We start from the raw sequence: 288358 nt of genomic DNA on the forward strand, positions 1-288358 counted from the left end.
TCCAGATCATTTATGAAGATATTGAACAAAACCGGCCCCAGGACCGACCCTTGGGGCACTCCACTTGATACCGGCTGCCAACTAGACATGGAGCCATTGATCACTACCCGTTGAGCCCGACAATCTAGCCAGCTTTCTATCCACCTTATAGTCCATTCATCCAGCCCATACTTCTTTAACTTGCTGGCAAGAATACTGTAGGAGACAGTGTCAAAAGCTTTGCTAAAGTCAAGGAACAACACGTCCACTGCATTCCCTTCATCCACAGAACCAGTTATCTCGTCATAGAAGGCAATTAGATTAGTCGGGCATGACTTGCCCCTGGTGAATCCATGCTGACTGTTCCTGATCACTTTCTTCTCCTCTAAGTGCTTCAGAATTGATTCCTTGAGGACCTGCTCCATGATTTTTCCAGGGACTGAGGTGAGGCTGACTGGCCTGTAGTTCCCAGGATCCTCCTTCTTCCCTTTTTTAAAGACGGGCACTACATTAGCCTTTTTCCAGTCGTCCGGGACTTCCCCTGATCGCCATGAGTTTTCAAAGATAATAGCCAATGGCCCTGCAATCACATCCGCCAACTCCTTTAGCACTCTCGGATGCAACGCATCCGGCCCCATGGACTTGTGCACGTCCAGCTTTTCTAAATAGTCCTGAACCACTTCTTTCTCCACAGAGGGCTGGTCACCTCCCCCCCATGCTATGCTGCCCAGTGCAGTAGTCTGGGAACTGACCTTGTTCGTGAAGACAGAGGCAAAAAAAGCATTGAGTACATTAGCTTTTTCCACATCCTCTGTCACTAGGTTGCCTCCTTCATTCAGTAAGGGGCCCACACTTTCCTTGACTTTCTTCTTGTTGCTAACATACCTGAAGAAACCCTTCTTGTTACTCTTAACATCTCTTGCTAGCTGCAACTCCAGGTGTGATTTGGCCTTCCTGATTTCACTCCTGCATGCCCGAGCAATATTTTTATACTCATCCCTGGTCATTTGTCCAATCTTCCACTTCTTGTAAGCTTAATTTTTTGTATTTAAGATCAGCAAGGATTTCACTGTTAAGCCAAGCTGGTCACCTGCCATATTTACTATTCTTTCTACACATCGGGATGGTTTGTCCCTGTAACCTCAATAAGGATTCTTTAAAATACAGCCAGCTCTCCTGGACTCCTTTCCCCCTCCCAGGGGATCTTGCCCATCAGTTCCCTGAGGGAGTCAAAGTCTGCTTTTCTGAAGTCCAGGGTCCATATTCTGCTGCTTCCCTTTCTTCCTTGTGTCAGGATCCTGAACTTGACCATCTCATGGTCACTGCTTCCCAGGTTCCCATCCACTTTTGCTTCCCCCACTAATTCTTCCCAGTTTGTGAGCAGCAGGTCAAGAAGAGCTCTGCCCCAGTTGATTCCTCCAGCACTTGCACCAGGAAATTGTCCCCTACATTTTCCAAAGACTTCCTGGATTGTCTGTGCACCGCTGTATTGCTCTCCCAGCAGGTATCAGGGTGATTGAAGTCTCCCATGAGAACCAGGGTGTGCGATCTAGTAACTTCTGCGAGTTGCCGGAAGAAAGCCTCGTCCCCCTCATCCCCCTGGTCCGGTGGTCTATAGTAGACTCCCACCATGACATCACCCTTGTTGCTCACACTTCTAAACTTAATCCAGAGACTCTCAGGTTTTTCTGCAGTTTCATACTTGAGCTCTGAGCAGTCATACTGCTCTCTTACATACAGTGCAACTCCCCCACCTTTTCTACCCTGTCTGTCCTTCCTGAACAGCTTATATCCATCCATGACAGTACTCCAGTCATGTGAGTTATCCCACCCAGGAGCTGGGACTTAAAGCCAGAGCTCTGCCTGGTTCTGTTGAGCACTAACCACAGGGCCCCTGGCTGGCTTGGGGAGTGAGAGTCTGAATCCCCCTGTGAGATCCAGAAGATGGTCCTCAGAGAAGAGCCACAGGCTCCTTCCTAGAGGAACAGGTGGACCCCAGAGAATCAGCCCTTCTCTCCAACGGGCCCTGAGATTCCTAGGGGGATTGTGCTCACACTCAGTCCCTTCACCCAACCAAGGACTTGAGAGCCAAGGAGGGGTGAGGGGTCTATCTCCTTTCTGGTGAGCTGTTCAGGAATCAGGAGTTCAGGGAGGATGGGACCAGCCCTGACATCAAACATTGTCCCAATCTAGAGAGAAATGACAAGTTGTGACCTGCAGGATACAAGCATCATCCTGGGGGCAACAATCCCCTTCTAAAGCTCTGTGATCAATAAATCATATATTCCACCCCGCACACAATGTCTCAGCCCCCTGGGGATGGGAAAGGTCTCATTAGCACAACACATGCACCTGCCCATTGATCCTAAGCTGCCTCCTTTCCCCATAGCACATTAACTACTGGATCATGTCCAGGGTGTCGCAAGAGAGAGCCAGGACCACTGGGAGCAGCACGGCCCTGCTCAGATCCACCATCACCCTCCCTGAGTTTGAAGTAAGTGACCTCTGACCCCAGCTTCCTGACTTCAAGCGAAGGTGGGCTGGCTCAAACGGGCTGTAGGATGTGCTGTTGCAGGGGCTGTGGGTTAGGAGTGTTCCTCTTGGGGAGGCAGAGTCAGAGCAGAAAATAAGCTTGGCTTGAGTCAAGTTCTTCTTGTCCTGGTTAAGTGGTGACTCTGGGCTTTTAAGGGGACCATGCTCCAGGTTCATGCCTTCCTGTCATCCTGGAGCAGCTGGGGAAGCAAATCCTCATGGAGGGCCCTGCCCACATCCCTGTGCTCCAGGCTCACTTGAGGGCAGAGGAAATTAAGGATCTAGCTCTAGCTCCTATCCTCTAGCATCTCCTGTAGAAGGGCTGAGGGGAAGGAGCGTCCTGGGCCCGGGGAGACTGGGAGCTGACAGGAAAATGCTGATAGAGTCCCCTCTCCCTCTTCCTTCCATTAGAACTCAGCAGAATTCCCCAGGATGGGTCACCGTGTGGCACAGCTGGCTCTGTCCATCAGTGACCCAGCCAAGGACATCAGCTGGGAGGCCAGAGAGGGAGTGTACCGGCTCTACCAGCTGCTGCTGCACCAGAGGGGTAAGGAACCCAGCTGGGAAATGGCACCCGGTAGAAGAGTGAGACTGGGACCCCAGGCAATTTGTCTCAGACTGACCCTGGCTGGAGGCTGAGTCTCTCTTGATCTTTTTCTCTGTTCTACACCACCCCCTGCAATTCTGTTGGGCCAGGCACGCAGCGAGGACTCTGCCCACTGTGCGGCCACCAATGGGATTGGAAGGACACAAACACTGCAACCAGAATGACAAATGTGTGTGTGTCTCTCTCTTTCCCAGGGCTGACCATCCATGAGGCCAAAGACCTGTGGTGTTGGGACTGGCACCAGGACGGCAGGCTCCTGGGCTACAGGAACACAGCCAGGGTGGGGGAGGTAAGGATACTCTGCCAGGGCATGACACAGCTCAGGGAGTGGGAGTGGCTGGGCTCCCTGCAGTGGCTGCCTCCTGGGGTCACTAGACGGAGATACCGTTCTAGCCCCAGAATTTGGAGCCTCGCCCTGGGCAATCTGCTAATGCCTCCCCCGTCTTGTTGATTTTAGGTCTTCGGAAAGTTCTTCTAGGAGAGGCAGAGAAGATCCTTCCTCCAGATGGCAGTGCTGGCCATCCACAACCCCCTGCTGCGTGTCAGCCAGGCTGGGCTGCTCCTCACCTACTCCCTCCTGGGGGAAGCCCAGCAGCTGATGGAGGACAAGGTAAGCAGCTACATTAGACTCAGGAGATTGGGGCAGGGCCCAGGCCTCATTCCCATCCTATGGTCATTCGCTGGCCCGGCAACAAGGAGCCTGGTGGGGAATGAGAGTGAGAGCAGGTGCTACTGGGAAGAGAGATGAATCCACCTACATGAGCAGGAGGGAGCCAGCTTGTCCCCGGAGCAGCTCCAACCCAGCTCTTTAGCAATGCTAATTAATGACAAGCATTACCTCATCACGGACTTATGTTCTTAGGACACCGTGTTATCGCTCTTGGGAAGAGCCCTCTGTGAGCCTCTCCTGTCCCACAGGGCAACACCAGTTCCCAGTGGCCTAATGTCCATGTCACCTGAGCCACCACCCAGAGTTGCTCCCATCACTGGCAGCCTGGGAGGCCAAGGACTGACGGGTGATGGCGACGCACCAGGCAGGGCTGAGGCACATGGGAATGGGAAGCTTGTCCTGCTGCTGGCAGGGCTGGATCCGCTCTAGAGAGAACGGGAGGATTCAGTCAGCAAGGGCTGCTGGTCTGCCCCATTCACCAGGGCTGCCATCCTGCAGCTTCAGCATTAGTGGCTGGGAAGACTTGGGGAAATGTCTCAACCTCCCCACATCCCACTTCACTTCTGCCAGAATCCCTCCTGCCCCACCTCCTAGAGTCCCCTCTCTGCCCAACCTGGGTGGGGGTGGAGGAGAGGGTTCTGAGAACTTGAGTTGTGGATTGGAGGTGGAACAGCTGTCAGGGGCACTGAGGGGGAGGCAGCAGGAGCTCACCCTACAAGGAGGGGAGTTGGCACTGGAGGTCACTAGAAAGGACAAGAAGACTCCATTCTGGGGGTCAGGAGGGTGAATCTACTCTCAGAGGTAGGCAGGTGCTGGGTGGAAATGCTGCTGGTTCCAGGTGCCCTTAATCCCACCAATTCCTCGGGGGCATCTGAGTCTCTGACAGGTTCTCGTTCCCTTGCAGCAGGAGGATTTCACGGCCAATGTGATGTGCCAGGTCCGCATCATCCGGCACTTGCGCCAGGTGCCTGAGGCACTGCAGGGCTGTGCCTCTGAGGCCACCAGCAACTCCCGCTCCCTGCTGCAGGTACTGCTCTGGCTCACTGTAAATAGGGAGCTAGTGGAAGGGGAAATGGAGCCCCCTGTCACTCACAAAAATTCTCTCCCCTCTCTTTGGAGCAGGGTCCTTCCCCTTGCCCCCCAAATTCCTTCATCTGGGGCAGGAGTTCTTTCCCTCACACCCATTCCCCCCCGCCGTTTCCTTGGTCTATCCCCATCCCATTCCCCTTGCTCCCAGGCAGAGCTCTCCCTGCCCCATATGGTGCAGCAGGGCCATTGTGTCAGGGCCGCAGCCCCTAGCCCCACTGAAGCTCGCAAAGCTCCACTTTGAGGAGGTGGGGGTGGGACAGAGGCTCAGGGCTAGCTTCACCTCCTGCCCTGTATTCTCCCCTTGGCCCTTCTATGGGGTTCTCTGGGTGTGAAATGAATAGGAGCCTCCTTCCCAGCTGTCTTCCAGGCCCTGGGATCTGTCACAGCCTCCCAGGCAGGTGCAGCCTGCAGCTGAGCCACCTCTGGGAACAGTGGGGACAGGTCATCTCGTCCCATCAAAGCAAGCAATGCTGGCTCTCAAAGAAGCTTAGATGGAAGACCCCACTCCCTCATAGGAGTAAGAACCATTTACTCCTTGGGACGTGTGGGTCTCTTGGGGGAGAAATGGGATCCCTGATGCACAGCCTGGCTGGGAGCCTCCCCCATCCTTGGCTCCCAGCTCTGGGACAGAGACGTCTCCATCATTGTACCACCCTGGTTTTGTTCCTAGGAAGGGGCTCTCCGGAGATGTCTTCGAACCTGGACTCCTAAGAGCGTTTCCAGCAGGAGGCTCCAGCCCCTCGGGCATGAAGAGAACTTCAGGTAGTCTCGTTCATATGGCATCTCCGGTCTCCAGCTCCACTTCCCGCAGCAGGGCAAATGAACCCATCAGCTCCCAGAATCCCAACTCTTTGACCTCCTTCCAGTCAGCAGTGGGGTTTCTCCAGCCCCCTCACCACACCTGTCAGCCACTGAATGATGAAGGGCCTGAATGTCAGAGTCACCAAAACAAGCAAACTCCAGTTCCAGGCAGTGGGGCCTGTGTGTACTCAGCCCCTCTGGAAACCAGGTCTGAAATGGGGAGCAAGGACCTCAGCTCAGTAACAGCAGGAGTAGGCAGAGCAGGCCTGTAACAGGGGGTTTTCCCCTGGGCTGTACAGCCTGGGGCTTAGCCAAGCTGTCATAAATATAAAGGGAAGGGTAAACCCCTTTAAAATCCCTCCTGGCCAGAGGAAAAATCCTCTCACCTGTAAAGGGTTAAGAAGCTAAAGGTAACCTCGCTGGCACCTGACCAAAATGACCAATGAGGAGACAAGATACTTTCAAAAGTTGGGAAGAGGGAGAGAAACAAAGGGTCTGTGTCTGTCTGTATGCTGCTTTTGCCAGGGATAGAACAGGAATGGAGTCTTAGAACTTTTAGTAAGTAATCTAGCTAGGTATGTGTTAGATTATGATCTCTTTAAATGGCTGAGAAAGGAACTGTGCTGAATAGAATGACTATTCCTGTCTATGTGTCTTTTTTGTAACTTAAGGTTTTGCCTAGAGGGATTCTCTATGTTTTGAATCTAATTACTATGTAAGGTATCTACCATCCTGATTTTACAGAGGGGATTTCTTTACTTCTATTAAAAGTCTTCTTGTAAGAAAACTGAATGCTTTTTCATTGTTCCCAGGTCCAAGGGTTTGGGTCTGTGGTCACCTATGCAAATTGGTGAGGATTTTTACCAAACTTTTCCCAGGAAGTGGGGTGCAAGGGTTGGGAGGATTTTGGGGGGAAAGACGTGTCCAAACTACGTTTCCCAGTAAACCCAGTTAGAGTTTGGTGGTGGCAGTGGAGATCCAGGGACAAAGGATAAAATTAATTTGTACCTTGGGGAAGTTTTAACCTAAGCTGGTGAAAGTAAGCTTAGGAGATTTTCGTGCAAGTCCCCACATCTGTACCCTAGAGTTCAGAGTGGGGGAGGAACCTTGACACAAGCTGATTACAGAATAAGCCCTAACTGAGAGGCACCATGTACCTCCCACTAAAGAGCCAGAGTGCAGTGGTGATACAGCCCAGCTGAGGAATCAACAGGAATGAGAACGAGATAGGAAGTTCAGAGGAGCAAGGAAAGTCTAGAGGGGAACTTGAGAAGAGAAATAGGAAGTACCCAGGGCAAACTGCAGCAAAGAGAAAGAAGCAGACCTAGCTGTTGGGTACAGGGCCCTGGGCTGCTCCCAATGTCAGGGTGGGACTGGGTTCCCCTACTGGCTGCAAATAAGGGGGCTTACACGCACCGGGAGAGGGTTACCAAGCCCAGCATGTGGGCTGCAGGCTGAGCAAGGGCCCCAGCGATGGCAGAAGGACTTCTTTCTGTGGAAAGATCTCTTTGGACTTTTAGTGTGAGACAAGCTGGGCCACAGAAGGGTGGACTAAAGGTGGTGACCTGGCCGGAGGGCTGAGTTAGCAGACAGAGAAACTGTCATGGTGCTGGAGTGACCATCGATGGGGGACGCTAGCCCAGCGAGAGGGCTGTGATGCCATGTTTGGCCACCGGGGGGCATGTAACGATGTGTAGATTTGTTTCTGATTGGCATAGCCAGGAGCATTGAATTCCCCCTGTGATCCATGAGGGCTGATGGAAGTCTTGGTTGCTGAAGGACGGTCTGTCCTGCCAAGTGGGTGTCTCGAGGGACCGAGCTGGTCACTGGATTTCTCAGTTCAGTTCCAGGGACTGGTTAAGCAGCCAAAGCAGGTCTAGGGGTTTCTCACGCAGCTCCTAGAACACCAACAGAGGCAGAAGGAAGTGCAGGCGGAGCTACAGATGCAACAGGAGAAATACCTGTGAGAGATCCTGCAAAGGGAAATCAACCCAGGGTCTGCTATGCCCATGGACAAAAAGAGCAGACATGGAGAGCATGCCTGGGCTGTGCTGTGAAGATTAGCCCAGGAGAGCAGGGCATGAGAAAGTGTACAAGAGTGGCCTAATGCCAAGATGGGAACAAGAGTTCTTTGTTTTGGGTGCAGAGAAGCAGGCCATATCAAAAGACACAGCCTGCTTAGGAAATTGCTGAGTGGCAAAATGAGGGGCCAGAGTCTCAAGAAGGTAGAAAGAAAGGAGAAGGTGTCCTCTGACACAAACCCACATAAGGCAGGCAATGTGGAGGTGGCAGGGATGGCCGTGGACTTTGCAGACTCTCCACCAACATACCCTGTCGGGTGCTGCAGGGAGGTGAAGGATGAAACGGTTGGCACAGAGATGAAGCAGACTGAAGTCGGGACAAACACCAGAGTGGAGCAGTCCATGGTGGGTTCTCAGACCCTGACGGAAAGGGTTTTGGCGTATGCAGTGGCAGTAGCAAAAAGGCTACAGAAGAAGCTAAAGGCTTCAGAAGAAGCTCTGCAAGCAGCGGTTAATGAGAAGGAGTGGCTGCAGGAAGAGCGCTGGGATACTGCGTAAGAGAAGGATTGCCTCTTAATTCTGGTGAGCGAGCTGGCAGTGGAGCTGGAGACACTGTGCCCAGGCTGTACAAGTGCGCAGCCGGTGACAGTGATGAGATGATGAGGGATGAAGCTTGGACAAGAATAGAACTTGCCCCCCGGTTGGGCCAGGTTCTAAGGAGGAGGGTATGTAATAGGGGGGCTTGGCCTGTGGGCTGTAAAGCCTGGAGTTAGGGCAAACGGATTACAGAGTGAGCTCCACCTGAGGGGAAAACCAGGGAAAACTGCAGCAAAGGTACAGGAGCAGGCCTAGCTGTTCAGTACAGGGCCTTGGGACAGAACCTAGAATCCAGGGTAGGACTGGTTCTTCCATGGTCTCTAAGGAAGGGGGTGTACAAGGCCATAGAAAGGGCTACCAAGGCTAGCAGGGGCAGGCCGAGCCAAAGTCAGGCTGAGGAAGAGCCCCCAAAGGGACGGAAGACCTTGTTTCTGTTAAAGACTGTCATAAAGGGAAGGGTAAACACCTTTCTGTAAGCAGTGCTATAAAATCCCTTCTGGCCAGAGGCAAAATCCTTTCACCTGTAAAGGGTTAAGAAGTTAAGGTAAACTCGCTGGCACCTGACCCAAAATGATCAATGAGGGGACAAGATACTTTCAAATCTGGAGGGGTGGAGGTTGTCTGTCTGTGTGATACCTTTGCCGGGAACAGATCAAGGATGCAAGTCCTTCAACTCCTGTAAAGTTAGTAAGTAATCTAGCTAGAAAATGCGTTAGGTTTTTCTTTGTTTTGGCTTGTAAATTCGCTGTGCTGGAGGGAATGTGTATTCCTGTTTTTGTGTCTTTTTGTAACTTAAGGTTTTCCCTAGAGGGATTCTCTATGTTTTGAATCTGATTACCCTGTAAAGTATGTACCATCCTGATTTTACAGAGGTGATTCTTTTACCTTTTCTTTAAATAAAATTCTTCTTTTAAGAACCTGATTGATTTTTCATTGTTCTTAAGATCCAAGGGTTTGGGTCAGTGTTCATCTGTACCGATTGGTGAGGATATTATTATCAAGCCTTCCCCATGAAAGGCGGTGAAGGGTTTGGGGGAATAGGACTCCAAGTGGTCCTTTCCCTGTTCTTTGTCTAAAACACTTGGTGGTGGCAGCATTTTACCTAATCCAAGGACAAAGACTTTGTGCCTTGGGGAAGTTTTTAACCTAAGCTGGTAGAAATAAGCTTCGGGGGCCTTTCATGCGGGTCCCCACATCTGTACCCTAGAGTTCAGAGTGGGGAAGGAACCTTGACAAAGACATTTTTGGACTTTTAGTTTGGGATGAACGCGACCCAGAAAGGAATGGACTAAAAGACTGTCACCTGGCTGAAGGGCTGAGTTCCCAGACAAAAAACTGCCAGAGTGCCCTAGCGACTATCAGTGGGGGTGCTAACCCAGCAAGAAAACTGTGACACCAGGCCTTTTCAGGAAGGGGCACCTATCGGTGAGTGAAATCTGTTACAAGCCTGCTTCCATTATGGAAACAGCCTGGTATTGGAGAGTGGTGGAGATGACCTATGGGAGAGGATGGCTGGAGGGGTCACACAGAAGGGGCAGCAGGGTCCAGTGATGAGAGCAGGGAACAGGTTGTACTGCAGCCCTGCCACTGAATGGTAACGTGATCCTGGCTAGGTCACTGTCCCACCTGGTGCATCACTTTCTCTATCTTTGAATATCCTGACCCACATTAATAAAGTGTTTGATCCTCTGCTCTTGCTTCCCAAATCCCTGCCCTCCTCGCCCCACACAGGCATCTGCGCTGTTCCTCAAACTTTCATGCCCATGTCCATGCCCACCTACAAGGTCTCATGTACAGTCTCCTGCCAGCAAACTGAAGCTGCCCCTAGATCCAGAATAGGAATCACAGTTCCTGTGTGCTGCCCTGAATGGAGTGTAGACCATGGGCATGGGGAAGGCCAACACTGACATCCAGGTAGATCATCAACCTACTCCTCTGTTTCAGGAGCAGGAAGGTCTCTGGTTCTTGCTCTCTTCGGTAGCTGGAGCTGCTGAGTTGGTGGTGCGTTGGGCAGAGATGGGAACAGGCCACAGGAGTAATCTAGTGTCAGGGGGAGACTCCCCCTCTGTGGGAGATGATGTTGCCCCTCTCTGGGGAATCCCTTCCTTGCAGATGCTGTGCTTTTGGTTCCTGGACTCTGCCAGGAAGCCCAGCTCCCATCCCTAGCAGCTTGGCTGTTCCCTACCCTGCTCAGCACCAGACCCGCTGCAGAGAGCTCCTCTGGGCAAGGACTGCAGAGCCAGCCGTCATCCTGGCAGGTGTTGCCCCAGGTTCCATAACCCTGACCCATGGTCTCCCTCCTCTCACAGGCTCCGAAGAAGTCCTGCCCAGAGACGTTGATGCCATGCTGAAGAGCCTGCTGACAGCAATCCCCAGCACAGACAGACTTCAGCACATCTTGGAGGTGAGCATAATGGGCAGGGGCAGCAGGAATTTTACCTTAGCCCTGGGGAGACCTGGAAATGAGAGCCTGGATGATCCACATTTCCATTGTGTCCTGCTACCCGAGAGCCATTGGGACACCCGTCATCAGGGCAGTCAGTGCAGAGCAGTGTTGGGGCCCTTCCTCCTTCAGGGACAGAGGGAAGGCACTGGTGCTCGAAAACAGGGCTCCACCTGGTTTTGTTGAGCACTAACTCCAAGGCTCCAGGCAGGCTTGCGGAGTGAGAGCATCAGACCCCTGTGAGATCCAGGAGAAGGTCCTCCGAGAAAAGCACCGGTTCCTTCCTAGGAAGCTGCTGAGATTCTTAAGGAGGGATTCATCCCTTCTCGCCAATGCACACAGAGGATTGTAAGGAGCAGGTCGTTGTCCTTTGTCCAACAGAGACCTGTCCTAGGTCTCACGCACAAACCTGGAAAAGAGCTGGGAACTTGACTGGGTCCTACCCCAGCACTTGCCCTGGTACACTCTCTTCTCCCCTTCCCCCTAGCTATGGCTCTATAACTGCAAAACAAGCAGAAACTTCTTCTCCATCTCTAAGCCAAACTGGTTTATCAAGTCTGACCTCTCAAAATATTTTAGGTTCTATAGGCCCCAAGTTCCATAACTCTGACCCATGGTCTCCCTCCTCTGACAGGCTCCGAAGAAGGCCTGCCCAGAGACGTGGATGCCATGCTGAAGAGCCTGCTGACAGCAATCCCCAGCACAGATAGACTTCAGCACATCTTATTGTGTCCAGGATCCTGGATAATGTTTTCTGCAGGAGGTTTGAGCGGGGAGAGATCACTCATTGTCAGGACCCAGGGGTCTTCAACCAGGGTCTGCAGGATTCATGGGAGAAGCCATGCTCCAACCTTTCACCTAGAAGCCTGCTGAAAATTGCTTACCTAGGACCCATGAAGTTCAGCTCCAGTTTGAGGCTCCACTCCTGAGGTCCGATTGGAGGAGTCCCAGAGAAGCTAATTGGCCCTCTGGCCCTGCTTAAGGCAGCAGCAGGAACAGGAAGCTGACTGAACACCAGGGCTGCTCCCTGTTATGGATCATGTGCTGCCTGTTTCTGCTGCCGCTCCCCTGGCTTGATTTCCTGGCATCTGATTTGTGGTTGCCATTGCAAGTTTGTCCTTTGCTTCTGATCTGCCAGTATCCTGACCCAGCTGCCTCTCGACTCCTGTCATGTGAGTGTGGACTCTGGCTCTGAGCAGTAGGTCTGGCTGCCCTTGACCCAGCCGTGACATTGACTTTTGTACAATTTCTCCAGTGCTCTTTTCTGCTCTCCAGCAAGATAAACCAGTACCTTGGCTCCCAAAGTCCTAGTTGCCTGCTATTCAAAGGCTATGGGGTAGTGCTTGTATTACCCCCACCCCCACCCCAGCTGCTTTTCCTATGGGGATCTCCCTAGAGCAGGGGAGAAATCTGCTCTTCTCTTAGGATCAGTCCCAGCAGTAATTCCACCCACCCTGGCCTCCGCTCAGCTCCTTTGTTTACCTGGGATTAGGGACCACATTTGAAGCCCTTAGCATGTGGGTGGAGATGGGCGCAGAGGCTGAAGCTCCAGCAGTTTCCACCAAAGAACACCACCCTGTCTTTCTATGGTCTGACTAGGGCTCACTGGCCATCTTGGAGATGAACACCAGATGGGAGCTGATAGATTGTCCTTGGTGGGCCATGTTCTTGTGTGTGATGGAGCTGTGTGCCAGAGAGGGCCAGGAGCAGATGCACCACACATGGCCGGGACTGGGCAAAACAGCCTGTAACGCTAGGTGAGTCAAACCATGGCCACAGATAGACACCTTGGGCATCCATGGGGACTGAATCTGGGCACTTCACTGCCAAAAGCGCAACTCACTCCAACTTGAGTCATTACGGTAGTGACCCTGGCCAGCCCCTCTGAGGGGGGTCAGTATTATCTCTGTTAGCTGGTGCACAGGGATGGAAACCAACTGGCTTCAAGGTCACCCACAACGTCACTGCCAGAGGCAGGAAGGAAGCATGGTATTGATGCCAGTCGAGCTCCACCCACTAGACTCCACCCATTTCCAAAGCCAGAGAACCCAGGAGCTCTGATTCTGAAAGCTAGGCCTTAAATGACAAGAGCAACCTCCCTCCCACTCAGGAAGCCATAGAAGGGACCATCTGCTGAGCTCCCCTTTGCAATGCCACTGTCAGAGACCAATGGTAGTGGGTGCCAAGTGACCGAGCAGGGAAGACTCCTAGAGACTCGCAGGTGTTTCATTGTGACCCTCTGGAAGCTGTAGAAAGAGTGCTGCACTGAAGAGACTCTCCTGCTCTATCAAAGGTTTTCTGTTCTCCTAGATAGTCAGCCAGTGAGGCCATTTTGCAGAATGTGGAAGAGCCATTTGGCAAAGGGTTGGAGGATTCACCATGTAGGTGGCAGCAGCTGCAGTGCCTAGGGTCCCCATGGGCCAAGCCTCCACTCCTGACACTCCAGGCTAATGTCTCACTGCTCTCAGTGGGGCTTTGGCTTTAGCTGCTGGGCCTGCATGTCTAGACGGAAGACTCAGGTATTTACATCAGGCTGCTGAATGGCAAATGCAGCCATCCAAAGAAGTGAAGAAGAATGGAAGTGAAAGAGCAAAGCTGGAGCACCTGCTGAGCTGCTGCAATCAAGTGAGCAGAGCTGGGGAGAGAAGATGGAGAACTCGAAGGTGACTGGCGGCAGTAGGGAGGAAAGACAGTTTGGGAGCCAGGAGAGTAGAAATAAATAGTTAAAGATGAATACTGCAGGCTTTGTCTTGTGTGGTGAAGGGTTGAAAATGGGTCTGTTTACAATCACACTAAACTTTAAAATAGCTGTGTATGATGAAAGGGCAGGTCTATAAAGGTAAGAGGTCACCCTAGAGGCTTGAAGTCCCTGATTCTGTCACTATTGCATGCTTCTACCAGCTGATCTCAACCCAACAAATCCCTGAGGTGGTAGCAGTAGTGAGCTCTTGTCCTCTTTTTCTGGACTAGCCACCAGAAAAAGGACACGATACATGTGGCCAAGGAAATAGAAAGGCATGGGGGTCACTTGCAATGTTGCCTGTTAATATATGACAATAACAAACAGATCACTTCATGTGGTGTTGTCAAGAAGCTGCACACCCCTTGGGAGCTCTTTTTAGAGCAACATTAACTCCCACAGGGATTTCTGTTCTAAATGCTCCGGGTCTGAGGGAAGGATTCTGTGGAAAACAGGCCTTTCCCTTGCTCCAATCCAGGCTCTGCTGTTCTGATGCTGCAGAGCTGAAAGGGAAGGCTTGAGGGTTCCTGGAGAGCATGCTGCAATGCCAGCAATCCCATGCTGCCTCAGCCCTGGGGACACGTTCTTTCTCCCCCGGCACCTTCCAATGGAGGGAAGAAAGGGACACGTGAAATGGAGTCTCCCATCCTGCAGTAACACAAGTGTGGACTCAGGGGAATGCTGTGCTGTGGTGTGTGTGTCCTGCAAGGTATCACTCATGAAGGGAAGCAACACTACTCTTGGTAGTGGAATCTGGGTAACTGGGAAGAGGAGTTGGAAATTCTCCCTGGGGAGGGGAAATGGGGAAACGCAGTGGGACGATGTGTATGACTGGAATGTTAGTGTCACTGGTTACAACTCATTGAGGTAGGGGAGAGAGGGTAAAAGTGGAGGGCAGGGTGGCACTTTACATTAGACCAGCGGTTCTCAAACTGTGGGTCAGGACCCCAAAGTGGGTTTCAGCCCCATTTTAATGGAGTCACCAGGGCTGGCTTAGACTTGCTGTGGCTGGGTCAAAGCTGAAGCCCGAGCCCCAATGCCTGAGGCCAAAGCCAAAGCCTGAGGGCTTCAGCCCTGGGCAGCCACGCTCAGGTTGCAGGCCCCCTGTCTGGGGCTGAAGCCCTTGGGCTTTGATTTTGGCCTCCCCACACAGGGTGGTGGGGCTCGGACTTTGGCTTCCCACACACACACCTGGAGCGGTGGGGCTCGGGAGGGCTCAGGCTTTGGTCCCCCATCCTGGGGTCCTGTAGTAATTTTTGTTGTCATAAGGGGGTCGGAATGCAATGAAGTTTGAGAACCCCTGCATTAGACACATTATTACCTGCTTTACATTCTTGGTTGTTGAGAACCCCAGGACCTAGAATGGATAGGGATCAATCTGCTACCTAACACAGCCCAGCAGATGAACTGGTGGGGGGCTGGAACAGTTCACTGAATACAAACCAGAAAACAGGAAATGTTTCTCCTTTTGCACCTGTCTGTGACTTGTGGGAAGAAATTAGGTTAGCATGGGGGACTTCCTATTGGGAGATAGACGGTGGAGGTCTCACGTAGCCAGAAGTAAATCATCCTTGGAGATTTTGAAAAATTATAGATAGTTTTCTAATACAAAGTTTTGTACCCAGCAAGGGGTGACTATTGTGGGCTTCCTTGTGGTGGATAATGATGAACTGATCACTAGACTGGATGTTCATGGTTGCTCTGGGGCCATTGATCATGACTTGACTGTATTCAGTAAGGACCAGTAAGGAGGTTTTGGAACAAATTGATAAATTAAACAGCAATATGTCACCAGAACCACACAGTATTCACCCAAGAGTTCTGAAGCAACTCAAAAGTGAAACTGGAGTACTATTAACTAACTGTGGTATGTAACCTATCCTTTTAAATCAGCTTCCGTACCAGATGGCGGGAGGATAGCTAATATGACACCAATGTTTAAAAAAAGCTCCAGAGATGCTCCCAGCAATTACAGGCCACTAAGGCTAACTTCAGTACTAGGCAAATTGGGTGAAATTATAGTAAAGAGCAGAATCATTAGACACATAGATAAACACCATCTGCTGAGGAAGAGTGAACATGGTTTTTGTAAAGGGAAATCATGCCTCACGAATCTCCTAGAATTCTTTGAGGGAGTCAACAAGCACATGGATAAAGATGATCCAGTGGATATAGTGTACTTAGCTTTTCACAAAGCCTTTGACAAGGTCCCTCACCAAAGGCTGTGAAGCAAAATGGGATAAGATGGAAGGTTCTCTCTGGGATAGGGTAACTGGTTAAAAGGCAAGAAAGAAAGAAAGGGTCTGACTAAATGGTCAGTTTTGAGAATGGAGAGAGGTAAATAGTGGTGTCCCCCAGGGGTCTGTACTGGGACCAGTACTGTTCAACATACCCCTAAGTGATCTGGAAAAAGGGGGTAAACAGTGAGGTGGCAACATTTGCCAATGATACAAACCAACTCAAGTTAGTTAAGTCCAAAAGAGACTGCAAAGTGTGACAATGATGATGATGATTTAACTGGGAATGATGATTTAACTGGGAATTGGTCCTGCTTCAAGCAGGGGGTTGGACTAGATGACCTTCAGGGGTCCCTTCCAACCCTGATATTCTATGATTCTATGATTCTATGACAAAGGGATCTCACCAAACTGGATGACTGGGCAACAAAATGGCAGATGAAATTCAATGTTGATAAATGCAAAGTAATGCACATTGAAAAACATGATCCCAACTCTACATCTAAAATGATGGGGTCTAAATTAGCTCTTACAATGTAAGAAAGAGATCTTGGAGTCATTGTGGATAGTTTTCTGAAAATATCCACTCAATGTGCATTGGCAATCAAAAAGTAACAAAATGTTGGGAAATCATTAGGAAAGGGATAGATAATAAGACAGAAATGTAATATTGCCTCTCTATAAATCCCTGGCATACCCACATCTTGAATACTGGAGCTGGTATCCCCATCTCAAAAACATATATTGGCTTGGAAAAGGGCAACCAAAATGATTAGGGGTATGAAACAGCTTCCATATGAGGTGAGATTAATAAGACGAGGGGAAGTTTTCAGCTTGGAAAAGAGATGACTAAGGGGGATGTGATAGAAGTCTATAAAATTATGACAGGTATGGAGAAAGTAAATAAGGAAGTGTTATTTACTCCTTCTCATAACACAAGAAATGGGGTTCATCAAATTAAATGAATAGGCAGCAGGTTTAAAACAAATAAAATGAAGTATTTCTTCACACAACATACAGTCAACCTCAATCTTTGCCAGAGGATGTTATGAAGGCCAAGACTATAACAGGGTTCAACAAACAACTAAATAAGTTAATGGCTATTAGCCAGGATGGGCAGGGATACAAAACCATGCTCTTGAAGTGTCCCTAGCCTCTCTTTGCCGGAAGCTGGGAATGGGCGACAGGGGATGGATCACTTGATGATTACCTGTTCTGTCGATTCCCGCTGGAGCACCCGGCATTGACCACTGTGGGAGGATAGGATTCTGGGCTGGATGGACCATTGGTCTGATCCGATATGGCTGTTCTTATGACCAGCAGAGGGTAGTCCCAACGAGCAATATTTATATTTGGTGCACTGAAAGGGCTAACTTTCCAAAGCTGACCAAAATGATTAGTGGAAGTGTTTTGGAGAAAAACACTAAACAGAACAATGTGAATGAAAATTGGGAGCTACTGTTTAAGGAGCTTGTTAGATGGGGCATAAGCCACATTGCATAATTACAGGTTTCAGAGTAACAGCCGTGTTAGTCTGTCTTCGCAAAAAGAAAAGGAGTACTTGTGGCACCTTAGAGACTAACCAACTTATTTGAGCATGAGCTTTCGTGAGCTACAGCTCACTTCATCGGATGCATACCGTGGAAACTGCAGAAGACATTATATACACACAGAGACCATGAAACGATACCTCCTCCCACCCCACTGTCCTGCTGGTAATAGCTTATCTAAAGTGATCATCAAGTTGGGCCATTTCCAGCACAAATCCAGGTTTTCTCACCCTCCGCCCCCGCCACATACAAACTCACTCTCCTGCTGGTAATACCCCATCCAAAGTGACCACTCTCTTCACAATGTGTATGATAATCAAGGTGGGCCATTTCCTGCACAAATCCAGGTTCTCTCACCCCCTCACCCCCCTCCAAAAACCACACACACAAACTCACTCTCCTGCTGGTAATAGCTTATCCAAAGTGACCACTCTCCCTACAATGTGCATGATAATCAAGGTGGGCCATTTCCAGCACAAATCCAGACTTTCTCAACCCCCCCCCCCCCCGGAAACACACACACACACACACAAACTCCAGCAGGAGAGTGAGTTTGTGTGTGTGTGTGTGTTTCCGGGGGCGGGGGGAGGTGAGAAAGCCTGGATTTGTGCTGGAAATGGCCCACCTTGATTATCATGCACATTGTAGGGAGAGTGGTCACTTTGGATAAGCTATTACCAGCAGGAGAGTGAGTTTGTGTGTGTGGTTTTTGGAGGGGGGTGAGGGGGTGAGAGAACCTGGATTTGTGCAGGAAATGGCCCACCTTGATTATCATACACATTGTGAAGAGAGTGGTCACTTTGGATGGCTATTACCAGCAGGAGAGTGAGTTTGTATGTGGGGGGGGCGGAGGGTGAGGAAACCTGGATTTGTGCTGGAAATGGCCCAACTTGATGTTCACTTTAGATAAGCTATTACCAGCAGGAGAGTGAGTTTGTGTGTGTATGGGGGTGGGGGTTGAGAAAACCTGGATTTGTGCTGGACATGGCCCACCTTGATTATCATGTACATTGTAGGGAGAGTGGTCACTTTGGATAAGCTATTACCAGCAGGAGAGTGAGTTTGTGTGTGTATGGGGGTGGGGGTTGAGAGAACCTGGATTTGTGCAGGAAATGGCCCACGTTGATTATCACACACATTGTGAAGAGAGTGGTCACTTTGGATGGGCTATTACCAGCAGGAGAGTGAGTTTGTGTGGGGGGGGGCGGAGGGTGAGAAAACCTGGATTTGTGCTGGAAATGGCCCACCTTGATGATCACTTTAGATAAGCTATTACCAGCAGGACAGTGGGGTGGGAGGAGGTATTGTTTCATGGTCTCTATGTGTATATAATGTCTTCTGCAGTTTCCACGGTATGCATCCGATGAAGTGAGCTGTAGCTCACGAAAGCTCATGCTCAAATAAATTGGTTAGTCTCTAAGGTGCCACAAGTACTCCTTTTCTTATTGCATAATTAGCTGAGCTTGCAATGGCCTTCCACTCAACTTGCTGATATTTCTCCATCTGTAAATGTGGTAACTGTTTTAAAATCCAGATCCAATCAATTACAACATGTCAGGGAATGTTCTAGGCATCAAGGGTCTGATCATTGGGTTGATGGCGGTAAACAAGAGATTCCCATAGAATGAACATCTAGAATGCATTTACTGGTCTACTCGTATTTACTTGATGGCCCATGGACATCAAGATAACATACTCAATGACTTGATGCCTATTTGCATTGGTACATTCATCAGCCATGTATGCACATATTTTGAATATGGTGAGAGATTTCCTCACTTTTTCAACTGCTGAATCTTTCACTGTTGCACCGCATGCTTCGAGAGTATCAGCTGAGTTTTTTCAGAAAGATAGCAAGTATTTGCCAGTCTTGTTCGAAACCAGTGTCCAATCTCAGGATTAACAAGTGACAATGCACTTAACATTGGCCTCCAGTTTGTAGCTTGTGGTATCTCTTGCTTAAATAGAAAGTATGATGCAACCGCCATGTTGGTTCACATAAACTTAGTTAAAAAGAAAAGGAGTACTTGTGGCATCTTAGAGACTAACAAATTTATTTGAGTATAAGCTTTCGTGAGCTACAGCTCACTTTATTGGATGTATGCCTCCGATGAAGTGAGCTGTAGCTCACAAAAGCTTAAGCTCAGATAAATTTGTTAGTCTCTAAGGTGCCACAAGTACTTCTTTTCTTTTTGCAGATACAGACTAACACAGCTGCTACTCTGAAACCTGTCATTATGGAAGGCACTGAATTTACCCGTATGGAATGGAAATCTATCAACTTCATGAAAAAACTCGTGCAGAAAGGCATGCATCCGATGAAGTGAGCTGTAGCTCACGAAAGCTTATGCTCAAATAAATTTGTTAGTCTCTAAGGTGCCACAAGTACTCCTTTTCTTTTTGTGGATACAGACTAACACGGCTGCTACTCTGAAACCTGTCATGAACTTAGTTGTGTCTCCAGCATTCTTAACAGCCTCATTAAGTTCTTCTAAAATTTGCTTTGACAGTGACTGGCTTATAAGGCTTTCTGCATGTTGGTGCAGTCCAGAGGCGTGGTGTTTTGCAGCCTTTTCATATAGGTTGTCAGTATTGGTTTAGCTGATCAGTCTGGCAAACCAAGTTCCTCCACTTTTACTGTATAAAGCCATGCTATGCCCCCATCTTGAATACTGCATGCAGTTCTGGTCACCCCATCTCAAAAAAAATATTTTGGAATTGGAAAAGGCCCAGAGAAGGGCAACAAAAATGATTAGGGGTATGGAACAGATTCCATATGAGGAGAGATTAAAAAGACTGGGACTTTTCAGCTTGGAAAAGAGATGACTAAGAGGGGATATGATAGAGGCTTATAAAATCTTGACTGGTGTGGAGAAGATGACTAAGGAAAGTGTTATTTACCCCTTCACTTAACACAAGAACCAGGGGTTACCCAATGAAATTAATAGGCAGCAAGCATAAAACAAACAAAAGGAAGTATTTCTTCACACAACGCAGCCACCCTGTAGAACTTTTTGCCAGGGATGTTGTGAAGGCCAAAATTATACCAGGGTTCAAAAAGAAACTGGATAAGTTCATAGAGGTTAGGTCCATTAATGGCTGTTAGCCAGGATAGGCAGGGATGCAACACCATGCTCTGAGTGTCCCTAGCCTCTGTTTGCCAGAAGCTGGGAGTGGACGACAGGGGATGGATAACTCGATGAGTCCCTGTTCTGTTCATTCCCTCTGAAGCACCTGGAATAGTCACTGTCGGAAGACAGGATACTGGGATAGATGTGGACAATTGGTCTGACCCAATATAGCCATTCTTACATAAAAAATAATTATAATAATAAAAAAGTTTAGTATAGAAACTCCACAATATAAGGACCTCTTGAGATAGCAATGATGTGAGATAATGACCTTGGCAAATAATGCATTTTAAAAGTCTTGGCCTACTAGGAAACATATATTAATTTTCATTTCCCAGTCACAAATTTAGCATTCTGGAGCAAAGTCACTAAAACATAGTCCAGTGCTCTGGCCGCTGTTGTTTGTCATGCCACCGTTCACTCTACTGCTCCATCCCCAATGTCCCTGCACTGTCACCTTCTGCTGCCACTTGCCACTGTGACCTCTGCAAGTCGATCTCTTGAGGTACCACCCAGCTCTCAGTGATTTCAGTTGTCAGTGGGGGAACCTCACTGCTAGTGCAGACTGGGCTGTCTTTTCCACAGAAATGCTGTCCTGCAGCGGGTCTAAGCACTTAGACCTGATTGTCAGTGATTTAAGCTCTAGCGGTCACTTAACAAACCAAAAGACTCTCTATGAAGCCTAATCAGCTCTCTCTCTAAACAGGAGAGAGGGGCAGGTCAAATAGTGCCTGTGAGTCTTAGGCAGAGCCCACACCACCAACCAAAACACCTGTGCCCCACCCTCTCTCTCTTCACTAGGATCTGGCATCCAAACCTCCTGCTTGGGGTGTGCAGCTCAGTTGAGGATGACCAGTGCTTAATTTGTAATGAAAGAGGTGCCGGGGCACAAGCAAGGTTGTTACTTTCCTAATGGATGTGACAAGCCCAGAGGTCCCAGGGCTATGTACTGCCAAGCCTAGAGGTGCTGGGGCTCAGCCCTGGCAAGCCCTAGCACAAATTAAGCACTGAGGGAGACCCCCTCATTCAGTCAGGCTAAGCACAGTTCTGGTGCCCTTTACTCCTACAATACGGATAACAACATTTCATGACCCCCACATTTAATACTTAAGTGATTTGTAACCCAACACCAGCCAAAATTGATCACTGGGGCAGCACAGCTCTGTCTGCTGGATACCTAGGCAGAGTAGGTGTGTTCATGTAAATACAGTCTGGTCCTGAAGCCTTTCCACCCACCACTGGCTCATCACTAGCTGTCAGAGGAGAGCTCATTCAGACCTTGCTTACAACTCCTAATTTGAAATTATTAGGTAGGCCAATATAGCCAAAACGAATGTGCCGACATTGTCATAAATAACGGCTGTATGAGGAAGCTAGTCTTTGTTCATACTTTTCAAACCCATTATGCTTTCTCAGGTACAAGTATTTTCTCATATACTGTGTATTCTTTTAAAGTGTGTATTACTGTTTCAATTTAAATTCAAATTTCCAACCAATGACTAAATTGGCAACTCTGCATGTAACTGTGGTGGGTATTGGGAATATTCAGGGGGGGTGTCTAGGGAAATCCCTGCAGCCATCAGTCACCTATAGAATCAAAGAAGATTAGAGCTGGAAGAGACCTCAGGAGATCATCTAGTCCAACCCCTTGCTCAAAGCAGGACCAGCCCCAACTAAATCTTCCCAGCGAGAAAGTTATCATATTCCTCAATATAGTTGTTATGATACTGGGAAGAATACTAAAAAGCCACAACGTAACCACAACATTAGCCTAAAACAGAGCCTCTCTCTGTATATCTGAAAACACAACAAGCCCAAGTCTCTGCCTCAAATCTCCATCTCCCATTGCTCTTTGTGTAACATAGAAATGTCACCATTTTGTTTCACTCAGAAGACAGCTGCTCAGTCTTTCTTTACAAAGGATACAACATGTAGCCTCATCATATTCTTTGGTAGCAAAAGGACACTCTCTAGATCCCAAAATCAGCATTCTGTATTGTACCATGGACTATTTCATTTCATTTTAATCTTGAGTCTATTTTTCTAGCTCCCGCATTTCTCTCCTTGTCGTTACTGAGGACTTAAAATTAAAAGGAAGACATATTTATAAGTGACATAAATTTTCTTTCCATTGATAAGTAAAATCATGCTTTCCTCGGAGCAGGAGGAAAATTATTCTGCCACTTGTATGATACTGGCCTGTCTTCTTTGAAACATTGTGCCTTTCAAAGTTCAGGTAGTATGCCACAATAGCATGCAGTGGTACTGTAGTACTTTTTACAGCTAGCAAACCATGTCAGAAATAAATGCATACCTAAGCATGGAGAGAAATATAATTTGGGACTGAGAACACTGGACTTGATTATCCCCTGTAGTAGCCATTTACACCTGTGCAAAGTGAGTGCAAAATGCTACCTGATCTGAATGGTAGCTTTATTCCCTCCCTTTGCACTGATGTAAGCAACCACACAAGGTGCAAGGAATTTGAAAAATTGGGCACATTGTGCTTTAAGTATTCCCAACCCCTGGTTGAATATAGCAGGCTTAAAAGATGCAAAGCTGAGATGCCAAAGGAGCAAGCTGGTGGTATTGATTTCTTAGTGAAGAAAACCGTTTCTTGCTGTGGTCCATCTGCCTGTCGAGAGCTTTTCACCACTTAGAGATGGAGACAACTTGGTTAGCTCATAAAATATGAGCTGTGTGGTGTAGCCATGTCAGCTGTCCTTTCTACAACTGCTTGGGTCAGGGCAGGCCCAGGGAAACCGGCTGAAGTGATGCTAGACAGCACAGAATGCATTTAGTCAGGGAATTAGAGAGAAATACGAGGTCCTGTATGTGTATAATAGCCTCAGACCTCTCTCTATTCATTACAACCAACTCCTGTCTATTGCTTACCTTGATACATGGCACACACATGCAGCTTTAACAGCTGAGCCCAGCTCTGAGGCTGACCCTGCTGAAGAGTCACTGCAAAGTGAACAAAAGAAGCTGAGGAACAGCATAGGGTGTCCCTTACACAGAAAGATTTAGGTCTTGGAATATACTAATTAGGCTGGTGCCACATCTTGAAAGCACCAGGAAAGAATAAATTATATTTTACGTAAAACAGTCTGCCCGTCACTTTTCTCAGCCTCTGTTTAGTCAGATAGCTTGTCTTTCAGGCTATAATGAAGATCAGCCACAAGCAATGAGAGAATGTTATGTCACTGCAGGATATCCATCTGTACTGTAATTGAACTGATTTTCCTCATGTGGTGATTCACACAGCTCTGCATAGTGAGGTAAGCTATAGGAACTGAAAATCTTCTGTCTCCCCTGTCTTCAGGCTGAGTGGGAAGCCGAGCTCATGTTCACAGGTGTAGTGAACCAAATTCCCAGAACAGAATTCATTCATTCTCAACCAATCAGTTTTAGAGCCTTCTTTTGATTATGGCCAAACAGAGCAGAAGAGGATTAACCACAAATGGAGTTATTATTTTGAATTATTTGTACGCTGTTTTTCAGTAAGACTGCTTCCTTTTATGTGTTTTCCAAGTGCCACTAGTTAACTTCTAAAGACATTGCTAATGGGATAATAAAATCCACAGTAAAATGAGAAACAGTAATAGTAAGCACTTTACATCCTCCCTGCGCAAATGCTAGCTAATTCATCCTACATCTCCACTAGAATGTGGGTATTTTCATCCCCTTTTTAAGGATGAAAAAACAAAGGCAGAGAGGTTAATTGACGTGCACAAGGCCACACTCAGTGGCAGAACCATGATGAGAACCCAGGATTTCCTTGGTTTTAGTCTTGTAGCCTAAGCAGTGTCAAGTGGTTCTTTAAATAATAATGAAACTCACCATTTTTCACCAAAGGAGGTAGTGAAAGGACATTTAGAATTTTGAAAATGGGATTCAGGTGCCTTAATAAATATTAGGAAAATTGAAGTCCTGTCCCTCTAAAATTTGGAGCATATGCTTTGCATGTGGTGTATTACAAACCACTGCAATTAACAACGGATTTATCTTTAGATGAGGAGACAGATTGATTTGTCAAATACCAAACAGCTCATTGATTTAGACAAGATCCAATATGTTGAATTCTGAAAGTAATCTCTGCTGAAGCAAGAACTGTTATGAATTACAGCCACTGAAAATAGATGTACAAGTAGAACAAAACATAAAGGGCCATAATTCACCCCTGGAGATCTCCACTGATGCCATTGTATTTTGGAATCTAACCTTAACATTTCAAAGAAGAAGGTGCTTTTAGTCTCTGAATCACAGTGGGAATTTCATGGGTAAAACTCAGTGCAACCTTCTGAAAAAAATTTAATTTTATGTATTAAGAGGACATTTATATTATCATAATACTGCTACAAAGGTGCCTTTAGAAGTTCTACCAATATGAAAAATTCTACTGGTTCTAATGAATTTCTCCATTGTAAGTATAGAGGACCTCTCTGGAACTGAAAGTATTTTTCAAAACGGTGGAATATTTTTAAGTGCATCAACTGTATTTGGAAGTGTGTATGTGTGTCTTTTGAGCTTAACTGACACATCCTGGGAATGTGATTTGCTGTTCTCTTGCGCCTTGTGTGGTTGTTTAGGCCCAGCTCTTTAAAGGTAATTAGGCATTGCTCTGCTCCCTATTACAAGGCCTAATGACTTTCAGTCAGACTTAGGAGCCTAAGTCACTTTTGAAAATGAGTCACTTAAGCCTTGAAAGTCTCATTTTCAAAAGTGACTTAGGCACCTAAGCTTGAATGAAAGTCAATGCTGACTAAAGCAATGCCTAAATACCTTTACAAATTTGGGCATTAGGACTAAGCAAAATCAGTGCAAAGTAATTGTGAAATGCCACCATATGTAAATTCTGGAATTTATACATACTTTTATGGATGTAAATGACTACACAGGCACAGATCAATGGAGCATTGAAAAGGGATTCTCTCTGAAGACCAAAACTTCTCTGGAGAGAAGAATTTTCAGAAAACAGAGGGATCTTCATTTCTCAAATGTTAGGCTCTGATAGAGGCCTCCCTATGGGATAGGGGAGCAGGCAGATACCGAACACAGTTTTGGTATATAATACTCTAAATACTTTTATTGATTACAATATAAACCCCACTCACTCCACATTCACACCCCAAATATACTGCACCAGAGTCCGAAGATTAGAACGAAGTCCTGATGGCCAGTTGAGGTTCGCTCCCCTCATAAGGTGTGGGGAACCGGCATTACACACCTCTTCAAAATCAGGGCTTTGGATCGATGTCTGACTCCAGATTTCAGATATGTCAGGCAACTATTTATAGATCAGTCTGTCGCATCAGCAGCTCCTTGTATCCATTTGCTAGGCCTTTCACCCATAACTTCAGGAAAACAGTTCCGGACAGGCCGCCATAATCTAAGGTGTTCCATTTCTCCCAATTTTTGTCCACAGCTGTAACGGATACAGTATCATGGCAACACAGCCAATGTTATTCCTTTATTTGCTGATTCTTCATATTTCCCATGGGCACAACAAAGGTGTTTTGCAAGAACAATTCTTGATCGCTCCTTAAACCTTAAATCCTCACTTCAGTTGCCAACATGCAACTCACACACTCACGTCAAGCATATTGCATTCATACTAGGCCTCAATGGCCTATAGCATATGACAGCATATATTTCTGTATATATCCCCCAACACATTAATAATTACATCACGTTCTCTAGGAGTCTCTGAAAAATGGAGACAAAGAGCTGATGACACGATGGACTGTCCAAGTCACAGCCATGTAAGAACTTCAACAAAATGCTATGGGAATGAGTGTCATTGTTACTAGCCAAGTGGATGCAGAACATACCTAACTGAATCTGCTCCCTGATACTACACATAAAGTCAAGCAGACTCAAGAGAAATTGCAGGGAAAAGTTTGGGGAGATATGGCAAAGTTCATATTTTATCATAGCATAGTGGGAAATAGCTCCCAAAGGTGATTCTAATGACCCTCCTACTCTGAGTGGGATCTGGATTTTTGTATTATGATCAGAAATAATGATGTGAAATAGTACCTAGATGTAGACAACCTGTCTCAAAAGCAAATGTTTCATCCATCCATTCTACAATAGATTTCAGCAGTGGAGAGAAAAGCACAGTCCTGCACTAAACATATTTCATTTATTCTCTGAGTGGAAAAACAATTGACCTGATCCTGGACTCCACTATAGCCTTTCTGTACTGATTCAGTACCACCAAGGGGCCACAAAGATGTGAGTAGAGAATCCTCAGGTGGTGTACCAGGCCATAGCTTGCGCAACATCTCCTCAGTCCCCAGCACAGATGGCATGATCAGGGAAAAGGAGAAGTTTTGTTGTGCTCCAACCCATTGCTTCTTGTCCTATCCTCAGAGGTTAAGAAGAACAATTTTTCTCCCTCCTCCTTGTAACTACCTTTTATGTACTTGAAGACAGTTATCATGTCCCCTCTCAGTCTTATCTTCTCTAGACTAAACAAACCCAATTTTTTCAGTCTTCCCTCATAGGTCATGTTTTCTAGACCTTTCATCATTTTTGTTGTTCTTCTCTGGACTTTTTCCAATTTGTCCACAACTTTCCTGAAATGTGACGCCCATAACTGGACACAATATTCCTGTTAAGGTCTAATCAGCGCGGAGTAGAGCAGAAGAATTACTTCTAGTGTCTTGCTTACAATACTCCTGCTAATACATCCCAGAATGATGTTTGCTTTTTTTGCAACAGCGTTACAATGTTGACTCATATCTAGCTTGTGATCCACTATGACCCACAGATCCGTTTCTGCAGTACTCCTCCCTAGGCAGTCATTTCCCATTTTGTATGTGTAAAACTGATTGTTCCTTCCTAAGTGGAGTACTTTGCATTTGTCCTTATTGAATTTCATCCTATTTACTTCAGACCATTTCTCCAATTTTCCAGATCATTTTGAATTTTTATCCTATCCTTCAAAGCACTTGCAACCCCTCCCAGCTTGGTATCGTCCACAAACTTTATAAGTGTACTCTCTATGCCATTATCTAAATCACTGATGAAGATAGAACCAATTTATCTGGTTATTTTCAGTTTATTATATATTAAAATGAATGTCTGGAATGTAGGCTGGGGTAGGAGTGAACAGAAATTCTCTCTTATTGCTTGATAGTCAGATCAAGGCCTTTGGTGGCACACAAAAGTTCCTCACTAATTACAAGCAAATGGCTAGACAAAGTACAATTCCTTAACCTTGAATTTCAGTCTCCCAAAATATATGGAAGTAAGAATAATTGGTTGCAGTTGCACTTGGTAGGAAAGCTTGGGCTGCCACTGCCAGCATTGGATCAGTTCTGTGCATAGATGAAAGCCATCTACACAGTTGTTAATCAAGTGCCTACACATACAAGAAGAATAGAGAGAATGAATGAAAAATAATACAGAAAGTAAGAGTTTAAGATTTAAAGCACATTATAATGATTTCCTAACTAGATGATCCAATTGTCCCTTCTAACCTTAAAAATCTATTAATCTAGAACTGAAAGTGGAGTTTGAGCTCCATTTGCATCAGAAATAAAGTCCATTATTTCCAGCTGAAGGGGTATTAATTATTCCTACTCAATATCTGTTACCTTCCAATGTAAAGGGATTAAAAAGTATCTTAATATGCAACTGCAACCAATTCTTCATACTTTCCAATATTTTGGGATCAAGGCTAAGGAATTGCACTCCTTGTCTAGCTGTTTGCTTGTAATTAATAGGGAAATGTTGTGTGCTTCCAGAAGCTAAATCCTCCCATGCCTAGCAGGAATAGATTACTGCAACATGAAAAAAGGCAGTGGGCAAAACCTATCCTAATGTGTAGGGCATGAATTGCTATGGAATCATTAAGGCTTTTCTGTTGTGATTAAAATTTGAAACAGCTTGAGTCTAGGGCCAACCTGAGTTCTGATTTATAGACAATTCAATCCTATTGAAATCAGCAGAAACAGTAGAAATATACTGAAGAAACATTCCCATTAAAATTGCTTCATGTCTTATCTGAGAGTTCCTTAGGGAGACTTTATACTGATTGCAAGACTTCACTGGAGGTACCTGGTGACACTTCCAGCACCTATAAATCATTGACAAGATAAAATAGACTGAATATAGTGATGTTTATAATAAATATAATTGTCCCTTTGGGTTCCATTAAGGTCTATTGTATTATGGCATAGTTAATCAGCACTTAATCTGTAAATGACTGACCTGACAAACTATAATTGCTCAATGCATTTATTTTAGGGAGTATTTAATGTGTGGGTAATCGATAGAATATAATGCATCATGTTAACATGTATTATAGAGTCCTGACATAATTGTCACGATACACCATTAAATAGTTATTCAGGTTTTTCATTCAGGTTTTCATCCAGGTTTAATGCATAGTCAAGGAGCCTTTGATACATAGACTAATGACACTATTCTATAATGACTCCAAAGGAGAGGGAAAATCTGTCATGCCAATGGCTTCTTCCAGGTTTTTTATTCATTCATTCATATGGCCCTTGTCTTCTTGACTTTTCCATTACATACAACTTCTGTGGAAATAAATATTCCTCACTTCTGCCCATTGAAATCTTACAGCATTTTAGAAATAGTTATTGTCTGTTCTAATGAGTTTCCTTAAAACATCTGCTGTACTGATAATGGGATAAGTTCAATAAAAGGAGCAATAGTTCAACAGAAGACCTGCATAATTCACACTGTAATATCTTTTGGCTAGTGTTTACAGTGGGAGAAATTGGGAATCAGGACTCCTAGGTTCAGTTCCAGACTATCACTGAGTCACCATATGCCACTTTGGCCACACTTCGCTATACAGGAATTGCTACACTGCATGAAGCCAGTGGTCCATCTACTGCAGTATCCTGTCTTTCTTTGTGACCAGCATCAGCTGCTTCAGAGAAAAGTGTGATTCTGGAATAACCTGCCTGGAGGGAGGTTTTCCTCTTAACGCCTCATCAGTTAGTGACTGGTTCATTCCATGAAGCATGTGGAATTATATTTCTTTATAACTTTTTAGCCAACTTAATTTTTCAGTGGATATTTTCATTATCCATATACATGACTAAAGCTTTTTTGAATCTTGGTAAGTTTTTGTCCTCAATAATATCTTGTATCGATGAGTTCCACAGGTTTAAGTGAGTTATTCGAGTACATTCTTCGTAACTTTTCAAAGGTGCTGAACATACCCAACTTCCACTGAAGTCAATAAGAGTTGAAAGTGCTTGGCGTCTTTAGAATCATGCCACTTTTATTTAGGCATCTAAATACAAATTCAGGTCCTTAACTATAAGTGTCCAATATTGGTGTCAGCCCCACTGTGCCTCACCGTCTAGCTGCAGAATGGTTGGTGTTCACATATAGTACTTCATTAAGTGTTCTGAAGGATTTATTGGTGTTCACAGATGGTATAAATTGGCATAACTCCACTGGCTTCTATGGATTTACACCAACTAAGGGTCTGGTCCATAAAGTGCTTTGACATCCATGTAAGTCTGTACACATGAAGGACCTGAGTCTCCACTGCCTGGCCCTTGGGTGGTAATTTACACCTAACCAAATTGAATGCAAAGGGTTAGATCCTCATAGGGACTTAGGTGCCTAAGGCTCTGTCTATACTACAGACCTTACAGCAGCCTAGCTGTATTGATGCAGCTGTGCCGCTGTAAGATCTCTCATGGAGCCGCTCTATGTCAACAGGAGAGAGCTCTCCTGTCAACATAATTAAACTACCACCAATGAGTGGGGGTAACTATGTCAGTCAGTGGGAGAAGCTCCCACTGTACACACTGCCACTTATGCTGGCAAAACTATGTTGCTTCAGGGGGTGTTTTTTCACATCCCTGAGTGACATAAGTTTTGCCAGCATAAGTAGTAGTGTTGACATGGTCCAACATTTAGGTGCCACTAAGCTCCTCAACACTCCCTTCAGCTGTTGTCTTACCCTGATGGTGCCTAAATTCCCTAGGAACCTAAGTTTTAGCTGGTGGATGTGTGCAAAACCACCTAAGAACTGATGCCACCAAGCTGCTCAGCATACGAGTTCATGCCTCAGCCCTGGCAGGATTCTCAAACTTGGTATTCCCCTGCCACCTATCTCACGCACAGGATCAAAAGACAGCAGGGTCAATCCGATTGGGAAACTTTTTTGGTGAGGGGGAAGGTGCAGATTACCCAATTCTTTATATTGTACAGTCAATCCCAATATCACCAGATGCTCAGATATAGTTTGTTGACATGATTATTTCTTGTGCTCTTGCTGGTGTCTAATGTCTTGCTTGCCTCACACCAAAGATTAACCAGAATCCAGACAGCTAGCAGCATGCTTGATGCACTACTTTTTGTTAGTGCTAGCCATAGATAACACACGTGAGGACTAACTGTGTTTCTAGTTGAGCAGTTTGTGTATAAATGTAGGGTTAAATGCCAAACAGCTGAATTTGAATGAGGAGGCTGCTTCCAGTTCCTTAGAGTGGGAAGTCTGGGGATGGAAGGGCTGGGAGAAACAGGCCTGTGGAATAGTGTTGGCAGACTCTCCAGATATGAGTGTGGCGACCTGGGCTTGAACCTATGTCATAGCACAGGGATGGCCAACCTGTGGCTCCGGAGCCACATGTGGCTCTTCAGAGGTTAATATGCGGCTCCTTGCATAGGCGCTGACTCCAAGGCCGGAGCTACAGATGCCAACTTCCCAATGTGCTGTGGGGTGCTCACTGCTCAACTCCCTGCTCTGCCCCAGGTCCTGCCACCACTCCATCCCTTCCCCCAAGGCCCCTGTCCCTTCCCCTGAGCCTGCCATGCCCTTGCTCCTCCCCCCTCCTCATCAGAGCCTCCTGCACACTGCAAAACAGCTGATTGCGGCAGGCGGGAAGCATGGGGAGGGAGGGGGAGGCACTGATTGGTGAGGCTGCCGGTGGGTGGGAGGCGCTGGAGGCAGGTAGCAGATTGGGGGCTGCTGACGTATTACTGTCGCTCTTTGGCAATGTTCATTGGTAAATTCTGGCTCCTTCTCAGGCTCAGGTTGGCTACCCCTGTCCTAGCGAGACTTGGGCTTGGACCTATATCCCTGGGTGGGTCCATAGTTCCAAGTCGTGAGGGATTTATGACCCAAATCAAGCAGATTTGTGTGTGGGAGGGAGGGTGGGTGGTCTTAAATCTGACCACTGGTTTACTAATGCAGTGCAAACATACCCTAACTCTCCCATACAATGCATGGGGAGCCTGGGAGACTAACTCAGAGCTGTGAATTCCAATGGGCGGCAGGGTGCGAAGGGGTCCGGTGCTGTAACACATAAGTCCCCTTTGTGGGTCTGATGTAAAATGTAAAATGCTAACAATCAGAAGGGTAAGACTTTACAACAGCTTTGCACATTCCTAGACAAGGTGCAAGGCAGTGAATCAGTCCCATAACATATTATTTAGAAAGAATAAAAATGATTTTAAAATAGCTGTGATATTATTTTAGCAAAAAACCATTGAAAATGCCCCAATTTTTAGCTGGAACTTACCCCTCCTTGCCACCCACCATCAGCTTGCTACCCTTCCACACAGCTCTGCAGCGAGCTCAAGGGAACAAATACACTTCTTAAAGTATGAGAGATTTCTGTTCTTGATCTGGCTACATTTGGTTTTCACACTGAGCTTGCCTGCATTGATCAGGCTCACTATTAACAGCATTGAAAAAGGAAACACTGAGATCTGAGCCAGCATATTCCGTATATTTTGCAAGTGAGACAACCTTTGCGAGCAGTTAAATTGAAATTCTGTACTTAGACATGGCTCATTGCATGAAGCTCTCGTTGCAAATGTGTTTGTAGCAGAGGAAGGAGGCAGAATGAAACGTGGGAAATGAGGTAAACACAAGGCCAGACTAGAGAGATGCAAAGAGAGGAGGGGCTATTGTGAACTGCAAAAAAAGGTGCACTGTGATGTTCCTTCTGCCTTCTAAAAATGCTGGAGAGGCAGAGAGTGGCAAAGAGGCGAGACAGGCAGCCTGGATGGGGCCCCACTACAACACTGGGAATGGCTGGACAAGGAGAGTGGAAGTTGGTGGAGGAGGAGAGACTCAGACTATGATGGGGAGTCTGGAGGGGTGAGACAAGGATGCTCTGGGCAAGGAGACTGGGCCTGGGATGAGAAGCCTGAGGAGTGGAGCCTGGGACTGGTTAGATGAGGAGAATAGGACTAGAAGATACAGGATTAGGACAGACACAGGTTGGAGGAGATGAGGCAGAAAAAGTCAAACTGGGACTAAGCGACCCCCTTACTCCCCTATGCCAGCTAACCATACCTCAGGGAGCAGCCTCTGTGGGGCCATTATGTCTCTATCTATGTGGGAGAGAAGTGGTGGGGAATGGGCAGAGCTGTGACTCCAGCCTGCAACACACCAGCCAGTACCAGGTATCGGGCTGTACCAGGGTACATCCCCCTCAGCCCTTGGGACAGGAGAAACCAGGAGGCAGGTTGATGCTCTGTGTCTGCTCCTGGGGTGCGTATTATTTGTGGCAAAACCTCACTTGGCCTCTGTACATGCATTGTGCTTTCTCACACAGAATCTCACCGGGGTAAAGGTCTCATGCCCCAAAATAAACAAACTCCACAAGGTGTTAATCCGAGCTATTACCCTACAATACAAAAGTTGAAACACTGTAGTACAAATTAAATTTCTTTTTACACATAGTTATGCCCCTAGAAGTTCTTTTAGTGCTAAATCCCTCTCCCACGGACTCTTAAAACACAGATTCTATTCCAGAGTAGTCCCCCTGAATTCAGTGGAACTTCACACAGATTAAGGCGCCACTCAAGGGTGAGTAACAGTAACAAAATCTGGCCAAAACAAGTAGCAAAGACTTTGAAATAGCAGTCTCATGCTCTCCTTGAAAGAAGTTTGGTCAATGGATTAAAGGGGATTTTAACTTTTAAATGATCTGCCACTGGGGGATTAAACAAGAGACGGGCCACATCTAGAACCTCCAATCCAAACCCCTTTGAATTTTGACAGGTGGAGTTCAGATTCAAATCTCTGGTGGGAATCCACTACTTGTTTTGGTTCTGGGCTGGATACAGAATCAGAAGGGATCTATTTTCCAGTTCTGGTTCAGAAGGAGCAAAAATCTTTCAAGAATAGCTTGCAAGACTTTGGCAGCACTGACCCCAAATCCTAGCCCTGATTTGGAATTGAACCCCAAACGCTTGCCTAAATCAAATCCGGATTTGACTGCTGCCTCCTTAGCCCGTATCTAGATATATGGCGAGCTAGAGAAGATCTCTGGGGCTTGTCTGGAGCCAGACTGATTTGGTGTTGGAGCAGAGTATTGCCAAAAGTAAACTGAAGAGCGACCTGGTCCCTGCCGGATTTACTGCAACATGTATACTTTTTTTCTCTTAACTTTTTCACATTTGCTTTCACTTTATAGCCACATGCACAGCTATTACTGATATCAATGGGAGTTTTCGGAGTTACATATTATGCAGTACAGATCAGTGTTTCACAGAAGAGATCCACATTGCGACTCACAGAGGAGAATCATGCCCATAATGTGTGTTATATTCAGAAGTGCTGAGCACTTACAACTGAATACTCTGAAAAAGCACCTCTGAAAAACAGGCCCTACATCGCTGAATACAACTTCATTTTTCATAACAATATTACACGCACATTTTCTAATCAACAGTCTATTTGTAGTATTAACCTTGTATTGTAAATATTACTGTGCTTGCTGGATACGAGAAGGGGAAGTGTGCTGCATCTGGCAGTGGGCTGACACGGCATATTCTCTTCACCCCAGAGCGTAACAGGATCCCCGGAGGAATTGTATCAGGAGGCTCTCTCTGAGTCACAAACCTTCCCACAGATACTGCTATTGGAGTGTAGCTATGTGCCACCCAATCCATTGGAATCACAGTAAATTCTCAGTGTAGCTCTGAGTTGTGTGTGTGAAGTAATTTTATACCTATAATTTTAAATTTGAAATATGTTGTTTACTGAGAACTTGAGTTTCTTTTAACGTTCTGTAAAACCTCTGAGGGTGGTCAAACTTTTCTCTCCTGATTCTTGAATCAAAAATTCTGTGGGCCAGGTTTATAGATAGTGAAATGTTTAAATTTGCCTTAAACTGCAGTGTCAATTGTCAATGCTTTTTAACACATATATATCATTTCATCTTAAAGTGGGTTGCTCGCTCTCTACATTAGTAACATTTCAGATCCTTTATTGTGTGGTGTGTTTTGACTACACTTGATAAAAACAAGCATGAAAACTGGCCAGGTCAAATCCTGGAGCCCATATGTAGGCAAAACTATTGACAGAAATGGAACGGATTCCCCCCTCTTTGGCACTGATTTTACACTGAGTCAATTATATTGACGTCCATGGTGCTTCTCCTGATTCACACCACTGTGTAAGGAGATTCAGATCCAATGGGAATTTTGCCTCTGAATAAAAACCACAGAAGGACTTTGACCTACAATTTTGAAAAATGCTGACAAAAGTAGGCAGATTTTAACTCATTCATTATCATTTTTACAGGATTCTAGGCTAATGAGATTAATTATTTATGATCCAGATTCTGCTCTCATTTATACCACTATAAGTCTGGAATAACTCCAAACTCTTCAGATAACTTCTTCCTTGCTCTCATTTAGTCTGATCTGACCCCCAGTAACACCACAAATGTATTGTGCAAACTCTTCCCCACAGGAAAGCACATCAGCATTCTAAGTGCTATAATGATGATTGTTCAACCAATGCTAGGTCAGCTGGGTCATAGTCACTGAACTCATGGCTGTTGCTTTTCTTGGTAGAGGTATGTGGCAAACACTCATGTCAAATTCTTTCACTAACAGGCCAGCTCAAACCCAGGCTGGCAAGAAAGGGAGGTTCAGCTGAAATTAACCAACCCCTGCCATGCTGGGCTGCAGTTTACAGAGCTGAGCTCAGTGCTTCAGGGAGCTAAGAAAGTAGATTTAAAAACAAAAATCCACTAACCGAACCCCTTCCCATGTCCCCCCCGCCCCCACACCTCTTCTAGCATTTGATTTCTGAAAACAGCTGGGCAGCTAACCTCAGCCCAAGCCAGGGGAAGGAGTAAATTATTATTATTATTTTACTCGGGGGAGGTTTAGATTGGATATTAGGAAAAACTTTTTCACTAAGAGGGTGGTGAAACACTGGAATGCGTTACCTAGGGAGGTGGTAGAATCTCCTTCCTTAGAGGTTTTTAAGGTCAGGCTTGACAAAGCCCTGGCTGGGATGATTTAACTGGGAATTGGTCCTGCTTTGAGCAGGGGGTTGGACTAGATGACCTTCTGGGGTCCCTTCCAACCCTGATATTCTATGATTCTAAAGGGGAGCTGAAATCAAGCTAGCTCCACCTTTGATCCTGTAGTAAGGGCTTCATCCCTGGAGACACAATGCCACCAGCCCCCTGGGGAACATGGCCCTGTCTCATCCCACCCCACCTTCCATCCATGCCGTTCTCCTCCCTGCTCGCTTCATTAGCCACCTTTCCCTGCATCACCGGCTGTGCTACCGACTACAGAGCAGTGAGAAAGAACGCATTTGGCTAGAAACAAGCCCTGACTAATGTGCTGCGCTCACCAAAGTGCACCTGGCTTTAGCACAATATTTAATTAGCCTCCACAGACTTCTTTTCCTCACCTGCAGATTATAATGATCTCAGCCCAAGAAGCCCTGGAATGCGATTCCTTCCAAGGATATGCTCAGCTGAGAAGTAAAGATATTGGCTTGGTGTGCAAAAGAATAGTAAAAACAAGATAATCAGGGCCCAGGTCTGTGTGATTAATCCAGCCCAATGGCAGACAAAACCTAGTGATAGATCTTCAGCCAGAACACCATCTTCATTTGTGGTGATCTTTTCTCAGAGATACAGTGGAAACAGAAGAGGTCCAGAGGCAGACAAAAATTTGAAACTGATGAAAAGAAATGCTATCTGATTTCTGTAATTCACCTGGGGAACTTGTTGCCACAATATACCCTTGAGGCCAAGGGTTTAGTAGGATTACAAGAGAGATTGGATGTTTATGTGAATAGTAAACATCCATAGTTGCATCACATAGCATTTAAAACAAAATTATAGGGATAGAAACCCTCATGCTTCAGGGCATAAGCCAACTACTAACTGTCAAGCGTAGGAAGAGATGTCTTCCATGGGTAGGCTATTTCATAACTGTCTACTGCAGGGTTTCTTGCACCTTTCTCTGTAGCATCTGGAAGCGGTTACTATTGGAGACAAACTAGTGGATTAGGTGGACCACTGGTCTGATCCAGTCTGGCATTTCCTGTATTGAATTGAAGAGACTGAGAATGGCTAATCTAATATAATAAAAGAATTGCCAGGTATGGATTGATATAATCTCTGCCTTTCCCTGCCTTCTGTCTGGAGTAAACATTGAGCAGGATGTAAATGGCTTGCCCAAGGGGGGCAGTTTGGAGATGCTAGCTGCCTAGTTCCTTCAAGGTAGGAAGGTTCCATTTCTCTGCGTGAAATAGGAGTTATATTAGCTCCTCATTGCCTGTGGTTTGAACCATGTAACTGTATCTAGAGAAAGTCAGAGATGTGTTGGTGTCCTACAAAAATCAGCAGTCTGAGGTAAGTGCAATCTGATGAACTCTTCGAGTGCTGCATCTTTCCCTGCTGTGGGATAGCTTCTGTGCTTCAATCACAAGTCTTGTTCAGAGACTGAAAACTGACATGCCTTCCAGTTTCTGACTTGGAATAGCTGGGTGCAAGTGTAATCCCCCTTTCCTCCCTGGCTCACTTGGGAGCAGGCAACTCTCACCTGTGTGCCTGAGCACCTGATGTTCTTGACTTTAAAAAAAGATCTTGAGTATCCCAGTGGTGCTGTTGGATAGGTGGGAATCCTCTATTCATCCCTCTGCTGCAGTCCCTTTACTCCTAAAGGAATTTTAAATTGGTGGTGCCTCCACCTGGCTGGCCCCTGTACACACTCAATGGCGTGCCTTGGGAACCTCCAGAATAAACCCCTTCAAATAGAAATAATAATAATAAATAAATCTGTGGCATGGGTCTAACTCAGAAATACCAATTAATAAATAGCATACATCCAATATACTTAAATTAGAGTTAACACACCTTTACTTAACAATTAAAAAACATCAGGGTATAACAGTCTAAGATATGTCACTATTAATTTAAATCCACAGGGGGCAGTTGAATAAAATCAATTAACAAATATAGCATACAGTAATAAATGAAACTTATGTAAGTGGCATTTACACTGAAATCCAGAGGAGTGTACACTGCGGGGTGGCAGAGTCCTTGTGCTTGCATGGGAGCACTTGGAGACCTGCAGCTGGAGACAGCACGCTGTTGGTTCTGTGTATCCGTCCAGCCAAGGCAACAAGCTGCACAACCCCTCTGAAGACTGGAATTGGCTCCACCAAATGTCAGCAGCTCTGGGTCCTGGTTCGATGGGACGATCATTCTGCCTCTCCTCAGACTCAGACTCTCTGCTGTGCCCCTTACCGTGCAAGTACCTTCCCAAACAAGAGTGAGGGTTACTCACGCTGCCTTTACTGCAGGCCCACCTCAGTCAGCTCCAGGCACAGCAACAGTCTCTGCCCTGGCTCCAGTGAAGCCACCAACAGCCTCAGAGGATCCCTGCTCAGCCAAAGCCCCAGCAGGCTCTCAGCAGCAGCTCCTGGTATGGACAGAGCCCCACAGCAGCAATCTCACTCCTTTTCTGAAAATGGAGTCCACCACCTGCTCTCCCTGCATGAGGAAGTCTCTATCTCTTTCCTCAAGGCATCATAGGAATTGTTAATGCCACAAAGAGTCCTGTGGCACCTTACAGACGTTATTGTCTCTGAGGCTCGATTGCAGCACACCGGCTTTTCCCCTGGAACACTCCCAATAAAGTTCAGAGGCCCCTCTAGTAAAGGCGACCTGCACAAGGTTGCCTAGTTTATTACATCAGAAGTTTCAGTTCACATGGAATTCTAGGAATCCCTCCCCCAGCACTTTTGAAATCATCATGGGGGCAAAACCTGCCTAGGAGTGTCACACCAGTACTTCTGATGCTTCTGCCCACTCCGGCTCCTAGGAGTAGAGTGAAACTTGTGTGATAGTTGCCAGTTGCAGAAGTGCCAACTCTTACCTAAAGTGTGAAGAAACAGTGGTGTAACAGCTCATCCAGTGACCTGTAGATAGGGCCCTGAGCATTGCTGATGAAGAGATAGCGCTCTGTTATGGAGCCCTGCTGTGTCCCTTTGTCTTTTCTCCCCTGGTACCAAGTGTCTCGTGTGATTCATCAAAGCAAAGGAGTGATTGGGTCAGTGCAGAGCACACAAAATGTGGGCTTCTTGTGGCTTCTGACAAGATGACACGTTCCAGCCTGGCTGTTTGTGTCTCTGTATAATAGCCCCAACCCATCTCTGCAAATCCTGTGCCTTCCTATTCCTTCAGGGTACTTAACAATGTCCTTTTAATTAATGGACCCAAAGCCTTTGGGAGCTGATTGATATCAGTAATTTCAAAACAGTCTAAGGTCTTCAGTCCAGCTTTTCCATCAGCCAGCCTGCTGTATTTGTGTCAGGGCTCACTTGTGATAGTGCTGGAAACCTGGATTCCACTCCTACAGAAATTCTCTGATTTGTTTTGTGACTTGGGGCAAATAATTCAATCTCTTCACTTCCTTTCCTTTAATAAAACAATAATGATATTTAACCTCCTTAGCAAGGCATGCTGAGATCCCCTGGTGACAGGCACCTTGCTTAAAAGACCTTCAGATAGGGACTGAAGCCATGGAAGTCTTTCCATTTACTTTATTTGGGCTTTGGACCAAGCCTGTTGAGAACTCTTCATCTCCACCTCCCTAAAGTAATATTTCCTAGTAACTCCTTCTCGTGCACTCCTCACACCCAGAGACCAATCACTGAATCATACAATATTGATGATACACATATTTTAGCAGGGCAATCATGTTCAGCAGAGTATATGTTTTCAAATGATCGCTCACAAGACATTATTTGTTCAAAATAGATCACCTTATAAAAGTGGTGAACATGGGGGATAGGGTGTCACATGTCCCCCCTTTCAGAACTGCAGGTATGTCAGCCAGTGGCGGATGCAAAGGCCAGTGTGTTTGAGGCCCTTTAGAGTTTTGACAACATAACTCCCAAGTGTTGCTAAACATTGTAATGTTAGCCACATATGCTTTTGCAAAGTTCTGTGGACCAGGTAACACTTTGAGACCACTAGACTGGTTCACAAGAGTTAGCAAGTGGATTGTCAGAAAACACCTCTATGTGCCTTGGCAACCCTGATAACACTTTTGCCCTTTCAACTGGTTTTAGCTCACTGCAGATATCAATGCTTTCTAGTGTGGAGTTATCTTGTCATTCAGTGATCAAATCAATGAGGTGGAGTACCTCAGTTTCCCCTTTTACACAGAAGATCATTTTTACTATAGCTTCTCTGCCATGATACTTTCAAGTCTGTCTACATGTATTAGCTGTGAAACAGCATTTCCATGAGGCTTCTCTACATATGTGCCCTTATTTACCACTACTATCATTTCAAAGGGACCTTTCCAAGAATTTGGCATTTTGTACCTTTCCACAGGGGTTAACATTAACATTAATTCACTCATTGCAAAAGAACATTCACGAGTATTTATGTCATTCTACGCCTTTTGTTTAGATCCTCTGTCTCTGAGGTTGGTTTGGACAATCCCCATTGTGACTTAACTCCTTCCTGAACCTTTGTCTGTATTCAGTTATTGGCTCTTCCTTTCCCTCAGGGTTCCCTTCAGCACAGATCCTTCATCCAGTCATAATCTTGGGGCTGTGGTGTCCCAGAGTCTGGTGAGGTGAGGATGCAGGGTGCTCCTACACATTGGCAGGCCCTGTCTGGAGCTGTCTCCCAACCCCAGGGCTGCACATATGCAAAAAGCCCATCTCCCCTGTTGGGATCAATCTGAGGTCCTCACCCCCAGGACTGAGTCATTCCCCCAGCCCCTCTGTGGGTTAAGAGAATCTTCCCTCTGTTCAGGCATCCCTGATACCAGCAACATTCTTTCCGCTGCTTCCTTTGTGCTACCGGCCCAGGGGAAGACACCCCCCACTCCCAGCCAGCTGAGTCATTTCCATGTTCACAGCCACCTGCATGTTCAGCTTGAAGGCTCCTTGGATTCAAATCCTTGGCAGTTACAGAGGTAGGGGCTGAATTCTGTCTTAAAGAGATACTTGTGGAAAATGATGGTATGTCAAAATGGATGTCTTGGTGAATCTCAACTACCGCTCCCACTGGGGATCAGATGTGCCTGAGCCCAGCAGGGTACAACAGGATATATGCACTGAGGCCTGGAGTGGGAGCCCGTCTGCCACCACTCCACGTCCCTGAGGGGTTGGCTGTGTGATTGCTTTCCTCCGAAAGGTCAACTACATAGTTCACTCTCTGAGTCCTAGGCTGCTTGCCTGGGGGAGTGGGGGAGCAGTGGCTGAGTCAGCCCCACTGTGCAGGGCAGTCACTTCCAAGTGACCAGCATGAGGACATTCCTGTGTAACAACATTACTTCCCCGCAGTGCTGTCTGGACACATCCAACTGCTAAGTGGGTTGGTCAGGGCTTTGGTTCTCTCCCACAGGAGCTCCCCTAGACAATTTTTCAGCTTTGTCAAAAGGCCTTTCCCCATTTTCCTTTCCTGTGACCCTCTCTAAGACACCATCCCTGGGGCTCTTTAGAACAAGGTCTATCCTTTGCTCAACTACAAAAGTCTGGCAGTGAACAATTGGAACAGCTTGTCCAGTGACAGGCACCACCTCAACCCCCTTTGTCTCTGAGGAAACTGGGCAGGCTGCCTTTTGCTGCGTGGCAGGAGTTCAGCTCAGCTCCTCCCTTTGCTACTGGAGACACGCTGCTTCTCTCTGCTGCAGGGGTGTCAAACAGACTTTCTCTGTCTCTCTTAGTAGTTCTGGGATCTCAGCACAAAAATGCCTTTTGCTGCAGGTTACCACATACGTAGTCTAAGCCACATAAAAAAATAATTCCCATTAAACATGTCAGCGGGGTGTCATCCAGCGCCCCCACTTGTAAATCACCGTCTTCTCTATGCACCATGGCTCAAGTTACAAAACCCCTAGATCATCCTCTTAACACAAGCTCTGCCATTTGGCCAGGCAACAGGTCAGATTTGGGAATCACACTCGATTTAAGCAGAGAATTGTGTGTCCCTGTATCTTTCCATCCCGTGCATACTCTGTCATTGATTTACCAACCATAATAGGCTTCATCTCTAGCACTGCAGAGCCAGTCCTCACAAACCTCTCAGGTAAACTTCAGGTGCTTCAGAGGTTTCTGTGCTGAAGACAGCTGAGGTAAGGTGAACTGGCTGAGGCTTGTTTTCTCTCAGATAAGGGCCCTGATTTCTCTGGTGTTCAGGGTAGTTCCACTGATAACATTTCCTCAGGCTCTTCCTTCACAGGAGGTTTGTAATGGGAATTACTAGGAGAGGAATGATTTGGGGGAGGTCAGTGCCTAGCCTCCCAATCCTCCTCCTTTGTCCCAGGGGTAAAATAGGGTCCCCCCTTCCCACCAGGTTAAAATCCCTTTTTCTCTGGCTTATCCTCACTAGATGATTGGGCTTGATGAAACATCTGCCAGAGCATCCATTTCTGTCACAGACTTTCAGATCTATCCCATAGACATTGCTTTACATCATCCTTAAATAAGCTCAAGAAATGTTCCTGACCAATGAGATCAAGCAGCTGTTCAAAATTTTCAACACCTTTTCCCTTAACCCATTTCCTTACCTGGAAACATATCCACGATTACTCATAGCAACACTCGTAATACTTCTGAATTTTGCCCTGTCCACCTCAGGAGTAATTTGGAACATTTTGAAAACAGTTTATTTAAACTTAAAATATACCAGGGCTTCCTCAATTGGCATTTCATGAAATGCATTTCAAGCCTGCCCAGACAATTTTGCAGTCAGTGTGGGGACTCTCTGGTCCTCAGGGATTCCATGGACTTCACACACAGTTTTTGAAAAGCAGTGAAGTGCTCATCAGAGCAGTCTGTCTTTGTCTGGAGGGCATACCTGGTCCTTGTTGGAAACTTTTGGAGTGAAGGGAGATGTTGGTGGCACTGAGATCTGTTTCGGTTCTCTATCCATTCCAGTTGATGCTTCCACTTGTTCTCCTTCTCCTCAGCCTCTTCAGCTTTCGGCTCCATGATTTTCTCATGTAGGTTCACAGCCCGCTTATCAGCTTCTTCTTCCAATACAGCTGCTGCTTCATTCTCTCCCAGCTCCAACTCCTCTTTCATTCTCCTCTCAGTTCCCCACTTCTGATGTTGACATTCCTCCCTTTTTCCCCCCCCAGCCTTCAATTTGGCCAGCTCTAGCTGTGCCTTATGATTGCTCATTTTTATGCTTTTCTGTTTCTATGTCTCCCGCCCAAAAGAAGCAAACAGAAAAGAATAAAACTGTAAGCTCTCTGACTGTTCTCAGCCACCACACTTGAGCTTCACTGCAAATCACTACACCAGTGCTTAAAGTACAAACTTCACTCAGAAGAGCAAGCTGTTCGTATACCCTACTAATGGCTGTGCCACCAGGACGTTCCCCAGGGTACAGTCTGGTCTGGACTGTTGAACTGCTATGTCCCCTTAGTTCTCTTGCCTGGCATGCCTTTGATACAGCTTTGCTGTCAGAACACCAACTCCTGGCCTGTTCACACAGCCTTTAGCATGTGCAATCACTCCCTGCTAAGTATATGAGCACTCTGACTAGTCACTCATGAATTACATAGAGTACGACACCCACAAGCGCCAAGTCCCAGCCCTGGATCCTTGAATGCTCTCAGTTAAATCAGCTGATTAAGAGACACTAAACAGTGGTTATAAATTACTGGTAAGAGGAGGAATAAGTTACATGTAAACATTCTACAGACTATTTCTATCAGACTCCACCATTTTTTCCATATTTCTACACTATGTAAACATTCTTTGCTAATCTTAGGGAAAAAATGCCCTCAGAGCAGTGCGTTAGAGAAAGGGTATGCTGGGTTTATAATAGGATTCTACTCTCACTCCTTCCTAATAAATACAAGGCCCTGAGGAAGTCTGAATTTACTATCAGGTTAAAGGCAGTGAAAGAGTTAAAATGACTGGACAATGCCTACAAAATACATTATCTCCATGGACCATCCAAAACCTCATGCAGTAACCTCTGCACAGTATTACAAATAAGGTATGCTGAGAGACCTCTACCAAATCCGTTTGCAAGAGTTTGTATAGTTGGGGAGAAAGAAACCATTTTTCTACATTCATATATATAATTCCATGCAAGATGGAAAATGTGAGTGCACAAAACCTCATTTTCAACCTAAATCATAGTTTTATAATAAAGCCGTCAAGAACAAAGCAGGGTCTACAGCAGTGATATTGTTAGTTTTATTGATAAAGACGTGCAAATGATTAATTTACAGTGACAATTTTTACATACAATTTTATTGCAAGAATAGTCTGCTTGTTAAACAAAGACAAAGATAAAAGCATTCTATTCAGTAAATTAAGCGTACATACAATCTCTTTGCACATTGTAATAGAGTAGATTTGAAAAGTTGTTCTTCTTTGTCTGTAAACTATATAAGTGCTCATTTTAAACCAAAAGATGCATAATTACCCCAAGCTACTTCCCTATGAGACACAGGGTCATAAACATCATGATGAATAGGACAGGTTATTAATCACAGTGGGTTTCGGCCCCATAGGACCACCCCGAGAGCAGATTTTACCAACTGGGGGAAGTTCCATGGCAGGGTGACCCATCTGGAAGTGGCTTGTATATCCCCTCTGAGAACTCCTCCCATTGTCCTCTACCAATTGAAGTGGGCGTCAGACCTGTAGGACCACCCTGAGAGGGGCTTTAACCAAGTCCCCACACCACCCTCTACCAACTGGCAAGGGTTTCACTCCTCCCCTTTAGGCCATCTCAGAAGGGAAATGTGTACCAATCAGAACAGGTATAGCCCGAAGGTCTAGGCCATGATTTCTGCAAAACACATCCTTGGAACGAAACGGCCTCTTCCACGTAGTGTTGTGTTGGGACTTCCAGGGCAATGCTGCCCTGGAAGTTTTCATTGAGCTCCAGAGATAGGCAGCTTCTGGCCTAGACTTTCAGGCACATAGCCTCAGGGAGGTTTGGCCTAATGGACAGAGTGAAAATGGCTGCCCTCCACTTCAGGACTGTGTGGCCAAATGGCTACAGGCAACGTGGCTTCCCTCTCCCTCAGAACTGTGTGGCCGGACGGTGAAAGTCAATATGGCTGCCCATTCCCTCATGGCTGTGTGGCCCGAGAGCTAGAGTTAATATGTGCCCCAGGGGTTGGCCCTGGGGCCGGTTTTGTTCAACATCTTTATTAATGATCTGGGTGATGGAATAGATTGCACCCTCAGCAAGTTTGTGGATCACACTGAACTGGGGGAAGAGGTAGATATGCTGGAGGGTAGGGATAGAGTCCAGAGTAACCTAGACAAATTGGAGGATTGGGGCAAAAGAAATCTGATGAGGTTCAACAAGAAGTGCAGAGTCCTGCACTTAGGATGGAAGAATCCCATGCACCGCTACAGGCTGGGGATCAACTGGCTAAGCAGCAGTTCTGTAGAAAAGAACTTGGAGATTACGGTGGATGAGAAGCTGGATATTAGTCAGCAGTGTGCCCTTGTTGCCAAGAAGGCTAACGGCATATTGGGCTGCATTAGTAGGACCATTGCCAGCAGATTGAGGGAAGTGATTATTCCCCTCTATTCAGCACTGGTGAAGCCACATCTGGAGTATTGTATCCAGTTTTGGGCCCCCCTCCCACTACAGAAAGGATGTGGACAAATTGGAGAGAATCCAGCGGAGGGCAATGAAAATGATCAGGGGACTGGAGCACGTGACTTACAAGGAGAGGATGAGGAAACTGGGCTTGTTTAGTCTGCAGAAGAGAAGAGTGAGGAGGGATTTGATAGCAGCCTTCAACTATGTGAAGGGGGGGTTCCAAAGAGGATGGAGTGAGGCTGTTCTCAGTGGTGGCAGATGATAGAACAAGGAGCAGTGGTCTCAAGTTGCAGTGGAGGAGGTCTAGGTTGGATAGTAGGAAACACTATTTCACTAGGAGGGTGGTGAAGCACTGGAATGGGTTACCTAGGGGGATGGTGGAATCTCCATCCTTAGAGGCTTTTAAGGCCCATCTTGAGAAAGCCCTAGCTGGGATGATTTAGTTGGGATCCTGCTTTGAGCAGGAGTTTGGACTAGATGACCTCCTGAGGTCTCTTCCAACCCTAAGATTCTATGATTAGCCTGCAGCTTGAAACTTCAGATATTATTACTCACAGGCTAGACACCTTTCCAGCCTGGGCTCAACTCTTCTCCCCTCAGTTCAGTTCTTCTTTTCAGGTGTTTCCCAGTGTCTCTTTGGGCGGGGAGGCAGAGGAGAACCTCGAAGATGTCACTCCCCTGCCTTATATAACTTTTGTGTATGGTGGGAACCTTTTCTTCCAGTGGAAACACACTGGCTTTCCAAGGGGGGTGGGCAGTACCAGGTGACTCAGACCCATGTCTCTGCATGGATGTAGCAGCAATTACTCGCAGGCTGTCTGGAGCGTCCACAGGAGGCCTAAGATCTTTCACAGTCCATTGCTTTGCTAATGGGCCATCAGCCCTGTCAGGCTTTTCATTGTTCTACCTAAAGGGCTGGTCATGGGTGACACCCAAGGTAGCACATTTGAAATACAGCTACATGGTCAATATTCCTAACTTCAGATACAGAAATGACACAGGCATATAAATTAGATAATCACATTCAGTAAATCATAACCTTTCCAATGATATCTTGCATAAAGTACATCTCAATTATGTCATATCTATATCATAAGCATATTTCCACAAAGAATATGGAGTAATATCACAAGTACATGTTGCTCTATGTCTACACTACAGAGGCACAGCTGCGGGATAATGAATAATGAAATTCACTGAAGCTACATGGCTGGTTTTAGAGTAGAGACTCAACAGAAGCTCAATGGGAGCTTCAATGGGAACTCAGTGGGAGCTGTGGGAAGCGGCACGGGCTGGGCCACCGCTTCCCGCAGCTCCCATTGGCTGGGAACGGCGAACTGCGGCCACTGGGCATTGCGAGTGGCCATAGCTTCGGACATTCAGGTAAACAAAGCATCTCACGGCTCGCCAGGAGCTTACCCTGAACAAGCCACAAACCAAGTTTGGGAACCTCTGGTCTAGGCTAACAAGTAGCAGTGAGGTGAATGTGTTCACTTCTGTTGATTAGTCGTGCCTCAGGCATGACTATAGTAAGAGCAACTGTTTGGAGCTTCTGAATGCTTTGGAAGATCCCGAAGGAATGTCCATGTCTTTAACTACGCCTTTGCTCCACTCCTTGTTCCCCTGCTCCTATCTGGAAGAACAGGGCTGGATAGTGCCACTTTTGAGGATATATTTGGGGCTAGTGTATGGTATTTTGGTGTACAAGGAAAAGGTTTGGTTATGCATTATCATTATCTGAGAAGACAATTTTTTAATTGAAATGTCAGTAGTTAAGTCACTGTTTTCTAACTTTAGAATTACTTTTAGTTTCACTGTCACTGGCAGTCTCATGACTTTTGAATGACAGAAAGCTTGACTGGCAAATTTGTAAGGACCTAAATAAAGGACCCATTGTTCCATTTTGGTTTTAAAAAAAATCAGCTTCCCAGAATAATTGTGATAAGACTGATTTATTGTGACTATTTCTTGATAAGATTTATTGTCCTATGCTAAACACGTTCATTTAAACTTTGTCAACAGTATCATATAACCTTTGTTTTTCTTTTTGTAATTGCTAATTTATCTTTAAATTCTATTTTGATCAACCTAAGTTTTAGGTGGAGACAAGGCTTCATTTATGAGAATTCTTAAGTCTATATTTTATCCAATATTCAACAAATTCATGAAAAGCATGGTACCTTTAGCTGGTTAACTAAAATGACTAAGTGTGTCTTTTATGTTGCATATTAATGATCCCAAATCTATTTTTATTTTGCTTTATAGTGCCCTCTTTTTTTTGTTTATTGTACACCTTTATCTTTTGAATCTCCTTCAGTGGTGGCAAATATCTGAAACTTGTTAGAAAGCATGGCCCTGATCTTGCAAAGACTTGTGCAGATGCTTAAGTTTGTGCAGCCTGAGTAATACCACTGATGTTATTGGGACTACACCCAGTGCATAAAGTTAAGAATGTGTGTGAGCTTTAGCTAGGTCAGTGCCTATGTTGTTTGTCTTCCTTTTACTTCACCTTGTCTTTTCCTTCCTTTCATTCTGTATAAATAGACAGTGGGTGCCATTTACATCACACTCACTTATTCTCCCCTGCTGTTACCCCAAGGTACTTATCCTGCAACTCATATAATTAGTTTTCCTTCTCTACCAGGACTTCTGTTGAGTCTCTACTCTAAAACCAGCCATGTAGCTTCAGTGAATTTCTATATTCATTGATCTTCCTGAGAACATCAACCTATCTCTATATATCTGTTCAATCTCTTGGTTAGAACCAGCTGATAACACACACAAACATACTCTCTACCTCCTCAGTCAGGAGGATCAGAACATTTTTACATTTAGTATCATTCTCTGTACCTTCACCTACCAAACTTCTTAAAAGTGGTTGAAGATAATTTATCTAAAAATAATTATTGTCTGATCTTACAGTTTGTGTTTTTTTAGTGAAGGCTGGAGAGAAAAAGCTTCCCAAGATTTGGTCTGAAGTCAAACCTAGCTTCAGGTCTGTGGCTCCTTGACTTGCACCTTTCTGTGAGAGTCAATGGCCAAGGTGCTTCTTTTAGTTCCACTCTCCTGTAAAGCCTTTTGAGTAGCTAAACCAATCTCATGAAGGTTATGAAGTTTTCATTTAAAGCTAAAATATTCATTCTAGGAAAACTAGACTAAAATATAACGCTGACTCTGTCACAACTATGTGACACACTGTCAGTGGTGAGGACTCTGGAAAAGTTTGTCATCTAGAAAAGCTAGCCTCAGAAAAGTGAAACATCTTAAAAGCTCATAAAGTTTAAGGGCTCAATCCTGCAGTGGACAATATCCTGAGAGGTTAAGGTGCTGAGCACTCAGGACTGGTTCAGCAGCTGCCCAGGCAGCGCTCACCAGATAGAGACATCTAATTAGCACAAACTTCCACATAAAAGTCTACAGCAGCATAGGGTGGCCAAAATAGGTGAGTCAGTGGATAGACCATAGAGGATTAGAAGCCTGTTTGTTTTTAAGTACACAGCAGATCTATTGCTCCATAAAAGTTGCTATGGGTTTCAGGCTGTAGTAACTGTTTGTAGGACTGAACTCTCCAACCAGACAACAAAAAAAAGTGTGTAAAATCTTGCAGAGAGTCTGGAATACACTGACTACAAATAAGCATAACCATAGTCTAAACTATGTTGGTAAAGCAAGATACTAATTTCTTTCAAAATATGTATATATTTGTGTAACAGGTCAAGCACTCACTGCAACAGCGCCTCCTGCTGGTCATCCAGGAATTAGCTCCTCAGCCCTGGAGCACCCCCTGCTGGCTGGTGTCTCGCTGATGTCCCTCCCAGACCCCGATACCCCTTTCCTCTGGGTCTCCCCTCCCAGTGGGGCCCCCTCCCTCTATGCCCACCTTGCCTCAGTGGCTACTGCCAGTCATCATCTAGCCTCCTTTCTCTGGGGAAAACTGCAGTCTGTTATGGCCACTCATCACTGGCGAGGGGGTTGAACCAGCCCCCTCTACAACCCCAGTACCTCCTTAGGCCTTTAACAAGGCCTCAGCCTGGGGAGTTGCCAGGCTGGAGCTCCCCAGCTCCTCTTCCCCAGCATTGCTCTGCTTCAGGTACCCTGTACTCCCAGGCAGTTGGGTCCTTCCCACTCCAAGGCTGGAATGAGACTGACCCAGATCCTCCCTTAGCCCTTACATCAGGGCCAGCTGTGGCCTGATTGGGTGTGGCCACAGCTGTGACTGCCTCCTCCAAGCCTACCTCAGCTGCCTTTAACCCTTTTCCCTAGGAGCAGGGTAGCTGCCCTGCTACAACTTGCTATCACATTCTTGTCAAGAAACATACTTCACCAGCCTTTACTCTGAGTTAGTGACATTTTTGGTGTGGTAATTTCCTTTTAAAAAAAACACGTGAAAACTGTCTTCAGTCTTCAAATTTTAAACAGCAGATTTGACTGTTTCAGCATCTGTCCGATTTACCTGAGCACTTCTGTGATTTTCAGCTAGTCTCCATCTCCTTTGTTAAAACACTTTCTGCTCCATCATCAATTGTACTTTGGCCAGTGCTGAACCCAGGTTTCTTCTTGCATACTATAAACACTTGTTTTATAACTATAAAAGTTTATATATATACAATTTTGATATAAAATCTAGACTGAGATAGTAAAACATTTGTGAAAACAATGAGGAGTCCGGTGGCACCTTAAAGACTAACAGATTTATTTGGACATAAGCTTTTGTGGGTAAAAACTCCACTTCTTCAGATGCATGGGCTCTGAAAATACATATGTGATAATTAGTCAATATATTTGTGATATTTAATACATATAATGAAAAAACATACAATTATCACTGAAATACCAGTAACAATGATTATGACTAAAAGTCTTCTTTCAAAGTCCCTCACAAAAATCTATTAAGAAAACTAAATAGTTGTGCTGTGAGAGTTCTGTCATGGACTAGAAATTGGTTAACGGACAGAAAACAAAGAGCAAGAGTAAATGGTTCATTTTATACCTGGCAAAAGGTTAATAGTACGGTGCCCAAAGGTTTCACACTAACACATTTGTTGTTTTTAATGTATTCATTAGTGCAGTGGTTCCCAAACTTGTTCCGCTGCTTGTGCAGGGAAAGCCCCTGCCGGGCCGGGCCGGTTTGTTTACCTGCCGCGTCCGCAGGTTCGGCCAATCGCGTCTCCCAGTGGCTGCGGTTCGCTGCTCCAGGCCAACAGGAGCTGCTGGAAGCGGCGCCGGCTGAGGGACTTGGAAAAGGTGCCAAAAAATGCATGTGACATAAAAACAATACAGTATAGCCAAGACTAGAGCAGAATGAAGAGCTCCAGTGAGACCTACCAAACCTAGAATAATAGGCAGTGGAATGGCAGATGAAATTGAATGTTAACAAATGCAATGTAGTGTACCTAGGAAAGAATAATTTGAGCTATTCATATACACTGCTGGGTTTTTTTAATTAACTGTAAACGGTCAGGAAAAAGACCCGGGCTTCATGCTAACAACTTATTGAAAACATGGGTTCACACTCCAGCTGCAATGAAGGGGACATTCAATGACAATAAATGGCAACAAGTATCAAAATAGTATTTTAAAAAATACATATAATTAATCAGTGGAACTCATTGTCACAAGATTGTCACCAGTGATAAAAGAATAGTAGAATTAAAAGAAAAAAATAGACATTTGTTGTATGGATAATGAGAACTAGAACAATTGATAGGATAATTTTTTTAATGAACTCTCATACTTTAGAGCATGAAACAATCACTAACTGACTGAGGACGAGAAAAAACTTGCCCTATGGCCAGGTTATTCCATAATTGTCTGCTACGAAGTGGGAGTAAATGGTGGGAACTCATTCTCATATACTCAGCCTTCTTCTCATGGAAGATATGCAAGTCTATGATAAGTGGGAATTTACCCCTGCCTTATTACTAATGTGTTCTCCCTTAGAAACTTCTATAGTCAGAGTTTTAAAATATTATAATAGTAAAAATTTTTCCATGTATCTGCAAAGTCAATATGTGCTATGTATACTGTAGCTTTGTAAAGAATTAACTGTGTTTAGGGAAAGGATTATTACTCTGCAATTTGTATTTACTTCTTTACAAGGAATTTCAGCAGCACCCTCTAAAACAGCATTTCTCAAATGCAGCCACCATGGCCACATGCGGCCACCAGGGACTTTTATTGTGGCCACAGCCTCCTGGGCTGTGATTCTGGGGGGGAGCAGTGGCCCCTCTTCCAGGACCACCAGCGGGGGTTGGGCCCTGTCTCCCCCTGGAGATACAAATGCTGGAGGTGCAGGCAGCTGCTGAATTCTACATTTTCCTGGGGGCGGGGGAGAGGGAGGAGGCGTCGACCTCAGGGCTTCGGGCTACATGCATGCGGTAGCAGGCTCTGGTCCCAGGCTCACCACTCATGCTATCATCCCTGGGCCCTGTGGCCTCCCTGCCCACTTCCCACTCCAGGGCTTAATTTGTCCCAGTGCTTGCTGAGGCTGTGTAAGTCTGCAGTGAAAAGTGATATTAACAAACATACAACTATCACTTTTCAGAGCAGCAGACTTACTATCTAGCAAGTTTTTTTAAAAGCAACCAAAAAAGCAAAAGAAACAACAACAAAAAGACAAGAACAGGCAAAGCACCTAATTTGTGTTTCTGTTCTGTTCAGGTCCAATAAAGAACAGACACCACTGTACATTATGTTTATTACTGAGTCTGAAAAAAACCCTATATAAATAAATTACAATGATTTGAACATGTATTAAGTGTTTTAGGAAAAATTGTCAGCGTGGCCAAGAGCAAGAATTGGTGGCTGCACTCTGAGGCCACCAAAAATCTTGTTGGGAGAATCCTTGCTCTAAAATAATTCAGACACTTAGAGACTGATTAGAGAAATAAGTTTGCTCTTTGATTATTGCATAATAATGAGTTTAGCATGCATCGAGCATTAATAATACATACATTGACCATTGGATTGCAAAAAACAGTAGAAATTCTTTGTAAGTAGAACACGATCAGAAGCAGTTGTCATGGCTATTTAGTAGTCAAATCATAATTTTGAGAGAAAGTGAGCGCTTGCAATTTTAAGCAGTTAGTTGTTGCAATTTATTTTTATTTATTATTTTTTATCATTTTAGCACTTATGAGCCCTAGTCATGGACCAGGACCCCAAATGACACAAAAAAAAACCCCTCAACTGGTTCTACTAGTAGAATCCCCTCTACTTTTCTGTGATCAGTGCACATGGGGGTTTTCTGTAGCTTATTTTGAGGAGTAAATATTAATCTTGCCACTACTGAGGGTTTTTTTAGAAAGGTATTCAGTTTCCTTCTCGACTAGACATGTTGCAGAATATATCTACATAAACACTGCACCCTACAGTTGATTATCAGTACAACATGGAGTATGCTCTCATGTTTTTACTTCAGCATTAGTATTATAACCAAACTTTACACTTGAAATAGAGGCCTGACAGCATGATACTTTATTTTATAATGTCAACTATTATTTTTAACCCCATTAATCCATTCAGATCCTCTGCCCTTAAAGTATTTCTTCTGGGTTTTTCTCTGCCCTCCCATACATGAGGTGTAACTCAGATTTACACTTAATATAGATGATTGACATGTTTATATAGTTCTGTTGTAGAAAGAATCTGGACCTCAGTAAAAGAAAAGCAATAGTGTCCGAAAGCAACAATCTGAATGCATTCAATGCTTTCAAAATTACACAACTGGAAGAAAAATGTGGTTAATATTTTTATTATTTTATTTAGATATCTGTATGTATTTTAGGAAAAATAAAGAATATTTTGCACTTCTAAAGGACGTTTCCTTCAAGGATGGCGGAGCAATTTGCAAATGTCATGTTAGCCCCACAACAGCCTATGTAGAGTAAAGTCTGTAGCTATTAGGCATCACTGCAATCTTCACTAAAATGCAGCCACCTCTGCCATGGAACTCCATGACATTAAAAACAGACTAATACAGTGTTCAGTATCCTAGGTAGAGGTGGAGAGAGGCAAAAAGATCCAGCTTCTCCTCCACTATAAAGTCTGCAAAATCCTTGTGACCGAGGTCCCAGATAGGGGCCACACTGAGGTTGCTCAATTAGGGCAAACTGCAAAGGATGGGACAGACAATCCCCAAAGCTGGTAGATATTCCAATACTTAGATTTAGCAAGCCAGCACAAAACCTTACTGGTTACACAGAAGCCAAAACACAATTCCGTTAAAAGCAACCCCAGCCTTTGGTCTGCCTCCCAGACAACCAAGTCAGATATGAAAGTTCTACCCATCCCAAAGGCTTGGACACTTTACCTCCCAGGTTAATGAACATTTCTTACTCAACTACATGCTTATGGCCAATTCTTATTAACTAAAATAAAATTTAGTAAGAAAGAAAAGAAAAAGTGTATTGGTTAAAATATCATTATACATACAGACATGAGATCTGTTTCACAGTAGAGATTGTGAGCTTTGGAGTTGCAAAGAGTTCTTAGAATTAGTCCATAGTTTCAGTCCAATGTTCCATACCAAGGTGATCCAAATTGAATTGGAGACCTCAATCTTGCAGCTCAGTACTTTCCCTGATAAAGCATAAGCAAATTTGAGATGAAAAGATTAGGTCCCAAGAATCTTTTATACTGTTTCTGGGCAGCACAGAGTTCTTAGTTGAACAACAGGTAAAGGCTGTTTCACAGTAGAGATTGTGAGCTTTGGAGTTGCAAAGAGTTCTTCGAATTAGTCCATAGTTTCAGTCCAATGTTCCATACCAAGGTGATCCAGGACAGGTCACGGTCAGTAAACAAAAATTCATGGCCCGTGACCTGTCCGTGACTTCTACTATATACCCCTGACTAAATCTTGGGAAGGAGGGTGGCCCAGGGGTACCGCAGTTGCTGGGCTAGCAGGTTCCCTACCTGGCTCCACTGCCTCCTCCCCAAATGCTGGATCCTCAGCTCCCATGGCCAGCTTCAGCCTCAGGCATGGGGCCTGTAACCTGAGCTCCACCACCCAGGCGGTTGGGCTCAGGCTTTGGTTTTGGCCCCAGGCCCCAGCAAGTCTAAGCCAGCCCTGGCAACCTCATTAAAATGGGGTCCCAACCCACAGTTTGAGAACCACTGCTACAGAATCATAGAAATGTAGGTCTGGAAGATACCTCAAAAGGTCATCATGTCCAGTCCAGCTCCCTTTGCTGAGGCAAGACCAAGTAAACCTAGCCTAGACCATTTTTCAAGATTCCTTCCCCATTCTGAACTCTACGGAACAGTTGTGGGGACCAGCATGAAAGACCCCCTAAGCTTATTCTTACCAGGTTAGGTTAAAACTTCCCCAAGGCACAGATTTCTTTCTTGCCTTGGGAACTAACTTAGGTTAAAAAACCTGATATGCTGCCACCAACATGCGATTTAAACAAAGAACAGGGAAAGAGACCACTTGGCGACATCTTCCCCCCCCAAAATATCCCCCCAATCCCTACACCCCCTTTTCTGGGGGAGGCTTGATAATAATATCCTCATCAATTGGTATAAGTGAACACAGACCCAAACCCTTGGATCTTAAGAACAATGAAAAAGCAATCAGGTTCTTAAAAGAAGAATTTTATTTAAAGAAAAGGTAAAAGAATCACCTCTGTAAATTCAGGATGGTAAATACTTTACAGAGTAATCAGATTCAAAACATAGAGAATCCCTCTAGGCAAAACCTTAAGTTACAAAAAGACACAAAAGCAGGAATACACATTCCCTCCAGCACAGCGAATTTCACAAGCCAAAAAACAAAAGAAAATCTCACGCCTTTTCTAGCTAGATTACTTACTAACTTTACAGGAGTTAGAAAGCTTGCATCCTTGATCTGTTCCCAGCAAAGGTATCACACAGAAAGAAAAAACCCTTTGTCCACCCCTCCAGATTTGACAGTATCTTGTCCTCTCCTTGGTCATTTTGGGTCAGGTGCCAGCAAGGTCACCTTAGCTTCTTAACCCTTTACAGTTGAAAGGATTTTGCCTCTGGCCAGGAGGGATTTTATAGCACTGTATACAGAAAGGTGGTTATCCTTTCCTTTATATTTATGATACCATCTCTGGGCCTACTTGCTTTGCTAGATGTATAAATACAATCCAAGTCTGACACTTGAGAGACTAGTAGGTCTGACCAGAGGTGGTGAGCCATTGGCTATTTCCTAGTCTGACCATCATCTCCTCTAGTCAGAAGCCAAAGACTGAAAGTCACCATGATAGTTCCCCAAGAACCACTCAGCTGATTCACACATTCCAAGGCCAGAAGGGACCATTTTGATCATCTAGTCTAACCTCCTGTGTAACACAGGCCATACAATTTACCCAAAATAATTCCTAGAGCATGTCTTTTAGAAAAACAACCAATCTTGATTTAAAAATGTTCAGTGATGGGGAATTCACTTTGACCTTTGACAAATTGTTTGAACAGTTAATTACTCTTATCATTAAAATTTGTACCTTATTTCCAGTGTGAATTTGTTTATCTTCAAATTCCAGCCACTGCAATGTGTTATACCTTTCTCTGATAGATTGATGAGCCTATTATTACATTTTTGTTCTATATGTAGATACGTATCAACTAATCAAGTAACCCCTTAATCTTCTCTTTGTTAAGATAAATAGATTGAGCTCCTTGAGTCTATCACTATGAGACATGTTTTCTCATCCTTTGATCATTGTTATGGCTCTTCTCTGAACCCATTCCCATTTATCTACATCCTTCTTGAAATTGTGGGCACCAGAACTGGACACAGAATTCCACGCAACAGTTACAACAATACCACACATAAAGGTAAAATAACCCCTTTATTCCTACTCAAGATTCCCATTTATGTATCTCAGTTTCACATTAGCTCGTTTGGCCCCAGTGTCACACAACATCATGTTCAACTGATTACTCACCACAACCCCAAAATCTTTTTCAGAATCACTGCTTCCCAGGATAGAGTCCCTCATCATGTAAGTATGGCCTACATTCTTTGTTCCTAGATGTATTAAAATGCATTTTGTTTGCTTGTGCCCAGCTTACCAAGTGATACAAATACCTCTATATCAGTGACCTCTCCTCTTCATTATTTATCACTCCTCCAATTTTTGTGTCATCTGCAAACTTTATCAGGTCGTTGATAAATATGTTAAATAGCATAGGGCCAAGAAACACATCTGCTCAGCGAGGATTCTCCATTTATAATTATATTTTGAGACCTATCAGCTAGTATTTAACCCATTTCATGTGTGGCTATGTTAATTTTATAGTCTTCTATTTTTTTAATCAAAAGGTCAGGTGGTACCAAGTCAAATGCTTTACAGAAGTCTAACACTATTACCTTTATTGACCAAAAATGTGTAAAAAAAATATATCAAGTTAGTTTGACATTTTCCATAAACCCATGTTGATTTACATTACCCTCCTTTAATTCTTTATGAATTGAGTCCCACCTCAGAGGCTTCCTTATCTTGCCTGAGATTGATGTCAGGTTGACACACCTATAATTATTGACATAAAATGCTCTCCTGCTGTGGATTGTGCTCTGGTAAGACAATATAACTCATTGCTTACCCTACTTTCAAATTCTCCAACTTTGAGTGCAAGGTGCACATGTGTAACCCGCAGTAGAATAAAATAGGGACCATCACTAGAAGAACAGCTTTTTCTCCCCAACAATTGTTTGATTTGTAGATGACCTATGTGTCTGCAAGGGCTGGGGGGGGAGATACCAGTGAAGGAGGACACTCAGGCCTAAGAATAGTAAACTATGTTTTATCGAAGGACGGAACAACTTACACTCCAATCTGCGCGGGGAGCCCCTAGGATGCACGGAGGGTCTGCAGGGGACTCTGACTGTTTGGGACAGCTGACCAGGCAGGACTCTGCCATGTGGGAGTCCTCTGCGGTGCTATATTCTCTGTGCTATATTATCTCAGGGTTAGATGGGGTCAACAGCTGGCTACATTCTTATATGTACGATTTATGCTTAGTACATAAACTGACTCGTTTACAGACAAAAATATGCTGAGCTATACTACAATATCTTTTGGCAGGGTCTGTCAGACAAAGTTAATTGAAACTGCCTGCATCCTCCGCTTACATCCAGTCACATACTCAGTCCACCACTTAGCTCCTCGCCAATCTTCCACAACCTTGCCCCTACACTCCACCCCTTGGCGGACTGAGGAGTATTAGTTACTGCCACCAGCGCACTTCGAGCGTACACACTGGTTTGGGGGTTGCCAGTCAGGCCAGGAGGGCAGAGGAGCAATTCATGCAGCATTGAAGAATGACAAACACACATACAAAGCCCAGTAGTCCAATCAATAGCAAGAGCCCGATGCGTCTCGCCCAGGCGCCGAGATCCAGAAGCCAGGTGGTTAGCCACCGCCAAGGGTCATCCCATACAGAAGCCTCAGAGCCTACGTCATGTAACACCTTCAAGTGGTCCATCATATTATGAACATCAGTCTCGATGCGCTTATCCTGATTTGAGTAAACACAACTTTCATTAATCAAGGCCAAAATCCCAACTTGAGCGGCTAATAAGTAGTCTAACTCCATGAGATTCTGTAATACAACTTGCGACAAAGAAGCTACTTCTAATTACAGGGCTTGGATTGCATCTGTGGTATTATTCTCTATAATCTCTAATGTTGCTGAAATATTTACAATAGCCCGCTCCAGTTCGGCCACTCCTAGCCAGGGGAGGAAAGCGCGGACAAACTGATGGAAGCCCGTGGGTCTCTGCACAATGGGATTTGGGCTCCGTTGTGGACGTGCCACCAATATGTAATTATGCACTGCATGAGCATGCATGGTTTGCATTCCACACATATAGGGGAGGAGCTGTCCCAATGTGCACTGTCCACACCATTGGTTGTGTAGGGTTTTATATGCCCAACAGCCACTCACCACCATCATTCTGCCCCCCTGTATGAGGCTGATCCATCAGTAAATCATGCAAACTCTCGTTGTTGTTCGGTTAAGGAGGCATAGGAAGGGGCCTCTGTACAGGTGGGTTGAGGCACCTCAACTTGGGGGCATAAGTGTGCTGGCCCCCGGAGGGCAGTTCCTTGAAGGTGACAGTGCCCAAAAGCCACGCGTGTGCATCGGTAATGCTTGCCTGGGTCATTTGCATACGCAGCGGCTGGTAGTGTTTCCACTTCCATAAGGTCTGAGTTTGGGCTACCCCAGTCTGTGTGAGCGGGATTTTGTCCCGGACCCAACCCAAAATCGGAAGCGGGGTACGCACCTTTACAGGCTCCGCGCCCATTATGGGCTCAGTTTGCTGCAGGGCCCACACTACTGCCAGCAGCTGCTGTTCAAGGGGTGTATAATGCTCAGCTGAGCCTCGCAGGGATAGCGACCAATACCCTATGGGCTCCTTTTGAGATGAAGTTTGCTGCCATAGCCCCCACGAGGCCATGTGGTCAACCACCGTTACCTCGAGTTTGAAGGGGGTGTCTCGTCTGCCTGGGCTCAGCACTGTGTGCTGGCTGAGCGCCTCTTTAGCCTGATGGAATGCAGCATGCTGCTTGGCCCCCCCAACTAAATGTGGCTTTCTTCCGGACTACTGCTTGTATGGGCTGCAAGATGTACCCTAGAAGGGGAATAAATGTGCACCAATACTCAAGGAGGCCCAGGAAAGTTTGGACTTGGCTTACGTTAGTGGGCTCTGGGAAGTGGGTAATTGTTTTGTGGGATCTCACGTTGAGGCCCCGACCAGAGTATTTCCAAGAAGATCACCTCCTGGCTGGGCCCTTGGATTTTACTAGGGTTGACAGCCCATCCCCTGGCTGCCAGAATCTGCAACACATTGTTCGTGGCCTCGGAGAGTGCTGCCTCATGGGGCCCGCTCAGCAGGACATCATCAATATAGTGCTCTAGTACCACTCCCTCTGGAAGAGTCACCTGCTCCAGGTCTCGACTAACCAACTGGTGGCAGATGGTAGGGCTATGCTTGTAGCCCTGAGGCAGCACAGTGAACGTGTCCTGCCGATCTTCCCATGTAAAGGCAAATTGATCCTGGCTCTGTGGGACAATGGCAATGGAGAAGAAGGCATTTGCCAAGTCCACCACGACATGCCACTGCCCCACCTGCATCATGAGACGCTCCATGACGGAGACCATGTCGGGAACTGCCGCTGTCAGGATTGGGGTGACCCTATTCAGGTTACGGTAGTCTACTGTCATGCGCCAGGTTCTGTCCTTTTTACAGACTGGCCAAATTGGGCTGTTAAATGCGCTCATGGCGGGGCAAATGATGTCCGCCTGGAGCAGATCTTTAACGGTAACGGTTATTTCCTCATGCTCACCAGGTATCCAATACTATTTGGTGTTGGCCACTGTGGTGTTGAAAGCACCTTGGGTTCCCACCCAGGATGCTCCGGCAGCATGGTTACAACCGCTCGGACATACAGCAGACGCCCAAAGGAAAAGGATCCCCATTGGGTACCTATGGTCTGCCCTCGGAGAAGGTCTATACCCAATATATATTCATGAATGGGAGTGATTAAAATGGTGACTTGTATGGGGGGGCCTTCCCGATGGCCAGCCATAACTGCATCGGCGCGGCCTGAACATCCACCCCCCCCGAGGCCGCTCACCGTTACCGACCGGCCCGACGGGGCGGGGTACCATGCAATACAGTCACCTCTGCTCCTGTGTCCACAGGGGCCATTACTCGTTGTCACACTGCGCTAGGCCAGTAGATCTCTACTGGGACAGAAGGGTGGTGGTCCCCCACTACATAGCACCTTACCTCCAGGGCGGGGGGGACCCACCACCCCGTCAATACTGGGCGGGCAGCTTCCATTCAACATAGTCTGCTGGCGGGGCAGATGGTTGGGTTCACTGGGGAGGTGCCATCTACTTTGTTTTGGGGCCCCCACCCTCTCCTTGGTATGCTGTTCCGGCTTAAGCTGTAATCAGCGTTTTAACAGCTCAGCATTGGTTTTCCCATCCACTTCCCCCGGGGGAATCCCTGCTTTCGGAAGGTCTTTAAACATAGTATTGTGGCTAACCCGCTTCTTTTGCTTCACATTCACCTGCTGCGGCTTTGTGGTTTTCGTCATACTGTCAATTTCCATTAATTGCATCATGAACTGCACCTCATCCCCCAATGACCCTACGGCCCCCCCAACCATTGGCAGGATCATTGCCTTGAGGTGGGGGGGCGGGGTGTTCCACAGAAGCCAGGTGCGGATGGTACGGGTCAGCTCCATGACGTCAGGCCCTTCAAAATGCTCAGCAAAGATGCCAGTGAGCACGCCCAGCTGCCGGAGCTGGCTAATCCCCTCTGGGATGGAGGCCCACTGTTTCAACCCATCATCCATGTCTGCAGGTGAGCTCCAGATGGTTTTGACAGCCATGGTCAACCATGCCATGAGGGAGGGATTCGGATAATTCGCCTCCAATTTGGCCCCTATCTTGAGACTCCTACGAAGGAGGGTGTCTGTGGTGAGCGAGCCACGAAATCCTGTATCTTGGAGGATTTATATTCCCGGATAAAATCCCTTTCTACTATTTGGTCGTTTTCCCAGTGTGGTCCCTTATATCGTGTCTCGACAACGGGCTGCAGTTTTAGGTACAGTCCCGCCTTCTCGCCATCCCCCTCCCCAGGGGACTTATCCTCGCTCATCTCCCAAATGTCCCAATCCCAGGTCTCTGGATCCCAGTCACTTTTGCGTACCAGCATGCGTACGGCAAGGGGACGCACATCTTGCCGTCCTCCCTTTCGCTGCCAGTAGTGTGCAATGCAAGCCCCCATAACCGCGCAGCGGTGCTCTAACTGATCGGCCCATTCACCCATACTAGTAATGGCTTCTTGGGTTAGTGAACAGGCCTTGTTTGCTTGCTGCAAATCAGCCTCTAATCTTCCCATCCTCTGGCGCTGAACCAGCAGCGCCTCGTCCACTGCATGGAGCGCAGTCAGGAAGACCCATCCCAGGTCCCCCACTGCTTTTCGCTCTGCGGGTCCTACTTTGTCCAGCCGGAGGTTGGATATCAGTTCCTCCAGCCTAACTGGGGTAACCCCCAGTTCCTGCTCTAGCTCCAGCCATGTGGCGGGGGCAACTAACCGCACCAGCTTGCAAGCCATCAGTGCCCACTGTCCCGTGGAGGGCCACCCAGGGATGCGGCTCTCTCCCTCCCCCTTATCCTTCCTTCCCCAAAGAGGCATCCCTCCGCTAGTATCTTGTTCGTGACGCCAATTGTGCCTGCAAAGGCTGGGGGGGGGGGGGGAGATACCAGTGAAAGGAGGACACTCAGGCCTAAGAACAGTAAACTATGTTTCATTGAAGGAAGGAAGAACTTATGCTCCAATCTACGCGGGGAGCCCCTAGGACACGTGGAGGGGCTGCAGGGGACTCTGGCTGTTCAGGACAGCTGACCAGGCAGGACTCCACAGGGGCGGGGGTCCTCTGCGGCACTATGTTCTCCGTGCTTATCTCGGGGTTACATGGGGTCAACAGCTGGCTACATTCTTATATGTACGATTTATGCTTATTACATAAACTGACTCGTTTACAGGCAAAAATATGCTGAGCTCTGCTACAATATCTTTTGGCACGGTCTGTCGGAAAAAGTTAATTGAAACTGCCTACATCCTCCGCTTACATCCAGTCACATACTCAGTCCACCACTTAGCTCCTCGCCAATCTTCTGTAACCTTGCCCCTACAACCTATTACGGTTAAACTCTGTAACTGACTCCTTTATCCAATCCCACATATGAACCTATCTTTCTGTCATCATTTCATGTATGTCCAGCCAGTGGTCCCTAGCTATTCTAGGGCCCTATGCAGCCCCCCCATGGGGGGGCAGACCTCCGTGGAGGGGGGCATGAGGTTGGCTTGGGGAACCACCACCCAGCACTCACCAGCAGCGCGGCTAGGGCCAGGTCACTGCACTTCCCGCTGCCGGTGAGCAGCCCTGCTACACTCCTCAGGGGAGTGGGGGCAGAGCAGGGGTGGGAAGAGGTGGGTGGAGCAGACCAGGGGCGGAGACCATGGGGAAGAGGCAGAGCAGGGGCTGGAGCAGCACGCAGCTGCGCAGGTGTCAAGGTTCTTTCCCCACTCTAAACGCTAGGGTACAGATGTGGGGACCTGCATGAAAAACCCCCTAAGCTTACTTTTACCAGCTTGGGTTAAAACTTCCCCAAGGTACAAACTATTTTACCTTTTGCCCTTGGACTTTATTGCTTCCACCACCAAGCATCTAATAAATATATAACAGGGAAAGAGCCTGCTTGGAAACATCTTTCCCCCCAAAATCCTCCCCAAACCCTACACCCCCTTTCTTGGGGAAGGCTTGATAAAACTCCTCACCAATTTGCATAGGTGAACACAGACCCAAACCCTTGGATCTTAAGAACAATGAAAAAGCAATCAGGTTCTTAAAAGAAGAATTTTAATTGAAGAAAAAGTAAAAAGAATCACCTCTGTAAAATCAGGATGGTAAATACCTTACAGGGTAATCAGATCAAAAACATAGAGAATCCCTCTAGGCAAAACCTTAAGTTACAAAAAGACACAAAAACAGGAATATCCATTCAATTCAGCACAGCTTATTTTATAAGCCATTTAAACAAAACAGAATCTAATGCATATCTAGCTTAATTACTTACTAAGTTCTAAGACTCCATTCCTTTTCTGTTCCCAGCAAAAGCATCACACAGACAGAGCGACCCTTTGTTTCTTCCCCTCTCCTGCTTTGAAAGTATCTTGTCTCCTCATTGGTCATTTTGGTCAGGTGCCAGCGATGTTATCCTAGCTTCTTAACCCTTTACAGGTGAAAGGGTTTTTCCTCTGGTCAGGAGGGATTTTAAAGGAGTTTACCCTTCCCTTTATATTTATGACAGCAGGGCACCAGGAAATTTGGAGGCCCAAATTTCCTGGTCCCTACGCAGCTGAGTACTTTGCATATGGGTAAGACAGCCCTGCGTCCAGCCATCAATTTAAATTCCACCTGGCCAAAACAGAGTTCCTAATCTGTCCCACAAAGCCTTTTCCTCCCTCTCCATTTTCAGTCTCTGTGGACAACTTCACCATCCTCCCAGTCACTCAGGCCTGTAACATGGGCACCATCTTTGACTCAGCCTTCCCGATATACCCACATTCAGGCTGTGTTTAAATATTGCCACATCATCCTACATAATATTGCTAAAATCTAGCATAGCCAATCCAAAGCACCAGAATTCTCATCCAGTGTCTCACTAGTTTGTGTCTTGTTAACTACAGCCTTGACCCCTCTAGACTATTCCAAACATTGCTGCTGAGATCATCTTCTTGGCTCTTTTTTTTTTCTTTCCTTTTTTTTTTTTTTCTTTTTTTTTTTTTTTACCATGAAGGGATGGAGCGAGTGGCTGGGACTTTGAAGAGAAGAACCCTCCCATGGCACAGCCACAAAGAAGAGAATACAGGCTGGACCAGTATTATATTTCCTTGGTAATCTCTGTGGGACTAGAGAGAGGATAATATGCATTACCCTTGGTTTGTCTATCCAGTCCTCATTCAACCCTGCATAGATCCCCAGATCAGTGGAGGGCCCATGGTCTTGGGCCATAGGAGGTGTTGTTGTAGAGGTGGCTGATTTCCATGTCGAAGGGAGAAAACTCACATGTGAAGGAGGTGGGGCACAATTCCCCACCTTTTCAATAAATGAGCGAGAGCAGCAGCTTTGTGTTTCCAGTTTTCTTGTCCTCTGACTCTCCTCATGGAAGCCTCACCATGACTGATGGGACATCGAATTGGAATTTGCATGTAGTATATGTTACTTAAAAGGTTCTGTGGCTTCTACCTGTCTCACCAATGTCATGCTCCAACTGACAACAGAGGAAGCCTGCTTTTGTCGTCAGTGCTTCAAGTTACAAAAAAGCCAAATTCTACCTTACATAGCTCTTACATCCTAGGTCAGATGATGTTTAGTGCCTGGCTTTTATTGCACTGCTCTCAGTTGCAACAGGAATAAATACAAATATTTTCTGCAGCAACAAGAACTTAATTTGCTTCCTTGAATTAATTTAAAGCATTGATCATACCAGAATGGCCCTCTCACTGTGCTAGATCAGTTGTCTGCATTACAAATGTAACTTTGGCACCGTGAAGCCAAGTAGCTTGCATTTCACACAAAGGGCCTGATCCAAAGTACACTGAAAGTAATGGGAGTCTTTTCATTTACTTCCCTGGCTTTGAATCTGCTCCAAGTTGTGGACTGATCATTCACACTGGAATTCATACTTCCTCCCACAATGGCTGGTTTTTGTTGTTAAAGGACAATAAGAAAACAGAAGCTACATTTATTATTTTTCTCAAGTTCCTTTACCTGCCCTGCTTTTGATTCCAGTGTAATGTGTTGATTTAATTCTGGAGGAGCATCAAAGACAAGGTGAAATGTAAAGTAAGAATTTATTTTGAACCATTTTTTGACATTTCATCTGCTTTTACTTTTTTGAAATGTAATTTCCTTCTATTTACTCAACTATGTTAAATAGTTGCTTTAAAACAAAATAAATTATTGACATGAATAATCATATTACATATTTCATCCATCCATCAATTTATGTATCCATAACTTGCAAGAGAACAAAATGTTATAAGACCTTGTTAGACATTAAAAGTCTCTTTACATTCCAGACAAATAGGCAAGCCCACAAAAATGTCTGCATTTTCTTTTTCAGGTGATATTACTAAGTGTAGTGAATATGGTATAGTTGAGGACAGCACCGATAAGGGTGACCTCTGTTGGGTAATGCTTGTTCTCTGTGAACTTTCTAAACCAAGCAACCAAATTATAATTGTAGTATTCATAAGACTGTACTTATGCAACTCAAATAAGATACTGAAAAATTCTTCATCTGTAATATAAAAAGCATGAGATGATCTCAATGAATTATTTTATTCTGTAAAATGTATGATTTTAATAGACATACAATTATACTTGTATAAGCTTAAAGAACAACCAGAGCTGTTACAATTGTATCTTAGACTTGTTGCTCACTATAACCAGGCTAATTTACATGCATAGATAGAAACCAAGGAGACTTACTATGAATTATAAATTGTACATAACATCTTGCATTTCCACCTTGCAGAATAAAACAGATATTTTACCACAAACACATTACTACTAATCTTCTAAGAGCTAAATTGAAGAATATACTTAAGATTCTCTGCCATTTAGGAGTGTGTAATATCCATTCGTCCTGTCTTAATACTCTTCTTCTTGGATGCACACTGTATGCCTGCATTATGACACACTGCAGATGTGACCACATGATCCTACTGAAGCTACACACTTGGATTATTAGGACACTTAATGACTCAGATGTCAGGTGATCATACATGTAACTAATCAAAATTTGCTTCAATAGCACTAATTATAAAACATCTCAAAGCGCCTCCAAGCATGCAGCAGGAGCACAGCTGTTGTGACACCTTTTAACAGAGCGTGTAGTGTGTGCTCTCAGCCCCCTCCCCCCAGAAAGCTGCTCTGCTGTTCTGGAGGGGGATAAGCCTTTTCCCCGCCCATTTTGAAGAGTCAGTCCTGCATTTCGCAATCTTTGGTCTTCCTGAACAAAAGGACTCTGGCTGGTTGGCTTGCACCTGCGTAGGGAGCAAAGTTTTCTTACTCCTTTGCCTCTCCTTTGCACAACTGGGCAGGGGTGGGCACGATCTGGCCAACTAACTAAATGCCAGACATTTATTAAAGATAAACAGTAATATACATCAAATGTGCCTATTCCCAGAGATTTCAAGGAGTTTTAACAATAGTGACACTTTGAAGGGCTAGAAACAAGCCATTTATTAACTAGAGGGACCCAAAAAATGAGACAAAAGACAAAAACAATTTAAAATGTAATTTTAACTTATAAGCTAATTATTGATTTACTTGAAAATCCTCCAAAAATCAGGGTCAGATTCACAGATGTTTTATTTGGCATAGCTCCACTGAAATTATTAGAACTACAATTTGTTTATATACTGGAAACCTACTGACCACTATTCCTACCTAAGGACAGGTTTCAGAGTAGCAGCCGTGTTAGTCTGTATTCGCAAAAAGAAAAGGAGTACTTGTGACACCTTAGAGACTAACCAATTTATTTGAGCATAAGCTTTCGTGAACTACAGCTCACTTCATCGGATGCATACTGTGGAAAGTATATAAGATCTTTTTATACACACAAACCATGAAAAAATGGGTGTTTACCACTACAAAAGGTTTTCTCTCCCCCCACCCCACTCTCCTGTTGGTAATAGCTTATCTAAAGTGATCACTCTCCTTACAATATGTATGATAACCTGGATTTGTGCTGGAAATGGCCCAACTTGATTTCCCTCCCCCCCCCCCCCCCCCCGCCCCAATCCACTGTCCTGTTGGTAATAGCTTATCTAAAGTGTACCATACACATTGTAAGGAGAGTGATCACTTTAGATAAGCTATTACCAACAGGACAGTGGGTTTGGGGGGAGGGGGGGGAGAAAACCTGGATTTGTGCTGGAAATGGTCCAACTTGATTATCATACACATTGTAAGGAGAGTGATCACTTTAGATAAGCTATTACCAGCAGGAGAGTGGGGTGGGGGGAGAGAAAACCTTTTGTAGTGGTAAACACCCATTTTTTCATGGTTTGTGTGTATAAAAAGATCTTATGTACTTTCCACAGTATGCATCCGATGAAGTGAGCTGTAGCTCACGAAAGCTTATGCTCAAATAAATTGGTTAGTCTCTAAGGTGCCACAAGCACTTTTTTTCTTATTCCTACGTACATGCCTCCAACTTTCACCCAGACCACACCACATGATCCATCGTCTACAGCCAAGCTCTACAATACAACCGCATTTGCTCCAACCCCTCAGACAAACACCTACAAGATCTCTTTCAAGCGTTCTTACAACTACAATACCCACCTGCTGAAGTGAAGGGTCTAATACAGGTTAAAAAAGTGGACATTCTCTAACAGAATGTTTTCTGGACCATGGTGGTTACCTATTTAAATGAAATAGAACATAATTTTTAAAAGGACAGCATCAGCTTGAAATCTAGTCCATTAATTTAAACAATTCAATATTTATTGCTCCCTCTTGTCTGCTTTGTGTTAATTGTGATGATATCATGTAAAATTAGCAACCTCCTGTGGTTGCTGTATTGGCTAGGTATTGCAGGTAGCTCACAGAGCTGCATGCAGCATTAATCTCACCCCTAACAACAAACTCACAGATTAATTATATCATTCCCTTACATATGCTTAATGCATAGATGGCTTACTGCATAGCTGGCTAATAATGTAGACTCCTTTTAATTCTAGTAGTTTTAGTGTATTGAAATAAATGTGCAAATACACCAGAGAGCAAATGACCTTCAATGCTGGCCGAATGTGCTGAGACGCTCCCTGTGGATGTGTGTCTTCTCTAATTTCAGTTAGGCTGTATGTGGGGGTAGGCATCCACTAGCATGGAGCTGTGCGCAGGAGTGGGGCCTGTAGGTCCAGGCATGCGACCATTGAAGTAAATGGGGGGTGGGGCAGTGGTCAATGACACTGCAGTTCTGTCAATGGGAGCATCATCAGGCCCTACAAATGAAATTCTTGAAGATTTTCAAAGACATTGAAATGTCCTGAGGCAGCTTTGTAAAAGTGTCAGTTTCTTAGGTCTACCAGAATAAATAACTGCCAGGTTATACTATAAATATTTATGTAAGAAAGGTTTGTTAGCACTGCCTGTCCCATAGTTTAAGTTACATGGAGGCAGAAAAACTACCAGGATTTGACACCTGATGTTTACAGGTAGGAACACAGGTGTGGTACCTATAGACTTGTGCGGCTATTTAAACAGGGGAACAGTTCATTTTACTTACCAGAATAACTGTGTCCCAGCATTAATGGACCAATCCCATACCCACAGCCATTGACTTCCATTAAAAATAATTGGGACTAGGCATGTAAGGACATAAAATGTCTTTCCTTAACTTGGAACTCAACTTTTCTGTTTGTCTGCCTAAAAATGTTGTACCTGCTCTTGTTTCAAGTAACGCCTAAGATTATTGTCACTGACAATCTAAAACAGGTATCTTCTGTTATTTTTCCAATTTACTTACTGCATTAGTTTCTCTTCTGTATAAGTCAATTAGGGCTTCAACTGCAAATACTTAAACACATGCATAATTTTATTCATGTGAGCTGTCTCAATGAAGCGAATGAGACTATGCTCATGAATACAGCTACACATTTGATTGCTTGCAGGATCAGGAACTTCAAGACTGGAGCATTTCGGTGGCACTACTCATGCAAGTAAAGTTGTGAGTAAGTGCCCGAAGGATCAAAGCCTTAGTTTCTCCCTTGCTGAATAGATCCTTATGAACATCAACAGGGGAGCAGAAAAACCTTTATATATATATTTACACTTCAGGACATAATATGTAAAAGTCACCAGAAATTGGAATTTTTAAATATTAGAAATTTAAAAAAATTGAAGTTGGCAGCGTCCCTGTAAAACATTAAACTTAAATGAGCAACAGTGTCAACATTTCATTCAATCTAAATCTCAATATTACAGTAAATATACAACACTTTGCAGATTTAAACATGGACAAATTTCAAAACCAGTTTTAAGCCACCATATGGTTCAGATTTGCAACAGAAGTGATTATTTACATTAAAGAGCAAGGAATATATATATATTACTTGGCAAATAAACACGAAAACCTAGTGTTTAGATAAATGTTAGAGTGTTTTCTGAAGAGCTTTTAATGATTTCAGCTCACTTCTCAAATTGTTTTGAGAACTCTGCTCCTATTTTACCCATTGTCTCTGAAGAGCACTGGCAGGGAATTCCAGTGGAGGGGATGGATAGCTGCAGCACACCTGGGGAGATGTGACTCACATTTGTTATTGCAAGTAACACTAACAATTATGTGGTTTACCTTAGTTGTTTTATTAAAATGGTAGTTTCCACCAGCCTTTTTTCTCTCCTTGGTGAAGGTTAAAATTGCTTTATTAGAGGCAATGAATAAAAAGGGGACAGCACCAAAGATGAAAAAAAGACTTGTGCATATTAACGACTAAACGAACGTAAAACAATATAATTTGAGTGTTGTGTTCTTTCACTTTCCTTTTGGGAAATCTCTGATAGAGACAATGGGCCAGTTTCTGTACTGTGCCTCACACCTTTATACTTCTCAAATTCTTGGGGATAATACGACCCCATGGCAGCTTTAATTTATTTAGCTTTTCCACAACTGCCAATGGACTACCCTGCAGCCCACAATTCTGTGCTCTGGTAACTATCCCTTCTGCCAGAAGCTGGGAATGGGCGTCAGAGGATGGATCCCTTGATTACATGTTCTGTTAATTCTCTCTGGGGCACCTGGCCTTGGCTGCTGTCAGAAGACAGGATACTGGGCTAGATGGGTCTTTGGTCTGACCCAGTATGGCCTTTCTTATGCCCTTAGCATGTCCCTTTCCACTCCCCCAGCATATCTCTACAATGGGGATGGCATGGGGATGGTGTAGAGATGTTGCCCCTGCTCTCTTGGGTTTCTCTTTATAGCCCAATGGTCACCAATATCTAATGTTAACAGTCACAGTTACTTATTTTGTAACAACACAACTTCCAAATAAAATAACTGGGGTGGGGGTGGGAGAGTGAGAAGCATCCAAAAAGCTGATAGAAAGCACTATCAGAAATAGGCTTCAAGTAACTGCCGGTGAGCAGTGGTTAAGAGGGACCACATTATCAGGACTCAACCAGATCCACTCATGTTACTAACATTAATGAAACAAATCACAGCCACATTCAAAATCAGCAAGAACTAGCAAGGTTAATAGAGTCTGAAAACCTCAGGTAAGTATGAAAAAAAATCACTCTAAATAGGAATACAGATTTCAATATGGGCAATGAATAGCAACTTAGTGTGAAAACTACAGTGACCCTGATTCAACTGTCAGATGTTAGGCATCGTCAGCCATCTTCTGCCTGGCTCCCATAAGTGCAAGTCCTTGACAAAGCCCTGGCTGGGGTGATTTAGTTGGTGTTGATCCTGCTTTGAGCAGGGGGTTGGACTAGATGACCTCCTAAGGTCCCTTCCAACCCTGATAGTCTATGATTCAAGTCAAATAAACTTCACTTTAATCCTTAAATAAATTATTACACTGCAAAAGGCTGCACTTCCATTATTCATGTACATAAGGTGTCTCTCATGGATATCACATCCTTTCTGCACCTAAGTTTTTACTGCTGACTTTACCCTTGTATCCCAAAATGCATTTGGTTTGCCTATAGACCAATGTGGAGCATGATGGAACATGCTGGGACTGTGTGTGGAGACAGAGGTCTGCCCACATGGAGTTCATTGAAGGATCAGGGCATTAGAGTGACTGAGCCAAATTCTGATTTCAGCTGCACCTGAGCAGCCACACTGAAACCAAAGAAGTTTTATGAGTCTAGCTGGGATCAAAACTTGGCCCCAGATGTTAATGTTGTGTTGGATTAAGGATAATTTCTTACCTGACAGTCAGGCTTTTCTTGGTTCTATATATCACCCAGGACAGACTGTACTATATCTTCTTATTTATAAATGAAGACAGAATACCAAACTAAACCAAACCTGGTGATGCTACCCATCTCTGCTGAGTTCTCCAGTTCATTCCAGTCTCCAGTAAGGAGACTGTTCAATTCAGTAGACAGGCCACCAGAGTGGGAGTCAGGAGATCTGAGTTCATATTCTGCTTTCTCAATGATTCACTGTTTCACGTTCAGCAAGTCTCTTACAGTGATTTTCAGAGGTGCTGAACACCCATAGCTCCCTTTGGAATTAATGCCAATAAAAATTTGTTCCAATCCCATGTAATTTAAGTTTCTATTTATACTCAACCACCACCTTGTTAGCCAAGCTTGAAAACTAAAAGTTTCATAAACAAAAGACAGCATGAAATCATGCCTGCAAACAGTTTATTACAAAAAGCATATTAAAGGGCCTTCCACACTTTAAGACCATTATCAGCAAAGTCATCAAATGTAAATAAATGCTTGAAAGGGAACACAAGGAAGAAGAAAACTTACTAGAACATTGTGATGCAAGAACATTAATCATAAGCATCATATTTCTGTGAATGTATCATAAATTCTGCTTTCCCACATTGAGCAGAGATGCATTGGATTGAAAGATTTTTTGTATCAGTCTGAAAGGAAGTTAGTCCCACCCATGAGATCATTAATCCCAATGGTTAAAGCACATTTTCTCATTGTTCTTAATCCAAACTTCATCAGAAAGTAGCAGATCCACTTGAGGCCCCATTTCTTTTATATTCTTGAACTGGGTTTGGGGCTCCCATCTGGAGGAAAGATGGATCCAAACTATTCTTTAAATAGCAGAAAGAATCTCACTCTTCTTCCTAACAGCTACAATATTTTAGCTAAAAAGTTTTTGGCTTTTAAATCATTGTCTTTCCAAAGTTAAAGGAGGGAAGTGTTACTTTTACAAGTGTCTTAGGAGACATAAATAGCATAAAGACAGGATACTCTACATGTCTACTAACACAAGAATACAGAATAAAATAAATACAGTGTTAAGAAACCACAAATAATACCCTAAATTCTCCAATATAGGTAGCCAGAAGTGATACACTAACAAGGCACCAAATCCTGAGGGTTTGGGCTGATTACATCAGTATAATTCCAACGTTACCCCCACTGAAGTCAAATCACACACCCCATTACAAACCCACAAACCACACCACTATCACATACAACATACATTCCCACAACAGTGTTGAGTTTCTGGCAGTCATAACTTGAATAAAGAAGTGACAAATATGATAGTCATCAACATTCTGGTATGTTTTAATCAACCAAGAATAATATTTCATATTTTATTCTGACACAGTAAACCTTTGCTTTTTTTGTATTCAGTTTTACATATACATGACTGCTGGTGTTAGCTCCTATCCACGTGTCACTAATTTCAAACTAAAACAGTGCAATATTATACCAGTAAAACCTCGTGAGCATAAGTCTCAAAATTTAATGTAATGCAGAAATGAAAAAACAAAAGAAAAATAGATAAACATGGTACACTAGTTTTCAATGAAAGCGATTAAGACACTGACATTATATTACCTTCATGTTAAGGAGATTTAGGTTTGAAAACACCTTGCTGGGTGTTTTACAATAAATCTGTTCACTGTCTAAAATTACATTCAGAATGCATTTTATTAATCCTGAAGATTTAAAAATTGATTCCTTGTTTTTCACAGAGCTCTTAAAAATTCTCCCCTAGTATCTGCTGGAATTAGCTGGCTGCTCTGAATGGCCTCCAACTTCATGAATATCCTTAATAACTCAGGAGGATTCTCCCCTAGTATCAGTCTCTCTCACCAGAAAAGAAGACTGAGAAAGCTAATGCCACATTGTACATATACAGATGATAAATCCATAGAAATACCTAGCTTTGGATCCAGAATCAATTGCATTAGAAGTATAATATCGATATTTAACACATTTTAGACAATTTTTTTGTTTTGTTTGATGTACTGTGTTAAACACAGAGCCTTAAAAGGACTTTTAAATTTAATTATGACCTTATCTCAAGAGAATCTATATTTAGAAAAAGATCTGACATTAAGGAACATGAAATTAAATTGAATGGATGTAATAATGAATTATAGCAGTTAAATTACAGCCTGTTTTACTAAGCATAGTCACATTGATTCTGATGGGTCTACTTTAATAAATGAAACAAATTGTGCAGGATTTTATAAGAGGGCTATTCCTTATGCTTCCCTTCCTCCGCACCTTTCCCTTTGATCTCTTTGTTGTTGTTGTTTGTTGCACTTCCATGAGAATTATTCTATATGGAATTTCACACACACAACAGAAATCAAATATTTATTTTAAAAAGCCCATTAACTTCACTACAAAAGAAAAATTGCATTTTGAATTACTTTTACTTTTGCTCATATCTCAGAATTACTATCTGACAGGATCGGAAATGAAATAAAAAACTACCAAGATGTTTAGTTTTAAAAGCATTTAATGACATAGCATGTATTTAACAGACAGGGTAAAAGTCTTAGAGGTACAGATCCATACAACTGAAAGCCAGTTCCAGGACTACAGGCCCAGTCATTGAAAGTTCATTCCTATTAAATGTAATTTTTGATTGTGCAGTAAGATGAAATTTTTTTCATTACAATAGTTACAGTGACAGAGAAATGCACACTATGTATCAAATAGCAAGGTAATGTAGCAAAATTATAACACACAGTGCTGTAGCTGACAAGCAAGTAACCATTTGAGTAACATTACTTTTTTTTTCCAGTAAATGCTTCAGTTCCACTTTTACACTTATCAATGATTTTAAAGGGTTTATTATACATCTAGTCTTATTATACTTTGTACTAGAATTATCTGAAACATACAATATAATGTATTTCAGCAAAAAAAATTGAAATTTCAGGTTATTTAAAACTGTATCAGTATGCTAAATCCTTCTTGTATTCCAACATTCTTAACTGTTGTACTTGATCCAGAAAAGCGTCACATTGTGTTAATAACTGATGCCAGGATACAAATGGTTTGTCCGTAAGTTAATGCATATCTGCACTCTGTTACAGCAAAGATAATACACTATTATTTTAATAAAGGTTAGACTTGTAATGGGAGGTTCTGTTAGTCAAGACTCAGCATAACCATCTTAAATGGAAGTGAACACGTTTGAAAATTTGTACATTTGTCTTTGATGCGCACAGTAAATTTGTAAGCACCGCTGCCTTGCATATCAATAGCACAGGATATGGGTTCTTTTCCAAGACAGCCTCACAAAATTGAGGAACAGTTTAAATATTAAGATCTAATCTACATTAATTCCATTAAAAAAACAAAACAAAACCTGGTCCTCCCTCTCATACAGAAGCTGCCCAATGCACCTCATACATTTGTAATGGGTTTTTTAATGCTCTATAAATAATAAAAATTAAATCATATTGAGGAACATTAGGCACAGAGAGTAATGTATTGGTTCTGAGCTTGCATGCTGGAATTCCACTGGAAAGGTCAGAAGTGCAGCGTGTGGAGATGGAATTCACTTCTTTTTGCCAAAAAGGCTGAATCTCTTTTCTTTGTCTTTCTCTTTGTCTTTCTCCCGCTTGCCAGGACTGGATTCGCTGGTTATTGTAACACTGGCTGGCAGGGTTTGGGCACGACTAGAAGCTGGAGTGCTTTGTGTGCTTGGAGACACTTCAATTTTGTCAGAGGAGATAGCTGATGTGATGGCCTGAATCCATGTGTTCATTTCCTCCTTCAACAAACAGCAAAGTTAAAATGTAGGAATCAACACGTCAGCTCATACTGTTTTCTATCATTCAAACAACGTTTCAAAAAGGTAATTGATACAGAAGTAGAAAATTAAAGAGAACATGATCCCAAGTCATAATTTAGCATCAACTTTTCAACCAGGCCTTTACTCAGCTGCCACTCATGTGCCATGCACTTGCTCTTTGCAGATGCAAAAATGTGCATGTGTGCTTTAAAAAACAAAAACAAAAAACAAGAACAAAAAAACCTAACCCCTGCATGGATACCAGTATTAGAATTTGCACCTTGAAAGTCCCTCTGTCTTGATGGGTTTTGAAGGAGCAAATTCCAACACCACTTGTGGATCTGCAAGTACATGGACATGTATGCACAACTGATCTTACGATCTAAACCATTTCTCTTTTCTTAGCATATGTCAGTATATGAGAATGTGACAGCAATACCATTAAAATAAGCAAACAAACAAACAAACTGATGTAAACTTACATCATCTTTGGCTTGGAAGAGGTACTCATTGCCATCAGTTAATCTGCAATTAAAAACAACCACCACATATATTAGCCTAATAATACACGGGTCCAAATCCTGCTTCATTTTCTCAAGCAAGCAATTCCATTGTGGTAAATGGGACTACATGGCAGAGTGATAAATAACACAACCTTGTAATAAGCTGTATTTCCCATGCATCTGTAATCACCCGGCCTGCACTCTACCCACTAATCCATGTTCCTTGTGGTCATTACCAACATTTTTAATTTTGAGAAGCTGTCATTTAACAACAAAAACAACCTGCCCTGAAGTGCAGGATGGGCAATATTCAATCCTGGGCTAGTGACAGGTTTAAGGTTCAGTGTCTCATGATCTACTGGGGTTATAAACGGGCACTCTGTACCAAGAGATATTGAACTTTGTTTTATTTTACATATAAAAAAACCTATCCTAGGTATAGTTTAGACTGAGGTTTAAACATGTAATATTTTATTTATCTATACTGAAATGTTTCTACAGTTGGGACTAATGGGAATTAAAGGGATACCAAAAACAGTCCCAACAGAATTTTATAAAACTCAAAAACCTTTCTAAGGTATTTTTCTGTACAGAATATGTGGAACTGTCCTGTTATATAAAGGTTCTACTGGCACACATTTGTGATGACCTGCATGACTGTTTGCAGTTTTATAATGTGCAAGAATAAATAAAAATAAATAAATAATGCGGCCATCTCAAACAGTTAAGCCTTGTGATGTATTCTCTGCCTCTCAGCTGGTGTAAATGGGCTGCAGCTGTTTTCAAAGGGCTGAGACATTTTGCAGGCGACGAAGACTTAAATGCATAAACTGTTTGTTTATTATAGTTTTCTGCAGCTTAGCATCTCCCACAATTCTGATATGTATAGGTTATTCCCTTCCTGTCTGCAGTTTCTGGAGGCATTTCAAAGGTAAAGCACAGCCTATGCTAGCCATGTCCCCTTCTGGTTTCATGGATAGGAACCACCCATGGACAAAGTCCCATATCAAGTGCCTCTAGGCCTCTCTCCTGAATAAATGGAGCCATTCACCACAATGCATCCAAGATCTGGTCCTGGTTCCAAATCAGGTGGTCAACAATCCCGCAGAACGTCTGCAAGGGTCTTCCTAGTTGTCTAACAGATCCTCAGGTACTCACAACTGATGTCAGCCTGGTGTGATGGGGAGTGCATAACAGGCACATAGCAGTGCAGGCGTCAGGAACCTCAGGGAAAGGATCCAAAACATCAACCTGTTGGAGCTCAGAGCTGTCAAGCTAGTCCCACTGAGATTCCAGAACTACCTAGAGGATGAACGTGTTCTGGTCCAGCCAGACAACATGACCACTGTGGTGTACATTAACAATCAAGAGTATAACCCTACAATCAGAAGCAATGGAAACAATGGAATGGGCATAGAGAATTCTCCATTCCATAAAAGCAATACATGTAAAAAGAGAGCTGAACCAAAAGACAGACTGACCCAGCAGGTGCACAGTCAACAGCTCAGAATGGTGTCAAATAGAACGCCTTCACTCTGAGTTTGCACAAGTTTGGCCTTCTGGCAGTTGACCTGTTCGCCAGTCACAAAAACAAAATGAGACTGAAGTATTTCACCAGGGAAGCAGACCCAAATGGGGATAGAAGCTCCTTCTCAAGGCCTGATCATAGAATATCAGGGTTGGAAGGGACCTCAGGAGGTCATCTAGTCCAACCCCCTGCTCAAAGCAGGACCAATCCCCAACTAAATCATCCCAGCCAGGGCTTTGTCAAACCTGACCTTAAAAACTTCTAAGGAAGGAGATTCCACCACCTCCCTAGGTAATGCATTCCAGTGTTTCACCAAACTCCTAGTGAAAAAGCTTTCCCTAATATCCAACCTAAACCTCCTCCACTGCAACTTGAGACCATTACTCCTCGTTCTGTCATCTGCTACCACTGAGAACAGTCTAGATCCATCCTCTTTGGAACCCTCTTTCAGGTAGTTGAAAGCAGCTATCAAATCCCCCCTCATTCTTCTCCTCCGCAGACTAAAAAATCCCAGTTCCCTCAGCCTCTCCTCATAAGTCATGTGTTCCAGTCCCCTAATCATTTTTGTAGCCCTCCGCCGGACGTTTTCCAGTTTTTCCACATTCTTCTTGTAGTGTGGGGCCCAAAACTGGACACAGTACTCCAGATGAAGCCTCACTAATGTCGAATAGAGGGGAACGATCACATCCCTCCAGCTGCTGGCAATGTTCCTACTTATACATCCCAAAATGCCATTGGCCTTCTTGGCAACAAGGGCACACTGCTGGCTCATATCCAGCTTCTCGTCCACTGTCACCCCTAGGTCCTTTTCTGCAGAACTGCTGCCGAGCCATTCGGTCCCTAGTCTGTAGCGGTGCATGGGATTCTTCCGACCTAAGTGCAGGACTCTGCATTTGTCCTTGTTGAACCTCATCAGATTTCTTTTGGCCCAGTCCTCTAATTTGTCTAGGGCCCTCTGTATCCTATCCCTGCCCTCCAGCGTATCTACCACTCCTCCCAGTTTAGTGCTGCATGCATTCATGCCCTTTCCACTTCTAGGAAAGGTCATCCAGAAGATAAGGCGAGAAGAAGCAAAGGTGATAGTCCTCATTCTGTACTGGTTAAGCAGACCATGGTTCTCCAATCTGACAGAACTGAAACTGGCACCACCTAGTTATCAGTGGGCCTAGACATCCTTTACTAAGGCCCATTCCTCCATCCAGACCCAGAATGTCTATAGTTGACTGCCTAGTTAATGAGAGGGAAACATTAACTGACTATGACTATCCTCCAAAGTGACTAGAACTCTACAATCCTCCAGCTTAGCTTCAACACAAAAGGCCCACTCCTCCATCTGGATGAGGGTTAGCTTGTGGTGGCAAGAGCACAACAAAAATCCCAATGATCCTGCTATCCCAGTTATCCTGGATTTTCTTCAGGAAGGCACAGACAAGAGATTCAGCCCAGCACCATAGCACACCAGGTGTCAGCTATAAGTAGTATCCTGGTCACAAGATTCTCTGGTTCCTTGACAAAAACAACATATCCAGATTTGTCAGAGCAGTCAGACTGGTTAAACTTGTGATCAGACCAATCGTTCCTAAGTAGAACCTACCACTGGTATTAAAAGCCCTAACCACACACCCTTTTGAGTTACTGACATCAATATCTTCATTCTATCTATCCATCAAAACCTGTTTTCTGGTCACTATAATGTCTGCTAGATGAATTTCTGAACTAGCAGCTTTATCCAGGCAGGAACCCCACTGTGTGTTCCTCGATGACAAGACAGTGCTAAGAATCCAAGCATCATTCTTGCTTAAAGTGATTTCATCTTTCCATGCCTCACAGAAAATCATCCTTCCTTCATTCTGTCCAAACCCACAACACCCAACAGAAAAGTTGTCACACACTTTCGATGTTCAAAGAGCACTGAAGATCTATATCAAGCACACCGAATCAACAGAAGATCGGGCTCCTTGTTTGTCTACCTTCATCTGAAGTGCCAAGGGCTTAGGGTACTCAAGCTATCACTAGTTAGATGGATCAAGCTATGCATCATAGAGGCATACATGGTATCAGGTTCTCCTGCTCCAGACGTCATCATGGAACCACGATGAGATCTGTGGTGGCATCATGGGCGGAAAGAGCTTGTGCTTCCACTGCAGAGATCTTCAGGGCAGCAATGTGGACATTAGTTAACACCTTTATTAAATGCTATAAAGTGGACACCTGCTTAAAGTTGTGCACATGCTAAAATATCTTGATGAGACTGGGACCATGTAAGAAAGTAGCTTGCACGGTCACATAGTTCAGTTTAACTTAAATAAAGAGGTGCCCAGCTATTCTACATTGGGTAGCACTGACTCACCTGAGTAGAACTTTAGTAAATGCTCATATGAGTAAGGGTGGCAGAATCTCATGCAAAATAATGAACTAAACTATCAGTGAATCTGAACTTAGCTTCTCTGCCTATTAAGGAACTAAAAAAAAAAAAAAAAATCTTGTTCTACATGTTAAAGGGCCATTTTCGAGACTGCGGATTGGTGGCTGATGCCCTCAAATCCCTTTGTCTTTAATGGAAGATGAGGGCAGTCAGCACCTTGTAGGATTGTGAACTGTTTGTCAGGGAGAGAACAGGACTGGGAACTGTTTGTCAGGAAGAGAACATAGCATCATAGAATATCAGGATTGGAAGGGACCTCAGGGGGTCTTCTAGTCCAACCCCCCACTCAAAGCAGGACCAATCCCTAATTTTTTCCCCCCAGATCCCTAAACGGCCCCCTCAAGGATTGAACTCACAACCCTGGGGTTAGCAGGCCAATGCTCAAACCACTGAGCTATCCCTCCCCCCCGACATGCTCTGCAATAAAACCTTTCCTTTCCCAGAATGGTGCTCCAACAATCTTACCTTAGCTTGAACACGTGTTTCTTCTTTTTGTAATCAACCGCTATTTCACAGACTGCTTCTTTCAAGCTGATGGGGATCTCACTGTGGTAGGGAATGCCAGAAGCAGCAGCCTTGGAATCTTTGTAGAAGCCCATCTCTTGGTTGTTTATAACACAGTACACATTGTGCCAAGATCTTCAAGAAAGGGAAAGTAGTCAAAGCATGTGTAAGTCTAATTCTCTTCAATGAACCATGAATCTGACTGAAACAAATACAATTATCTTTATACAATTATAAAATGAACACCAACTCAGTCTGGGGAGGTAGCAAAACATGTATCGCCCTCTTAACTGCAGGCTGAGAATTCTCTCATGCAAGTGCTGTTTCAAGACAAAAGTACTGATCTTGTGCCAAAAGTAAGAGAGATTTCTAGAGCTCTATCTTATACCACATTAGGATACCCTAAGAGTGGGAGTATTGTTTGGAAGATAGGCAGTTTACGTACTTGAGAGAGAAAGTGCTTGACCTTTTAATGAGCACTTGTTCTTGTAGAGGGATTTTTCACGGTGTTATAAGATTATGGATGAATTGAACATAAAATTCTTGACTCTTGTACACACTCTGTAGCAGTAATTATTACCTCCTTCTGTAACACGGTTGTAAAAAGAAAGGAGTACTAGAAGCAGGTCTCCTTGAATATTAATACCTAGGACCTGTAACTATCTACATAAAGTTTTATAGTTTGACATATTCCTGTAGAATCTCAACTCTGTGGAAAAACTTTTTCCTCAATAGCAGTCACAGCACAAATATAGTTTTCGCATGTGATGTGGGACTCTAGATAAAGAGGACAAAGACAGACATTTTACTGTAATTCAAATCTTTGCCCCTTGGCTGCTACCCAACAGTTCACTCCATTCATAGAAGTAGGGAGCGATGAGCTAATCCAGGATTCAGACAATACTTTATTTTCCAAGAAAATTATAGTTATGGCTTTCCCAGTGCTCCCCCTCAAATGGTCATATAGGACCAGATTCTGCTTCCTCACAAAGACAAAACTTTTAGTGGGAGTGTTCCTTGTATGGGGACTGCAGAATAAGGCTCTTAGAAATTAAATCAACCAGTACATACAAATCTAACTTCAACCCACACTTTGACAGATTGCAGTGTAGATGGAGGGTGTTAATGTACAAACAACTAAAAGCATGGATGCTTCTAGTACCACACTTGCACATTTTTCTTTTCCTGTGCTTGTGATTGAAGCACTACACTGGGACTCAGGAGATCTGGACTCAATTCCCAGCTCTGCCACAGACTTCTTGTGTGGCCTTGGGCAAGTCACTTAATTTCCCTGTACCTCAATTCCCCATCTATAAGAGAACACAGTAAAATTCCTTTCTCTATCCTTTGTTTTCCCTGTCTATTTAGCTGTAAGCTCTTACAAGTAGGAACTATCTTTTACCATGTGTTTGTGCATCACCTAGCACAACAGGGCCTTAATGTTGACTGGGGCTTCTAGGGGCTATGTAGTACAAATCATGATGTTTAGTAGTTTTTAGAGTATATTTGGATGTAAAACTTATTTGCATTAAATGCTGGCTACTTTACCTGTTTGAGGCTTTCTTGTTATGCGTCTCCCATTCATGTTTACGATGCAAAAAGCCCTCCATCTGAGCTGAAGGAGTCTCTTGTGTTTTGGCTGGTAGGGTAGCCGCAGTCTGAGCCTGAATGGCAGTCTTGGCTTTGCGGTCTGCAGTTGGGGAAGGAACAGGACTAGACTCTTTGGAACTTGTCCTCTGTTCTGCAGCTCCATTGACCATTTCATTTGCTTCCACAGTTTCCGCCATCTAAGAACAGTGGAAAAAACATTCAGCTAGAGGCCACACAAAGCTACAACATCTTAGAGTTAATTTTCTATCTTGCACAATGTGGCTGAGTGTACACTTTGTCTATAGAGTAAGACAGTCCAGTAAAATCACTTTCACACCCCCATGGAGACACAGAAGGCCAAGGAAATTAGACATATGAATGGATTAGTACCCATTTTACAGATGAAAAAAATCCAGGAAAAATAAGAGCTAAACATCAGTGTGAGTTTTACTGCACTTTGTTCTGTTAATCAATCCATATCATTTTATATATTGTCAATCCTAAAATGAGAGCATTTCATCCCATTGCTAAGTACTCAAATACTTGCAACAGTAACAATCACACTTCTGTAAACATTAGAGGAATAATTAAAGTTATAGACATCAGCCACCTTACATATATTATAATTTTACTGCTTTAAGTTTAATATAAATTATAAACATATATTAAATTACAAGTAAACAGAAAATACAATCAGAACTGTCCACGAGCATTCACAAAAACACAACTTTAATGTAAGTTGCAAAATTGCTTGGTTTCTGTAAATGCTCTTTCTCCCCATGCCCCAGATAGCACAATATAATCAAAACATGCAGAAATTAGGAAGATTACACCATGCATTTCATGTCCATCATCCCAGTTAGGATTTGGATCTTAAAGACAGGGAAATTGTGAGAGGTCAAATGTCAATTTATCAAAGTCTGTTACAGACTTCATTATTAGGTGGAGAGGATTTATGTTAAAGGAACTGGAAACCACCACAGTCACTCAACATCACACAGCTATTTACCCCCAAACAAAGACAGAACCAAGGCCTTGCCCATCACTTGCTTTGTTGATCGCGTTGCCTGCTGCACTGTGTTCGAGATAGCCTAGAGAGCAGCTCTGACTGGTCAAGCTGTCGACGTCTTCAGGAGCCATTCATCCAAAAATCATTTAAATTGGAATCCTAATGGCTAGTGTGCTTTTGCAATGCAGCTTGGTTCCAGTTTTATTTTTTCCTGTACCATTACTTTGACGTGTAGAGCCTTTGGTAGCAGCCCACAGGTTACACGATGAGTGTCTGGTATTGTTATTAGCAAGTTACTAAAGCTCATTGCTGCTAATGCTCTAGTAGATTACAAACATTCTGTGCCATTTTTATGCAAGCAAGTATTTTCAAATGGCACAATAATTAAAGACATTCCCACTGTTGCACAGGGTCTGAACAAGTCAAAAGCAGCAAAATTATTAGGCAATGAACTACAAATTACACCTCCCTTTGCTAGAACTTTTCATGCCTGTCAACTGTGAATTACTGTATCTTTCATCATTGAATGTCATATGCTAAACCCTAGAAAAATTCAAGTATGGGATATGAATTGGGAAGGACTAGTTAACTGCCTTTAAACAAACTAAATTTTCAGAGTATATACATTACATCACTGAAACGGGGAAAGAATCACAACTCGGATTAAATTTCAGGCATATTCAATTAATAGGACTATGCCTCCAAAGATGTACAATCTAGTTCAGACTTTCTCAAACTTTATTGCACTGAGTCCCCCCTTCTGACAACAAAAATCATTACACGACCTCAGTAGAGGGGACCAAAGCCTGAGCCCCACCATCCCAGGTGGGGGGCCAAAGCTGAAGCCTCAGGGCTTCAGCCCCAGGTAGGGGGCCTGTAACCTGAGCCCCGCTACCCAGGGCTTCAGCCCTTGGGCTTTGGCTTCAGCCCTGGGCGGCGTGACTCAGGCTTCAGCTTTGGTCCCAGGTCGTGGAGCTCGGGCTTTGGCCCCGGGCCCCACCAAGTCTGAGATAGCCCTGGCAGCCCCATTAAAATGAGGTCGCGACCCATTTTGGGGTCCCGACCCACAGTTTGAGAGCCGCTGATCTAGGTTATTGGAAAACAAGTGCCCCTTGAAAATGTCCATCCTGGATTATGGTTCTATTTCCTGTCAGTATTTTACATCTTTAGGCTACGTCTACACTATGAGCCAAGGGTAAGGTTGCCGCTCGCATACACATGCTAGCTCAATGAAAACTAGCATGAGTATACGTAGTAGCGTAGCCACAGCGCATGGGCAGGGGTAGCAGGGCTAAACCGTACTGAATATGTACCCACCCATTTCAGATCAGTGTGTACTCAGCAGAGCTAAGCCATGTGGCTGCTGACTGTGCTACCGTGGCTACGCTACTATTTCTACACTGAACTAGCATAAGTATGTGTACGCAAGCTAGGAATCACACCCCTAGTCTGTAGAGTAGACGTGGCCTTCGTAAAGCGGTGGCAGAGTTTATTCTGCAAACTGTGTGAAATTTGGACCATTAACATCTGCCACTTTTAACCAGATATCAAAATAAAACAAAACATGCTACAGGAAGAAAGACTGGTGGACGATTATCCTAATGTTGCCAGCATGGTTACCAGGAAATGGATGTTATAATAAAGCAAGCTAATATCCTGGTTCAGCATTTAAAAAAAAAAAAAGGGGGGGGGGGAGAGCCCTAAGCAAATTGGCTAGTGACAGCTTAATTACTGTTCTTGAAACAAATTCTTATTTCTAAATTGACAGACCTATACAGTGAGATTGTATGAAGTTTAAATGAACAGCAAGAATTAATTACTGGGCATGTGTGTAAACTGTACATTACAGTGGATGATGGTAACTTAAATACTTGCCAATAGCCTTATATAACTATGTAAAACTACCTATTAGCTAACCTCAGTATTTGCAGGATTCAACATATTTCCCATAGTAAGTATAGGAAGGATATGAGAATATCACAAATATGGAGGTACCTATATCTACTCATTGTAGGTAAAGCAGGGAAGTTTTTCAGTACAGCCACTGCCTATCTAGTTAAAATGTTTTTATGGAAGAGAGAAAAAAATCACTCCCTGCTGCGATTTGCAAACCTGTCGTTTTAAATGATAGCTGCCAACTGTAATTACATAATCAGTCCCTGAACTTCTACTTCCACTTACAATTTAGCTATTGATTTTAATTACTGGATTGAAATAAAAACAAAAATGCATATGCAAACTAAAACACTACAGTTATGCTAGGACTATGAAAAGCTCACTGGATGCTCTTTAATGGAAATTTTTGTAGCATAATTTTCTTTTTTATATGTTATTCACAATGAACAGAAGACAAGCAAAATAAATCTGCACGTGGACCACAAATATTTATACCAAGTATGTGCCATGAAAATAAGAAAAAAAAAAGAAAAAGAAAAAAGAGGAGCTAAATAAACTTTAATGGAAACATGCTTTGAGCATGCAAAAAACAACACAACAGAGGACAAACATTAATAGCAAACTGTACTGTTACAATAACAAAACAGTTAACACACATGAATACATTTTTCTTCATTGTGACTGTTTATGGGAAGTTAGTTGAAAGTACTTTAGTGGCTAGCTACTATTCATGAGGTATTTAAATCACAACTGTGACATGCAACATGACAGCTAGTGACAGGATTAGAAACATCCCTTTGATTTTCAAAGTGCATGAAGCAATATTACATTCAGTTCATCAACTTGAGTCTCTGCACCACAACTCAAAGAATAAAGAGACATACTTGTCTTCTTCAAATACAAATAAATTACAGCCAATAAACTGTTCTGTCAAAGATATAATTTTGAAATCTTAGTCATAATTAACAGGTAAAAATATTATACTCCCTTAGTGTCTGGCATTATGATTTTACTCATTTTTCTTGACAGTAAAACAAAATTTGTATACTTAATCCTAATAATATAAACTAAAAATTATTATCTACCTAAATGGCTTATTGTTAGCCAGAATACATGTAAAGGCTTCCTGGTCTGGCAAGTCTGAAGACGCAGCTATGCTTTATGAGTACTGTAATACTTTTAAAGGCACAGAGACCCAATACTGGTGCATGGAATCCACCAGAACATTTGTGTATATTTGTATACAGAAATTTAAAAAGGATTAAGAAGCTATATGTTGTTATCCTGACAAAAGAGAAAAAAAAAAAGACATGCATCATGAAGTGGAAAGATAAGTTATTATAAAAGTACAATTGTTGGAGAACAGTCCATCAGTCACGTTGACTAAGATACTCTTTTGAAATCTAAACTTTGATCATCAACAGCAGCTTATATCAACTCTGTTACAAACAGCAAAACTGGTGTATGTCTGATGTATTGCAACATGTGGTTCATTAAACTATAGGAGATGAAACCTCTCATTAAGAGATCAACATGCAGATGGTGAAGATTAATATGAAGATGTGCTATAAAAAGATTCCATAAAACAAAAACAAAAGAAAAGTTGAACAAGGTTATGGTAACAACCAAGAAGGTTTGCTGTATGCAAAAATTTTGTGATGCTACTGCAGGCCCACTCTCAAATTCCTCGTCACATTTACTTATGGCATCACTTTTGCAAAGCTCTGGCATTTAAAACAATCTATTTTTCATCATTCTAATATTAAAGGTTAACTGAAATGCTTTATTGGAGAAAGGAACATGGAAAAACTGTCTGACACCCCAGAATGTTTACAGAATATATGTGCAGACCCGAAAAGCAATAGGGATAGGTATTTGAGAGGTGAACTGCTGAAATGCATTTCCTGCCAAAATCTGAGTTCAGGATGTTTCACTGCACCTCATATTCATCATAGTGATATGATTATGATATGATTATGGCATAATTATTATGCATTGTGTACAAGATGGGTCATGTAAGGTCTCATTGGAAAAGTTATGATTTGCCAAATATGATTATCCTATTTGTGTGTATGTATCCTTTTTGTATGTGAAGTTATGAATATTGACTATGTATCTGCATTTCAAATGTGCTTACTCTGGGTAAAGCCCACAACTAGCCTTTCAGATACAACAATGAAGAAGCTAGACAGTGCTAATGGCTCATCAACAAAGACAATGGACCATGGAAGAGCTTAGCCTTGTTTCAGCCAGCCTATAAGTAATAGCTGCTATGACTCAGCAAGGCATGTCATGGCACGTGGCCAGACCACATGACATTGAACTCCATTTTGATACCTGTACTTTACCACAAACTGGGCTGGGAACTTAGCTTGGAACAAAGAGTTCCCACTTCCCGCCATATGGAAAAAACTATATAAGGTGGGGAGTGACATCATCTGAGGGTGTCACTCCCCACACAAGAACACCTAGAAATACCTGAGGAACAAAGATTGAACTGGGGGAAGTGCTAGCCCCAGGCTAAAGAGATTTCTAGCCTGTGTATGGAAACTTGGTGGACTGCTTGTATCAGTCAGGGTGAGAAACAGGTAATTGAAATCCTATCTAGTATGTTAGGCTTACTTTGTGGTTTTTTGTTTATTTGCTAGATAATCTGCTTTGATCTGTTTCCTATCACTTATAATCACTTCAAATGTACCTTTCTGTAGTTAATAAACTTGTTTTATCTTAACCAGCGTGTTTTGAGTGAAGTGTCTGGGAAAATCTCAGCTCTGTAAACAAAGGCTGTTGCATATCTTTCCCACATCGAGGGGGAAGCAAATATATTAAAGAGCTTGCATTGTACAGAACCCTGTGGAGCAAGATGGCATAATTCTGGGTTTAAACGCTAGGGAGCAAGGCTGGGGAGCTGGGAAATTGGCTGTTTGTTCTTGAGTGGCTTAGGTAAAGCACTCAGGTAGCTCAGTTGGGTGTGTGGTGCCACCTGCTGCTGTGTTGGGTGATAACAGGGCCTGAAGAGGCTGGCTGAATCACCAGCAGAGCAGTGTGAGGAGGACCAGTCAAGCTGTATGGTTTGGGGGAAAAGAGGTTTCCACGGCTCCCAGATGGCACCCTGGGGGTGACAACCCATCACACAGGGCTTTGCATTTCCACTGCGAAAATGATAACTCTAATAGCCCAGGGCCCCTCATTTAGGTTATTTAAGGTGACTGTAAGTACCATACACGATCAGGTCCAAAGACATAACAAGGAGCAGCAGCATGCTTTACAGAACTCTGAGTGTTAGAGAAATTCAAGTAGCAGGGGAAACAGCCCCTGATTTCAGGCCTTGGCAGGAATGGTATCAGAGACAAAACAATTTTCTGCTATTCTGTTGTTATAAATAAATGTATTTATTGGTAATTTTTAAGTTTGCACATATGAGGCTAACTCCTGCTTGCCTTATTCTTATGCACACTCCCACTGACTTCACTTGGACATCTCTTATTGGTAAGGATTACTCACATGAATAAGGCAAGAATTAGCCTATATTCAGTTAAAAATTTGGGGTGTATTTTTTTTTTAAAGAAAGCATTGCAGCTCCTTTTTCAGAGTTGGTATCTGCTCTCAGTTATACCACCATATCCAGGGTGTCTCTATTTTACTCAATGGAGTTTCTATGGTGTAAACTAAGAAGAAATCAGGGGAGAATCTGGACCTAAATGGTTATGCGATAAGACTAAAACACTTTATAAGGACTGAATATCAAAAAATCCAGTTGCTAATTTTTAGCATGCTAGGTTCTCTGTTTGTTTTTCTCTTCAGTTAAAAAGTTCATTCTGCATGGAATGTTATACAACTAACCTTTAGGCCTTTATTTTTGGTAGTTATAACTCTTTTCTCCCCCACAACCTGTATTGTCAAGCTCATTTGCATATATTATCTTCAGCCTCATAAATAACTCATTTGCTAATGCAGCTAACTTAATAATGTTGCCGCGCTGAAATCTCTAGTATAACTGAATGCGTCATACCTGTCAGATTTTAGTTTTCTTCTTCATTATGATGGAATCTCATTAAATCTTAATTACTCATCTAAAGGATGATTTAGCTGTAAAAACTTAATGCTATTAATGACATAAAAAACTCACAATAAGTAACAGGAAATAAAAGTGTCACTTTAACTTAACTGAGTGTCAGTGAAGAGATTCAAATAAACAAGGATTAAAGTGAATCAAATATATATCCAAGAGGGCTACTAATTAAATAAAAGTCGACTGGATGGGAAAAAAGAAAAGCAGCAGGGGATTTGAAGCCAAAAGATTAAAACCAATAAAATACTGAATAAAGACGGTTTTCGCTGCAATTGGTTTTGTATGTCACAGTCCAGACCATGGTCGGTCATTGGCTGTCCATCTGCTATTAAAGTTTTTGTAGTTTTGGTAGGTTTGGGAGCGGTAACTAACCCGTGGAGACTCCTGGTCTGAAGGTAAACCATTTTGGGAAACCTGTTCTCCTTTTGTACCATCCCTGTTGGGAGACAGAAAAAAAAATTGCATGAAATTCTAGAAAGTCACAAAACCTTCCTCTCAAAAAACAAACTTTCCTACTGTATTTTGTGCACTGTAGAAATAGAAGCAATTGTTATACAAATGCCTGAATCTCCTGCGATTTACATCAGTTTTAAAAGTGTAAGTACATTGAGTTCTGTGGGTTACTCCTGATATGGAATAATGTGAGGGCAGAATCAGGCCCTGAGTCTTTTATATCATAATAACCTAACTAGGATTCTGTCCTCATCACATAGAAAATAACTGGAATTTGTGTGCGACTTAAATTGTAACTGTAGCTGGTGCACACTGAGCAACTTCTTCAAATGTTGTGCAGACCTAGAAAGTTTTATCCATATGTCCTTATGCTGAGAATGAAATCAATCTGTCCATTGACTTCAATGCATGGGCGGCAGTTATCACAGGACAGGGGAGGCTGAGGTTCCCCAAACAGCCCTGTATGGCCCAGCCCACACTCAGCCCCCAGGACCACTCCTGCTTCTCACTGGTGCTCTTTCCCCGTGGCCGGGGCCCCGGGCTGGGATTAGTGGGGGCCAGCCTGTGGCCAGGGACTCCCAGTGCTCTGGGACTGGAGGCATTTGGGTGGCCCTGGGCTGGGGCAGGCTGCCAGCAACCTTGGGGATATAGGGGGGAGCGCTCTGGTGGGGGAAGGGGGCAGGCCAGGCCGGGGGCAAGCCCATGCTTCAATGGGTTTGGCCCTCAGTGTATTAGCCTAAGGAGGTGAGCCAAGCTCCCTGCAGGCTCATGGAGATTTCCAGTGACTAAATGAAACTGGGCTGTTGTCAGCATCAAATGTCTTATTTGGGGGCCTTCTCCTCTACACTCAGAATTCCCCCTCATTCTTTAGTTCTGAATCGAAGATTGTTTGAGCAGGGGATTGAGGACAACTGTTTTCATTTAATCAGACAGATGGAGTTCCAATCTTGCTCCATGCAAAATATAGACACACTGTACTAGTGCACACTTATCCCATTCCTTGCATTTGGCTTTACTGGCAACTCAAACTACAACAGAACATAAGCTCTCCCTAAACTTGGTTGTTCCTGGGGTTCTCTGTTCCTAACCCATAGTTCCCTCTGCCTCAGAATGACAATCCTGCCCCTCTTGTATCCTGGTAACAGTTAACAAAATGCACTTTTCACTTTGACTCATTCGTAAATATCCTGTATCGTTATGCAGAGTTATGGCTCAACAGAGAAGCAGGGCTCCTTTGTGCAGGGTGCTAGCATCTACCATCCTGTCACGATCCTCAATAATCTGGAACACAGCATTCAGTAGACTTCAATTTAGGGCATGCACACGCATGTACCACCCAGAAACATTAACCCTGGGTCCCTCACTTCACACCTGAGCACACCTGAGAGTTTTGTCTGAAGGTAAGTTTATTATTACTTGTGGGGCCCAAGGGGGGAGTAATTCATGTGCAGTTTGCCTTCTTTGGTCTGAGCTTACCATTGTTGTGAATCTGCATCTTCTGGAACCTTTGGGCTTGGCTCTGGGGAAGGAGGCTGCCTCTTTCTTTCCTCTTCCTCTTGCTGTCGACGTACTTCCAGTAATTCCAGCTAGGGAGGGAAAATATTGGAGAATGGTAATGACTCACACCTCAGTCGTTTTCAAGAAGCATTTCTAGGAGATGCCTATAACTCAGGGCTTTTGCTGAGCAGGGGGCATGGCCTCACCCAGAAGAGGCAGGGCCTTTAAATCAAGATCTAAAGGGACTGGGGTTCCGTTGCAGTAGCAGCGGCCGGAGCCCCTGGCCCTTTAAATGACCACCAGAGACTTGCTGCTGCTACCCCAGGGATCCGGCAGCAGGGCTCAGGTGGTGATTTAAGGGCCCAGGGCTCCAGCTGCTACAGGGAGCCCCGGACCCTTTAAATCGCTGGCCTGGGGAAGCCGGTCTGGTCCTGCACAGCGTACCAGCTCTTGCCGGTCTGGACCGGCTTACTTTCACCTCTGGAGCTGGGGAAGGTATTAGCATTAGTGGGAGAGACATGTTAGTGTCTGAGCGACAGGGTCAATTTGATTTAATAAACTGAAGGGAAAGTGTAAATATTACAGTGAACAAAACATAAGAAAGTAGCCAAGAAAGCAGCCCTTTGGGGACTTAAAGAGTACTCACTGTAGTCAGTCTTTCCAGTGCTGAAAATCTTTCATCCCAAGTAGCTGCAGATTTTTCAAACGCTTCATGCCGCTTAATTAACTTTTCCACTTCATCCACACTTTGACCTATCTCACGACTGGATAGGTATGGCTCCTGTCCCAGCAGCCAGGCCTCAGCCACACTAGCATCCCTTGAGAACTGATGTACTTCCAGAACTGAGCAAAAATAAAAGGCAGTCAGTGCTTAGTGACATCAAAAGTGGCACAATGTAGTCAGGTACCTTTAGTTCTTGTTTTTAGAAGGGTGGGAGGCAGGGAGGGATTTAAGTGTCTTTGGCTGAATTTGTCTCTGAACTAAGTCAACTGAATTGAATGGACTTATACTAGACAGTAACTTTGACGTTCTAGTTTTGCTGAGGTAGTTTGAGCAATGCTCATATCAAGATGCAAAAGGCACATTAATCAACACTTAAACTCCCAACTATGGGCTTGCCCAGTTCCTGCAGAAGTGAAGGAAGAGACATCTGCTGAGTTCAGTGGAAGTTGAATTGGGCTCTACTCCAGTAGCACTGTCAGGAGTACAGCTGGTGTCTCAGGAACCAACACAGTGGTAGAACTATGCAAAGCATGTGTCTTTGGTGCAAGTAATGCATTCACCATACATTAATAATAAGATAATGGATTGTTGGCCGGGCCTTACAATGGATGTATTTAAGATTTTATGACGTGACCTGCCATCTGTCACTGAGTATTGTGATGTTACGGTATTTTAGGGCTGTCAAGCGATTAAAAAGATTAATTGCACAATTAAAAAAATGTATTGCGATTAATCACACTGTTAAACAATAATAGAATACCATTTATTTAAATATTTTTGGATGTTTTCCCCTACATTTTCAAATATATTGATTTCAATTACAACACAGAATACGAAGTGTACAGTGCTCACTTTATATTTATTTTTGATTGCAAATATTTGCACTCTAAAAAACAAAAGAAATAGTATATTTTAATTCACCTAAAACAAGTAATGTAGTGCAATCTCTTAATAATGAAAGTTGAACTTACAAATGTAGAATTATGTACAAAATATAACTGCATTCAAAAATAAAACAATGTAAAACTTTAGAACCTACAAGTCCACTCACTCCTACTTTAGCCAATCGCTCAGACAAACAAGTTTGGTTACAGTTTGCAGGAGATAATTCTGCCCACGTCTTGTTTATAATGTCACCTGAAAGTGAGAACAGGCCTTTGCATGGCACTGTTGTAGCCGGCATCGCAAGATATTTATGTGCCCGATGTGCTAAAGAGTCATATGTCCCTTCTTGCTTTAACCACCATTCCAGAGGACATGTGTCCATGCTGATGACAGGTTCTGCTCGATAACGATTCAAAGCAGAGTGGACCGATGCATGTTCATTTTCATCATCTAAGTCAGATGCCGCCAGCAGAAGGCTGATTTTCTTTTTCGGTGGTTTGGGTTCTGTAGTTTCCACATTGGAGTGTTGTTCTTTTAATCAGGGTGGATAAAAATGATTTTTAAAGAAAAATAAATAAAAAAAATCGGATTTTTTTTTTAATTTAAATTGGATTTTTTTGATAAAATGCTTTTTGAGGAAAAAACCTATCTAAAGAGGAGTTTTAATTAAGATATCTTTGAACTATAATGTATCTCATCCTGGAATAGGGATTATAAATTCTAATTCTATAGTATGAGACAATATATTCATGTAACGTTTAAGAAAAGTTTTGTTAATGAGTTCCAATAGTTCATGGATTAGGGACCCAATCTTATGGGGTTCCACAGGCTTCTGATTATTTAGGCTAATCTTTCTATCTACCCAATGGGACTCAGTGCTCAGTCTAGAAGACACCATCAGAGATGCTTAGTTTTACTGTTCTCAGACTATAGATTTGTGTCTCCAAAGGTAACATGCTTGTTAACAGCAAAAATATTTTAAAATAAATAAATAAATAAATATACAGAGGTGAGAAATAACAGACCTCAACTCTATCGTCCCTCTGCAAATTTGTGTACACAGAGTCAATCCCTTACCTCTCTCTAAAAGTGTAAAGTTTCAAAAAGTTCAATGAATAGAAGATTGTTGGGGGCGGAATAGATCTGGACAAGGAGAAGAAGTCTGGAGATAAATGTGAGAAGCGAGGGACATATGTTTGCTCTTGAAGAAAAAAATCCAGAATATTTAACATTGTTGTTTTAGTTAAATAAAACCATTTAAATGTCTGTCTGGTGATGTTCTCCTCCTAATACAGCATGGCAAGAAAATCCTCCAAATATTAATGATTAACCTGTTGAACTGGAGATAGTTCACTTCCGAATGACTTCATAAATATCTGCTTCAATTACCTTTGGTAAATGAAATAACCAAACAATCATTTTCTGATATAGCTGTAAAACTAATCTGAAAAGTTTTCAAAACAAGTCACTGTTTAAAAATGTATAGCATGTACCTTCTAAAAATGAAACGTACATCTATCTCTGAGTTGTGAACAATATGTATTAAGGTTATAACAACCAACAAGAATGCACTTTTATGTAGAAAACCATGATTAAATTGAGTCTTTCTGACTAGTGATTTAAATAATTATTTATTTCAATTTGATTTAAATCAAATCCACCCTGCTTTTAAGACATCTGAAAGCATTCTCCACACCTTGTCCCTCTCAGTTTTTGGAAGGCACTTCAGATTCTTAAACCTTGGGTTGAGTGCTGTATCTATCCTGAGAAATCTCACATTGGTACCTTCTTTGCATTTTGTCAAATCTGTAGTGAAAGTGTTCTTAAAACGAACATGTGCTGGGTAATCATCTGAGACTGAGATAACATGAAATATATGGCAGAATGCAGGTAAAACAGAACAGGAGATGCACAATTCTCCCCCAAGGAGTTCAATCACAAATTTAATTAACACATTATTTTTTTAACGAGCCTCATCAGCATGGAAGCATGTCCTTTGGAATGGTGGCCGAAGCATGAATGGGCATATGAATGTTTAGCATATCTGGCACGTAAATACCTTGCAACGCTGGCTACAAAAGAGAATGCCTGTTTTCACTTTCAGGTGACATTTTAAATAAGAAGCAGTCAGCCGTATCGCCTGTAAATGTAAACAAACTTGTTTGTCTTAGCGATTGGCTGAACAAGAAGTAGGACTGAAAGGACTTGTAGGCTCTAAAGTTTTACATTGCTTTGTTTTGAGAGCAGTCATGTAACAAAAAAAAAATCTACATTTGTAAGTTACACTTTCACGATAAAGAGACTGCACTACAGTACTTGTATGAGGTGAACTGAAAAATACTATTTCTTTTGTTTATCATTTTTACAGTGCAAATATTTGTAAGCAAAAATAATATAAAGTGAGCACTGTACACTTTGTATTCTGTGTTGTAATAGAAATCAATATATTTGAAAATGTAGAACAGCATTCAAAAATATTTAATAAAATTTAAAAAAATAAAATAAAATTCAATTGGTATTCTATGGTTTAACAGTTTGATTAATTTTTTTAATCGCACTTAATTTTTTTTAATTAATCACTTGAGTTAACTGCAATTAATCAGCAGCCCTAGTTCTTTGTTGTACACCCAGATGGAGCCTGACTGGGAGATCTACTTTCTGTTAAACCAAGGGGCCTCCTTTAAACCCATTCTCACAACACTCAAAAGTTAGGGCTTTTCTTCACTACCGGGGTAAGCTGACCTAAGTTACACTACTCCAGCTATGTGAATAACCTAGCTGGAGTTGACATAGCTTGGGTTGACTTACCCCAGTCTCTTCACTGTGCTGCATCAATGGGAGACGCTCTCCAGTCGACTTACCTTACTCTTCTTGGGGAACTGGAGTCGACTGGAGAGCACTCTGTCATTGATTTAGCAGATCTTTACTAGACCTGCTAAATCGACACCTGCTACATCGATTGTAGCAGCAGCAATCTCCCCTGTAGTGAAGACAAGCCCTTACGCTTTGTTTTTGAGGCTTTACACTCCTAGAAGCTTCTTAACCGCAATTGCACGTATATCCTTAATAGTATAACACTGGGTGCTTTTTGCAGTGTTCCACATAAATAGCTTTGGAAATGAGGAAACGTGTTGATGTAAAATGGAATAAAAAACAGTGCCTAGGATTTTCCTTGCATTCAAAGCAGGAACACGTACAGCCCATGTCATGCAATTAAGGTCTGCCAGGCAGCCATCTAGGGTACCATAAAACGATAGAGGTAACAAGGTTTCCACTGCAGCAAAGAGTCACTTGATAACAAGACCCCTGAGTTTTGGGAGTACCTCTTTGAAATGGAAAGTTGTCTAGTCAAGCCTAGAATATCCCCATACTTCAGCTACCTATTACCACAGCATGGGCTTCAGGGAGAAGCTGACCAGAAGATACTGTGTTCCTGGATCCACCCTTAATGACAGAGGCTGTAGAAAAAGGCTGGCTGACCAGAAGACAAGTTCCCTGCCTTAGCAAGTGCGAGGAAAAAGCTACGTTGAAGGAGAGAGAAAATCAAAGAAGACGGGGAGGGAAAGTTTGGAGTTACCTGTTTGTTTACTTCGGATGAGTGGGAGGAAAGAACTTTTATCCCCATGCTAATATATTTAGTGCTGGCCTTTCAAGCAGTATAATAAAAATGGTGTAAAGATCATGTTATATTTCTGCCTAAGAAACAAAATCTTACATTGCAAAATCTTACATTTGTGAGTTACACTTTCACGATAAAGAGACTGCACTACAGCACTTGTGTGAGGTGAACTGAACAATACTATTTCTTTTGCTTATCATTTTTACAGTGCAAATATTTGTAATAAAAGGTAATAATATAAAGTGAACACTGTACACTTTGTATTCTGTGTTGTAATAGAAATCAATATTTGAAAATGCAGAAAAACGTCCAAAAATATTTAATAAATTTCAATTGGTATTCTATTGTTTAACAGTGTGATTAGTCGTGATTAATTTTTTTAATAGCAGTTAACAGTTTTGCGTTAATCATATGAGTTAACTGCAATTAATCAACAGCCCTAGATATTCTGCTTATCGACTGTTTGTCTTTGGTATAAGAAACCTCATGGGTTTACAGGTTTAAAAATACACAGTTTATGAACCAATGCACTTCCAAACATGTAGACTCTGTCATATCAGATAACACAGGTATATACTGCACATATGTGTAGCATGCTTGAAATGCCCTTTCAAATGCCTTATTGTTACTGCGGAAACCCAATAAAAATAAACTGTAAAAAAGAAAATGAAAATAATTACATCCATAAGGCATTGTGTATCTAGCTAGTTAGAGTTCCAATTCTGCCCTCACTGAAGTCAATGGCAAAATGCCCATTTAATCTTTGATGCTGCGGGATTGGGCCCTCGATGCAGCCATTACCCAGTTGCTGTACCACTGGCAGTAGCAAATGCTACTGTTATGATTCCAATGTGAACTCAACTCCAATCAGCAATAGTGAACAGATAAGTACTTGTGTGTTCTTGCAGTAGCCAAAGATATCAATGCAGAAACAGTTACAACTCACTCTGCTAATAAGCAATTTAAATGCATCCTTACTCAGTCTCAGCCATTCCCATCTGTCTTCCCATTTGTCAATCATTTCTTTTCTCTTCTCTGTCAACTGCAATAACTTTTCCTTGATCTGAATTTAAGACAATGGACCAACGTTACATAAACATCAAATAACTCACCACCACCAACCACACTGTATAAGCCAGGGGTGGGCAAACTTTTTGGCCCGAGGGGCACATATGGGTGTGGAAATTGTATGGCGGGCCATGAATGCTCACGAAACTGTGGGTTGGGTTGCGGCAGGGCTTCGGCTGGGGGTGCAGGCTTTGGAGTGGGGCTGGGGATGAGGGATTGGGGGTTCAGGAGGGTGCTCCAGGCTCGGACTGAGGGGTTCGGAGGGCAGGAGGGGGATCAGGGCTAGGGCAGGGGGTTGGGGTGTGGGAAGGGGTCATGGGGGCAGGCTCCAGGCGGCGCTTACCTCAAGCAGCTCCCAGAAAGAGCGGCATGTCCCCTCTCCGGCTCCTACCCAGAGTTGTGTCCAGGCGGCTCTGCGCATCCTGTCCACAGGAGCCGCCCCTGCAGCTCCCATTGGCTGTGGTTCCCGGCCAATGGGAGCTGCAGGGGCAGCACGCAGAGCCCTCTGGCTGCCCCTATGCATAGGAGCTGTAGTGGGGACATGCCACTGCTTCTGGGAGCCGTGCGGACTGGAGCAAGACCTTGACCCCACTCCCTGGCTAGAGTGCCAGAGCAGGGCAAGCCCCAGACCTCAGTTCCCAGCAGGAGCTTGAGGGCTGGATTAAAACGCCTGGAGGGCTGGATGTGGCCCCTGGGCTGCAGTTTGCCCACCCCTGGTATAAGCTGTTACCACAAACAAAAGGCGCTGACTTTCAGAAACAGGATACACTGTGCAAAACTGTCAGTGGGGAATTTAAAATTAAACTTAATGGAAGTGGGTGCAGTTGCTTTCTGTCAGCAGTAATCCTTGGTGAGGACACACTGATGTTCTGAATCCTGATTGTAAGTACAATATTGCAGTTAAAATTCAGCATTTGCATGACTTGATATAACAACTTTAACTTTAAAAATACAACATACAGATTAATTAGTAAGAAATATAAATTGGACATGGCTTATTTTTTCCAATCCAATCTGACTGATGCAACCATAGAAAAAAGTGGAGGATGTACACTATCAGATAATCCACATTACTTAATCCACGGGTGCTACTACATGTCAGTAGCAGTCTATGTTGACAACAGTCAAATCCACTGACACACCTACATGAACCTACATTGTTCTCAACAAGAAAACTGGTTGGAAAAGCCTCTCCAGTTGCCCACTAAACGCCTCTTTGAGGAGACTGCACTGTGTTTATCTGTAATGCTGACAAAGAAATCATCAGTTCCCGGGATAGACAGTAACTTTGCTATAAAATAAGGCCTTTCCCCCAAAGGTGGCAGTGAAGAAATGAGGGTTGTGGGTCTTTCCTTAGGCTTACGGCATCCCTAACGGGGTCCCAAAGTGACCAGGATAAATTAGGAATAAAATCCAGGGTTTAAGTACCAGGGAGTCAGAGATTTCTCCCTTATGACTTCAGAACAGGACACTTTCCCCCTTAATATTTCACCACCCACAAGCTAGAGACTGTTCTTGCGTAGTGAGGCACAAAACCACTCCTATTCCTTCTTCAAGTAGGCTCTGTAATACACCACTCCCCTTGGTTTTGACAAGACTGAAGGTTGCCCTTTTTGCTCATAGGTTTCATCGTCCCAACAGGTTTCAGAGTAGAAGCCATGTTAGTCTGTATTCGCAAAAAGAAAAGGAGGACTTGTGGCACCTTAGAGACTAACCAATTTATTTGAGCATGAGCTTTCGTGAGCTACAGCTCACTCCGATGAAGTGAGCTGTAGCTCACGAAAGCTTATGCTCAAATAAATTGGTTAGTCTCTAAGGTGCCACAAGTACTCCTTTTCTTTTATCATCCCAACAGTACACATCCCTCCTCCACATCAGAACTGAGAGTGTCACTTCTGCATGTTACCTGGACCAAAAGGAAAGTTTAGGTGCGAAACTGGGGACTCTAATACTGATCCCCCACATGGATACACAAAGTTGTACCGCTGAACTGACCCTAGATTAGAAATAATACAGTAATCTCATCAATGCAAGTGCAATGGACCCTTAAGTAATGCAGTCATTATAAATGAACACCTCATTAATCAGCAGATTACACAATGCAAGCCTTCTCTGACCGAAACAAAATCCACAGTTCAGCTGCACTGCAGCTCTTGTATAGTCAGCAAGCAGAGTACCTCTTCTGATGCATAGTGTTTCCTTGCCAGAAGAGATTTGCCAAGCTCAATGCATGTAGTAAAGCTGTCGTTACGGGCGTCAATTTCTGCTTTGATACCCTGGTGATTGTTCATTAGTAATTCAACAGATGAAACATCCCTACAATGACAAATTGTGGTTTAGAAATGTATACTCCAAAATTAATGGTACCACGTAGTTGTTCTTTTAAGCAAATAAGTTACAACAGAAATGCACAATCTAGAATTTATTAATTCCTGGTTTGTAATTCTACACAAGAGGCAAGATTGTACCCAGCCTCTGCGTGATGTGCATGACTGGAGACAGGCTACAAGGAGCATCCCCCTTACACATCTATGTCGTGGTCAGTACTAACAGTAAGTACTATGTGAAATTGGTGTTGCTACTAGTGCTTGCCTCTGCAAAATGGGAGAGGAGAGGCAGGCCCACTCCCCCTCTGCACTGGAACTAGACACGGTTTCCTCTCCAAATGTGGCACAATGGTCATGCTACTGTGAAGCACCAGGTCAACAGTGGCTCCTGGAGCTCGCACTGTGGCTGTGCCTTATAGGTACAAGGAATCTAAATGCATCTAACAGCCCTTAAATCTAACAAGAAAGATCCAAGAATTATCATTCAGTAGATATTCAATGAAGCAACCATACACAAGAGTATGATTTGTCTTCTTTAAATCAACAGGCTGAAAGGCTCATTATAAAAGAGAAGTGGTAAAAGGGATTGATGATGAATTGATATGGCTAGAGGGATTTTTTAAGCTATTCACCTATTTATTTTCTTTAAACAAAAAAGCAATAACTTCATTAAGATGGAACAATTTTGATCTGAACAGACATGAAGTGAGCAAAGGGCTGTGACATTAACTCCTTAATCCTATGCTATACTCTAGAGCAGGGGTGACTAACGTGTGGCTCTGGAGCCACATACGGCTCTTCAGAAGTTAATATGCGGCTCCTTGTACAGGCACCGACTCCAGGAACTCAAACCCTGGCTCTGCCACAGGCCCTGCCCCCACTCCACCCCTTCCCGCACCCTCCCCTGAGCCTGCCATGACCTCGCTCCTCCCCCTCCCCCCCAGAGCCTCCTGCAGGCCACGATGGGGAGGTGCGGGGAGGAAGGGAGGGGGAGGTGCTGATCAGGGGAGCTGCCAGTGGGCGGAAGGAGCTGGGGGGGGGGGCAGGGGGGACGACTGATGGGGGGCTGCTGACCTATTACTGTGGCTCTTTGGCAATGTACGTTGGTAAATTCTGGCTCTTTCTTAGGCTCAGGTTGGCCATCCCTGCTCTAGAGGCTGTATGAGAAAGAGTTGTAATTGTCCAGCTATGCCGAAAGAACAGGAGCTGTGTTCCCTGTAAGCTGTGCGCTTGGGCGGCCACTGGCTGCCAGGAGAGGTTCAAATGGTGCCCAGCTGATTAACAGAGAACACACAGCTAGTAGTATGTGTTCAGGTGCACCTCCCCCACCTTGCTACATCCTGCAAGGGGAAGAGGAGGCTGCTGATGTCAGGGTGTCCCCCTCCCTTCCGCCCCTGTACCCCATCCCCGCAGAGCAGGGGGGACGCAGCCTGGCTAGGACTCTGCATGAATGGTGAGTGACTGAGTGCCTTTCTTAAAGAGACAGTGCACACTGTTTCTGAGATTTCCCCAGCAGTCAGCTCACACAGTCTCTCTCTCTCTGCCCCCACCCTCCATGTACCCATCTCCACAGAGCAGGGGAGGGAAGATAACAGGGCTCAGGACAGAGCAGGAGAGCTTTCACTGAGGGTCTTAAAGAGACAGCGCACGCACAGAAATGTCCCCAGCAGCCAGCACACACACTGTCTGTGTCACACACAGTGTCGCGCACACATACACAGTGTCTCTTTCACACTCACCTCCCAACACATACTTGTATCGTAGTTGTTATTTCTTGGTACTTCCTGCAATGCACATATATTCTCTGTAATTTTATTCTTTCAAAGTGTGTTATTTTTGTGTTTTGACCAGTCTATGCATTTCATAATTTTTATTTCTCTTACACTTAAATTTAATTCTTTGAGTAGTGAGTTCTAAAATGCCTAACCTGACCTGGCTGGAGTAATTATCCCTATGGTCACTTTTTAAAAATATATATTATATCAAAAAATTTTGTTTCTACTGGTGGAGCACATCTGTAAATACATAACAAAATTTATTCTGCAGATGGATGGAAAAAGATTAGATGGAACATTGCACAGGAGACACTGAATGTGGTTTAAACAGGCCGAAACTGTATTCCTAAATGTCAGGGAATACCTGGCAGATAAAAGTGTACAGTGCAGGTAATTCCATAAGCATTACTATATTGACGGTGGGAGGCGGGGGGGAGTTGCAGTTGTCAACCTCCCCTCCTTTATCCACCCTGCTCTACAGCCAACTTGCTGCTGTGACCCCACCTGCCCCCTCAAATGAGAATTAAGGGGGGGGGCTAGGCTCCCTTCTGTACCAGTCACAGGGGTCCTGAATCCCCCCCCCATTTCCACTCCTTTAAATAATATTGCCTTTAAGTCTTTGCCAATCCATTTTATCTGATCGCCATATTCCTTCCCCTATGGAGTACCTGCGCTGGACAGCCAGCCCATGATTACATAATGAGTTGTGACATCATAGCCTCCCCGCCATTTCATGTCTGCCCCAACTAAGTCCCCAACCTACTGTGGGGAAGGCAAACCCTACCCCACCTCACTTTGGCCAATCTGGCAGTGAGGGAAAAAATTCCTTTCCAGCCCCCCAAGAAAGGATTGACCAGTGTAATGCCCACAGTGGATCATGAGGAGATCTGGTTTTGAACAAATCCCACGGAGGGTGGGGGTGGCTTTGCCTGGTTCGGGGAAAAGAGGGCTTTTCCTGCACCAGTGTGGACATGAGTAGTCCCCCCCACCTTCCAGTCACCTGGGGGGGAGGAGGGGGAGGGAGGGTCTGAATCCTCAAGCTGATCTGCTCTGAAGCTGCCATAGCAAGTCATTCTCTGCCTATCTAGCCCTTAACAGGGCACTCTCCTTTTCCTATGAGCCGGACAATAGTTCATACCTCTTAATGTGCGGTGCGGCCACCCTCCCAGAGTACTGAAATCTTTCTTTTTTACTAGTTCTCTCCAGCCAGCTCTGCAGCTCCTTCCATCTGCCAGTCAGCATAGCTGCCATTCCTAATTGTGGTCTGGGTGGCCAGAATGCTTGCTTTTCCTCTGTCTATATGGAAAGGTTGATTAGACAGCCATTTTATTTCACCTGGTTGGAGGGATCTAAATTATCTAGATAAACCTTGGTCCCACTGTCTTGGCTCAGTCCTTTAAACAGGCAGCTATATTTCTCAGCAAAAGTACCAGCCTTACCATAATAATATTACAATATTTCATTGCAGATGTTCACATTACCTTGGCTTCTCTTGGGCTTCGATCTGCCGGATAACATCTTCCATCCAGAGCATGAGATCACGAACCATGCTGAAGAAACGAAATTTATCTCCTGTATCCACCAGTCTAACCCTGCGTCCCTCGCAGGCATCCAGCAATGCTTTCCATGCTTCCAGGACCTCGTTCTCCCGCTTCTGGATGTCATCAGCCTTGTCCCCAGCATAGGCAGCCTGAAGGCGTGCAGCATCCTCTTGCAGCTGTCTCACCTAATGTATTGAAAAAACAAACAACAAAACTGCACCTCAGCTCGTGTATGCTTTTTAGTCAAAACAATCCACAGCTTAAGGAAATTTCAGATACTAATTTATGTTTTGAGTTTCTCCTTAAAGTCTTTTGTAAGTTGCAAGTTTTCAAAGTTGGAACTTTGCACTGTGAAAACCTCACTCATGGTGTCCTGTCAGCCTTTCATTTTAGAACTTCTCATACCTAGAGAAGTAGAGACTTCTGGTTAACAGAAGAAACACACATCAATTCACTGTTGCCTGCATCTTGCGTGATCATTTACACCCATGCAAAATGATTCACAGATTTTAAGACCAGAAGGGATCATTATGATCATCAAGTCTGACCTCCTGCATAACAGGTCATAGAATTTCATCAGCAATTCCTGCATCAAGCCCAGAGCTTCTGGTTGAAATAGACCATATCTTTTAGAAAGACAGCCAGTCTTGATTAAAAGACTTCAAGTGATGGGAAACTCATCACATCCCTAGGTAAATTGTTCCAACAGTTAGTTACCCTCACTTTAAAAGTCTGAACCTGTCTATTTTCATCTTTCAGTCACTGGATCTTGTCATCCCTTTGTATGCTGGACTAAAGAGCCTACTATTATCAAAAATCTCTTAGAACCATAGAATATCAGGGTTGGAAGAGACCTCAGGAGGTCATCTAGTCCAACCCCCTGCTCAAAGCAGGACCAATCCCCAATTTTCGCCCCGATCCCTAAATGGCCCCCCTCACGGATTGAACTCACAATCCAGGGTTTAGCAGGCCAATGCTCAAACCACTGAGCTATCCCTCCCTCTTCCCCATATAGGACTTTGTAGACTGTTAAAAAGTGACTTGATCACATTCTCTTGGATAAACTAAACTGACTGACCTTCCCAAGTCTCTACTACAAAACATATTTTCCAGATATCAAATCATTCTTGTGGCTCGGTTCTAAATCCTTTCCAATTTTTTCAACATCCTTTTGGAAGAACTATGCACTGTATTCCAGTAATGGTCTCCCTAATGCAGTATATAAAGGTAACATATCTCCCTACTCCTAGTTGATATTCCCTTGTGTATGCTTCCAAGAACTATGTTAAACCTCTTAGCCACAGCATTACACTGGGATCTCATGTTCAGTTAGTCATCCACCATGACTTTCAAATCATTTCAGAGACAGTCTTTTCCAGGATATAATCTGCTGTCCTGTATAAGTGACCTAGATTCTAGGTACCAAATACTATCAGCACATGATGATAGTGTGTTGTATCCACTTTGCACTTCCTTTGCACTAGTGTAAATGACTACACAAGTTGCAGGGTCATTGTGAATTGGCCCAGACACTCCAAACAATGCAGAAAAATACTAGTTCATAGCAACCGAGTTCACTGGCATTTCTCCCATTTGAAATATTCATTTTTAAAATAGCTGTATGCCTTAGTGGGGATTATAATTCCTAGTATGATATATTAATAGCTATTCTCTTTTTTGTCTATACAATATACCTGTCTTAAGAAAATACATTTTTTTAATTGTAGTTTTGACATTTCAGATTGTTTAAATGTTTAATAAATTAAACACTCTGACACTTACTGCATTCTGAACTCTACTAATCTTTATATTGTGCATGCATAAGTACAGAACGTGGAATAAAATCAAATCAGAATGAGCTCACTGTGTCCATCATCTGAACAGTTTCTGAATTTTAGGGGTGAAATGTTCAAAAGCACTTGGGCTTGGACTAACTCTGCTCCCATAGAAATCAATAGGAGTTCTACCATTTTAAATGTCCTAATTTACTATTTCCAGAAACTAACGCAAGAAGCACTATTGAAGTTAAAGTATCCAAATGCATAACAAAAATAGCTATTTGACAGACTAACTGCACTTAAAGATCTATGGTCTTTATCAGCCACTACAAACAAGAAACCAAACATGAGAAAATCTGGAGAGGATTAAGGAATTTCCTTTAATTTTTGCTTCCCCCACCCCATACCATTTGGAACGTCTGTCCTTCCACTGGACAGCTTATTTTGTGCAATGTTCACAAAAGGAACAAATATGGGCACTAAGGCATAGAAAATTTCAGTGGTGACTTTTTGGCATAATTACTACCTACCTTCCCAAGATTGTGTTAAGAGCACAGAAAAAGCTAAATCTGTGTTTTTATATTAGTACTGATATACAAAAAAAAACCACTTGATAGATTTAATACCAGCTCAATGCCTCACTGAAACTGCTTTAATAGGTGTTCTATTTTATGCAAGTTAACCTTTTTTGTTCCTAATTTATCTTCCAACTGCATAAACCAAACAGCATAATGCTGGCACTACTATATATGCCTATCTGAAACAGATCCTCTGGGAAGTCACAGAATCATAGAATGTCAGGGTTGGAAGGGACCTCAGGAGGTCATCTAGTCCAACCCCCTGCTCAAAGCAGGACCAATCGGGGATAGCTCAGTGGGGGGAGTGTGACCTCAGTGGTTTGAGCATTGGCCTACTAAATCCAGGGTTGTGAGTTCAATCCTTGAGGGGGCCATTTAGGGATCTGGGGCAAAAATTGGGGATTGGTCCTGCTTTGAGCAAGGGGTTGAACTAGATGACCTCCTGAAGTCTCTTCCAACTCTTATATTCTATGATTCAATCCCCAACTAAATCATCCCAGCCAGGGCTTTGTCAAGCCTGACCTTAAAAACCTCAAAGGAAGGAGATTCCACCACCTCCCTAGGTAACGCATTCCAGTGCTTCACCACCCTCATAGCGAAAAAGTTTTTCCTAATATCCAACCTAAACCTCCTCCACTGCAACTTGAGACCATTACTCCTCGTTCTGTCATCTGCTACCACTGAGAACAGTCTAGATCAATCCTCTTTGGAACCCTCTTTCAGGTAGTTGAAAGCAGCTATCAAATCCCCCCTCATTCTTCTTTTCCGCAAACTAAACAATCCCAGTTCCCTCAGTCTCTCCTCATAAATCATGTGCCCCAGCCCCCTAATCATTTTTGTTGCTCTCCGCTGGACGCTTTCTAATTTTTCCACATCCTTCTTGTAGTGTGGGGCCCAAAACTGGACACAGTACTCCAGATGAGGCCTCACCAATGTCGAATAGAGGGGAACGATCATGTCCCTCGATCTGCTGGCAATGCCCCTACTTATACACCCCAAAATGCCATTGGCTTTCTTGGCAACAAGGGCACACTGTTGACTTATATCCAGCTTCTTGTCCACTGTAACCCCTAGGTCCTTTTCTGCAGAACTGCTGCCTAGCCATTTGGTCCTTAGTCTGTAACGGTGCAGATTGAGCTACCTACCTATCCAACCATCCTCCCATCCATCCATGTTTTTATATTGGTATGCAGCGCCCCAGTACTAATGGGGAATGTATGACAAAAGCCTTTAGCTGGGGTTGCAAATCTTACCTTCATTGCCTGTCATCATAAGCAATATACAAGCCCTTTGACTTTATGATTTCTTTTCTAATCAAGCACAGCAGATGACAAATTTTCAGTAAACAATTATCCATATATATAGAAGGCTGTGGACTTCTAGAGTGACTTCTAACACTTTAGACAACAACAGAGCTACAGTATATAATTAGAGAAGCAAATTACAAATACAAGTAGTAAAATAAGCCACGTGATGTTATTCACATAGGAAGGTTTTTGAATAGCAATCCACAATCTTATCTCTCAGCCACTTGGTGGCAGATGTCTGATGTCATCCCAGATGCCTAAATCCAGACACACAAAAAAGTTGCTCGCGTAATACACACCTGGGTGCCTAAAGCCTGAATATCATGTTCAAATGTTGTGTGCATCCTCTGTAGTGCTTCCACTGTGTTTTGGTCTCTACCAAGTTCCTCGGGCAGTTTCTTGTGTTTATCTTGAATACGTCCAAAGATCTCCTTGGCATCATGGTAAAATTTATGTAGTTCATAAGAGGCTGCTAGAATCTGTGTTCTTGTGTCAATGAGCTCCAAGAGGTCAGCCCATGCCTCATTGAGACCATCCTTCCACTCTGCAATGGTGGCTGCATCGGAGTGTCCAGAATTGATGAGCTCATCTGCCATGTGGTTAACAGTATCAACACGCTCCTGTCCAATGTTTCCAGTGTCCCGGGCAAATTCACGGAATCGCTCTTGTAACATCTGAAATGTGAACAAACAGCTGTAAGTCAGCAATGCCCAAGCTGTACTTTTTTACCTACGTTTAACATGTGGGACTGCAAATGTGACGGGTAGCACCTGACTTTTTGAAACGAATTGTGTAAGATCACCAGGAATGTTCTATTGGAGTGTCTTACATGCAACATAATTCACATGCAGGAACCTGAAGTAGTTTATGACCACAGTAGGAATCCCACAATGTATCGCTATTGTTGTAGCCAAGAGCCAAAGAACATGCAAATGACCCAACAGCCTCAAAACTATAGTGCATATCAAATAAGCAAAACTTGCCACTGCTTTATATTACCCAGCCAGTGTGTGCAATTCCCAGGAAAATCAGATTTCTCTGCAGCTATAGCCAAGTAACTTACTGTAACATGTTCATAATCCTGTCCCAGCTCGTGGGATCCTGCCACCACCTCCCTTTCAGCAATCCACTGCTCCAAGTCATCCACCTCACGATTGAGCTGAAATAGCCTGTGTCTCTCATCTAGTTTGCCCCTCCTCTCTTCAGCTAGATCCTTCAGGCCTGCATACAGCTTATCCACCTTGGACTGGCGCATACTGATGCGCTCGCTGAAAAAAATCCCCAAGAAGAACACTGAGCCACCACGGATTTTTTAAAAAACAAACAAACAAACAAACAAACAAACGTCAAAATATCTAAGAAAAATCACTCTTAGAATATATAGCCCATAGAACACGTATCTCTGAAGTGACTAAAACTTTGCCTGTAAACATTCGGATCAGATCCTTAGCTGGCATAGCTCCATTAAAGTCAATGGAGCGATGCCAATTATGCCAGCCAAGGACCTGGCCCACCATGCGAATATAGACCACATCCATTGACTGTGGAAAATGTAAATGTGAACAAAGATCCCAATTTGCTGAGGTTAAGATCGCACAATGGACTTGTCCTAGGACTGAGAGAAAGGACCTGGGTTATTTCTCCCTTGGTTCTGGCAGTCAGAATTTATGCTAAATTAATGCTAAATTGATAGTCAACAGCACTAACAGCTTTCTTCAGTCTAAGGCTCAATAATCCAAAGGAAACAAATATCATTTAGATTTACCAGATCTCTTGGATTTATTTCCTGTGAGCTGCATAACCCCTTTAAAGTTGCCTTTTCTCTGCCATATACACAGGTTACTATGTTATTGCAGTATTCAAATCAGTTGAGCCATAAGAGCTCTAAACTGACCACAAGTGAGTGCTTTTGAATTATGCAGCACACACCCTTCCAACAGAGATGGAGACAGTCATCTCCAAGACTCTCCCAGCTCCAGCCAGACTAGGGGTAGGTTAAATAAATTTTCCATATAGCCAACATATTGCCAAATGGAGAATTTAGTCCCCGTGGCTATAACTACCATGGCAAAGTTACTTTTTTAAGCTCTCTTAGGGATACATAGCCTGAAATCAATCTCTGGGAAAGGTCATAACTAAATTGGCTTCTCCTATAGTATGTAACTCTAGATTTAACTAATTTTTTTCTGGTAGTGTCCCTTCCATTCTCATTCCATTGAACCATGTGCATTTAGCCACTTGGAGCCATCTTTGGAATAGCCTAAGAATCTCCTATTTTCTTCATTCCAAGGGCCATATTTCTTCATTTATTAACCTTCTGTCTTCATGAACAAGGCTTCCCTCCTTCTGAGACAGACCAAAGGTGGAGGAGTTGGAAGTCTCCTGTGCCACAGGGCCTATTACAAACACCAAGACACCAGAGTATCCCAACACTAGCTTTATGAGCATGGTGCTTTCCCATGTGTCTTAAGAGTGAAAAGCTGTATGTGTAAGCATAGATACATTGTATAGCGAGTCAACATGGGAGATGTAGGGATGTAGTTGTAGAAGCAAGCCATGCCCATAAAGTGGGAGGCTCTAGCTATGGAGAGGGGATGGCTAGTACACACAGGAGATGCACTGATTCTGTGCAACCCTCAGCAGTCTCCAGGGACAAGTCTCTATCATCCTTAGAAAGTAAAGCTGCCCTTCCTCACTAGAAACCCCAAGGCCGGGCGGTAGCATCTCCTTCAGGGGGCACTGCCCCTGACATTCAAAAGTGAATGGGCTTGGGTGATTCTGATTCACTGGCCTAGTGCTCCCCGCTGATGTGCAATGGGAGGGAAGAAAGAGTATCTGGATACTCCTCCCCTATACAAGCAGCATGATTGGATTCCTTTTTTCCACAGGAATGTACGTGGAGGTGTTATGGTTAATGCACCAGCCCATGCAATGTCCCCAAGGGGTTTAGCAACATGCCCAGTACTAATCAGTAGTTGTGTACACTGATCCTGATCAGAGCATCAGCAAACTGCACCTTGCAGCTTGGTACACTGGTTGTCCCTGTGAAATTCTATCCTGACAAGGATGCACCAAGACATACCTCTACTGTCTTACTTGGCCCCACTTTGGACATATTTTCCTGAGTTACTTACAATTTGTCGTACTCTTTATCTTTCATGGTGCATCAATGAAGTACTCTAATTGCCAAAGGCAGCTAAAAATCCAACTGTAAGGGAATACTAACCTTTCCGGATGATTGTCTGCAACCAAAGTTCTGCTAGTCTTGGAAAGCTGGTGCACTGTCTCGGCATAGTCTTCTACTGCCTGTTCCAAAATCTGGTGTTTCTTCAGCATGGACACTGCACTCTGTTCATCCTTTAACAGGGACAGAACAATACAGTCAGGTCCTCCCCTTTGGAGAAATACTCAGCAATAGCAACCTCACCAGGTTGGGTGAAATAAGAGCAATCAACTTGACAGCAGTGTAAAAGATTTACGAAGGATTGCTCTCAAGTGCAACTTGAAGAAAACTTGTTCGGACTATGGTATATAAATATCAGTTAAATCTATGGTAAATGGTGTCCATACACAGTGACAAAACAAGTGAAAGGGTGAATACAATGACCCCTCTGGGATCCAGAGCAAGATTAAATCAGCTGTGCATCAAGCATGCTGAATTTCCTTGACTGTGAAGAGCTTTGTGCGTTTATAGAAAACTGGTGATGTGTAGAGCCCATGACAACAGAAAAGATTTTCAACGTATCACTGGTCAGGCTTTGCAATTACACCCTTGTTCAAAGATAAGGGATTCTAAGGAGCCTGGGAAAGGCTCCCCAAAAATGCCTGCAATGGCTTAGATCAACACTTGCAATATGCAGCTAAAATTAAGTAAAATAAAGCACGGCTGAGTATGTAACTTGAAATCACCTATATGTGTTTCTCCCTTAAACATTCTGGTGGTTTCATTTTTAAGATTTCTTTTATTTGTTATGCTTGGGAAACAAAGTAAAGCAAAACACTTGTTAGCTGAGCACTGAATGCCCCTGGAATCTGTTACATGGGTGTGAAATGGTTATTTATTGTCCTGGATCATTTAAAAAAAATAATAAAAAACCTATATAATATACTCCTGGTACTGCAAGACCAGTGTTCCATAGGAAAACAGTAACTTGTGGGTAGCACTACCCAAACAGAGATCTCTTGTGAACTGACTTGGGATCTCAAGAGTGAATCCAGTTCATTTTTGTCCCCATTGTATTTGTGACATATTCAATTACCGAATCAGAGAAACATCGGACTGAAAGGGACCTTGAGAGGTCACCTAGTCCAGCCACCTGCGCTGTGGCAGGACCAAATATACCTTGACCATCCCTGACAGGTGTTTGTCTAACCTGTTCTTAAAAACCTCCAACGATGGGACTCCACAACCTCCCTTGGAAGCCTATTCCAGGGCTTAACTATCCTAGGAGTTAAAAAGTTTCTCCTATTATCTAAACTAAATCTCTTTTGCTTCAGATTAAGCCCATTATTTCTTGATTTACCTTCAGTGGACATGAAGAACAATTGATCACCACCCTCTTTATAACAGCCCTTAACATATTTGAAAACTTATCAGTCTTCTTTTCTCAGGACTAAACATGCCCAGTTTTTTAAATCTTTCCTCACTGGTCAGGTTTTCCAAACCTTATATCATTTTTATTGCTTTTCTCTGGACTCTCTCCAATTTGTCTACATCTTTCTTAAAGAGCAGCACCCAGAACTGGACACAGTACCCAGCTGAGGCCTCACCAGCGGGAACAATTATCTAGAGGGGACAATTATCTCCCACATCTGACATCCAACACTCCTGTTAATATATCTCCTCAAAATATTGGGCTTTTTTCACAATTGCATAACACTATTGACTCACTCAGTCTGTGATCCACTACAATCCCCAGATCCTTTTCAGCAGTACTACACAAGCCAGTCATTCCCCATTTTGTAGTTGTGCATTTAATTTTTTCTTCCTAAGTGAAGTATTTTGCACTTGTCTTTATTGAATTTCATCTTGTTGATTTCAGACCAATTCTCCAATTTGTCAAGGCCATTTTGAATTCTAATCCGGTCCTCCAAACTGCTTGCAAACCTATTTCACTATAAAGCTACTCACCTTGGCTTTTTCTTCCGACATCATATAGAGTTCCTGCTCGCTCATCCACGCCTCAGCCTCTGCAGCATCAAAGTAATACTGCTGTGCTTTGTGAGACTCCTCCAGGCGCTTGTGGCGTTTCTCTGTCTCCTCAATTAGCAGATTCCACAGCTGTTGCAAGTCTGCAAGTCTCTGCTGAAGCGCTTCAGCATTAAGGCTGCTGTCTGTAATAACGTTTTGGCTCCTCTCAAAAATGTCATCGATACGAGGCTGATGTCCTTGGATTTCCTTCTGAAGTGTCTACATGGGAAAGCAACATATTAATTAGAAACAGCAGCTGAACAAACTCTTACAAAATGAGGATGCCAGGCAGGGCTGTCACCTAAGGCAGAAGGGTAGTGGGCACAGCAATACACACCATAACAGTTTGTGTGGACAAGTTACGGCTGCCTCCTGCATGAGTACACTACAGGAAAGGGCTCCCTGAGTTCTCGCATATGCACTGAAGCATCCATAATTCAGCCCTAGGCTTTTACAGCAAACAGACTCATTCCAAATAGAGCCTCCTGAAACATTTTCCCCTGCAGATACTGGGTACATGAATTAACAGGGACATAAACAACTCTAACAGCAGCTACTTACCTGATTTTTCTTTATCAGTAGCTGCACGGTCTGGAGGTTATGTCCATGATCGGTAGATGTTGCTATAGGCATCCTCTCTCCGACCCACAGCTGAAAGAGAAATTACAGAAAAGCCCCATGAAACATCCATGATATTGATGGGAGAGGAGCCGGAGGCTGTGAGAGATGCCTTGGGAAATGCAATAGTCTAATGTGCTAGTGAGAGATTCATTCAGACAAGTCCCCTTGTTGGGGCTGAGCATTTTCTAGCATTTGGGGAATGTGATTTGTACTCACAATTTCATCCTCAACATCCCGGTTGAACTGGTGGACCTCTTTGGAGGCCAGCAGGTTCGTTTTCCTTTCAGTCAAGGGTTCCAGTAGCTCCAAAAATTTCTTCTGTACAATAAGGCGTTTGCCATCTACCTCATCAGTACTCTTGCCCTCCTGACTCAAAGCCTGGGCCTGGCTTTGCAGCTCCTCTACCTCCTTCTTACGAACATCCATTTGGTTTTCAAGCATCTACGTAGGGGGAAAGTGCCAAGAGAGCTTGAAAAACTGGGCATTCATATATATGCAATTTGTAAGATTAAAAAAATATCATTAGCTTCATAATCCTGGGCAAGAACAAAGGCTGAATCACAATAGCTAGGAATTCACCATATTAATAATGACTGCGACATGTTTTACAGCGACAGCATACGAAGTAGACTGGATCCATTTCCTGTTAGGGAGTGCCAGTGCATTTCTCCTCTTTTGACCTAGGGAAGGTGGTGCATGGAAGCAGGATTAAGACCAGATTCACTGCTGAATTGCTGGACTCAGCATCACTGAAGTCAAAGGAGTTGTGCCTGCTTCCAAAAGTTGTGCATTTGGTCCCCAGTTCTTAGTCTTTTACTAGTGCTCACAGCTTAACTCTACTTCAAAACTGTTCAGTGTAACAGCAGATTCAGTCACTTTACCCACTGTTGTAATTACTGGGAATCAGAGAGCCACTCACAGGTGGGGCGGGGAGGGCAGCCAATTACTGGAGGATCCCCCCAGGGAAAGAAATTATCAACAGGAGGTGAAGAACTGGGGAGGAAGAGGACAGATTGCACTGAGAGATGTGGGGATGGGGTATCTAATGGCTGCTGCTTTCCCTTAAAAGAAGAAGAAACAAACAAACAGAAAGAAAGAAGAGCAAATTAAATCTTAATCTAAACTGAAAGGGTCCTTTATCTGTTCCTTGGTATGCTTACAACTAGGGTTGCCAACTGTCTAATCGCACAAATCCAAACACCCTTGCCCCGCTCCTTTCCCAAGGCCCTGCCCCCCCTCCCTCCGTCGCTCACTCTCCTCCTCCCTCATTCACTTTCAGCAGGCTGGGGCAGAGGGTTGAGGTGCGGGCCCTGGGCTGGGGCCACAGGGTTTAATGTGTGGGAGGGGGCTCCAGGCTGAGCCTGGGGCAAGGGCTTGGGGTGAAGGAGGGGGTTCGTGGTGCGGCCTCTGGGAGGGAGTCCGGGTGTGGGCTCAGGACCGCAGTGAAGGAGAGGGTTCGTGGTGCAGGCTCTGGGAGGGAGTTTGGGTGTGGGAGAGGGTTCAGGGTTAGGGTGCGGGAGGGCGTTCCGTCCTGGGGCAGGAGGTTTGGTGTGTGGGCTCTGGGAGGAAGTTTGGGTGCAGGAGGGGGCTGGGGCAGAGGTGTGGGAGGGGGTTTAGGGTGCAGGCTCCAGCTGGGCAGCATTTACCTCAGGCAGCTCCTGGAAGCGGCGGCATGTCTGGCAGTGGCTCCTAGGCTCACGGATGGCTCTGCCCCTTCCTGCAAGCACTGCCCCCACACCTCCCATTGGTTGCGGTTTCCCGTTCCTGGCCAATGGGAGCTGCAGAGTTGGTGCTCGGGCAGCACACAGAGACTCCACTGGCACATGCCAGCTGCTTCTGGGAGCGGCGTGGAGCCAGGGCAGGTAGGGAGCCTGCTTTAGCCCTGCTACGCCGCTGGATTTTTAGATTCCTAAAATCTCTCGGATTGGCTTCAGTAGCCTCCAGGAGATCGATCCCAATTCCTTGAGACTCCCGCCCAAACCAGGAGGGTTGGCAACCCACTTACAATTGCCCTTCCATCTATTCTATTCTAGACTCGCTGCTCCGTCTGTTTACCTGTTGTTTTTTCAACAGGATGTTGACACTGGTGAGATCTTTTCCATAGTCATCGGACTGTATCTGACTCTCCAAGCTGTTCAGCCATTTATCCAAATCAGCACAACTCTGGGTGAAAAGCTCAGCTTTATTCGCATCAAAGAGTCGCTGAGCCTTGGTTTGGGTAGTAGATTCGAGCTCCTCCCACATTTGATGCAGGCCTGTCAGTTTTTCCTTCACTACGGTTTCAGTCTCTGGTTTCTCCGCAATGAGCTGCATCCCTTCCTGCAAAGCACATAGCAAACAATGACATTAGGCAAGAGCACTAAAGGTCTGTGAAAATTACATCTCAATTATTCTTTCCAAAACAAAGGCTCCACGGTCCCACCACTTCCACAAGGTTCCTGTTCCCAAGGTCTGGGAGGACCTGGAAGGGTGGAGAGCGTGGGCTGCATACCTTGCTCCCCTCCTTCATTTAGATCCTGTGAAAGTCCCCTTTCATTTTGGGTTCTGCAGGGATCCAGATCTGTTTTTGTGGGGGTGGGATGTGCTCACCCACAAACATGTGGGACAAAGTGGAGCAAGTTACTGAAAAACAAACCTGCTGTAACTTGTGCAGGATCTTCACAATACTGTGGAACATTTGGGGAATAGGGAGACCAAGGGTAATGATGGCAGAGGGAGTACAGTGCAGTATGACTTTGCTATCAGGATGCTGCGGTAGAGGATGAGACTCTGTAACTATACATTACCCCCACTGGCTCCCTCCCAAAGTCACCAGCTTTATGGTGCTGAACCCCTAGCTTCTTTTGTATGTTAGTTCTCCTTCCAATGGGAACAACAACATATAGGGAAGCAGGAGCCCTATATTTAAGGAAAACACCAACAGAGTGCTTGGACTTTAAAATATTTCTTCATTTTGAAAGATTTTCTCCAGTTTGAGAGACATATCCTCTATTTAAAAGTATGCTTATACCCCTAGAACTGGTAATCTCTCTCAATACGGAACAAGCTTTGTAATGGTGACCTCTGTACACAACACCGCACATTTAATACAAAACCAATCCCGATAAGAATACAATGTTTTGCAATTGTGGTTCAACATACAACTTTGGTGCAGGTATTTTATCCTTTGTTGCAATCTGACTTTTCCGGGACAGAAGATGGGAACGCACTAGCACTGAAAAGGTACTGCAGTTGGTGAGAGCAGCGTTTCAGTTACACCGATGAAAACTATTAGTGTTTGCAAAACACAGAAAAACCACTAATGGGATACAAAGAGTGCCAAACTGGGAAGGAAATGAGCAATTATGCTAACTTACAGTGAACAGAAACCCACTGTCAGAGCTAAAGATGAGAATTTCTTAATGTTCCAGTGTTCTTTCTTTCAAACAAGGAAGCAGAAAAAATAGTACAGCACATTAAAGCCATTAAAATCACTTGATCTAGCTCAATGGCCATGTTATTTGTTCACAAAACAGGCTGAGCTTTAACTTCTCACATGACATTTGTTTTCTGATTAGTATTGTGATTACACTGCAAAAACAGTGACAGTCAGAATGGCACCATGGGGTTATATAGTTATTTTCTTTCCATGATCCGCATAGTTACTGTGTACAGTTTATAAATCAAAATGATGGTTTTTGTACTTTCCAACCCTGACACCTGAAAATAACTTGTGTTTTCCTCCTTACATCATTACAAGTAAGGACGACTTGGCAATTCGACGGAATTGGCAAACTGGCTAGTGCATGCACTACAAAAACCTGGATATCTTAAACTGACAGAAAATATCACAAAGATTAGATTGATGAGAAATAGAACAGAATGGATTGGATTACACAGAGGATGAAACAAACTGGGAGACGGCCACAAAGAAACTGAACAGACTTGCTTTTCATAACTGTATTTGGTCAGCAATGATAAAATCTTTTTTGGTCTAAATTGAATAGATGACTCAAAGACAATAGGGGTTTCATCTGTTGAGTAAAGAGAAGACATTTTTACAGTCATTTCTCTGAAGACAACCATGACTTAAAAAGAGAGGAAGTTTATAAAATGTTCTTTATTTACCTTTTCAATTTTCTCCAGCCATTCTTTGTTGGATGCAAGTTCTGCCATAAATGCCTGGTGTTTTAGCCATTTACTGTGCAGATTCCTTGCTTCATCATAAGACATATCCTGGGCTGTGAGCATCTTCTCATTGATCCAGAGTGACAGCTGAAAAAATGTGGAAAAGAATATGACTGTTTAAGATTTTTTTAAACTGTCTGTAGTATGGAATCAGAGGTGGGTAGAAAGTTTGAGGGTATTGAGAAGTAGGGTTTAGGCTGGCACATTCCAAAGATAGAGGCAAGAAGTTTGGATCAGACCTGGGAGCTGTTTGAAGCCAGGATTCTTGTCTGGGGCTCTCTCTATTAAATGTAAACAACATCTACAATATACAAATAACCAACATTTGTATTTTACAGTATGGGCCTAATCCAAAGCCTAATGAAGAAACTGGAGAGACTCCCATTGATTCCAGTGAGCTTTGGCTGGGGCCCTACATGTTTAATACTTGCAGTAGATCAAAACACCTCTGTCTGCTTTACAGTGTACTTGATTGACACTTGGAAAAACTGTGGCAGATACACAATTATATACAACATTGATCAAGGCCTCCGTTGGCTACGCTGATTACCAAATATTGTATAATGCTTACATGGCCTGGCTTTAATTTGGCCCTTAGCTATTTGCTGGCTTGCCTTTTGGCAGTGTCAGTAACAAGGCCACACATTCAATGGTTATGAATACTGAGCTCCCCGAGCCCCTCAAGAAGAGATACTTCTGGGCCAGGGTGGAAGTTCAACTTTGTGCTTATCTTAATAATGTGTTTGACACCTCTATTATGTTTATTAGCACCATATAGGCACCATACAGAGAGAGACAGAAATACATTTTCAGGGCAGTGTAGGAAAACTTGCATGGCTGCTATCCTTCCTTGCACGTACATAGACAGCTCCATCCACCGAAAGACAAATAACTGAGAGGGTGGAACAGAAGATTAATTTTTGGCCCCTTCAAAATGTCCTCCATGGGAGAGCCTCACCATCTTCCCTGCCAGTTTACATTCTCTCACCATGCCCTGTTGTGAAGACTCACCATCTCTAACATTTTAACACAGGCTATTAAAAGAGACTATTCCATCAAATGTGTTATTGACATTACTACAGAGGCCATCCCTCGGTGCAGTGATAAAGGGCCCAACCCTATCTCCATTGAAGTCAACTACAAAGCTCCCACTAAGTCCAATGGGAGCTGGGTCAGGTGCAAGTGTTCTAGTTATTGGTATCATCAACAGTATGTTTCCTCTATTTCTCTGTAGGCAGAAGTCTGACCCACATGTTACCAACACAGTCTTAAAGTTTCTCTCAGAAATGTCCTACTTAGAACCCTAACCCCATATTAAGATACTGTAGTGTGGACCCCTCACCTGCGTGGACTTCCACTGATGTCAGTGTGACTTTACACAAGTGCAGAGATCTACGTTAGTAAATCTGCATTGAATCAGAAGTTCTATCCCTACACCTATATCAAAACAGCGTCTTACAAAGAAGTTTTTGTAGGAACTTCACATTATGTCTATGTCACTCTCATTATATGAACATACACACACAATTCATGTACATGTACTAAATGAGATCAATTTCTTTGTCTAATTTTCACTAGGTTCCTCAATACTCAAGGACTATTTCTTTCTTTTTTTAAATGCTGTTTCCAAATATTCATTAAACATACTCCTGTAATTCAAACAAAACCTGAATTCCATTCCCCTTTATATGAATACAGTTCATTCCTTTTTGCTTTGATTGTCCTAAAATATATCAACAATGAGAATTTTCATACCAAAACTGAAGAAACAAGTAAAATTTTAAAAATATCTTTTTGGCCAATAGCAGAGGTAGTGAGAAAAAGCAAAAACAATGCTCGCTACTAACACTAAAAAAACCCTCAACTTTCCTCTGTTGAAGCTCACATCTGAGTGGTCTCAATCATTCCTAGCTGTTTTTTTTTTAATTATGAAGAAATGCAGCACAGAACACTTACAAAAACCCATGAGAAGATGCACATTCTGCATCTTTAGAGTCACCATCCAAGAGGAAAATATGTAAACAAAACCTAAGCTTTGTTACTAACCAGGCCAATTCTGCAATATGCACCATCCTATAAATAAAACACTATGTGGGCTAGAGTAATGGAACAGATCAGTAAAATTTGCCAGATCACCACTACTCAGTCAGAGTTCTTGGACAACAAACTCCATTTACAATTCATGAAAATTTTTAAGAGATCATTAAAGAGCATGGTTAATCTCCGTAAAAATAGAAAACATATAAACAGAGTCAGAAAAATAGTCATCTGATCTTTTTACTGAATCTAACTAAAAAACAATGCCCATCTTAACACAGTTATTATAGGTCTCAGGGGGTTACAGTTGTAATAGGCATATTGGCAGGGAACATATGGACTCTGAAGGTTTAACAGTCAGAGTCCATATTAAGAAATACATTATTATATAGCTCTAAATCAGTAATTGTACACTTAACTTTCCAGAAAAGAGACAGGTGTTACACTCTAGTAATTACGTGCTTGCCTCCCATTTGTCTGTTTTCTCTCATTGGCAACATTACCCTAACTGGGGATCCTGATGTGCTTCACAAAGGAATGTATCACTTTCCCTGCTTTACAGATGAGATAAACTGAGGCACATCAAAGAGAAATGTCATACAGCCAGTGGCAATAAGGCATAAAACCCAGATTTCTGACTCCCAGTTCCCTGTTTACCTCTTCTGGCTCACAAAGGAGTTCCAAGCAACGATTTTTAGGCGTCAACATTAAAAGCTTGTCTTTGAAACCAGCAGAGACAGGTATTGGTAGCTGAAAGCCAGCATTTTCTGTACTGATATAGACAGAATGATGTTTCAGTAGCAGTTCATTCTCAGAAATACTGCCTTGGAAAAAACAGATGCATGTATTCTAGTAAGGCTAAATCTTTGTCCTACTGAGATCAATGGGAGTTTTGCCATTGGCTTCAATGAAACCAGGATTTGGTCCTTAATGCCAAAGGGAGCCGGATACTAGATATTCTCCCACTTATTGGGCCTGTGTCTCATAGCACAGTTTCCACCATTGACTCTTGGGAAATGAAATCATTTTCCTTACTCTTCCTAGACACTGTAAATAAGCAGATTGCCAAAGCTTATCTGGAAGTGCAAGGTTCATAAACGTCTAAAACTTATGACCAAACCTGCTGGCACTAAATGAACAGATGGAGCAGGTCTGACATGTGGAATTCAGCCAAAACCTTCTTTTACTGACTTCTCAAGAGAAATCAGACCAGAAAGTGCTGGACTTCTAAGCATTAATAGTGGAAATTCAGCTTTACAAATCTCTTCAGTGGTAGGCTACCTAGAGACGAGGATATAAAGGAAATGAAATGGCAAAATTAAGCTTTCAAGGCGCAAAATTCAGGAATTCTACCATTATCTGCTAGGATTTCACTGGTGTCATACTTTAATTTTGTTCATTCAGTAGATTTATTTGATACATCCATGTTTATGAATGGGAGAGAGAGACATAAAGAATGATGCCCAGTTATTAACAACGCAACAGTATACCTGATGGCTAAAAAAGTAAACCTGTTGCCTTGTCCACTCCCTATGGGCTGGAGAAAAGATATGTCTTTAGTTCTTATAACTGAGCTGTCCGTATGAGCATTATCCTGTTTTCTTCCTGTGCTCCACCTAGCCACAGAAAGGAAGAACTGTGTGCCATGGGATGTTCTCAGCACGGAGCCACAGCTAGATTGGGTGGCTAATCGTGAGACTGATAGTACTGTGAAAGGAACTGACACCTTAAAAAAACTTTCTTAGGTTACTGTTGACAGTGATGAAATGGGATACATCTGTAACCAGGAATATGCAGGGAAGGTAAGGGATCAATTGGGGATATTGGAATACAGAAGCAGAGGCCTGAGGATCAGATCAGGTCTTCTAACCCATTCTTAGCCCCATGTTGGGAACAACATGGAGCAGCATCACTTCAGGGGCAGCTCTGTGAGGCAGTGTATTTCAGGAAGACACACAGCCTCTAGAAGCACTGGAGAGCATGGGATGAGGGGTGTACATGCTGAACTATCCCTTCACTGTGTTCACCTCTCTGTCCCTGATAAACTCCATTAGTTGATGAAGGGAGTGCAGGGTGAGGGTGAGGAATAGCTCTGTCTCCTCTCCAACCCTTCAGGATGGCTTGTGCTCTAAGGGAGCTAAGACAGAGTGATCATTGAGTCCCAGAGAGCACAGAGCTTGCAGCTGTGAATGGCTCCTTGCATACCTTCACTACTCACATTCTAACAGGCTGAACTAGACCTAAAGAGAGATTTTGTATTAACACTAATGTAAAATCCAAATTCCTGTTGGCTTAGAATCTGGAGAGCACATCAACATTCACACCAAGGCCAAAGTCCAGAGAACCAGATGGTTCTTTGTTATTATTAGTACTCCATAGGAGGGAAGAACAAACTGCCAATACCAGCAAATTTTTTATTAATTTGTAATGTTTTTATTAATGCGGTAATACAATTTGGGCCAGATTCATGGCTATACAAGCAAATGCCACTCAGCTGTGGACTTGCACGAATGCAACTGCACTGCCTTCAGTAAACATCATTTGTTCAGGTTATGAATGATATTTTGTATGTTTCTCCTATGGAATTAGCAATTATTTCCAACTATTGTACAAAATCATCTTTGTGGCTTGTGTTCTGCATTATGTGGTTGAGAGGTATGGCTGATAAACCGAAATTTAAAATTTAAAACAGCTATTTCCCAACCACCTCATTGAGGGTCTCAGGTTTGCAAAGCTAATTTTAATGTGTGTTGTCAGTGATGCATGAAATAACCCGATAATCACTAGACTAATTCCACATGTTAAGAGAAAGATTATTTCCAATTTTAAATATTGCCTGCAGTGCAAAAGGCACATGTCCAACGATAGGAGATCTGGACAGAAAATGTTTTAAGAAATAAAACAAACCATCAGATAAACACCACATTAGAAACTATCCAATTTATTCCTACTCAGCCCATGTTTATTGCCTTGTGTTCCTTTTACTAATGTCTTGTAGAAGCCATGTGGATAAGCCATATTTTAGAACACACAACACACAGGTGAAACAATTCTTAATACAGAAACCCAGTGCTAATGCCTTCCAGATTCCATAACCATAGCTTCAAGCTTGTGCTTCTTTTAGCAACTTTTTTTCCTCTCCTTAACTTAATATGATGGAGAGGAAACCGAGACCATGATGGAGCCCCCAATAACAACAGAGCAGAAAGCATTCGCTTCACTCTTAGATGTCGGGATCATTTGATACATATCAGATGTGCATTTAAGGCCTGATCCTGTGAGATTCTGAGAGCCCTCAGCTCCCACTGAATGCAAGTTGAGATGCTCATAATGCTGCAGGTTGAGGTTTTTAAAGATTATAGCCAAGTGACATAACCTACCTCCTGGCAGTCCTGAAGAAACTTTTGAAGATCTCTGTTGTCTTTCAACCTCATCAGAAGCTCACTGGCTGCCTCACGATTCTTCCTATGTCTATTTAAGACACAAAAACAACACGCACTTAGATAGGCCCTTTTAAGTAAAGCTATGATTTTATCATTTTTTGCAGCCTTTATGGAATATCTGTTATGAATGTGCGTGTGGTGGCAGCCTCACTTTAGTGCCTTTCAAATGGAAGACATTATTAAGGCTTGTTACCGAATGTGCTTATTGGTGACCTATGCATTTTGTGACCTACTCTGGATTAGCTTTGAGACACAAGGCCAAATTCTGTACTCAGTCAGATTTTATGGTTGTCACTGAGTACAGAATTTGGCCTACTAATTTTGAGACCACATAAAATTTGAGACTTTGACAAAAACCTTAAAAAGCCTTGATTCAATCACATATTACTTAACTAATTCAAAGCATACACATGCTCTAACAAGCTTTAATGTATTTTCCACTACGACTCAGCACCATTAGACCTGCTCCTACTGAATCATGCTGCAGTGGTTTCGATAATCCTCAAAATGCTGTGTTTAAGAACAAATTTATGTGTGACCACACTTATACAGTCTTGCAAACAGAAGCTTTATATCTCCAGAAACATTATTTATTTGAGAAAATATTTAAGATCAAACTTGGTTTAGAAGAAAAGAAGGTTTTTCAGGAAACTCCATTTTCTGCCTCATAATTGCATTTGCCCACAGAAGGATTGGGTTGACTTCCTCTGGGTTGGGGTGGAGGCCTGAAAGACTTCGGTAGATGATCTGGCCATGAATAAGGTTCTCAGAGAAAGACCCTATTCTCAGCGACTCACAACTGCTTGTCTGCAAATGGTCACATAAGCTTTTGAATTAATTCCCAAGGCATTTCAGATAGAATTTCAGAAGATTTTCGGTCTCACAGCACTTCAGTTGGGTTTGTTTTCTGAGACCTCTCTTTCCCCCCACTCTCTTTTGAGAAGGAGATGGGTAAAATGGGAATGATATCTATTAAATCTGACAGGCAGAAGTTGAGAGAATATGTTAGTTATGTATTGTGTAGCTGTTCATGTTTTACTGTGTAAGCTCCTAGGGTGACAGGATAGGCACACATTTTTAAGAAGTCAAAACAAAAAGGAAGAAATCAGGAAATGGATTTGCAGGGTGATCCTACTAGATAAAAGTGACCTGTTGCCAATAGTGAAATAAATTTTAAATTAAAAAGAGAATTTACAAGATATTAACTTGAACCGAGCTAAATGTGCAGAGATCTTAGGGCAGGGGAATCTGCGGTTAAACAAAACAAGAGTGACAGAGCCACTAACGTCAGGGCCTTTGAGGGGAAAGCATATACGGATATTCAAGCAGATGATGGTGTAATTATTTTTCTCATCATCATAATAAACATAACCTTTGGAGCTCAGGCTATTAGCTTAATTCCCAAAGGTCACTTGATAGTCTGAGATTATCTGGAGTGAGAAGAAAGGATTAGGGTCTTTGAATTTTCATTAAAGAAAAAAAGTAGATCAGGAAGATCCAGTTTTATTCTCAGATTAAACAGTGAATGAAAGACTAATTCAAAGAAAGAAACATGAATTCTATAAATAATGGCTGTCCAATGGATAGGAGACATGGAATGCTTTGCAAGACCTTGGTATAGTTAACAAAACCTGAAGGACGGATTCTCATTGCATAGGGGGCTCATTTCTGCAATGACATCCAAGAGCCAGAAAGTGCAAAGGTGCTGAATATGAGTGACTGCGGTGGACCTGGGTGGTCATGGCTAGTGGTTGGAGCAGGAATCATGTCTAGTTAGTAATTAGGAGTCTAAACCAGTGTCAGAGGCCAGATGCCAGAGCCAAGGGTCAAAGCCAAAGTCAGGAATCAAAGCTGAGGGTACGGACTGGATTACCAGGAGCAAGGCAAGGCAGAGCAGGGCTGGGGCCAAGGATAGAACAAAGCAGGAGACGGTCCTAGAACAAGGAGGAGCTATTACAGCCATACACAGATGTTTCAAGCAACTGCTGAACTGCGGTTGAGCTTAAGATTCGGTTTTCTGATTCTTCCAACCAATCAGGCAGTGTAGCCAAGCAGGGAGCCTACTACAAGCCAGGTGCACTCGTTAGGTTGCCTGAAAACTGGCTCAACTGCAGTGATTCCTGACACCGAGTACCTTCAATTCCTACAGAGTTACAGGTGCTCTGAACCTTTCAAGATGCACTCTGCACTTTGCTGTTTGGGGCCCTTAAAAGGGGAAGGTGAGATAACTTACTTTATCTGGTAAGAAAGGCTGATACTCTATTAACTCTTTGTGCTTCAGTTTACAATCTGTGGAGGGAAAAATCTAGATAAAGGGTCAATTTCTCTCATTTATACCAGTGTGATTCCACTGAAGGTAACAGTGTTGCGAAGGTGAAACTGGGAAGAGAGTTGGGCCCAAATAATCCAGGAGTGAAGACTGGATCACTTTTTGAGGTATTTAGGGTGGGAGCTGGAGTCATACCTTTCTCAATAGCTGACCCCGGCTCTGAACCCCCTTCCAAAAGTGCTGAGCATGACTGCAATCCTGACTCACTTCATGACAAAATGCGAGACTCTTCTCTGCCATGGCAAAATGGAGTTGGAGCTGTTCCATAACAATTTATGGGTACTGTATATTGGCCTGATTACTGAGATATATATTGCATGAATATAGTGGGTTAACTCATTAGACGTCTGCCTGAAAAAATAGGCGGGAGGGAGAAAGAGTGGCTCAAAACAAACCTCCCCTAGCAAACACTTGAGAATTGTTACAGGACAACGCCAGAACCACTCGCTCTGAAAACTCTGTCTCAGTCTTCTGCTGAGTCTTCAGGACTGGTTTGGCCAGAAGTACCAAGTTAAAGAAGTATGGGCTGGATGAATGCACTACAAGGTGGGTAGAAAGTTGGCTAGATTCTTGGGCTCAACGGGTAGTGATCAATGGCTCCATGTCTAGTTGGCAGCTGGTATCTAGCGGAGTGCCCCAAGGGTCGGTCCTGGGGCCGGTTTTGTTCAATATCTTCATTAATGATCTGGAGGATGGTGTGGCTTGCACCCTCAGCAAGTTTGCAGATGACACTAAACTGGGAGGAGTGGTAGACACACTGGAGGGTAGGGATAGGATCCAGAGGGACCTAGACAAATTGGAGGATTGGGCCAAAAGAAATCTGATGAGGTTCAACAAGGACAAGTGCAGAGTCCTGCACTTAGGACGGAAGAATCCAATGCACCGCTACAGACTAGGGACCGAATGGCTAGGCAGCAGTTCTGCAGAGAAGGACCTAGGGGTTACAGTGGACGAGAAGCTGGATATGAGGCAACAGTGTGCCCTTGTTGCCAAGAAGGTCAATGGCATTTTGGTTTGTATAAGTAGGGGCATTGCCAGCAGATCGAGGGACGTGATCGTTCCCCTCTATTCGACATTGGTGAGGCCTCATCTGGAGTACTGTGTCCAGTTTGGGGCCCCACACTACAAGAATGATGTGGAGAAATTGGAGAGAGTCCAGCGAAGGGCAACAAAAATGATATGGGGTCTGGAACACATGACTTATGAGGAGAGGCTGAGGGAAATGGGATTGTTTAGTCTACGGAAGAGAAGAACAAGGGGGGATTTGATAGCTGCTTTTAAATACCTGAAATGTGGATCCAAAGAGGATGAATCTAGACTATTCTCAGTGATAGCAGATGACAGAACGAGGAGTAATGGTCTCAAGTTGCAGTGGGGGAGGTTTAGGTTGGATATTAGGAAAAACTTTTTCACTAGGAGGGTGGTGAAACACTGGAATGCGTTACCTAGGGAGGTGGTGGAATCCCCTTCCTTAGAGGTTTTTAAGGTCAGGCTTGACAAAGCCCTGGCTGGGATGATTTAGTTGGGATTGGTCCTGCTCTGGGTAGGGGGTTGGACTAGATGACCTCCAGAGGTCCCTTCCAACTCTGATATTCTATGATTCTATGACCAAAGCCTGGGAACAGAGAAGATAAAAAAAAAAAATACAAAGCAGGGTTTAAAGGGACATTCTCTCAAGGGAGGAAGGTAGCTGTTCAGGGAAACCTGAATGAGACAGGACTGCTGGGAGTGTCTGGAGAAGGTCCCCATGCTTAGATCACCATCACAGGATGTTAGGGATTTAGGTAAGATAGATGTGTGTAAATGGTGGTTTTCAAATTCTTTTTTCTCTAAAAGCTTTGTTCCTGCTGCTAAAACAAACAATACTTTGTTTTAAGAAGTTTCAGGGGTGGACAAACTATGGCCCACGGGCCACATCCGGCCCGCCAGCTGTTTTAATCCAGCTCTTGAGCTCCCACTGGGAGCGGGATCGGGGGCTGCTTCATGCGGCTCTCGGAAGCAGCTGCATGGCCCCACTCCGGCGCTCCAGCATAGGGGCAGCCAGGGGCTTCCGCTCTGTATGCTGTCCCCGCCCCAAGCACTGCACCTGCAGTTCCCATTGGCCAGGAACTGCAGCCAATGGGAGCTGCAGGGGCAGTGCCTGTGCACAGGGCAGCGTGCAGAGCCGCCTGGCCGCGCCCCCGTGTAGGACCCGGAGAAGGGACATGCCGCTTCGTTCAGGAGCCACTTGAGGTAAGCGCCACCTGGAGCATGCACCCCTGAGCCTCTCCCCGTGCCCCAACCCTCTGCTCCATCCCTGATCCCCCACCTGCCTTCCGAACGCCTCAATCCCAGCCCAAAGCACCCTCCTGCACCCCAAACCCCTCATCCCCAGCCCCACCCCAGAGACCACATCCCCAGCCGGAGCCTACACCCCTTCCCACACCCCAACTCCCTGCCTCAGTCCTGATCCCCCTCCCTCCCTCCAAACCCCTTGGTTCCAGCCCGGCGCACCCTCCTACACCCCAAACTCCTCATCACCAGCCCCACCCCCGAGCCCGCAGACCCAGCCAGAGCCCTCACACACCCCTACCCCGCACTCCACTCCTCCGCCCCAGCCCGGAGCCCCCTCCCGCACCATGAACTCCTCATTTCTGGCCCCACCCGGAGCTCGCACCCCCACCCCGAGCCCTGACCCCCACCCCAATTTTGTGAGCATTCATGGCCTGCCATTCCATTTCTATTGCCAGATGTGGCCCTCGGGCCAAAAAGTTTGCCCACCCTGCTCTAGTCACTATACACCAGTGGTCACAGATACACAAAGGGAAGAACCACAGGCTCCTGAACTCAGTCACCTGGAGTAAGAATGGTTGATACATGGTACCGTAACCCCGGGCCCTAAGAGTGGGAGAACTCTGACATTTTGTGATAAGATAGGTAAATGAATGAAGCCTGAGGGGGTGCACTCAGAGACACCAGAAAGTGGACAGAGGTTCATCTAGCCCCGTAACCATAACACATGGTTTTCTAGTAACATTAATGATGCTTGTAACAACAAGAACAACCAAAACCTTCTACCTCCACTAGGCTCAAGTCAATACATGTTTGCTACTCAGAGTGGTAAAATTAACATGCTAAAATCATTGTCTGAAGGGGATCCAACATTTACACATTTGAAAGAGTTTCCCCTTCAGCCTTCAATTCTTTAAAACACTTGTGTATATGCCCAATAGATTTGTTCATAAATGTATTCATATTTATGACTTGTATTGCAATAGTGTGTAGAGGTCCCATCAAAAATGGGCCCCACTGTATTCTGTAGTGTACACTCATATAATGACCCCAAGAGCTTAGTCTCTTCTTTGTAGGAGAATTATGAAGGATGTGAAATAGGAATGGTAGAGATGTTAATCACTACTACATATCTGAAGGAAATTACCCAGAAGGAGAGTGCTAAAAGGTTTCTACAGTGTTACTGATACTTGCTCTATATGAAGGCACCTAAGAACTCTAATGAGTCAGAAAAATGGATAAACAAAGCCATGGTAGCACAACTGTTAATCTGTGGGTTTCACTGAGCCTAAACAGGAATAGAAACAGACATCTGTAAAGCAAGACTGTTAAACACATGTGGAAGTAACTGCCTGCTGAGAGATATCTACTAGTTTGGCTCTAAAATTCCTGTTTGTTTCAGCAAAGCTTATGCCTTTCAATTTTTTTCTCATGGAGGTGCAACTCTTCCACTGAAAGAGTCAAGAAACTCTCTTCCCTGAATTAACAACAACAATCGTAGAACAAGTTACTTACAGCCACTTTGCCTATAGGATTTTTGTGAGTGTAAAAAAACTTGGCAAAAACAGTTCCATTGTGACCTGGGTCAGTCATGCTGGTGTTTTAAAATCAGAACTTATTTTCAGAAATAAGGGGCTCATCAGCCACACAACCAGATTACAGAGTAGCAGCCGTGTTAGTCTGTATCTGCAAAAAGAAAAGGAGTACCTGTGGCACCTTAGAGACTAACCAATTTATTTGAGCATAAGCTTTCGTGAGCTACAGCTCACTTCATCGGATGCATACAGTGGAAAATACTGTAGGGTGATTTTATATGAGGTCCTCTACCTCCCCTCAATAGAATATAGCCAATGTCAAAAGTTTTTACTATAAAGAATTCAGCTTCTTATGTTTGCCTAGCACTGAGCAACGTCATTGATTTGGACTTGTTTGTTTGGGCTCTTCATAGGGCTGTCAAGTGATTAAAAAAATTAATTGTGATTAATTGTGCAATTAATCGTACTGTTAAACAATAATAGAATACCATTTATTTAAATATTTTTGGATGTTTTCTACATTTTCAAATATATTGATTTCAATTACAACACAGAATACAAAGTGTACAGTGCTCACTTTATATTTATTTTTTATTACAAATATTTACACTGTAAAAAACAAAAGAAATAGTATATTTCAATTCACCTAAAACAAATACTGTAGTGCAATCTCTTTATCATGAAAGTTGAACTTACAAATGTAGAATTATGTACAAAAAATAACTGCATTCAAAAATAAAACAATGTAAAACTTTAGAACCGACAAGTCCACTCAGTCCTACTTCAGCCAATCGCTCAGACAAACAAGTTTGGTTACAATTTGCAGGAGAAAATGCTGCCCGCTTCTTGTTTACAATGTCACCTGAAAGTGAGAACAGGCCTTCACATACAACTGTTGTAGCCAGCATCGCAAGATATTTACGTGCCAGGTGTGCTAAAGATTCATATGTCCCAGGCAAACAGAGGGAGTTTGCCTGGGAGTTCACCCGAGGGGAGTTCGCACTGAGTGTTTCTGCCTTTCAGGCTCCTGTGAGCAGTACACACAACATCTGAGGAGCCTCTTAGAAGGAAGACGTGGATAGTGAGTGATCAGCTGTTGTGACCTGCTCAAAATGTGCCATGTTTGTCTTTCTCCCAGAGGACAAGAAGCAACTTTGCCTGTACGAAGTGCAAGCTGGTCTGCATATTGGAAGAGAAGGTTAGAAGATTAGAGAACCAGGTATCAACCCTGCGTTGCATCAGAGAAAATGAAGATTTTCTGGATAGAAGTCAGTGTTTGGTTCTGGAAGCAAAGCATGCTGAGGAATCAGTGAGTGCAGTGCAGAACAGGGAAGAATATTGGCAACAGGTGACCTCCAGAAGAAGAAAGAGGAGAACCTATGTACCCCCAATGCAGATAGAGGTGTGAAACCATTTTGAGGCTCTTTCCACAGGTACTATTGCAGAGAAGGATTTGGAAGAGCCCTCTGAGGGAAGGTACCAGAAGGAGACCCCATCGGCCAGAAGGCATGGGATGCATTATCCTAGGGATGGGGGTTCCACGACCATCACTCCCAAGAGGAGGAGACGGGTGGTGGTGGTCGGGGACTCCCTCCTAAGGGGGACGGAGTCACCCATATGCCGACCAGACCAGGAGACTCGAGAAGTGTGCTGCTTGCCTGGAGCTAGAATCCAGGATGTGACTGAGCGTTCGCAGAGAGTGATCAAGACCTCAGACCACGAGCCCTTCCTACTTCTCCATGTGGGCACCACTGATACTGCCAAGAATGACCTTGAGCGGATCAATGCAGACTGAGTGGCTCTGGGAAGAAGGATAAAGGAGTTTGAGGCGCAAGTCTTGTTCTCATCCATCCTCCCTCTTGAAGGAAAAGGCCCAGGTAGGGACTGTTGAATTGTGGAAGTGAATGTGTGGTTATACAGGTGGTGTCGGAGAGAGGGCTTTGGATTTTTTGACCATGGGATGTTGTTCTGGAAAGAGGGATTGCTAGGAAGAGATGGGATCCACCTAGTGAAGAGAACGAAGAGCATCTTCGCAGGCAGGCTTGCTAATGTAGTGAGGAGAGCTTTAAACTAGGTTCGCCGGGGGATGGTGACCTAAGCCCAGAGGTAAATGGGGGAGTGGGATACCAGGAGGAAACACAAGGAGGAGGGTACAACACGGGAAGCCTCCTGATTCATACTGAGAAAGTAGGGCAATTGGCTACTTTTCTTAGGTGCATGTACACAAACGCAAGAAGCCTGGGAAACAAGCAGGAAGAATTGGAAGTCCTGGCACAATCAAGGAACTATGATATGATTGTAATAACAGAAACTTGGTGTGGCAGTTCACACGACTGGAGCACTGTCATGTATGGGTATAAACTGTTCAGGAAGGACAGGTACGGGTGGAAGAGTTACATAGTATGTAAGTTAGAGGTATGACTGCTCAGAGTTCCAGTTTGAAACTGGAGAAAAGCTTGTTGAGAGTCTTTGGGTTAAGTTTAGAGGCGAGAGCAACAAGGGTGATGTCGTGGTGGGTGTGCGCTATAGACCACCAGATCAGAAGGATGAGGTAGACGGGGCTTTCTTCGGACAACTAACTGAAGTCTCCAGATCACAGGCCCTGGTTCTAATGGGGGACTTCAATTGCCCTGACAAGAGCAATACAGCAGTGCACAGACAATCCAGGAAGTTTTTGGAAAGGGTTGGGGACAACTTCCTGGTACAAGTGCTGGAGGAACCGACTAGGGGCCACATTCCTCTTGACCTGCTGCTTACAAACAGGGAAGAATTGGTAGGGGAAGTAGAATTGGGTGGCAACCTAGGCAGCAGTGACCATGAAATGGTCGAGTTCAGGATCCTCGCAAAAGCAAGAAAGGAGAGTAGCAAAATACGGACCCTGGACTTCAGAAAAGCAGACTTAGACTCCCTTCGGGAACTGATGGGCAGGATACCCTGGAAGGCTAATATGAGGAGGCCAGGAGGCCAGGATTGCTGGCTGTATTTTAAGGAAGACTTATTGAGGGAACAGGAACAATCCATCCCAAAGTGCAGAAAGAACAGCAAATACGGGAGGCGACCAGCTTAGCTTAACAGTGAAATCTTTGGTGAGCTTGAAATCAAAAAGGAAGCTTACAAGAAGGAAATTTGAACAGATAACTAGGGAGGAGTATAAAAATATTGCTCAAGCATAGAATCATAGAATCATAGAATATCAGGGTTGGAAGGGACCCCTGAAGGTCATCTAGTCCAACCCCCTGCTCGAAGCAGGACCAATTCCCAGTTAAATCATCCCAGCCAGGGCTTTGTCAAGCCTGACCTTAAAAACTTCCAAGGAAGGAGATTCCACCACCTCCCTAGGCAACGCATTCCAGTGTTTCACCACCCTCTTAGTGAAAAAGTTTTTCCTAATATCCAATCTAAACCTCCCCCACTGCAACTTGAGGCCATTACTCCTCGTTCTGTCATCTGCTACCATTGAGAACAGTCTAGAGCCATCCTCTTTGGAACCCCCTTTCAGGTAGTTGAAAGCAGCTATCAAATCCCCCCTCATTCTTCTCTTCTGCAGGCTAAACAATCCCAGCTCCCTCAGCCTCTCCTCATAAGTCATGTGTTCTAGACCCCTAATCATTTTTGTTGCCCTTCGCTGGACTCTCTCCAATTTATCCACATCCTTCTTGTAGTGTGGGGCCCAAAACTGGACACAGTACTCCAGATGAGGCCTCACCAATGTCGAATAGAGGGGGACGATCACGTCCCTCGATCTGCTCGCTATGCCCCTACGTATACATCCCAAAATGCCATTGGCCTTCTTGGCAACAAGGGCACACTGCTGACTCATATCCAGCTTCTCGTCCACTGTCACCCCTAGGTCCTTTTCCGCAGAACTGCTGCCTAGCCATTCGGTCCCTAGTCTGTAGCGGTGCATTGGATTCTTCCGTCCTAAGTGCAGGACCCTGCACTTATCCTTATTGAACCTCATCAGATTTCTTTTGGCCCAATCCTCCAATTTGTCTAGGTCCTTCTGTATCCTATCCCTCCCCTCCAGCGTATCTACCACTCCTCCCAGTTTAGTATCATCCGCAAATTTGCTGAGAGTGCAATCCACACCATCCTCCAGATCATTTATGAAGATATTGAACAAAACCGGCCCCAGGACCGACCCCTGGGGCACTCCACTTGACACCGGCTGCCAACTAGACATGGAGCCATTGATCACTACCCGTTGAGCCCGACAATCTAGCCAGCTTTCTACCCACCCACCCACCCACGCATGCAGGGGTGTAATCAGGAAGCCCAAGGCACAATTAGAATTGCAGCTAGCAAGGGATGAGAAGGGTAACAAGAAGGGTTTCTACAGGTATGTTAGCAACAAGAAGGTGGTCAGGGAAAGTGTGGGACCCTTACTGAATGGAGGAGGCAACATAGTGACAGATGATGTGAAAAAAGCTGAAGTACTCAATGCTTTTTTTGCCTCGGTCTTCACAGACAAGGGTAGCTCCCAGACTGCTGCACTGGGGAGTAGGTGAGAAGCCCTGAGTGGTGGAAGAAAAGGTTAAGGACTATTTAGAAAAGCTGGACATGCACAGTCCAAGGGTGTTGAGGGAGTTGGCTGATGTGATTGCAGAGCCATTGGCCATTATCTTGGAAAATTTGTGGCGATTGGGGGCGGTCCTGGACGATTGGAAAAAGGCAAATATAGAGCCCATATTTAAAAAAGGGAAAAAGGAGAACACGGGGAACTCACTTTACTCCCTGACAAAATCATGGAGCAGGTCCTCAAGAAATCCATTTTGAAGCACTTGGAGGAGAAGAAGGTGATCAGGAACACTCAATATGGATTCACCAAGGGAAAGTCATGCCTGACCAACCTGATTGCCTTCTATGATGAGATAACTGGTTCTGTGGATATGGGGAAAGCACGGGATGTGAAATATCTTTACTTTAGCCAAGCTTTTGATACTGTCTCCCACAGTATTCTTGCCAGCAAGTTTTAGTAGTATGGATTGGATGAATGGACTATAAGGTGGATAGAAAGCTGGCTAGATTGTCTGGCTCAACAGGTAGTGATCAACAGCTCGATGTCCAGTTGGCAGCTGGTATCAAGCGGAGTGACCCAGGGGTCGATTCTGGGGCCAGTTTTGTTCAATATCTTTATTAATGATCTGGATGATGGGATTAATTGCACCCTCAGCAAGTTCGCAGATGACACTAAACTGGGCGGAGAGGTAGATACGCTGGAGGGTAGGGATACGGTCCAGAGTGACCTAGACAAACTGGAAGATTGGGCCAAAAGAAATCTGATGAGGTTCAACAAGAACAATGCACAGTTCTGCACTTAGGAAGAATCTCATGCACCACTACAGGCTGCTAAGCAGCAGTTCTGCAGAAAAGGACCTGGGGATTACATTGGATGAGAAGCTGGATATGAGTCAGCAGTGTACCATTGTTGCCAAGAAGGCCAATGGCATACTGGGCTGTATTAGTAGGAGCACTGCCAGCAGATCAAGGAAAGTGATTATTCCCCTCTTTTTGGCACTGGTGAGGCCACACTTGGAGTACTGCATGCAGTTTTGGTCCCCCCCCTACAGAAGGGATGTTGAGAAATTGGAGAGAGTCCAGTGGAAGGCAACAAAAATGATTAGGGGGCTGGGGCACATGACTTACGAGGAGAGGCTGAAGGAACTGGGGTTATTTAGTCTGCAGAAGAGAAGAGTCGGGGGGATCTGATAGCAGCCTTCAATTACCTGAGGGGGGGTTCCAAAGAGGATGGAGGTAGGCTGTTCTCAGTGGTGGCAGATGTCAGAACAAGGAGCAATGGTCTCAAGTTGCAGTGGGGGAGGTCTAGGTTGGATATTAGGAAACGCTATTTCACTAGGAGGGTGGTGAAGCACTGGAATGGGTTACCTAGGGAGGTGGTGGAATCTTAGAGGTTTTTAAGGCCCAGCTTGACAAAGCCTTGGTTGGGATGATTTAGTTGATGTTGGTCCTGCTTTGAGCAGGGGATTAGACTAGATGATCTCCTGAGGTCTGTTCCAACCCTAATATTCTTTGATTCTATAATTCATACTTCAACCACCATTCAAGAAGACATGCATCCATGCTGATGACGGGTTCTGCTCCATAACAATCGAAAGCAGAGTGGACTGATGCATGTCCATTTTCATCATCTAAGTCAGATGCCATCAGCAGACGTTTGATTTTCTTTTCTGGTGGTTCGAGTTCTATAGTTTCCGCATCTGAGTATTGCTCTTTTAAGACATCTGAAAGCATGCTCCACACCTCATCCCTCTCAGATTTTGGAAGGCACTTCAGATTCTTAAACCTTGGTTCAAGTTCTGTATCTATCCTTAGAAATCTCACATTTGTACCTTCTTTGCGTTTTGTCGAATCTGCTGCGAAAGTGTTCTTAAAATAAACATGTGCTGGGTCATCATCCAAGACTGCTATAAACGTGAAATATATGGCAGAATGCAGGTAAAACAGAACAGGAGACATACAATTCTCCCCCAAGGAGTTCAATCACAAATTTAATTAACGCATTATTTTTTAATGAGCATCATTAGAATGTCCTCTGGAATGGTGGATGAAGCATGAAGAGGCATATGAATGTTTAGCATACCTGACATGTAAATACCTTGAAACGCTGGCTACAAAAGTGCCATGCCAATGCCTGTTCTCACAGATAAGAAGAAAATAAGAAGCAATCAGCAGTATCTCCTGTAAATGTAAACAAACTTATTTGTCTTAGCAACTGGCTGAACAAGAAGTAGGACTGAGTGGACTTGTAGGCTCTAAACTTTTACATTGTTTTGGTTTTGAGTGGTGTTATGTAACAAAAAAAATTACATTTGTAAGTTACACTTTCATGATAAAGAGATTGCACTACAGTACTTGTATGATATGAACTGAAAAATACTATTTCTTTTATCATTTTTACAGTGCAAATATTTGTAACCAGAAATAATAATATAAAGTGAGCTGTCAAGGTTCCTTCCCCACTCTGAACTCTAGGGTACAGATGTGGGGACCTGCATGAAAACCTCCTAAGCTTACTTTTACCAGCTTAGGTTAAAACTTCCCCAAGGTACAAACTATTTTACCCTTTGCCCTTGGACTTCCACTGCCACCACCAAACGTTTATCTGGGTTTATTTTTATTAGGAAAGCGTTGTTTGGAAACATCTTTCCCCCCCAAAATCCTCCCATCCCTTGCACCCCACTTTCTGGGGAAGGTTTGATAAAAATCCTCACCAATTTGCATAGGTGACCACAGACCCAACCCCTTGGATCTTAAGAACAATGAAAAAAAGCATTCAGTTCTCAAAAAGAAGAATTTTAATAGAAGTAACAATAAAAAGAAGCACCTCTGTAAAATGAGGATGGTAAATACCTTACAGGGTAATCAGATTCAAAACATAGAGAATCCCTCTAGGCAAAACCTTAAGTTACAAAAAGACACTCAGATAGGAATATCCATTCTATTCAGCACAACTTAATTTCTCAGCCATTTAAAGAAATCAAAATCTAACACATATCTAGCTAGATTACTTACTAAGTTCTAAGACTCCATTCCTGTTCTGTCCCCGGCAAAAGCACCACACAGACAGACACAGACCCTTTGTTTTTCTCCCTCCTCCCAGCTTTTGAAAGTATCTTGTCTCCTCATTGGTCATTTTGGTCAGGTGCCAGCGAGGTTATCCTAGCTTCTTAACCCTTTACAGGTGAGAGGATTTTTTTCCTCTGGCCAGGAGGGATTTTAAAGGGGTTTACCCTTCCCTTTATATTTATGACATGAGCACTGTACACTTTGTATTCTGTGTTGAAATAGAAATCAATATATTTGAAAATGTAGAAAAACGTCCAAAATATTTAATAAATTTCAATAAGTTTAACAGTGAGATTAATTGCGATTAATTTTTTTAATCGCAGTTAATTTTTTGGCGTTAATCACTTGAGTTAACTGCGACTAATCAACAGCCCTATTTCTTCGTTGTACACCCAGATGGAGCCTGAGTGGGAGACATACTTTCTGTTAAACCAAGAGGCCTCCTTTAAACCCATTCTCACAACACTCAAAAGTTAGGGCTTATCTTCACTACCGGGGTAAACTGAATAACATAAATATGCGAATAACATAGCTGGAGTCAACGTACCTTAGGTTGACTTACCCCGGTGTCTTCACTGCGCTGTGTTGATGGGATACACTTTCTAGTCGATTTACCTTACTCTTCTCGGGGAGCTAGAGTACTGGAGTCGACCGGAGAGCACTCTGTCATCGATTTAGCGGGTCTTCACTAGACCCGCTAAATCGACACCCAGTGCATCATATGTAGCAGCGGCAATCTCCCCGGTAGTGAAGACAAACCCTTACACTTTGTTTTTGAGGCATTATGCTCCTAGAAACTCAACCGCAATTGCACGTATTTCCTCAATAGTATAACACTGGGTGGTTTTTGCGGTGTTCCACATAAACAGCTTTGGAAATGAGGAAATGTGTTGATGTAAAATGGAATCAAAACCAGTGTCTAGGATTTGCCTTGCATTCAAAGCAGGAACACGTAAAGCCCATGTCATGAAATTAAGGTCTGCAAGGCAGCCATCTAGGGGTAGCAAGGAGGTTTTCACCGCAGCAAAGAGTCACTTGACAACAAGACCCCTGAGTTTTGAGAGCACCTCTTTGAAGCATAGGAAATGGAAGGTGGTCTAGTCAGGCCTAGAATATCCCCACACTTCAGCTGCCTATTACTGGGCTTCAGGGAGAAGCTGACCAGAAGATACTGTGTTCCTGGATCCACCCTTAATGACAGAGGCTGTAGGAAAAGTCTGGCTGACCAGAAGACAAGTTCCCTGCCTTAGCAAGTGGGAGGAAAAAGCTACGGTGAAGGAGAGAGAAAATCAGAGAAGATGGGGAAGGAAAGTTTGGGGTTACCTGCTTTGTTTACTTCGGATGAGTGGGAGGAAAGAACTTTTATCCCCATGCTAATATATTTAGTGCTGGCCTTTCAAGCAGTATAATAAAAATGGTGTAAAGATGTTATTTTTCTGTCTAAGAAACAAAATCTTACATTGCAAAATCTAAGTCAGAATCAAGTCAGAAAATGCTATCACAGGCAGGTTGGGAAGCTTGAGAGATTGCCTTATTTATGAAGAGAAAAGTCCCTTGTTCTGTGTTGCCAAATACTGGTTTTTATTTTCCACTTTTCTTACTGGAGGAGCCATGAATGAGAAGCAGGTATTCATGAAAACTAGTCATCACCCGAGGAGAGTGACATTTGAGGGTTGCTGAAAGCCTGGAACGTGTAAAATTCTGTGGTAATGCTGGTACCCAACGTGCCATGCCACCAATACATCCTCTGCTTCTCCTCTAATACGTATGGTGCCAGAAATAAACAGACTATGGAAGCAAGATCCCTACACTGCTAGAGACTGTATAGTTGTAACTGCTCAGGCTTAGAGGGACAGAGTGAAATCAGTGCCGGTGCTGACTGGGTTTACACTGTGTCCTGGTGTTGATTAAAAGGTAATTTGGCAGCAGTGTGATATTAAGTACCGTTATTGCCTTCCCTAATTATTAACAAAGTCTTCTAGGAGAAGTTGAATAGTCCTTCATAGAGTAGAGACTTCTATTTGTACAATGAGGACACAGGGGCAGTCCCATTGTAGTGGCCACTGTGCTGTTTATCTCAGCTCAGGTTCTTTGCTGGAGGAGTGGGAAGCTCTGCAGAGTCAGCACACTTGGGCGCTAGAATGAATTGAGCCTTGGGTCACTTTCAAGAGATCCCATCTTTCTGGCACTTGGGGCATCATTGCTGAGCTCTAAAGGGAGCCATATCCACTCCATCCTGGTCAGATAGAGGATCACTGAAATGTGTAGGGCATAAGGAAATCCTTCTCAAGAGATCCCCAGGAATCACTGGTAACAGAAATATTCTGCCTTTCTCTGTGAGGGCGTCTTGGTGGGCCATAATGGAGGCAGAATGCATACAGGTTAGAGGTCTTTGCTTTACCCGGACAGAGAAGAAAGGCAAATAACTAAATGGAATATCCTACAGTATTTCACTTAGGTTCATCCTTGGAGAGAAGAGCAATTGGCTATCGCTGAGCTTCTCTGAAGGAGAAACTTACGTAATTAGGGTAAGATGAGTATCTGGTATAAGGATCAAAAGTATTATTTGGCATAAAGGTTCTACGTAAGTTTATTATTATTATTATTATAGTTGTGCTTTGTGATCTAAGGGTAAAAGTGCATCCAAGGCATTAGGTTCATTCCCATCAAAATTAAACATCCTGAATTTAGAAAAGAAGAAGTGCTTAAAATCTATAGCTGCCATGTCCCAGCAATAAGGACAAAGAAATAGCCTGTTTTAGGATGAGAGACATTTTTACCAATAGTCTCAGAGTAGAAGCCATGTTAGTCTGTGTTCGCAAAAAGAAAAGGAGTACTTGTGGCACCTTAGAGACTAACACATTTATTTGAGCGTAAGCTTTCGTGAGCTACAGCTCACTTCATCGTATGCATCCGATGAAGTGAGCTGTAGCTCAAGAAAGCTTATGCTCAAATAAATGTGTTAGTCTCTAAGGTGCCACAAGTACTCCTTTTCTTTTTACCAATGTTTTCTAATCTAATTTCACAAAGAGAGGCAGGGAACCTCTGTTACACCTTGGGAATCGTGATCAAAGCCAAGTGGGTAGGACAGGTACAATTTCACTTGTACTCCAGAGGAGCCACCTTCCTTCTTTGGAGAAGGACAGGAATACATTAATATAATTAAATTAGCCAGGTGATAGCAGAGAAACTTTAGACTTGTGGAACCAGGGAAGACCAGCTCCCTCAATTCATAGCATAAACAGTCTATGAATGCTCTGATACAATGATATAGCAACCGTCTCACAGCCAAATCCTACTATTAGCTCACTATTTCAAATGTCTCCAGAAGGAGGCAGAGCTCATATTTGATTACGATTAGCCCATCTCATTTTGAAGCATGCTGGTTCCTAATGTTTTTATAACACAACGAAAACATACCATATTAGGATTTTCTAATACGTCCCTTCGCCTTAATCCATCTACGAGAAAACTGGATTAAAACATACAGGGATTGAGTCTCAGGTCACTTAGGGTCAGCTTTGCACTGCTGTAACTCTACTGATTTCAGTAGAGTTTTTCCCTGTTTACACTGATGTAAGAGAGAGAAGCAAACCCACTTTTCAGTATACTTCAGCTTAATGCCTTGCTCCCAGGAGCTGGGGTTTTCTACATCTCAGTACCAATCCAACTGGTATCAGTGCTTCATGCTAGGAAATCTCCACAATCCAAAGGATAAAGGCAAATTCAGAAAAGAAATTAAGTTCTGGGTGAGCTGGAAAGTTTGATGTACAACAGTCACTAAAACTCTAAGCAAACCTTACCTGTCATCAATAGAGTCCACTTTCTCTTGGATCTTGTCAGAGTTAATGTTCCCATCGCTAAAGAGCCTCCTGCCAGTTTCTACAACTGCATTGAGCTTTTCCTCATTGGCATCCATTGTGGTCATGAAATCCTCCTGTTTTCTAATAGCAGCTTCTGCTCCTTCCAAGGTAGTGGGCATTTCAGTATGGGCCAAAACATATTCCTTTTATTAAGAAAAATATATCAGACAAAAAAGCATAAGACGTGTTAATTGCTATCTGCTTGACAGAGAGAGGCTCCCCATACCGTGAACTAGAGTGTTTCTCATCTCTGTGAGAAAAAAAACTTGCTATCTTTAGCTAGGTGACTGCAATAAGTGGTGTCAATTTGTCAGAGATTAATGCAAGGAACTAAATTACTGTCCACTTACCTGGTTATTAAGAAATGCTTCAGCTTGCTTAGTGTCTCTGAGAAACAGCTGGTAGGCGTGAGACTGTGAAAGGAGGTTTTGCCTATTCTCCCACATTTTGTGAAGCTCATTCCACCCAGTGTCCAAAGCCTGCAGGCGCTGGCGTAAGAACATATACTGTGCATCGGTTTGTCCTTGGGTTACCATCTCGCCCATGTCTCTCATTTTCTGGTAGTCTTCCTCATAATTGTTGATTTCATTCTTAATATTCTCATGCTGAGTGAGCAGCTTCTCAGCCTCAGTCAGTGTGTTTGGCATGTCTTCTGAGGCAATCGCAGTCTGGGTTCTGGATAGCCAGGACTGGAAGTCGTCCAGGTCACGCAAAAACTGCTGTAGTTTGCTTGCCTCTCCAAGGGACTCTTCCCGGTTCTTGAGGGTAGTTTTCATTTCTTCCCACACATCGCTGATTTCTGCAAGCCTCGACAGGATGGCCTGAGCCTGGTCAGGATGTTCAGATTCCAACTTTTCAGCCTCTTTTTGCAGGTCACTTAGCTTAGCCTCAATGGCTACCAAATCACGTTCCATACCCGTCAACTTTCTCTGAAGGGCCATTACTCCAGTCAGATCATTGCCCAGATCTTGTGTGGATTCAATTACTTTGGTCTTTTCCCTGATCCAGGATTTGGTTTCATTACACTCAAGATGGTAATTCTGGATACTCAGAGCAGAGATAAGAGCATCTTTCTTTCTGTCTACCAGTTCCCTGAACTGGCTCCATCTAAAAATGGGGAGGAGAGAAAAGCAGAGAAACTGAGGGTAATATACAATAATGGTAAAGTCTAATGTCAACATTTCTGAATGAGGAAAATGGCTGAAGTAAGCCTGTTGAACTTTTAAATAACCTCTTTTTGTTTTTTTTTTGTTCTCCCCCCCACAGTGAGCTACAGTGTATACTAGAAAACACCAGATAGCAATGGACTGGATTTCAACATTTTCACTTTTTGCAGGGTCAAATATTTTCTGCAGGTTACACTCTAACTCTCTGGATTTTCCGCATAGCGTGAATGCACATGAAGACTAAAACTAAGACTCTAAGAGCAGGTTTGTAAAATATGCTGTACCAGTTGATTTTTACAACAAAATATTTAGCACATTAAGTCTTCATATTATCACAGATTTATAGCTACAGTACTAAGGGCCTAATTCAGAGTCCATTGATGTCAATGGAACAACTCTGGCTTTGAATCAGGCCCTAAGAGAGAGGCAGAATTTTTTTAAAAAAAACAGAACTATGTCAGTTTTCACTAGGTGAAAATCAGACCCTGCCAATTTCAAAAACATATATATAAAATACACAGAAACACAAAAGAAACAACGCTAACCATGTCCTCTAATCTCAAGTTTCCACATGTCATCTGTCATTAACCCACCTTGTATTGAGTTTGTCTTGCTGAGCCTTGATCTCCTTTTCACTTGGATGACCACTGTGCATCAGCTGTCTAGCAATTTGATTTACCACTGCAACACGGGATGCCTGATTGTTCATTTCTGGTTCTAAGCTTTCAAATCTGAAAAAAAGATCATAAAGGTATTGGGAACCCTCAGTCACAGACAAGATAAGACTAGAGTGAGGCACACAGGTAGCTGATATACAACAGGACCTCCTCACAATTCTATTCTCACCTGTGTTGGATCACTTCCAGGTCTTCAAGCTTCTCTGGAATCTCCATATTGTTGAGCCACTGCTCCTTTTCATCAATCCAAAGTTCACAAGCATCTGCTTCACTGAACATCTTATACAGAGCAAGGGTATCTTGTAGAGCTTGTTTACGGAGCCGTGTCAGTTCAGCGACCTCTTTGTATCTTTCCTCTATTCCAGACAACCTGCCTTGAACATCTGGAGATTCGGCGTGTTCCTGAGGCAGAGCTTTTGCTTGCTCATGCAGTGAGTCAATGGTTGGCCTATAGTTTGCAATCTCTTCAGCAACATCTTTGTGTTTCTTGACCAAGGACTGAGTAGAATACTCATCATGGCCAACATCATTGCTGGAGACAATTTTGAGGATGTCCAACATCCATGCATCAATATCATCAGCATCAGCTTGGAACTGATGAAGAAGAGAGGCTTCCTCCAGGCGTTTCTTCCTAATGGCAGACAGCTGCTCCAGGTTAGCCCATTGCTCTCGCATATCCTTAATTCTCTCTCTAATTTTTTCAGACCCAAAGTGCTCCTCAGCAATCATATCTTCACCTTCTTTTATTGCCTGCTGGAAGTTGCCACTACGGCCACTCATTTCATCTTCAAACGCCTTATGCTTGCTCAAGAGACGGACAATGCTAGTTAGGTCCTTCCCATAGTCATCAGATGACAAGATCTGCTCCTTTTCTCTGATCCAGCCCTCTTCTTCTGCCATTTCCCAGAAGAATTTCCACAGACGCCTGGATTCTTCCAAGCGAGCTTGGCGTTCGGCTGCTAACTGGCATAGCTCTTGATAACAAAACTCCATATGAGCTACACGATCTCTGATAACTTGTGGATCACACGGTTTGTAACCTGATCAGACAGAAATGTATTAGAGTTCAATCTTACTTATTTTTACCTGTAAAACTAGAGCACCTAGGACTCTTAATGCTTGCAGAGTAGCCATCACAGAGTAGCTGAGTGCACTAAAAGACTAGAGTACCAGTCAAACCTCACTCTAAGTTATTTGTGTGTAAATCCTGAGTATTCTCAGTGAATTCAGATAAATTACTTTGGATTTACCCTACTGAACTCAAGAGCAAAATGGCAGTACAAAAACGGGGAAGTTTTACTCTAGTGTAACTTAGTGAAATTCCTCTTGATTTACATTACTGTGTACGAGATCAGAGTCAGATCCAATAACTTGAACTGTAACCATTAGAAAGAGGTGAAATGGGAAATTGTAAGGCAAAAGGAATGACTGGTAAAAAGTTACAAAATCTGCTAGCTACTAGTGTGAAATGCCATGCAAAATACAGTGCCATGATGAATTCTGAGAAGGTAACTGGCCAAATTTACCTCTGGCATAAGTAAATCCAACTTGAATCAATGGAGATGGGCCCACTTACGCTGGTGAATTTAGCCCAATGTGTATTATACGGCTAATGAAGCTCAATAAATATGTAACCAAAATTATTGTCTCTTCAAACCTAACACATAAGTAAAACTACAACTTACCTTCTCCATCTGTGGCAAATTTCTGAGCAGACGCATTGACTCCCCGCACTCTTTCAGCCTGAATGGCAATGTCTGCCTCCACCAGCGCATGCTTCTGTAACAGGTCCTCTACCCCTAACAAATGCTTGCCATAGTCTTGAGATAGCAGAAGCACCTGCTCAAAGAAAGCAAGTTAAAAGCGCTGAGTTAGTCACTATTAAAACAATCTACTTCATGCACCTCCCAAAGCACAGAACTAGAGATTCTCACCGCAGTGCAACTGGCCATACGGTAAAAGTCTCCTTTATAGATATAAGACCCCAGGCATCAAGTAGCATTTTCATGACTGCGTTTTTATTTTTTTTTAATTCTTTTTTTTAGCCAATAGAGCACTTTTATGCCACCTATATAAATGAGCAATATTTACATATGATGGGCCAAGTTCTGCTCTCAGTACACTGGTTTAAATCTGGAGTGATACCAGTAATTTACATAGAGCCATTACAGATTTACACTGGTGACAATATATTTCGGCCAATATTTTCTCTATATTTTCAAAACTCTATTACACAAAAAGGGCTTCGTTGTGCCACTTAAACAGTCTTGTGTTGGGGAGGGTGCAGAACTGTATTGCCTAGGGGAGCACTGGGAGACGTTCTGCCTCCCTTAGCTCCTGGGCACTGCACGCAGCTACTGCAGCCCTTATGGGGGTGCAGTGTCATTCCTCTGCCCAGCCAGTCACCTCTGCTGGCTGACAGGTAAGGAAGAATGGATGGAGCTATGGCCCTGCCCCTCTCCCCAGCTCAAAGACAGGTGGGAAACAGTTTGCATGTTCTCTTGAGCACAGCAGCTGCAAGTCTTCTTGGCCCTCATGAGAGCTGAGGAAGAGCTGCACAGCTGAGGAAGAGAGGTCCTTATCTCCTTCCACCCACATGTGCATTGCATAAAGGGTCTGGCCCAGAACGAGTACTGCATTGAATGTAAATCTGCCTTCCCCAAACAGAGACAAGCAAAAATAAAATATTACTTTGTTTAGAAGGTGAGAGAAGTACTTGGGGTTTTTTTGTAGCTGTTTTCATTTTATATTTTAAAAAAAGTCCAGCATTGTGTATCAAGAAGTGAACTGATGTACGTGAATGGGGAGCTCCTGCTTTTGAACATTTGGTTCCTGACATTATGGTTAAAACAAACATAATTCAAACAGATAAAGGACACACATAATCTGTAACAGCAGCAGTTTCCTGCCATCATCTTATCTTGGTAACATTTACCTTCATTTCATCCATCCAGTCCATAATGTAAAGCATTTCCTGGAATATCTTTTGCAGACCAAGGTTCATCTCCAGTCTTTGTCTACGTGCCCTGAGTAGCTCCAGCAGGTACTCCCACAGGCGTATAACATTGTCTTTTCTTGCAGTGATGCGTTTGATATCATGGTAATTCTCAGTCTCAAGTTCCTTTGCAACAGCAACCACCGCCTGGACTCGTTCTTCATATGCAGCAATGTCTGTTTCAATGGCCTCGTGTTTTTTAGTGGCAGCCTCCACGGCTGGAAGGTCAAAACCAAAGTTATCCTGTAAATGCACAGAATTCATTTTAGTAATGCCTGTGCATCAAAAATGCTATTGCTCAAACAAAGCTGCGTAATGTTACTTTTGATTATTCAAAACAAATTTGCTAACAACGGTGGCTTCAAAATACTCTGAAAATACATCCATTGATAAAAACAGCAGATATACTACTGGGAAAATCATGAATTGGCCTTATGGCAAGGGGACCTCACAGGCATTTTCTGTCTCTAATGTCAATGAATCAAGTTCATCCCTGGTGTAATTCCACTGAATTCACTAGCCATTTACTTGGTCCTTCCATTTCATGGAAATAGTGAATATTGGGGAGACATTCCTGCATAGTTTTCTACTGAGTCTAGACTTGCCGAATTAGTTCAGAGGGAGTCTAACACACACAGCACAAACTGTAGGGCACCTAGCATGAAGTAGGGAACACGCATTGCGCGCAGAAACTGTATCCCATAATTACTCACGGTGATAAGTTTAGTCATACAAATAGTTCTGAAAGCACCACCTGAGAAACCAGACGTTGATTTTCACTCAGCCAAGTTTCTCTCATAGCTGCCTTGCGATCAAATCTCCGTGCAAGTTGTTCCAGTTTCTCTTGTCTTATGAGCTCATTTCGCAGTGCCAGTTCTCTTTCATGTTCAGCTTTTTCCAGTCTTTCCCAGGCCTGAAGAGATGAAAAAAATGAATCATCATATTCTTTAGATTCACTTTTTTAAAGAACTTTGAGAAATCACATCAACTTTGCATGAAATCAATACTGTGGACTAAAATTAATTCCTGATGTAAATTCACTGTGGCCAAAGCAGTTACATAAGGGACGAATTTGGCCCATGTTGTTTAGTGAAAGAGCACAAGACTGTCAGGCTTTATACCCACCTCTGCCAATGCGTGGCCAAGACAGAACTACTTACACTTTCAGTTCCTCAATTTACCTGCCTATGAACTGGGTATCAAATGTGCCTACCTCACAGGAGTGTTGTGAGGATCTTTCTTTATTTGTTTTAAATCTGTTTTCTTTAAATAAAACAATTGGTTTGAATTTGTACATCCAAGTGTGTTTAATCTTTCCTCAAAAGAGCTAAAATCTTTCCCTTTTAGGGAGAGAAAATATGATTCACCTGTTCTCTCTCCTAAATCATTCTGCACATAGATCTTTAAGGTCTGACTTTTAGAAAAAGAGCAGAACACTGGGTTCTATTTCTTTTGTTGCATGAGACATTTTTTAAAAAGTAAAAAGCTGTTCACGTACATTAAGCTAGTGCCATAAAAATTACATATTAAAATCAAGCTAATCAGCATTACAGATCCTTCTCATCAAAAACAAAAATATCCCCAGTTAATCAGACACTATCCTAGATTCCTCTAAATCCTAACAGATGTGACTTTGCCTGAAACCAAAGTATTTTAGGCATTCACAGGCACAGGAGCAGGAGCATAACATAAACAGGGGAGTTGTGCAGTTTATTGCTCTCCCGGATGCAGAGTGAAGCACAGACACCAGTAACAGCTGCTCTGGGAATTCCAAGCATGATAAAAAGCAAATTAGGAAGGCTCACAGTTTGAAGTCATTTGTTATCCCCAAGAGATCTTGTCAGACCTGTTGCTGTTCAGTCAGCTGTAGCTGAGTAACAGCTAGTTGTATAAACTCTGACTGGGAACCAACAAGATTGTTCCCAGTGGCTTCACACAAACCTTCTCCTTCCCTAACTCTCTCGCATAGTGGACATTAGGACAGAGACACTTATGGGGCAAATCCTGCCCCCTGTTCTGTGGCCAAGGAAGACCCTTGATTCACTGTGGAACTCTGTTCTGCTTTAGCTGCCAGGGGGCTTTGATGGCAGGTAGAGCGCATTGGAAAATGGGGTATGGGGGGAGGGAGATCACTAAATGTTGTTTCTCTTTTCTGTCAGAGGGCCTGCCTACACAGCAACTGGGAGGGTGCTAGCCACCCAAGTACAATCCCACCTAACCCCCTGTACGCAGGTGGCTAGCCCCAACTGCCAGGGCCATACTACTATTTTTAGCATGCTAGCTTGAGCCAAGCTACTGCGTGTCTGTCTACCCGCACTGGGAAGCACAATCACAGCTGCTCCGTAGATATACCCAGTGAGTTCTATGGGGCGGGACTAATGAGAAGCAGGGCAAGGCCAGTGGATCTACAGCTACACAACACCAGTCACCATTTCCCCCAGCAGAGGAAGCATATGCAAGTGCTGCAGATGCTGCTGCAGCCTTGAGGCTACATTAGTGGTTATCCAGTGTGGCCTGCAGGAAAAGTCATTCTACCCCCTCAATCCTTTAGGATCCCCTGTGTCAATCCAGGGGTTGTGGGATTGGTGCGGGGGACAGTTTTCTCCCTAGCAAGCTGGAAGTGAGATTAAAAGAAAAGAAACATTTGACATGCACATAAGAAGCTGAGAAAACAGAGTTTATGCTTTCACCTTGTTAATGTCCGAGATGAGTTTGCCCTCCCGTGGCATGTATACTTTCTGATTGTTAGCCCTCATTTTGCTTTGGATGGTGAAAAGCAGTACTTCTAAGTTTCCTTTTTCTGTAAATCTAGACACAAATTCCCAAAAGAAAACAGGGTTGAAATGAATATTTCATCACTTCTAATCAAGAAAGCACACTTTGGTTCAAGGACTGACGTTGTTCATAGCTCAGTAATACAATTATTATTAGTCTTTTTTTTCTGTTTCATTGCATGTGAAAGCAGGAAGGACAGGAGTAGTGCCCACGAGAACCAACTGGTTCAAATGTCACAATGATTGCACAAAGTCAGCCGAATTGTTTTTATATATTGAAATCCCTCAGGGATGGGGGAGGCAGATTTTTTATTTCATGAACTGACCTAGTTAATCTACTGACACAGAATTTAAGGCTAGATTCAAAGTTCATTGAAATCAATGAGACTCTTTCTTTTGAATCAGGCCTTTAGAGCACTTCCTAGAAAATACACTCATTTTATAGGCACTATGAAACCAACCGCAATTGTAATGCATCTGGACGGTGATTATTATTAATGAAAACTGCATTAATTGATTATACATATTTACAGGGTCATAACATTACATGGCAGCTTACAGAACTAAAGAGACTTAGTTTCTTGTTACATCAGTTTTTAGCATTCAAAGTTATGCTTTGTAAAACCAGAGACACTTGCTCTTGATCTGGGATAAACAATGAAATACTATTATTAGCTGTGTACATGTATTATACAGTGCTGACATGCATAAATGGTGGCATTATTGTCTGATAATGATACTCTATTGCTCCTTGCAGTACTTTACTATGAGTAGTTATGAGTGGCTGCTGCGAGGCAGTATCTGCTGGTATCTGAGATCTTGCAAATGGCACAGTGTTTTCTTGTTCTACTGTGTGTGTGGGTGAGTGAAAGAGTGAAAGATCAGGACTAAGTAGAAATAAGATACCAGAGGTTTTTAAGCTATTTTCTTAAGATGAGATTAATAAAAAAACAAAAGCAAAGTGACTGAGTTTACTTAGGTGGTTTCTCCACTGTGCGGTAAGTGTTGAATGCCTGTAGCTGCTGTTGCACACCAACCAGTGAGTTGGCAAATTTGCGATTGTTCAGGATGATAATCGTTTGTTCAATCCACTCAAGAAGGTCAGAAGCCAGCGATTCATATTTTTCAATCATTTTCTCTGTTTCAATAGCATTGTCAAGCACCTGTAACAAGCAGCACAAAACAACTGAGGAAAAAGGCCAGACCAGTTCAAACGCATTTCAATCCTACATCTACGTAAAAGAGACCGTGCAGGGGAACTTAGCTTACAAATCAACGGCTAATTCCTGAGTACAACAGGGGATAGGATAACTGAGGAGTGGGGACCCTGCACTGCTCTGCAGTGAATTCCCATGATCCCAGGCAAACTGAGGGGCAGGATGTGGTGATTGATCGACTGAGAAAGAATTCCCGTTCAGTCTGTCTCAAGGGCAAGGATGGTGGCTGCTGTGCAAAGTGGGAGAGAAAGCATGTGTGCTTTTTTAAACAAGGGACTCCTCAAGGCTGCAAAGAAGGGGAGAGAGAAACTCTTGGGGGTGGGAAGCAGTTATTGGGCAGGAGAAAGCCACGTCTATGTAAAGTTAACAAGCAAAATAAAATATCAGCTAAATGGTTTTGGTTAAGATATGGATAGAAATATCAGGAAAGATTAAGCACTTCCTATATTTTATAGGAATATATAGTGTTCACGTCCATGATTAAAAGCTAACATTTACAATGGGCTGAAGCGCTCACTAGAAACGAATAGTTAGTTTGCTGCATCACAAATAAAATCTTAGCTTGCAAACCTTTCCAATACGTTTTCCTTCAACAGCTAAAGCTTTCATCTTAGAAAAGTAGTGGTAATATGTCACCACATAGGTGATAATTGACTTTTCATCAGGATGGTCAACACTGATATCTGAAAACCAAATAAGAGTTACTTTAGTATACTGTGGGATATGTGGTTTGAAACAATGCTTACAGTGCTGACAATCCACTACGTAAGACTCAGAGATGTGGGTTCAGTGGCCTTTCAGCTTCCCAGATTTTATCTGAAGTCTAGCCTTACGTACCTAAACTAAAATACATTCAGTGGTTCTGAGTTAGTCTCATATTCTTTGGTAGTGGCAGCTACAAAACTCCATGACTACTAAGTGCTATATTTTGTGTTAGGCTTAGAGAATGCAAACTGTCATTGAAGTAAAGGACGGGGAGTCATGACCTTTTGGTTCTATTCCAATTTCTGCTGTGTGAGGCTGATATTTACCTATCTTCACAGGGATGTTGTGAGGCACAATTTTTGTCAAACACTTAGAAGACTGATGTTATGATAGTATTAAGAGTATTACAGAGAGGAAATTCCAATCACCAGCACCAAGGAGTTATAGACTGTCACCCACAGTCATATTTAGAATTCACAAAGGCAAGCAAACCCAGCTGGATATTTGTTCAGGAGAATCCTTAACGAGTGCAGATGGAGAGTAAATTATTTCCAATCCTTGCAGAAATGTTGATGTATTGGAAAGTCAGTGAGAAGAAACTTTCCCAGTGACGACATGATCTTTACCTGTCCTGTGACAATAAAGCTCCCTATTCTAATGTTACTTTGACTTGAAACTACATGCCGCACACGAACACTAATATTCATCTGTTGGCTGAAAAAATGCTGCTGACATTTCTATGAAGAATGTGTCATCTATATTTTAGCGTAAAGAAAAAGTTTTACTGTACAGATGATAGAGATGCCTCTTCACTGGGATGTTCTTATGTTTTATACACAAGGCCAGTATGGTGGTCTGGTTACAGCAAAACACTGCCACATGAGAGAATGAGAGTCCTGGGATCCTTGACTGCGACTGAAGGGAACTGGGATTGAAGGTCCCTTGCAGAAGGGAACATCTCGAGCATCTCTCTGATGTTCTACCTACTCCTCCTCAGGAAAATGCAGGGAGTGGTACTGATAGGAAAGAGAGCTGCATCCAGTTGCCTTCCGCACAAAAATCTGCCACAAAACATCACCTTGGGGCATGGAGGGTTGTAAAAAAGGAATGACATTCCTCCATATACAGCCAGTCAATGCTGTAAGGGTAGGAACTCTTACCCTCTGGGTCCAGAAGCTTAGTGAGACCAAGGTGTTGCTCTGCCAGGTTAAAAGCATTCTGCAGATTGTAGTGTGCATTTGATTTCTTCAGCTTGTCAAAATCAATCAGATCAGGCCTAAAAAATAAAAAAAATCCTTGATTTTTCCAACACACAAGCATGTTGCTTTAAAATGAATGAATAAAAATAAATCCGAGACACCCAAAATAGCAGTGGTGACCTATGGAGCTAAGTTCACCAGGGATGAATTTGGACCAGATTCTGACACCTTTACTTGTATTATCCAGTACTTTACTTCTCAAGTAGTCGTACCCCTTTCAGTGGGACACTGAAGGAGTAAGGTACTGCACAGCATGTGCCAGGGTGGCACAATCTGGCCCATGACAAAAATGGGGATAATTTACCAAGAATGAATGTGACCTAAATGAATAAGAAAAAACAAATAATCTACTGCCAGGGTTGTGCAGCCTTTACTTACATTTGTGAGCACTTTCTTGTGCAAGTAGTCACCAATGTGAGTACAAGTGGTATAGTTTAGCTCCTAATGAACATTTAACCTAGGGCCAAATTCTGCCACCTTACTAACACGGAGTATCACCATACTTCACAAGTAGTCCATTGAATTCAATGGTGCTAGTCAGGGTAAGTAAGGGTAGCACATGTGGAAAAGAGTAGCTGTCTATTTAGGTACCGAATTGACATTGCGAGGAAAGTAGTCAATCACAAAGTGATACAATCACATATGTATGATTTATTCTCCTGAATACAAATGTAGCCATTTTGATGTGCAATGCCAGACACTAACTACCACTTGGGTGAACTGGCAATGATGTGAAGAGCTACAACAGTCTGATTACTTTGCTGCATCTTTTGCCCATGGGACTCTGCAATGTTCTTGCAACCTATCTTCAACTCCCACAGATTTAAAAATCAAACAGCGAACTACTATACTACAAAATTGTGAGTACACAGCAACACTTTCATCTTTCTAAATCTATAGCGAATATTCCAAGGACATACCTGTGTTTATGGATTAGTGCGTTGAAAGCCATCCCATCCCTCCAGCTAGTGGTAAAGTTGTGAATGTTGACGTTGGGGTAACTGACACAACAAAAACCAGAAAGAGCATAATCAATATAGCATTCCTGCTCTGGCTTTGCATGTTACGTCAGTGGAAGCTGGTGGTAGGAGTGACAATTATAACATAAGGGAGGGATGTTATCAACCAGCTACTAAAGTTTCACAATCATAATGATTGTTTTCTATTCATGTCAATAGCAAGAGGCAAGAACATCTCAGTTTTCCTTGTAACGCTTAAGAAAAGGATATACATTCTACGCGTGTGATAATAACCAATTTTTTTTAAAAAGCTAGAAAAGTAATTTTACTCTGTGGTGCCCAGTCTGCAGTCCGTATTGTTCCGATGTCTTCAAGTCTGAAGTCACTTCTTGACTCAACAGCTGAAAAATTATTATTTTCAGGTACTTGAAATATTAAATATTGGAGAGGGATAGGAACTGCTGGAGAAGCAGAACGGAAAGTTTCAGAGGAATGACCTTTCCCCACAAATGCTTTTAACCAAGAGTTCAAGATTTTGAGTGTGATGGTCAAATTTGTGCCTAATGGATTGAGCAGATTCAAGATTAATTTGATCAGTGGTTCAGGGACTTTCAAAGTTTCCGAAAAATGTTCAGGTTGTTTGCAAACCCCAGTTCAGGTGAACTCTCTGAAAGAGAGGCCTAAGTTTCGCTAGAATTACTTAACTGCGCTCAATTTGCTATACGTCCATTCAAGTTTCATGAAGGAAAGAAACAGTGGATTTCTATAAATAATGGATAGCCAGTTAATAGCAAGAAGGCTACTATTTGTGAAAGGCATTTTGGAAGCACTTCTGTTTATGTAAGCCCTCTTTCTAAATGTGAAAGAAATCAAAACTTTAATTGCCTAACAAATTCAAACCTGCACTAAATAATGTGTGTGGCTACCTCAAAGGCAGCAGGACACCAAGGAGTCTGTTTCAGAGAAGCAGCAACAGTCTTCCCATTGATATTCTTTTTCCTTGCAGCCCTCAAAAGATATTCTGTGGGCCAAATCCACCGAAATCAAGCGTAAAGAACAAGATTTAATCAAGACAAGCTACAGTCCTTTGACGTTTAAAACTCTTTTCATTATCTAGGGTGAATTCCATTGCATAATACTGAATTCCTATAAAAAGCGACACACTATTTCTGCAGGTTAGGACTTTCAGAAGACTAGAATTGTAGTGCTCAGAATTATACCACTCCTGAGACTACAATGAACATCTTTGTTTCATTAAGTCCTTTTGCCCAGCCTACGCCATCCACAAAAACAACGCCCAACTTCTCCGTCCCAAAATGCAACCCCACAACCAGAAAGAGAGAAAATTATATTATTTTGATGTTAGAGTCTTCTGAGATTCTGCCTTGAAAGGAGAGCAGGATTCAGATAAATACTTTTGTGTTCCAATGATATTCTAGGAAAAGATATGGAACATCCTAGTCAACAAACACAAACTCAAAGGGACTGCATCAATTTTCAGCTATCTACGTTTTGGCCTGCTCCCACTGAAGTCAAAGGGAAACTGACACGGACTTTCATGGAAACAGCTCTCGGTTCCTAGCATATTTTCTAAAACAAAACGTGAAGGACCAGCAGCCCAGGATTATATACCACAGAGTCTTGTCAATCTCACAATAATAATCTAATGATCCACAAGCAGAACACCATTGTTTAGAATGACCCAAAATTCCACTGAAAACACAGAGAAGACTTGGGGCAAAGCTTCTGAAACAGTTAAAATGCTAGTTATTGTATATATCTATGACCTCACAAAAAAATTAAGGGAAAAAATCTGGTAGTAAACATGCCTCAGTGTCATCACAATCTCATAATAGGAATGGAAAGGGGGTGTTGAGCTAGTAGTCTTTCCTGAATTCTCAGATTCTGATATTTAGCACGTAGAACACATGAAAGAAACATAAGTAAGCCAGATTTCACTGACTAGTAAATATCAGCTTTTAAGATTAATTTTACCATTTCTGTTGATTGCCTTATCTTAGTTCAATCCACTTAAGGGAAGATACGTGTTTATAGATTTAAAACAATTTCATTGAAACCTCGGAATGCTGTAAGAAGAATATTTCAGATAACCTTTTTATCTACACTCACCCAGCTGTCTTCATCTGGCACCACAGGAGCAAAGCATCCTTAGCAGATTTCTTCTCTTTGTTGTCTTCCGTTTCGACACTGATATCTTGGATCTAAGATTCACAAATCAGTTTTAATGAAATCAATTTACCATTTCTGAGCTAATTCTGCACATTTCCAAAGAAATAAAATAAATTAATACCAGAGCAAAAGCAACACAGAAAACCAAGGAACAGCAAAGCAAAAGAGCACCAGCGCAGATTTATGTTCACTCACTTAGAAGAAAAATAAGATGAACATTTTCTTTTGCCTTTAACTTGCCAGAAGATATTTTTAAAAGTCCACGGACAAACAATTTAAAATTCACCAGAAACGTCCAATTCAAATTGTCAAAACAAAACCTGTTTTATACAAAGCTATAGCCTAATCTTGCCAGGTTTTCTGTGCTTCCTGCAAAATTCTGAGTAATCTCAACTCATTTCAGTGGAAGTTGAGGATGCTCAGCATCTTGTGAGACGGAAACCTGAGGGACAGATCCCAGTTCTTTCGAAGGCAACGTGGTTTTGTCACTGAGTTCAGTGGAACCAGTGGTTTTAGAAGCAACACAGTCTAGTATGTTGAAGTCTACTATTTTATTCACTTTAAAATAAAGATGGTAACCTATGGGCACGTTGACCATTTTATCCTCATAAAGACAAAGTAAACTGAAAAGATTTTACTTCAAAAATGTCAGACTTTCTGGATATATTGCACTGCTATATTTTACACTGACTTTGTATCAGGATAGCTGTAGAAAACACAGAAATTTTACAATAAATCTTTTCCTTACATATAAGGAACGAAAGGGAATAGCACTGTGACTGCCATAAAAGTTAACTGTGAGTTAGCTGTTAGTTCAGACCAGTTTAAAAGTTAAAGAGACATTTACTTTTCAAAATTACATTCTACTCCACTGAGATGGGAACTTTTCTCCTGTATTTCATACATATTCAAAGAACCAAAAATACTCCCACTCATTGTTTGCATGGTTTTAAGTAAAGCCATAAAAGGCAAAAATATTAAGATTTTAAACAAACTTCGTGGCTGTCAAGAGTAGAAAGATAAGAGAAATAAGGTTTATACATTTATACTATTGGTTATGACTAAACTGTGAAATCTCTACAAATCACTTTCAGTGATTTTAAGTGTTTATATGTCATATATTTAAACACCCTGATAATGAAAATAAGATAGTTTATTTTGTTCTCTGCGCCTTGTATTTACCTATGTTTTTAAAAACAGTACCTGAATTATAGACAGAAAACCTAGGCTGACAGTTCTCGTTTGCTTCCTGGTATGGATCCTGCTATGGATGCAACTTAGGCATCAATCATGCAAGCCGCTGTCCATTTCTGTAAACTCCTGAGAAGTCCTGCTGAGTACTAAGTACCCTCAGCTCCCCTTGAAGTCAGTGTGACTCAGGGGCACTTAGCACTTCTCAGAAGGTCCCCAGTAACTTGGAGGATCAGGTCCACTGAGAACGAACATGTAGAACTCAAAAGTAATTTGTTTACCTGGAATCTCAGAATAATGGTCCAAATAAGGCCAAGAGTCAGCCTGTGATTCCCATCCACAATATCATGGGATCCCATGTTTTCTAGATGCACTCTTTGTTCTTTCAGAAACTGGAGGGCTTTATCAACATTCTCCAAACAATGGATGCGCATCCTTCCCTTGGTTGGTTTGGGCTACAAGGCAAAACACAGACAGGGAAAAAAGATATTACTGAAACTGCAAAAAATGTTTCTCAACCATTCAATCTAAACAGGTGCAGTCATCTACAATTTCCATTCTCAGTCTGGCAATAGTATGTATTTTCTCTCCAGATGGGATTTAACGCTGATGACAAAATTAAAAACACAATTCATGATCTGTGGTCACACATCATTTTAGGGACACAGTCTCATCTCAGGCTTTGACCCAGATTAACCCCTTTCAATATGAGGTAAGCATTTCTTCCTTGAGAGAATAGGTTTATTTATTTATTTATTTAAATTGTTTTCCTTGTAAAACTCATTTTTAAAAGGATAATGTTGCTGTGTGGTCATCTCTGGCTGAAACATGTGTCCAAACCAGTCAGCGGACCAGTGCATCCCCAATCAACCAATAACGTCCGTTTATGGAACCAGATAATGTGCCCGTGGTTACCACACCCAGAGGTGAGAGAGGATAATTTGGCCGATTTAAGGAGTGAAAGTGAACACCTTCACTGAGAACGTGATCAAGTCTCTGAAGCAGAAGTGAAGGCAATTTAATTCCACCTCCCAGTCAAAATATGCTGCCATCATCTTCCTTTTCAATTCACTACCTTCATTTGCTATCTGAAAGACTAGTGATTTTGCTGGGTGATAATGGCATGTTTTACTGACACACACCTTTCTGTGCCAGACAGCCAAGATTTGTTTTTAAAGTAATATTTGCTGCATTGGGAAATATATTAAATAAGCAAGCTCACCAATGCATGAACACAATAAAGATAAACAATTAACTCCAGAGGACATCTCCTGCCAACATTTAACTCTTTTAAAGGCAGCTCAGATTTGGCCCTTAAACAAACTGATGAGGCACCATGAAAAGGAAATTTCAAAACTTCTTTGACCCTTAAAGACAGGCAGATTTTATCAAAATAGCAGAATACATTTATTCCAACTGATTTCCTTAAAAGAAAAAAAAGGAAGCCAGCACCGTAAAAGTAACATTTTTGATCAAGACCCAGTGTAACCCGGCAAAACCATGAACGCAATAACATCACTTGAAAGTCAGGTATAAAACAGAAACAGTCAGGTATAAAATAAAAGAAACTTTGTTCTGTAGACAAGCATTACAGCTGAATATGCTGTTCAGTGCTCACTGACATATCTTTGAGGGTATTCAGCCAAAACACTATCCACACTGTTTTCTTTATTTTATTCAGTGAATGTAATTAACTGGCCACTGAAATAGCTCAGGCAAAGTCCTTTCTTCAGACTGTACTCAGGAGACAGAAGGTCTCAGCCAGAGCTCTGTTATGTATCCTAGGAACACTGGCTTGAACAACATCAGTAATAAACATGAAACACTTTGCTAAAAAAATATTCTTAAGGACACCAAAGTGTCAGTAGTCACTGGTTTCACTTCAAATTTCTGTGACCACAAGTTCTCTTTTGGGGGCAGCATGGCCTAAGTCAGCATTAATTCTGATCCAGGGCGTAAATTTCCAGGAACCTGATTCTCACTTACATGATGGCTACTTTACACCACCCTGGCTATGTAACAGGCCCTCAAAACGGACATATATTACATTTCCACTCTGAGGTTTCCACACACTGTCAGAGCAGGGCAAACAGGCTTTAGTGTACACAAGACCTCACATTTCAGAAAAGATACTAGGGTGATCCCAGGAATTATAGACCAGTGAGTCTGACCTTCAGGTAAACGGATGCAATGATTATTAAAGAGTAGTTATAAGTGAAGTTATTTTGGGTGCCTTAATTTTGTGGTTCCCAACTTGAGACACCTCAAAGGTTTTCAGAGGATGGATTGTTAGCAGCACCTTTGGAAAATTCAGGCCCTTTAGTGATGTACAAATTTGGGCACCTGAAGATTGGGGCATTCCAAATCACCACACCTTTTTGAAAATTTAGGCCTCAGTGACTTGCCCAAGGGAAAACAGGAAGTCTTTGACAGGGCACTGAACTGAACTCTGCTCTTCAGCATCCCAGGATAGTGTCCTAGCCACTGGACTGTTTTTCCACTGGACTATTCTTCCGTGTTGCAGGATGAGGGTAAGAATTTGTAACACAAGTGTAAGGTTATTATATATTTTATTGAATGAATATATTAACTGCATTTACAATTTAAAAATAACATATATAAGATAGCTTCTGTCTCTAGTTATCCCAGTTGTCCTAACTTTCTAGGTTTGCTCTCTAAATGGTAAGTTTTTTTGAGCAGAGATTGTCTTGATATCTGTGTCTTATGTAGCACTAAACACATTGTGCCAGTGAATAACAAATAAAAAATAAAGGTAATTACAAAGAGCAACAGAATTTCAGCAAGTAAGCCACATAAGATGATCAAAATAATATACTCTTCATTGTGCGTAACTGTCTCAAGGTTTTGTGAATTACCTTATCTATATCCATGTTTGCAGTGGAAGGAATGCTAGAATGTGCTGTTTAAACAAAGGTTGCTGTACTCACATTCTAAAGCTGAGATAACAATACTAAAATAAGAAACTGTAGTAGTGTTGCAAACCACTACTATGGTATTTTAATGGTGATGTAACCACAGATGTAACATTCTCACTAGGCGAACGCTGCTGGCTTGGCACCATTACTCCCAACATAACTGCATATGTTCTAGTTGAATAAAAGATCCATTTTTCAAACCTTGGTGAGAAAAAAAAAAAAATCACATGGAGGAAGTTGCATGGCTGGTCTGAGTTTCCCCGTAGATAAAGTAATATGTGACATCAAAACTGACTTCAGAGCAAATAATTAAACTGAAATTAAGCGGTGAAACTGTGTTGAAGGGTTTGCAGACTTAATACCTGAAATAGTCTAAATTTTACAATAAAGACCAACTCTGATCTCAGCTACACCAATGTAATTGAATACAGTATCGGAATAAGCACTGTTTGCAGTGATCTCGTTCAGGGCATAAGCTTTTGTGGGCTAGAACCCACTTCATAGTTCAGGGCATAAGCTTCACTGATGAAGTGGGTTCTAGCCCACGAAAGCTTATGCCCAAATCCATTTGTTAGTCTCTAATGTGGTCACAAGGACTCCTCGTTGTTTTTGTTTGCAGAGAGAACATCAAACACCAATACCACGCTAAAATAAATTACTCAGCATAAAGGAATTTATTTTGCGCAAAATATAATATATACCCATACTAAGTATATTTAACTTCTAGTATGGAATATCAGGACAGGGTACTTATATGCATCTCAGAGTTTATATAATCAAAACAATATTTGGAAATCCCTATATCAAGTTTTGCTGTACTAACACAGCACTGTGGGGCATATGTCCAATTTACTATGCAGGGTCTTAACCCCAATTTACTATGCAGGGTCTTAACCCATATGGCTTCCATTAATAAGACCAGCTGAAGACACTTGATTACACAGTTGCAACCTCATGTAGCCTTGGATCACAGCTGAAGACCGTATTCCTTTGATAAGGTTGTTTTAAGAGCAGGGACATCATTAAATGATCTGTGTGGGGGAAAACTTGTACCCCACCATTCCCTAAAATACACTTCCAATAGTCATACAGCACCACTTCTTACCACTGGAGTTTTATTACACCCAGTCCACAGGATGAATATCTTCCCTCAGATACTGACACTCATTTCCCATTGATGAGAATGAGAACTGCTCACATACATACATACCTGAGGAAAAAGTGTCACCCAGAGGATTCTAGTTCATGTGGCATACCCCCCTAATCAAAGACAGCCACAGCCTGCAAGGTGCTGAGCACCTACGATTCCAATGGGAGTTGAGGTTGCTCAGTACTTCCTGGTAGTGCTCAGCACCTTACATGATAGATGAGGCTCTAAAGGTTCTAACTCCTACTGAAGACAATAGAAAGACACTTCAATGAGAACTAAATGAAGCCCTTACTTGTGTTAAATACAATTTTTAAAAATTGATAGGAAGAGGTTTCTTAAAAATATGGGGTGAAATCCTGGCCCCATTGACATTAATGGGAATTTTGCCACTGACTTCAATGAAGCCAGGATTTCACCCATGGTTTTCATGAAGAGATGACAAAAAGAATATAAAGATATAGACACTTACAAGTCTTTCTCCTGAAAGAACTTCCAGCAGTTTGATAAGCATCCGTCCATCACGAAGATCAGTGTATAAATCTGTAATTCTACATGATACACGTGCCAAATGTGAATTAACCCACTTTGTGAAAGTCTTCTTCTGAACTGCCTCTCGTTCATCTAGGCAAAGAAATAATAAAGGATTATTCTAAACAAACCAAAGCTTATGCACAGACATAAGATGATGATATTCAAACCCATGTTTCAATATATTCAAATAAAGAGGCTTGCTAGTGTCTCCAGAGGAGTTATTTAATCAGGACATTTCACAGAAAATCCAACTTTCTTATTTTATAGTATTTTCTGATGAAGTCAGGAGAACTGATTTCACTGGGAATTTTGCCTCAGCAATGTTTGAGAAGTAAATCTGGAGCATGGACTTCAGGATTTGGCAGCAGAACCTGTTTCTTAAGACATGAATAGGTGACTAGTAAAAGAATAACCTAAAGCAGAGGTGGGCAAACTACGGCCTGTGGGACCCTCCTGCCTGGCCCCTGAGCTCCTGGCCCAGGAGGCTAGTCCCCAAGCCCCTCCCCTGCTGTTCCCCCTTCCCCGCAGCCTCAGCTCACTGCACAGCCAGCACAATGCTCTGGGCGGTGGGGCTCTGAGCTCTTGCGAGGCAGAGCAGCTGCAGAGCTGCAGCCTGACCCGGTGGCGTGGCTAGCTCCAGCCGGGCCGCACGGCTGCCTGTCCTGGTGCTCTGGGCGGCACGGCTATAGCGTCGCCAGCCACCGGTGCTCCAGGCAGCGCAGTAAGGGGGCAGGGGGATTGGATAGAGGGCAGGAGAGTTCTGGGTGGTGGTCTGGAACGGGGGATGTGGATAGGGGTTGGGGCGGTCAGAGGATGGGGTTAAATGGGAGCAGGGGTCCTGGGGAAGGGCGGGAGGGAAACGTCAGGAAGGAGGGGGGTGCTGGATGGGGCAGCCAGGGGCAGGGGTTCCGGGGGCGGTCAGGGAGAAGGGGTGGTTAGATGGGGCGGGGGGGCAGTCCGGAATGAGAGGAGGGGTTGGATGGGGCAGCGGGGGGCAGTCAGGGTCAGGGGGGTCTGGGGGTGGTCAGGGGACGGGTGGAGATGGATGGGGCAGGGGGAGTCAGGGAACAGGGAGTTTGGATGGGGCAGGAGTCCCGGGGGGGGGCGTCAGGGGGCGAGAAGCGGATGGGGGTCAGATAGGGGGCGGGGGCCGGGCCACACCTGGCTGTTTGGGGAGGCACAACCTCCCCTAAGTGGCCCTCCATACAATTTCGGAAACCGGATGTGGCCCTCAGGCCAAAAAGTTTGCCCGCCTCTGACCTAAAAAGTGTGTCTGTGAATTATCAAACTTCCCTGTCCTTTGTTAATCTTGGTTATCTTGCAGCTTTTAAGATAACAGTCCAACTTCTGCTCATGATTATATTGGTGTAAATTCAGAGCAACTTCGTTGAAATCCATGGAGTTACTCAGGATTAACCTTCGTGTGAGAGCTGAATTTGGTCCAATGCTTCTCACTTATTTTATTCCTTCCCCCTCATAATAGCATATATTTTAGGATTCAAAGATTTACACAAATATTTATGTAAAAGCCGGATGAACTGTTCCAGAACTGCAAGAGTGAAGTTGGCCTGGATTTACATAAAGCCACAGAAAAACAGATTTTTTCAACATACACATACCACACACTTTCCTAACTGTTTGTTCAGATAACCGTTGGCAAAAGTCATAGTTCATTTAATGTGTATGCTCCCTATAGACCTACGTTAATTCAGAAACTCTTAAGAAGTTGTCTGCTGAGTATCCAACGACTTTTAGCTGGAAAAAGGTGCATCGTTTGGTCACTCAGGCTCTTAACTGACTTCAGTGGACTTTGGATCAGGACCTTATTTATCAGGCCTCACATTTAGGCACCTAAATAAGAGGCCTGATTTTAAAGGCACTGACCATCTGAAACTCTTATTGACTTCATTGGGATCTGTGGGTACTCAGCGCTTTTGGAAATCAGGCCACTGACTTAGACACCTAATTTTAGGCACCCAAAAAACTCTGAACACATTATTTTAGATATATGAAATGTTTTTGGAATGTAGGAGGGTTACATTTTCACGCAGAACTGAATCTGTCTGATGTTCTGAATTTCCCAGGAGGTGCAATGTGCCTGCTTTCCTACAGACAGTGCTTCTCTAGCATGGACAGGTGCATAAATCTGGCACATTCATAGCTAGTTTTACTATATTCTGCTGGACTACAGGGACTGATCGTGGCAACATGGGATAGGAGGAAAGAGGAGAAGAAAACTGAAGCCTAGGGGGTAAGAACACAGAAAGTAAAGAAATAAATAGCAATAGCGACAAGGGGGTGGTGGTAAGGGAAGGAAACAGGAAGAAGGAATCTGAAAAGGAGAGAGAGCACTATCAGTCACTAAATGACTGTAGGTATTTGTTTACTTACATGACCCCTGTCACTACAATATCTCAGTGCCTCCCGTGTATTTCTGAATTTATTCTTGCAGTACCTCGTGAGAGGGCTAATGCATTGGAACTGACCCTCAAAGGTGTTTATATTACACCAATACGTTTTCAACAGCCTAACAGCCCATGGTACAGTTTGCAATGGTCCTCTCTTTGTGAAGTACAGTGTTACAATGACATGGCAACACAACAGGAAGTTCGCAGTAACTGAGGCTTGCTTTCTGATACCCTGATAGTAACCAACCCTAGTTTATTACATGCTGCAGACCTTTGCCCCACTGAGCTATCTACTCCCGATTGTGTTGTAACTTTTCCCCACAAAATGCTCAATGCTTTGTGACCACATATTTCATTCTGACAGGTTTCAGAGTAGCAGGCGTGTTAGTCTGTATCCGCAAAAAGAAAAGGAGTACTTGTGGCACCTTAGAGACTAACATTTATTTGAGCATAAGCTTTCGTCAGCTACAGCTCACTTCATCGGATGCATACCTTCTAATTATTATTACAACATCACAACGTCAGCAATACAAAGCCAAGATATATATTGTTAATAAGTGGTGTGAACAGGATGTGGGCCACTTCATTAGAAAGCACAGACTCCTTTCTAGCAAAGCAATACTACAAAACCAAAAATAGAGTCAAAAGATGCAGCCTCCCATACTCAAGCTGCTCCTCATTTCCAGCAGCATAATAGCACAGTTTGCTCAGTCCTTCACCAAAGGAAAAAACCCATCATATCTGGCTAGTGGAAATACTAGTCTATCCAAATAATAATTTAAATATACTCTCTAGTAACCTTAAACATTCTGTTCAGAACTATTTGTAGTGAATTCCTTAGAATGCTTTATCTGCACAGTTGCATGTCTGCTAATTCATGCGTCAAGTCAAGAATGATTCCTTTAACTAGTGAGTCACAGAAAACAGTTAAAGAACTAGCAATGCTTTACATCTATTAAAAATTTTCCAACAATTACCACTTCTCCCTTCCCCATAAAGTTTACATAAAAACTCACTGTGACCCAGATGTGTCCAAGAACACTACATAATGTATATTTATTTAACTACTATAATGTCTATATAGCAATGCAACATTAAGAGATGTCTAGATACTGGTACAGACTTATAGTTTGGATGTTCAAAGCATTATAGCTTCAAGAAAGCTGTGAAATCTAGTTACTAAGTTATCTATAATGGAACCTATTAAAATAAACACATGATTATCAGCCATTCTCCAGTCCTCCTTGGGGTGCAGATTAAACGTAATGGGTGGTGAAAGCAAACCAGCGGATACCATGTTGTTTTAGCAGGTGGCAACTGAGGGGCCAGACATATGGACTAATCAGGGAAAGGTAAAACAGAATATGGACGTTATATGAAAAAATATGGTGATATATTGGGCCAGATACTCAGCTAGCATAAACCTGTGTTAACTTCAACCGAGCTCTAGTAATTTACAGCTGCTGATGATCTGACCCATTGTCTGAGGAAGGAAAACAGCTGTGTGGGTCAAACAACAATGTATTTCAGTTAATCCATCCCCAGGAAGCCAGCTCTGTTTCCTTAAGCAGTGACTTCCATCCTTTTCACATGGAGGCCCTACCACCCCTCTGACAGATCAGTAGCTGGCTACTCCTCTCACACTGTGTCCCCCTTCCAGTCGTGTCCCAGTAAAGTTGCTGATCTCCTCCTTTTATCTATTCACTCTCTCTGTCTTGTCTTTTGTGATTTCCATTATTTCCTTTGCATTGGCATGGGTTGTTTCTGATTTTTTGTTTCTCCACCCTCCTTTGTCTTGTTTTCACCCCTTTTCCACCCACCCCTGGTGGTTCCTTCCTTCTCTCCCCACTGTTTACACAAACCTAAAGATAGAAATGGAGGCAATAAAAATTCTAGTTACTGCACCTGTGATGTTTTCAGACATGAAATCTTTCTCTCTAATTTTCATGCTCTAAATCTTATGTCTCTCCAATCCCTGTACATTCCAGTTATTTGTTATAATCCACATCTGGGTTTGTGTGCTGAGGGAGGGGGTGTTTCTGTCTTTCTTACTGCCCACTGTGATTGAGCAGTAAGGATGGAAAAACAAACTTGCCATTGGGAAAGTCAAATTACTGACTGGCCGAACGCATCCACTTGCCTGCACTGAGAAAGCCCTGCTTGATAGTAAATAGCCAAGCTCCCACACAGCCTTGTGGCATGCCACTGACTGCCAGCTCTTCAGGAGAGCTGGCAAATAGACAATAAAAGATATCCAGGAATGCAGCTCTGCAGCCCTTTCTGGACTCACACTTTCCTTACCCACTCCAGGGCACTCTGTCTCTCTCACTGGGTGCAGCTATCCTGGAAAAATTCAGCTCTGTAATTCTCCACTGATAGTAGCAACAGTGCAACCACCAGAGTAGAGAGAATGCAGGCGTTTTTACCACCACGTCATGTATACCCCCTGTAGTACTGCATATAATATATATACTTTATACAGGTTTCTATATATGGAACTAGAAAACAAGATTAAAACGGTTGATAAGTTTATTTGAATGGGGTGTGGCATGTAGTCTTAAAACCTCTACGGACTATTTCTGCTTGGCATTTCACAACGATGGCAGATTTTTGCAACTGATTTCACCATCACCTTCAAACTGATAAACTGCAAGTACATTTTTTATTCAGGTCTTTTAAGTTAAAAGACGCACAGAATTAAACAAAGACCATCAATTTTATTTGCATATCTATTTTAACCCAGGAATTGCACCTGCAGCTTAGAAAATGCAACAAAGCACAGAAAATAACTAATTGATGCTATATTCATGTATATACTATTACACAAAAATAAAATATACATGTATATATATTAATATACATTAATAATTAATTATGGGTATTTAATATCAATAGTGGGAAAGGAAGCACCATTTATAGTCACTCATGCCTTTTAAGTTTACATTAACAAATGTGACACTTTTGACAAATATCCTTCATATCTTTAAAGAGTTATTTTTAGATTTTGAACAATCTAATTGAAACCAGAGGATATGGGTGGAGCTGCCAATGTCTTTTAGCTTGTGAAAACATTTGTTTCCCAGGGGTAAAGACAAACGAGCATCATGCAAAACATGCACAGCAGGAAAAAGGAAGTAGCTCTTAACAGCTGTATTGATAATACAGACTCCAACTTATCTTGAGGCAACATTAGGAAGGAAATTTCCTTTGGACGGAAACCCCTCTGACAAATACGATTAGCAGGTGGACTTGCAGCTCATGCTCAGTGCTTGTGATTTACTGTGGCTGACTTGGTTTAGTTGTTTAGTAAGTAAACAGGAGTTAGGTAATAAACTTTCCTTAACGAACACTCTTCCTTTATAATTTTAGCAACATTCTGAAATATTAAGGGTGGGATTTTCAAAGCTGATAAAGGAATCTGGATGCCCAATTCTCATTAAAATTAAAGGGACTGTAGGATTCTGGATAAAAATCCATGAACCATATTCTGCTGTCGATTACATCGGTGCCATCCTATTGAATTCAATTAACTCAGTGGGCTTGCACCAGTATAATGGAGAATTTGGCTCTGGATATGAAGTGGGAAGTACGAAAATCCAGCCAACAAACACAAACATACACAGCCCTCCCCACAGTGTGCAGAACAGTGATATCAGCACTAGTGATGTAAAAGTTTAACTGGTTAACCGATTAACAGATAAGCAGACTTATCTATTTCAGTTAACAGTTAAACTCCACTGCCGCACTGCGGGTGGCAGCCAGGAGGGACCCCGGGTGCACAGCCGGCAGCTGGGACACCAGCAGCAGGGACCGGTAGTGGGGATCCCCGGGTGCAGGGGCTGGCAGCTGGGGGCCCGTGTAAAACATGGGGGTGCTGCAGCACCCCCCACACCCCTAGTTCCCCAGTTAAACGTGTAACCTATAAATTTTTAGTCGGTTACTCTTTTTAACAGCTATTTACATCCCTAATCAGCACCGTTCCTTTAGCACAAAGGCAATCAAATGTTGTGGCTGCAAAGGCTACCTGAACTGGAAGATTGTTTCTGAACTCAGTTTAAAGATTGTTTGCCCTCTTCCACATTGACCAAAGCTTGGTTTAAACAGATTGAGCCCAAATCCATTTAAAATTGGGTTTTAAATCTGTTCAGCAAGCACTGTACCCAGCCCAACACAAGCAGAAGAACTTTAAGCCCAGCTTTTTAAAGGTATTTAGACGCTGCTGCACTCAATGTTGCAGCACCTAACAGACTTAGGATCATAAAGCTCACTTTCAAAAGAGATTTAGGCATTTAGGAGTCAAAATCACATTGACAGTTGATGCCTAAAAGGTATAACCACCACTTAGCTGGACACAGATGCTGTGCTCCATCTGATAAACTGCAAAGGGAAGGTTCTAAAATTAGCACAAATGACATAGGAAAAAAGACAAGGAAATTAATTAAACCAGAAAAAGAAACCATGAAAGAAGAATTAAGTGTCTGACTAATACTAGCTACAGGGTGTTTAACCTACAATCTAGACTAGCAGTATTGTCGGAACATAATGTTTAGAGACAGGGCTGAAGCTTCATCTCAAGTCTTACCTGCTGTGCCCAGGTAATAAGCAGCGTATTGTATATGTTATACACAATCAGTTGTAGACCTGGGCAATACTTCAACCAGGGTAAATGCAGGACCTTTTTTCCTTCCTAATTGCAAATGCAACAGCTTCTTTATATTAAATATTTTTTTTACAAGTTGAATATAATTTCTAAAGCGTAAAAATATTTTTTTCCTGTACAGTAAAGAAATATAGACAGTATGCTCTTCCCATCAAACTCTGTTAAATACACTGTCTTAATGATCAAATTTAGGCTCCTGGATTTTGCTTAGATATTCAACATCAACAGTTTCCCAGAACTCTTAGAATCATAAGAATTCAGGTCAACAGCGCAGAGAGGAAAACAGAACTTTCTTTCTCAGGCCAATGGTCACTCTATTCTCGGCTTTTCAGGATACAGGACACTATGCTGGACTAATGTGTTTACACAGATGCATAGATATGGAATTCAGCTGCCAATAACAGATGATTTCAAAAATTCCAACCATTCCTGAAGGTCTTCCTATTAAGAAGGATGCCTGAGAAAACTATGATTGGTTATCTGGACAACTCTGTTATGATCTGTGCAGATTTTACTGCGAAGAAACACAAACATATTCACTGTGACAATCTACAGCTTTCACTGCTTTGTAACTGTAAGAGCCAGTTAAATATAATGGGTGAAATTCTGTGCTGCATCTCTAAGTGGAGCAGCCCAAAATTTGCAACCCAGGTGAAGGGTAGATAATGCAGCTTTCAGCCAGCTTTGCACTTCCCTATCCTGGTCTGGTCTGGGCCCCCCTGCACAACTTACACAGCTCTGGGCCTGCCCCACAACATACCATCTACGCCAGGACCTGTGAAGGGATCTTCGTGGGCAGCCTTATGCCTGACTTCTAGAGTTCCTTTGTAATCTTCCTACAGCTAGAACTGGGGCTTTTAGGGTGCCTTTATGAGGCCACAAGGGGGCCAGAGTAGGGGTGAGGCTCTCACGCAGTATCTTTAACAGCAGCAGCAGGTGCTGTACAATCATTCTAAGGTGGAACAAAAGTGTGTCCTTTAGGCCAGTGGGTTCTCAATCAAGGGTACGTGTACCCCTGGGGTACACAGAGGTCTTCTAGGGGATATTCAACTCATCTAGATCAGTGTTTCTCAACCTGGGGGTTGCAACTCCCAGGGTGGTTGCAAGACCAAGGCCAGCGTTAGCAAGGCCCTAGTGTGCAACGTACAAGGTGGTGGTAGAGACTCCTTGTGTTGTTATACTCATACACTTACACAAGGGCCAGGGACAATCAGGAGCCCTGGACTGTAAGCTCCTCCAGGCTGACACTGTCTTTTTACACGCCTGCTAAGCTCCTAGCACATGACACTGCTATACAGATAAATATGATTATTGTTATTACAAGCACGGAGAGAATAAAACTCATGAACTCATAATATCACTTGCTCTAAAATATAAAACTAACTCAAACTAAAAGCAAGTCTGTTATGCTAATGAAGACTCTAATTTAAAATGTTTAAAATCCACCAAAAGAAGAGAAAAAATGTCATCAAGTGGGAACAAAGATTACTAGACACTGTTAGAAAAAGGTCACTATTATGAACACAAAAAACACAGCTCCTCCTAACGTTACTGCATTCTAAAACTGTTTCCATATTTCCCTTTAAGAACAAGGCAAATAAAACTGGACAGCAACGTTTCTTGTCTTCTAGCATTGCGATGGTTTTCCATCTGCTGACAAGATGCTAGTACTGAAAATATGGACTGATAAAAGCATAAAGAAAGGTATTTAACCTGGAAGCCAAAATCCCCAATAAAGTCAAAGTGAGCATTCCAAAGCTGAGAACACTATTTTATATATGTGCCATATTTAATAACGCTGGATGAACTTCTAAAATAACGGCCATCTGCTTTATTTTTACTTCAATCTCTCAGGTAGTTTAACACAGCAAAGTGGCTCCAACCGATGTTTTCAATGTAAAACTAGTGCACTCAAGAGGGTTATTTTATTACACAAAACAGACTACACGTGAATTTGTTGCGCTGGATTAACTCCACTGAAGAAAAGGGTGTTATAACCAGGGTTTTACCTACATGTGTTTGAACTTCACCCATTAAAGATTAAAAAGGTAAGAAATTATTCTGCTCACATTGTGTTTGGCCACTGACTTCCATTTGGAGCAGGATCAAGTCTCTAGAGCCTCCCCTACTCTACCACAATGGCTTAATGTTCCCAAACTTCAAAACAAGGCTGTGTATTTCACAATTCTTCCTCATTTACTGGGAAGCACCAGCGGGAGTTTAAGTCCTATATCACAACACACGTTATAAACAATATTTCATATATATGGTTTGATTGCCTAAAATATCTTAAAATGAGAAAAGGAAAACAGCTGCACAAGGCTATCACCATAAAAACCGTTCTGATATTTTCTCTCTGATGTCGCTAAACCTTGCCCAGAAAATAAAATTTTGCATAAAACCATGTTGAGTAGTCAGCCAAGTAGTACAGCGTTTGGGAGGACAGGTATTTTCATAGTCGTTATTTTTGCATACGGTTGATAGCTGTTTGGTGCTAAAATATCAAAAGATGTCACCAGAAGGTTAAGAAAGGCAGCATACTAGAATGACTGGGTCCATATGTGACAATCACTGGGAGGTCTCACATTCCAATAAATGTAACATAAAAGCCATCTGGGGTTAAAAGACTAAACAAAGATAAAATCTTTATTCTAAAGAGGACAAATCACATAGCAGGTTTACAGAAAGGAAGATGCTTTGACCTATCCTCACTAGATTGATTTAAACTATGCAAATCAGATATTCAACCTGTCTTCTGCATTATGGGAAATCATAGTTAAATTATTTTTACAAATTGAAGACTAGCCATTGAAATGCAACTGCCATAATGGAGAATTAAAACCATTTAACACCTTAGGTGACACACCTGCAAATCTGTATGCCGGTGTTTAGCTTTAAGCACAGAAGCTGTCCCATTGACTTCAGTGAGACTGCTCACATGACTGAAGTTAAGCACAGGCACACGGCCTTGTCACATTTTTCCCTAGCTCCAGAAATTATATCCTGAGAAAAATACTACAGGGACATATAAATGAACAGCACTGGGACTGGAGCACCCAAGGGAAAAAGATAGTGGGTGCTCAGCACCCACTAGCAGCCCCCCCACCCCCACCCCACTACCTCCCTTCTGCACCTCTCGCCTCTGGCAGAGCTGCCGATCAGCTCCTTCTCCTCCCCTCCCCTTGTGCCTTCAGCACACCACGATTAGCTGTTCAGCAGCATGCGGGAGGCACTGGGGGAGGAGCAGGGGCAGGAAGAGGCGGGGGAGGGGCAGAATGGGGTGGGAAGAGGGGGGGCCGGGGTGAGGCCTTGGGGGAAGGGATGGAATAGGGGCGGGGGCTGGGACGGGAGCAGGGGTTAAGCACCCCACAGGAAATCGGCGCCTATAGTGAACAGCCTTACAGAACAGACAAATAGCCTGAGTAGAATAATAAAGGAGCTACTGTCCGGTGTATAGCTCAGACAAATCCGCATGTACTAATAGAATAAAAATATCCTAGTGCTGTTAAAATACACAAATTCAGCACAACCAATTTGGTCCCGAGCGTTTAAGTCTCTTGGGGGAAAAAAATTGTAAATGTGATCGAGTCAGAGACATCGCCTTCTTAAAAGGGATCTCGGAAAAGAACTGACTTGTCCCAAGATATTGTCTACAAAACTCCCACAAAGGAACAATGAAAATGATCAAGATCACAGCAGTGTTCTGAACTACACATAGTCTTGTGTGGCCTTTGTAGCTTCCTCCAAAAATATTCTTTACTGGCACAGTGCAGGAACGGGCCAAAAGGTTTTCACAAAAATCGTTCCCCGTACACTAGATGGTTAAAGGCTGACATTGGGGACTAGTGCTAGTTCTCTGAACAGCCTAGGTAGGCAGCTGATACCCATACCTCTACCACCTGTTATTTCCCTCCTGTCCAGCAAACCAAATAGAGCGAATGTATTTTTACAATAAACCTACTTCTCTTTGTTGTTTGGAGAAGGGAAGATAAGAAGTTTTGAATTTTGGAGGGTAGGGGAGATTATTTATGACCTCCTCTCTGTGCCACTTCTTTTCCTTCAGTCTTCTCCATTTCCCCCTCAGATGCAGTACTGTTGGTTCCGGTTCCCCACTCCCTCCTTACCTTAATGATGAACTCAGGGCTCAGACATGTCTGTGACTGGGCCTAGTTGCAACTAACTGCCCATTTCTATGATTCAGCTGTGTGTGCATACTGGTGCATAGGGTAACCTGGAGTGCTCCACATTCTGGAGCTCCAAGCTCATACATGTCGAGACGCTCTGGAATATGAAGTATACAACTGTCCACTGGGATTATAATTTAGAATAGAGAAAAGGAGACAGGAGTGTTTTGACTCAGTGCAGCCCCATGTTCACCATTAAGGCAGGGAAGTGGGCACACACTGCCATGGTAGACAGAAGCTAACAATCATGAATGCATTTAATCTTTTGGAAATATAAAATCTGGGAGTTAAATTTATAATGATTTGCGGTTAAATTATATATTTGTACTATTAGATTAAATATTTTAAATTGACAACCATATATTTAAATAACCACTGCATCAGTTGGGGATTAATAATATTTTCAGTTTAATAGGCTGATTTAATACCCTTGCTCATGCTTTGTTCGTTTCATTCTGCTTCCATTGTCACAGAATAATTTACCTCTGATGATTACAAGGTATATTGTATATGGCAATATACTGTTCTGTACAGTGAGATTGCCAAATAAAAGCAGTAACAAATCAGATAATAATGCTGGATATCAGCATGTGCTATGGTTTGGAGTTAAAATGGCCTCTAAGCTCTCCCTTGATTAAAGCAGAATGAATATTGGCAATAAAAAATGTCTAGGTTACAGCAAAGGTTACTTGTACTAACTGAAGGAATCTACGGATAATTTAGAACATAAGGCTATTTCTAAAAAGATTACTAACAAGAAGCATTAAAAGGAAAAACTGTCTTCTCCACGAGCCCAGCTCTGCAAGTCTGCCATACAGAGAGCTCCCATTAGTCCCAATATTCACATAGCTCAAGTCTTGCAGAACTGAGCCCTTTAATCTGTAAGTGTGTTTAAGAAATGCTCCAGAAAAACCTGCATTAAAAAATTACACCCCACTGAACATTACACCCCACTATCAACGTCTCTATCAGTCAGTCAGAATGTACACAAAAATTCAACCATAAAAAAGGATGCAGCTAATCAAAACTTATTGTACAATTTCTTCACTTCAAAGATATCACCTCCTCGAATCTTCTCTAGAAGCTCTCCAGGGTATAATTAAGGTTGAGTTTCAACGTTCATTTTAATCTCTCACTTCAGAATTTTCCTTTCGGTGTTAAAATTTCCGTGCTTGGTCCCAGACCAAATGCAATTTTATTTATCTATCTGTGTTTGTTTGGTTTTTGGCAGGATGAGTGGGAACCTTTAAGCAAATTCACTTCAACCTTTAGAGTTATGCACCGGGGGGAGGAGAATATCCTTTTCCGGTAAGAAATGTCTTTGCTCAGATAATTAACTCCGAAGTGGCTGAAGAGAGAGGCTGAAATTTCTAGTATCCAAACTTGACTTGTTCTATAGATCTCACTGAGATATAAAAGGCAAAGCAAATTTGAAGGAAATTGGTTTCAATAATTATAAAGTTTCAAAGATTTAAAATACCTGTAGGTAGTTTCATGCATGCATACTTAAACTTTTCTAACCTTTGTAAAATGAATTGTTAAGGGGGCTCTGATTAAGGATACTGTAGTCTGGTGACGGAGTTTATCAACTTCACAGGTTGAAAATCTCCATCAAGGAACTTACATATGGAAAGCAGAATTAGTGAGAATGATAGCTCCAGTTCAAATTGTCTACCAAGCTCACCAACTCACATATACCTTCAGATTTCTTTTTTCATTCCCCTTTTCTTTATGTATTTTTTTTAAAAAAAGCAAAGAAATTAAATGCCAAAACCTAATATTAATACAATATGAAGAGAATAAAGAAAACTCAAAACTCAGGAAATTCCCAAAGGGAGGGTTGTTCCAACAAAGCTGCCTTGGCCATGTGGCATATATGTAGCATATTCTAGATCTGTTTTCAAATATAAACCTTCGCGTATTATTTTGTTATAAATATAAACCATAAGATATACAATGCAGCTTAATTAATGTTCTTGGTGCAATCATAAAAACTCAGGAAATTCAAAAGTTGGGTGTTTGATCACTCATTAATAATGGTGCATTCATGGTATATAACATATATAAATCATTTAACCCCATTTCAGCACGGTATTGTACTTACGCACACATCTACATAAGTAAGTGAACAGTCCCATTGAACTCATGGGACTAAAGTCAGGAATGTACTTAAATACCTTGCTGAACTGAATCCATAATTCACATATATACATAGACATGCATACAGACACTCAGAGTAAAAAGAAAATTCAGTCAATATAGTAGCTGAAAAATTAAAAATGAAATAGGCTGATATACTTCCTAAGCTCTGAAGGAGCACTTACAGGCATATGTTTTCAAAAGTGCATATGTGTGTTCTGTGTGTGTTCAACATCTGATACACACCCACAAATCAGGGATTTTCATGAGCACATACCTATTGAGCTCATGTAAGCCTGAGTCAAGCACATATGTAGCTCAGGGGTGTGAAAAATGCTCTGTGTATACACTTTTCAAAAACTGGTCCATAGTGACTTGCAACAGCTGCTGGAAAGTGTAATTCAAACTTGGCAACAGCAGCTAAACCAGAAATGAGGGTTTGTTTATGTAAATCAGAGAACAAAAGCTATTTTGGTATTAACAGGTTTCAGAGTAGCAGCCGTGTTAGTCTGTATTCGCAAAAAGAAAAGGAGTACTTGTGGCGCCTTAGAGACTAACCAATTTATTTGAGCATAAGCTGTAGCTCACGAAAGCTTATGCTTATGCTCAAATAAATTTGTTAGTCTCTAAGGTGCCACAAGTACTCCTTTTCATTTTGGTATTAAGTAATTCGTACAAAGACATACTAAAACTAAAACTATGCTAATAAATGTTTATAGTCAAGCACATCCATGGAATTCAGAAGAGACAAGGATGAAAGGCAGCCCTTTACCCAACCCATAGTTCCTGCCATTGCAGGCATCATCCAGTAGTCTTAATTTAAACTCACCTTGGCTCAAATTCTGTAGTGTGGAAATGGCATTTCACTACTGAAACAACAAGGAGTCTGATGGCACCTTAAAGGTTAACAAATTTATTTGGGCATAAGCTTTTGTGGGTAAAACACCACTTCTTCATCTGTTAGTCTTTAAAGCGCCACCAGACTCCTTGTTGTTTTTGTGGATAACACAGCTACCCCGTGATATTTCACCACTGGTAGATTCTGGTCTTAAAGCCAGCATAGCTAGTTTGGAGAGAATCCGCAACACACTACGTTCCATCCCTGCTGGGGGACATAGCCTGGGGAAACAGAACATGGCCAAAACTTCCTTATACCCCAGTAATTGCCATGAGCCTTCTGGGGCCATTGGCTGCTGGAGTTATTTAGAGTGGAGCTCGAGAAATGTAACGCACAACTGACCCTGGATAGCAGGAGTGCATAGGCTGTGGTGGTGTACCACCCTTGAGGTGGGTTGCACACTTGTCAGCCAGAGTCAAGGATTTGCCACCAGATGTCAGCACAAAGCAGATAAGGACAAAATTCCACTTTTAACCAAAGCTGGCCAAACCTTTTTGAATGAAAAGATTTTGGGAGGGGGGTGATGGCCTTTTTTCTAGTAAGATTTAAGAAAAATTGTCTATTTAAAAAAAAATCCACATTTTTTTTTAAGTCATGGTTTTATTCCCCCTCCCCTTTCCTCCCTCACCCCTCCATTTTCAAAAATCAACAAATGTGGCTTTTTATTGTTAAGGTATTTTCTGCCTTAAAATTTGAAAGAAAAAGAGAAAACAAAGTCATTCTTGGAAGGGCAAGAAGGGACACGTTGAGACAAACACTTTTAAATGGTCTTTTAAAGATTATTTTCAAAATCCATGTGCTAAATCCTAGTGTCCTGATTTTCAGAAGAACTGAGTACCCGCATTTTTCATTGATAAAACAACAACTTTGTACAGGTGTAAATAATTACACAAACCACAGGACAATTGAGAATCAGGCCCCATAAACCCAATTCTTCCCTCACGCACCCAAGTGCAAATCAGGAATCCCTCCACTGAAATCAACACACGTACATCAATATAAAACATGCATAACTGAATCAGGTCCAACATGTTACTACTGAGCCTACAGGGCCAAATTTGAGCTTGATTTATACCCTGTGCAACACCACTAGAATAAAATTGCACAGATTTTGACTCAACACAATGTAGCTGGGTTCCATATGTTATTTTTAATTACATGGATACCCATATTCTTTTGAGAGTAATTTCAAAAACTCTCCCACACTGGAGCAACTTTTTTAGCCTAGTTACAAACCCGCACAGATAAGGATTTATGTAACAGAAGCTCATGCTCAAATAAACTGGTTAGTCTCTAAGGTGCCACAAGTACTCCTTTTCTTCTTGCGAATACAGACTAACACGGCTGTTACTCTGAAACCTGTAACAGAAATGTTATGGAAGTCCCATCAGGCACCACTATATATATAAAAAAGAGACTTTAGCAATACAGAAGTTACAACTGGTTGAAGGGAGAAACACGCCATTTCCATTTCACAGTTCACATCTCACAACGTGAGCTCTTAGAACAATAACCTAAGCAAAAGCTGTGGTCAATCACATCCAGATTCATCTAAAACATAATACGGTATGACTGGATTATCACCACACCTGTGAAAATGGCAAGATTCCAAAAAGAGATGTGGGTAATAACCAGGGATCTGGTTGGAGACGGTGCTACAGCTGCTCAAAGAGAACTTTTTTCCTTTTGTGTTAAAAGCAACATAAACCTCTCTCTTTCGGATGAGGCAATGTGCACGGAGAGCAATTTGCATCAGCCACACAAATCCCAAGTAAATGAAGCACACGTGGGGGCCGATGGGATGAAATTCACCCCACAGAGTGGCGTGCAGTCCCCACGACCACGGCTGGAATAGTAGCTACTAGATTCATTTAAACAACGATCCCATGGCCCTTCTGGCTCATGCCCCTCTCACCACATTCTGCACAGGTGCTTGTGGGACTGGCATGGAGACCACTTCTTCACAGCCACTCTGCTGGCGGCTTACTCTAGACTAGGGAGCCTCACCAGGCTACTCATGCAGGCACACATGCTCAAGATGAATTTCCTTGGTTCAAAAGAACTTGAGATATTTAAAGCCAGAAGCAGCCTAAGCCAACATTATCTGTTTCTCTGATGAGTAATTATAGTTTAAAGGTAAAAAGTTCAACATGAAAAACTAACATCTGGAATTCTTGAGACACCTCCCCTACTTACTCATAGTTTGATTTAATTGCCATATCATAATGAGCACTACTCATATATTAAACTGCAAAGGGCAGTCACATGTAACAATGTAATCACTTTTGTTACAATGGCAGACAATCTAAAAAGCTGAAAGATGTACATACCCGGAAAAATAATGGCCTCCTCATTAACAGAATACTCCACCTTCCCTGGAAATTATCACTGTTGCTGAAAGATATTCACTTAGACAAAAACAACTATTCTCACAGCTATGAGCAGAGGTTACTGCAGATAAGAGGACTCCTATGTGCAGCCAAAAAATAAGAAAAACCATGGACATGTTGTCTCTTCCCTTTTTTTTCCTCCTTTCTGGAATTGAATCATGCTCAAATCAAACTCAACAGTTGATAGTGTTACCAGCACAAAAGGGATACAAAGAAGGCTGCTGTACATTAGGGGAAAAGAACCCAACATGCGATATCAATGCAAAGAAGTTGCAACCAAAGAGAGGTAGTCGTCTGAGCAGAGTAGACAGCTAGGCCTGAATCGCAGAGATAAACTGTGGGCCAGATCCTCAGCTCCATACATTGGTGTAGCTCCATTAAGGAGCTGCCACAATTTACACACCAGCTTTTCAGCTCTTGTATCATCTGACTCCTAACAATCTCCTTGCAATAATATTACGATTTATTCTACTTAAATATATTTCTATAACAAGGCACTTTCCTGTAAAAATCTGTGCAGCTGATTTTTTTACATTTTTACAGCATCTCATTTGTATATAATCCTCCTTGCAGCTGAACTTTTATCTATTCCTCCTCCTAACTGACCCCTGAAGTGTTCTCATTTTCACTCTAGTAAAAACCAAATTCATTAGAAACCTTTGCCCTGCCATTTTTACAGGTGCATGTGACCCAGATATACCTTTCTGAGGAAGGTGTTTGGGATCTTTCTGGTTAGAGAATGATTAACACAATCCTTGCGGAATACCATAGCATTGTATTTTTTGTGTTTCCAGCTAAAGGGCATATGCAGAACAGATAACTGACTGATCATGTTTGGGGACACACACACACACACACTTACAGCCTACTACACTATCCTGCACCATTCTTTAGTAAAAACATATTTTATTCAGCCAAATAACAATTACATAATAAAGTCTGTGAAATGTAAGTTAGCCTTGTATTATCTGCTATGTCTGGGTTCTATGAGGATTTCCTCCTCATATTTTCTATGAATAAAACAAATGTCAGGGAACACTGAATTATCTGGATTTCCAGTCACATCATTTTAGGATTAAAAGGCAACTTTCACAAGACCTTTTAAAAATCATTAATGCAGCCTCTAGAGTAGACTGTGCAACGATTACTGTGTGCCTGTTTAACTGTACTGTTCCCCTTAAACTGAAGGGCCTTTTAGTTTTGTTTTTTTCGAAGAGGAACACAGTGGGGCATTCAGCATATCTATGGAGACTGGTTAATATTAGTTTGGCTACAGTGGTTTTCTTCTACAAAGGAAGCTCTCAGCTCGGGATACCCTAGTTCCAGCAGCAACTGTACAAGGTCCTTTGTGTTAATGAGAATTCTCACTGCCATCCTGACCTTAGATTCTACATCAAAAGTCACAAGCATGAGTGATCATTATCCATCTTGTATTCTCTCAGCAGAGAGAAACAGAAGAGTTCTGGAATGCAAGTCTTCAGCAGCCCTGAACATAGTCCTGGAATGTCATTTTTAATGACACTTAGTATGGGTTTGGGGGATGCAAGGATGTATGAAGGGGAAATAATACAGCACTGATGCTAACTACATTCACTATATGATCTCACATGTATTGTTAACAATACAGTCAAATTGGAGAAAATATAAGATTCCCCAAATACCTGCACTCTCATACAAGTGGACAGGAGACAGAGGGCTCTCTGTGTTTTTACATGCTATTTCATGGTTTCTTTCTTGCTGTAATGAATTTAGAACTTGTTAACAATACGGGATTAGTCGTAAAGCAGAGTAATCCACAGGTTTCTAATTCGGTCCATTAATGGCCTTTAACCCTCACCTTGAGAAGGACTAACCAACTTCAGAGCTTTCACCTCAGACCCATTTAATAACCTTGTCACTTTAGAGCAGGGGCGGGCAAACTATGGCCCGTGGGCTGGATCCGGCCCCTCAGGGCTTTGGATCTGGCCCGCGGGATTGCCCCCCATGGTGGCACAGGCCCTGTGCCACTCTCAGATACGGCCGGAACTACGTCCCTGGGGCCCCGGGGACGGGAGGGGGGGCGCAGAGGGCTTTGTGCGTTGCCCTTGCCTCCAGGCGGCACCACCCCCCCGTAGCTCCCATTGGCTGGGAAAGGGGAACCGCAGCCAATGGGAGCTTTAGGGGAGGTACCTGGAGGCGTAGTAAGGGCAGCACGCGGAGCCCTGTGGGCCCCCCCCGCAGGGGCCGTGCAGGGCCGTGGTTCCGGCTGCTTCCCGGAGCAGCGCGGGGCCAGGGCAGGTATGCAGGGAGCCTACCCTGGCCCCGGTGCACGGCGCTGCCACCCCGGAGCAGCTTTAGGTAAGTGGCACTGGGCTGGAGCCCGAACCCCTCCTGCACCCCACCCCCCAACTCCCTGCCTGCACCTCGCACCCCTCCTGCACCCCAACTCCCTGCCCTGAGCCCTGCTGCACCCTGCACCCCAGTGCACCCCAACTTCCTGCCCTGAGCCCCCTCCTGCTCCCCGCACCCCCCTTCCCTGAGCCCCCTCCTGCACCCCACACCCCCCTATTGCCCCAATTCCTTGCCCTGAGCCCGTTTCTGCACACTGCACCCCCTCCCACACCTCGTACTCCCTCCTGCACCCCAACCCCCTGCCCCGGCCCTGCATACAATTTCCCCATCCAGATGTGGCCCTTGGCCCAAAAAGTTTGCCCACCCCTGCTTTAGAGTCAACAAGGCAGTTAGCTGGAACAACAGATGCTCTGGAATGGATTGTTACCTGGCAGCCCCTTAGGTTAAATCCCAAACAACATTTCTGCTCCACCTTGCTTGAAGTACAAAGCAGATTCTGAGCCACCCTCTTCAGTTCTTTTCTTCCCTTGAACATCCCCCTTACAACCGCTTCTAACCTTAGAGAAGCTGATCCTACTGTTTTGTTGAATAACTTCCTTAAAGCTGCTTATTCAGTACACAGGGTCCATTCATTTTCATATGGGAAAATGTGTCAATACCATGCACTGTTGAATAACAGATATTTAGTACTTTTCAATTCAACTTAAAAAAGAACAAAACAGTTCAGAGGGCTAGTTATTGAACAATCATGCACTACCTGGGCTTGGACCAGCAGCAGGAAAAGGTACTGCATCCTCACTTGCTAAATTCAGTTTCTGAACATCTGTGGTACATCTTATTAAACATAATACTATGTTCTGTACTAAAATATAAGAGAAAAGCAGTTCAGTACAGGAAACATGGCTCCCGTGAATCATGCTGCAAATCTGTAATTTCTTCTCCCCTCAACACTCTCTGGATCCTTACTTTAGACAGATTTTCATTGTTTAGGGTACAAGTTTAATGGTCAAGTAAGGGCTGGAGGAAAGAGAAGAAAGAGCATAAAATAGATTTCAGAAAGAAATCAGAAGAGAAAACGCATTACGGTTTTGCCTCTCTCTCCCAATAGCATCACCTGTATGTGGTTTACTTAGAGTTCACTCCTGCTTCCACTGAAGTCAATGGCAAAAGTGCAAATTGTCTTGAGTGGAAACAGGATACAGCCCTGAGATAAAAACCTGTTTGAAACATTAACCACCTTCCTAAATACAGATATTTAGTACTATTTAGTTTAAAGCGGCTAGCTGACTTTTGGATTCTCCATCAAATTTAGTTAATTTAAATTATCCGTCTCCTACATGAAGGGCCAGACCCTCAGCTGCTGTCAATCAATAGCGTTCCATTGAGCTGTGCAGATTGATCCCAGCTAAAGATGCTGTACACATTTTCGTTTCTCTTTTAACCTATGGAACAGGAGGGCCTTGCCCTAACCCATCTAAATCAATGGAAATTCCGTTCAATGCCACTGGCTCAAACCCACCCTGCTCAAAGACTGGCAGATGGTTATATATGCAACAGTTCTGGTTTTCAGAGACCCATTTACTCCACAACTGCAGGACCACCAAATCTGACCCAGAATGGCCTTTCAGCAACATAATGCTCCACAGCCTGAGCTATTGTTTTTATAAAATATTAGGTTTCTAGCCCTGACAGTTAAAAGCAAATATTCCAAACATTAACTAAATACAAACTGAACAGAACGATCTGCCAAAAGCCTGAAATGACAGCTCCAAGTGTTGTGAATTCTCCCAGTTACTTCAACATTGTGTTGACTCTGGAATTTAAAGACAATATAATATCAGCATTTTAAACTACTCTACAGTCAAACATTTGAGCAGAAATATCCCACTTATATGTATATTAGGGCTGTCAAACGATTAAAAAAATTGCGATTAATCCCACAATTTAAAAAATTAATCGTGATTAATTGCACTGTTAATAACAAAATACCATTTATTTAAATATTTTGGATGTTTTCTACATTTTCAAATATACTGATTTCAATTACAACACAGAATACCAAGTGTACAGTTCTCACTTTATATTTATTTTTTATTTGTGTATTTACAGTGCAAATACTTGTAAAGAAATAGTATTTTTCAATTCACCTAATACAAGTACTGTAATGCAAGCTCTTTATCTTGAAAGTTGAACTTACAAATGTAGAATTATGTACCAAAAAAACCTGCATTCAAAAATAAAACAATGTGAAATTTTAGAGCCTGCAAGTCCACTCAGTTCTACTTCTTGTTCAGCCAATCACTCAGACAAGTAAAAGTTTGTTTACATTTGCAGGAGACAATGCTACCCACTTCTTGTTTACAATGTCACCTGAAAGTAAGAAGAGGCGTTCTCATGGCAGTGTTGTAGCTGGCATCGCAAAATATTTATGTGCCAGATGCGCTAAAGATTCACATGTCCCTTCATGCTTCAACCACCATTCTAGAAGACATGAGTCCATGCTGATGACAGGTTCTGACTGATTACAATCCAAAGCCGTGCGGACCGATGCATATTCATTTTCATTATCTGAGTCAGATGCCATCAGCAGAAGGTTGATTTTCTTTTTTGGTGGTTTGGGTTCTGTAGTTTCCACATCGGAGTGTTGCTCTTTTAAGACTTCTGAAAGCAAGCTCCATACCTCGTCCCTCTCAGATTTTGGAAGGCTATCTTTAGAAATCTCACTTTGGTACCTTCTTTGTGTTTTGTCAAATCTCTAGTGAAAGTGTGCTTAAAATGGACAACGTGTGCTGGGTCATCGTCTGAGACAGCTATAACAGGAAATATATGGCAGAATGCAGTAAAACAGAGCAAGGGACATACAGATCTGCTCCAAGGAGTTCAGTCAGAAATTTAATTAATGCATTAATTTTTTAATGAGCGTCATCAGCATGGAAGCATGTCCTCTGAAATGGTGGCCGAACCATGAAGGGGCATACGAATGTTTAGCCTATCTGGCACAAAGTGCCATGCAAATGCCCGTTCTCACTTTCTGGTGACTTTATAAGTAAGAAGAGGGCAGCATTATCTCCCTTAAATGTAAACAAACTTGCTTGTCTTAGTGATTGCCTGAACAAGAAGTAGGACTGAGTGGACTTGTAGGCTCTGAAGTTTTACATTGTTTTCTTTTTGAGTGCAGTCATGTAATAACAACAAAAATCTACATTTGTAAATTGCACTTTCACAACAAAGAGATTACACTACAGTACTTGTATGAGGTGAATTGAAAAATACTATTTTTTAAATAATTTTACAGTGCAAATATTTGTAATAAAAATATATACTTTGATTTCAATTACAACACAGAATACAATATATATGAAAATGTAGAAAAACATCCAAAATATTTAATAAATTTCAATTGGTAATCATTATTTAACAGTGCAATTAAAACTGCAATTAATCATGATTAATTTTTTTATCCCGATTAATTTTTTTAGTTAATCACGTGAGTTAACTGCGTTTAATAGACAGCCCTAGTGTATATATTACAGTCTTACTGCTTCACACATCTTCTCAGGTGCCTAAAACCACAATTATTCTCCACCCAGCTCCCAAAGCCTCCAGCCTTCTCTTGATGACTTCTCTAATGGAGATACACATATCCTCTAAAAACCCCTCTGGTACACTGAAAATTAAAAATGTGTGGTCAGGGTTAATTCAGTTTAATATAAAATTAAATACCATAAGGAATACTGCATTGATAGTGTTCACTTTCATATTGAATTCATTAAAAACTTCCACTTCTTAATTTACATGAAGCTGCCACATTAGTTCCAGCCTGCAGCAATGGAGTGCCTCAGAATCCAGATCCTTTACTTTAAGAAAGCAAGTAAACAGAGCCTTGTCTATGAGCTACTCTACAACTTCTATAATGTAACTGCAACTGAAGGCTTTCATTTCTGGAAACAGCCAATAACTTGTAAGGCAATTATGAGCCACTTTGCATCATTGTAAGCTTCTCTGCATCAGTTTTACATCACACCTTGGTACAAAACTGATAAAAGGAGGCACGAGAATGCAAGAATGGTTTAAATTTCGCCAGCTAATTTTAAGAACGGACAAGAATCCAGCACAAATCCCAGCAGGTGTTTTGCTGGGAAGTCAGCTTTAATGAAGAACTTGGATGCTCTAATTACAGCCCATAGCACATCATTTCCTTTGCATTAAATCCCCAAATTAGACACTCAGCTAAGTAACAGGTTTGTTTTTTAAAGCCTCTTCTTTCAACGATTGCACATACATAAATATTTCCAATGAATTTCTAAACATAGGAGACTTTCAACAGTATTCTATTACCAGCTTCTGAGTCTTCTGAAACAACCACACCAGAACAAGTTTAGTGTTCACATGTTTGCAGAATTATTTTTTAATGGGAGGAATAGAATCAAGATTCTCATAGAAATAAACACTGAAACCACATAATTAGAGCAGATTAAATAAGCATTTAGGAATCTGCAAACCATTTCCATCCATCTAGCTGTACAACTTGTGTTAGCATGTCCACTGAAGACCAAGGACCAAATTGCCCTCTCACATAGACATCGGTGGGTTGCAGAGGATGGAGATATGGGCAGAATTTTGCCCATAGAGCATGAATATACTTGCAAGTTAAACTGGGCCTAAATAACTACATTAAAATTGAGTGACATTTTATTTGAAATTAAATACACCCTCCCACCCTTTTGCCTCACCTCTAATAACAATTAGCATGACAATAATGGCTGGTAGCTAGGTTAGTCTACATACAGTAGGGGTACATTAGTAATCACTGGCTCTAGCTATGCAGACCACTGCTACTGAATTACTGTATAATGATTTAAAACTGAATACATGCAGCAGAAGAGAGAATTCTCTCAATTATATTTGTCTAAGGTATGTCCATACTGCAATAAAAGACCCACAACACAGCCACGGCTGCCCCGGGTCAGCCGTCTTGGGCTTGGGTTGTGGGACTATATAACTGCAGTACAGATGTTCATGCTTGGGCTGGAGTCCAGGCTCAGGGACCTGCGGGGTCTCAGAACCCGGGCTCCAGCCCATGCCTGAACATCTACACTTCAATTTTATAGCCCCACAGCCTGAGCCCCACAAGACTGAGTCAGCTGACCTGGGCCAGCCATGTATCTTTTATTACAGTGCAGACATAGTGCAGGGTTAGCTAGCCGATGAAGTGAGCTGTAGCTCATGAAAGCTTTTACTCAAATAAATTGGTTCGTCTCTAAGGTGCCACAAGTACTCCTTTTCTTTTTGCGAATACAGACAGACAGCTGCTACTCTGAAACCTAGCCCCTTAGGGTTTCTCCCACATCTTCAGAGGGTCCTGGTTGTAGCAGAATGCTGTCATTGCACTGCCCAGGGGTAAGGCAGAATTTTAAATTCTCACACAAGGCTTTCCTAAACATGGAGCAGTTTGCTCAGCTCCATGAGGCTTCCTGGTGTGGACATGGAGAGCGATTTGGAGATGAAGCCAGCGTATCAACAAGTACACTGATCCATCAGCCAACTGCTCTCATATAGAGGGGCCAGGAGAGAAAGCGTACAGACCTTGGAGAAGCTTTGCTGCTGTACCATGGCCTCAATGGAATTAAATCTATTTATCTGTATAATGGCCCCATCATTATATTATCTGAGTGCCTTCAATTTTTTAAAATTAGAATCAATATTTCTGTCTTCCTTCCTACCAACCGTGAACACCCCACACCAAACCTAGCTACTCTGGCTTCCTACAGGTGTAAGATTCACATCAAAAGTAGTTATTATGTTGAAGGATATTGCTGTCAGGATAAGGGTTGTTGCACGGAACACATCACAGTCAAATGATCATAGTTCACTTTTATAGTGCAATGTAATCAAGTTTGCTTTTCCAGTGAAATGTTTAATAAAGAGGACTAAACTGACCCTACCATGTTTGCTTGTACCCCTGCTCACATAAAGTGTATTTTCTCACTTTGACTTTTTCCTCAGTGAAATCAATTTTTTACAAAACGTTATAGATTTAGTCCAAGACTAAAGTTCACTATATTTCTCCATGAACGATTCTCGATCATCTTCACTATAGGAAATCTACTGAAAGGCTCAGCCCAAAATGAAAACTATTGTGTTCCACATTGCTATTTTGAACAGCAATCCACTTCACGATGGGCTAGTGCAGTGGTGGGCAACCTGCGACCCGTCAGGGTAATCCGCTGGCGGGCTGCGAGACAGTTTGTTTACATTGACTGTCCGCAGGTAGTGCCCAGTGTCCGCAGTTTGCAGTTCCAGGCCAATGGGAGCTGCGGGAAGCAGCGGCCAGCACGCTGCAGGCCCACCACAGGGCTAGTGAATGTGTTGTGCTGTGTCCCAGATCATAGGTGCCCACATGTGAGAACAGATTCATTGACTCCAATGCCAGAAGGAACCATTGCGATCATCTAGTCTGACCTCCTGTGTAACACAGGCGATAGCCTCCCCCCTGCCAAATAATTCTGAGAGCATATTTTTACTTACACAGTGGAATCAAGTCACCCTTTAACCTTCTCTTTCTTAAGGTAAATAGATTGAACTCCCTGAGTCTAACACTATTAGGCAAGTTTTCTAATCCTTTACTCATTCTCTGAAGCCTCTCCAGTTTATCAACATCCTTCTTGAATTGTGGGCACCAGAAATGGACACTACATTTCAACAGCGGTTACACCAATAACCTCAGTGTGCCAACTCAAGATCTCCGTTTATGCATCCAAGGATTGCATTAGCCCTTTTGGCCGCAGCATCACACTGGCAGCTCATGTTCAGCTGATTACCCACTGTGATTCCCAAATCTTTTTCAGAGTCACTGCTTTCTAGAATAGAGTTTCCCACCCTGTAAGTGTGGGCCACATTCTTTTTCCTAGGTGTATACCTTTACATCTAGTGAAACTAAAATTCATATTGTTTGCTTGCACCCAGCTTGCAGAATGATCCAGATTCCTCAGTACAGTGACCTGTCCTCAGTATTTACCACACTCCCAATTTGTGTCATAAGCAAACTTTATCAGTGATATTATGTTTTCTTTTGTTCATGATAATGTTAAATAGCAGAGGGCCAAGAACCAATCCCTTTGATACTTCATTAGAAACACATCTGCTTGATGCTGATTTCTCTCTTACAAATTACATTTTGAAACCTATCAGACAGCTTTTAATAAGAAGGGGTCTTATCACACACATCTCCTAGCAGTCTCAACATTTCATTAAAGGAAAACTTTAGAGAGTCAAGTCACTACATCTAGCTACCAAGCAGAGTTAAGGACTGATCTTAAAGTCTGAGGAAGTCGATGAGGGGGAGGGGTATCTTTTCATTTACATCAGTGAGTGTTAGATCAGGCCTTAAATCTCTAAAAGCAAGATATTTTTTAAAGAACTTGAGAAAATACAGTAATTAACAACCATAAAGGAAACCTCCATAATAATCTGATGGAGAGTGCAACAGAGAGAATTTGGCTCTCATTAAAAATGCACAAACCTAAGTTGTTAAAAACAAAAATAACATCTACCACCAAGCTTGAGACTTCATACAGCTCCTTTCAAGGGCAAGCTTTCTTCTGGGGATTCATCCTCAGTACAAATCAAGCTGACTTCCTCTCCAGGAATTCTAAAACTATAATGATTGTAGGCAATTTCACACCTATGGTACAATCTTACAGCTTGGAATGAACCCCGTAATTACACTGCAGAAATTGATAAAGGCACAGTGCTATAAATTCCAGAAACTTTAATAAATGCTACTCAGTTCTGTTGATTACATGGGAATGAATTTAAGGAAGCAGTGTGGCAGTGGTTTTCAAACTGTGGGTTGTGATCCAGTACTGGGTCATGGAATGTAAGGCACTGGGTCGCGGCAGCTCTGGTCAGCCCCACTGACTGGGTCATTAAAAGTCCCATCAGCGATGCTGCCTGGCTAAGGCAGGCTAGTCCCTACCTGTTCCGACATCTCGCTGCGCCCTGGAAGCGGCCAGCAGTAGGTCCGGCTCCTAGATGGGGGGGCCACAGGGCTCCACGCGCTGTCCCCACCCCAAGCACCGGCCAATGGGAGCTGACGGGGGGACCGGTGCCTGCAGGTGAGTGCCGCGCGCCTCTGCCTAGGAACTGGACCTGCTGCTGGCCGCTTCTGAGGTGCAGCTCAGTCAGCAGTGCCAGGACAGGCAGGAAGCCTGCCTTTGCACCCCCACTGAGCTGCTGACCGGGAGCTGCCTGAGCCCACACCCCAATCCCGCACCCCAACCCCCTACCCCAGCCCTGAGCTCCTCCGCAACCCAAAGCCCTCATCCCTGGTCCCATCTCAGAGCCTGCACCCCAGCCCAGAGCCCCAACCCCCTGCCACACCCTGAACCCCTCATTCCCAGCCCCACCCCGCAGCCCTCACCCCTGCACTCCAACCCTCTGCCCCAACCCCGAGCCCCTCCCACAGCCCAAAACCCTCATCCCCAGCTCCATTGGGTCGTAGGCATCAACTGGGTCACCAGAAAAAAAGTTTGAAAACCACTGCACTGTGGTGATGATGGCTGCCTCCTCTCTCATCAAGGATTGCCTTCCCACAGCACTGAAATTACTAGGTGTTCATTGTGGATCTTAATAGAGATGCAAGAATCTACTTCAAAATACCTCTCAGTGTCACATTAACATTTTGTGTTTTCTTTTCATTTAATTTCTCAACTAAATTGGATGAGCTCTCTCCAGCAGTTCCTTGGGCAGGTTAACGGGAAACAGGTTTTCTGTGGGCCACTTTCTGAGGACTGTCTTCATTCGCGGCCAGCTGCTCTATCCCTAAAAGAAGGCCTTTATTTACTGTACAAATGGCCATAAAGAATGGACCACCTATATGTAGATTTATGACTATGGCAGCCGATAATGCTATCCCTTAAGTGATAAGTAAGGACTGCGTGACCTGACCATAAAAAAATTAACTCATGTGAGGTTTATTAAAGTGAACAGAACTTGCATAAGAATCCCCTCAGCCTCTTAACCTGCATTAAGATTCTCACCCACACAATGACCATGATGACTAAGTAACTCTAAATCTACAGCAGATTACCTAGCCATCCTTATGCACCAGTACCGAGAGTTGAAGAAGAGCTCTGTGTGGCTCGAAAGCTTGTCTCTCTGACCAACAGAAGTTGTACAATAAAAGATATTAGCTCACCAACCGTATGTCTCTAATATCCTGGGACGGACCTGGCTGTAACTACACTGCATACATTATGCACCTTCTTTTGATGTGTAATGCCATCTGTACCTTTAGCACCAGTTTAATACAGTTTCTCTTCTGGTTTGGCATCCTTTCATAAACAAGGGATAGGGTTAGTTGCTCTCAGTTCACTGTGGCATGCCCCACTAGCTCCTACTTGATTTTGCCTACTGGTGGAAATGGCTTGCAGGGGTGTGGTGACTAGTGTGTGAAAGTCAGAGCTGAGAAACATTTGGAGGGTGGGTGTTGCCACACAGACTGAATACCACTGCTTTCTATATCTAAAAATACTACCCCAAAGAATATAAGATTTCAAAAGACTAATGAGACATGTGGGGGGCATGTTTTAAATCTCTTCAGCCTCATCACCAAGTTTATCAGCTGCATCTCTTACTACTCATCAGAGCCACTTTTTTGCATTTGAAAGAGGTGGATTACAGAGGAATGCAGGTGTAATTTGGGTTCTTAGGATGCTGTGTAGGTTCAAGCTGCCTCCTGGCTCCTTTTCTCTTCTCCTGTGATGTGACACTTCCAGCTCCAGCCACACTTGCCTCCTTTTTGTGAGGCAAGGTCAAAGAAAGAGCCATCCTCATCTCTAAATGTATATGCAGCTTTGTGCTGGGCCTAGATACTCTTCTGTTTAATCTACTCGAGAGTTTTCTACAGGGGAAGCCTAGAATGCACTAAATTTGAACAGAGCCTTGCCAGGGCCTAGTACAGAGGTGCAGATCCAGGGCCAAAACCAAAAACTTTTAGGGTTATGAAAAATAGGGGGGCAGGTTCAGGGTGGTAGAGAGGTCAATGAATGTTATTCCGTTCTGTATTTATTATGAGGTCTCTAAAGTAGTGTCACTTCTGTCACCAGGGCAGCGAGTCACAACTTAGAGAACAGGTATAAATGTGGGAAACCCAGAATAAAATCCGAAATAAAACAAAACAGTGGTGCTGTTCCATACAGCCTGCAAGACGTGCAGAGTGCAACCAAGGTCATCGGGTTTTTTTTGCTGATTCATCCTTTGTGATGGGAAAGAACAAATGCCATGAAAGTGTAATTTAAAAATATTGTACTTCTTCAGCTCATCATTGCTGGTCCTGGATTAGCCCAGAAGCATGAGCATTGCCACATTAAGCAACTTCCAGTGCACAGAACCCACAATATTTTGAACTGAGTATATTATAGCCAGCTTAGAGGACAACAGTCACTTTCGAATTTTATACCAACTGCAAAATTAAGACTTTTAAACGTGTTCCAAATGAAGAGCCTTCAAGTCTGAGGTCAGATCGCCAGGGTCAGCAGTACTAAACTGCTCCCCACCCCCCCTTTGCAACACTCAGTATTTGGTGTTATTGTTTGGCACTTCATGGAGTATTTAGTGCATGGTTTAAGACATTTCCTGTAGTTAAGTTCCACCCTGAACAAGATCACTGTCAGCACTGTTTTTTCAAGCAAGACTCCCACCTCTGCACTGCGAATAAACAGCCTTTTGTTATGGGCAGTCTGCTACAAAGCCCCTCCCACCCTATACCTTGTGAAAAACTCCCTGGTTTTTAACTGTCCATTCTTCAGAGGAAACTGCAGTAAAGAGACTGTTACAGTGACTTGATTTCTGAAGTCAGCACAGAAATACTCTTTTAAGGGAAAAACACACTTTCTGTGCTTACAACACAAGCTGTCTGCTTGCCTATTTCAAGGGGATGTAAACTGACTTGAATTCCTGAAGTGCTGTAACTTAAAATGACAAAACCTATTTTGTTAGGACATTTAACTTACCAGCAAAGCAAGAGACATGAGTTCGTATATTTTTCTTTCTGCCACAAATTCAGCTGGCTCTTTTTTAAAGTAACTATTGCAGTATATGATCTGACAGATGTGTAAGCTAAAGATTTTAACATATGCGCTCTTGTAAATTTGGAGCCTTGATTTTTTCGTGCTGTGCCTAAGGAATGTCTAGTTTACCAACGTTTAAAATGTTGTCATTTTATCTCTTCGGATCCAGTGTGCAATCATTACTGTGAGCTAACTTACAAAATAAAACTACTATGAATGAACTTTTTTTTCTCTTTAAGCCAACAAATAAAAACATGCTTTGTGCTAACCTCGGTTCTTCCTCCCTCTCTGACAGGAACCACAGGACCACACTTGTGGTACAGATGAGAGTAAAATAAGAAACATGTACAGAGGGGTTAAACTTCATTGCACTTGGATTGCTCTGGGAATATTTACTGAGTCACATGGATTTGCAAAGTGAAGAGAATTTTGGTTTCGATTATGATTTCTTTTTGATTTTCAAACGACAATATCTGAGTTTCCTTGATCCCTGAGACATGCCAGACTCAGAGGAACATCAGAACTTGTACTGCCATATTAAAAAAAAGAGATGCTGGGCCTGTTTCTATTTCTTTACCCTGATGATGCTCTGGATTTCACCACAGATCAGACCCTGCATTACTTTCTGTAGGACACAAGAATATTTCTAGAAACAAATGTCACTTTCCCATTCTCACACAAAGCAGAAATTAAAATAACAGACAATAAAAAATACCACTCCTCTCCCTCCAAAAGGGCATAAGAACTGCAATACTGGGTCAGACCAAAGGTCCATCTAGCTTAGTATCCTGTCTTCAGACACAATGTCAGGTGCCCCAGAGGAAGTGAACAGAACAGGTAATCATCAAGTGACCCATCCCATCGCCCATTCCCAGCTTCTGACAAACAGAGGCTAGGGACACCATCCCTGCCCATTCTGGCTAATAGCCATTGATGGACCTATCCTCCATGAACTTATCTAGTTTTTTTTTAAATTAAATTGAACTAAATAAATTGCAGAGAGAATGGGATTGTTAAAATATGTGACCGTTTCCTTGTACTACAGATTCTGAAGATTCGCCATTTAAGCAAACTAATATGTCTGGAAGAAAAGCGATCATTCTTGATTTGAAAACGCCAGGTTACATTTTACAAGGAAGTGCTGTAAGGAATCAGAAGTAGCTCCTGCACTGCTAACTAAATTAAGATTCCATGATTAAATACCATATTCACAAGTGTAATTTGCTGAGGAGTTTCAAACAAAAAGACCACTCCCACACTGTTCCCCCACTTTCCTATTGTTCTAAATGACTGGATCTGATGTAGTCCTCTTGTCACCTATAAAGCTGAAGGTGTCCCCCATACTGTGTAAGACCAAGGCATTCCCAGAGGAACAGAGGATTTACAGTATTTTTTAAAAGAATGCAAAGCTTTTTATCACAGCAGCACTCTTGGCCTCTGCGTGTTACAGTAGCATCAGAACCAGCTCATGCTAATATGTTTACAGGCATCATATCATAGCAACACTTAAGAAAAAGGCATAGGCACCAGCTTACCTTGTAACTGCTTGAATCTTCCTTCTAACTGATTATAGTTATATGGCACCTGAGCTGCATAACCTGAGGACAATGGTCCTGGCATACCGGGTGGTTTTTGTAATTCCATTTACAACTTAGTGATATGTCGAACTGCAGCATAAAAACCCCACAGGTTAATCCACCATACATCCAAGCAAATCCCAGCTTCCTCAGAAGGTTGGCCCCCCTCACCAGTGAAAATGCTCTGGCTGCACTTTAAGTAAATAACAGCTTCGGTTCAAAATCCAGTAGTGTAGCTTGATGGTAAGTTGCCAGTAGCACATTCAAACTTAAACCCCCATGGTTTATTTTTCTCTACTACATGGAATCCTCAGTGCTCCAAGATGGTTTCAGTTACAAACCTAACCCTAATGCAATTAAACTATAAAATAAAAGTAAGTTTCAGATTCAACCCAAAGTAAAAGAAGCACAGAGCCATCCACTGCCCTCCTTTCCAAAGCTTCCAGGAGCAGCACCACACACCTCAGTCAGATCTTTCTGCTGGTTTGTAATATAATCAGTAGCCACTCGCTGTGTACTTAGTGGTGATGTCACTTGATTAGCATAAAGCATTGTAGAGGCAAGGAAGGCTGTACCAAGGGTAAGGCGGTGGGGGTGCAGGGGAAGGGCTAAAAGGATCTTGAAACATTCAGCCAGCTTTTACAATCCAAAGCACTCAATGGAATGTATACATTCCAAGCCCTTAAGTGAAAAGCTGAAAGCATGACTCTCCTCCTGGACTTTTTTAACATCTAGGCATACTCTAGAGACAATGGAACCTTCCTAAACAAAGCTGGTGGAATTACAATCTTTTGTTAAGAGCCTCATGTAACGGAAAAGTCTCAGATTACTATCACTTGAAAAGGAGAACACTTTTCTTCATTTATCTTCAAGACTGTTCACTTAAAAAAGTAACGCTGATGTACAAGCAGTACTCATTCAGTATTTAGCACAAAGGCTGCATTTAAAAATATGGACTGTGCTAGGGACAAATGCCTTTGCAAAAATGCTGTTTAAATAGCAATTCCTTTCTATTTAATTTAGGTTTAATTGCAGATGCTAAACATTTTGATATCTCTTGAGTGTGTTTTTCTGCCTGCTCAGTTATATGTATGGTGGGTATTACTGTGAGACTAATGATTTTCCATGGTAGGCACTCGGAGAATACAGGCTGTGCGTGGGGTGGGGGTGGGGGTGTTAATGTAAATGAAGATGTCTTGTTCTTCTATGGGCCTGACCCTGAATGGAGCCTTTTAACACTTCTGTAATATAAATGAACAGCAGCAGCATGAGAATTATCAAAACTCAAATGATCTTCAATTACATTAGACACTGTGCTTCAGTTTTTCTTCAGAAGCATTCTTCTCCCCAGCCCTCACCTTTCAATAATATAAATCCACAGAGCTCAATTCCAGTTTCATGTGCTCACTACAGACTCTTGTTTGCCTGTTTTTTTAAAAAAATGCTGATAATGTTCACACAAGCATTTTCCCCCTATTTCTCACATTTCCAAATTCCTTTCCATCTGAGTCAATTCTCCCTTCCCCGCCCACTCCAATCCCTCAGTTACTATTTCAAAATGTTGTCTTTGTTTGTCACTGCAGTTTCACCAGCTTTTAGTCAGACACTACTTGTAAAGACAATTTCTGTAGGAGAACCACAGTCGACCCCACTGACTGCCGCAGCCCTACTCCTACTCCTAGTTATGTGCAAATTCAAGCAGTCCTATGAGAGGTACCTGTGAACAAATGCACAAAGGGTCTGATCTGGATGGTGTTGTACAGTCATTGATATCAAGAAGCGTGAGAGGATTCAGCACCTCCCAGGAGAAACTCAACGTAGGACTTCCAAAAGCCATATAGGACCAAAATCCCATTGATAGTTAAAAGCACTCATGCACCTAAGCCCTTGACTACACTTCAAAGTTTTGCTGCTTTTTAAGTATTCAGGCACAGATAAAACAGCGTTCATATATATATATATAAATATAAAAACGTTCATACCTATGTGACTATCTGGGTTCGGCAAAACAAAATAGAGCTAACCCTGGTAAAGTGCCTCATACCAGTAGAGCTGTGTCTATACTAGGGCTTTTACTAGGCAGTCATACCTGTAAGAAAAAAAACACACACACCCTTGCTGACATAGTCATGCCTGTAAAATATTCTAAGTAAGGGCTAGTCTACACTGGCAACGCTAAAGCGCCTCCATGAGAATCATAGCTACCAGCGCTAGTGTACTGTCTACACGGGTGCTTTATAGCGCTGACACTTGCTGTGCTCAGGGGGGTGTTTTTTCACACCCCTGAGCGAGAAAGTTGCAGCCCTTTAAAGCGCCAGTGTAGACAAGCCCTTAATCACTTAGGTGCCTCTGAAAGTCCCACCCGCAGTCTTCAGAACACCATATGTGCTTTTGGCACTAACACTAGATTTGAAAGGGACTACTCAACATTAGGTTTCAGACTGGCAGCCGTGTTAGTCTGTATTCGCAAAAAGAAAAGGAGGACTTGTCACACTTTAGAGACTAACAAATTTATTTGAGCATCAGCTTTCGATGAAGTGAGCTGTAGCTCACAAAAGCTCATGCTCAAATAAATTTGTTAGTCTCTAAAGTGCCACAAGTCCTCCTTTTCTTTTTGCGAATACAGACTAACACGGCTGCTACTCTGAAACCTGTCATTATGCAAGGCACTGAATTTAGCCGTATGGAGTGGAAATCTATTAACTTCATGAAAAAACTCGTACAGATACAGACAGACATCATCTTCCTTTCCAAATGCAAACAGATGGACATCATACCGAAAGGACTGAAGGTAAAAAATCCATTACAATCTACATACCACACAGACTATGCTGACAGCTTGAGCCACATGCTCTCAAAGAAACTGCAGAACCTAATCAACATCCTCTACAGCAAACAGGGAAAGATTAAGAATGAGCTTACTCTGAAACCTGTCAAATAAATTTGTTAGTCTCTAAGGTGCCACAAGTACTCCTTTTCTTTTTACTCAACATTAGTAACTAACTAAATAATAGCTACATAAACTAATATAAGTGCAACCAAATCTCATGCTTTAGGGAGTTGTCAGCAAGGGGTCAGGTAAGATTTTTCACCTCATTTGCAGTGTTGCACAATGGCTGGGTGTAACTGTGTGTACACATGTGGGTGTATGTATAAATTCAGTGGGGACAGAAAGGGCTCAGGGAAGTCTATCTTCTTCTAAAGCAACAGGTATTGATCACTGCTGGAGGCAGGATACTCTACTTGATAGAACACGGCTCTAATCCCAGTAGGGCAAATCCATGTTCTTACTAAAACCTTTTCCTGATAATCTTTGTACAACCAGCTGTCTCCGAAATGCACAGAAAGCACCATGAAATCCACATAGTGCATTTGCAGCCCTCTGATCTCCAGGAGGGAGAGGGGAAGTGCACCAACCATACAAATTCCACAGCAGGGCCAAAATTAATGAGAATAATGTTTGGAATCAAATTGGGCTGGGCTATGATGTTCAGATATGGATCTGAGCTTTCCCAAAGGTTAAGGGGGTTTGGATCTGGTGTGCCAGTACAGGTCCATCTCTATCTTGCAGAATTCTTTTTTGTAATTTTCCTCCTACAATGGTTAACCTTCTGGCTCTGAAGTCTGAACTATGTTATCCTGATAAGAAAGCTTTTTCCTGCAACAATAGGTAAGCAGTGCACATACCTGCGGGCATATCAACTCACTTACAGCAGCCACACCCTTAGCAAAGTGTTGCTATGCAAGTCTAGACTGTAACACTACGGTAGACATGACTGATAATAGAGCAGAGATATGCTTAAAAATAAAAAAATTATCTGAATAATATCACTAAGACAATAAACCACTGAAAACAAAATGTGAACTTTTAAACTCTGGATAGTCCCCCTGTGTGTCTGAATATTGAATTTGATAAATTTGAGTTTATGAATTTCTTAAGTCCTTGGACTACACCTCAAATTGCACTGAAAGGGAGATTCTTTCTCATCTGTACTGTTTAGTGTTTAAAATAGGAAAATGTCTGCAATACACCAGATGGAATGCTAAATCATTTTCTGTGACAAGCCCTCATGTCTTGTATTTATTCTGATGTTGGTAATAATGACTGTTCTGATAATGTAAATGTCTCACATGCTGCATTGTTTCTATTTCTTGGAGATGGTGTTTGTTTTTTTGTATTTTTTAATGAAATAAATAAAAGGCTCAAATTAACCATTTGTTTTCCAGACCAAATATTAGTGTGAATTCCAATTTAATTTGGTTTTATATAATACCCTTCACCACTATTCCAAGTTTCAGAGTAACAGCCGTGTTAGTCTGTATTCGCAAAAAGAACAGGAGTACTTGTGGCACCTTAGAGTCTAACCAATTTATCTGAGCATAAGCTTTCGTGAGCTACAGCTCACTTCATCGGATGCATACTGATGAAGTGAGCTGTAGCTCACGAAAGCTTATGCTCAAATAAATTGGTTAGTCTCTAAGGTGCCACAAGTACTCCTTTTCTTTTCACTATTCCAAGGTATCTCAAAATCTGGCACAAAATACCAAGCAGTACTGTAGAATGGCAGTAGCCACTCCATAGTTAAGGTTGAAGTCAGCTTCCCATTATGAATCTGGGGCCAAATTCTGGCCTATCCATCACAATGTGGGGCAACACTGCCCTGAACAGGGAGCAACTACAGCAGGTATAGAGTAATGCAGGCTCTATGCCACTGCACCACCCCACGTAGGGGCATGCTGGAGCAGTGCAGGCTCTATACCACTGCACCACCCCACGTAGGGGCATGCTGAGGATGGGAAGAAGCTCTGTGTTTGGACAGTTTATCTGCTCGGGCTTTCTGTGCGTTGTGAAAAAAAAGCAGTGGTACACACTAAGACTTCTTGTAGCTTGTTTTCTGTGAATTTTGCCCCCGCTGTAGTTGCCATCCAGTTTGCTTGCCATGTGGACAGCCTGACTGATCTTTTAGTGATCGATATGACAGTTTTCCATAATGATCACATCAGCTACTTTGGATGGCATTGACCATCAGGTGACGCTGACTCAGCTGCTTTGCTGGGCCCACTCTATACATTTTTAAACGCTCCACTTTACACTTTGCTGATAATGCAATGGAAAGAGCAAAGCAAATAGGTTCTGTCTGTATTTCTGAAGCTCTATACCAGATGTATCAAGATTTCTCACAAATGGGAATCCTGACAGTTCCTATTTTTGCTCTAGTAACATAAAATCCTAATATGCTTATTTGCTATTGACTCCAAAACTGTCAACCTAGTATTTAGTTTACTGCTATGTGGCAATGCTCTGAATTTATCACAAGGTTCTCATGTGCACCAAGCCCTTGGGATATTTTTCATGTTTAGACTTCTCTTCAATTATTCATTTTAATTGACCAAGAAACCTTAACAAATATTAATTATGTGATGTATTATGGAGGGGCACTAATGCCATCATAATTAAGGTTAAAGGTAATGTCTGAGTACAGGCCCACCTTTAACAAAACCAAATCAAATTGACATGAAATTTCACATCATATCTCATCACTGGTTAGAAATTTTTGTAAAGTGTGGGGCAAATCACATCCTGAGTTTCAGATATGTCAGGTTTTTTAAATGATGTCTTTTTTTAAAAAAAGAAACAGATTTTCCTAGCACTCTTGTGGCTCAGTGTCTCTCTGAAACAGATTTACCTACACATTTCCAATTACTCTTCCACCATTGTATTTAACACGTAGCTTTGGAGTTTCATGTAACCTCATTTAAATAATAGCTATCACAAACAACCCACAGAGATGAATATCCATTAACAATATACGTACACATTACGAAACATGCATTAGATGCATGCCTCAGTTGGAGTCATGCTTTGTAAATTGCAAATGGCCTGACTGGAGCTTTATGACTAAAGCCTCATGGGAGACAAAAGGGTCTGGTATGGTAATAATGAGAGGGGTGAAACAACATCTGGAGGCAAGAGACTATCTGGGACAGAATAGGATCTACCCCTGCATGGATTTCAAGATCTGCCAATCTCTCCAAGCAGCTTGTACGGTCTTCACAGACTGCCGTCACAGGTTTAAAAAACACCTCAGGACATTCCTATTCAAAAAATGAGTTACAGTTGAACAAATATATCACTTTCTTCAGCCAAAAAACCCTTGAGAAAATTCTGTCATTTTCTCAAAAAACATAAAATTAACAAACCTGGAAATTCCAAGTTAAGGTTCCACTTTATAACTCTCCTCCAAAAAGTATTCAAAAGGCTGCATGTACAGTTAATATTACCAAAAAAACCCAAAAACAAAACAAAAAACCCTTAAGTTTGCCTTTTTAGTGCCAGCTTGGGAACAACCAGAAACTCTAAACCCTAAAACAATCATAAACAATCATACACAATCATTAGGATTCAAATACATTATTTTTTCCTGTGGACACTTACGAAGTTAACTTGTGTGACAGATGGTTAAGGGGCAAAGGGCTTTAGGAAAAAATGTTTTCGTTTTGAGCTATTCATCAAAGACATTTATTTATTTTCTATCACCCTACGTTTAAAGCCAGAGAGACAATACACAAGGTATCCCTAGCTATTTTAAAATTATAAAATAAATGCATTCTTTACACTGTTGTGTTCTGAAACAAAGCAGTGAAACTATAACTCTGTGAAAGGCATTAATCTCTGTAGACTGAAGCAGTGTGCAAGCTACGGCTTACAATTATTGCAGACTTTCTAGTTAATCATCATCACGGTCTTTCCTTTTTACTCATGTTTGCTCTTGTAAATTCTCTTGTAGGTAACTAACTAGAGAAAAACTGAAAGGTAAGAAAGGATGATTTATTAATCTAAAATGCCATGCAAGTCACATAACAGTTGCTATTCCCCAAAAAAGGGTAAAGGTTGAACACACCTATTTAGTGCAACTGCTAGAACTAAAGGACAGATTTTGCTCTCATTAAAACTGATGTAAACCCAGAGTAACTCCATTGACTTTACTCAAGTTACTCCAGGTTTAAACCAGAGTAAATGAGAGCAGAATCTGGCCCTGTGTACACAATAGTTACTCAGCCCTGGTCTACACTAGGACTTTAGGTTGAATTTAGCAGTGTTAAATCGATGTAAACCTGCACCCGTCCACACGATGAAGCCCTTTAGTTCGACTTAAAGGGGTCTTAAAATCGATTTCCGTACTCCACCCCTGACAAGTGGATTAGTGCTTAAATCGGCCTTGCCGGGTCGAATTTGGGGTACTGTGGACACAATTCAACAGTATTGGCCTCCGGGAGCTATCCCAGAGTGCTCTATTGTGACCGTTCTGGACAGCACTCTCAACTCAGATGCACTGGCCAGGTAGACAGGAAAAGAACTGCGAACCTTTGAATCTCATTTCCTGTTTGACCAGCGTGGCAAGCTGCAGGTGACCATGCAGAGCTCATCAGCAGAGGTGACCATGATGGAGTCCCAGAATCGCAAAAGAGCTCCAGCATGGACTGAACGGGAGGCACGGGATCTGATCGCTGTATGGGGAGAGGAATCCGTGCTATCAGAACTCCGTTCCAGTTTTCGAAATGCCAAAACCTTTGTCAAAATCTCCCAGGGCATGAAGGACAGAGGCCATAACAGGGATCCGAAGCAGTGCCACGTGAAACTTAAAGAGCTGAGGCAAGCCTACCAGAAAACCAGAGGGGCGAACGGCCGCTCCGGGTCAGAGCCCCAAACATGCCGCTTCTATGATGAACTGCATGCCATTTTAGGGGGTTCAGCCACCACTACCCCAGCCGTGTTGTTTGACTCCTTCAATGGAGATGGAGGCAACACGGAAGCAGGTTTTGGGGATGAAAAAGATGAGGATGATGAGGTTGTAGATAGCTCACAGCGAGCAAGCGGAGAAACCGGTTTTCCCGACAGCCAGGAACTGTTTCTCACCCTGGACCTGGAGCCAGTACCCCCCGAACCCACCCAAGGCTGCCTCCTGGATGCGGCAGGTGGAGAAGGGACCTCCAGTGAGTGTACCTTTTAAAATACTATACATGGTTTAAAAGCAAGCATGTGAAAGGATTAATTTGCCCTGGCATTCGTGGCTCTCCTGGATGTACTCCCACAGCCTTTCCAAAAGGTTTCTGGGGAGGGCAGCCTTATTGCGTCCTTCATGGTAGGACACTTTACCACTCCAGGCCAGTAACACGTACTCGGGAATCATTGTACAAGAAAGCATTGCAGTGTATGTTTGCTGGCATTCAAACAACATCCGTTCTTTATCTCTCTGTGTTATTCTCAGGAGAGTGAGATATCATTCATGGTCTCCTGGTTGAAATAGGGTGCTTTTCTTCAGGAGACATTCAGAGGAGCCCGTTCCTGCTGAGCTGTTTGCCTGCAGCTGAACAGAAATGTTCCCCGCTGTTAGCCACGGGGAGGGGGGAGGGTTGAGGGGGTAGCCACGCGGTTGGGGGAGGCAAAATGTGACCTTGTAAAGAAAGCACATGTGCTATGTATGTAATGTTAACAGCGAGGTTTACCCTGAAAGATTGTAGCCACTGTTTTATAAAATGTATCTTTTTAAATACTGCTGTCCCTTTTTTTTTCTCCACCAACTGCATGTGTTTCAATGATCACAGGATCTTCTCCTTCCCAGAGGCTAGTGAAGATTAGAAAGAAAAAAAAAACGCACTCGTGATGAAATGTTCTCTGAGCTCATGCTGACCTCCCACACTGACAGAGCACAGACGAATGCGTGGAGGCAAATAATGTCAGAGTGCAGGAAAGCACAAAATAACCGGGAGGAGAGATGGCGGACTGAAGAGAGTAAGTGGCGGGCTGAAGAGAGGGCTGAAGCTTAAATGTGGCGGCAGCGTGATGAGAGGAGGCAGGATTCAATGCTGAGGCTGCTGGAGGACCAAACCAGTATGCTCCAGTGTATGGCTGAGCTGCAGCAAAGGCAGCTGGAGCACAGACTGCCACTACAGCCCCTGTGTAACCAACCGCCCTCCTCCCCAGGTTCCATAGCCTCCACACCCAGATGCCCAAGAACGCGGTGGGGGGGCCACTGGCCAACCAGCCACTCCGCCACAGAGGACTGCCCAAAAAAAGAAGGCTGGCATTCAATAAATTTTAAAGTTGTAAACTTTTAAAGTGCTGTGTGGCATTTTCCTTCCCTCCTCCACCACCCCTCCTGGGCTACCTTGGTAGCCATCCCCCTATTTGTGTGATGAATGAATAAAGAATGCATGAATGTGAAGCAATAATGACTTTATTGCCTCTGCAAGCAATGATTAAAGGGAAGAGAGGAGGGTGGTTAGCTTGCAGGGAAGTAGAGTGAACCAAGGGGCGGGAGGTTTCATCAAGGAGAAACAAACAGAACTTTCACACCGTAGCCTGGCCAGTCATGAAACTGGTTTTCAAAGCTTCTCTGATGCGTACCGCGCCCTCCTGTGCTCTTCTAACCGCCCTGGTGTCTGGCTGCGCGTAACCAGCAGCCAGGCAATTGCCTCAACCTCCCACCCCGCCATAAACATCTCCCCCATACTCTCACAGAGATTGTGGAGCACACAGCAAGCAGTAACAACAGTGGGAATACTGGTTTCGCTGAGGTCTAAGCGAGTCAGTAAACTGCGCCAGCGTGCCTTTAAACGTCCAAATGCACATTCTACCACCATTCTGCACTTCCTCAGCCTGTAGTTGAACAGCTCCTGACTACTGTCCAGGCTGCCTGTGTACGGCTTCATGAGCCAGGGCACTAAGGGGTAGGCTGGGTCCCCAAGGATACATATAGGCATTTCAACATCCCCAACAGTTATTTTCTGGTCTGGGAATAAAGTCCCTTCCTGCAGCTTTTGAAACAGACCAGAGTTCCTGAAGATGCGAGCGTCATGCATCTTTCCCGGCCATCCCACATTGATGCTGGTAAAACGTCCCTTGTGATCCACCAGAGCTTGCAGCACTATTGAAAAGTACCCCTTGCGGTTTATGTACTCGCCGGCTTGGTGCTCAGGTGCCAAGATAGGGATATGGGTTCCGTCTATGGCCCCACCACAGTTAGGGAATCCGATTGCAGTAAAGCCATCCACTATGACCTGCACATTTCCCAGGGTCACTACCCTTGATATCAGCAGATCTTTGATTGCGTGGGCTACTTGCATCACAGCAGCCCCAACAGTAGATTTGCCCACTCCAAATTGATTCCCAACTGACCGGTAGCTGTCTGGCATTGCAAGCTTCCACAGGGCTATTGCCACTCGCTTCTCAACTGTGAGGGCTGCTCTCATCTTGGTATTCATGCGCTTCAGGGCCGGGGAAAGCAAGTCACAAAGTTCCATGAAAGTGCCCTTACGCATGCGAAAGTTTTGCAGCCACTAGGAATCGTCCCAGACCTGCAATACTATGCGGTTCCACCAGTCTGTGCTTGTTTCCCGAGCCCAGAATCGGCGTTCCACAGCATGAACCTGCCCCATTAGCACCATGATGCATGCATTGGCAGGGCCCATGCTTTCAGAGAAATCTGTGTCCATGTCCTGATCACTCACATGACCGCGCTGACGTCGCCTCCTCGCCCGGTATCACTCTCTCAGGTTCTGGTGCTGCATACAGTGCTGGATAATGCGTGTGGTGTTTAATGTGCTCCTAATTGCCAAAGTGAGCTGAGCTGCCTCCATGCTTGCCTTGGTATGGCGTCCGCACAGAAAAAAGGCGCGGAACAATTTGTCTGCCGTTGCTCTGACGGAGGGAGGGGCGACTGACGACATGGCTTCCAAGGTTGGCTTCAGGGAGCTAAAATCAACAAAGGGGGTGGCTTTACATCAAGGAGTATTTCAGGCAGGACTTCACGGAGGGTTCCAATAAGAAATGGTGCACCTAAGTTATTGTTCTTATTGGAACAAGGAGGTTAGTCTGGCCTCTGATTGATACATGGCTAGATTTATCTCGATGCACCTTCTCTGTGAGTGACTGCACTGTGACCTAGAGGAATGAGTCCCCTAGACGGGGGTGGGGGGAGAAGCAAATGAGTACAAAACAAATCTGGTCTATTTCTTGTTTTGATCCACTCCATCTATCTTTTACATCTTTGGCTGGCAGCAGACGATGCAGAAGGACTGCATGCCATCCACATCTCTTGGCTGCTCGGCAAAAGATGGTGCAGTACGACTGCTAGCCATCTTCATCTCTTGCCTGCCCGGCAGAAGATGGTGCAATATGACTGCTATACATCCTCATCTCTTGCCTGCCCGGCAGAAGATGGTACAGTGCGACTGCTAGCAATCCGTATCGCCTGCCTGCTCACCATAAGACGGTTCAATAGGACTGACTGCAGGACTAAAGAGAATGACCTGGTCAAGTCACTCCAAATTTAGTCCCTGCGCCCATGTCTGCCCAGGCGCTCCTGGCCGATGTGGCCAGGAGCACCTCTGACATGACGATGACGGCTACCAGTCATATTGCACCATCTGCTGCCAGAAGGCAATGGGTTGCTGCTACTGTGTAGCAATGCAGTACCGCATCTGCCAGCACCCAGGAGACATAGGGTGACGGTTACCTGAGCGGGCTCCATGCCTGCCGTGGTATGGCGTCTGCACAGGTAACTCAGGAAAAAAGGCGCGAAACGATTGTCCGCCCTTGCTTTCACGGAGGGAGGGAGGGAACGGGGGCCTGACGATATGTACCCAGAACCACCCGCGACAATGTTTTAGCCCCATCAGGCATTGGGATCTCAACCCAGAATTCCAATGGGCAGCGGAGACTGCGGGAACTGTGGGATAGCTACCCACAGTGCAACACCCCGGAGGTCGACACTTGCCTCGGTACCATGGAAGCGCTCCGCCGAGTTAATGCACTTAATGCACTTAGAGCATTTTCTGTGGGGACACACACACTCGAATATATAAAACCGATTTCTAAAAAACCGACTTCTATAAATTCGACCTTATTCCGTAGTGTAGACATACCCTCAGACAATAAGAAAGCAGCTGCTTTTGCCACAGATAATGAAACTTGGAGTGCAATATCTCAAAAATAACGATATGTGTTACATTTAACTCTATATGTAACATTAAAACTAACTCTCCAGAGTTACCCGTTTCCCCTCCAATTTTTATCTAATACACTGGAGCAGGGAAGGAAGAATCAAACACACAATATCATAAAAACTATGCACTAACCTCAATTATCTCTCACCTTCTGCAGTTATTAGTGGTAATATATTGGAACCAATATATAAACAAGCATGTCATTTTCACACATTTTTCCACAATTCCTTAACTCCTAGTGAGATGTATCAGAAGAAAACAAAATAAATATACTGACACATTTGATCATGCAATTTCCATTTATTTCCATTTATTTCAGTGGAATTTAAGTGCTAGTTAATACAGGCCCACTCTCCAGCCAACTACCCTTAAACAGGGTTTGTTTCCTATAGAGCTTTGAAGATTTTTTTTTTGCTTGGTTTGGTTTGGTTTTTTTATACTCTTTGTGTCTGATCCTGTACCATTCAAGTGGATATAAATTTGCCTTTGCCTTGGCAGGATCAAGCTTTCTACTCTTCATGTAAAACTTAAGCTAATTTTCTTCTGTATTAGCCAGGAAGAGATTTGAAAGTCTACAGCATCAAATGTAACTGTTGAATACTGCTACATTTGAAAAGTCCTGCTACACACGTATTACTGATACTATTCTAAAATTTAAGAAAAATACATCTTCTAAAATCAAAAGCTGTTTTTGAAGAGACAGAAGGCTTTGATTTTTGTGAACATGTGCTATTTTTTACTTCTCACATTTGTCAATTATGTAAAACAGGTTTTCACAGATTACCAGTTGCCCAGGGAGCTGCCAGCTACATCTGGAGCGGTCTGAGGCATAGACTTGTGCACTGCACCATGTAGGCACATGCCAACATGTATCCCAGTAGTTTGAGGCAGACCCGAGCAGTCGTTATTGGGTGAATCGTGACCTTGAAAATCAGGTCTGACATAGCTTGGAATTGGGCTTCCAGTAGGGAGGCTTTGGCCTGGGTCAAATCGAGCACTGTCCCGATGAACTCTATTCTCTGAACCAGGACCAGGGTTGACTTCTGCTCGTTTATCAAGAGATCCAGTGCCTGGAAGTTGGCCCATACTGTACTGATGCTGTGCTGCATCTGAGCTTGCAACTGACCTTTGATCAGCCAGTCATTGAGGTACGGGTAGTCATTGCACACCTCGATGCCTAAGGAAGGCTGCTCCCACCACCATACACTTCGTGAAGAACTGTAGGCCTGCCGATAGGCCACAGGGAAGATCGGTGAATTGTTAGTGGCGTTGATCCACTACAAACCTGAGAAATCTTCTGTGACTGTGGAAGATAAAGGACACTTATTTCCACATCTCTAAGTTGAGGGCGACGTACCAGTCTCCTGGATCCAGGGAAGGAATGATGGGGGCCAGGGAGAAAATGCAGACCCTCAGTTTCTTCAGATATTTGATGAGGCAAGGCAGATCCAGGACTCCCACACTCAGTAATTTTTCAAAATTTCCTCAACTTGTGAAAAGTGATTAGTGAGTGGCTACATAACAGTGTTTTATATTTTCTGTTTACTGATCAGTAACTTATAAAAGTTGGAGAAGTTTTGAAACTGCTCTATGACCCATTCCTAATATTGTTGGAGTTTTTTTTATCCCAAATGTGCAGTCCTCACCCTGGAAAATTTATTTTAATGCCAAAATAAATGAACTATCCTTTTCCTTATTTTCTAAAAGCTCATTCACATACAGGGAAAGTGTGCGGGTGGACTTGGGGGATTTGGGAATTGTCTATCACTCCAATAATGCCTCATGCCTGACAAGAAGTGCTATGTGTTGTGACAGGGTCGGGCCAGGTGGCTACAGGAGCGTGATAGAAGGCAGATATATTAGCCCCAGGTTAAGTAGGTCCCTTTTCCCTGGATAAGGTAACAGGGAAGGTTCCAGAATAATCAGAATAAAGAATAAAGAAGAGAATAAAGAAGGTGTTGGGAGGAGGCCATTAGGAAGTAGCCCAGGGGGTTGTACCTGTCATGAAGCTGTTACAGGAGCCACTGTAGACAGCTGCAATCCACAGGGCCCTGGGCTGGAACCCGGAGTGGAGGGTGGGCCTGGGTTCCCTCCATCCCCCCAACTCCCTACTTGATACCGGAGGAGTTAAACTGGACTGTGGGTTCCACCAGAGGGGAAGGTCTCTGGCCTGTTCCCCGATCCACCAGGTGGATCAGCAGAGACTGCGGGGATTGTTCTTCTTCCTTTCCCCATGCTGGCCAGTGATGAGGCTAACTGAGTGAATGGCAGATTTGAGCCACGAAAGTGGCCAAGCTGAGGGCTGTTGTGAACCTCTGAAGCGATAAAATCCACCAATAAGCGCAGGATCCACCAAGGCAGAGGAGGAGCTTTGTCACAGGCCTGGTCTACACTACGAGTTTATGTTGGATTTTGCAGCGTTAAATCCGAATTAACCCTGCACCCGTCCACAAAACAAAGCCATTTTTTCAACATAAAGGGCTCTAAAACTGATTTCTGTACTCCTCCCCAACAAGGGGATTAGCGCTGAAATCGACATTGCCGTTTCGAATTAGGGTTAGTATGGACACAATTCGAAGGTATTTGGCCTCTGGGAGCTAACCCACAGTGCACCATTGTGACCGCTCTGGACAGCACTCTCAACTCAGATGCACTGGCCAGGTGTACAGGAAAAGCCCCGGGAACTTTTGAATCTCATTTCCTGTTTGGCCAGGCGAGCTCATCAGCACAGGTGACCATGCAGAGATCAGCAGCACAGGTAACCATGCAGTCCCAGAATCAATAAAGAGCTCCAGCATGGACCGAACAGGAGGTACTGGATCTGATCGCTGTATGGGGAGAGGAATCTGTGCTATCAGAACTACATTCCAAAAGATGAAATGCCAAAACATTTCAAAAAATCTCCGAGGCCATGAGGGACAGTGGCTACATCAGGGACGCAACACAGTGCCACGTGAAACTTAAGGAGCTCAGACAAACGTACCAGAAAACCAAAGAATCAAACGGGCGCTCCGGGACAGAGTCCCAGACATGCTGCTTCTACGCTGAGCTGCATGGAATTCTAGGGGGGGGCCGCCACCACTACCCTACCCCTGTGGACTCCGATGATGGGGTACTCTCCGTCATGCCTGATGATTTTGCAGATAGGGAAGATGATGAGGAGGACGACGATCTTGGGGAGAGCACACAGCACACCGTTCTCCCCGACAGCCAGGATCTTCTTATCACCCTGACTGAAATACCCTCCCAACCCAATGAAGCCGGAGAAGGGACCTCTGGTGAGTGTACTTTTTTAAATATAATACATGTTATAAAAGCAAGCGTTTTTTAATGATTAAGTAGCTTTGATGCATTTGAGATGCATTCATGGCCAGTACTGCTACTGGAAAAGTCTGTTAACGTGTCTGGGGATGGAGCAGAAATCCTCCAGGGACATCTCCATGAAGCTCTCCTGGAGGTACTCTAAAAGCCTTTGCAGGAGGTTTCTGGGAAGAGCAGCCTTATTCCGTCCTCCATGGTAGGACACTTTACCACACCATGCTAGTAGCAAGTAATCTGGTAACATTGCATGACAAAGCCTGGCAGCATATGGTCCTGGTGTTTGCTGGCATTCAAGCAACATCCATTCTTTATCTCTCTGCATTATCCTCAGGAGAGTGATGTCATTCAAGGTAACCTGGTTGAAATAGGGGAATTTAATTAAGGGGACATTCAGAGGTGCCCATTCCTATTGGGCTGTTTGCCTGTGGCTGAAAAGAAATCCTCCCCGCAGTTAGCCACGCAGTGGGGGGGTGGGGGGGGAGGGTATTGTCGCTGAGCTGTTCATGTTTCACTAGCAGGGATCTTCCCTGATACCAGCCAGGCAATGGGGGGAGGGGTAAAGTGATCATCCCAGAGAACTGGATGGGGGGAGGGGGTTAATTTGGTTTCTGCTGCTGAACTTTAACAGGAAAACGGCAGCACTAAATGGCCAACTCAACAGGCTTTGCTTGGTACGGGAAAGGAGGGCGCTGCTGTTATGAAGGTTGCAGAAGCCGAAAGACTATGGTTTACCATGGCCTCCCGCAAGCCGAATTCTGTTGCCCGGCCCTGCGTGTGTGATCTCTAACACCAAAGCCACAGGCACTCAATAGAAGATGCAAAATGCGACCTTGTACCAAAATCACATGTGTTACGTAACGTGAATAGTGTTGTTCACCATGAAAGATATAGCCATTGTTCTGTAAAATGTATCTTTTTAAATACTTCACTCCCTTTTTTTTCCTCCAGCAGCTGCAAATGTTTCAAGCCTCCCTCCTCCATCTCAAAGGCTCTCTCAGATAAGGCGGCGAAAAAAAGGCACGCGCAATGAAATGTTCTCTGAACTCTTGCAGTCATCTGGTACTGACAGAGCTCAGCAGAGTGTGTGGAGGGACACAATAGCAGAGTAAAGGACAGTGGCTGATGAACGTGAGGAGAGGTGGTGGCAGGAAGATCAGAGGAGGCATGAGGCAACGCTGGGGCTACCGTGGGATCAAACGGACATGCTCTCGCATCTGGTGGAGGTTCATGAATGGCAGCAGGATCACAGACTGCCGCTGCAGCCCCTGGTTAACTGCCCTCCCTCCTCCCCAAGTTCCATAGCCTCCTCACCAGACACCCAAGAACCTGGAGGGGAGGCTCCGGGCACCCAACCACTCCACTCCAGTGGATAGCCCAAGCAACAGAAGACTGTATTCAACGAGTTTTGAAGTGGCCTTTTCCTTCCCTTCTACCCTCCTCCCACACCCCACCCGGCCTACCTTGTGAGTTATATCCCTATTTTTATAATCAATTAATAAAGAACACATGTTTTATAAACGATAGTGACTTTATTTCCTTTGCAAGCAAGCTGTGATCAAAGGGGGGAGGGTGGGTGGCTTACAAGGAATTTAGAGGCAACCAAGGGGGCAGGTTATCATCCCGGAGAAACAAACAGAAGTGTCACATGGTACCCTGGCCAGTCATGAAACTGGTTTTCAAGCTTCTCTGATGCGCAGCGCACCCTGCTGTGCTCTTCTAACCGCCCTGGTGTCTGGCTGCGCGTATTCAGCGGCCAGGCGATTTGCATCAACCTCCCACCCCGCTATAAACATCTCCCCCTTACTCTCACAGAGATTGTGGAGCACACAGCAAGCAGAAATAACAATGGGAATATTGGTTTCGCTGAGGTCTGATCGAGTCAGTGAACTGTGCCAGCGACTCTTTAAACGTCCAAATGCACACTCTACCGCTATTCTGCATTTGCTCAGCCTTTAGTTGAACAGCTCCTCACTACTGTCCAGGCTGCCTGTGTACGGCTTCATGAGCCACGGCATTAAGGGGTAGGCTGGGTCCCCGAGGATAATTATCGGCATTTCAATATCCGCAACAGTAATTTTCTGGTCTGGGAAGTAAGTCCCTTCCTGCAGCTGTTCAAACAGACCAGAGTTCCTGAAGATGCGAGCGTCATGCACCTTTTCCGGCCATCCCACGTTGATGTTGGTGAAACGTCCGTTGTGATCCACCAGTGCTTGCAGCACCATTGAAAAGTATCCCTTGCGGTTTACGTACTGGCTACCCCGGTGTGCCGGGGCCAAAATAGGGATATGCGTTCCGTCTATCGCCCCGCCACAGTTAGGGAACCCCACTGCAGCAAAGCCATCCACTATGATTTGCACATTTCCCAGAGTCACTACCCTTGATAGCAGCTGGTCAATGATTGTGTTGGCTACTTGAGCACAGCAGTCCCCACAGTAGATTTGCCCACTCCAAACTGATTCATGACTTACCAGTAGCTGTAGGGCGTTGCAGGTTTCCACAGGGCTATGGCCACTCACTTCTCAACTGTGAGGGCTGCTCTCATTTTGGTGTCTTTACGCTTCAGGGCAGGGGACAGTAAGTCACAAAGTTCCATGAAAGTGGCCCTATGCATACGAAAGTTTCGGAGCCACTGGGGATCATCCCAGACCTGCAACACTATGCAGTCCCACCAGTCTGTGCTTGTTTCCCGGGCCCAGAATTGGCGTTCCACGGCATAAGCCTGCCCCATTAATACCATGATCTCCAAATTGTGGGGGAATGCGGTTTTAGAGAAAAGCGTGTTCATGTCCTCACCACCGTGCTTCCGTCGCCTCCTCACCTGGTTTTTCAGGTGCTGACAATGCAGTTTATGCAGAAGCATAAATATAAAGGGAAGGGTAAACACCTTTAAAATCCCTCCTGGCCAGAGGAAAAATCCTTTCACCTGTAAAATGGGTTAAGAAGCTAGGATAACCTCACTGGCACCTGACCAAAATGTTCAATGAGGAGACAAGATACTTTCAAAGCTGGAGCGGGGGAGAAACAAAGGGTCTGGGTCTGTCTGTGTGATGCTTTTGCCGGGGACAGAACAGGAACGGAGTCTTAGAACTTAGTAAGTAATCTACCTAGATATGCATTAGATTATGATTTCTTTAAATGGTTGAGAAAATAAGCTGTGCTGAATGGAATGGATATTCCTGTCTGGGTGTCTTTTTGTAACTTAAGGTTTTGCCTAGAGGGATTCTCTATGTTTTGAATCTAATTACCCTGTAAGGTATTTACCACCCTGATTTTACAGAGGTGATTCTTTTTACTTTTTCTTCTATTAAAATTTTTCTTGTAAGAAACTGAATGCTTTTTTCATTGTTCTTAAGATCCAAGGGCTTGGGTCTGTGGTCACCTATGCAAATTGGTGAGGATTTTTATCAAACCTTCCCCAGGAAGGGGGTGCAAGGTTTTGGTGAGGATTTTGGGGGGAAAGACGTTTCCGAACGACTCTTTCCCAATAATAAACCCGGTTAGACATTTGGTGGTGGCAGCGAAAGTCCAAGGGCAAAAGGTAAAATAGTTTGTACCTTGGGGAAGTTTTAACCTAAGCTGGAAAAAGTAAGCTTAGGAGGTTTTCATGCAGGTCCCCACATCTGTACCCTAGAGTTCAGAGTGGGGAAGGAACCTTGACAGGCATGATAATGCGCGAGGTGTTTACAATGGTCATAACTGCTGCAGTGAGCTGAACGGGCTCCATGCTTGCTATGATATGGTGTCTGCTCCTGCTCGAACAATCCAGGGAAAAGGGAGCGAAACGATTACTTTGCCGTCGCTCTGATGGAGGGAGGGGAAACAGACAACATGGCTTACAGGGTTGGTTTACAGGGAATTAAAATCAACAAAGGGGGTGGCTTTACGAGAAACAGAATGGCCCCCTCAAGGATAGAACTCAAAACTGGGTTTAGCAGGCCGTTGATTTCACGGAGGAAGGGAGGAGAAAACGAATACAAAACAAATCTGGTCTATTTCTTGTTTTGATCCACTTCATCTATCTTTATACACCTTGCTGGCAGCAGACTGTGCAGTACGACCGTTAGCCATCGTCATATCCTGGGTGCTCGGCAGAAGATGGTGCAGTATGACTGCTGGCCATCGTCGTCTCCTGGCTGCTCATTAAAAGACTGTGCAGCAGGACTGCCGGCACGATTGAATCGCCAGGAAACAAAACTTAAAAGGGTAATGACCTGGCTGAGTCACTCCCATGTTTGCCCAGGAGTCCCTGACCTCATCGAGGTCGGTTAAAAGAGCACCCTGGACTACGTCGACGACGGCTACCAGTCATACTGCATTGTCTGCTGCCAAAAGGCAATAAGCTGCTAAGGTGTAGCAATGCAGTACCGCATATGCCAGCACCCAGGAGACATACGGTGACGGTGAGCTGAGTGGGCTCCATGCTTGCCGTGGTATGGCGTCTGCACGCGTAACCCAGGAAAAAAGACGCGAAACAATTGTCTGCCGTTGCTTTCACAGAGGGAGGGAGGGAACGGCGGCCTGACGATATGTACCCAGAACCTCACGCAACAATGTTTTAGCCCCATCAGGCATTGGGATTTCTACCCAGAATTCAAATGGGCAGTGGAGACTGCGGGAACTGTGGGATAGCTACCCACAGTGCACCGCTCCGGAAGTCGATCATTACCTCGGTACTGTGGACGCACTCCACCGACTACATGCACTTAGAGCATTTGTGTGGGGGGACACACACAATCAACTGTATAAAAACGCTTTCTACAAAACTGACTTCTATAAATTCAACCTAATTTCGTAGTGTAGACAAGGCCACAGTGTATAAGTTGGTGGAGTTATCACCCTGCTGCAAAGAGTACATACACACATTATATAGCCCAGACTTACCCACCTGCAAGGCTTTACTGGTAATTAAATACAAAAACCAAACATGAACCACAACCTAAGTCTCACATCAAGCTTGACTATTCCTAGGATTTTCTCACATGGCCTTGCCCAGCCCTTAGTTCCCACTGCCCTTAAAAAACACTCCAATCCTCCTTACTTCCTGATTGGAGCTAACATCCCCTGCCAATATGAGCCAGCTGTGATTACCCTGCATTTTTATGGTTCTAGCACCTGCATTTAGGCTTGCCCAACAGAGGAGCCCTGCATTGCTATGGAGAGTCATAGGGACTGTGACCTTGTTGCAAATGGATTGTCATCATCTTCTGTATTTCTCCTGTTCTTATCTCTTCTCATTCCCCCCCTCCGTCTTTCTACCTCCTCACCATCAATTTCCTCTCCTCAAACTCTCATGTAGGGCACCTCAGACTTATACTTTCCCAGGTTCCTCCCTCACAGAAAATCCTCCGAGCCCCTTCTACCCCTCTTGGCTACGGTCAGTGAGCTATATGAGCAATTCTTTCACATTTCCAGATTCACTGTTGCCTCACTTGTCCTTCTAACTGGTAGAGAGAAAATGCATGAACGCTGCAGAAGCAAATATAGACAGGAAGAGACAAGCAGTGTTCCTTCCCGGCAGAAGGTGCTCAACAACATTGGCAAGTGCATCAGCCCTGCAGCATTCATAGCTTTTGGTGTGAAGCAACTGGTGAAAAATTCATTCAGCACTCAACCAGCTCAGTAATAGCACAGTAAATACCTTGACTTGCCCTGAAATTTCATATTTATATAGTGCCTCCCATCCTGAAGGATTCCAAACACTTCAAACAAACTGAATAGTATAGATGTACAGTGTTGTTTCCCACCCAACAATGTGGTAAAGAGGATATTTCTGCTAAGGACAAAGGCAAACTGGAAGTGCCATGAGGTCTCTGAAGTCCATGCAGAGCTGACAGAAACATAGTTAATAGATTTTAACACCAGAAGGGACCACATTGTGATCATCATTCTAGAATGACCTTCTGCATAACATGGGGTAAAGAATTTCACCCAGTGATTCCTCCAGTTGAGAGAATTACTCATCCCTACTGGGAAGTGAACATGATCAAGTTCAATTACTTACGACTGAACTACAGCTTATCTTTTAGAAAGACATTCAGTCTTGATTTCAAGACTACAAGTGATGATGAATTTAACACTTCCTTTGGTAAGCTGTCCCCGTGGTCAATTACCCTCACTGTTAAAAATGTATTCCTCATTTAATTTTTTTTTAAACTTCAGTTTCCAGCCATTGGATCTTGTTATGCTTTTGTGCACTAAATTGAGGCCTGATATCTTATATATCATTTACCATCTCGCATTAAGATCAGATATCTTTGGCTTGTGTTAGGACTTAAAGGCCATGATCAAGCTGCCTCCGAATAGTCTCTTGTGTCTGATTGCGAGGTGTATTTTCTAAACCATTGTTGTAGCTCTTCTCTGAACCCCCATCAGAAAGACCAACACAGAGTAAGTTTCCTGCTGAAGAGTAAAGCCTGAGTCAAATCTGTGGTCTCAGGGGATGCTTTGGTCACTAATCTTTCCCCTATGGAATACCTCTGAAGTTATTAGAAATTAAGGAACATTTTAAAAAATCCTGTATTGAATTTTACTTTGAAATAAGCTTTGCTAGACAGTATTTATACTACAGAGGTATCCAAGCAACAAAAAGGAGAAACTCAAAGAACACTGAGTTTTGGCTCCACAAATACAGAAGCCTGGCTAGTTAGAAGCTTTAAGACAGACATGAGAACATTTTCTTCTTCATACTAAGAGTTTGCAGACAGTTTTCTCTTAAATTATTGGCTCATGGCAAGATTTTGAAATGCGCTTAACACTATGGGCCAAATTCATTGCTGGTGGAAGTCATAAGCCTTTTTTTAAAAATCTGCCATTACTGGTGTGTGGACAACTGTCAACAAGAAATTTATTTTTTAAAGTCATGATTCAGCAAAACATTTAAGTACATGCTTAAAATGAAGCACATGCTTAAGTATTTTACTAAATTAAGGCTATAAGCAGTACCTAGCACAGAAAAGAGCCTGGGCTAATTGTTAAATATACGTAAAATGTTGATGATGATAACAACAAAAGCAGTAGATTTTACCCTTTTAAATCTTCTGGATTCTCATTCTGGAACAGCTGCTCAGCTGGTATAAATCAGCACAGTTCCACTGAAGTCATTGGAGCTATGGCAATTTACACCAGCCGAGGTTCTGGTCTTTTCCATTCTAGACTGATAGCTCTCCTCCAGAAACATGTACTGTAGCGTGATTTGATCTGATACAACCAATATTCACTTGGGCATCTCACTAGCGCAGGGACGCTGGAACAATTTTTAGAGTGGGGGTGCTGAGAACCAGTGAACCATACTGTAAACCCTATATATAAAATGGAATCCCCTTCAAGCCAGGGGGTGTGGCAGCACCCCTAGTTCCAGCACCTATGCACTAGCATTCAGGTTGTCCTCCATGAAAGATTTCTTATCTATCATGAGCACTTTTCCTTTCTTCTCTGTGCAACTTGGCTCCCAGAAGTATTTTAGTTCTCCTCATAAATAATATCCTGCCTTCTCTTTATTGCTTTTAAGAGCCTGTCCTGCTCCAATTGATGCAGAAAGCTACAGTCCACTTAACTCAGCAACACAGACAGCCAAAAGCACATCTCTACAGTGCTCCATTCTCTTCAAATACCATAGTGATGAGCGGGTGATGAAAACAAAGATAGACAGGATAGAACTGTACTGCACCAATCAAAGAATCCTATGATATTATTCTCTTCTCACGTACACGAATGTAAATCAAGAATCACTTGCACTTGCAATGCCATTAACCTGAGAACAACTGTGTAAGAGAACAGAAACAGGTCCATAGGCTTACTGACTTCCATTACCTCATGGGAATTTCACATGCAAAAAAAATAAAAATAACGATCATCCACATTTATACCGAGTTTCCAGCCTCCTTTCCACTGTGCAAAGATGGCTCTCTGTTACACAACTAATGAGCTTTTGTCACTTCCTTTACTTTCTTAGATGCTCTACACTTACTTTTGAAAAGTTTCCATTTGGCTAAACTACCAAATTTTACAGATTACTCCATCTTCAGCAGAATCACAAAAGCATGAAGTTCATCCCTCTTTGTGCATGAAGACTGATGCATGCCTGGAGCTCTTTCTGTGAGATTAAGTGGGGGAAATATAGTGCCTGCACTCCAGTCCCAGAGCTCAATATACAGGAATTAACAGCAAGATGCTGGGTTCTCCCTTATCCACTTCTTACAAGCTATTGACGGCCCCAATAGAGCTTAACTGGAGGCATAAAATGACCATGATTTTCAGAGTTTTCAGCACATGCTGCCAGCAACTGCCCACATTCTTTACCATTCCCAAAACACTTAACTAAGATCAAAGTCTATTCTGACAGTTACACTTGTCATACCTGGGCAATTTGTATGCTGTTTCACACAGCTATTAACTTGCCATCAAGCAATCAGTTCCCTTAACCAACTCATCATATCATTGATAATTTTAATTACTACCTTTAAAACAAACCATGGTGTATCATTTAAACAAACTGGTAATAAAAATATAGCATTTGTCCTTTTTTCAGTTTGGTTTGAACTGGTTTTATAATCAGAGAATTATATAGGATCATGGATCTGATATTTAATCAAAGCAGGAAAGCAATTGATTTATGTATCTGGGCTCTTTGCATACTAGCCATATTTAAAACATGTATTCCTACAACATCTACTCCTGCACCGACTGAGAGATAACAGGACCATAATGAATACCTGTGTTTATGTCATACCAAAACCATGCTTTTCTTCTGAGTTGTAACAATGCTGTACCAATTGCCTGTGCCCTAAACTATGTATAATGATATTGTTCCAAAAATAGTATCATTTGTACCATTTACTTGTATATCTACTGCTGTATGTACGATAGATAGATAGATCGATCGATCGATCGATCCATGTGTGGCACTCTGTACTTCAAAGCAGCACCCTGGAACCCCCATATTCACCCGTGTCATATAATTATGATATATTTCATACAAAGCATGTCATGTAAGATATCATATGAAAGGTCATGATTTGCTGAAACCCATTGTTCTGACCAAATATGTATATCATTAGTGTGTATGAAGTTAAGAGATTTTGCTGTATGGTTGTTCCGAAATATGTTGTAAGTCTGAGAGTCTCCACTGCAAGTTCCACAGTGACAACAAGGGTAATAAATGACCACTGATCAGCAGGGAAGTTATAAACAAGGGATTTACAATACTGTAAGAGGATTGCACAAGCATCACACAATGGGGGATTGCTCAACTCCATGACTCAGCAAAGCCCAGCAGGACATGTCTGGGCTAGTGTTTTCCAGGCACATGGACTGAGGATATAAAATAAGGGACAGTGGCATTGTGCCTCTCTCCTCCCCCACCTATGCTGGAAGCAACAAGAATTCTGGGAAGACAAAGACTTCAACTAAGTAGACTGGTCCCAGGCTTAAAAGGGGAAGCCTGTGTATTAAGAACTATAACATCCAGTGGGGTGAGAAAACTGCTTGATCCAACTACTGCCTAGTGTAATAAGGTTTAAGATGTAGACTGTATGCTTATCTTTTATTTTCTTTGATAACTATCTCTGACCTTCTCCACATTGAGGGAGGGGCACACTGGGTAACAAATGTACACTGGTCAGGCTTCTGACCAGGGCAAGATGGTACAGTTCTGGGGTGCAAGGCTGACGGGAACTGGCTGGTGCCTTTCTCTGTGTGATTCGTGAATGGCTTAGGGAGCATTCATACAACCTGGCTGGGTGTGGGGCTCCACATGCTGTTTGTGTTGAGGGATAACAGCACCTGGAGGGGTTCGCTGCTTGTCATTGGCAAAGCGCAGTGAAAGACAGTCCAGGCTGGAGAGTTAAGTGGGCACTGCGGTATCCCAGTTTCAGACTGTATCCCAGGGATTCCGTCACACCATGTACATAATTTTCCTCTGCACCAACCTGTCAAGACTTTTTAAAGTGTGGGGGGAAGGGGAAGGAATGAAATAAGCCAAAAATAAACAATTTTGCTACTTACTTGCTCATCTGTTGGTTTTTTTTAATTCTCCCAACAACCTTAAAATCAAATAAATTATTTACTAGTGACAGATGGGGTTAAGCTTTAGATATTATCATGACAGCATAGTGCTCACCATTGATCTATATGAGTATGGCAGGTAATGTACAAAAATTTAACAGTATCTCTTCTGCCACACTCCCTCCCACAATGCCACATTAGATGCTAATATTATATCCCTGATTTCTGGGACTAGAACATATCACTCATTTTCCCTCCAGCTCACTTAGTTCTATGTTGGGTCCAGTAGGCAATAGTTCCAAGACTACAGCTTAAGAAGCCATTCCAGAAGCAGAGCCCTAAATGTGTCATGCGAGGTTTACAGTAAAAAAGATCTCCCAGTATCTCTGTACTGATACAGCTATATCAACAAACCCTCCTAATGTAGACACAGTTTATAAATGGCAAAAAAAAAAGGGGGGGGGGTGCTTTTGCTCTGGTTCCCCAAGCAAAATAAGTTATACCGGTAAAAGTATACGCTGGTATAACTGAATCTACACTAGAGCTTTTGCCAATATGGAAATTTGGGGGAAAGAGGGAAATCATACCCGTAAGTGACACTACTAGACCAGAAAAAGTTTTTAGTGTAGACTTGGCCTTAGTAACTGGCCACGAAGCTGTTCACCTAAATCGAGCAACTGCTACTATTTTCTCCCCTCTCTCTCTCCCCTTCCCTTGAAGTGTAAGTGAAATAATCATTTCCTCGGCCTGGTATAATAAAATTTAGAAATTCCTAAATTAGTTTTAATTGCACTTTGTTGCCAGAATATAGGACTACTGGGCAAAATATCAGATTACTCGCAAAGAACTGTAAATTGCTAGACTGCTGATACAGCACGGTGCTAACACACACCTGATGGAAAATCACCAAGGTCCCTTCTCTTCAAATCAGGCATAACCCACACCACTAAATGAATCAATGGGTGCAATGAATGATCAATACCTCTGAAATATCAAACCTCAGGTGTCTGAAGCTGGGCACCAAAAATTAATGCACTTTTGAAAATTTAGGCTAGATTTAGCGCTGTTATAATGCTGTCAGCTAGAAAAGAAAAGGGGTCAGGAAAAAAATGAAGGAAAAAGAAACAGAACAGGACTTTAAGGAGGCTTGTGGTGATCTCAGCAATCAGAAATGGATCATATGCATTCCCTTCTTTTCCATTTTCCTGGCTGGGTTATGCATTGCTACAGTAACTAAATCAGAAAGACTTACATTTGTCACTTTAAGAAAAGGAGTAGTTGTGGCACCTTAGAGACTAACCAATTTATTTGAGCATAAGCTTCCGTGAGCTACAGCTCACTTCATCCGATGCACCTGTATTCTTTTTGCAAATAAAGACTAACACGGCTGCTACGCTGAAATTTGTCACTTTAAGAGTGATCAGTCTGTTCTGAAGGACCAAGAGGAGTGTCCTCTAGATTCCAATTTTGCAACCCTTTTGCTGCAAGTCATCCTCTCTCATGGGATTAGACCCATTGTTTTAACTGGGTTATAACACTACAGTAGTTTTAGGTACTACTGAAATAATGGAACTATATGTGAGTGATGATAGCAAGATCTAGTCCTTAAAAGTGTAGGCTGGTTTAAGCATTTAAAATAGCTACACATCTGCATATTACCATGAAAATGTACTTTTTATTCAGGTTATCTTCAGTACTTGAGCAGCGCTAAGAATTCCAGCTGACTAAATACACAGTGAAAGAGGTGCATCTGCTAATTCAGCAGTATGGGTTTTATGTTTCTCTTTTGTATCAAGTGAATCCTTCAGATGTCCTTTATACAACCTCCAATTGTCTGTGAGGCCCGGAACGCTTCTTTATTATTTAGAAGTATCCATCCAGACTACACTCCCCTTAAATGCTTCTTTTTAAAATCAATGTACTTTTTTTTATTAAGGTCCCAGACATCTTACCTGACAGAGGTTCATGAAAGAGATTCTGGAAAAGATTATTCTCAGTAGTATCCTTTAAATGTACGAATGAGCCTTTTTAGCTTTGATAAGGGTGCAAAATTTACATCATTGCTTTATATTCCTTTGTTACTGATTTTGGACTCAATGCTTTATTTTGACTTGTATATTTTTACTGGATACTTCATAAACTGAAGAAGCAGAAACTTTGGTAATAGGGATATGTTAGACAGATAGCAAAGGCAAACAAATGTATGCCTAAAAAGTAATATAAACAGTAACTTAAGACAATTTCAGCCTTTCCCTTTTTTGAACTGGAGCTGTTTATTTGTGTTTTATCCAAATGACTAAATACTCTTGGGTAAAAAAATAAAATAAAATAAATGTCTACCACAATGCAGAGGTTCTCTGGGGGCCTAGAGAACAAATGGGGGTAGTCCAAATTCAGGCTGAAGTATTGTGGCCAAGGGCTACAGTGTATCTACCCACATAGGACAGACTCACTTTGTAGCTGCCCAGCATATCTCCTGTATGAATTTTTCTGTCCTCAGCCTAAAAACCCACCTATTACCCTTCTTAACAACAACAACAAAAATACATGAACAGGATAAATTTTTTAAAGACTTTATTTCCTACAATTTGCTTATGGAAGCAACTCAAGTTGTTGACAATAAACGATGAGCTATGCATGGCTTAGGTCTTGTCTATCTAAAAGACCACTTCTGTCCCCACGCACAACCATGACATTTAAGGTCAGATGAGGCTGTTAACACTCCCTAGACATGAATGCTTTTTGGCCTGAGTATCCTAACTCCTACTTTCTCAGGTAAACCTGAGGGACAAAGATTAACATTTAAAATGTGGAGTTAGGCGAAATTTGGGCTAATTCTTTATTAACATCTAGTTGAGAAATGGAATATTTTGGAGGTGGCATATTTTCTAACATTGCTTCCCAAGAATGTGCTAGGCGGCAGATGGCATTTGAACCAGTAGGATTATACATACTGACTACAGAAGCATGGGTTGTGCAGTCTCTAATGCCTGCAGCAGTGCCATGCTTTACTACCATTACTTACAGGGGTGCACAAAGAATCACGGTCTGTTCTGTAAGACTAATGCTGGATTTGTGATGCACATCAGACTGTTTTGTGATAGGGTAGGATAACAGGAACATGGAGATATGCATTTTACAAAGAGCAGTATATTGACAGGAGAAAATTCCACAGACTTAATGATGAATCTCACTGTATCTGTATTCAAATGGTTGTAACAACCAGAGCTGTTTAATCATTTTAGAAGAAAAGCCATTCTTAACAGCAAAACTGAGCAAAGCGCTCCATTTCTCTAAAAGGGAAATTAAAGACATTGTCCATTTATGGAAAACTAAATAAAACTACCCTTTTCAAGGATCTTTGTGTTATCGGCCCTATCCTGAAAGGCTGGTATATGGTGCTTGTGATTTTTAAGTTTTTACCTGACTGACACTTCTATATGTAGGGTACGTTGAGAGACTATAGATTCTCACTAATCTGATGTTTAATTTCATCTGAAATTTTGAAGCAAGAAATCTCTTCCAAAGTTTAATCTAATGCATTTCTAAAAAGCCTACAGTCCTTAAATCATAGCGCTATAAGCATGTTTGGAAAACAATTTCTTTCCTAAGATTTAATAATGGGAAATATCATTGGTTACAAGACCCTATGTTAATTTTGTTGGAATCTAGCGCTATACCACTTGGAAGACTAGTCAGTTCTGCTAGAGCGAATACAATTTTGTCCATCCAAAGAGGGATCAAGGTGCCAACATGCTATCATAAGGATCAGAAGAACTAAAGTTAATAAACATTTGACTGGCAATGACAGCCTACTAGTGCATGCCTTGTGTACGAAGGTGTCAAGGTACAAATCTTAGTCAAATATATCTTCTAATTATCCTGTCACTTCGAAGAAAGGGAGATGTCTTGAAAAAGTTAAATGTTCCTGGGTGATCTTTAGCTGTAGTTATCTAGGGCTCCTCTCATTCATGTAAAAATGAGGAGTCCTTATTTTGGCATAAGCTTTCGTGGGCTAGAACCCACTTCATCAGATGCATGGAATGGAAAATACAGTAGCAAGTATAAATACACAGCACATGAAAAGATGGGAGTTGCCTTACCAAGTGGGAGGTCAGTCTAATGAGACAATTCAATTAACAGTAGGCTACCAAGGGAGGAAAAATCACTTTTGTAGTGGTAATGAGAGTGGCCCATTTCAAACAGTTGACAAGAAGGTGTGAGTAAGAGTAGGGGGAAATTAGTATGTGCCAGCAATGCCCCTCTGCCATGTACATTGGCCAAACCAGACAGTCTCTATGCAAAAGAATAAATGGACACAAATCATAGAATCATAGAATATCAGGGTTGGAAGGGACCTCAGGAAGCCATCTAGTCCAACCCCCTGCTCAAAGCAGGGCCAATCATCCCAGCCAGGGCTTTGTCAAGTCTGACCTTAAAAACTTCTAAGGAAGGAGATTCCACCACCTCCCTAGGTAATGCATTCCAGTGTTTCACCACTCTCCTAGAGAAAAAGTTTTTCTTAATATCCAACCTAAACCTCCCCCACTGCAACTTGAGACCATTACTTCTTGTTCTGTCATCTGCTACCACTGAGAACAGTCTAGAGCCATCCTCTTTGGAACCCCCTTTCAGGTAGTTGAAAGCAGCTATCAAATCCCCCTCATTCTTCTCCTCCGTAGACTAAACACCCCCAGTTCCCTCAGCCACTCCTCATAACTCATGAGTTCCAGTCCCCTAATCATTTTTTCTGCCCTCCGCTGGACTCTTTCCAATTCTTCCACATCCTTCTTGTAGTGTGGGGCCCAAAACTGGACACAGTACTCCAGATGAGGCCTCACCAGTGTCAAATAGAGGGGAACGATTACGTTCCTCGATCTGCTGGCAATGCCCCTACTTATACAGCCAAAAATGCCATTGGTCTTCTTGGCAACAAGGGCATACTGTTGACTCATATCCAGCTTCTCGTCCACTGTAACCCCTAGGTCCTTTTCTGCAGAACTGCTGCCGAGCTATTCGGTCCCTAGTCTGTAGCGGTGCATTGGATTCTTCCGTCCTAAGTGCAGGACTCTGCACTTGTCCTTGTTGAACCTCATCAGATTTCTTTTGGCCCAATCCTCCGATTTGTCTAGGTCCCTCTGGATCCTATCCCTACCCTCCAGCATATCTACCTCTCCTCCCAGTTTAGCGTCATCTGCAAACTTGCTGATCCACACCATCCTCCAGATCATTTATGAAGATATTGAACAAAACCGGCCCCAGGACCGACCCTTGGGGCACTCCACTTGATACCGGCTACCAACTAGACATGGAGCCATTGATCACTACCCATTGAGCCTGACAATCTAGCCAGCTTTCTATCCACCTTATAGTCCATTCATCCAGCCCATACTTCTTTAACTTGCTGGCAAGAATACTGTGGGAGACAGCGTCAAAAGCTTTGCTAAAGTCAAGGAACAACATGTCCACTGCTTTCCCTTCATCCACAGAACCAGTCATCTTGTCATAGAAGGCAATTAGATTAGTCAGGCATGACTTGCCCTTGGTGAATCCATGCTGACTGTTCCTGATCACTTTCCTCTCGTCTAAGTGCTTCAGAATTGATTCCTGGAGGACCTGCTCCATGATTTTTCCAGGGACTGAGGTGAGGCTGTAATTCCCAGGATCCTCCTTCTTCCCTTTTTTAAAGATGGGCACTACATTAGCCTTTTTCCAGTCGTCCGGGACTTCCCCCGATCGCCATGAGTTTTCAGAGATAAATCTGACATCAGGAATTACAACATTCAAAAACCAGTAGGAGAACACTTCAGTCTCTCCGGTCACTCAATAATAGACCTAAAAGTGGCAATTCTTCAACAAAAAAAGTTCAAAAACAGACTCCAACGTGAAACTGCAGAACTGGAATTAATTTGCAAACTGGACACCATCAAATTAGGCCTGAATAAAGTCTGGGAATGGTTGGGTCATTACAAAACCTAATTTCCCCCATACAAATTTCCCCCCACTGTTACTCACACCTTTTTGTCAACTGTCTGAAATGGGCCATTCTCATTACCACTACAAAAATAATTTTTCCTCCCTTGGTAGCCTACTGTTAACTGAATTATCTTATTAGACTGACCTCCCACTTGGTAAGGCAACTCCCATCTTTTCATGTGCTGTTAATTTATATCTACTACTGTATTTTCTACTCCATGCATCTGATGAAGTGGGTTCTAGCCCACAAAAGCTTATGCCGAAATAAATTCGTTAGTCTCTAAGGTGCCAGAAGGATTCCTCGTTTTTTTTTGCTGATACAGACTAACACGGCTACCACGCTGAAACCTATCATTCATATATCACTTCAGGAAAGAAATAGTTGCCATCAGGAGATGGCCATATTGAAAAAGGACCCTGCTCTATAATCTGGTGAACTTCTTTGATCCGGAACATCCAGAAAGAGCCAGTGTTCATCTAAATTCAATTTGCTAGCAGAGGGTGAGGAGCTAGCAGGTGGATAAAATATTTTCGGAGATAGATGATTTGATTAAAAAACACAAAAGGGAACAGAAGAACTCTTTCTCTGGTGAAGCTGTGTACCAAAGCCCAATGAAATCAGTGGAAACACTTGCACTGACTTCAACGGACATTTGATCGGGTCCTAGAATACCTCTGCTCTTGTTTTCTAGGAACACCTCTGAACCTTGTAGAGTTCATTTAAAGGTTCTGAACTGATGTGGGGAGAGAATGGATGATTTGAATATATTTTACTTATCTTTAACTTCTATCATAACAAAGGCCTAGAATTCTCCCCACCATCCCCTCCATATACGCATCACTGGAGATAGCTAAGATTGGGTGGATAATTAGCAGTTCAAGCTTTAGGCTTAATGGAAGAGGAACAGGTCAACAAAACCATCCCATATACTACCCAGATTAATAAGAGAACAGTGAGGATACACAGGCCTAGTCTGATGGAGGATTAATTTCTGGCCAAAGTGTTGTCTGTTGGTAACAGTGAATTCTGCTGCATCAAAAGAAGTAAAATTATGTATAAGTATTTTCTTTCAAGAGTGTGGGGTCTTATTGGCAACAACAATAACGGTTCACATTACTGTATGCTTAGTCATAAAGATGAGCTGTTATGGGAGCAGTTGAGGTCCTTCCCTTCTCTCTATCACATCCTGCAATGACGGTGATGACTGGCTCAGCCAAATAAGTAAATACGTACATTGCCAATGATGCAAAAACACATCTGCCAACAGAGACTAGAGATGAAAAGGAGTTAAATATTTCTGAGATGGTAGTGTCAATACTAATAATTTTATAGATGCATGGACTGCAAGCCCAGAAGGAACCACAATGATTATCTAGTCTGACCAGCTGCACAACACAGCCATAGTATTTTACCCAGCAATTCCTGCATCTAGTCCAATAACTTATGACTGAACTAGTGCATATCTTTCAGAAAAAGAATTAGTCTTCGTTTAAAGACCTCGAGTGATGGTTTAAAGACCTCACATTCCTTATTTGTCTACTCTAATGGTTAACTACCCTCACTCCCTGTTAAAAATTTGAAACTGCATGTCTGCCTGGCGAGACTGGAAGAAAGGTCATCCATCAGGCAGAGAAAGAGGAAAATGTATTTGAAGTGGTGCCTGCAGTATTGGTTCAGACTATAACTAGAACCTTTGATCTGAAATAAAGCTCTGTGATGCCAGTATTTCAAGCAGTGCTGCACCAGTGGAAGGAACAAGCCAAGTCTCTGGCTATGATTACACTACCGCTGAAGTTGACATAAGTTATGTTGCTCAGGGGTGTGAATTAGCCAATCACCTGACCAACATAACTTACGTTGACTTAAGTGCTGGTGTGGACAGTGCTATGTTGGCGGGAGAGCTTCTCCCACCAACACAGCTGCTACCATTCATTAAGGGTAGATTAACTCAACAGAAGAGCTCTCTCCCATCGGCTTAAGGCGGCTACACAGACAGCATCAGTGTAGCTGTACTGCTGTAAACTCTCTAGTGTAGCCATAGCATCTGTGTCACAAGGTGCTCACAATGCCAACAATAAATGCAAAGTCAAAGAGGCAAAAGTGTATAAAAATTCTAATAATGGTGAGTAATGCCCATAAAACCCTAATCAATTCCCCTACTAGAGAAGTGAGTATGTTTAAATATAGCTGCATATCAAATCTGCTCTGCTTTGAAACTGGTGTCTCTTTTAGATTATCTGAATTATTTAAGTACCTACTTATATCTCCTTTAAGTGACTGTTTCATGCTTATTATTTATTACTCAGATAGGGTGTGATCTAGCTGCCATGGAACTCACTGAAACAACTGACTTCAATGGGAGCTATATCAGGTGCCTAATTCCTGCTAGTAATATTTGTAAGAAAAATACCATCAAATCTACTGGATAAAAGTAAAACGCAGAATATTGTATCTTGGTAGTAGTAAAATGCCATTTGTTTCTTATGTAATATCAAACTTTAAAGGTCACAGGGCCTGATTCTGATCTCACACTGGAGTCACTGCTGATTTGAGTCAGTGTCGCTTAGATCAGAATCAGGCCCTAATTTTAAAAAAAAATTAGTTAAAAAAAATCTCACCATTTCAGGGCAGACATTTACCCTATAACTTCAAATTCACACTGGGCAGATGTAATCTGAGCGTGTCAATAAAAAATACAGGTCTTCTGAAAGTAACAAAGTTTAGGATTAAGACCCAGTGCCTCATCCCTTTCATAAGTAGTTCCTCTGAAGTCAACAGGCTAATCACAAGAGTAAGAGCTGCAAGAGCTGGCCTTTATTTAGCTGCACGGACTATTTCATATTCCTGTCACCCAGCTCTAAGCCTGATACTGTATGATCCTCAGAAACATCAAGGTGATATGAGCCCTCAACTCCCACTAACGTCAATAGGTGGACTGAAGGTGCTCAGCACCTTTCAGGATTCGTCCCAGAGTTTGCTCCTAATGAATAAAAGCAGATAGTATCTATACCTTGCTAAAATAAATTTTATAAATAAAATATTTTCAGACATTAGCAATTGTTGTATTTGTAATTGTTCTTCTAATCAAAATTCCAATGACCAGGAACCTCAGCACATTTTGAGCCATTTTTCCTGCTCACAGTATGTCCCACACTACTGAGGCATTTTGTTCAGAGGTCAGGAATGTGGACATGCTACCATGGGATTCAAGAAATCATTTACAGAGTGCATAAAAATGTCTTTGCAGTACAGTGCCTCAGAGCTAAGAGGGCATGACATAATATCTTTGCTACTCAAATATACTTAGTTAATGTGCAAACTTTAATATGCAATAACCACATGCCTTTAAACAAAAAAAAAATAAAGTCAAATACAACTTGCATGATGATCAGAATGTAGTTAGAAAGGAAACTGCATGAATTTTAGAAACTTCATTAATTTAAATAATTGTATATCTTTGTCAAAACTTACTATTGATAGCAAAAGCCTCAAAATATAGCATTTCTCCATTTAAGAACAGCTTGAGCGTTTTAAATCTTGCTCACAGAAGAGATTGTGAAACTGTGAAAGTTATACTGTCCTTCAGATTCCTTTAGGATCTAGAAATTAATGTTGCTGGCTGTGTTATACATTATGGGACCATGAATCAAAATAATTTGAATATGGAGCCAAAATTTTAAAAAATGTGAAGGTTTCCATCTGATGTATGTAACTGAAGTAGTTTTGATTCCTAGACTTGCTTCCATAGCAGACTAGTCAAAACACTGCTTTAAATTTAATCAGAAGTTATATTCTAGCCGAGAAGGGCATGTGCATGATCCACCAGAGACCACCTACCTTGTAAAAAAATGTAAATCAAAGTGGCTAAGAGTGACATTTCATAACAGTTTATTCAGAAAGACAATAAGAAAGTTAATGTGAGAATAAGACAGGTACTACTGCACTCTGGATTCTGACTGTGTGCATTTGGATAAACAAACTGATTAACATTGTTATCAGTTACTTCCATGTAAATCTGGAATAACCCCACTATTTCACTGGAGTTACTCTTGTTTAATACTGGTGTAACTGACAAAAGAATTTGGCCTTCTGTTGTCTTGTTTTTTAAGCAATAAGTCCATATTTCCCAAAATATAATGTGTGTCTTCTGTACATGGAGATAGGAACTTATTTTGAGTTGCAGGACAAGTTTATACACCCATTAAAGTATTCTGTGAAGAACGGGTACAAACCTTCTGTTTCAACAATGCTGTGTGTGAAAAACTGTTTAAAAATATTAAGCATCTATATGTATTTCCAAGACAATGATTAGAAATGTTACATTTTAAAGTATACTTATAACATTCAGCAGACAGAATAATCTAGCCAAATAATCACACTGGTTAAGTCCCTCCTTTTCAAAGAATTCAAAACATTCAGGGGAACTGACTCAGACTGCCCGAGAATTTTCACTTTCAGGCTCTGGAAAAGGAAAGTTAAACCAGAGGAAGGTATTTGGGCACGTCCATTGACTACAGTGGGCAATGAATGAGGCAGTTGATATTGTTAAGGTGCATTAAGGAGCCTCTTCTTTTACACTCTTTGTGTGGACATGATAAGGTAGAAAATAGGCCAGAATGGACCAGAAGAGAAGCTACTCACAGCCTGCCATATAGATTCAGATTTATAGCAGACCAACTTCTCTAGCTTATTCCAAGGACAGTACAGTATATGAGCTCTTCAAATTTAGTAGAATACTAAATTTATCCCGATTAGGCCATCAAGATTGAGGAAATGGGGAAATCATCAAAATATTATTTTCTTTTATCATCAGTGACCAAAAGTACATAATATAAAGCCAGGTTTGGTATCAAGGTGAATAGAAAGCTGGCTAGATCGTTGGGCTCAAGGGATAGTGATCAATGGCTCGATATCTAGATGGCAGCCGGTATCAAGCGGAGTGCCCCAGGGGTCGGTCCTGGGGCCGGTTATGTTCAACATCTTTATTAATAATCTGGATGATGGGATGGATAATGGGACTCTCAGCAAGTTCGCAGATGACACTAAGCTGAGGGGAGAGGTAGATACACTAGAGGGTAGGGATAAAGGGCAATTTAGGCAAATTGGAGGATTGGCCAAAAGAAATCTGATGAGGTTCAACAAGAACAAGTGCAAGTCCTGCACTTAGGACCATAGGCACCGACTTCTAATGGTGTCAGTGGGTGACCCACCCCAACTCCACCCCCTCATTCTAACCCCTTCCCCAAAGTCCCCGCCCCAACTCCGCCCCCCCGCCCCATTTGACTCTTTCCCTAAATCCCCGCCCTGGCCCCGCGTCCTCCCCTGAGCGTGCCACGTTCCCACTCTTCCCCCCTCCCTCCTGGAGCTTGCTACAGCTGTTTGGCAGCGGCAAGCGCTGGGAGGTAGGCGGAGGAGCTGGGACGCATCGTGCTCAAGGGAGGAGGTGGAGGCAGAGAAGGAAGTGAGGTGGGGCGGGGAGCATGGCTGCCGGTGGGTGCAGAGCACGCACTAATTTTTCCCCGTGGGCGCTCCAGCCCCAGAGCACCCACAGAGTCAGCACCTATGCTTAGGACAGAAGAATCCTATGCACTGCTACAGGCTGAGGACCGACTGGCTAAGCGGCAGTTCTGCAGAAAAGATCTTGGGATTACAGTGAACGAGAAACTGGATATGAGTCAGCAGTGTGCCCTTGTTGCCAAGAAGGCTAACGACATATTGGGCTGCATTAGTAGGAGCATTGCCAGCAGATCGAGGGAAGTGATTATTCCCCTCTATTCGGCCACATGATGAGGTGGTGAGGCCACATCTGGAGTACTGTGTCCAGTTTTGGGCCCCCCACTACAGAAGGGATGTGGAAAAATTGGAGAGAGTCCAGCACAGGGCAACAAAAATGATTAGGGGGCTGGGGCACATGATTTACGAGGTAAGGTTGAGGGAACTGGGCTTATTTAGCCTGCAGAAGAGAAGAATGAGGGGGAATTTGATAGCAGCCTTCAATTACCTGAAGGGGGGTTCCAAACAGGATGGAGCTAGGCTGTTCTCAATGGTGGCAGATGATAAAACAAGGAGCAATGGTCTCAAGTTGCAGTGGGGGAGGTCTAGGCTGGATATTAGGAATAACTATTTCACTAGGAGGGTGGTGAAGCACTGGAATGGGTTACCTAGGAAGGTGGTGGAATCTCCATCCTTAGAGGTTTTTAAGGCCCGGGGTGACAACGCCCTGGCTGGGATGATTTAGTTGAGGTTGGTCCTGCTTTGAGCAGGGGGTTGGACTAGATGACCTCCTGAGGTCTCTTCCAATCCTAATCTTCTATGATTCTATCATCTACCACTTTGAAGTCTAAGATGGTAAATAAAGGGCCAAAACCTGTCTACAACTACTTCCATGCAACACCACTGAAATCAAGCAGCTTAAATGGGTGTAAAATGAGCAGAGAATTTGGCCCTCAGTATGTCAGTTATTCAGTCTGAATCTCAATCTCCTACTTCTCAGGCTAGCAGGAGGCTGGAGAGGGGTATTGCTTCCATGGCAACTTTTATGGGCTGATTTGGAGAGGAAACTGTTCTGAAATGGGCCTGGTCAGTGCTTAATTTGTCCCAGGGCTGAGCCCCAGCACCTCCAAGCTTGGCAGTTCACAGAACCGCCACATCCGGGTTTGCTGCATCAGTTATGAATGTAAAAAAATTGCTTGAGCCCCGGCACCTCTTTCATTACAAAATTAAGCACTGAACCTGGTTCATACATGGTAAGGAAGGACTGTAGTCCAAGTGGGAGCCACTGCTAAGGGCATGTCACAAAGGCCCTACACTGATAGTAGTCTCCTCCCAAGACACTACATATGAAATAAATAAGGTCTTCTACTCATTTATATTAGCGCTTTGAGTCTTGGGCACTGGTACTTTCAGGCAGGCAATGTAATGTTTTTAATAGGGGCAAATACATGCAAAACTCAAGGAGGAATATTTTAAACACATTGGAGTGTCACATCAAGCAATAATTCACTTGTATCACATCAGATTTCTACTGAATGGAAATCTTTTTTTGTTACCTACTTGCACTGAGTTCTCATCACTTGAATGCTTACCAGCTAGAGCCTTAATACGGGATCGCTCAAACAGTCGTGCAGAACTATTTTCATTGTCCCAGTCATCAACATCCCAGCGGTTATTCACATCACTGTATTGCTGTTGGATTTCAATATTGTCATAGTCTGTCGCTACTGTTGTTGTCATCTTGAACCTTCTTAACCTATCCTTGGCATCAGCTTCTCCTTAAACAGCTCTGTAGAAAGGAAAAAATAATGTGATCGCTTAAAACTATACACATACATTAAAAAGTCGCAATAAGATTCAAACTCAGGACTTTCAGCTTCAAACTCTTTGGGTTCCACTTGGTAAACTGAAGAAACAGCTCCAATATAATTCAGAAGTCTTAACAGCCTACCATCCTTACTGAAATCCACTGAATAATATTTACTTCCAGTAAAAAATAAATAAGGTCATCATGACTCTCAACCAAGGGAATGGAACATGCTAAATGGCACAATAAGACATTTTCATAGTTTTTATTTTCAAAGGGAATTTGTTTGCATTTTATACCTGTGAAACATGACTGTAAAACATGAACTCCAGATGTGTTAGGTACAAAAAACCTAATGTGCAAAAAAAGACCTAGACACATTTCCAAAAAGGTGCAGACTACATGTCAAAAATTAAAAACCAAACTCATGTAAACTCATTAGATGAGTGTTTTGACAAGCAGGAACATTTAATATGAAGATGAAGAAATGTTTCTTTCTGCATATGTAAAGTCTGATCAAATAACTATCACAGAGAATTTACCTGGAATCCTGTCCAGTGACATACAACACTAACCACCATTTCCTTGTACTTATTTCAGCAACAAAATGGTAGCATACCAGCATTAGGTACTATAAATAATACAGTAGGCTGTTTTCCTGCAATCAGCAGGATGGTATCTAGCACATCTATGCTGTCTTCCATCCACGGATCTTAAAGCATTTTACAAGCACGACTAAGGATTGCAGTATACTTTTAACACAAAAGCTCACTGATGCCATCACAGGAACAGTGTAAGGAAGGAATCAGCCCTCCAGAGGCATAAGGGTGGGGGGATCCCCATTTTCTACTGGTCCTATACCAACAGCATATTTATTACCCACCTTTTGCCAGTGGCCAGAGTGTTGGGTGGATCGAGCCCAGGCTCTATTCGCTCCCCTGCCCACCTGCATGGGCTAGAGTCCTGAGCGTGCAAGAATGGTTTACCCCTGCACACCCAAACCTAAGGCCCAGGGAGACTCTGCAGGGATATAAACAGGTTCTTACTTCTCATTTATGCCCCTCTGTGGATGTGCTGCCTTGCACCTCCACAGAGATGCGGGTGTAACATCTGCTTTTGATCAGAAAAGTACCGTACTTTGCTAGAGAAAAGTATATCAATTACAAACAAACTGTGCATATGTGGACTGAATATTTCTAAGGAACTGGGCCCCAAAAAATATTTGCTGTAAATCTTTAAATAATTATGTAAAAGATGAAAAGTAAATATAAAATCCAGTGCACCATTTCCTTTCATAAAGGAACGACACTGATAGAAATTATACTCATAAAAATATGAAAAAGAGGGTCAGGGCATGGGGAAATCCAATATGTACTACACAGGAATAGAAAATGTCAACACATTTTTAAAAAATCGAATTTAATTGATATATATGATTCCCCTCCCCTCCACAAATTCTATAATACAAGACAGGTCATTACAACAATACAGAATTACATAGCAAACTGATTTTGGACTGAGGCCTGCAGTCCTTTCTCAGGCATTGCATATTAACTTCAGTAGGCTTTAGTAAGGACAGCAGGATCAGGCCCAATATTTTAACACCCAAGACCTGACTATGACATACAGTAGTTACATATCTTACATTTTTTAAAGCTTATCATGCCATAACAAAAGCAACATTAGGCATCTGGATGTTTATATGATGATTTAGCTCTACAGAGAAATATGACAAAGTAGAGTTTGACTGTCATTATTGCTAAATCATTATCACACAATAAAGGGTCCCAAACAGCATAGTGGTCATTAATGAAGTATTTAACACCTACAGCCAATGGCCAGTACAGCAAACAAAAACTCCTTGAGCAATCTAATAGGGAATCAGAAGCAACTCCAGACAGGGTCTCTGGATTTGGCCTAGCTATCTGGTGCCACCTACTGACAAATGAAAATGGAATACAATGGCACAGCAACCACAGCAAAGCACTCTTATTACCCTGCCTTGAGTTCATGTTACAAAACCTATTGCTATATATATTTTAAAGGATATATGAATGGTTTTACTGAGTCCAGGTTCATTCCATCAGCATTTTACACGTTGCAGCTGACAAAAAAAATCCATCTCATGGAAACACAAATTGAACTTTACTGTTCTCTGAATGAGATGTGCTTGCTTTCCAGCCAAATATCCTAGAATAAAAAGTGTGGTTAATTTCCCCACACCAACCCCTGGAGATTTCCACCAAAGGGAATTGCAACAATCCCCTTATTTTACACAGAGATAGCTAGTGGTTATATAAGATACCGTTACTGGAACTTTTGTGAGCTATGTGACCTTTACAAAAGGTGGGAAGGAATCAGTTCTGTTATTTTAAGATGCCAACAGATGAAAGAATATGAAACAAGCTGTTCTGGGAAGGCCTTTAAAAAAATCATGCTCCCTCATTTATGGCATTTTACCTTTTGCGGATGACAGTTTTCTAGTAGAAAACGCTGAAAATAGATCGTTTTCAGCCTGAGAAACTTAAAGCTGTTTCTGCCCACGTCAATAAACAGACACAGAAAAAGGGTGAAAAAAGCCTGATTAGGCCTCACACTACATGGTAGGAATATTTCTGCAGTAGCACTAGGGGACGGATTCTGATCTCACTTAGGTAGGCTCTGGATCAGGCTTTAAGTTTACAGAAAGACTCCCACTGACTTCCACATGCTTTTGATCAGGCCTGTACACTGGCATAAATCAGGAATAACTCCACTGAAGTCAATGGAATTACACGTGTGTAAAACAAGCATAACTGTGACCAGAATCAGGCTCCATATCTTTTACACAGCATCTAATTAGACCAGTCTTAACTGCAAAATCACAAATGTCTGATATGAAATGTGTAGGGCAACTTACAGCATTCCATCTGATCCACTAAAATGACTCTTTCCACAAGTACTCCTTTTCTTTCCCCTGAAGTTTCAAATGTTCTTTTTGAAAGGAAGCAATTCAGAATGGAAAAATAAAATTAGTGAACCTTAAGGACAAAACCCGGTTACGGAATAATTTCCCATAGGTTCCATAGGCCACTGAATTCATCTATTTCTATATCATCTATATCTACAGATGTGTTTTCCAAACAGCTGTGACTCTCCTATTCCCTTATTCTCCTTTCTAATTCTGTGGGCCCAATCCATCCCTGGTAAAGATGCACTTGGTCCATTATTTCAAACCTGATTGACTGGACAATCTGCATTTTCCTGCTGCTCCAAGAAGATTGTTGTAGAAAATAGGCATTTCTAAAAGAAGTGCTTATGTCTGGAATGTAGACTGAGTACCTGCTTGAATACTGAGGACAGGCAGACCAGCTGGTAGAGGAGAGAGACTGCAGAGAAGAAAAGAACTGCTTTGCAGGAGAGCACTCTGGTACTATGGTGAAGACAATTTTAAAGGAAAATTTCAGTGCAATGTGAAATCATTTCCCTCATTTGCTCTGACATAAGCCATGAACAAATTGTAATTATTTCTTTTAAATGCCTTGCACTGAAGTTTTAAAATATGAAATAATGAAGCAGAAGGCGGCCATACTGTCAGCCTAACCATATGTATCAAGACAGGAAGGTCAGAGGTGCAGCCAGACACCCAGGGAAACAGACATTGTAGAGATCAAAGCCGCAGCTAGAAGTTTCCACAGTTCTTTCTCGAGAATTTCTGTATATTTTTCAGGATATCCACTCTAAACAAATCCACAAAAATCCTTCAGAAAAAAATACAGAACCTACCTAAACAGTATTGCCAACTTCAAGAGATCAAAAATTATGAGTCAGACTCCAAAAAATCATGAAATTGGCCCCAAAATCATGACCTTTTTTAAAAAAAGAGTACATTATGTTTTTTTGATCAGTTTCTTGATTTTTTAACTCCCCCGTCCATCCCCAGGGTGTGTGCATGTGACAATTAGTATTGCCCACTCTCACACAACTACTGGATATAGATTTGCCAACTTTCTGATTGCCGAAAACCAAACACCCTTGCCCTGCCCCTTCCCCAAGGCCCACCCTACCCCGCCCCTTCTTTGAGACCCCGCCACCACTCATTCCATCCCCCTCCTTTCATCGCTCACTCACTCGCTCATTTTCATCAGGCTGGGGCAGGAGGTTGGGGTGCGGGAGAGGTCAGGGCTCTGGCTGGGGGTGCGGGCTCTGGGGTGGGGCCAGGGATGAGGAGTTTGGGATGTGGGGGGGGCTCCGAGCTGGGGCAGGGGGTTGGAGTGGAGGGGGGTGAGGGCTGCAGCTGGGGGTGCAGGCTCCAGGGTGGGGCCAGAAATGAGGAGTTCAGGGTTCGGGAGGGGGCTCCAGGCTGGGCCAGGGTGTTGGGATGCGCGGGGTGTGAGGGCTATGGCTCGGGGCGAGGGCTCTGAGTGGGGCCGGGGATGAGGGTTTGGGGTGAAGGAGGTTGCTCAGGGTGCTCACGGTTCGGGCAGGGGGTTGGAGTGCGGGATGGGGCAAGGGGTGCAGGCTCCAGGCAGTGCTTACCTCAGGTGGCTCCCAGCATAGGCACAGACTCTGTGGGTGCTCCGGGGCTGAGGCCCCTAGGAGCAGGGGCAGCCAGGCGGCTCCACGCGACACTCCCACCCATAGGTGCTGCCCCTGCAGCTCCCACTGGCAGCGTTCCTGGCCAATGGGAGCTGCGGAAGCGGAGCCCGTGGGTGGGGGCAGCACGCTGAGCCACCTGGCCACCCTTGTGCCTAGGGGCCTCAGGGACATGCCGGCTGCTTCCGGGAGCCATAGGCGCCGACTTCCCCTCTTTCCCGTGGGTGCTCGACCCCCCTCTGACCCCAGGCCCACTCCCACTCCACTCCTTCCATGAGGCCCCACCCCTGCCGCACCTCTTTCCACCCCTTCCCCACCCCCATTCCCATTCCAACCCCTTCCGCAAAGTCCCCACCCCAACTCTGTCCCCTCCCTGCCAATATTCCAACTCCTTCCCCAAGTCCCTTTTCAAGTGGGCATTCTGGTCGAAAACCAAACACCTGGCAACCTAACTGGATAAGGTGATTTTGGCCCCTGCTGTAGGAGCTCTCACCCCCTCCTGTGCCCATTTCTGGCCCAGCAATTAATCCTGTCTCCCAGTCCCCTGCATCAGTTCTGTCCCCACCCAACCCCCCCTTAGTTCAGTCCCCATCATCACCACCCCATCAGTTCAGCCCCCCTACCCCATCAACCCCCACTGTCATCAGTTGACCCTCCCAGCACTCACCCCATTTGCTCAGAACCCACCATCAATACAGCCCCGCCCCCCACCAGGTCTCATCCTTCTCACTTCTGCCTCCCTGCAGCCCCCAGCCTCACCTCTGCTCCTAAGGATTCTTCAGCCCCCCCAGTACTGGTGGGGGTGCTCCTAAATCCCAGGCTGGCAGGGGAGTCGCCGCCTGGAGCTGAGAGTTGGAGCCTCGGCCACACCCGGGGTGGTTGACAGGATTTCTTAGTAAAATTAAGCCTCACTTTTAGAACTCTCATATTTTTTTCCCAGTTGATTCAATTGCTTATTTGAGATTTGGCCCTTCCCTAGAGCCAAGAAAATCCATGGCTATCTGCAGACCATTCTTGCGGATAGCAGATTGGCTGCAGATACAACCGCGCAAGGCTCTACTGACCAGCGGTGCCTGCCCCACGGCATCCAGCTCAGGTATCTCTCTCTGCGCGACTCTCGCCTGAGGCACTGGCCCCCCCCGCAGTTCCCATTGGAGCCAGTGCTCGGGGCAGCGCACGGAGCCACGTGGCCCCCCTGCCTAGAAGCTAGACCCACTGCTGGCCGCTTCCAGGGCACAGCGCGGTTTCCAAACAGGTAGGCACTAGCCTACCTTAGCGGGGCAGCACCACTGAGAGGACTTTTAACGTCCCAGTCGGCAGTGCTGACCAGAGCAAGGCGACCCAGTGCCTTACAAGCCGTGACCCAGTAGTGGGTCGCGACCCACAGTTCGAAAAACACTGCACTAGGGGCTCTGGGGGAGCAAAAGGAAGGTCAATATGAGAGTCAGGTGAAGTTTTCAGGTTTCCTATTCTAGAAAAGGAATCCCTGTAGCTCTCCTGAGCTAAAATCTTAAGTCGTGTTCCTAAATTATGCGTGTCCCTATTCAAAAGCTGGACACAAAGTATCTGTAAGCCAAATAAATATAACATGGGGAAAAAATGTTTGACAATACTTTACAGTTGCAAAAGTATCTGTTATGGATCAGAGGGGTAACCATGTTAGCTGTATCCACAAAAACAACGAGGAGTCTGGTGGCACCTTAAAGACTAACAGATTTATTGGGCATAAGCTTTCGTGGGTAAAAAACCCACTTCTTCAGATGCACGGAGAAGTGCTTTTTTTTACCCACGAAAGCTTATGCCCAAATAAAAGTATCTGTGATCACCATTAATTACTTAAAGCATGATCTATTGTCAATAATATTCTCCAAACACATCACAGATGCATGTTGAAAAGACTTAAATATGTCTTTCAGTGACAGCATGTTACTTTCACTGAAGTTCTGCTCAATAATTGTATTTGCTCAGTTATCCGCTGCTTGATGATTTCAGCAAGATCTTTGTGAGTGCAGAGTTGCTCTACTGAACTATATAGTCAGCACAAAGCAGGAGACACTCGTTTTGTTTATCATTAGCTTACTGTTGCATTTTCCAGTCATGTGTAAAGTGCCTGGTAAAACACTTGCAAGAAATACACTATATAATATATGGCACATACTAAAAAGTATTTTTGACAGAGGGAAGATTTAGCTCAAAAATGCAACTGACTTGACTTAAAATATCCTGTCTTTAAGCTGAAATACCAATTTAACAATGCAACAGACTTTATGTATTGAATAGAAAATCAAGTTTAGCTGTCATACACTGTGAGTAGCCAAATACACAGAATTCTAAGGGTATAGTGCTTCCACACTAACAAAACATGATAGAAGTACGTACTTTGAAAACAAGACTTAAAGATCCTAGATCTATGTTTCTTTGCTATGGAATTTCAGAATTTCTTTTCACACTTATGCTATTTGCCGTGTGTACATTGGAAAGTAAATAACTTAGAGGCAGACTGTACCTGGCCCACACAAAGGTTTAGGAAATGGAAGGCTTTTTTCCCCCTCCTTGTGCGTTCCATATTCCCATGTCAAGGCCTTGCACACAAAAGCTTTAGAGACAAAGTAGAAGAACCAAGGATGAAATCCTAGCCCCACTAAAACCAGTGGAGTACAGTAACTCCCCACTTACCGTCCTCTCGCTTAACGTTGTTTCGATGTTACGTCCCTGCTCCATTACAGAACATGCTCGTTTAAAGCTGTGCAATGCCCTGCTATAATGCCATTTGGCAGCCTGCTTTGTCCATGGCTGGCATCCCCCCTACGCGCCCCCCACCAGTGCCTCCTACCCGCTGGCATACCCTGCGGATCAGCGCCTTCCCCCTGCTCCCCCCCACCTCCTGCCCACGCAATCAGCAGTCTTGTGGTGGTCAGGAGGCAGGGGAGGGAGTGGGGAGACTGCGCGCCACATCCTTGCTCCTCCCCCCAGCCGCCTGAATGCTGCAAACCAGCTGATTGCTGCGGGCAATTTCCCTGGAACCTAATCCCCCCACCCCCATTTACATTAATTCTTATGGGGAAATTGGATTCACTTCACATCGTTTCGCTTAAAGTCGCGTTTTTCAGGAACATCACTACAACGTTAAGCGAGGAGTTACTGTATTGTCATTGCCTTCAGTGGGGTAAGGATTTCACCACAAGTATTCAATCTCATGCCTTTTAGCTGTTACCATTAGCAACTTATTCATCCACAATGGCCAAACTGGAATCGTAACTGTATGTGCAGTATACATAAAGGATTTTCAGTTCAGCCTTCTGCAGGAATTTTGGGGACACGTTTTAAACGAGAAGTCCTTCCCATTCTTCAGTAATGAAAACTTATGGTGCATGTATTCGCTAGTATCTTAGCTGATGATGAAATGTATCAATTAAGAAGAATTAACAAAACCAGACATTTTCATTTGCCCCATATTAAAATTACAAGAAAAAACATTTACACATGACAGTTGGAGAATGAAATCAAGTTTTATTTAAATTATAAACTAATTTCATTTATAAAATGTATACTCTACTGTGCATTTAAACATTCACACACATGTATACTGTATTTCTTACACCAAAGCAAGACCCGACTGCACCACAGATACAAAGGAAAATGGTGTCTCTACAAATGTCTGACTCCATAACTAAAATCAACATGATGGTTAATAAGTAAATGTCACAGACCTGGTAACAGAATACACAGTGGAGGCCTTAAATATGGAGTCCTGCTCGTGATTTGCAACCAATAGTTTTGTATATTCATCAGCTAAAGCCTTAGTTGATGATCCAATGTAACACTGTGGTGTCTAGTCCAGCATTCACATAATTACCAGATTAAGCCCTTTAATTTAAAAGCATTCTTTAAAAGACGTTGTATAAAAAGAGTTTGTCTTTTCTTGACATTATCTGCAAAAAGATTAAGTGGTTTATAAAAGAGAATCAACTACCAGACAGCATTTCTCTCTCACAGCTTTCAAAGGCAAATTGCAAGGGGCAGAACCTTTGTATTTACTCCCATAAATATACTGGATTCTGATGCATTTATTTATCAGATAACAAAAAATAAACAATTTTATTCAGATCATTTGAAGAAAGAATTAATTTTAAAAGAAACTCATTGATTACTCACTGTGAATTACACTATTGTGTTTAATAGGATAAGATTACAGTTATAATAATTCTGTCATAACCACATCCGGATTTACTTCCTAATACTTGAATTTATTATGACTAAATAAATTTTACTTTATTTTAACTTTACTTTGAAGAGTTATTATTCCTATGTAAAATGTCGTAAACTATATAGTCAGTTTCAAGTTACTCTTATTCCCCAAGGATTATCAATAGATTTGGATTTAACTAGTTATCTTTTGAAGAACCATCTCAAATGATTTCATTACTTATGTAAATTATCTATTCTCTGATTAACACTCTGCTCACCCTATTTTATTTGCCTGACATTCTTACACTAAACTATGTAGGATTGGATGGCTCAAAGGGCTGGAAATGAGATACAAAAACTTCCACCTCTAGGTTACTAGAATAAATCTGGCCAAAGTTGACCGTGACCAAAAACTGTTATCATACATCTGGTGGTCTCCATCCATTTCCTAAATGTCAGATATATATGTCACAGCAACCAATATCACAACTGGTATTCTTACTGGCAGCCTCCCCAGACAGGCCAAGGCTGAATATGCCTAGAGACTGAACTATCCTCTCATCCTTATGGGATGTCCATCTAGGATGGCAGGAAGAAGCTTGCACTTATCTTGCCCATACTGTTCCTCTTGTGTTGATAAACACAGGAAGTCAGCCTCAGTGATTGTCAGTCTGGTTCTTAACAATAAATTCACTTTACCATTTTTAATTTTTTTTAAAGAATAGTTGAATAGCAATTAGATTTTATATTTATACTGAGTAATATTCAGCTCCCTTCATCCAAGAACAACAAAACATATGTTGGATTTGTTTCTACAACTTGGCACTCTCACAGATTGGCTTCTACTTCTGCAAGATACATATAAGCTGACTGATTCCAAATGATTTAGAAACACCTTAGGAGAAAGTTGAGGCTGTAAAAGATCTACATTAATTTAAAAAAATTATTATTAAAATTGCTACAGTTAATTTAAAAAAAATGAACATGTAGGGCCACAACCTGGCAGTAAGATAACTACACGCTAACATATGCGCCTGAAAAACTGGAGACCTTAAAAACCAAGCCTAAAAAATCTGAAAAGATTCAGTTACATTTCCAACATCATCTTTAACTTGATTTCCTTACTCTGACAAATGCAACATTTAATTTTGAACGGACCAGTAACAGTCCTGTCCACTTATCCCGTCCAGAAAAAAAATTAATAGTGACCTGTAAACTGTGAATGCATTCTTAACTGTAGATAAGAATCCTTACTGCCCAATGGTGCAGTCTGGATACCACCACATCTCAAATACCTACCTCCACTTATGGTCCACATTATATCCTTCATATACAAGACCCCGTCTTTATTCACTACCCTCCATGAGATGGATACTCCACTCTACTCCATTTACCTTTCTAGCATTATCAGAAACCACATGATTTAGGTACAGACCAGATATCAAACTATGCACCACAAACACTTAACTAATGTACACGTTTGCAAAATAGGACTGAAATCCCTTTCTTCCCGTTACATGCAGGAAGGGTGTGTATGGGCCATAAAATTACAAACATATGTTCCCATATAAGTAATCTGCACTCCAGGGCTCAAAACACAAACATCTGAAAGCCAGGTAATTCGAGTCACGGCTCATCAGAAAATCTTCACTTTGTTCTGTATCCGCAGGAAATGATCATAGTACATTAGGTACTTTAGCCCATCAGTTTCAGTTTTTTTAGCACCGAGACATCTATAGTCAATTTGTGCTGCGCATGAGGCAAAGGTTCCAAGTTTCATAGCAAATACTTAAAACTAATCATACAACCTTCCAAACTTAGAGCACAGAGGCTCTAGTCATCATTGAGGACAACGTCATAAAACAAATCTGGAGACTACTCAGTTTTTCACAGATTCATGGATTTTAAGGCCAGAAGGGACCATTAGATCATCTAGTTTGACCTCCTGTATAACACAGGCTGTAGAATTTCACCCAGTTGTCCCTGGGTTAGTCATCCATCACTCAGCCAAAAGTCCTACTGACTTCAGTGAGCTGCATGTAACTGGAAGAAGTTGAGTAACGACTTCAGGATTTTGTCCTGGAGGTTCTAGAACAAGCCATTTGAGATATGGAGCCACATTCTCAAGTGGTGTGAATTGGCATAGCTCCACTGAGATGAGTAGCTGGCCAATTATATTCTAAAGAATGCATGAAGATTTTTCCAACAACAGAAGCTTATCAGTTTTCAAACTCTCATATCTACAAGACAACTTCTCCAAGTAACCTCACCTTTTAAGAAATCCTCTCAAGCTAGGAAAACCAGTAGGGAGAAATTTTAGGTGAAAAGTAGCCTTTTTTTTTTTGGGGGGGGGGGGGAGTGAGAGGGAAGGAGAGAGGAAGTTAATCAGGGTTGAGGACAAAATCAGGCTCAGAACCTAAGCATGGTTCTACACAGCCCCAAAACATTAACCACATTTTTAAAAAATAAAGTAAAGTAAAATACTGTTTGCCTAACTGCTCGCTGCAGCAAGATACAGAAAGCTGTGGAAGTCAGCCATTTAATGCATTTCTAGTGAGCCATGTTCCTCCATCTCTGCACAGAAAATGAACATCTACAGGGATCACAGCAAAGGCTTCATTTCTCAGCTGTACAGTTGGCACCAAATGCTGACATATGCATGAATGCACATAGACTGCACAAGAAATATGTAATTAAGGCCATTTCATAATGCTCTCACTTGAGTAGGGCTGGAACAATATTAAGTCCTTATTATGGTTTTTAAGCAAAATTCAGAATATGCAACATCTTTTCCAACATTTATCTGTTATGGTTTTTTTAAATAGTCACTGTCAGTGCGGGGGCATCCAAAGCTACCAAGCCCAACCACCAAATGTAGGATGGGGGGGGCATCCACATGTGGACAGCCCCAAATAATCAATATGGAGCCACAGACCTAAGGTTGTATATGGGGCTGTTAACCTCATTGTCACGTTCTGGGGTGCAATCCAGACTGGTGAGGGGTTGTGTCACTGCCTGTCTTGTAACCCTGAGTGCCTCAAAATGCTCTGTTGCTGTGGTTCTCTTGTCTGGATGCTGGAAGGTGAAAACTGGAAAGGCACAATATATGGCTGTCAAGGTCCCCAAAGCAACCAGAGTAGATGGAGAAACACTAGAAGTAAATCATTTTACCTAGCTATGGAATGAGATAAGCAATGATGGTGATAACATGCTTGATGTCACACAATGAATATCAAAATCAGCAAACAACTTTCCAAATCTTTTCAAGTTTATGAAAAGTGGCATGATTGGCACTAACACAAAAATATGAATTTTTACCACCAGCATAATGTCTGTTCTCCTTTATGGAGCAACTGTGGATATCTACAACAGAAACTGATAAGAAGATCAGCTCATTCCAAAGTAAATGCCTGCAGATCTTCGGAATTCACTGGAAAGAGTTTCTTGCAAAAACAGAAATTCTAAGTAGACCAAATCACCTGAAGCACCAAACATGGTAAGATGATGATGATGATGGGCATACTTAGGACATGCTTTAAGGATGCTACCAACAGAAATCTCACAGCAAGTGATAATATGAACACCACCTGGAAAGAAAAGAAGAGGGTGATCTAGAGCAGTGGTTCTCAATCAGGGGGCCGGGGTCCACTGGGAGGCCCCAAGCAGGTTTCAGGGGGTCCACCAAGCACGGCCAGCATTAGACTTGCTGTGGCCCAGGGCAGAAAGCCAAAGCTCCACTGCATGGAGCTGAAGCCTGGGTTTCCAAGCCCCACCACCCAGGGCTGAAGCCGAAGCCTGAGCAACTTAACTTCACAGGGCCCCCTGAAACCCTGAAACAGCTGGGCCATGGAAATTTTAGAGCATGTGGGGGAGGGGGGGACAAGAAAGAAAAAGGTTGAGAATCCCTGATCTAGAGAAACATTGCACAGATTAGAGAAAGAAGCGTCATCTTTCCGCACCCTCAGGTGTACACGGCATCCACCAGTTTCCACCATTTATTTCTGAACAGACCAGCACAAGACAGAAAAAAATGGTGGATACTGTGTATACCTGAGGGTATGGGGGCGGGGGGTTGGGGAGGGAGGAGAGGAAGAGAGCGAGAGAAAGAAAGAAGTCCATTTCAAAGAGTTTATACCTCCTTACCAAGGGCCCAATACAAGTCAATGGAAGGGGACTGGGTCCTAATAGGGTAGCAGCACAAACTATTCCATGAGCGCAGAAGTAGGGTCTATGGCCAAATTTGCTGTGAAAATTCAGGACACATTCACAGCATGGATAAAGAACTCCTATATTAATGAGTTATTGGCACACATTCACACAGTTCTATCAGGATAGTCTGAACCCCTGTAGGACAGCCTGAACCTCTAAACCTAGATCTTTCTACCCTGAACATGAATGCTCAAAAACAATGAGGAGTCCAGTGGCACCTTAAAGACTTACAGATTTATTTGGGCATAAGCTTTCGTGGGTAAGAAACCCACTTCTTCAGATACATGAGTGAAAATTACAGATACAGGCATAAACATATATTGGCACATGAAGAGAAGGGAGTTACCTTACAAGTGGAGAACCAATGAAGTACATTGTAAAATGGTAAACTAGCTGCTTATGATGAAAACTAATGAGGGAAAAGGTTGAGAAACCTGATATCTGCTCCTCAGTGCTCTAAATGCCAACATTTAATCCTTCATTGTTTTAGGAGCCAGTCCCTCAGCTAGGCTTTTCCAAAAGAAGTTCAGAATATGGGGCAATATTTTACAGTAGTACAAACCTTTATCCTTCAGTATAATTAAAAACCCTTTCAATATACTACATTAGCTCATGGATCTTCTGGGTTTCAATAAAATACAGTTGACCTTGGAAGAGAGATCCGTTTTTCTGACTACTATTCTGTTATAGCCCAGCTTATGAAAAAGAGAACGTCTAACTTGCTTTTTTGAAAACTGGCCTTGAGTTGCTACAGGACTGACCATGATTGGGGCTGAACATTTGCACTCCCACTGACTTCAGTAACAGCTGCCAGTAGTTTCGCTCTTCTATGGGTAAAGGCATAAATCTGTGAGTAGATGGAGAAGAATGGAAGAGCCAGAAAATCTTGATCAGATTTGTGAACTTTTCTCAGCAGCAGTCCATGGAGGGCATCAACAGTCTCACTAAGGACCATGTTTCTACCCAACAGTTAGACTGCAATGCAGATTACAGTGTCAGGCATAAAACCTAAGAAGAGTCATTCCTTAGAAGAAATGAAAGACAAAGAGCTTCGCTCCAATGACAAAATATTCCAGCCATTCAATAGTGTGACCACTGTCATGGTATTAATGAAAATACTCCTATGATTAGCAGGTATGTGTTTAAACCACTATTTTATTCTCTTGTTAAAGAAAAATCACTGAGGGGAGAAGGAAAACTGGGGGAGGAGGGGAGAATGGAGAGGAGGTTGAAGTATGCTTCATGAAATGAAATGCAGGCATGAGAGCGTTCCTGAGAGATCTTTGTCCCATCTCTGTAGCTAACAAGAAAATCTAGCGAAGTGGGAGAGCTGTTCTGCGGCAGTGTCTATTATAACTTTTGCCAAAGGAGGATAAACAGACCTGCCTTTCCAGTGAGCTCTGGTAGAAGCCTAATGAAAAACTGGCTCTGGTAAGAGGGAGTTTTAAACATGGGATCATCTGAATTAAAGCTAAAGAGTGTAATTCCCTGTAGTCTGGTCATATTCCTTGGAATCTGAAATCTGATAACTCTTACCTCCTTGCAATATGAACACTGCCAAATAAACAAGCCTGAGGATTCTGCTAGCTCAGGAATTGCTGTAGTTTTAGCATTTATACTCCCACTCTTGAATTCTCACCCTTCCCCAACCTAATCGTGTTACAAGTTTTTCTTCCAACTTTCTTTGATTATTAAGAAAATGGATAACCTGCTGTGTGACTGAGTGAGCTAAGGACAATGCCATGGACTGATTAATGGACCATTAGGCAGATAATCTTCAGAGTGCAGAATCTGGGATATAAAAGAATAATTTTTGTAAAGAATTAGTATTTGACTCATATAATCAGAAGTTTTAATTTCAGTTTTAAACACAGACACATTTTTGATAAACAGCCCCAATTCTTCAGAATTGAAGGCAAAAGCCCAGCCTAATAGCAGTTATACTAATGCCCCCTTGATTCCCTGCCTGAGTCTGCCTGTGTCCTACTTCCAGACTGAAAAGGGGATTGCAGCACTGTGGATGGCTCTTTTACTGAAGGACATAACTCACTTTCAATTGTTGCTTAAAAAAAAACAACCTAAACTTTCCCATCCATCCAGGCCACAATCCTACAAATTGCCACCACCCCACCACACATTGCGAGCGTCAACTCCATCTGTTTCTCCTGACACTAGGTCTGCTGTAGTGTTACAGTCGGCCATCAAATGGATTTCTGCCATGTTTAGGAGACAGGCCTAGTCTGATAGGTATGTAGAATTGATCATTAATTGTCTGTTCCTGGTGCCCTCTTGGTCTGTGACATTCTGTTATCGTTGTGAAAAAGAGGACTATAAGAGTATACTGGCCAGAAAGAGAAGTCTTGGGAGCCAGGCTTCCCTGTTCCAGGAGTTCTGGGGCAAAGACCCAGAGGATGATGGGTACAGACACTCGGAGAAAGGAAGTGGGCCCAGGGTAACATTTGATGTCAGGAAAAACCCAGCCTGTTTATTTAAGAACCCAGAAGCTTTATAGTGTAGGGCAGGACAGGGCAGGGCTCCCCTCTCTCGCAGCCAATACGAACAAGTAGTGAAAAGGAGGGTAGCATAAAATCTGCCTCTTTCCTCATAAGAGAGGAACTGCCTGCTAACATCTCCCAGGCCAGGGAGAATGAACCTGAACTGTTTTGATTCTGCCTTCAAATTGTGGGGGGAGCAGTGGGAAATCCCACCCAGCAGAGGCATGTGGGGAGAAAAGGATAATTTGTGAAGGTTTTTGTTTCAAGTTTGGTGTATTTGAGAGACTTTGCAACCACTCTAGGCAGAGCTGGTGGAAGTAATTTAAAAGGGCCAGTTGAGAGATGTCAGCTCAGGGTCGCAGCCAGTTATATCCATAGTTGGCAAGATTTTGGTTGGCGAACTCCCTTTTAAAAAAGGGTAAATGGAGGAGATACTAAAATATCTAAGTGCAGCATAGGGTTCCCAACCCTCCAGGATTGGCCTGGAGTCTCCAGGAATTAAAGATTAATCGTTAAGTAAAGATTATGTCATGTGATGAAACCTCCAGGAATCCATCCCACCAAAATTGGCAACCCTAGTGCAGCAACAACCATAGGCAGCTGAGCAGCAGCAGGCCCAGGCTGCAGCCCAAGAGGTCCAACAGCAATTTATGAAGGAGTAACTACAGGCCCGGTAGCAGTTTCAAGAGCACCTCTTCAAGCATCTGACTAGATATGTCCCTACTGTTGAGCTGAGCGCACCTGATGCCCCTACTGCAAGCCCCAGTCCTGAGCTCGTTAGACTTGAAGGTCATTTTCAGGTCCTAACTTATCTGGTCTCATATGAACAACTGCCCAAGGTATGACCTAGTAAAGAAAGCTGTCCTGGACAGAACTCAGAGAAGGCTCACCAGAGACAGTTCCAGATTTAAAATTTCCCTCTAGGTGTTTGACCCCAAGTGGTAGCCCCAAAACAGAGGAGTCTCACTGCCCATTGGCTGAAACTGGCTCAGGGTCACAGCCTGCTTCAAGGACTGTACAATTTTTAGTTACTAACTTATCAAAGAAATAGAGCTACTGACAGACGTACTGTTTTGAAGTTTACTTCAAAAAGGCTGATTAGACAATTATTTTCTAGAAAACACCAATGGGAAGTATAGTTTCTCTCTATATTCAAGCACTTTGCAAAGTAAGATGAAGAAAAGGACCAGATAGTCTAATTAAAAATGGTTCCTTTGCACAGATACATGTTAAAAAAAAACTATTCTTATAATTTCTGCATTTATCAGAAAATCTTAATTTTCATGTTATTATTAAGGCTGTAGATTAATCACAGTTAACGCATGCAATTAACTCAAAAAAATTAATCACAATTTAAAAAATTAATTGCAATTAATTGCGGTTTTAATTACACTGTTAAACAATAGAATACCAATCAAAATGTATTAATTATTTTGGGATATTTTTCTACATTTTCAAATATATTGATTTCAATTACAACACAGAATACAAAGTGTACACTGCTCACTTTAGATAATTTTTATTACAAATATTTGCACTGTAAAAATGACAAAGGAAACAGTATTTTTCAATTCACCTCATACAAGTATTGTAGTGCAATCTCTTTGTTGTGAAAGTGCAACTTACAAATGTAGATTTTTTGTTACATAACTGCACTCAAAAACAAAACAATGCAAAATTTTAGAGCCTACAAGTCCATTCAGGCCTACTTCTCATTCAGCCAATCGTTAAGACAAACAAGTTTGTTAACATTTACGGGAGATAATGCTCCCCACTTCTTATTTACAATGTCATCAGAAACTGAGAACAGGAATTTGCATGGGACTTTTGTAGCCAGCACTGCGAGATATCTGTGTGCCAGATGTGTTAAACATTTGTTGCCCATTCATGCTTCGGCCACCATTCCAAAGGGCATGCTTCCATGCTAATGATGCTCATTAAAAAAAGAATGCATTAATTAAATTTGTGACTGAACTAATGGGGGGAGAACGGTATGTCTCTGGCTCTGTCTTACCCACATTCTGCCATATATTTCATGTTATAGTAATCTCAGATGATGACTCAGCACGTTATTCATTTAAAGAACACTTTCGCTGCAGATTTGACAAAATGCAAAGAAGGTACCAATGTGAGATTTCTAAGGATAGCTACAGCACTTGACCCAAGGTTTATGAATCTGAAGTGCCTTCCAAAATCTGAGAGGGATGAGGTGTGGAGCATGCTTTCAGAAGTCTTAAAAGAGCTACACTCCAATGCAGAAACTACAGAACCCAAACCACCAAAAAAGAAAGCCAACCTTCTGCTGGTGGCATTTGACTCAGATGATTAAAATGAACATGTGTTGGTTCGCGCTGCTTTGGATTCTTATCTAACAGAACCCGTTACCAGCATGGCTGCATATCCTCTGGAATGATGGTTGAAGCATGAAGGGACATATGAATCTTTAGTGTATCTGGCATGTAAATAAATATTGTGACACCAGCTACAACAGTGCCATCCGAACACCTGTTCTCGCTTTCAGGTGACATTGTGAACAAGAAGCTGGCAGCATTATCTCCTGCAAATGTAAACAAACTTGTTTCTCTGGGCAATTGGCTGAACAAGAAATAGGACTGAGTGGACTTGTAGGCTCTAAAGTTTTATATTGTTTTATTTTTGAATGCAGTTATTTTTTGTACATAATTCTACATATGTAAATTCAACTTTCATGATAAAGAGATTGCATTATAGTACTTGTATTAAGTGAATTGAAAAATACTATTTCTTTTGTTTTTTACAGTGCAGGTATTTTTAATAAGAATAAAGTGAGCCCTGTACACTTTGTATTTAGTGTTATAATTGAAATCAATATATTTGAAAATGTGGAAAACATCCAAAAATATTGAAATAAATGTTATTCTATTGTTTGTTCAACAGTGCGATTAATCACAATTAAAGTTTTTTAACTGCTTGAGAACCCTAGTTGTTACAGACCCGCCACTGAAAAATTAAACAAAAATGAGAACTGTAAGCGCTCAGCATCTTGGAGAATTAGGTCAAGAATGTCTGTTTCAAGTTCACATCAAGATTACATCCATATCTGAGTGCTGCACAATCTTTAGTATATTCATCTTCAGTGTTCGCATCACCTTTATGTGCAATAACTTGAAAGAACCTCTCTTAAGCAGCATTTAGTTTAGTGTTTAACCTGTGCCTTTTACACTAGCAATTTCTCTTTAGCTTTTCAGGAACACAAATTTCTCTCTCTCTCTCTCTCTCTACAAAGAGCCTACAGGATACTGCTGGCACCTACATACTGAGATGATGGGGGCCCAAGAAATACCTTAGACAAGGAAGTAAAATGTCGGATTCTAGCCACTGCATGTGAGTCTGCACTTTGCAGGTATAACATTTTCACTGGAGCAACACTTACATGCACAAGTGTCAATTTGTACTCACTAAGCCTATGGATGTGAATTGACACTTGTGTATGCAACTGCTGCACTAGAGAAAATGCTTGCCCAGTTGTTAGAATTTTTAAATTCTTAAATACGTGCCACCTGCAAAACATGGGGTTATGTTTGTGTGTATGCAAAGATGGAAGCAAGATAGAGAACCTTATGAAAAATGAACCCTCAGATAAGAAAGAGAAGCATCCAGGAATAACAATAATAATAATAAAACACCAAGTCAAACAATGCTTGAGCAGCCTCACTGAAGTCAACAGGCAAGCAGGGTTTGGCCCAATGTTTCCTCAAAAAGAATATTAATTCTGTTTCATTGTCCCAAAAGGAAAGCAGCGCATATCATCCTGCTCTTCTTGGCCTCTCTAAACTAATCCTTCACAGAGAAAGATGTCAGGTAAAACTAAACTCACTGGCTATACTCAGCCATACTGACGCTTTTAATGGACACCAGCTGCTGATTCCTTTCTACATTCCTCACATTTTTTAGCCAACTCCTGACAAGACTGACAGAAATCTTTCCCCCTAAACTTCCATCTGATGTATAGATAAAACAGTTAGGCATCTTCAGTCAAGAAAAAGAAATATATATCTTAATTTTAGATGCATGCCTATAGGTCTCCAATGACCTTTGCGATGGGTTAGAGGATTTAATGTCATCTAGATTAAGTCAAATTGTTTTTCAGTGCATTATGAGTGAACAGTTTGATGGGCAGCCTGAAGAGAAAAAACACACACACTGCACTTCAACACCCTGGGAGACAGGGTGAAGGAGATGGTTCAGAAAAGCTACATCTTAAATAATTTGAGTAAATCTTGTAGTTCTCTGGTGTTTTAACGGTAGTCAAGGTCTTTTGTGGGTATTTTTGCACCTATTCTCCTCAGCTATTTAATCTGAAATGTGGGCATTTATCTCTTTTTATATGATACTGCACTGGTTCTTAAAAATGTGCCTGTCTTACCGAAACTAAATAGACACAGATCTCAGTATCCATAACATTCCTTTGTACTCCCCAACACTTACTATTGGAAGTACCTTGAACACTTATAAGGTATTTAGGTATCTAAGACAAATGACCAGTCTTTAAAGGCCACCACAATATGTTTCCACAAATGCTTCGTGTTGCCCTGTAAAGTGCACAATGCAAGGCTAATACATGCATTTTTAAAAGTGACGAGGCCATAAGTAATCTAAACCACAAAGTTTTATTTGACATGAAAGACGGTGCCTTGGACATTTTCCCCTAGCTTTTCCCAAGTCAGCGTGGACGGTTCTCCAAGTCCCATTCTCCATTTTTAATTTCCAGCCTCTTCATTGTCATGATGTTGCAAGAGCCATCCATCCCTCTGAGGAGTGCAATACTTGGTCTTCTGAAATAGTCAGAGAGTGACTATAGGGTGGAACAAGGCACTCCCTGCTCCCCACATGAGCTAAAGTAGTGCTTCAAACCCATGCTGACCTGGGAGTTGCCTTGCTAGTTTGTTGTGCATGAAAACATCTCTTCCAGGTCACCATTTCCATTAGTAGAACACCAGACAGCACAGTGACAGACTTCTTACTTGCTTCTGTTAGGGACTCAGGTTCTCTCAAAAGCTCATGGCTAGTTACCATAACCTAGGTTATATTTAAAAGAAAACCGCTATGGTTGACTAGTTATCTTCTTTCACTTCTGTCATAAATATAAAGGGAAGGGTAACCACGTTTCTGTATACAGTGCTATAAAATCCCTCCTGGCCAGAGGCAAAACCCTTTTACCTGTAAAGGGTTAAGAAGCTAAGGTAGCCTCGCTGGCACCTGACCCAAAATGACCAATGAGGGAACAAGATACTTTCAAAGCTGGAGGGGGGGGACAGACAAAGGGTTTGGTCTGTCTGTGTGATGCTTTTGCTGGGAACAGATCAGGAATGCAGCCTTCCAACTCCTGTTAAGTTCGTAAGTAATCTAGCTAGAAAATGCGTTAGATTTCCTTTTGTTTAATAGCTGGTAAAATAAGCTGTGCTGGATGGAATGCATATTCCTGTTTTTGTGTCTTTTTGTAACTTAAGGTTTTGCTTAGAGGGATTCTCTATGTTTTGAATCTGATTACCCTGTAAGGTATTTACCATCCTGATTTTACAGAGGTGATTCTTTTACCTTTTCTTTCATTAAAATTCTTCTTTTAAGAATCATTTTAAGAATGATTGATTTTTCATTGTTCTTAAGATCCAAGGGTTTGGGTCTCTGTTCACCTGTACCAATTGGTGAGGATTCTTATCAAGCCTTCCCCAGGAAAGGGGGTGTAGGGCTTGTGGGGGGGGGATATTTTGGGGGAAGACATCTCCAAGTAGGCTCTTTACCTGTTTTTTGTTTAAAACACTTGGTGGTGGCAGCATGCTGTTCAAGGAAAAGGCAAAGTCTGAACCTTGGGGAAGTTTTTAACCTAAGCTGGTAAGAATAAGCTTAGGGAGTCTTTCATGCAGGCCCTCACATCTGTACCCTAGAGTTCAGAGTGGGGAAGGAACCTTGACAACTTCCTTCACGGGTATCTAAAACAACTGAACAAAACAGGCAAATAAATAAAATAAATTAAGCTCGGTCTAAATATCTAGCTACTGTTATAGTTGGGAATTTCATGGTGCTTTACTGTAAACAGCTACTAGCTACAAGTGAATAGCGCTTCATTGACATACAGTGAGTACACAGATTAAGTGGAACTCAGTTTGAGGCTAGGGAAAAAAAAGGTTAATGCATTATTTCATCCAACATACTCCATGTTTATTATTTTTGAGTTTTATGGCTCCTTGCAGCAAACACACAAAGAAAAACACTGGTGCTATATTTAGAACCTAGACTATTTTACACAGATACCAAGGCTTAAGCTATAAACTTAAAAAGACAGAAGGAGATGTCAAAATACACTTAGTTTGTCCCCCCCCAAAATACTCATGGAAAAAACAAACAAATCACTTATAGTTTTTTTCTAGTTTCCTCAGCTGTAAGGAGCACAGCAAAATACCTTGATTACAAACCCTACAGAGCCATAACATTTAAAGCAGGATAAACTGAAAAGAAACAGAAAGCCAAGATCCACAAAATATCCGAGTATTACTCCATTCTGATTTGAGGTTTTTTTGGTCTGGAAAATGTATTCTCAGCTGGAAGGTACCCAACCCGACAGCTGCATTGCTTTTCTACTTCCACAAACACTCTAGAAGTTAGCCAAAACTCTATTTGTGCTGGCAGATAGCCAAGATTTTATTATTATGTACTATTAGTTCATAGTGAGAAATGTGGACTAAGGAAAAAATACATCCATAGAGGCTTCATAATTGAGTACAGATGTTAAGATTTATGAAGCTTTACCCACTGGACAGTATCTCACATATTGTTTCTATCACCTGTTTACTTTCTGACTTTTTAATAAGTTAACTATGCATGCTATGCTTGAAGAACTGTCTAGAATTTCTCATTCAAAAATAAATAACTTTTGAACTCCACTTGTTTTCTCTCAGTAACAAGCTTTGTTTATGGGTTAGTGTGTATATCATTTATTATTAATGCCATATTTAAATAAGAACTCGACTTTTGTTTTCAGTATCTGGCAGGTTCTGAAAGAAATCAGTGCCTCACTACTTCCTTTTTATTTAATTTCCCAAACACTAAACCTATCACATTTCAAAAGGAAATCCATTTAGAATTTCTGATAAAACAGCTAATCAAAATCACCAAAGGCAGTGAATTGAAAACAAAAATCATGCCATTTAAATAGCACAGACTTTACATGGACTTTATTGGTATGTGCTCTGTAAGAGAGCAGCTGGCCCCTTACAGGTTGCAGGGCTAGGGCTAGCTATTCTTGATTACAGAATGAGCCACAAGGGGACAGATCAGGGTGGCTGCCCTATGAAGAGCGGAAGGTGACTGCAATGAAGTGGGGAAGCATAGAGAAAGTGTAGAGAGACTGCAGGGGAGACCCTGAGACTAAGTGAGCTGTGACAGAGAGGAACACGAGGGGAAGGCAGCTCCTGTGGTGAAACTTGGGCGGAGTTTGGGCCTAGAGGCCAGCACTAGAAGGCTAAGTTCCAGCTGGAACGGTGCGCTGTGAGAACAGATTGCAACAAAAGAAGAGTTTCAGCTGTGAGAGAAGACACCAGAGCTTAGTATGGACTTGTTGTGTGGTGCTGGACTTTATGGACTTAGTGTGGACTTTATTTTGGGACCCTGGGATTGTTAAGAATAGTTTCTGTTCTTACGGGGCATGTAAGAGGGGCTAAAAGAGGCAGAGTGCCTGCAAAGTGACCCTAGCCAGGAGGGGGTGCATAGTAAACTACTATGTGCTGACATACTATGCTCATCTAGTTGCATAATTCAGGGTTTCTCCTCCCCGCCCCCGGACTCACTTAACAGATTTACAGTGACCCTGCATGGTATGCAAAACAACATAGTGCATAAAACAAAGTTTATTTCAATTTCTCTATTGAAATATGAACTGTATTTGTTCAGTGTATTATGTGAATCTCATTTCTCTAGTAGTCCTATAGATACATATCTGAACTTTAACCTGGATTTCCATCAGGAAGACTGATCTGCCTACTTTAGTAATCCAGTTTTTATGAGATTTCTAAAACCTAATCTTTTACTTTGCTTATGAAACTTATTTTCCAAAAGGAATTCTGAAATGTTCAGTGTAACAAAATTCACAGTAAATAATAGTAAGCTGAAAATATAAAGAGAGTCTGCTGGCGCTTTGCATAACTAGTGGCAAGGACCCTGTACATTTCAAATTATATTTTCAATTCTTTACACAAACATACAATGGCAAGGAAATGTATAAAATAGGCTGAAGATATTTCACAAAAAAATCCAACCGAACACCCACAGCAGGCATTTATAGAAGAAAATCAAACACAGTAATATACAATGCAGGATAACGTCTCTACGAACTGCTTGTGGGAACACAGTCATTTGCTGTAGCACAGCCAGTCACACAGTACCCAATCTAACCCCTCCCTCATCACCCCAGGAACAGTTTGTGACTCTGCTGGAGAGCCTGACGTTTTCTTTAATCTTTCCCACAGTCCACAGCATGTCAATAAACTCTTCCTGAAAAACTATTTCATCCTTTCCTATGAAGTACTCACACAGCTCAAATTCTCTAAAGGCTGGGATTTTCAAAGGGGCCTATGGGAGTTATGAATTCAATTCCCATCTAAAAAGGCAGTTCTGTTAAATCTGGAGGTCCAGCAAAGAGAATTAGTGGAGACCTGGAATAGCCCACTCTTCCCACAGCTGTGCTACAGATTTCATCAGTCAAGGATGCCCCTGTCCTTTTGAATCAGAAAATTATTAATTATTATTATTATTTATTACTTGTACTATGATAGCACCCAAGAAACCCGAGTCATGGAACAGGACTCCATTGTGCTAGGTGCTGTACAAACAAAGACCAGAAAGACAGCCCTGGAAGTTACCCTACTTCTCTAATGTTAGACGCCATTTATGGTAAGGTAATACTATGCTAAAGGTTTGGAAGGAGACATTGAGGAGACAGGACAACACTAAAGATTTAAACAAGGTGAAAAATTAAAAGGACCAGTGAAAAGTTCCATTTTACATGGTGAAAAGCTGATGCAAATGTTCTTAGCTTCTGAAAAATGACTGCACACCCTCTCCAGTTTCTTCATGTATCATGCTCACTACTTGCTGGCTCTATTCCTTGTATAGTTCCTGGTATGCTTCCTCTACTGTTTCCAACCCATAGGCTAATTGCCTGTCCTCCTCATTAGGTTCAATTTGATTTTTCATTCTTCTCAAGTGTACGACTTTAATTGTGACTTTAACCCCTGATTCTGAAACTAAGGACCACAGGTGCTACTTAGCTATTCCTGAATGCTCATTAAGATGCACTGAAGCAAAGTGCAGACCTGATATATGCAGGTGCAAGTTCACTGACCTTAACGGACTCAAATTTATATACATTAGGTCTGAATTTGGCCATTATCTCCAAATACAGCTGTGCATGGAAGCCAATATGCATAATAGGTTTTGTTGTGGATATTAACCTCAACTCTTCCCTTCCAACTTCAAGCCAATTAAAAGAAAAGTGAAACAGACAAGACTGGTTGTCTACTAAGTCATTCACGCCTGTCTATCTCCCCAAAAAGATGTTTATTGGAGCAAAGCCAAGAACTTTGTCCCTGAGTCCAGATAACACTGCCCTTCCAAAACTCCAGGGTTTCCAGGTGGCCTAGTGGCTGTGGAATGATAACATTTATAAATGCTACTTGCCATGTCAGAACACAAGTCAAGTTTCTCTGTGTAGTATCTGAAGCTGGATGTCTCTCTTTCATCCAGTCAAAATATGAATGTACCATGAGAACTGCATAGTCAGTTGTGGCTTTCATTTTACACACATGCTATACTAAGGATATCTTTGAGAGTGACCACAACTAGGGAAGGTATATTCAGCTTAGGATGACACTGCTGAATTAACAATTTTCACTGGCATACACCATGAATCCTTTATCCTCATAAAAGTTATGAAGACCAAGAAATAACATAGGAAGGAAAAAAATAGCATTAGGGACACCCCACTTCAGATAATTATCTGTTCAAATGCCAAGTATATTGGTAAAACTTTCTTCCTTTTGTATCTTGATGGTTAAAGGGATTTTGTTGAAGGTATTTATTGAAAAGATAAATCAGAGAAATTTCTATTTCTCAATTTAGCAGGAAATCACACTAAAATGCCCAGGCTGGCTTACTTAACTTCTCCCATCAACTCTGAGAAAGACAAATCATCCCCCTCCAAGACTAAAACAATGCAGAATGGTAAGAGAACTAGCATGGCATTCATGGGTTAGTAACAGAATCATAGAATATTAGGGTTGGAAGAAACCTCAGGACAGGAGTGGGCAAACTTTTTGGCCCAAGGGTCACATCTGGGTGGAGAAATTGCATGCAGGGCCATGAATGTAGGGCTGGGGCAGGGGTTTGGGGTGTGGGAGGGAGTGCACGGTGTGGGAGGGGGTGTAGTGTGCAGGAAGGGGCTCAGGGCAGGGGGTTGGGGCACAGGAGGGATGCGGGGCATATGAGGGGGCTCAGGGCAGGGAGTTGGGGTGCAGGAGCGGATGCAGCAGGAGCACAGTGCAGGAGGGGTGCGGAGTGTACGAGGGGGCCCAGGGCAGGGGTTTGGGGCACAGGAGGGGTGCGGCAGGGGGCTCAGGGCAGGGGATTGGGGCGCAGGAGGGGTGCGGGATGTACAAGGGGGTTCAGGGCAGAGCGTTGAGGTGCGAGCTCCAGTCCGGCACTGCACACGTCGAGTGGCTCTGGGGCAACAGCTTCGCGCACCGGGGCCTGCCTGCCCTGGCCCCGCCACTTCCGGAAGCAGCGGCACCATGTCCCTGTGGCCCCTGGGGCAGGGGGGGCAGAGGGTTCCGTGCGCTGCCTTCCCCTGCGGGTACCTACCCCGAAACCCCCATTGGCCGCAGTTCCCCATTCCCAGCCAATGGGAGCTGTGGGGGGCGGTGCCTGGAGGCAAAGGCAGTGCACAGAGCTCTCTGCCTCCCCTCCTCCAGGGGCTGCAGGGACATAATGCCAGCCACTTCCAGCAGTGGTGCGGGGCCCGCGGGGCCATGGTGGTGGCAATCCTGCAGGCCGGATCCAAAGCCCTGATGGGTCGGATCTGGCCCACGGGCCGTAGTTTGCCCACCCCTGCTTCAGAAGGTCATAAAGTCCAAGCCCCCCTGCTCAACGCAGGACCAACACCAACTAAATCATCCCAGCCAGGGTTTTGTCAAGACGGGCCTTAAAAACCTCTAAGGATGGAGATTCCACCACCGCCCTAGGTAACCCATTCCAGTGCTTCACCACCCTCCCAGTGAAATAATGTTTCCTAATATCCAGCCTAGACCTCTCCCACCGCAACTTGAGACCATTGCTTCTTGTTCTGTCTTCTGCCATCACTGAGAACAGCTGAGCTCCATCCTCTCTGGAACCCTCCTTCAGGTAGTTGAAGACCGCTATCAAATCCCCCCTCATTCTTCTCTTCTGAAGACTAAACAAGTCCAGCTCCCTCAGCCTCTCCTTGTAAGTCATGTGCCTCAGCCCCCTGATAGGCTTGCTGATACTCAGATGAGAAAGTTTGTACCAGAGAAAACTGGACACGGATGAACCTCTCCCATCCCCTGCTCTGCCTCTTCTCCCAAGGCCCTGCACCTTGCTTCATCTCTTTCCCTCAAGGCCCTGCCCCTGTTCCTCTCCCCACCCCCATTGCTTGCTCTCTCCACCACCTTCCCCCTGCCAGCTGAGCAGGGCTCTACAGGTGACGGGCAGGACGCTGGAGAGAGAGCCGGGCTCTAGGGGTGAGTAATTGGGACAGGGCAGGGAAGAGAAAGCCGCACTCCAGGGGTGGGGAGATGGGTGAGTGAGGCAGGGAGAGCCGTGCTCGGTGCAGGACAGGGGAGACGCTGATACCTCCCTCCACCGAAGCAGTCCCTGAGTGCTCCTCCAGGCTCCACCAACAGCTGCTGCTCTTCCCACCCCCTGGTGGCAGAGGCCAGTTACTGCAGGCAACTGGACTTTCAGTATCTGGTCAGCAGTGCTGACGGGACCCTGATGAGTTCCCTTTAACTGGACACCTGGTAAGCCTAGTCTTACCTTTTCTTAAAAATCTCCACTGTCTTCTTTATAACAAATATTTACATACTTGAAGACTGTTATGTGTCTCCTTCCTCCCCCAGTCTTCTCTTCTCCAGACTAAAGAAACCCACTTTTTTTTTCCTATCTTTAATCATTGTTGCTGTCCTCTACACTTTCTCCAATTTGTCCACATCTTTATCAAAGTGTGGAATCCAAAACTGGACATAGTACTTCCGCTGAGGCCTTATCAGTGCTGATTAGAGTGGAAGAATCACTTCTTGTATCTTGATTACAACACTTTTGTTAATACATCCCAGAATGACGTTCACTTTTTTGCAACGGCATTACAATGTTGACTTATATTTAGTTTGTGATCCACTATAACCCCCAGATACTTTTCTGCAGTACTCCTTCCTAGGCAATCACTTCCCATTTTGCATTTGTGCAATTGATTATTGCTTCCTAAGTGCAGTACTTTGCATTTGTCCTTATAGTCTTTCATCCTTTTTTATTTCAGACAGTTTCTCCAGTTTGTGAAGATCATTTTGAATTCTAATCCAGTCCCCCAAAGCACTTGCAAATATCCCTGCCTCGTATCGTCCACAAACTTGTTTGGGTTTGTTCACTAGACTCCTTAATTACTTGAATTGATTCCCAGTGTCACTGTCTGTTTTAACTTTGTCTTTGTACACTATGTTTGTCAGTCATACCCTTATATAATGCAAGCCACTACAAGGTAAGAATAAAAGCACCTTTTATACAAAGCAATTAAGATGTACTTTAAAAATTCAAAGTACAAAACAAACATGAATCAGAACAGGACTAAGAAAAGAAAGATATTAGATTGGATTGAATCTATTAACCAGAATTATAAATCCCAACTAGGACTAATTTCCATGTTTCAAGTGCACAAAAATAGCGCACAATCCACATTTTAGCTTTCATTCCGAAATATTAGCTCGGTCCAGACAGCTCATAAGGAAGTAGATCAGAACCAATGATACAGAGTCTGGCTTGTGCCTTAGTCTCCACTTTTGTGGTTCCAGTCAGAGTATAAGAATAAGGCTCATGAAAAGCCTTATGTCCCTTACTGGGCAAAAGAACCTTCTAGTGCTGTGATTCAAGGCCCTCTCTGGATTTCAGAAGAACTGGGTGGCCTTCAGTTGTTTTGGGTTCCTGGAATACCTGAAAGGAATTATATCATGATGGAAAGCAACAGAAAGAGATACCCTCCATTTGTTACTGGTCATCTCTATTAGTCAGGATGGAACCCGAAATATCTCTAGACCATATGTATAATAAGTACAAGGTGAAATATGATGAGAATATGCCTGGATAGCTAGGAGCTGAACAGTAGTACCATTTTCTTACCCAAAGCCACCCATTCTTAGAACTTTCTTGTATATGTCCCAGCTTTATCTGCTTGGCCAAGATAAACAAAGTGTAACTCTGGCTTGAGATGTAGGTACAAGACTGAGGAATAAGGAGGGAATGCCAAAACACTTGCTGGCAATTGCTTTTGTCCTGCCTGATTGTAGGCAACAAAGCAGGATAACCAGCAACCAGATTTCAGGATTAACATGAACAGAAAAAAAAAAAAAATGAATACCATAGGTTGTATTCAGTGCTAACGCTGAGAAGGATCCCAATAACATCAGCAGCTGACTAGTCACTTTACTAAAACTCTGATCATGTAAAAGTTTTATCCCACATGGCTACTGTAGCTGAAATGTTTTCAGAGTACAGCCCACTGTGCTCTAGTAACCATGTAGGATTTTATTAGGGCTCAAACAGGTATCCATATTTGAGAAAAATCTATCTGGCTGGGATGATCCATGCAATACCTCACTTTGCCATACAAGATACATCTGAATATAGATTTTGCTACAAACAAGTGCACAATTCAGAATCGCCCTGTAATTATTACTATTGCCAATTTCAAGTGTTCAAAACTCAAGAGTCAGGACCCAAAATACCAAGAGATTGACTTTAAAATTATGAGATTTTTAACATTTTGGGTGCTTTCTATTTGCCTTCATGTTTTGGAGCTTTTAGGGTACACTGGAGTACAAGTTTACAAGCTTTACTTCGCAACCTTGAGGATTAGAAATGTTTATTTTTTTCAATGAAAGCCAAGCTTTAAGAAAAAGTCCAAATATCATGACACTTACAATAAAATGGCACAAACTGGCAACACTAAAAACTCAGAAGTGTAAAAACTGATCATTTTTTTGCTAATGACCATTTAACTGCACTGTCCTTTCAAACATCTGGCCATTCTCCAGACCTACCCTACTTCTCTTCCTCCCACACATCACTTCAGATGGCCACCTTGGATGAGGACACACCTCAAAAAGAGAATGTTTTATTCACGGCCTTTTTAAGCTCTCAAAGCTTCATTTCTCTGAGCAAATTATGAACATTAATTTATTTTTCTTGCAAAAATTAAATGTTTAAAGTTTTAAAATGTCAGTGCAACTAAGGGGCAAGAAAGGGACAAGACAGAATATTTCCTTTGTGAGGTCATCCAAGATGGCCATCATTTTACAGCTTTAAAAGCTGCAGAACTAGTGCTCAAATCTCTGAGGCCTCTAGTAGAAGTAAGTTTTATTGTTTCTCATAGAGCTGGCACAACCATTTGTTGCAAAAAATAGTCACTACAAAAGTTGGCTTTTTTTTTTTTTAAAGTGAACAATTTGTGAACAAATGTTCCCATTATTTCTGTTACTCAACCAGCTCTAATCTCACAGTGAAAATGTTACTTGCGTACATTCAAAAAAGAAAAACAACAAACAAAAAATGCTGTGTCACAGTTTGAGTTCATGCAATGAGTATGGAAGGTGATGCACCTCCAAGAACCACAGAAATTGATCTGGCTTTGCTAACTGCAGTGTTATCAAGGCCCTTTGGTGTCTGCTAGATCACAGCTAACACTCCCCTATGTGGTACTGCCACCCATCTGAAGCAGGTTTCAGAGTAGCAGCCGTGTTAGTCTCTATCCGCAAAAAGAAAAGGAGGACTTGTGGCACCTTAGAGACTAACATCTGGAGCAGTGTGCTGACTTGAAAGTAATTTCCTGCTGACCCAGGAAGCAAGACCAGTGACTGTGTCCCAGGCAACAGCAGAATGCACTATCAACAAAACAATACTGGAAACAGCATGAAAAACTGAATAAAGGTATTTTAACTGCTAAGATACAAGACCGGGGTGCTGTACTTCTTTTGCAACTGTTGATGGCTTCATGAACATCTAACCATGCTCATGCATGATTATGGCAAGTGGTAGATAGACATGGACAACGAGTAGAGCGTTAGGTGCTATAGAATCCATATAGCGCCGGTCTATATATTGCTTCAGGAGAAACGGAATCCCAAACTCACACAGTGACAGGTAAACCAAGGGCTGGTTTTGACATGGTTGGATTGCAAATGTATCCATTTGTAAATTTTACATCATCCCATAGTCTATAATTGATTTGGAACTTTAAAACATTTTGAAAAGACAGCTCATTTAAACTTCCAGTAACTCAAACACTCCACTATAATATTATGTAGCAAATACAGAGATATACAATAACTCAACGATGTATTCAGTTAGTAATGACAGAGATTGGTGTTATACAATACCAAAAAATAAAGATAGCCCCTTTCACAAAGAGCTTATAACCTAGAAGACTGGCAGACACAGAGAAAACAGGACAACTGTGAAACCTTCCAGACGGGATAATCTAGAGTCCTTTCCCTCCCAATAAATACATTAAAGCTCCCTTCCTCTGGGCATCAGAAAAAAAGAAATAAGTTTTGAGGATGATTTCAATGAGGGTAACAGTTAAATAAATGAAACAGAAACATTATCAGTGTGGGGCAATCAATACTTTAAATGGAATCATATTTAATCAGGTCAACAGCAATTAAAGCAACCTTTTTTGAGGTACTAAATTGTACCAGCATATACTAGGAACATCTGGATCTGTGCATCTTCTTCCAAAGTAAATAAATTAATTGAGTACTTTGAAATGCACAAAATGCTCTAAGAAGCTTTAGTATAAACCCTGCGATTATGTTATGTTCGTTTTTTCATAATTGCACCTCTCCATTAAAAATCCATGCACAGTGAGAATACCAACGGGTTAAAATTAAAGAGATACAAGATCACGGCTTGGTCCCTCCTTTTTCGAAGCCTGATTCTATTACAATCTTTATCTGGGTAAATACTGTTGATATTTTGGCAAGCCAGAGTGGCACGGAGTGTGCAGTTTTGAAGGTAAAAGGGTCTTATGTTAAATATTTGCTCGTGGTGCTGACGTCAAGCAAGTGGAATAAATAAACAGATGCCCTGTAAATTCAGCAATGCTAGCAAAATTGCCAAGACTGATTGCCAGAATGACCAGTTTGGCTGACTCCATCTTGAAGTAACATCTAGACACAAAAGGATTCAGCCATTTTAAGGATTCAGCCAGAATTAGCTAGTCTCCTTGGTCTCTTGAGTAGGATAATGGACAGCAGATTCAGCAGTACCTCTCTGATCTAGGAACTAGAATGGCTCGGCCTAAAGCACATAGCTGCTAAAGTAGGGAGACCTTAAAAAAGGTGGGGGGAAAGGGAGACAAAACAGTAGTGTGTTGAATTTTATAGCCTATCACTGGGATGGATGCTACTGTTCTTGCCCACCTGTGACTTATGATACTACATCAGAACATTTGAAAAAAAAATAAATAAAAAGAGAAGACATCACAAGCACAGGCGCTGACTTTCCGAAGTGCCGGGGGTGCTCGACCCCTGGTTCTGCCCCAGGCCCTGTCCCCACTTCACCCCTCCCCTCAAAACCCTACCCCAGCCCCACCTCTTCCCACCCAGTTCCACCCCCTCCCCCGAGCACACCGTGTCCTCCCTCCTCCCCCCAGAGTCTCCTAAACACTGCAAAACAGCTGATCCGTGGCAGGTGGGAGGCACAGGGAGGGAGGTGGAGGCGCTGATCCACAGGGCCCGCCGGAGGGCGGGAGGCACTGGGGGGAGCTGCTGGTGGGTGCTTAGCTCCAGCCCTGGTGCTGTAGGCACCATGGAGTTGGTGCCTACAGCAGCAGCAGATCTATGTTTGCAGACAAATCTCTCTCATGCCATGGTGTGCTCAGGGACACTAGAGGGGGCACAAGCTGCCATGTTGCAGACAGAGCCCCCCGGAGCAATTCTGATGGACTTACACCAGAATTCTTCCTGTGGACTGCCAGACAGTACACACAAGCACGACAGCTACACCACTCTTGGGGAAGGTGCAACATGCTCCTATCTTGCCTGGTCAGCTGTGATGTCTGGTGCAAGGAGAAGAGGCATGATCCTATCCCCATCCCACCACCTTTTAGGCAGCTAATGCTCACAGGGGTGTGAGGAGGAGCAGGATTTGTCAGTTCAGTAATTCTCACTGGGGACCTATATGGTGAGATAGCCAAATCTATGTATATGAAGTGGAGACAGATACAGACATTGACACTGTGCTATGGTAAAACAAATACGCAAACTAGATTCATAGATTCCAAGGCCAGAAGGGACCACTGTTATCATCTAGTCTGACTTCCTATATATCACAGGCCATAGAACTTCCCCAGAATAATTCCTACAGCATATCTTTCAGAAAAACATCCACTCTTAATTATAAATTGTCAGTGATGGAGAATCCACCACAGCCCTTGGTAAATTGTTTCAATGGTTAATTATCCTCACTGTCAAAAAGTTACACCTTATTTCCAGTCTGAATTTGTCTAGCTTCATCTTCCCACCATTCAATCATGTTATATCTTTCTCTGCTAGACTGAAGAGCCCATTATTAAATAGTTGTTCCCTATGTAGCTACTTATAGACTGTGATGAATATTAAGTCTCCCTTTTAACCTTCTCGTTGTTATGCTACATATATGGAGCTCTTTGAGACTATCACTATGAGGCATGTTTTCTAATCTTTTACTCATTCTCGTGGCTCATATGCAAGATATAAATATCAAGAGAAGAATTATGAGTGACCAAAAATTTTAATGCAATCCACCCAAAACAGAGAAAGAACAGAACCAAATAAACCATATTCAATAGGGATACATTAGGTGAATTGTATGGTGTAGTATAAAGCCAAATTTGGCATGGCTGAATTACTTGAGTTGCATAGGCTCAAATGAACTTTACAGCATGAACCAGCAGCAGGAACATCTTTTCTGAATATCAAAATGGAAACTGCCTTTCAAAATTAATTCTGTTGGGTGCCACTAGGCACCTACCACAATAAATTTCTATGCACCTCATCCCAAACACAAAAGAGGTTAAGAATATTAATCCTGGTGCTAGATTCTTCCAGTGTAAATTATCAGATACTATCTGACTTTATCCAGGAAGGACAAAGTACTCATTTAAAGAGGAACCGAAATACTAATTTAAAATAAAGGTTCCACATTCTTGAAAGCTGCTGAATGTCCCAAAACACATGACAGAAGGCATGTAGCACAAAAGTTATTTGTGCCTTTCTTGTTCACTTCATTGGTAGCTACTATCAGATTGTTTCATAACCCTGTGAAGCACAAGACTAAAAGAAGTGATTGCAGTGCATATGGGTGGGGAAAGAACTAGACAATTACTATCACATTTTGGGGGAATATCCAATCCTGAGATAATTCTGGGAACAGATACACATGAAAGTAACAAAAACACTGAATATGGCCTTTGATTTAAACCAGGCCTGTGATCCTGAAGCTTATTACACCTTAGGATAAGTGTTTCTGTAACTTACTACAAACACGATGAGCCAATTAAACTTTGGTGTAACTCCATGGACTTCAACAGAGTTACATCTAGGATGAATTTGAGATATTAAGGAAAGCTGTATATTGCTAGATGCAGCACAGTGATGCATTACTCTGAACTGACTGAAACCAGAACAAACAAGTGGGTGTGGGTTACACAAAGGAAAGGGAATCCAGGAGTGGGAGGAAAATACAGAGAGGCTCCAGCATTCATAAGAATTCTTTATAAATTAATAGTTGCCAGCTATAGCCTTACCTCCCAAACAAAGCAAAACGGATAACAGGGTTTGACGTTTCATAAGACAAAAATCAGTCCTTATTGACAGACTCTCGTATTCCCAAAAATGCACAATGACATTACCTCCTATTTAAATTAATTACTTTAGATCAAGGGTCCAATCTTGTCTAAACAGATGTTAATCAAAAGTAACTCCACTACAGAAAATAAAGTTACACTGGTGTAAAAAGCCAGAATGAGTTACATCAGAATCAGACTCTCAGGAGATTGTTGGAGAAAAGAAACAAACAAACACAGCCATGAACATTTTTCCTTACCTCTATATTTTCTTTAAATGAAATGATTAAATAATAATAATGAAAACCTGTTAAAAATTGCATAATCAAAGTCAGCAGGAGTATATGGAACAGTGTCTGGGAATACTCTCTTAACCAGACTGCAGAGCTACTGTGTGGTTGTGCAAGAGCAGAAAGCACAACAAAACCAGCAACCACTTCATTTAACTGGTTACAAATCATGACGATTATTATATTTTCAGTACTGGAGTGGTGGCTAAAAACACCAAAAACATTTTTTTTTAAATCCATCCAGGTTTAAATAAAGCCACAATTTTTGAATTTTGTCTCAAGGAAACTGGAAATAAATTAGAAGACAGCAGCATTTGAACACTGAGTAGCTTTTTTGCCCACAGCCAGATTCTAGGGACTTGGATTTCAGGAGGCACCAGTCATCGTCAGCTACCATTTACTTGAACTTAATTGTGGATGCTCAGTACCTCTGAGGATCAAGCCCGGTAGGCAAAATTTGCTCTCTCTATGCTTCCTTTCACTAAGTTGAGTGGGTCAGCCTAACCTGGCAGAAACTACCTTGGAGGTAGGGATGGTTTCAGGTTGGGAAAGGGGAAACATTGTCTCTGTAGCATGCACTTCCCTTCCCCTCTGATCCTGCAGAAGCCTTCTGTGCTTCAAGCCCTCAGGATCAAGGCTCTTCTGTGAGGGATTAAGAGGCCAGGAAATGGCTGTTCTCTGCAGTATTAGTCTACCTAACACTCACAGAGATTCTTCACAAAAGATAATGCTAAACCTACCAACCTTCTATTCCTCACTGTCCCCCCTCTACATAGTACCTCCCATTCCACCAGGGGAGAGCTTCTTAAACAGCAGCAAGGCCACTGTGCAGTAGCTCATGAGGGAGAGGTGCCCAAGGAGTAACTGACTGGCATTGAGTCTACAAGTAAATATCCAGCTTCTATGGCTGGCTCGGTAGATTTTCTCTATGGCTCACAGGATCCATGTGTGAGGCTGGTCTTGCCCCTCCTCACTCTGGGCCAGACTGGTATGAGCCACAACCCTGGGTAGGGGACAGTGCAGAGTCGCTCCAGGGGGCGCTCAGGAAGGATTGTTCCTCAGCTCCCTAGTGCAAACGGGAGGACCTTAGGATAGTGCAGCCTGCTCCCCCTGGTGTACATGGCCAGCTCCACCAGATACTGGGGCAGATGGTCATCGTCTACTTCCTCCCCATCCCACACAGAGCTACTTGTGCACCCCCACCCCTCAGGCACTAGCAGGGAACGAGTCTCTGTGGCTCCTAAGCATCAGGACTGTGACTATCCCTCCTCTTCCATGAGGTGGGCAAAGGACTGGAGAAGGCTGCTTACACTCTCCTACCTCCTAATACTCAAGCCAGGAACTATCCGGCCCTCTGAGTGGCCAAATCTAGTCTGATGCCTCAATTATGAGTCAGAAATTTTATGAGCTAAAACGTGGGGTTTCCTGGCCCTTGTGCAGGTTTCCCTACATAAGGTCCAATCTGGCTCTCAGTCCTTCCTCAAGCAAAACTCTCACTGACTTCAGCCAGAGAGCTGTCTGAGGAAGCAATGTGTAGGGAACCCATGAGTTGGCCCTGGAAAAAAGCACAAACCTGGATCTTAAATTACAATCCAGTTTCTTTTAAAAGAAAATCTGTTCTATTTTATCATATTTTCCATTTTTCATTCACCTTCATGAAACTGGTTTTGGTTTTATACTAGTTGAAAAGGTCAGATATGTGAAAAGGAGATTTTTGTTCCAACCCTCACAACACCTGTTTGAGTTTCTCTGTCAAGTATCAATCCAGCTCAGTGTTTGAGCTACATTGAGGTAAACTGATATTTTTACTTTTGTACTTGTACCTTTAGGTAACTAATAAGGCTATTTTAAAACCACTGAATGCACTAGCAACATGTCCTTCACAAGCAGGGTTCAAGGTAATCACAGACATTGCTTCCATCAAAGAAAAATTAGTCATTTTTTAAAAAAAGAAATGCAGGAAAAATAAATTAGAACCCAGGATTCAGTCAGTCAATCACAAATAAAGCTTGGATCCTACAAGGACCTACAGACATGCTTACTTTAACCATGTGAATAGTCCTGATGAGTTCAAAGTTTTAAGTTAAGCAAGTGCATAAGTCTTTGCAGGCTGCGGCTTAAACTTGTCGGGAGAATGAAACTACTGTTTAAACTTTAGGTAATATAGGTAATACTTATCTGATTATTTCTTTTCACTGTTTTTCTGTTATTGAATTATTGTTGAGGAGAGGAGAAATTGAGACTCATTCTCAGGACAAAAAAAATCTTATTAATGTTTCTAACAGAATTACAGTGGTTGCCAATGAAAACCAAGCATTTAAGACCAAATTCCACCCTGTGGGATCTGAGATGATGCATTTTTTTCCTGTTCTTAGAATTGGAAAAACTGCAATATTCAGATACCACTGTGGTTTCATGAGTAAATGATGACATTTTCATGACGACCACCGTATTTGTACAAAACCATTGTACAAAACCAGATAGTTTTCAAAGTAACATTCAGATATGAAAGTAAAACTGAATAAAACTATTAAAATCTTTTCTTTTAACATGTTCCTGTTAATATTTTCCTCCATACAACCTCCTTAGACATACTCATTTAGGGTTGCCAACTGTCCAGTTTTCCCAGGATCATCCTTTTTTTGAGGTAGCTGTCCAAGCAAACCTGTAAGAGTATTCTATACACACTGCTAGCTGTCCAGTTTCATGGGCTTCAGGATCATCCCGGATGTCCCAGGCTTTTTCACCTCATTCCCTCCCACATCCCACCAAAACACAACCAATGTTCACATGAGCCAGACAAAAAAAAATACTGTAGATGTCAAACGGAGAAAGTGGTGCAGCTGTTACACACATGGGATGCGTTATCTGAAGACATATTATGATGAAACTGGACAGTTTCATCAAATATTCATGAAAATGAATAAGCCACAATTCTGTATTATCCAAAGCCAAGCCTGTTCAACCATCTTCTTCTTCATGGTACATAAAACATCAACCATACAAGAAAAATAAAAATACTAAAAAAAAATCTCTTTGGGAATCCAAACCTGTAGTCATAACCCAATGGGAATTTTGCCTGGGTAAGTACTACAGTGGCAGGAACATTAATGTTTTCAAAATATTATTAAAATACAATGAGGCACTTCATTAATAAAAAATTAAAAACAGTTCTTAATTTTTAAGTTGCTAATTTTGCATTTAATAGGTCAAACAATCACAAAACATAGTCCATATAACTAAATGTGGGAGGGAATAAAGATGTCTGCAGTGCTACTAACAGTTTGCAGGACTGGTCCTTTGTTTAGCATGATGTATTGGTGATGAAATATTGATTTTTATTCCATCTACACAATCAACTTTATTTAAAAATCAACCAGCTATTGTTTTGAGTACTCTCTTCCAAAGGCTGGCTACTAGAGAAGTAAATTCCACATTGTTCATTGGTAACATGAAAGGCGGGATATCTAGTGGCCGAAGTCTATCCCTGGTGTTACTCCATGGAAGCACAGAGGGCTACCCTTGGGATGAATTTGGCCAAAAGTATTTGGACACGGGGGGGGGGGGGGAGGCAGATCCACAGGGGGTGTAATTAATTGAAGCTGTACCTGTTTATACCAAGTGGAATGGAAAATAAATGATATTGCCATTACTTAGATAAACTGATTTGTAAAGTACAGAACTTATTATTTATGTTATGGTAGCACCTAGAGGCCCTAATCTGGGTTAGGGCCCCACTCTCTAGGTTCCGTACTAACACAAAGAATGACACCATTCCGGCTGGTTTTCACTCTACAGTCAGGACCCTGCTCCACTGCTGCTACCACCTTTTGTTGTTGTTGGGTTTTGGTTTTTTGTTTTGATAGACACAGTTGTAAACTAAGAGGTCAGAAATGTTGCTACTCCTCAGCTGATATGAAATGTAAGAGCTTGTCTTCAGGCTCAGTGCTTCAGCAGTGCTACGCAGCTGAGTCACTGCAGCAGCGCGTTAGTGAAGACGCTACTACGCCAATAGGAGGGCATCGGCACAATTAATCCACCTCTCCTAGAGGCAGTAGCTCTGTCAACAGGAGAAGCAATCCCATCAACAGCAGTCTACATCAGGGGTTAGATCGATAGAACTAAATCGCTCAGGGGGGTGGACTTCTCATACCCCTGAGCGATGTCATTATACCAATATAAATTTGCAACGTAGACCTGGCCTGAGTTTGGGGACTCAGAGAGGACTTCCCTTCCTTCCCTCTGCACCTTATACACAAAGCTACCCAAATGCCAGTGCTTGTGCTCTCTTATGGTAAAGGGCAGAGGGGACAGACCAGACCAGCACTACCAAAGATGCTCCATTTCCCAACAGAATGTCGTTGGGCTGGCTGGAGATGTAGCAATAGTCCTACTGTGCCCCTTTGCAAGCAGCTGGAGGCCAATACAAAGGTGCACATAATCCCATCTGAAAAGGTATATGAGTTTCCGTTGGTGCAAATCTGGAGTCACTCCACTGACAAGAGAGGAGTCTCTGGATTTACACTAGTGTAACAGACAGCAGAATTCATCCCCTTTTTAAAAGACTTTTGTTCTCAGGATCAAATCTGGCACATTGCCAGCAGTCACTAACCAGAGTGTGCCCATCTCTGAATGTGTCAGGTACACCAGACATTGTTTCAGCTGCAGGGTCAAACACTTATCAATGAGGAGTCCACATGCCCAGTGGACAGGGCACCAGGTTTGGAGCCCAGCTCTATCACTAACTCACTGTGTAGCCGTGGCAGGTCACTTCGCCACACCGTGCCTCAGCATCATTTTGAATATGGGGCCAATAAGGCTTCCCCACCTTGGTAAAGTGCTTTGAAAGAGGCAGATGAAAAGTGTTATGTAAGGGCTGGGTATTATTGTTACTACAAAAAGAAAAGGAGTACTTGTGGCACCTTAGAGACTAACAAATTTATTTGAGCATAAGCGTTCATGAGCTACAGCTCACTTCATCGGATGCATCCGATGCAATATGCGGATGCATCCGATGAAATGAGCTGTAGCTCACGAACGCTTATGCTCAAATAAATTTGTTAGTCTCTAAGGTGCCACAAGTACTCCTTTCCTTTTTGCGAATACAGACTGACACGGCTGCTACTCTGAAACCTGTCACTATGCAAGGCATTGTTACTACAGTTTCCTGCAATGTTCATGTACTCTTTGCAGTTAAACAACTGGGGGGGGGGGAGAGGGCGAACTGCTAAGAAATTCTCTCCTCGGTTTTTTACTTTTTAAGTGGACTACAGCTAAATATGCAAGTCAACTAAGCTGAACATTGATCTGATTTCAAATGGAATGCTATTGTTTTGTTTTTAAAACTAAGTCAATAAAAAAAATATTGCTAGTCTCATCCTTACCCACAAAAGTTAAACTTGAAAAAGGGATAGAAAAAAGGATCCGTTTTCACTTTGAAATTCAATGACAATTAAAAACAAGAGCACCATCATCATTCACTTGGTCCAACATAATCAGAAGGAAAATTACATTTCCTTGAGCAGCAGATGACAAATCATTTTGGCTGCACAGCATTTGTTGAAAGCCTTTCTGAACTCCACTGCACTGATGAAAGTTGTGCATTGGGTGGTTTCCTCCCTCCTCTCACCGATGACACTAAGTCCTTTGAATCACAGGGAAAGCAAAATGTTTTTTCTTTCATTAAATACAAATTGGTCATTTTTGTTTGTATTACTTTCTTTTCTCTATTTCATCTCAGATGCAATTCTTATTTCCAGCACGGGTTTATCCACAGCAAGTTTAGAGAAATCTTTTCCCGAAACTGCATTTTTATTATTAAAACCTTTCCTTTAGCTAATCTACAAGAACATTTCTTAAAAAATAATCCACATTTTGGTTGGATTGCTCAATCCCACAGCACATAGGCTGAGGACATCATTCGTCAGGGCTCCTCATTTACATTCACATTTTAAAAGTTCTTGACCTTCTTCCCAAATGCAGCTGCCCAGCCAGTTCACACCCACCCCAACAGGTGGCCTCTTAATAGCTCCACTGCCTGCTACTCTGATTCTCATTGTTCTGCCTGAGCTCCATCTGCACAAAGCAACACAATACAAATCACGACCCAAGGTGGACGGCGCCCATTTCCAACAGTTGACAAGAAGGTGTATCAGACCTTCTTGTCAACTGTTGTAAATGGGTGATGTCCACCGTGATTGCATTGGCCTCGTTAGCACTACAAAAGTAATCAACTGTTGAGAATAGGCCATTTCCACTTTAATTGAATTGGCCTCGTTAGCACTGCCCCCCACACTTGGTAAGGCAACTCCCATCTTTTTATATATATATATATATATATACACACACACACACACACACACACACACTACTTACTGTATTTTTCACTCCATGCATCTGATGAAGTGGGTTTTAGCCCACGAAAGTTTATGCCCAAATAAATTTGTTAATCTCTAAGGAGCCACAAGGACTCCTCGTTGTTTTTATCCCATTTTGGATTACACGTGGAAATGGAGTTTGGGAGAAATAGTCTAGTCTCACTAAGAGGCCGTAACACAGCAAAAGCATTAGTCAGTCACTACTGGCAGTCTCTCTGCTCCAGAGATCCAAGGTTCTCACAGCAATATTTTTGGTGGCCTCAGAGTGTGGCCAACTCTTGCTGCTGGCCACTCTGATAATTTTTCCTAAAATACTTAATTAACTTTAGGAAAAACAAATAAATATTCACATATACATGTACAAATCATAGTAATTTATTTATGTATGGGTTTGGGGTTTTTTTGCAGGCTTCAATAATAAATATAATGTACATTTGTCTCTCTTCTTTACTGGATCTAAACAGAATAGAAACACAAATAAGGTGCTTTGATGTTCTTGACTTTTTTGTTATTTATTTTGCCTTTTGGTTGCTGGTTTTTTGGTTTTTTTTTTGGTGACTTGCTAGCTAGTAAGTCTGCTTCTGTGAAAAGCGATATTTGTTAATACCACGTTTCACAGCAGAACACTTGCTAGCTAGTTGGGAGGCAGTGAAAAGTGATATTAACAAACAAACATACAAATACCACTTTTCACAGCAAACTTACTCAGCCCTGGCAAGCTGGGAGACAAATTAAGCCCTGGATGGGGAGGCGGTAGGGAACAGGGGGGATGGCGTGATGAAGTGGGACTGTTCGTAATGTTTCCTCTGAATACTGTAGGGGTGCCTCAGTTTCCCCTATGCATTTCTTAAGTCTCTAGATGGTGGGATAAGGGGGTGTAATTGTTGCAGAGCAAAGGGCCAGTGTACATAAATGGCCGACACTCTATCTCCTGGCAACTGATGGCCTGGGCCCCCCCCCCGTAAGGTGATAGCGAAAGGGTTGGAGAACAAAGGAATCAGGTGACCTCCTGGCCTGGGAAAGGGACAAAGCCCAGAGGAGGAGGGGCTGGAAGGGGAGTCAGTTTGGGACTGGCTGGAAAGGAGGAATGAAGCGCAGACATGGTTGTCTGGCTCACTGCCCCCAGAATGGAACCGGCTGAAGGGTCCTGTTCTCTGTACCTACAAACTCTGTTTTAGACCGTGTTCCTGTCATCTAATAAACCTCTGTTTTACTGGCTGGCTGAGTGTCACGTCTGACTGCGAAGTTGGGGTGCAGGACCCTCTGGCTTCCACAGGACCCCGCCTGAGCACACTCGCTGTGGGAAGCGCATGGAGGTGCAGAGGATGCTGAATGCTCCAAGGTCAGACCCAGGAAGGTGGAAGCCGTGCAAGCTTTTTGCCCTGCAGACAGTCTGCTCACAGAGAGGAGACCTCACCAAAGTCCTGACTGGCTTCATAGGGAGCAGTTCCAGAGCATCGCCCAGGGACTCCGTGACAGATGGTAAGGGAATTTGGAGGGTACGGGGGGAGGTGGTGGGGGCCCAAAGCCCTGTAGCCAGGGTCCGGAGCTGGAGGACACAGTGGGGGCCAGAAGCAATCGAGAGGTGGTGACCCCAGTGCCAGAGCCCAAAGCCCCACCACAGGTGTGGGACAGAGCCCGATGCCACACAGCCGTAGCCTGCAGCTCGCCTCCCAGGGCTGAAGCTGGAAGACCAAGCCCCGCCTTCCCTGGGAAGGTGGGGAACTTACCCGGCTGCCTGCTCCTCTGGCATTTGCAGCTCCAGAGGGGGACAGGGCCAAACCACTGCTGGCGGCTCTGGGGGAGGGGCCGCTGCTTCCCCCATCACACCCAGGAGGCTGTGGCCATAAGAAAATCTCCCGGTGGCTGCATTTGAAAAACCTTGAATTAGAGTAGCAGAGGTATTATAGGTTTCAGAGTAACAGCCGTGTTAGTCTGTATTCGCAAAAAGAAAAGGAGTACTTGTGGCACCTTAGAGACTAACCAATTTATTTGAGCATAAGCTTTCGTGAGCTACAGCTCACTTCATCGGATGCATACTGTGGAAAATAAAGATGTTTTTATACACACAGACCATGAAAAAATGGGTGTTTATCACTACAAAAGGTTTTCTCCCCCCACCCCACTCTCCTGCTGGCAATAGCCCATCCAAAGTGATCACTCTCCCTACAATGTGCACGACAATCAAGGTGGGCCACCTCCAGCACAAATCCAGGCCCTCTTCCCACCCCACCCCCCAAAACCCACTCCCCCATTGGACACAGATCAGATGTCAAGAACGGTGGCATTTGTGGACCAGTCGGAGAGCACTTCGGTCTCTCTGGTCACTCGGTTTCTGGTCTCGGGGTGACTGTCCTTCAACGGGAAGGCTTCGAGGGCAGACTCCGGCAAGAGACTGCTGAGTTGGAGTTGATTTGCGGATTGGATGCAGTTGACTTGGGCTTGGGTGGAGACTGGGAATGGTTGATTCATTGTAGAGAGTGGCCTATTTCCCCTTGTTTGTTCCTTCCCCCCCACCATTCCTCGGACGTTCTTGTTGAACCTTGGGTTTGTGCTGGAGGTGGCCCACCTTGATTGTCGTGCACATTGTGAGGAGAGTGATCACTTTGGATGGGCTATTGCCAACGGGGGAGTGGGTTTTGGGGAGGATGGGGAGAGGGCCTGGATTTGTGCCGGAGGTGGCCCACCTTGATTGTCATGCACATTGTAGGTAGAGTGATCACTTTGGATGGGCTATTGCCAGCAGGAGAGTGGGGTAGGGAGAGAGAAAACCTTTTGTAGTGATAAACACCCATTTTTTCATGGTCTGTGTGTATAAAAACATTTTCTTTATTTTCCACAGTATGCATCCGATGAAGTGAGCTGTAGCTCACAAAAGCTTATCATAGAATCATACAATATCAGGATTGGAAGGGACCTCAGGAGGTCATCTAGTCCAACCCCCTGCTCAAAGCAGGACCAATCCCCAATTAAATCATCCCAGCCAGGGCTTTGTCAAGCCTGACCTTAAAAACTTCTAAGGAAGGAGATTCTACCACCTCCCTAGGTAACGCATTCCAGTGTTTCACCACCCTCCTAGTGAAAAAGTTTTTCCTAATATCTAACCTAAACCTCCCCCACTGCAACTTGAGACCATTACTCCTTGTCCTGTCCTCTTCTACCACTGAGAATAGTCTAGAACCATGCTCTCTGGAACCACCTCTCAGGTAGTTGAAAGCAGCTATCAAATCCCCCCTCATTCTTCTCTTTTGCAGACTAAACAATCCCAGTTCCCTCAGCCTCTCCTCATAAGTCATGTGTTCCAGACCCCTAATCATTTTTGTTGCCCTTCGCTGGACTCTCTCCAATTTATCCACATCCTTCTTGTAGTGTGGGGCCCAAAACTGGACACAGTACTCCAGATGAGGCCTCACCAATGTCGAATAGAGGGGGACGATCACGTCCCTCGATCTGCTCGCTATGCCCCTACTTATACATCCCAAAATGCCATTGGCCTTCTTGGCAACAAGGGCACACTGCTGACTCATATCCAGCTTCTTGTCCACTGTCACCCCTAGGTCCTTTTCCGCAGAACTGCTGCCTAGCCATTCGGTCCCTAGTCTGTAGCTGTGCATTGGGTTCTTCCGTCCGAAGTGCAGGACCCTGCACTTATCCTTATTGAACCACATCAGATTTCTTTTGGCCCAATCCTCCAATTTGTCTAGGTCCCTCTGTATCCTATCCCTGCCCTCCAGCGTATCTACCACTCCTCCCAGTTTAGTATCATCTGCAAATTGGCTGAGAGTGCAATCCACACCATCCTCCAGATCATTTATGAAGATATTGAACAAAACCGGCCCCAGGACCGACCCCTGGGGCACTCCACTTGACACCGGCTGCCAACTAGACATGGAGCCATTGATCACTACCCGTTGAGCCCGACAATCTAGCCAACTTTCTACCCACCTTATAGTGCATTCATCCAGCCCATACTTCTTTAACTTGCTGACAAGAATACTGTGGGAGACCGTGTCAAAAGCTTTGCTAAAGTCAAGGAACAATACATCCACTGCTTTCCCTTCATCCACAGAACCAGTAATCTCATCATAGAAGGCGATTAGATTAGTCAGGCATGACCTTCCCTTGGTGAATCCATGCTGACTGTTCCTGATCACTTTCCTCTCATGTAAATGCTTCAGGATTGATTCTTTGAGGACCTGCTCCATGATTTTTCCGGGGACTGAGGTGAGGCTGACTGGCCTGTAGTTCCCAGGATCCTCCTTCTTCCCTTTTTTAAAGATTGGCACTACATTAGCCTTTTTCCAGTCATCCGGGACTTCCCCCATTCGCCACGAGTTTTCAAAGATAATGGCCAATGGCTCTGCAATCACAGCCGCCAATTCCTTTAGCACTCTCGGATGCAACTCGTCCGGCTCCATGGACTTGTGCACGTCCAGCTTTTTTAAATAGTCCCTAACCACCTCTTTCTCCACAGAGGGCTGGCCATCTATTCCCCATGTTGTGATGCCCAGCGCAGCAGTCTGGGAGCTGACCTTGTTCGTGAAGACAGAGGCAAAAAAAGCATTGAGTACATTAGCTTTTTCCACATCCTCTGTCACTAGGTTGCCTCCCTCATTCATTAAGGGGCCCACACTTTCCTTGGCATTCTTCTTGTTGCCAACATACCTGAAGAAACCCTTCTTGTTACTCTTGATATCTCTCGCTAGCTGCAGCTCCAGGTGCGATTTGGCCCTCCTGATTTCATTCCTACATGCCCGAGCAATATTTTTATACTCTTCCCTGGTCATATGTCCAACCTTCCACTTCTTGTAAGCTTCTTTTTTATGTTTAAGATCCGCTAGGATTTCACCGTTAAGCCAAGCTGGTCACCTGCCATATTTACTATTCTTTCGACACATCGGGATGGTTTGTCCCTGTAACCTCAACAGGGATTCCTTGAAATACAGCCAGCTCTCCTGGACTCCTTTCCCCTTCATGTTAGTCCCCCAGGGGATCCTACCCATCTGTTCCCTGAGTGAGTCGAAGTCTGCTTTCCTGAAGTCCAAGGTCCGTATCCTGCGGCTTACCTTTCTTCCCTGTGTCAGGATCCTGACCTCAACCAACTCATGGTCACTGCCTCCCAGATTCCCATCCACTTTTGCTTCCCCCACTAATTCTTCCTGGTTTGTGAGCAGCAGGTCAAGAAAAGCTCCCCCCAGTTGGCTCCTCTAGCACTTGCACCAGGAAATTGTCCCCTACACGTTCCAAAAACTTCCTGGATTGTCTATGCACGACTGTATTGCTCTCCCAGCATATATCAGGAAAATTAAAGTCACCCATGAGAACCAGCTTATGCTCAAATAAATTGGTTAGTCTCTAAGGTGCCACAAGTACTCCTTTTCTTTTTATCTCCACCACACTATCATGAACAGAAACTCTGGTTCAAACTGTGAGGTGGAATCTCTTGCTTGCTAAGAGCTAAGGATAACACTTTGTTATCAAAGGGGCCAGGAACCCCTCTCAACAATCAACACTCAAAGCAGTTCAGTGCTAATCTCTGAAACATGAACAACTACATCATTTCCATGAACATGTTATTTTTCTGGAAGCTGCTGCATCCATCTATACATCAGTAACCCCAAATCCCTGCTTCTCGGCAAACAGCATTGCAATCACTGTTTTCTCAGTTATTCCACTAATATAACATCAGCACTTAAGAGCAATAAACAGATTGTCAACATTTTTTTTTATTATTCAAAAGATTAGACAACCTGGTTTTGACTTCTAAGATCAAATCTTTGAAAACCATCACTAAATCAGCATTTTAACTACTAAAAATACAAGCACTATTAGTTATACTTAACATAGAGTATTGTCTAGGGATTAGAGCACAGGACTAGGAGTCAGATATTCTGGGTTGTAACCTCAGCTCTACCAGATACACATTGTGTGACCTTGGACAAGTCATTTCACCTATCTGTGATTCCATTTGTAAAATGGGGATGATTCTACTTACGTATCTGAGAGGGGAGCGATAAGGAATTTTCTAAATAATTTTGAGAACATCAGCTGTTAGATGCTGTACTATATATAGACAGTGTCATCAGATGGTACTAGTTCTAGTTGCCCGCTTTTATGAACACATGAAATCTGTTGACTTGAAAATCAGTATTTTATCCAGTGTCTTAATGAAATGGTGCAGTTTTTTCCTGGCTCTTATTTTTGTAGACATCAGATCTGGACAGTGCTAAAGCTGTGGACATTCCAGTTTCAGCATGCTCTAATCTTCCAATCAGCATTTCCCAAAGGTATACTGTGCCCTTCAGGTTGAATGTTGATGGAGTTCCAGTGCAGCTGAAAAGAAATACCAGTTTTTTCCAGGCACCAGCTAATGAAAGTCAAAAACAGGAAGGACAGCTTTGCAAAAGAGAACAAGAATTCATCACTCCCAATGACAATAAAAAAAATGGGAAGCTACTTGTAATGCTATGAACCAGTGTAGAAAGTGCTGAGGTCTACTCCCATACATTAAGATCAATTTGGAGAAAAAACCATTATATGCATTATGAGTAATCTGTACAAGATAGAACATCATGATTCAGCAATCCACAAATTTGATTAGCCAAATGTAAAATCTGCTAATAAAGCAGCGATTGGTTTTTTGTTTGTTTTTTATTTAAAGCCCACTTGAAAATTTTGCTTTTTAGTGTATTTTCAAGAACTTTCACCAGTGAAACCTAAAGGTTATCATTATACTATTAAAAGAGGAAGGGAACTATTCCAAAGTCTTACTGGGCATAAACAGTGTATACAGTAATCTAAATAAAAGCTTCCACATTTAAGTATGCTACATGTGTATGAGACCACCAATGATAAAATTTCCTGGTGAGCTGACCCTTTATTTAAATCAAATACTTGGGGGGAGGGGGGAATAATATTTGTAATAAAGTGTTTTTATCTGCTGCTTGTCAAACAATATGTCAGTTTCACTGCTTGTTTACCATATATCTTACAGAAATTTTCCTTTTATGGAAACTAAATCGGACAAAAGGAAATATTAAAATATACACAAGAGCGAGCCTCTCTGGTCAGATAAATGTAATAATTTCCCTATCCACAGCCACTTCAAAAGAGAGTGGGGTGATTTTAGTAAGATTTAAGGTGTAAAAAATTAAACTAAACAAACATTTGAAAATCTCCTAAAGAGTGAATACAAGAGACAACAAATATGCTCTCTCCCTTCTTCTCATTCATATATAAATATACATGATACACGATAGAGTGATGTTACATAAACATCAGTATGTTTATGTAACATCACTCACTGTTCTCAGTATGAATTTGGGAAGCCTGATTTACACCTAGCATGCCACCCCAAATACTTTCAAATAAAACCTTAATACAACCCCTGTACTACCTGTATGTGTCACATATGTTGCCAAAAACGCACACACAATTTCAGGAATATTTTAAAGAATTCTAAGGTTTTTTTCCCTGGAACAATCATATCCCTCTGCCTCAAATGTCAGGTACCTTGGTTGCTATAAACCAGCTCCCACCGGAATGGACTTCAGTGGTGCAAGATCAGGCTCTGTAAGTCCAATCGCAGTGGTTTCAGAAGAAACAATAAAAAAGACATAATACAACTCTTCTATAGATAAAAAGTCATGATTTCAAAGTAGAATATTTCAGATCTGTCCACCCTTCCAAATGGCATCAAACTCCTGAAGGGTCATGAGATAAAACTTCAAAATTGTAACAATTTTGATGTCTACAAAGGCCATTACTGGCCCAGAACCAAATCTTGCCCAACTCCTGGGCCTCACTCCTGGGTAATTTTTGGAGTAATTCCACATTTTGGGAGGAACAAGAAATGAATATTTCAGGGGCAGCCTGATTTTTCTTTTTGGGTGGCAACTCTATGAAGCAATTCAGGGGGTGGGAGTGCTGGAGTAAATCCTGGAGGAGATGGTTGGCAGGCAGAGAACATAATAATAGAGTGATTAAGATTAAAATAATAAATTTTCATGACTCTGCAATTTCACACACACACATAGATATAGATATATCTATCTCACCTCCACAATTTGGAAGGGTAGAATAACAACATGACCTTTAAAAAAAATTCTAAAAATTAGGGAGTGTCCCTCCTATATGTATCACCTTGAATGTTCGAGTCTCCAACCTATAATATGTTCAGCTATGAAAACAAAACTTGGTTTTGGTATTTAAGTCTGAGGTGTTTTCTATTTGGTGAAGCAATGCCGTAAACTGTAATACTGGGGCAAATACTACAAACCCTTACAGGAGTAATCCCACTGAAGTCACCAATGACTACTCATGTGTGTAATGGTTTCTAGATTGTCCTCATTGCACTGAAACAAAAGTAAGAGTTATTTATGTTGATAAGAGCCAAAAAAATAAGGACCAACTTCCACCATCAGCCCACTCCTGTTACAGTAATATGGGTAGACAGGAGAACCCGATTGCAGATGAAGATTATTAGTTCAACCTGCAAAATTACCAGGGCTGGAATTTGGCCACTTGTTACAATAACGTAACTAATTATCATAAGCAGTTAGCATTTTGTACTGTGAAGTCACACTGTCTCCAGATACATTCAGAGCTCTTGGGGCCCAAGCCTGCGAGATAATGAGTATCGTCTGACTGGTGCGGATTGCTCCCAGCTCTCACCACATGAGGTGTTCAGTACTTTGCAGAATCAGACCGTTGGACATCAGCTTAATGTGTGAACACAACGGAGGGGACACAAGAATTTAATACAAACACACATCTTGCTATGAGAGTTCTTAATTTGATGTTACAAATGCTTCAGAACAGCATATGACACTGTGGGCTGTTTTATAGGCACTACAATCCTGAGGCACAAAGCCGAAGAAGAGAGTTTCACTTTTAAGGCTCCAATCTTGCAAGTTGTGTCCCGTGGCTATCCAGAATAATTTGCCAGATCAGGGCTTGATTCTGTTATTTTTTCTTTTGCCTGATTCTCAAAATTGTTTTGTTATTGCGATAAGAAATTATGTCTTTAAATGTATAGAACTGATGAGCTGCAACGATCATAAACATAAACATGATTTCAGTGGAGTTAGACCAAGGGTGAATCCCTGATCACTTTAATTCTGTAAATAACATGTTTGTAACACAATTCGTAAACATCCTTCTAATAAAATAATAATGCTGCCTGCATAACAGCCACTTTCCAAAATTAATATCTTAGTCATTTGATACATTAATCTTTTACAGACTGAGCATGTGCTAATAATATTTTAAACCCAAAACATGTAAGTTATATTTTAAAAACTTTTTGAGATACATTTTTCTACTTATTGTAAACAATCAAAAGTATTTGTTTCATGTCTGTATTTCCTAATATTCCAAATTATAGCACAGAGTAATTTAATAGGCAAATTACCAAGCTCTACAAAGGACTGGTGTTTTACAAAGAAATATGCAAAAACTTTTAACTATAAAAGAGTGCTAGTAGATGCCACTATAATCCAGCTTGGCTAAAACTAATTTCAGTCCCAAATCCCTTCAATGGCTCCTTGGCCTTCTGCCATTGCTTGTGACACCCAGAGGTTAAAAATGAAAACTGCTGTACTATATCAACTACTGTTAAAGATGCTCTTAAACATGTGACTTTGCAAACTGCCCTTAAAGTGACAGAACCATGCCAGGAATCTAAGGAACTCTGTGACTCTTTGAACTCTCTCAACAAGCCCAGCTACAGCAATCCCAAGTGATTCACATTATTTTCCGCTAGTTGAAAACAGCTGTAGAAACATCTCTAAAATGGCTGGCGTATCATGCAACAACTCAGTGCTCCACCTACTGTTGGTATGTCCATGTGGTCCTCACCTGTCAGTTCCATTTTAGTGAGCAGCTCCCTAGATTTCCATAATGTCTTATCTGCTTGTTTAAAAGAAAATGGTGGTCAAAGCAATTTAAACTGCTAGTTTTACATTGCCCTGTCACCATAAAGTATTACTTAAGCAAGCATCTTGAGAATCTATTCCTTCTCTTAGAATTATCAGTGCTGATCTTTGTTTCACAGGCTTCGATAGCATAATCCAACATAGGATTTACTACACATTCGGATTATTTGTCTTAGACTCAAAACACAGATACGATAAGAGCTGTGTCACTCAAACCTCTCTATACAGAGGGTATCATCATCTACAAGAGTAATTTATGGACACTTTTGTTATTAAATCTTTCCTCTCCCGATTCAGATTATTTACACTGGTTAAAAATTTAACTGATCGATGTGCATCCCAAATAAAGTCATTTGCATTTTTTTATACCAAGAGAATTCAAAATCTCAGGCCAGATGCTTAGCTGGTGAAATCAGTATTGCTTCACTGACTTCAGTGGAGCAATGTAGATTAATCCTAGCAGAAGATCTGGCCAATTCATTTTTTAAGCACAGCACAGACTGCGTAGACTGTCGGTCCTTCATCGGTTGAAACTGAGCCGATCACAACATGTCTTCCGATCTTCTCTTGCTCTGGCCATCCTTCGCCATGCTTGTCCATATGATGATGATATGGATTAAGCACAGCAGGAAAAGAAAATCACTCCACTGCAACTAGGCTACCTATGAACATCGTTCTTTTCTTCCATGACTGAATAAATTTAAGAATCCAGTTGAGACTTTAATTAATAACTAGCAGATATTCTTTATTGTATTGGTGTTATTTAAATACCTGTCTGGGTCAAATATGTTTAATCCTCTTTAGTGTACGTTTTATTTACCCAGAATTTATGTTATCCTTGTTTATCTAAGCATACCTTTGAAGTATCTTTCTGAAAATAATCCACTGCCATCATTTACTTGCTACTTTAACTCAGTGCCACCTAATATTTTATTAGTCATGACTCAAATAGCTTTTTAAATAATGTAATTTCTGGAAATGAATAAACCTAATACATGCAGAAAATCTGAAAGACCACAAGACTGGGAAAATGGAAAGTTCAGTGAAACTCAGATGGAAATTTTTGAATTTGATTCTCAATTCCACTATACAGTACTAGTTTTATACAAACGTAACAATGATGCTTAGCAACACTCCAACAATACAAATCCTTAAAGCTATTTTTGCTGGCCAGCTGGGATTGGGGAATCCCCAGGTAGTGCAGAACTGGTGTAGCTGGTACACTACGCCCCCTCCAAGAACCAGCATTGGAAGTGAGAAGGCACAGTCATAGTGCCACTGTGCTCCACCCTATGCCCGGCTGCTGAAATGACCTTCCAGGGGTTATTACCAGCTAGCATTACTTAAAGCAGCCCTGAGGGTTCTGTAAGGTACGCTACATGCTGAATGAAACCCCCACCCTGAGAAAGCACCACCACTGGAGGAGCACAAGGGGGGCGTAAAGCCATTTGTGCCTCTTCCCAACACTTGAGTCCTGCCCTGAGCCCAGCTCAAAAGGACCTTTGTCCTGGGACCAGGATTTCAATGCGGGTGAACAAAATGAAGGAGCAAGCCCCTCCTTTTCAGCCAGAGCTAAATTACTGCTGTCGCCTTGATTCCAAATATGAAATGAGATCAAAAGTGCTGTATATTTTCCCCAAATGAAGTAAGTTGTGTCATTTTAAAAAAATGCAACTCAGATTTTTAGTCCTGAGACCTGCACAAATCCAAAGGTCATGATTTACATATGTATTTTTCATTCTGTATCCTCACTGTTCCATTTTATTTCCACTCTCCTCTTCCTATTACAGTGTTTCTTGTTCTGGTCCCCACAGCAACACAAATATGTGTTAAGAGAATGGTTGGTTCATTCCAGGCTTTTCTATAGCTGATTCTCACCAATGCTGACCAGAACCACATACTGGCTCAATAGCACAAGCTGTTCCAAAAGAGCAGCCCATACCCTTTGTTTTCTCCGTAGTGCCCGTTTAGAAGCACACTCATCCTCTTTCCATAACAAACTACTTTAGGTATCACAGGTTTTAAGTTTTTAAAACGTTTATGCAAAAGGAATAAAATGCAGGGTCAAATTGTTCTGTTGATAAATTTGACATGGAGCTGAAAATTCTATAAACTTATTTTTACCATTGAACAAAGCCTACTTCAGTATTTGATGGTAAACCAATATTCATTTTAAATATTCAAATATTGCTTGCTCACATCCAGAATCTTAAGTCCAAATCCTGCCTTCATGTAACTCTGTGCCAGTGTGACTGGCTTATCTCTACCTCAATACTTGCTTACAGATGAAGACAAATTTGAGAAAAAACTACACGAGTTCCGAGCAAAGGTATAGATTCTTATTCAGTCCTTACTCAGGTATCGGAGTAGGTAATGGATAGTCTTGCCTAATCAAGGACTTGTGCCCCAGTGTTAAAGTTATCATTATTTTCCTTCTTTCCTGCAATACAATTCTGCCCTGTGTTAAAGGTTTTTGAGGACCTGTAAGTTATAAAAAGCAAACAGAGCATAAATCAGAAAAAATATATACTCATTCTCTAATCTATTTTAAGGAACGAATTTGTGCTAAAATGAGGTAAAGTGACAACTTTTCCGATCTTTTGTTATCCAGGGTACTATTTTAAGGTATAGTGCGACTGCATTAGTACTTGTCGCAGTGTCCTGTTTCCAATCTGCTGGCAGGTCTCCAACACATTCCAGTACTTAATGCACAGCTCTAGTTGGGATTCAGTCCCACTTATCTCTAAGACACATTGACTGAGATTTTTCCACATTATAACTGACCCACCCTTTACTAGCATGAGGTCACTTTGCACAATCTTAGCCTGCAAATGAGAAAAACATTTGGAACAAGCTCCTCCAAAAGTCCAAGTTATAAAGACCATAATTAAAATAGATCCCAACAAATGTTTTAACATTAAGTTATAGGCTCTGGGCATCAGTTGCATCCGATGAAGTGAGCTGTAGCTCACGAAAGCTTATGCTCAAATAAATTGGTTAGTCTCTAAGGTGTCACAAGTACTCCTTTTCTTTTTGCGAATACAGACTAAGACACCTGCTACTCTGAAACCTGTCACCTTAAGTGATCACTCTGGTTACAGTGTGTATGGTAACACCCATTGTTTCATGTTCTCTATGTATATAAATCTCCCCACTGTATTTTCCACTGAATGCATCTGATGAAGTGAGCTGTAGCTCACGCAAGCTTATGCTCAAATAAATTGGTTAGTCTCTAAGGTGCCACAAGTACTCCTTTTCTTTTTGTGGATACACACTAACATGGCTGCTACTCTGAAACCTGTCATTAATTTGTCTGTTATTTAGTTTGTCTGGAATATGGAGAGACACAGGGAGACATTTTTTTTTTAAATTCCAATAAGTGTTTCCACTTTTGATCATCCTTTCCACTGATTCATCATGGTCAAAAACTGTTCTTCCAGAACTGCATATTCTACTTTAAAATATGAATATGCTGCATATAACCTGAAATAAACTAGTTTAGCTACCCAGTAGATCTCTGACTGAAAATCCCTGAGTGGGACTCATTCTTACCCTCTTATATCAGCATAAATCACTATTAGCACTATTGAAGTTAACGGAGTTATATCATGTTAAAACTGGCATAATGTGACAGCTGAATCAGCCTCTATTCATTTTTATTTTTCTAACTTTTCTTTATCCATCTCTTTCCGTACTGAGGGTGAAGAAGAAACCCTCTCCATGGACTGGAGTTAGCATTTCCTCTTTCAGGTTACAACTGGAAAAAAAAAACAAAAAAAACACTGTATAAAACAAAGACAAGAGATGACAACATTCTTGCCCAGAGCTTTGAGCTATATGGGGCAGAACAGGAGGCAAATCCCCCATTACCAGAGTTTAATATCTTCAACAGAACAAATGGTGATTATGCTTTGTGGATGGAAAGCTAGATCCTCAGCTGGTATAAACAGGTGTAGCTCCAGGATCTGACCAGATAAACCTTGCACTCAGGCAGTTTTTTCAGACAAAAGAGCTGCATGTAGTAAAATCTACTAGGGCCCTAGTAAATGGTAAATCCACTTAATTTTGGAAAATTTACCTGTGAACAGATTGATTGCAGTGCAGTGTCTCTGAACAGCAGATTAATGGCACACCTCTTCTGGTTCAATGGCATAATTGGTATTAGCCACTAGTCTATTCGTGGTAGCTGACAGGTGTGAATTAGCATTTGTTGGCCTAAATTTTTCACACAGAGTGGCCCTTTTGTTCAGTTCATGCTGTTTTCTTGATGTGCCAAGGTTGCTGAACAAGTCAAACTAATATATGTTTTAAACAAAAGTTCCAATGCTTGGCACATTTCCAAAGGAGTTAATGAAGAAAGTAACTATAAACTAGCATAAGGCATTCTAGTCTAGTGACAATTGTTACAAGTTAAAAGAAGTCCTGTGTACAATTAAAAAAATAGAGTGAGCTTAAGGAAAAGCTAAATTTGTGCAGAAGAAAAAATTACGGAAGGAAAACAAAAGATACATAAAAGCAGAAACATCTGAAATGACACCAGCACAACAAAAAATCACTAATAAGGGGGAATGGTCAGAGAAAAACAGTCAATGGCGCTAAAAGAACACAGCTCAAATTACTCTTCAGCTTTAATCTGTCATTGGGCCCAGTAAGATAGACACCAACAGATTGCAAAGATTACATATGATTGTAGATCTTTTTCCTGTAGCATATATTAAAAGCCATATAGAAATCACTCTCTTTCAGATAAACACACACCAAAAATCCACCTTCTCAAGCTGTGGTAAAGAAACCTGAAAATTTTTGCTATAAACTCAAGCATTTCTTAATTGTACAGAGGATTTTCTGCAGCAAAACTATGCATTTTCTATGGGGATTTGACAGGAGCAATTCGTTCTAGCACTTAACTACAAATTAAAAATAGCCAAAGCTCAACAAAATTGTTAAAAAGATTAGACTGCTTAAATTCATAGGATGAGTTAAACAGCAACAAGAATGATGTTATGTAAATCAGATGGGATATAGCTATACATAATCAAAATTTTGCATGTGTGAAATCTCTGTAACGCTACTTTTCATTAAAGAAAAGTAAACCTTTGTTAGGTCCAGAAGTAATTGCTGCTCCACAGTACTCATGTTCATTAAAAAAATAAATTTACAGCAGATCATTTTAAGAGTTATAATAAAATCTGACAAATGAAAATCATATGTGAAACAAATTAAACACAGGATAAGGTCATCTTTGGTGCAGCATACCTGCAGAAAGTTGATTCTACCTGTGTAACATTAGATAGTACATATACTCCACCCTCTAGCACTCTCCTCATGAGGCAACCGTTGATTGTTATATAGGGATTACAAACACCCAGAAGAGGATTTTTAAAGTGAAGATATAAACCTACAATAAAAACAAGAAGATGGCATTAGATTGTCAAATAAACTTTAAAACCAATGGGCCAAAGTCAGTCCTGGTTTAACTGTTGACGTCAAATCTAGTCAAGCTGGGCCTAGACAGAGCTACACATCTGAGTAATGCTCCTATCTATGTCAGAGGCAAAGCTCTCATTGCTGTTATTTAGGAACACGAGGAGACCTATGGGTTGGTTTTGACTTTAAAAAAAATCCCTTATCATTTGAGTCATGGGTACTGTAGGGAAAACTCCTATTGACTGCACAGTGGAGATCAGGCCCTAAAAGGTTGTCTTTCGCCACAGGAATTATTGCAGCAGTTGTGATTATCTGTGTTGCTCTCTTGTGCAGCTCTCTGGTTTAAATGGGAGTGGGACGGGTATAGGGCACTATCTGGGGCAATACATCAGCTCCAGAATTGGCTCCTCGCTTTGGTCCAACTGAGCCCAAAATACAGCTTTTTGCAAAGGTTTTCCCACAATTATGGAGTGGAGGGTTTGGGGGCCAGTGACTGCTTGGGACTTAGATTTGGAAGATGTTTGGGCTATTGGTAAACCACTGTACAGGCTTTTAATTTGTGTGTAGTACCCACAAATCTGAATAAATAAATGGTCTCATTTGAGCTGTGTAGCACAGGCTCCTCACAAATGAATTACAATACTTTGTACAAACGGTCAAACTGCATACATGTATATTCATGTAACTTGACAGTGACAGGGTGTCCCTGGCCCTCTGAGGCCTCCTGCTGAAGGCCCCATGGTCCTACCCCTCCCCGCCCCAGGAAAGCAGCAGCAAAGATATGTCCTCCAGGCCTGCCTAGAATGGCTGTATATGTGCAGCCTATCAGAGCCCAACAGGCTCAGCTAAAAGGAGGTGCAAGGCCTGAACAGGTCAGTTCCTGGATGGGACCAGAGAGTCAATGATGGGTGCTCTGTGCTGGCCAAAGGAGTTCAATGAGCTGCATTTACTAGACTGGAGAACTGTACTCCTAAGGTAACGGGTGAAGAAAAAGGGGCTATGTGGAAAAAGGCACAGGGAATAGCAGCAGCAAACTGAAGGCAGTGATATGTGGCTGCTGTTTATAGGGTCCCTGGATCGGTACTTGGAGTAGTAGAAGGACCAGAGTAGAATCATAGAAGATTAGGGTTGGAGGTCATCTAGTCCAACAGTCTGCTCAAAGCAGGACCAACTCCAAGTAAATCATCCCAGCCAGGACTTTGTCAAGCCGGTCCTTAAAAACCTCTAAGGATGGAGATTCCACCACTTCTCTAGGCAACCCATTCCAGTGCTTCACCACCCTCCTAGTGAAATAGTGTTTCCTAATATCCAACCTAGACCTCCCTCATTGCAACTTGAGACCATTGCTTCTTGTTCTGTCATCTGCCACCACTGAGAACAGCCTAGCTCCATCCTCTTTGGAACACCCCTTCAGGTAGTTGAAGGCTGCTATCAAATCCCCCCTCACTCTTCTCTTCTGCAGACTAAACAAGCCCAGTTTTCTCAGCCTCTCCTCATAAGTCATGTGCCCCAGCCCCCTAATAATTTTCGTTGCCCTCTGCTGGACTCTCTCCAATTTGTCCACATCCTTTGTGGGTGGGGGGCCCAAAACTGGATACAATACTCCAGATGTGGCCTCACCAGTGCCAAACAGAGGGAATAATCACTTCCCTCGATCAACTGGCAATGCTCCTACTAATACAGCCCAATATGCCGTTAGCCTTCTTGGCAACAAGGGCACACTGCTGACTCATATCCAGCGTCTCATCCCCTGTAAACCCCAGATCCTTTTCTGCACCCACACAAGCCCCTGGGAAAGCAGCCTAAGGCCCCAAAAAGAGGACAAGGCTAGCTTAGAAGCCTGGGTGAAAGTTGGGATGTAAAGCGCCTAGAGACAGGGCGGAAGACCCTGGTGAGGACAAATAGTTTTGCTGGACTTTCCCTACTCTGGAAAGGGTTCAACCATATCAGCTGTGTGACTTGGCTGGAGAACTGAGCCACTGAAGACCTGCCTAATGAGGCTGACAACCTATAGGGGGTGCCAGGAGAAAAAAAGACTGCAGCACCACACCCACCCAACAGGAGGCACTCACAAAAGAGGTGAATGTCTCATGTCTGAGGCCCGACCAAATTCATGGCCATGAAAAACGAGTCACGGACCATGAAATCTTGTCTCCGCTGTGAAATCTGGTCTTTTGTGTATTTTTACTATATACTGTAAAAGTACCCTATACTACAGGGTAAAAAATATACAAAACTACACAGCATTTCTCAATCTAGGAGTCCCAACCCAAAAGAGGGTCACAAAGCTATTGTGGGGAGGATTAAAGTATTGCAACCCTTACTCCCATGCTGCTACTGGTGGTGGTGCTGCCTTCAGAGCTGGGCACCCAGCTCTACTGTGCCATACTGTGACCCCCTCTACAATCGCCTTGTGACCCATTTTTTTGGGTCCGGACCCCCAGTTTGAGAAATAGTTTTAAGGGGTTTACATGTTTATATTTTGCCTTTTTAAAATACATATTCATGTTTTGTTACAACACCATGACATTTAAGATATAAATATCTGAAACCACGAAATTCAAGATTTTTTTAAATGCTACCACTGTGAAATTTACAAAAATGGACCATGAATTTGGTAGGACTCATGTCACACTGACCCATATAAAATACTTCTCCAAGCCTATGTAATGTCAATGATCACTGTGGGGGCCCTTGATAAAGGAGAGGTAGTTCAAGAAATCTTTATATGAAAAAAGGGCTTTCATCACATTTCTTTTGAAGGTATATGTCCAATTTAAAGGCAGGTAGGCCTTAAATTAGATCATGCAGTAGTGCTTTGGTTTGTGTACAACATGACCAGCGTGAGCACAAACGTTTCACCATCAGTCTGTTCCATCCTTGGGAGCACGTACAGATTAATCCCAAGGGTTTCTGGATTCATCCCACACTAAAGCTGAAATAGGGTTCTACAACACTTTGACACAACTACTAATTTATGTTCCATCAAAAGCTTTACCTTTTACCACATACAATTTACTTCATTGAACTTGTTCTACAG

General features: G+C 42.8%; 1 protein-coding gene across 1 annotated transcript; it reads right to left on the minus strand.

The window, feature by feature from the left end:
• Positions 1-73239: 73239 nt before the first annotated feature.
• SPTBN1 (spectrin beta, non-erythrocytic 1) lies at positions 73240-228617 on the minus strand. The gene is made up of 35 exons (XM_077813885.1): positions 228470-228617; positions 158355-158506; positions 154081-154254; positions 152549-152640; positions 150380-150460; positions 149361-149476; positions 148066-148178; positions 147254-147441; positions 146195-146312; positions 144259-144417; positions 143445-143747; positions 142195-142348; positions 140679-141549; positions 140426-140563; positions 139017-139773; positions 138607-138809; positions 121019-121109; positions 115542-115688; positions 113490-113753; positions 111651-111875; positions 111375-111464; positions 110754-111032; positions 108849-108979; positions 106686-106890; positions 105922-106296; positions 101900-102144; positions 98494-98632; positions 96227-96311; positions 90667-90863; positions 90000-90109; positions 88443-88506; positions 81052-81290; positions 79465-79638; positions 75026-75068; positions 73240-74522 (listed from the first exon to the last, which is right to left on the minus strand). Exons 1-35 carry the CDS (start codon positions 228615-228617, stop codon positions 74307-74309), a joined length of 7086 nt encoding a protein of 2361 aa, XP_077670011.1. The 3' UTR covers positions 73240-74306.
• Between the last annotated feature and the right edge of the window lie 59741 nt (positions 228618-288358).

The sequence above is a fragment of the Eretmochelys imbricata genome, chromosome 3, assembly GCF_965152235.1.
Source record: "Eretmochelys imbricata isolate rEreImb1 chromosome 3, rEreImb1.hap1, whole genome shotgun sequence".
Lineage (NCBI taxonomy): Eukaryota > Metazoa > Chordata > Testudines > Cheloniidae > Eretmochelys > Eretmochelys imbricata.

What these genes read in the sequence shown, in the direction of transcription:
- SPTBN1 (XM_077813885.1), bottom strand. Translation starts at nt 228,617, where the DNA reads ATGACAACAACAGTAGCGACAGACTATGACAATATTGAAATCCAACAG. An exon ending in CTGGAAGTGATCCAACACAG is followed by an intron (nt 140,564 to 140,678) that starts GTGAGAATAGAA and finishes TCTTTTTTTCAG; the next exon opens with ATTTGAAAGCTTAGAACCAG. An exon ending in ATGGGAATGGCTGAGACTGA is followed by an intron (nt 90,864 to 96,226) that starts GTAAGGATGCAT and finishes ATTTTTGCTCAG; the next exon opens with TTCTGGAAGTACATCAGTTC.